At 49.4% G+C, this 283,337-nt stretch overlaps 5 protein-coding genes and 1 non-coding gene across 12 annotated transcripts; 3 read left to right on the top strand and 3 right to left on the bottom strand.

Annotated features, from left to right (window-relative positions):
* Positions 1 to 74,547: 74,547 nt before the first annotated feature.
* LOC137447867 (transmembrane 9 superfamily member 2-like) lies at positions 74,548 to 115,500 on the bottom strand. Its single transcript, XM_068151796.1, has 17 exons — positions 115,274 to 115,500; positions 114,717 to 114,784; positions 113,287 to 113,380; positions 110,818 to 110,945; positions 110,473 to 110,602; positions 108,173 to 108,300; positions 105,391 to 105,502; positions 101,552 to 101,631; positions 99,474 to 99,582; positions 94,914 to 95,046; positions 92,825 to 92,944; positions 92,618 to 92,675; positions 89,171 to 89,330; positions 87,523 to 87,674; positions 84,709 to 84,820; positions 83,818 to 83,989; positions 74,548 to 75,213 (listed from the first exon to the last, which is right to left on the bottom strand). Exons 1-17 carry the CDS (start codon positions 115,388 to 115,390, stop codon positions 75,146 to 75,148), a joined length of 1,941 nt encoding a protein of 646 aa, XP_068007897.1. The 5' UTR covers positions 115,391 to 115,500; the 3' UTR covers positions 74,548 to 75,145.
* Positions 115,501 to 121,305: 5,805 nt separating this feature from the next.
* RBMX (RNA binding motif protein X-linked) lies at positions 121,306 to 131,778 on the top strand. 2 transcript variants are annotated; one of them, XM_068151795.1, is made up of 9 exons: positions 121,306 to 121,411; positions 122,784 to 122,910; positions 123,118 to 123,224; positions 128,610 to 128,781; positions 129,864 to 129,980; positions 130,329 to 130,443; positions 130,551 to 130,676; positions 130,775 to 130,863; positions 131,367 to 131,778. In XM_068151795.1, the coding sequence occupies exons 2-9, from the start codon at positions 122,802 to 122,804 to the stop codon at positions 131,672 to 131,674; spliced, it is 1,143 nt and encodes a 380-aa protein (XP_068007896.1). In that variant the 5' UTR covers positions 121,306 to 121,411; positions 122,784 to 122,801; the 3' UTR covers positions 131,675 to 131,778. The 2 variants fall into 2 exon arrangements, with proteins under 2 accessions (XP_068007896.1, XP_068007895.1); XM_068151794.1 differs by having other exon boundaries at positions 121,307 to 121,411; positions 130,760 to 130,863.
* LOC137448101 (small nucleolar RNA SNORD61) lies at positions 122,963 to 123,035 on the top strand. The gene has a single exon (XR_010988981.1). It is a non-coding gene; the product is annotated as a small nucleolar RNA SNORD61 (small nucleolar RNA).
* An 11,063-nt stretch (positions 131,779 to 142,841) lies between the features above and the next one.
* Positions 142,842 to 204,393, top strand: ARHGEF6 (Rac/Cdc42 guanine nucleotide exchange factor 6). Of its 4 annotated transcripts, XM_068151789.1 has the most exons (22): positions 142,842 to 143,223; positions 144,235 to 144,318; positions 155,651 to 155,735; positions 165,059 to 165,186; positions 165,672 to 165,873; positions 170,196 to 170,266; positions 172,210 to 172,304; positions 174,030 to 174,125; positions 175,183 to 175,305; positions 177,812 to 177,950; positions 182,147 to 182,206; positions 185,186 to 185,332; positions 188,532 to 188,618; positions 190,442 to 190,520; positions 191,370 to 191,503; positions 191,805 to 191,930; positions 195,731 to 195,751; positions 196,569 to 196,662; positions 197,678 to 197,767; positions 198,912 to 199,011; positions 201,507 to 201,561; positions 202,962 to 204,393. In XM_068151789.1, exons 1-22 carry the CDS (start codon positions 143,059 to 143,061, stop codon positions 203,100 to 203,102), a joined length of 2,322 nt encoding a protein of 773 aa, XP_068007890.1. In that variant the 5' UTR covers positions 142,842 to 143,058; the 3' UTR covers positions 203,103 to 204,393. The 4 variants fall into 4 exon arrangements, with proteins under 4 accessions (XP_068007890.1, XP_068007891.1, XP_068007893.1 ...); XM_068151790.1 differs by lacking the exon at positions 195,731 to 195,751; XM_068151792.1 differs by lacking the exons at positions 142,842 to 143,223; positions 144,235 to 144,318 and adding an exon at positions 151,102 to 151,227.
* A 10,974-nt stretch (positions 204,394 to 215,367) lies between these two features.
* Positions 215,368 to 226,347, bottom strand: CD40LG (CD40 ligand). The gene is given in 10 exon segments (XM_068152214.1): positions 215,368 to 215,498; positions 215,500 to 215,598; positions 215,601 to 215,777; positions 215,779 to 215,824; positions 217,434 to 217,440; positions 219,361 to 219,423; positions 219,726 to 219,773; positions 220,086 to 220,131; positions 221,953 to 222,090; positions 226,085 to 226,347. Coding segments are annotated over 10 exon segments (822 nt in total). The 5' UTR covers positions 226,241 to 226,347; the 3' UTR covers positions 215,368 to 215,456.
* A 34,299-nt stretch (positions 226,348 to 260,646) lies between these two features.
* On the bottom strand, positions 260,647 to 277,710 carry VGLL1 (vestigial like family member 1). Of its 3 annotated transcripts, none has more exons than XM_068151786.1 (6): positions 277,565 to 277,710; positions 273,715 to 273,778; positions 271,697 to 271,926; positions 270,150 to 270,566; positions 265,894 to 265,953; positions 260,647 to 262,823 (listed from the first exon to the last, which is right to left on the bottom strand). In XM_068151786.1, exons 3-6 carry the CDS (start codon positions 271,914 to 271,916, stop codon positions 262,783 to 262,785), a joined length of 738 nt encoding a protein of 245 aa, XP_068007887.1. In that variant the 5' UTR covers positions 271,917 to 271,926; positions 273,715 to 273,778; positions 277,565 to 277,710; the 3' UTR covers positions 260,647 to 262,782. The 3 variants fall into 3 exon arrangements, with proteins under 3 accessions (XP_068007887.1, XP_068007888.1, XP_068007889.1); XM_068151787.1 differs by lacking the exon at positions 277,565 to 277,710 and adding an exon at positions 273,949 to 274,275; XM_068151788.1 differs by lacking the exon at positions 265,894 to 265,953.
* Positions 277,711 to 283,337: the final 5,627 nt, after the last annotated feature.

Genomic DNA, 283,337 nt, shown 5'->3' with positions numbered 1-283,337 from the left:
GACTGGTCTGCTCAGCTGCCAGGCTACCAAACCAGTAGCAGTGTAGTGCTGCTCCACCCCACCAGATGTAAAATTGTTCCATGTTCCTTCTCACATCCTGCATTTCATTTCACACCAGTGTCCCTCTGACCTCACAGCAGCAGGAATGAAAAAATGTTGCTTTCAAGGGCTAGTAAAAAAAGAAGAAGAAAAGAAAGCCTTCCACCATGAAAAAAAAATTGGAAGGAAGGAAGGAAAATTCTAACCAAGGGCAGTACAGAGCTGTTTCATGAGACTGCTCTGGGGGGTGGAGGGATCCCCCCACAGCCAGGACCTAGGGGTCCCCAACCAGCATGTGCAAACTGAAGGTCAGGTCCTCCACCAGGGACACCCCTTCTCCTAAGACCTCTGCCAGCCCTGCAGCACATCAGGATTCCATTTCAGCCTCCCTAGCATTTTCCACCAGCTTTCTTTTCCTGTCTCCCTCCCTGCTGCCACAACCACCAGCTTCCCCTCTATGTTTGGGCTTCAGTAAAGGAAGAATTTTCAGTTGAATTCATCAGATATGTGGTTTTGGTCACCCTGAAGCTATTAGCAAGTCTGGGTCAGATTTGTCAAATAGTTTGGGCTGCAAACTATGCACTCAAGGGTGGGTGGAGGGAAAGGGTTGCTTCATGGTTGAAGCAAGAGAGCCATAACATGTAGATGGAGACCATGCACTCAGCTCCTCTCTCTCAGGGCTTTTTTTGGGGTTTTTAGCTTTCAAAAGTAGAACAGGTCCTGTGGGAGCCCAGGACTTCCAGAAAGCCTGGGATCAGGTAAAGGGCAGATCTGTGCATGCCCCATCACCCGGGGTGAGGCTGGTTAGCAAGCAAACCATCACTTTGGAAGAGCTCCAGTTGCTGTAAAAAGGTTCAGTAGCCATGCAGAATGCAAGAGGAGCAGGACTGTCCCTGGGTGAGGAGGGAAGGGGTACAGGAGGTGGGACCTTGTGCCCCCCACCCCTGCTCCAGGGAGCAGCTCATTACTGACATGAGAGGGAAGGAGAGCCTGAGGAGAGGGCACTTGCACCAGCAGGCCATTTTTTGGATCACTGTCAACTAACAAAACTCAAAGCTACCAAGAAGAGAGGAAAGAAAATAAACCATCCTGGTTTGTAAGCATGCTGTGAAGCTACTCGAGAAAAGTAGGATCAGTGACACCAGGAAATCCTCATTTTGAACCAAATTTCCCAAGTCCAAGAAGATTAATAACACAAATGTTTGGTGACACTAACCAGCCCAGAAGGCAGCTGGTGTCCCACATCCTTAGAAAGAGCCTCGAAGTTTCTGTGGCCAGTGGAGTAACAGAGAAGCAAACTCATATGGAAAGAAATCAAACCCAGCACCAGACCTGGTGTTTCTCCATCCTTTTCCCACACACCAGAGAGCATAACAATACATAGAATCATAGATTCATCATGGTTGGAAAAGACCTCTAAGGTCGTCAAGTCCAGCCATCAACCCAACACCACCATGTTGCAAAGTGCCATGTTTGCAGGGTTTTTGAACTCCTCCGTGGTTGGTGACTCCACCACCTCCCTGGGCAGCCTGTTCCAGTGCCTGACCACTCTTCCAATAAAGACAATTTCCCTAAGATCCAACCTAACCCTCCCCTGGTGCAATCTGAGGCCATTCCCTCTCATTCTGTTGATAGTTACCAGGCAGAAGAGACCAAGACCCACCTCAGTCCAATCTCCTTTCAGGGAGTTGTAGAGAACAACTAGTTGTAGAGATTTGTGGTGGCCTTCCACCTCCCACACACCTTGCAGCACAGCTCTGCTATCCCCTGAGCTGTGCTATCTCGGGAGCTGGCAACACATCTCACACTGCTAGAAATAACAGTTTCTGATCTGAGTGCTTCCAGGAGAAGGACCTTTAGGGTATGAGCAGCCAGCACAAGGGCATTGCACATGTCCCTACCTAGCAGTCATCCCAAAAGCTCATGGATAGGATAGGATAGGATAGGATAGGATAGGATAGGATAGGATAGGATAGGATAGGATAGGATAGGATAGGATAGGATGGAATGGAATGGAATGGAATGGAATGGAATGGAATGGAATGGAATGGAATAGAATAGAATAGAATAGAATAGAATAGAATAGAATAGAATAGAATAGAATAGAATAGAATAGAATAAACCAGGTTGGAAGAGACCTTTGAGATCATCGAGTCCAACCTATCACCCAACACCATCTGATCAACTCAACCATGACACCAAGTGCCCCATCAAGTCTCTTCCTAAACACCTCCAGTGATGGTGATTCCATCACCTCCCTGGGCAGCACATCCCAGTGGCCAATCTCTCTTTCTGGGAAGAACTTCTTCCTAACATCCAGTCTAAACCTGTGGTGGGTCAGGGGCTGGTCTGGATGATCTTTGAGGTCTCTTCTCCCTCTTGCCTTGACCTGACAGAGAAGGAAGGGATTCAGGATGTGACCAATGTTGGGTTTGGTTTGCAAAACCATGAAGGGGGGAGAGTTTTGTGCCACATATCTGGGCTGGAGGAGCCTGAGAAGTCACTGACTGAAGTGGGAAAACACTGAAATCCACAGAGAAGTGAAGGGAAGAGACAGAGAGAAGTGAAGGGAAGAGACAGGGAGAAGTGAAGGGAAGAGACAGGGAGAAGTGAAGGGAAGAGACAGGGAGAAGTGAAGGGAAGAGACAGGGAGAAGAGGCACATTCTGCTCATTAAATTTTTTTATAGGTGGCAACAGCTGTGCTTATATGAAAAGGGTCATTAACCCAAGGTGCTCATTGTAGCAGCAATGTGTGAGGCTGAGGCTGAGGTTTCCTACCATTTAGGAGATCAGGGCAGAGCACAGTGCGGGAGCATTCAAAATCCACAAACAAATCCTATTAAAAAAAAACCCAAACCCAAACAAATACTTTGGGAGGGATTTTTAAAAGGCCCAACCCAAGTGCTGAGAACTCCTCCACAGGTGCAATTTTTGCCTTTTGGTTTGGTTTGGTTTGGTTTTTTGTTTGGTTGGGTTTTTTGAACTTAAATTCCAGGCATCAAAAGCTAATGAATGAAGCTGGAGGTGGGGAGATTCAGGCTGGAGGTGAGGAGGAAGTTCTTCCCCATGAGAGTGGTGAAGCCCTGGAATGGGTTGTCCAGGGAGGTGGTTAAGCCCCCATCCCTGGAGGTGTTTTAGACCAGGTTGTGATGAGGCTCTGTCCAGCCTGATCTAGTGTGGGGTGTCCCTGCCCATGGCAGGAGGGTTGGAACTAGCTGATCCTTGTGGTCCCTTCCAACCCTGACTGATTCTATGATTCTAAAATCAAATCAAACTGTTTTTTTGGTGATGCTTTTTGTTGTTGTTGTTGTTTTTAAACCAAGCTATTTTACAAAGAATAAAGCCAGCTCCCACTGAGATGCCTGTTTAAAAGTTCAGTATGTTCTGTTGCCTTATTTTATCTAGCAACGCTGAGCTGAGGGAAGGCTGAAAATCCAATCATGCTGGCAATAATATTTGAAAAGGCTACCAAAACAACAACAACAAAAAAAGGAATGATTTAGGTGGGGAGAAAGAGCTCTCTTTGATTTGCTGAAATTCAGAACTCCTTTATTTCTCTTTATTACATGGGAAAAAAAAAAAAACACCCTCACCACAAAATCACCCAGGCCCTATGCAAGAAATTGTGTTGGGTGTTGAGCTTTGAGGGAAATAAGCCAGCCCTTTTTTAAACATCATCATCATCATCATAATAGGAATTGTTGGGTCTTGAGCTTTGAGGGAAATAAAACAACCCTTTTTAAAACAGAATAATAATAGGAAGAAGAAGAAGGAGGAGAAGAAGATGGAGAAGAAGGAGAAGGAGAAGGAGAAGGAGAAGGAGAAGGAGAAGGAGAAGGAGAAGGAGAAGGAGAAGGAGAAGGAGAAGGAGAAGGAGAAGGAGAAGGAGAAGGAGAAGGAGAAGGAGAAGGAGAAGGAGAAGGAGAAGGAGAAGGAGAAGGAGAAGGAGAAGGAGAAGGAGAAGGAGAAGGAGAAGGAGAAGGAGAAGGAGAAGGAGAAGGAGAAAGAAGGAGAAGGAGAAGGAGAAGGAGAAGGATGAGAAGAAGAAGGAGAAGATGGAGGAGAATAAGGAGAAGAAGGAGGAGGAGAAGGAGAAGGAGAAGGAGAAGGAGAAGGAGAAGGAGAAGGAGAAGGAGAAGGAGAAGGAGAAGGAGAAGGAGAAGGAGAAGGAGAAGGAGAAGGAGAAGGAGAAGGAGAAGGAGAAGGATGAGAAGAAGAAGGAGAAGATGGAGGAGAATAAGGAGAAGAAGGAGGAGGAGAAGGAGAAGGAGAAGGAGAAGGAGAAGGAGAAGGAGAAGGAGAAGGAGAAGGAGAAGGAGAAGGATGAGAAGAAGAAGGAGAAGATGGAGGAGAATAAGGAGAAGAAGGAGGAGGAGAAGGAGGAGGAGAAGGAGAAGGAGAAGGAGAAGGAGAAGGAGAAGGAGAAGGAGAAGGAGAAGGAGAAGGAGAAGGAGAAGGAGAAGGAGAAGGAGAAGGAGAAGGAGAAGGAGAAGGAGAAGGAGAAGGAGAAGGAGAAGGAGAAGGAGAAGGAGAAGGAGAAGGAGAAGGAGAAGGAGAAGGAGAAGGAGAAGAAGGAGAAAGGAGAAGGAGAAGGAGAAGGAGAAGGAGAAGGAGAAGGAGAAGGAGAAGGAGAAGGAGAAGGAGAAGGAGAAGGAGAAGGAGAAGGAGAAGGAGAAGGAGAAGGAGAAGGAGAAGGAGAAGGAGAAGGAGAAGGAGAAGGAGAAGGAGAAGGAGAAGGAGAAGGAGAAGGAGAAGGAGAAGGAGAAGGAGAAGAAGGAGGAGAAGAAGGAGGAGAAGAAGAAGGAGAAGAAGAAGAAGAAGAAGAAGAAGAAGAAGAAGAAGAAGAAGAAGAAGAAGAAGAAGAAGAAGAAGAAGAAGAAGAAGAAGAAGAAGAAGAAGAAGAAGAAGAAGAAGAAGAAGAAAGAAGAAGAAGAAATAATAAGAATAATATAATAATAATAATAATAACAACAATAATAATAATCCTGGTGAAAGGAAAGTTGATTAGTAAAGAAGGGAAAAAAAAAAGGCAATTAAAAAAAAGCAAAACCAGAAATAAACCAGCCAGGTATTTACCCAGAGCCATTTGCTCCGTGCTTGGAATGGTGCTGTTGCCTCTCTATAGTTTAGGCCATCTCTTGGATAGTTTGCATAAGCATGCATTTATTTACTAATCTTCAAAGAGCCCCCATTTTTCCTAGCTTTCCACTGTAGTCATCAGAGGTCACAACCCTGTAGGAAATATGGGCTGCCATGGTAACACAAAATGTCTGCTACAGGCTTAGTGTAATTCCTCCCTAATAGAAAAACAACAGCAGCAAATCCTGCCTTTGATAAATGGGCTTACATGTCGTAAGAAGCTGCTACCTAGAAAGGTGGCCCTCACTTCAAAATGGCTCTAAAGGAAAGAAATTATACTAAAAACCATATTTTTTTTTAAACTCATAAAAGTTAAAACAATAATAATTAACAATAATTAACAATAATAGCAAATAACCACAATAATAATAACAATAATAATACATATCTATTTTAAAGTAAGAACAATCTCACATGTTCAACCTACCTAAGAAATAAAGAAATGCAACTAAGGCACACAAAGGGGAAGGTGGAATTAAGCCACAGCAGCTCCTTAAACCCAGTGGGTGAAGTTTGCAAGGCAGCCTGCCGCAGCCCCTCCGAGCAAGCCCAGCTCCGCTCGACAACAAGTGGCCGCTGAGCGCTTCTGGCAGCCCTCACCCCGAACCAGGAGGGAAGTTGTGTCACCATGTGGCTGAGAAAAAGCAAAACTTCACAGGGAGACCCTCAACCTCTCTGATTGCCATGAGGTAGCCCGGCCTTCCCTGCTTGGAAATTCCTCTGGATGAAAATGCATCTGGTTCCAATAGATAACTGGGGCTGGGGGAGGTGGGGGGGTGGATAAAGGCTCTGTTTGATCTGGTGCTTCATGGGCATTGCTGGCATTTCAAGGACATTCCACCTCGCCAAGGAAGGGTCCTGGTGTGGCTGGCTGGCTTGCTTGCCTGGGTGGGTATTTTGGGAAGGCTCTGCCTGCCCCTCACACACAGAATTACAGGATCACCAAGGTTGGAAGAGACCTCAAAGATCATCAAGTCCAACCTGTCACCATCAGACCTCGTGACTAAACCATGGCACCAAGTGCCACATCCAATCCCCTCTTGAACACCTCGAGCCTAAACTTCCCCTGGTGCAGCTTGGGACTGTGTCCTCTTGTTCTGGTGCTGCTTGCCTGGGAGAAGAGACCAGCCCCCTCCTGGTTACAACCTCCCTTCACCTTGCACTCAATGTTGCCTTGTGCTTCCCAATCCTCTCTACTGGTCCCAAAGGCTGCTGGCTCCTCTCCTGCGTTCCTCCTGGAGAGCACAGGCACCGAGGGTTGGTTTTCTTTGATCCATTTTCCATGGGAAAATGGAGGCTTTGTGCCAATTTCTAGACTTCCTCTGTCTTTTTTCAGGTGTTTTGCTGTGGGGTGCCCCCCTGCTCACCATCCCAAACTACTATGGGGGTGCTGCTCAGAGAGGATACAGCAGTAGCATGTCTGGAGCAACACAACCCACCCCCAGCCAAATCCTGGTTTCTTCTTGTCTTTTGTTTACATTCCCGCAGCCAGTTTTCAGTTCAGAGAGCACCACTCACATCTCCCCCAATTCCAGTTCGATTTTCACTGAAGCTACAGCATTGTCTCTGCTCCATTCCCCATCCTCTTCGCTTTGCTCTTCTAGTTATTTATTTCCTTTCAATGGCTTGATTTTTTTTTGCCTGATAAAATAGGGTTCCTCTGAGCTCCTGCCATCTGCTGCTGCTGCTTTCTGTTCCTAGCTGGCACACAGGTGTTCTACACCGAGATGGGCAATTTGAATCTCTCAGGGTCTGCAGCAAGAGGGGGCTGCTGAATCCCCTCCACGCCGGGACGCACCTCTGGAGGAGCCTCTCTGCGGGGGGACGGAGACTCCTCGTCCGATTTTCCTCCCTGTGAGGGTTCACTCCACCGCTCTAGCGAGGGAAGGCAGACCCCGAGAGCCACCCTAACCGAGTCAAGATGTGAACTCCTGTGATTTCCCGTGGTGGGGTCACCCAGGAGCCCATGGCTGAGGATTTGCTGCCAGTGACAAAAGCCTTTCTCACGGAAGCGCCAGCCTCTCCGACAGCAAGTTGCTGGGGCGGCTGGAAAACAGACTCTCACCTACTGCGAGCCTGATAATGAGGAACAGCATTTTGGGCAAGGGATCTAATCCACAGCAGAAACCCAAGCTCCCTTTATCGAGCCTGCTGCTATCCTGTGGCAGCCCTTTTGCAGCGCTTTGCCAGCTCCGTGCACAAAGAAGAAATGCCAAAGCATGTCTCTGCCCACAGCCTTTCTGATGCCTTTGGTTAAGGCAGTAGGGGGTTTTATCTTCCTCCTCCACCACTGCTTTGAAACCCTAAGCATCAGAAGATATTTTGTCCTAGGTGCCCAGTGTGGGTTATGAGATGCTCTGTGCTTTCAGCCTGAGCCCAAGAAAAGCCACTGAAAGCATAATGAATAACTGCATCTTCCCGTGGGTTAGTCCAAGAAGGCAACTCTGTCTGGAAAGTTCTGCTTTACCTGTAATAGTGTCCCCAGATACTGCTGGGAAGTCCAGAGAAGGGCCATGAGGATGAGCAGAGGGCTGGAGCACCTCTCCTAAGGAGACAAACTGAGAGAGTTGGGGCTGTTCAGTCTGGAGAGGAGAAGGCTCTGAGGAGACCTAACTGTGGCCTTCCAGGATCTGAAGGGGGCTACAAGAAAGCTGGGGAGGGACTTTTGAGGGTGTCAGGGAGTGATAGGACTGGGGGGAATGGAGCAAAACTAGAAATGGGTAGACTGAGATTGGCTGTGAGGAAGAAGTTGTTCCTCATGAGGGTGGTGAGAGACTGGCACAGGTTGCCCAGGGAGGTGGTGGAAGCCTCCTGCCTGGAGGTGTTTGCAGCCAGGCTGGATGTGGCTGTGAGCAACCTGCTGTAGTGTGAGGTGTCCCTGCCCGTGGCTGGGGGGTTGGAACTGGCTGATCCTTGATGTCTCTTCCAACCCTAACAATTCTATGATAATGAGTCCTTTTCTCACCCACCTCTCTATCACCACCACTGCATCTGAGAATCAAACCAAGTGCTCCCCCAAAACACCTCTCATGAGCCATGCAGTAGATGAAAGGTGGCATATTTTCAGGCCTGGAGGGACTACCCCATGCTGAGCAAAGTGAATGAGCTGGTCACACCAACTACAGGAACTGAGGGATCTCCCAAACACAGCTCTCCAGGAGTCATCTCCATGTCCTTTTATCACCCCCTCACTAGCTCTCTCCCAGCTGCTTTCTGCTTCTCTATAGAATCACAGAATCACTATAGTTAGAAAAGACCTTTTAAATCAAGTTCAACCATTATCTAACCCTGCCAGGGCCACCACTACACCATATCCTTGATCACCATATCTAGATGGCTTTTAAATACATCCAGGGATGAGGATTCAACCACCTCCCTTGGCAGCCTGTTCCAGTCTTTGAGAACCCTTTGGGTATGGAACTCTTTCCTAATGTCTAACCTAAGCCTTCTCTGAAGGGGCACAAGTTCCCCTTGGTACCTGCTCATATCTTCCCAGACAAGTGGCATCTGCAGCATGGCACCAAGCCCCACATTAGAGCCTGCTGCTCCCAGTGCTTTGGAGCCAAAGATTGAACAAGAGAAACCCTTTACAGTAACAACTTTCACCGTGCATGGCAGGAACAAGGACACAGCACTACTCTGCTCTGGCAAGTCCCTTGCTGAACTGCTCTGGCTACCATCAGCATCCTCTGAAACTTCTCCAGAACCCCTCCCCAGCATGCAGCAGTGCCTCATTGAGCACATGAAGCTGCCAGTCCAGGTGTGACAGAGCTCACCTGCAGGCCCTTTGCTGCCTGGAGAGAGTCCAGCATGTTGGAAGGGGCTCTTGTCCCCACCAGACCTTGCACAAGCTGTGGTCCCAGCGCTGTGGTGAGCAGACAGGCAGCACATTGTTGCTCAGACCTCCTTTCTGCCCTGGCATGAAAGAATTTTCACTAGAAGCCTCAATATTGTCCCCTACAGATAGATGAGTGCTGGCCCCTCAGCGGTGTGAGGGAGTTTCTCCTCTGCCTCGCAGAGCAAGAGAGCAGAAGGCATTTGCCACGTTGCATCTTGTCTGCTGCCAGCCCCAAGGTCTCCCCTGGGAGGAAAAGTAGAACATTTTGGCACTCTACACCCTCTGTTTACGTGTTGCTCTCTGACAGAGGAAGATCTGGCGCAAATTTGACAAGGGTGATTCATTCCACACCAATGATGGAAACAAAGACCCTCCTGTGCCACCTCATCCTACAGCCAAGGGGGAGCTCCCACATCCCCATCCAGCCCCCAGCTGACTCCTGCATCCGCATGCCAACTCCAGCAGCCAGAGACGCCACACGGGTTGGGGGCGATCCTGAGGGACCCAGGCTGTGCAAGCCAGCGAACTGAACTCCTCTACGGAGGAGCTTTGATTACATCCGTGGCTGATGTAATGTCAGTGATCTATGAGGCAACGCAAGAGAATCCAAACTGCTTCCACAAACTCCTCCGGTGCTGGGGAGCTGCCACGCGGGCATCTCACGGCCTCCGCCAGCGCCGCTGTCCCGCCGCAAGGCTCCGCGCGGCGCAAGCAAGCAGGGCAGGCAGGGGCTGTAAAGAGGGAGGCTGCTGCCTCTCAGAACCTCCTCGGGTAATGCCTTTTGACAAGTGGAGCTTGGTTTTAATCACTGGCAATTCTTCTGAGCAAAGCGTCTTTGGGCAAGCGGGCTGGAGGCTGCGGTGTGAAAGTAACGGAGTCGCAGCAATGGGAGGGCTGGCTGCAGCTCTCTGCTATTACTCAGTGTTAATGCAGGTGGGAAAATTGCTGGTTTGTGTGTGGAAAGAGGGGAATTTGCAGGTGAGTGAAGTGTAAATGGGAGAAGTTTGGTGTAGGCAAAGTCCTGCCGCTGAGGACAGGTAGCAGCGAAGCGTGCAGCCTGCTCGCGGTTGTGTCCTCCAACCTTGAGCTCCTTAGCTGGGCTGTCTGGGCTCTGCAGTTCTAACAAAGAGCTCAGCTGCTCCCCAGAGAGCAGGCACTCTGCTTTGTGGCCACTGAGGAAAGGGGTGGGAAGCTGCTGCAGTTTGGGTGACCAGTGGGAAGTGCTGTGTACCCAAGCCACGGCTGAATCCAGACAAGACCCCTTCGCCAGAGCACAGTGACCACCATTTGTTTCCATGCACACAGCACCAATGATGAAATTGTCTGACCTTCAGCCCAACCTGCAGACAAAGCCTCATGCCAGGCATGGGCCACTTGCACTGTCAAACAGCACACAGCAGCTTTGATGGACCTACAATGACCCCTGAAGCACATAGGGTGGCACGCAGAGAAGAAACCCTGGACATGGCACACACTACAAGTTTCACTCCTGCACACTGCTATAACCAGCTCATAGCTGCAGGAGCTGGAGAGATGGGGCCCATCCCTGCCCCAGCATGCTGACAGTCCCCTTGGGAACTCCTGTGTACAAATCACACACACAGAATCACAAAATCACAGAATCATCCAGGTTGGAAAAGACTTCAGAGATCAAATCCAACCTATAAATGCTCTGGTCGGTATGAGTGAGCTGCCTCTTTGCTCCTGCAGTCATCTGTACACAGCAGTTCCCTTTCTAGGCACTGCCATTCTACTCCTCCCACGATCTTGCAAAGCTCTAGGGCTCACCAGCACTCCAAGGGGCAAACCTCCTCACCAAGTCAGCTGTGTTAAAAACAGAGGGGAAGTTCCTGCAGTTTCCATGCAGGAAGTGATGGATAGCAATTCTACTCCACCTGTGACCCTCTGGCCCTGCTTTAGCAGCACCATCCACAGGCACAGCCAAAGAGTGAGCAGTAATAGCGGTGCTGAGGCAAGAGGGAGTTTCTGCACCATTTGCTATGAGGAAACAGGCATGACTTGGCTTCCCCAGGAGCTGCTGACTTTAGAGGCACTTTTGCTCTCGGGCTTGCTTTGAGGCACCTGAGGATCACAGGATGTTAGGGGTTGGAAGGGACCTCCAAAGATCATTGAGTCCAACCCTCCTGCCAGAGCAGGAGCATAGAATCCAGCACAGGCCACACATGAACACATCCAGATGGGGCTGGAAAGTCTCCAGAGAAGGAGACTCCACAACCTCTCTGGGCAGCCTGCTCCAGGGCTCTGTGACCCTAACAGTGAAGAAGTTCCTCCTTATGCTGAGGTGGAACCTCCTGTACTGCAGTTTATATCCATTGCCCCTTGTCTTATCCCAGGGTGCAACCGAGCAGAGCCTGTCCCCTCCCTCTTGACACCCAGCCCTCAGATATTTATAGACATTTATTAAAACCCCTCTCAGTCTTCTCTTCTCCAGACTAAACAGCCCCAGGGCTCTCAGCCTCTCCTCATAAGGCAGTGCTCCAGTCCCTCAATCATTCTGGTAGCCCTCCCTTGGACTCTGTCAAGCTGGGAAGTTGCAGCACCGCTGATGCAAGGAATTTTGGGGTGAGCAGCACAAAACAGGAGGCACAGAGACTTTGGGGCAATCCACATCTTGAAGGTTTGCTGATGGAAACCCTGGCACAAAGGATGCAGCCAAAAAGCCAGGAACTGAAGGCAATTGCGTTTTATTGAATTCATTTGGCTGTTTCAAATTGAAAGCAACCTTTCCTATCAGCAGCAAGGGACTGCTATATTTTTATCTGCCATCCTGAAGGCTGCTGCACCGAGCCCTTGCTTAAAACTTCCCTCTTAGTCAATGCAAAAGAAAATCATTATTTCCTCGCCATCAACCTATCTGAAGAACAGGAGCTGACATTTCTGCTGGCAAGGGTGTTTGGGGAGCATTTATACGTTTATTTTGCCCAGAAGAAATGTGGTTTTTAACTGGCTCTCGAGTCGCTGGCGTTTCAGAAGTTCTTATCAAAACACTGGCTGAGGATCCTCAGCACAAAGCTCAGAGGGAAAGTGGAGCAGATTGATACTACAGGAGCCAATCTCTCATGTATCAACTCAGCCTGAATCACTGCTGTGCCACATATTTGTGCTGCTTTACCTTATTCTTTGGGCAGAACCTTGTTCTTTGCAAAGAACAATACGAGAGCCCAGCGGCAAAAAGCTCCTCCCAACGTAACCAAGTTACTTTCCTTGGGAAAGTCCTTCCCCCCCACCCAGTACAGCAGGTTGGTGGGGAGAAGCAGAGCCTTGCTGGTAAGAGAAAAGGCTGTCTTGTGCATGGGCTGCTCCCTGTCGTGCTGGCAGGAGGGTTTACACGGCCCCCACGGCAGGACCAGAGCCGCCCAGGGCAGCAAAGAGCCTGCTGGAGGTACCTAAGGGTGGAGAAACGGAGGCAGGAGAAGCATCTGCCCCTTCCCTGTGCTGCTTTCCACCCTTTCTGACATAAAATGGGGGGAAAACCCAGTGCTGCAGCCAGCTCATTTTCAACCCAAAGAGGTTTTATTGGAATAAGAAAATAATTCTTCTCCAGTCCCTATGATCACATTTTACTTCTTGGGGGGGGGAGGGATTAAAAAAAAACAAATGTGACATGACTTTTGCTGAGGAGCAGCCACCACATTTTACCAGCTGCACTGGGACACGGCAGAGAGCATTTTCTTCTGCTGAAATCCAACCAGTTTTGCTGTGACTACCACTTCCCAGTGCCAAAACTGGGAGAGGGGAGGGGGGGGGGGGAGCGGGAGAGAGGCGGAAAATCACCTGTAAAGAATTAGGTAACAGAGTGTGAAAGGTCTCTGCCATTCAGGAAATACTTCCCGCTGGATTTAATTACAGATTGCAACTAACCACCCCTCACCACCCCCCCTGTGTTTTTTTTGAACTTCAGACATACAATAACATGACATTTATTGAATGTGCTAGCCTTGCAGCGGCAGCGAGAGCAAACAGCCCGGAGAACCACGTTGTTTGCAATCAACTTCAAAAAAAAACCAACCCAACCCAACACACAACCAAAACCACACTTTACATACCAGCTGAGCAAGAGTTTTATGGGCAAAAAAAAAAAAAAGAGAAGGTTTCATCCCCCCCCCCCCCACCTCCCCCACCCCCCAACATTTCGGCAGTCCCACTCGCTGGAAGCAGAGATTTTGCAGGCTGCGAGACAGCAGCGCTGGAGAGCTGCTCGGGTCCCAGCGCTGTGCTGGCAGCCACGCTCCCCATCCTCTCCCTCAGCCACGTCCTGGGGGCAATGTTTTTCCCGACCCACTTTAACTCCCTCCCCTGCTCAGCAGCGTGCACAGATCTTGTCTTCAGCGAGTCCCTCTCACATTTGGTCTAAATTGGGTGTTTCCCTCCCCCCCCCCCCCCCCGCCCCGCTCCAGTATCTCAGCTGAGATGAGCGGTCCTGATACAAGAGTATTGAATGTCAAACGAGCAGAAAAACAACGTGCAAAGCCCACGCAACTCTGCATTTAATTTAGACAGTGTCAAAGGGAGGAGCAGAAAGGAATGGAGAGAGGGTTTGGGGTTGGAGGGGGTTTGTGCTGTTGTTGTTGTTGTGTTGTTGGGTTTTTGTTCTTTGCACGTTTTTATAAACCCACCAAATCCAGCTTGTGTTTGAGGCTCCTGTCCTAACCACCTCGCCAGAACTCCTTCCTTTCCTCTCTCCCTTCCCGCCCTCCCCAACATTAGGTTAATCAGCGGTGAGCAAAACGATATCTGCCTGCGTTTGCATTGCTAATTGCATGTGGCAAGGGTAAGGCTCTTCCTCTGCTGTGCATTTAATTTGCTCACTTTGGAATGAAACGTTAGGAATTTCTTGCTGGATGCCTTGATTGAATTGTGCCTCTGCTGCTGCTGTTAGAAATACAGCAGCTTTCCTCTGTCGTAGGTAGAGAGGCATCCAACACGCTGGAATTCATTTAATGATTTGTATTCCAGCATGATCATATCCAGTCGTTGTGCATAATAAAACTATTTGTTAGAGAGCAAATACAGTACTCCCAGATAGGCTGCATTGCTGGCAAGACTGCCTCAAGCTCACAAAAAGGAGTAAAACTCAGAGTCCAGGGAATAAAACCCAAGAGTCCGGGGAGTAAAACTCAGAGTCGAGAGAACAGAACTCAGGAGCCCAGGGAATAAAACTCAGAGTCCAGAGAATAAAGCTCAGGAGCCCAGGGAGTAAAACTCAAAGCCCAGGGAATAAAACTCAGAGTCCAAGAATTAAATTCAGAGTCCAAGGAATAAAACTCAGATTCCAGGAACAAAACTCAGAGTCCAAGGATTAAATTGAGAGTCCAAAGAATAAAACTCAGGCTCCAAGGATTAAATTCAGAGTCCAGAAATAAAACTCAGAGTCCAAGGATTAAATTGAGAGTCCAGAAATAAAACTCAGAGTCCAAGGAATAAAACTCAGAGTCCAGGAATAAAACTCAGACTCCAAAGATTAAATTGAGAGTCCAAAGAATAAAACTCAGACTCCAAGGATTAAATTCAGAGTCCAGAAATAAAACTCAGAGTCCAGGAATAAAACTCAGACTCCAAAGATTAAATTGAGAGTCCAAAGAATAAAACTCAGACTCCAAGGATTAAATTCAGAGTCCAGAAATAAAACTCAGAGTCCAAGGATTAAATTGAGAGTCCAAAGAATAAAACTCAGGCTCCAAGGATTACATTCAGAGTCCAGAAATAAAACTCAGAGTCCAAGGATTAAATTCAGGGTCCAAGGAATAAAACTCCATAGTCCAAGGTAAAATGTGCTCCCTGGAAGGTGTTTCTCTGCCAGTGCTACAGGGCAATTTACAGGGTCTGACAACATTTAGGAGTCTCTGGCTTGACTTTTTTTTGGGGAGCTTTTATGAGCTGAAGAACAGAAGCAGGGTCACTGGAGAGATTAAGTTTCCTTTCTGCACTAACATTAGGGAGGGAGATGCAGAGAGACACGGCAAAGAAGTGCTCTGCTGTATCCTGAAAATTAAAATACAGCTGGATTACTACTCTAATGGTGTGCCTTGCCAGCTCTCGCAGGGTTCACAGCCTTCCAACACACAACCACGGGCACAGAGAACTTGGACCCTCAGCATTTAACCAAATAAGGAGTTGCAAATGGTTTGCTTGGCTTTTTGCTTCTTGCTTTGCTTTTTAACAAAACAAAAAAGAGCTGTTCATGCAGAGCACACTGGAAATCAGAAGTGAATTCATCTGCTGATATGCCCCTCTGCAACGAGGCTGGGCTCAGCCAAATGGCAATGCCAGCAGGGTAGAAATAAAGGCAGATTTTGCCCTTCCTCTGTGCTGCAAGCAGTAGGAATTCAGGTGATAGCTCACACTGCAGTGCAGCCCCCAAAGCAGGAACACAGGTCCTCCCAGTCCCTTAAAAAGCACACACACACATGGGATAAGGGCAAAAAATAAAACTGGAAGCATTTATAGCAACCAATTTCCAACCTTTCCCCCCCATTCCCTCCCCTTCCACAGGTTACAATTGCAAACCAAAAGAGGGGGGAAATCAGATTCCAAATTTTGCCCAGGGAATTTACACCTCTGCACTTTTGATCAGTCTCAGTTGCAGGAGGGTGAAAGGGGCTGGTATTTACCTCCTCCCCTTGGAAATGAAGGAAGAAAAGCTTGGTTTGCAATTACAGCACGACACCTAGATACAGCTAAGAATAGGTTTCCTATTTTTGCCCTTTTTTTCCCCCTCCTTTCCCCCCCCCCCCCCCCCTTTCCCTGCTTTCTAGGAAAAATAAATAAATAAACAAACAAACAAACAAACTACCAACTGAAAAAAAGAGGTTGAGATCACAAGTCTGCTCCCAGAGCACTGCTCGGTGAGGAAAGGGAATTTAACCCTGATAAAAGCAGCCCCCCTGCAAACTGTGATTCGCAGCGGTTCACGTTCACATTTTGAATTGGAGCCCTTTTTACCTACCCCTATTTTTGTTGTTGTTGTTGTTGACTTGGTTTAATAAATTATGACAGAGCTTTCAAACCCTCTCAGAGCTGCACGGGGCGGGGGGTGGGATGCAGATTTACGAGGAGCCCAAGAGAGCGCAGCGGAAGAAAACTGCGCAATATTTCAGTGCTTTCAATAGGAGGACTCCTTTTCCTTTCTTTCTCTCTTTCTTTATTATTGCCATTAATTGCCTCAAAGGAAGAGTTGAAGTTCAATGCTGTTTAGTGATTTTATTATTATTACTATTCTTTTCCAAAGTAAGCTGCAGGAACAGGAGGAAACTCCTTAAATCCAGAAAGCATTCGGAGCGAGCTAGCCAGGAAAGCTACGTTACAATAACGTAGCAATAAGAGATTCAATAAGGCTGGAAGAGGAAAATCTGGCATTCAACAAATTTAGTTGATGGGTTGGTTGTTTTGGGGTTGGTTTTTTTTTTCAGCTAAATTCCTCAGGCTAGTTTATGGTGGTTTAAGTCTCTCTTCTTCCTTCCAGGCTTTCTCATAAAGCCTTTGCAAACAAAACACAGCGACGACTTTTTCCTTTCTTTGGGAGGCAGCCGATGAGATCAAAAATGCCTTTGCTTAAAGCCAGACAACAACCCAGGTTCGTGCCCTGTGGTTTCAAAGGTGGTGTTAATCAGGGGTGGACAGAGAGGAGATGACTGTATCCTTTTGTGCCCAAATTGTGAGATACCAAAGGAAGAGTCACTTAAACAAAAAATTGAATATATATATATATATATATACACACACATTTCTATTATCATTTAGCTATTTCTAAGTGAATCTCATAAGTAAATATTTCAAAGTAAATGTCACTATTTGGTATAAATATTTCTGTTCAGCTACCTGCTGCATTTAGCATTGCTGCTGAAATCTAAAGATACACGGGTAGATTTATTTTATTTTATATATTTTTAGTTTATTCTGTTTTATTTTATTTCTTTTATTCTATTGATTTTATTTAATTTTATTGATTTTGTTCTATTTTATTTATTTTATTCTGTTTTATTGATTTTACTCTATTTTATTTATTTTATTCTATCTTATGGATTTTATTCTATTTTACTTATTTTATTCTATCTTATTTATTTAATTCTATTTTATTTCATTTATTTGATTTGATTTATTTTATTTTATTTCATTTATTTGATTTAATTTAATTTTTACCATTTAATTTCATTCATTTAATTTAATTTCTTTTATTTCATTTCATGTCTTTCATTTCATGTATTTTATTTTATTTCATTTCTTTCATTTCATTTTTCGTCATTTAATTTCATTTATTTAATCTATTTCATTTAATTTCTTTAATTTCTTTCATTTCGTTTCTTTCATTCCATTTAATTTCATTTCTTTCATTCCATTTAATTTCATTTCTTTCAATCACAGAATTGTTTTCTTTTGGGAGAGACCTTGAAGATCGAGTCCGACCTGGAGATCTCTTGAAAATACAAACTAATTAGCCAGATGTATCAAAATGATTGGTGGAACTTCAGCTCTTCAGCTGCCTTGCAGTGCGTGATATACGGCTCAATAAATGAGGGAACATCACAAAACTAAGCACAAGGCTGAGATCCCGGCACAAATTAAACTATAAAACATGATATTCAGCGCTGTTTTTCAGTTCTGAATGATCATTTGAAAACCCAGTCGAGGTGGTCGCGGAAAATGTGGCAGACAAACTTCTTCCCGTTGTGGAAAAACAACCAAACAACCAAATAATCAAGCCTGGCAAATGTTAGGCAAGAACTTGGTGCGAGCAGAGTTACAGAAGGCACAAATCAAAAGCAGCGATTCCAGGATAGCTGGGAGCAGCTGAGTGGCGTTTTACGTGCGAGGTGCTCGTAAAAAATGGGGATTCTAAAACGTGTCCTGAGCACCACAAACGCTGAGTAGCTGAGAGAAGGAGCTCCCCCCACCCCCCAGACCTTAGAAGACAATTGCCTTTGCTAAGTTGCAGCCATTCACACCGAGAAGGCTTTTAACCGACGGGGAAGGAGAGCGGATGAAATCCGCGTTTGTTCTGCTCTCTCATCCCCTCCTCGCAGCAGAGGGAGCAGAGATACTTCCATGCCGTGATAGTCACAGGGCAGGATTGGCTCCAACGCCTCTGCCTCGTCCTGGCCACGACGCTGGGGCTGAACGACTCATAAATGAGCCTGTTTGTAATTAAAGTTGCTTCCCCAAACGGGGAGAGGAGGATAACGCTGTCCCCACCTACATCCCCCCCGCTTCATCCCACCGCCAGCTAAGGAGAAATCTTACACCCCTAAAGGGGTGAATGCAGCCGAAAGGAAATGGCAAACTCGTGTTTGAAAGTGGTGGCAGAGGCAGCACTGAGTACGCCTTGGAAGCGCTATCTGCCTTTCCTTTCTGATTGATAGCATTAAATTACCCTCTGAAGCATCGCTGCTAAATTCAGAAAGCCCACACAGCCCAACTCCACGTTCACAGTTTCTCTCCAAATCTTCAAATAAAACCAAAATGAGGATTAAAACCAAGCCAAGCCAAACCCAAACCGAACAGCTTGAATTCCCAGAGCAGCCTCCTCCCTCGAATCACAAGTGTCACAGCAGCCCAGCAGAAATGCTGCAAATTCACATCAGCTGCCAGGAGATTTTTTGGTTGTTTAGTAGGAACACTGAGCAAGAAAGCTACAGTTAGAAACCCTCACTGTTTCTATAGGTAAACTACCAACACCAGAATCACTTTTTGGGGTTTTTTTTTAATACCTTGGTGCCCCCTTTTGGTCTGTACAGTTCAAGGCATTTCCCCCCCCTCCCACACACACACACACCAACATTTACAAATGTGATCAGAAAAAAATGCAGTAACTGTGCACTGGTGAAATCCTCATCCAGACTCTCAGAGGTCTTTCACTTACAGTGGCAGTCCAATGGCCCCACTACCCATTTAACCCCTGGGAACAAACAGAGGTAGCAGCTAAGGTCAAAGGCAGAGGCTGATGATTTCTAGTAGGCAAAATTGCTCCAGTGCAACATCCTGCTTCACACAAATATCCTGATAGAGGAGAGGGGGGAAAAAATTCTAAGAAGAAAGAAGAAAAAGAAGAAGAAGAAAAAAAAACCCAACCCAACAACACCCCAACAAACCAAAACAACCAAAGAAAACCCAAACCAAAAAAGCCCCATCCGTTACCTTTGCTACAGCACACTCAATGGGGGAAGGCTGAGGCTGGTGTGCTGGATGCCAACTTTGCCTTGCTACCTTTGTGCTGTGCATGTACCATTGAGGAGGGAGAGAGAGAAAAAGCTCCCCAAGCATGAGTGGAGCCTTCTCTTGGGTCCAGCTTCTCGTCAGGACCTTGTGCTGCCAGCATCATGCGCACCCAAAACCTCCACGAGCTTTGAGGAGCGGAAGAGAGCAAAGTTTGATAGGTATGAATGAGACCAGAGGGGGGGGGGGGGGGGGGGGGGGGGAAAGAGAGAAGGAAAGGAAAAAAAAAAAAAAAAGAGGAAAAAAAACCCAAAGAAAAATAAAAAAAGAAAAGGGAAAAGAAGGAAAGGAGGAGGAAAAGAAAATCTCTTTCTGACGGCTTTCATATTGCGACGCCAGTAATTATGCCACAGAAACAAGATCTTTCCACGTTCAACATCACTGTGTGAAGACGAGCTTATTTCCAGCAGGGATATTGAGTCCTGCCATCTGAAGGGCCAATCAAGTGTGAAGTACAGTATAGTTTTAGACTCAATTGAAAGGAAAAAGCTTGACTACTAGTTCATAGCATGACAACTTTCATGGATTAGCTCAGACCCTATTCTACTCCGTGAAAGGGGAGCACAGCGTGAAGACAGTTTTCAATGCACTAAACTTTAATAGCTGAGTGGGGGAGCCAAAGCTTCCTTTTGGTCTCTATAGAAACAGTATAGCCAAAATTTGAGGCAAAATTAAGATTCTTGGGTTTCAGGCCTGTATTTGCCCCCTCCAAGATCCCCACTCACAAACAAAAAAGAAGTCCTCAGACTTTCTATCCAGATCCATGCAGAACTGTGCAGATAATTACCTACGTGCTGATGCCTGCCGTTTTTCCACTGGAAGATGAAGTGAATTAAATCTGATTAACTAATTCTCCAGAGCCCCACCGCTGCTTCCCAGTGTCCCCAGAGCCCTGGGATGAAGCAGCCAGCAGGGAGAGGCACCCTAGGAGCCAGTGCTCCCAGGTGTTTTCCTCCTACCCCAGCTGCCAAGCTGCGCACCCTACGCCTCCCCGTTTCCCCAAAGCCAGAGCTTTTATTTAGGTGCCAGCACCAAGCAGCGGCTTAGGGAACACTGGGTTTCACCTGTTGACGCCAGACACTGATGGGAACTTCATCTGTAAGGAGCAGTGGCAGCGAAACACGGGCATTGAACCCAGCAGGAGAACTTCCCCAGCTGCTTTATTAAGGGGAAAAAAAATCCCAGTGCTCTCAGGATGAAGTGAAATGCTGAGAACGAGGGGTCAAACACACTCCCACGACAAACTGTTCCCCCACTCCTCTTCCCCAGCCTGCTTGGAGAGTGTGGGTGGTTCCTGAAAGCATCCCATGCCCGTGGGACGTGGGAGCAGCCTCTGTCAGGCTGCATGTGCACAGGTGCAGAGAAGCCAGTGCTGGCTTCTAGGGGCGGTAATCCTCGTTCTCTTTTCATACCTGACCGTGGATTTGCTAACCACAGCTCCCAGGAGACATCTCCCCTGCACACCAACACGCATGCACAGAGATTCTCTCTTCCCACCTCCTGCATGTCCTCTCTCTGCAATCCTTTTATCCATGCCATGGGGTACCAGGGCCAGGCAGGCAGCAGGATGCAGCTGGGACGGGTGTTACTTGCAGGTACCCACACTGCACTTCCCACCCACTCTGGCCAGGTTTGGCACCTGTGTCTGGGCAGCAGCAAAGCTGATCTGGCTCCCTCAGCAAACTTGCCCAGGCCACAGATGTTTTTCTTCCCCCCTTTTCCTCCCCACACTGCTGGGATCTATGGGTGCCTCCTATGGTGAGTCTACATTCCACTATAATGCTCCTACCCTCCCTTTGTGGAGCACTAATCCTGAGTCACCCGAGCCAGAATCTTGCTTTGCATTGCCAGAGATTCCACTCTACCACCCCTACCACCACCCCCCCTCCCTCCCTCTCCCTTTCTGAGTTTGAAACTCAGCTCTGGGCAGGGTCTTCCTGCAGCATCCCCACCATTACAGCTCTGAATCCATACACAGGCAGTAGGTTTAGGTGAGGATCTGCCTCATGTGCAGGGCCATTCTCTGGGTGCTGACAGCCTGGGCCATCTCTCCTTGGTCATGCAGCTAGCCAGGATCAGCCCATGGCCATTGCCTGCTGACCAGGGAGCTGCTGTGAGACAGAATCCCACAGAATCCCAGCATGGTGGGCATTGGAAGGGACTTCCAACGATCACCTGGTCTAACCCCCCTGCTAAAGTAGGGTCACCTAGATCAGGTTGCACAGGGTCACAATGTCCATGTGGGTTTCAGAAGTCTCCAGAGAAGGCTCCACAACTTCTCTGGGCAGCCTGGGTCAGTGCTTCAGGATCCTCCAAAGTAAAGAAGTTCCAGAGAAATCATGCATTTTGCTTCAGGAGTTGCAACTGGTTATACATTGTGGGACTGCACTGCCCAGGCTGCCTTTCTCCTCATTCCTGAGGCTCCCTGGCACACTGTCCCCCTGGTCAGGGACTATGGGTGCCCCACAGATGCTGCCATCACTCTACAAGCCTTCCCTCAGCAACATCCCAGCAAAATTCAAGGCTCCTCATAAGGGTGGCTAAACCCCATCATTGCCTATCTCTCAGTTGAGCACTGCCCAAACCATCTGAAGAATCCACTCCCTGGCACATGTTTGCCAAAGAAGCTCTGCAAAGGCAAATTGTGGATAAAAAGAGCTCCTGCTCACAAGGAAACAGATTGAACTTTGCCTCACTGATCCAGCATGGCTCAAAACTGCCCTCAACTCTTTCTTCTACACCCCAGAGAGAGTCATAACATTGCTAACCCATCAGCTCCACCACCTTCACAGCACATGCCTTCTGCACAGACAAGAAGAACTGCTTGTGGCAAAACACCTCCCTCCTTTGAGAGCTTCCATCCAGCTGTTCCCAGGTGAAAAGTGGAGTCCTGGACCCACAAAGAGTAGCCAAAAATCAATAGACTCCTGATTACCCTAAAAACAGGTGAATAGAATAGAATAGAATAGAATAGAATAGAATAGAATAGAATAGAATAGAATAGAATAGAATAGAATAGACCAGACCAAGTTGGAAGAGACCTCAGAGATCATCAAGTCCAACCTATTACCCACCACCATCTAATCAACTAAACCATGGCTCCAAGCACCCCATCCAGTCTCCTCCTAAACACCTCCAGGGATGGTGACTCCACCACCTCCCTGGGCAGCCCATTCCAATGGCCAATCTCTCTTTCTATGAAGAACTTCTTCTCAACATCCAGTCTAATCACATAATCAGTCATAATCACATTCCCCATAGAGGCAGACCCTACTTGGGCATCATTTCACAGGCTGAGTGGAGTGAGCTGGTTTTCCAGACATCACACCTGTGCACTCCAAAAAAAATGCTTGATGGGCACATCTCAGATGGCCAAATCCCAGCACACAGAAGAAAAAGCATCAGCACCTTCACTGTGTCATACACAAACTCCTGACCCCATCTGGAAGAGGCACATTCGGCAGGCCAGCCAGACCTGCTCAGATATTTGCTGTACAGAAAGGCTTTGGCAGCTCTAGGCAGCTGGTGGAGAGCTCAGCAGCAGGGGCAAGCTGAAGGGAGAGGTGCCTGGTCACAGCCTTCCTGCTCCAGTGGTGGACCACAACCTCCAAGGCCATCTCCAGCTGGAGAAGCCTGGAGCAGCAGTAGCAATCTGGGGGAAACCATATCACAGAATCAGCCAGGTTGGAAGAGACCTCCAAGATCACCAAGTCCAACTGATCACCCAACCCTAAGGAATCAACCAGACCATGGCACTCAGTGCCTCATCCAGGTTTTTCTTCAACATGTCCAGAGACATCAACCCCACCCCCTCCCTGGGCAGCCCATCCCAATGGCCAATCTCTTTTTCTGTGAAGAACTTCTTTCTAAGATCAACATTAAACTTCCCCCTGGCTCAGCTTGAGACTGTGTCCTCTTGTTCTGGTGCTGGTTGCCTGGGAGAAGAGACCAACCCCCTCCTGGCTACAACCTCCCTTCAGGTAGCTGTAGACAGCAACAACCCCAGCTCCCTCAGCCTCTCCTCACAGGGCTTGTGCTCCAGACCCCTCATCAGTGTTGTCCTTGGAATTCAGGGCTTTTTCTTGTCCCCTGGTGAAAAGGATGAAATCCTTCTGGTGTCAGCATCAGCATGACTGCCTTTGATGCTCAAACCCACTCACAACTAGGACTGCAAGCAGAAATTAGAGAGACATGCTCATGGTTAAACACCATTTCCTCTGTGGTTAAACACCATCCACTTCTCTCTCCATTAGATACAACATCTCCAAAGCCTCAGGGTCTAACAACAACCCTGAACAGAGACTTCTTCCTCTCTGCAGTGCTCAGCTATGGAGGGGAATGCTCTGCAGTTTAAAGTATTTCCCTCCAACAGGCTTGAGAAAGCCATGGAGCAGCAATTACACAGGTGGGGCAGGTCCTGGACCCAGCCTGGCCACTCTTTAAGCAGTCAAATATTGTCCCAAGGCTTGGCTCAGACGCTGTGCACCGTGCACTGCTGTTTCCCACAGGGCAGAAAGTCCAAAGGTTGGTCCATGGGCACACACACTGACAGCTCAATCGATGGCTGGGCTCCTGCCACCACCAGCCATGTGCTTGCAGGAGGACAAATTCAATGGTCCTATTTAAACCTGCTCCTGGAACCCTCGGGCCCTACATGTGTCAGCGTGTTAGATGCCATTGATGGCGAGGAGGTTTCTTTGCAGGACGTCAGAGCATAATGGAGCAAACCCCTCATGTGTGAAGGGGCCTTTTGCACCAAGGAATCCTCTCTATTCAGCCAGGCAGAGGTTTGTGTTTGGAGTCAAACCAAGCAGACATCAACGTGGCCAAGCCCTATGGCTGCAGGACCGAAACAACGGTGACGATCAGCCAGGACGCCTCGCTGCCAGCCAGCCCCATTCCCAGGGGCATGGGGAGAGCAGGATTTGGGGACTGGCAAAAAGAGAGGGGTTTGCTTCCCTGCAAACACCCACAGGCTCGTTGCAGGATGGGTCAAACGGGGCTGTGCCCTAATACTGGGACAAGATGCTGGGAAAGCATCTTTGCTTTGCTGGGGAAAGGTCTTTGCTTCCCCAGACAAAGTGAAGGCTGAGCCTGCTCAAGGTGGCTCTGCTGCCACCCTGGCACAGCTAAAACAGCTGAGAGCACCAAATGTCCAGCACCATCACACAGTCTGTAACCCCCAAACCACCTCTGGACATAGCCTGATGCCACCAGAACAAGGACCAGGAGCATGTGAGTCTATTTTGATTGATTGCCACCTTCCCTTGTAGCAGACCTTGTTAAGGAGATCCAAAAGCAGCCCGTGGGATGATACAATCCTCTCTGCTCTGCAAAGTCCAGAGAGGTGGCAGTGCTGCTGGCTTCCCAGGGTGCAGTTTATCTTTTCCATCCTGGGACTTTGATGGAGTGTGGCTGCATCCATCACAACCCCACTGGCATCATCCCTGCACATCAGAGAGCACTGCAAGTCTCTCATGGGCTGCCACCCAGCCCAGATGGATGGACTGGCCAATGGGAGAAGGATAGCTCTCCTGCACTGGGGCACAGACAGCAATGAAGCAGCCAGTGGCTTCCTCTGATCTCCAGCCTTCCTCTTGCAAAGGTTTCCCATCCATGAACAGGCCCTTCTCCACTTTGACAGAAGCCCCACAGGGAGAGTCCAGTGCCAGTGGTGTGGCACAAACCACTACACCCCTTCTAAAGAAGAATCACCTAGGACATGTCACACACTTCAAGGCCTGTGCCCAGATGGGTCTTGAAAGTCTCCAGGGAAGGAGACTCCATACCCACTCTGGGCAGCCTGGTCCAGGGCTCTGTCACTCTCACAGTAAAGAAGTTTTTCCTCATGTTGAGGTGGAACTTCCTGTGTTCCAGTTTGTACTCATTGCCCCTCATGCTGTCACTGGACACTGCTGAAAAGAGCCTGGGCCCTTCATAGAACAGAACAGAACAGAACAGAACAGAACAGAACAGAACAGACCAGACCAGAAAGGACTTTTGAGATCATCATAGAATCACCAAGGTTGGAAGAGACCTTAAAGATCATCAAGTCCAACCTATCACCCAACACCATCTAATCAACTAAACCATGGCACCAAGTGCCTCATCCAGCCTCCTCTTAAACACCTCCAGTGATGGTGACTCCACCACCTCCCTGGGCAGCACATTCCAATGGCCAATCTTTCTTGTTGGGAAGAATTTCTTCCTAACATCCAGCCTAAACCTCCCCTGGCACAGCTTGAGACTGTGTCCTCTTGTTCTGGTGCTGCTTGCCTGGGAGAAGAGACCAACCCCCTCCTGGCTACAACCTCCCTTCAGGTAGTTGTAGACAGCTAGAAGGTCTCCTCTGAGCCTCTTCTTCTTGATACCTACCCATCAGATACTTGTAAACAATAGGATCCCCTCTCAGGATGCCCTTCTGCAGGCTAAACAACTCCAGCTTCCTCAGTCTCTCCTCAAAAGAGAGATGCTCTGGTCCCTTCAACATCTTTGTGGTCCTCTATTGGACTCTCTCCAGTAGTTCCTTGTCCCTCTTGAACTGGAGAGCCCAGAACACTGGGCACAATACTCCAGATGTGTTCTCACCAAGGTGGAGCAGAGTGGGAGTAGAACCTCCCTTGATTTGCTGGACACACTCTTTTCAACACCCCCCACAGATCTCTTCACATCTCCAGGTGTGCAACACACCCTGGGCCAGCACTGTGAGACGCAGCACTGACTCCAAGGAGAGCTCTGCACCAGATATAAACCACTCCATGTTCAGCTGCAGGCTCCTGCATGGACATCAGCCTGATAATCCTCATTTTGTTTTCCCCCAAAGCACATCTGCCTTTGGTTTTCCATGTTCAATCCACAGCTTAGCCTTCCCTCTGGAGGAAGCATCTAATGGATCTCTCCTGCTTTTTGCTGCCCAGTTTTTTTTGCAGCAGTGGGGGCATAAACTGTTTGATAGGCTCTGAAAGGTTGCCTTTGTTTCCCACCACACCCCCCCAAAGGTGCTATTTTGTTCATAAACACTCCGAGGAGCTCGGCAGTCTCTTTTCCTCCCTCTCTTTTCATCATCTTAGCACAAAAGCTGAAGCTTTTGAAATCCCTGTTTCATGTTGGTACATGAGATAGCTGAATTCCTCCTACATTCTGACGGGGGCCTACAAGAAAGCTGGGGAGGGAGTTTTGAGGGTGTCAGGGAGTGATGGGACTGGGGGAAATGGAGCAAAACTAGAAATGGGTAGACTGAGATTGGATGTTAGGAAGAAGTTGTTCCCCATGAGGGAGTTGAGAGACTGGCACAGGTTGCCCAGGGAGGTGGTGGAAGCCTCAGCCTATGAGGAGAGGCTGAGGGAGCTGGGGTTGCTTAGCCTGGAGAAGAGGAGGCTCAGGGGAGACCTTCTTGCTCTCTCCAACTCCCTGAAGGGAGGTTGTAGCCAGGAGGGGGTTGGTCTCTTCTCCCAGGCAACCACCACCAGAACAAGAGGACACAGTCTCAAGCTGTGCCAGGGGAGGTTTAGGCTGGATGGTAGGAAGAAGTTCTTCCCAGCAAGAGAGATTGGCCATTGGAATGTGCTGCCCAGGGAGGTGGTGGAGTCACCATCACTGGAGGTGTTTTGGAAGAGCCTGGATGGGGTGCTTGGTGCCATGGTTTAGTTGATTAGATGGTGTTGGGTGATAGGTTTGACCTGATGATCTCAAAGGTCTTTTCCAACCTGGTTAATTCTATTCTAATTGTAAATTCTAATCCCTGGAGATGTTTGCAGCCAGGCTGGATGTGGCTGTGAGCAACCTGCTGTAGTGTGAGGTGTCCCTGCCCACGGCAGTGGGGTTGGAGCTGGATGATCCTGGAGGTCCCTTCCAACCCTAACAATTCCATGATTCTGAAGCCTGAGTCTGAACACGAACTTACTTCCCCCCACCAAAAAAACCTCAAGTTTGCAATTTAAGCAATTTTCTTTGATGCATTATTTAAGCACACATTTTAATTATTGATTTGGCTGTCATTTGACAGCCAAAATCCCAGCACTGGGCCTGCTGCAAACCCACACCAACCCCACCCCAGCACCCCAGCCTTCCTCCTCCCTCTGCCCTCTTCTCCCAGCAAAGCACTTCATTAAATTATTTCACCATGCTCCTCTAATTGGAGTTCAAAGAATTTGGCTAATGAAGCATTTAAACATACTTTTCTTTTTTTTTTTCTCTTGTACCCCAAATTAATCAATTTCGTACTAAACACCTGGAGAAAATGAAATGATGCTTTAATGCAAAATCATGCTTTGCAAAGCGTGGCTGGAGGGAACACTCCGTGCTCTGCTTCATTTAAGCAGGAAACCAGCACATGATACTTTTCTTGCCTTTAGGAGAAGTGGGAGATCTCCTCTGCAGATGGTTTTTCCCCTCCTTGCCTCCATATCTCTCAACCTGTTTAGCTGGAGCCACCATTCATCCAGGAGGGAACCAAGAGGTTTGCTGTTCCTACCCCAGGTGGGGTCATCCCTCCTTGGTTCAGCGCTGCACTCGGAGCAGAGCCAAGCCTCCTGCAGTGTGGAAAGTGGCCCTGGCAAGACCCAATTTCTTCCTCCCCCTCCTGCCTCACTGGCACTAGAAATTGCTCCTCTTCAACTGTCCTTTCAGGAAGATCCAGAGAAGGGCAACAAAGCTGGGGAGGGGTTTGGAGCACAAGCCCTGTGAGAAGAAGCTGAGGGAGCTGGGGTTGCTTAGCCTGGAGAAGAGGAGGCTCAGGGGAGACCTTCTTGCTCTCTACAACTACCTGAAGGGAGGTTGTAGCTAGGAGGGGGTTGGTCTCTTCTCCCAAGCAAGCAGCACCAGATCAAGAGGACACAGTCTCAAGCTGTGCCAGGGGAGGTTTAGGCTGGAGGTGAGGAAGAAATTGTTCATAGAGAGAGTGATTGCCCATTGGAATGTGCTGCCCAGGGAGGTGGTGGAGTCACCATCACTGGAGGTGTTTAGGAGGAGACTGAATGTGGCACTTGGTGCTATGGTTTAGTCATGAGGTCTGTGGTGACAGGTTGGACTTGATGGTCTTTGAGGTCTCTTCCAACCTTGGTGATTCTGTGATTCTGTGAACCCTCCTGCTAAAGCAGGGTCACCTAGAACAGATTGCACAGGAGCATGGCCAGGTGAGTTTTGAAAGTCTCCAGAGAAGGAGACTCTGCAACCTCTCTAGGCAGCCTGCTCCAGGGCTGCAGCATTCTCACAGGAAAGAAGCTTCTCTTTAAGTTCAGGTGAAACCTCCTCTGTTCTCAATTGCATCCACTGCCCCTTGGGCTGTCACTGGGCACCACTGAAAAGAGCCCAGCCTCTTCCTCTTGACCTCCACCTTTTAGCTATTGATGAGCATTGAGAAGATCCTCTTTCAGTCTGCTCTTCTCTGGGCTAAACAGCCCCAGGTTGATTTACTACTGCTGTGGTTTGGGTTGAAGTCCAGTGCTCCCTAACCCATAATTAACTGCCATACTAATTAAAGAAAAAATGATAACAAATTGAATTGTGCTAACCAAGAACAGAGAGGCTGCCCCAAAAAGATGTGCTTTGTGTGCCCAGCACCACAGAAGGACTGGACCCCACAGGTCAGAGATGCTTTGTGTGCCCAGCATCATGGAAGGACTGGACCCCAGAGGTCAGAGATGCTCTGTGTGCCCAGCATCATGTAAGGACTGAACCCCAGAGGTCAGAGATGCTTTGTGTGCCCAGCATCATGGAAGGACTGGACCCCACAGGTCAGAGATGCTCTGTGTGCCCAGCATCATGTAAGGACTGAACCCCAGAGGTCAGAGATGCTTTGTGTGCCCAGCATCATGGAAGGACTGGACCCCACAGGTCAGAGATGCTCTGTGTGCCCAGCATCATGGAAGGACTGCACCCCACAGGTCAGAGATGCTTTGTGTGCCCAGCATCATGGAAGGACTGAACCCCACAGGTCAGAGATGCTTTGTGTGCCCAGCATCATGGAAGGACTGCACCCCACAGGTCAGAGATGCTCTGTGTGACCAGCATCATGGAAGGAATGAACCCCAGAGGTCAGAGATGCTTTGTGTGCCCAGCATCATGGAAGGACTGGACCCCATAGGTCAGAGATGCTTTGTGTGCCCAGCATCATGGAAGGACTGGACCCCACAGGTCAGAGATGCTCACCACATTCACCAGCACCAAATTCTTCCACCCTGAATCTCCTGCCTTTTGTTTTAGCTCCATAAGGTGCCAACCCCAAAGGACACAAGAGGGTCCAGCTTCTGCAGGTGATAGATTAAAAGCCTCATCCTAAGGAGCACAGCCATTTTCACCCAGTGGTGTTGAGGATGGTTGCTAATATTGCTGACTCTTCATCTGCCCTCAGCACCCATGGTCCACCAGTGCTTGGCTCTATCACAAACTGGATGGGTGTCAAGAAGAAGAGGCCAGGCTCTTTTCAGTGGTGTTCAGTGATAGGACAAGGGGCAATGGGTACAGGAACCTGCATCTCCACATAAGGAAAAACTTCTTTGCTGTGAGGGTGCTGGAGCCCTGGAGCAGGCTGCCCAGAGAGGCTGTGGAGTCTCCTTCTCTGTAGAGAGTCAAGACCCATCTGGACGTGCTCCTGTGTGACCTGCCCTAGGTGATCCTGCTTTGGCAGCAGGAGTTGGACTCAGTCTCTGGAGGGTCCCTTCCAACCCCCTACCATTCTATGATTATCTGCTCACCCTTACACCCACACACACACACCCCCACCCCCACACACACCCACCCCAGATAAAAGCAATAGCAGCAAAGATTTCCCCCTCCCGCGACAGGACACTGGGGAACCCCCCAGCACCTAAGAGAGTGGTGAATTCGCTGCCCACAGTAAAACTGAGTTTGGCTTCCTCTCCACAAAGCCATGAAGATATTTGTATATAATTTATCTTTTTAAGTTGTCATGTGGCAAAAGACCTCTCGCTGTGAGGCAAGCTTCTCTTCCTACTTAGAGAGAATTACGTGATTAAATAGAGACCTGAAAAGTTGTGAACAAGCACTGAAGAAGAAAAGGGTTTCCTCTTAAAGCCTTAATGAAGTGGGTTCATTCCTCCTCCAACATCAACTTAGCCTTGTGTAGTTTGTTTTCACTCTGGTTAATCACTGACCAAAGCTGTAGTGCGGACCACCAGTTCCCAATAACCCATAAAAGGCAGATCAGAAGCTATTGTTCTTTTCTGTGGGGCTTAGCAGACAACAGCTGAATAAACCTGTTCAAAGTCAGAACAGTCAAGGAGGAACAGAAGCCTGGCCATGGGCTGCAGGGAATCCTGAAAAGGAAATTCATTTATTATGACATAATTGATCGCACGCACGCAAAATACGCTCGGCGGAGCCGCTGCAAGCTGGGGTAATTAAACAGGGAGCAATTAATGGGTGGCAGTTAAGAGAAAGCAAGGCTGTTGCAAAGAGGGGGGAACTCACAGCAGCTTGCTGCCTGGGGATGCTGCTGTATGGTGGGGCGCTCGGCTCCTGGCGTTCCGTGACTGAGAGTTTTGGGGGGAAGCTCCTTCGGTGAGATGAAAAGCGGCAACCTGCGCGGCTGGGTCTTTGGTGATGACAGCCTGGGAAACCATCAGAGAAGAGCAAGAGGCCAGGAGGGCTGGGATGTGCTAGGAAAAGACCCGAGGAGGCTGCTCTGGTAGGGACACAGCCTCTGATGTGAGGCACATTTTGCCTTATTGTTCCGTTTGGATTCGCAGCGCTTGCCAACCTGCACGGAGGGTTCTTTGTCTGCCAAGAGGGGTCCCCGATGCCAGAGAAACCCAGCCCTCTCTTACCAGCCCCCACCCCCCCCATGAAAGGGAAGGTTTTGCAAGAGTGTAAACTCTCTTCTGAAATCACAGTATCACCAAGGTTGGAAGAGACCTCAAAGATCATCGAGTCCAACCTGAAATAAGCATCAAGGTGATGCTTTTACTCCAAACTTGATTGTGCCCCTTCCCGATGGGGCAGGGTGAAAGCCTCACTGGTGTTTGTACCCCCCACACACTCCTTCCCCCTCCCCCCAGTTCACAGCAATGACTCCATCAGCTCTTTCTGCTCTAAACTGCTTCTCACCAAGCCTCTTGCTGAGCAGGGCCCAGGTGAGAAAACAAGACTCCAAAGACAAATTTTAAAAGGGCAAGCAGTTCCCATGATGAGCCCTGAGCAGCCACGCTGGTGAGAAGGGTCAGGGATGGACATCTCCTCCCCAACCCATGGACAAAGGTCCAGTTCAGCTGCTTCTTGCTCTCCCAAAAATCTTTGAGGCTACTTGCTAATGTCTCACCCCCTGCACCGGTGCTGGCCCCCAGGGTGAGCTCTCACGCTTCTGTGGTGGGAGGGGAGGTTTCTCCTCCCTGTGCCTGAGAGATGACCTTCCCCTCTGTCTCCTCCCAGCCATTCCCAACACCAACACTAGCACCAGGCTCCCTCCATCTGCTCCAGCAGCTCCTTTTTCCCACTGGGTGTCATTTCTATTCTCCACACTGCTGACAGCCAGCCCTGTCCGAGTGCTGTCCTACTGTAGCCTGGCGTGGGACATCTCTTTGCCACCACCTTCCCTGTGCAGCTCAGCATGCACCACACACACACACTCAACATCTTGTCCTTCAGCTGGGCCAAAAGGATTTCCAGCATCCCTGAAGCCATCCAAAAAGGATACACAGCAGGACCCACCCCAGCAAGGCTTGAAAGCCCAGCTCTCCTCTTGCCAGTTGATGATACACTGAGGGTAGTGGGAGATTTATGACCCTTGACCACACAAAGCTTGTGGTTGCAGCTAAATCAGTAGCCCCAAGGTGAAAAGCAAGCAGTGGTGGAGCTGGGTGAGACCCCTGAGGAGTGGCACAGGCTTCACATTTTGGAGGAGCCTTGGGAGACGCACGGCACTGCTCTGATCTGCCAGGGAAAGGAACAAGGGGAAAGGTTTGGGGAAACCCAGGAGCAGTCAAGGCAGCTTTCTCCCTCCCTCTTTTTCTTCCCCAAAGTTAAAGCAAAACAAATAAATGAAAAGAGTTAGTAGAAACAAAGATGAAAGAAGAATAAGCAGAGGCTGATGAGCAGCAAAGTCTTCAGCTGAAACAAGGATTTGTTGTCGCCGCTGGGAGAGAGGGAGGGAGGGAGGGAGAGAGGGAGGAGCGTTGTGGGCAGAGCTGTGATTTGGCAAGAGCACCACAGATTTTAACTTTCAGACAGAATTTTCTGGGTTGGGGTTTGTTGTTGGGTGGGTTTTTTTTTTTTCACCCCACCAGTTTATTCCTCTCACCTGCAGGCTGCGTGGGGGAACCTTGGTCGCTTGAGCTCTATAACGTTTGGAGTGGAAGCCATTCAGGAAACTTTGTGGCTGCGTGATTCAAAACGAGCCTTCTCTTCCCCCCCCCCCCCCCCCAACCCCAACCCCACCCCCCCACCCCCTTCTTTTTTTTTGTTCTCACAAGAAAATCAATTCACTTGAAGAGCCTCTTAATCCCATTTTTGCAATCAACAATTGCCACTTGTATATCGCTCTAATAGATTAAGAAGTGGGATGATGCGGTTGTCTGGTCTAATTCAACCCTATTCAGGTAACTGCAGCCCGAGGCACTTTGTAGTGCCAAGTGTAGAGCTCTACAGGAAGACTTTTGCTATCATAATTTCCTGTGGAGCTATGCACTGCCCCCACTGAGTAGCCTGAATTACTTTGAATTAGGCCCGACAACCACAGAGAGCAGAAATCCAACAAGCAACAATAACCAAGTCTTTGAGCATGACTTGCATGGGTTATTTTTTTCTTCTTCTGCTTCTTCTCTCTCTCTCTTTCCCCCTCCCCATCCCCCCCTAATTTTTTCTTTGCATTGGAACAGAAAGAAGGAATTTCAAGACGTGCATCTATTTAAATGACAGCGACCTGCCATAAATCAAGTGAGAAACAAAAGTGTGTGGGGGGAAACAGTTTAAGTGGGAGAGAAGTTGAAATGGAGGAAAAAATTAATGAAAAGAGTTCTCCAAAGGAAAAAAAAAAAAAAAAGGAAGGGAGAGGGGGAGAGGGAAGGGAAGGGGGAGAGGGAAAGGAAGGGGGAGAGGGAAAGGAAGGGGGAGAGGGAAAGGAAGGGGGAGAGGGAAAGGAAGGGGGAGAGGGAAAGGAAGAGGGAGAGGGAAAGGAAGGGGGAGAGGGAAAGGAAGGGGGAGAGGGAAAGGAAAGGGGAGAGGGAAAGGAAGAGGGAGAAGGAAAGGAAGGGGGAGAGGGAAAGGAACAGGGAGAGGGAAAGGAAGAAAGAGAAAAGTAAAAGAAAACTTCATCCTAAGAGCCTGTGGAAAATAAATAAATAAATAAGTTCAGGCCTATAGCATCTCCATGGCAACAGAGAACAAGCACATGCTGGATACCAAAATCATAAAGGGTTTGTTTTGCAGGGAGGAAACAGAAACAGATGGATCCATGCTTAGTTTTAGTTTCAGTTGCTAAAATGTTTTGGGCAGTTTATCAGTTGATAAGTCCAAGAAACACCCAAAAAGAAAAACAAATAAATCACCAAACCTGCCCAGGCTTTCCTGGCAGCTCTGCAACGGGCACCCCTCTGGAGCAGAGTGGATTTAAAGCTGTAAAAAACAAGGCTTAAACCCCAGATCTGACTCAGGGAAAGAATAATCAGGCTGACATCACATCAGGTAAAAGAGCCTAAGGGTGCTTTTCACATGTGAGCTGTGAGCAGGAAACAACAGGGATAACAGGGGGAAAAACAAATAATCAGAAAAAACAGCACCCAGGCTTCTGTTAAATTGTTGTCTGGTTGCAGAGAGGGAATAAATTGAAACCCCACAAGATGAAGCATCTCAAGGGGCACAAGTTTAAGAGGCAAAAAAAAGTTCTGGGCAGCAAAACTCTGATCCTAGAGTGGCAAAAAGAGGTTAAAAAAGTAATAATAAAAGGAAAGGAAAGAAAGGGAGGGGGGGGGGGGGGGAAGGAAAGGAAACCTCTTAAGGGTTTTTTTCCACCTGTTTTTAGGGATTTTTAAAAATTATTCTACCTCCTCTTCTTTTTTATTTGTCATCATCCCTTAATTATTACCAACATGGCAAGAAAAAACAAAAGAAAAAAAAAAGGCAGGAAGGAAAAAGGAAGAAAAAAAAAAAAGAAAGAAAAAATGACAGACAAAAATGAAAGAAAAAATGAAAGAAAAAATTAAAGAAAAAAAGAAAGAAAAAAAATGAAAGAAAAAACTGAAAGAAAAAATAGAAATAAAAAAAATTAAAAAGTAAAAAAAATAAATAAAAGAAAGGAAAATAAAAAAAAAGAGGAAAGAATAGAGAAAGGAAAAAGAAAGGATAGGGAAAGGAAATAAAGAATAGAGAGAGGGGAAAAAAAAAGAAAGGAAAAAAGAAAGGGAAAAATAAAGGGGAAAAGAAAGGAAAAAAAGAAAGGGAAAAAAGAAAGGAAAAAAAGAAAGGGAAAAAGAAAGGGGAAGAGAAAGGAAAAAAGGGAAAGAGAAAGGGAAAAAGCAAGGGAAAAAGAAAGGGGAAAAGAAAGGGGAAAAGAAAGGAAAAAGGAAAAGAAAGGGGAAAAGAAAGGGATAAAGAAAGGGAAAAAGAAAGGGAAAAAGAAAGGGAAAAAAGAAAGGGAAAAAGAAAGGGGAAGAGAAAGGAAAAAAAGAAAGGGAAAGAGAAAGGGAAAAAGCAAGGGAAAAAGAAAGGGGAAAAGAAAGGAAAAAGGGAAAGAAAGGGGAAAAGAAAGGGGAAAAGAAAGGGATAAAGAAAGGGAAAAAGAAAGGGAAAAAGAAAGGGAAAAAGAAAGGGAAAAAAGAAAGGGAAAAAAGAAAGGGAAAAAAGAAAGGGAAAAAGAAAGGGAATAAGAAAGGGGAAAAGAAAGGGAAAAAGAAAGGAAAAAAAGAAAGGGAAAAAAGAAAGGAAAAAAGAAAGGAAAAAAGAAAGGAAAAAAGAAAGGAAAAAGGAAAGGAAAAAAGGAAAGGAAAAAAGGAAAGGAAAAAAAGGAAGGAAAAAAAGGAAAGGAAAAAAAAAGAAAGGAAAAACAGAAAGAAAAAAAAAAGGAAAAAAGAAAGGAAAAAGAAAGGAACAAAGAAAGGAAAAAAGAAAGGAAATAAGAAAGGGAAAAAAGAAAGGGAAAAAGAAAGAAAAAAAGAAAGAAAAAAAGTAAGGAAAAAAGTAAAGGAAAAAGAAAGGGAAAAAGAAAGGAAAAAGAAAAAAAAAGAAAAAAGAAAGAAAAAGGAGAAAGAAAGGAAAAAGGAAAAAAAGAAAGAATTAAATCTAAATAAATATGGAAGGCTTCTCTTCTTAAGAGTTTCAATCACTAGTCCTACTCTTTTACCTTTCTGTGTTCAGAAAATAAAGAGAACAAAGCGGGAGCCCTACTGGTTCAAAACTAGCAGAACAGACAAACAACAGAGCACAACTGTTCCCTCATGCATGCCTGGGATTAGGATAAAAGCAGAAAAGACTTCTGAGAAAAAGAAAACAACAAAAGAAACAGGAGTGCTGACAAAACTTTTTTTTCCCCCCTGCTTTCCATTGAGGCGAAAGAGGGAGAAAAAAGGAGGCTGCTAATAAAAAAGAAAAGAAAGGGGGGGTGGAGGGGGGGGGGGGGAAGAAAGGAGAAAGAAAGAAAAAGATAGAAGAAGAAAGATTAACAAACAGAAGCAGAGGGTTTCACCTCCTGTTTTAGTTTCCCCACACACACACACTTTTAGCCCAATCTGGTCAGCGAAACAAGGCGCAGGAGGAGAGTGGATCCTCACCCAGGGCGCCCCTGAGGAGAGGACCAGAAGGTGCTGCTGGGTCGTCAGCTCCTTCCTGGTGATGCTGGCCAGGCTCTGCCCTGCCTCTCCCCACTCAGAAGCAGCTCAGCCTCATGCTGGGATGCTCTGATACCCTGAACCCTTCAACTTTTAAAGCAGTTATTAGGTTTAAAGAACAGCCACAACCAAACTGGCCACACCAGAAGCATCTCGAACGGCCCCAGAGGTCAAAAGCAGCGAATTGGAGAAGAATTCAAGATCTTACGAAGCACAAAGCTCGACCAAACAACTCAGTCTGAGCTAAGCTGCAGCTGGGAGTCAGCACCGTTTTGCTGGGAGCTGCAGCTCACCCAAGAAACCCCAAGCAGAGACATGGGACACGTTTGCATTGGCTCAAGAATCAAAGTGTTTCCCCACAGAGCCTCTTTGGATTTCAGCACAATTTGCCCTTCAAGGACCCAAAGCGGTTCCTTCTGTCTCAGGGGCATCACAGATGCCTCTGGGGTGGCTTGGTCCTGCAGCAGCCACCACACAAGAGGGCTCAATACCCTTGGGCTGCATGTGCCAGCTGACAAGGGGCTTACCTTGGTCCCGGACTCTCCAAACTCCATCCAGATCATGAGTATGGTCACTTCCAGGCAGTGTCATGACTCAGCTGGGTATATTGAGCTGTTCAAACCCTTGCTGAGGAAACTGCAGTTCGTCGAGCCACACATTGATATCGTCCACTGATTTGTGAGCAGCACCGAGGAGATCAGCAGCAGCCTTTGAACTGCCAAATGTGTAAGGGAAAAGCAAAGGCTGTCCTCCCTCTCTTCCCCCTTCCCCCCTCCCTCCCCCCTATGCCTGCCCTGTGGTGGCCCTGTGGAGGGCTGCTGCCACCTCCCTGGGAAAGGGACCAAGGCCTGCCCAAAACAGATGGCAGATGGAGAGCAGGAAGACCTCAAGCCCCACCAGCTCCCACACAGCCCTTCTCTCAGGAGGGGAAAGGCTGCAGTGGGAAGTTTTGTTAGACACAGCTCTGGGTGCTCCTGGATATAGCGCAGCAGCACTCAGGTGGAGGCAGGTGCTGGGATTTCTGCCCTTCCCACAATAAAAGCCTGTGGCCAATGGCAGCGTCCTCCCCAGGCAATGCTGACCACATTGCTCCTGTTCAACACCATCTTGCTCACACAACAGAAAAGGGGCCAGCAAGTTCAAGGCAAAACTGAGCCTTTAGAGGCAGAGGCTTTGGGATGTCCTGTTGTAAAGACTCTGGTGGGTACATCACTTGGAATGACACCGTGTTCATGGACCCTGCTCCCTGCACAGAGCAGGCTCACAAAGTCAAGAGACCATAACAGCCTCCGGAGGTTTTCTGCCAGCAGAGCTGGTCAGGTATTGAACAAGATCTGATTATACCTCCCAGTGCAGACCCTGCTTGACCCTGAGGACCCACACGTCCCCAAAAGGCAGACACAGAATACAGGATCAACCAGGTTGGAAAAGACCTCAGGGATCATCAAATCCAACCTATCACCCAACACCATCTAATCAACTAAACCATGGCACCAAGTGCCTCATCCAGTCGTATTTTAAACACTTCCAGTGATGGTGACTCCACAACCTCCCTGAGCAGCACATTCCAATGGCCAATCTCTCCTAACATCCAGCCTAAACTTCCCCTGGCACAACTTGAGACTGTGTCTTCTTGTTCTGGTGCTGTTGCCTGGCAGAAGAGACCAATCCCTTCCTGGCTACAACCACCTTTCAGGTAGTTGTAGACAGCAAGAAGGTCTCCCCTGAGCCTCCTCTTCTCCAGGCTAAGCAACCCCAGCTCCCTCAGCCTCTCCTCACAGGGCTGTGCTTGAGACCCTTCCCCTGCCTCATTGCCCTTCTCTGGACACATTCGAGCAACCCAGAGGAGGCCTCCAGTCCAACACAATCTGGACACCGAGTCTCAAGGTGGCTGACAGAGCTGCTGGGTTACAAACAAACCCTTGGGCAACAGGCATGTGCTGTTTCCCTCCCTCTCAGGTACACAAAGCAAAGTCTTTGGTGAGATGCTCAACCATATCCCGCAAGGTGACACCCGCTCAAAGCACACAAGGGTGTGATAAAGAAATAAAGGCTCTGGCTCTGAGCACATCTCCAAATGCAAATTGGCATCATCAGAGACTTTGCCTGAGCCCTTCTTGCTGAAGCCCATGGGGGCATGCTCTACCCTCTGTGGCCATGTGCACCAAACATTGTCCTCAGGCTGTGCCACAGCAGCTGAGCACCTGGTATCAGAAATTCAGCCCAGAACTCTCTCACCCATTGCTGCATGGGATCATGACCCTGCAGAAGGAAACATTAAAGCCTGCTTCTCTCAAGAACCTCTCTGGTGGGGTATCTCCCACCACCTGGGCAGAGCTGCACCAGAGTGACCCCAGCTCCTGGGAGAGCCCCAGAGTGCCCAGCCTTTGTCTGGGGTGGCACTAAGCCAGGATTAGCCCAGCTGGCCACTGGTTGTCACTGTTGCACCATTAAAACTGAGCTACATCCAGCTGGTCCTGGCTCAAGGTGAGGTAATCTTTAATGGCAGGAGTTCAAGAACATTCCTGGGAACGATGGTGGCATTTGCACTCTTCCATTGTGGTGATGAGTTAGGTTTCTGTGTATTGAACTGACCATAATGTGCAACAGGAGAGACAGCAACAGGCTTGGCCTCCATGGAGACCCCATCTCTCACCATGGCTGTATCTGGCTCCTAAGGTTCCTTCACATCTAAGGAAAGCTCGTGTGCATGGTTGCAACAGTAAGCTCCACAGAAGTCACTCAACACTGACATCTAAACTTGTCAAGGTAACCCACCCAAGCAGCAGTCCTCTCCTCTTGCCAGGTTCATTTCCAACACCATGGAGGGCACTTTGCCCTCTTCCTGCTGCTCCATCTTCTCTCCTCTCACCTTGCTCTGATCCTAGCTCACGGCTCAGGGGGCTATGAAGATGATTAAGAGACAGGAGCACTGCCCTGTGAAGAGAGGCTAAGAGCCCTGGGGCTTTTTAGCCTGGAGAAGAGAAGACTGAGAGGGGATTTCATAAATGTTTATAAATGCCTGGGAGCTGGGGGTCAGGAGGGAGGGGACAGGCTCTGCTCACTTGCACCCTGGGATAGGACAAGGGGCAATGGATATAAACTACAGCACAGGAGGTTCCACCTCAACATGAGGAGGAAATTCATCACTCTGAAGGTCACAGAGCACTGGAGCAGGCTGCCCAGAGAGATTGTGGAGTCTCCTTCTCTGGAGACTTTCCAGCCCTGTGTGGATGTGTTCCTGTGTGACCTGTGCTGGATTCTATGGTCCTGCTCTGGCAGGGGGGTTGGACTTGAGGATCTTTGGAGGATCCTTCTAACTCCTAACATTCTGTGAGCCTGTGAACAACGTCTCAACCAGCTAGGTTGAAAAAAACAATCACAAAACCATCCATAAGCACCAAATGGAACCTGTCTATATCTCAGTGCTACCTGTAGCAGCTGTGCTTACAGTTTCTCACCAGTTTTCTTTACCTTCCAAACTTTCCTACATCTCTTGTCCTGTCTGCATCTTTCTGGTGGGGAAAATCAGGTGGGCAGTGCCTATTACCAAGGTGGGAGTTGTCAGAAGCCCAGCATCAAGATGGTCTTGGGGTTTAAGGAGTAGGGGAAGAGTGGAATAGCTCTCAGGAATTTAAACCAGAATGAAGAGAATTGCTTGAGGTCACCTTTTAAAGTTTGGTCCCATGGAGAGCCTAGGGCTCAGCTCTTGGAAGTCTTAGAATCATAGAATAGCAGTGGTTGAAAGGGATCTCTAAACATCACTGAGTCCCACTGCCTTGCCTGAGCAGGATCCCCCCAGGCAGGACACACAGGAATACATCCAGATGGGTCTTGAAAGTATCCAGAGAAGGATGCTCCACCACCTCTCTGGGCAGCCTGCTTCAGGGCTCCAGCACCCCCACAGTAAAGAAGTTTTTCCTCATGGTGCATTGCATCCCACATAGGAACAGAGTCATTTCATAGCATTTCTACAACAAAACTGACAGCAGACACCTAAAGAGCCCAATCCAAAAGTAATGGCCAAGAAGGCCAATGGCATCCTGGCCTGCATCAAGAATAGTGTGGCCAGCAGGAGCAGGGAAGTCATTGTGCCCTGTGCTCAGCACTGGGTAGGCCACACCTTGAGTCCTGTGTCCAGTTCTGGGCTCCTCAATTTGAAGAAGAACATTGAGACACTTGAAGGTGTCCAGAGAAGGGCAACAAAGCTGGGGAGGGGTCTGGAGCACAGCCCTGTGAGGAGAAGCTGAGGGAGCTGGGGTTGCTTAGCCTGGAGAAGAGGAGGCTCAGGGGAGACCTTCTTGCTCTCTACAACTACCTGAAGGGAGGTTGTGGCCAGGTGGGGGTTGGTCTCTTCCCCCAGGCAACCAGCACCAGAACAAGAGGACACAGTCTCAAGCTGTGCCAGGGGAGGTTTAGGCTGGAGGTGAGGAGAAAGTTCTTCACAGGGAGAGTCATTTGCCATTGGAATGTGCTGCCCAGGGAGGTGGTGGAGTCCCCATCCCTGGAGGTCTTCAAGAGGGGACTGGACGTGGCACTTGGTGCCATGGTTTAGTAGTCATGAGGTGTTGGGTGACAGGTTGGACTTGATGATCTCTGAGGTCTCTTCCAACCTTGGTGATTCTGTGACTAAGACTCCCTGTTTCCTCTGTGTGGTCCCAAGCCTCAGCCTCTGCAGACATGCTGGCAATTCCTATTCCAGTGGCAGATTACTTGAGGGAGGTGAAACACTGGACCATGATGCTCAAAGAAGTGGTAAGTGTCCCATCCCTGGAAGCATTCTGGTACAGGTTATTTGGGGCTTTAAGCAACTTGATCAAGTTGAAAGCATCCCTGCTCAGTGCAGGGGAGGTTGGACTAGATCCAGGTCCCTTCCCACCCAAACCACTTTATGTTCATGTTCTAAGCCTCCGCTGGTGCAACTTGAGGCAATTTCCTCTCACTCTATCCCCTTGTACTGGGGAGAAGAGAGCAAGCCCCACCTCACTCCAACCTCCTTTCAGGGAGCTGTAGAGAGCAAGGTGGTCTCCCAGAGCCCACAGAGATTTTGCTCCGTGGCAAATCCACCTTAGTCCTTTTTTTTGCCTGGCTTTCCCAAGAAGCCAGCTCATCTCAGTGACTCATCCCCTGGCTTATTAATCCAATATTCAGATCACACACACACACAAAAACCATGTAGAACACTCCAGATTAATAATGCAATCAAGTCTCATTTGGGCAAGATATCATCTGCTTGTACTAATATTTGATTTCTATTACAAATTCCTCCCGCTGCTAAAACCTTCCCCTCCGGACTAGCCCGGAACGTTTGCTGCTGAGGATGTACAACAGGGGGGGAGTGGAGGCGAGGATTGACAACACCAAACCCCTCCCCACCCCACAGAGGCAAATCTCAGATAATTCTTCAGTGCATTTACATAGAGATAGTTCTGGTTTTAGGGCAGCCTAAAACACAGGGCAACGTGCAGCGTTAATCCAACGTAATGAAGAGCATTTGATGGGTTTATCTAGCATGGAATTGTTAGGGCTGGAAGGGACCTCAAGGATCAGCCAGTTTCAACCCCCACTGCCAAGGCCAGGGACACCTCACACTACAGCAGGTTGCTCACAGCCACATCCAACCTGGTCTTAAACCACCAGGGATGAGGCTTCCACCACCTCCCTGGGCAACCTGTGCCAGTCTCTCACCACCCTCATGGTGAATAACTTCTTCCTAACATCCAGTCTGAACCTACCCACTTCTAGGTTTGTTCTATTCCCCCCAGTCCTATCACTCCCTGACACCCTCAAAAGTCCCTCCCCAGCTTTCTTGTAGCCTCCTTAAGACACTGGAAGGTCACAATTAGGTCCCCCTGGAGCCTTCTCTTCTGCAGGCTGAATAACCCCAGCTCTCTCAGTCTGTCCTCATAGGAGAGCAGCTCCAGCCCTCTGCTCATCCTCATGGCCCTTCTCTGGACACCTTTCAGCACCTCCAGATCCTTTCTGTAATGGAGGCTCCAGAACTGGACACAGTGTTCCAGATGCATTCTCACCAGAGCAGAGGGGGAGAATCACCTCCCTGACCCTGCTGGCTCTGCTTCTCTTGATACAGCCCAGGATGTCATTTGCTTTCTGGGCTGCAAGTGCTCACTGCTGGCTCCTGTTTAGCTTCTCATCCCCCAGCACCCCTAAGTCCTTTTCTCCAGGGCTGCTCTCAAGCCAGTCCCTGCCCAGCCTATATCAGTGCTTGGGATTGCCCCGACCCTGCCGCAGGACCTTGCACTTAGTCTTGTGGAACCTCATGAGGTTGTCATGGGCTCACCTCTCCAGCCTGTCAAGGTCCCTCTGGATGGCATCCCTTCCCTCCAACTCATTTCTTCCCCAGGCAGATGCCAAGGGCCAGAGAGCTTTGCAGGTGGCAGCATCACCGCTCGGCTGGCAGCTCATTAGCAGCCGAGCTCTGGTTTCAGCGCTGCTGCAGCTATCAGCGTTGCTTAATCTCCTCTTAGGTGATCTGGGCTTGGTGCCACGTGCTTCTTTAAGAGTAGTTGTGGGTTGTTTGGGGTGGGTTTTGTTTGGTTTTTTTTTTGGGGGGGGGGGGATGTGAGGCAAACAAGTTTCATCTCTTTCATGTTCCCATATGAAACACTTTCCTGCCACATGAAATGATGTTCCAAGGCCCAAGCTCCGAGGCCGAGGTTCCTTTTCAGCAGGGAGAGGCAGCAGACGTGTGCAGATGGAAATGGAAGGGGGCATTTCTGTAGCTGTGCAGGAGAAATCTTCATTGAAGTCAAGCAGAGTGGCTTTCACTGGCTCCAGCAGACACTGGATGAGATCTTTGAAGATCAAAAGGTGCAATTATATCTCACTCACTGCTGTGAAGCTGAGTCTTAAGCAAATTATTCTGATGGTCTTTTATTTTTCCTCCTCTTTTTTTTTTTAATCATTTTTTTTTTAAGCTGGTTCTGCAAATGAAAGGCACAGCTCCAGGATTGGAAGCCTGCAAAAAGCCCCCCCCCCAAAAAAAAAAAACCCCAAAGAGTTGCTATACTCCTCAAAAGACATCTGAACTACCTGCCAGGCTCCTTTAGGGTAGGAAAAAACACCCCACCCAACTTATCTTCAGAGCCATATTGGAGCTAAAAAAAAGCCCCAGGGAAAAAAAGAGTTTTGCATGTGAGCACGTCCACTCCCTCTCCAGCAGCAGGGGTTGGTGCAGGAAGTGGCACCCCTGGCACCCACACAGCCTGGGGGAAAGCAGCACAGCTGCCGGGTGCCCACAAGCTCTGAGCTCTTCAGCACAAGCAGCAGAGGCTGAAGGTGCAACAAGGTTGGCGAGCACAAGCCCTGTGAGGAGAGGCTGAGGGAGCTGGGGTTGCTTAGCCTGGAGAAGAGGAGGCTCAGGGGAGACCTTATTGCTGTCTACAACTACCTGAAGGAAGGTTGTAGCTAGCTGGGGGCTGGTTTCTTCTCCCAAGCAACCAGAACAAGAGGACACAGTCTCAAGCCATGCCAGCAGAGGTTTATGCTGGACGTTAGGAAGAAGTTCTTCCCAGAAGAACCGTTGGCCATTGGGATGTGCTGCCCAGGGAGGTGGTGGAGTCACCATCCCTGGAGGTGTTTAGGAAGAGCCTGGATGGGGTGCTTGGTGCCATGGTTTAGTTGATCAGATGGTGTTGGGTGATAGGTTGGACTTGATGATCTTAAAGGTCTCTTCCAACCTGGTTAATTCTATTCTATTCTAAGGGCCATCATCCTCATGGGCAAAAGTGAGTGCTCTTCAGTTATAAACTGAGGGGGTCACTGGCAGGAGGGGGCACTTGCCATGACATGGGGCAGGTTCCAGTGAAGGGCAGCTGATTTTCCAGAGGACTGGAAGCAATAGGTGACATCAAATCTGAATTACAGCAGGGTCAGATCTGTTCCAAGAGGTCAGTCCCAAGGACTCCTCTGCTCTTGTAGCCCAGCAGTATGCAGGATGGGTTCTTGGTTTCCACTTGTTTGCTGAGTTTCATCCTCATTACTCACAGGAAGGAGGACTCAGTTCCTCAACTAATCCCTTCCCATCTGAGTTTCCACTTGGCTTCATTTGCTCCTTGAGTTTTCTGATGCACCTCCCACCTCTGCCTTCCTCCTCACAAGGACACTGCTCACCACTGGTCTCAAAGAACAATTCCTTTCTCCAGTTGTGGGCTGGCTCCACACTGGGGATGTGGCAGCTGGTACATCCTCTGGAGGATTACACAGCTGAGGTGTGTGGGCATGGCAAGTTCTTGGAGCAGGTCCACAGAGGGCTGGAGCACCTTCCCTCTGGGCACAGGCTGGCAGAGTTGGGGATGCTCAGCCTAGAGAAGAGAAGGCTCTAGGGAGACCTTAAAACAGCCTTCCAGTACCTGAAGGGGACCACAGCAGAGATAGGGAGGGACTTTTGACAAGGGCTGGGAGTGACAGGATGAGGGGCAATGGCTTTGAGCTTGAGGAAAGCAGATTTGGACTGAAGATGAGGAAGAAATTCTTTAGAGTGAGGGTGGGGAGACACTGGAACAGGTTGCCCAGGGAGGTTGTGGCTGTCCCCTCCTGGAGGTGTTCAAAGCCAGGTTGGATGAGGCCTTGAGTGACCTGGGCTGGTGAGAGGTGTCCCTGCCCATGGCAGAGGGTTTGAAAGTAAGTGATACTTGAGGTGCCTTCCAACTCAAACCATTCTATGATTCTCAGTCCTGGGAAAGGTGTGGACCCAAAGGACCTTGTTTTGTAGAATGCTCTGTACCTACTGTGGTCTAGCAGGAAACACCAAAAATGTGTCTGAGATAGCCAGTGGTTTGGCTGGCTGCAGATCTGCAGCTGCCTTAGCCAGTTGCCACCTCTGATTTCCACGTTGCCACCCTGCAATCAAAGGTCAAAGAGAGCTTGGGCTAAGGACCTGAGCATCCTCCAGGGCAACAGGGAAGTTTTAAACCAACCACATCATTGTTAGGCTGAACTTTAGCTAGCTTGAGGCAGTCTAGTATCATAGTATCATTCAGGGTTGGAAGGGACCACAAGGATCATCCAGTTCCAACCCCCCTGCCATGGGCAGGGACACCCCACACTAGATCAGGCTGGCCAGAGCCTCATCCAGCCTGGGCTTAAACACCTCCAGGGACAGGGCCTAATATATAATATCTAATATCTAATATAAAATAGCTCTGCTTCATCAAGTATTAGAGAGCTTCACTGGAAGTTACTGCAGACAGACATGTAGTGTCTGGATAGTCAGCTAAAACTTAAGCTGAGCTTGTTATACTTTATCCCCCCCTCCCCACATGCTTTCTCCCACTCCAACCCAACCCCCTCTCCAAACCCCCACAGCCCAGGCACTTGTTATTCCACCCGCCCGCAGCCGCCAGCAGCTGGATCCCGGCGCGGCAGGGACAGTGGCACGCTGCATTTCACCACCCTGGAGAGCCACCGTGGCTGTTTTTTCCTCAGACGACACTGTCACCAGCAGAGCTAAGGCAGAACTGCAGCTTCAGCAGCACCGAGACAGCGCCGGAGGATTTAAGCTTTCAGCGCTCAGAGAGAAACTTTCACCCACCCCTGAGGAGCAAGAGCCGTGTGCAGGGACTGTCACCTGCTGGGTGCAGCTGGGAGATCCAGCACCACCTCCCCACCGAGCACCCCGCAAGCTGGAGCGTCTGCACCCGTGCCAGCACAAGCATCCCTACAGCAGGGCAGGAGCAACCCAGAAATGCCACCTTGAGTGAAAAGGAGTGGCAGAAACGCTGTGGTGCAACTAAACCAGCATTCTCTTGGTCTCTCCTCCCAGGCAGCCAGCACCAGAACAAGAGGACACAGTCTCAGGCTGCACCAGGGGAGGTTTAGGTTGGATGTTAGGAAGAAGTTCTACACAGAGAGAGTGATTGCCCATTGGAATGTGCTGCCTGGGGAGGTGGTGGAGTTGCCATCATTGGAGGTTTTCAGGAGGAGACCTGATGGGGTGCTTGGTGCCATGGGTTAGTTGATTAGGTGGTGTTGGATTGGTTGAAGGGTTGGACACGATGATCTTGAAGATCTCTTCCAACCTGGTTTATTCTAAATTCTAATTCTCCCCAAAACAAGGGCTGCCAGACACTTCCCAGCAGCAAGTCCTCACTGCTGCTGGCTGTGCTTCACACATATGACAGCAACCAACCTCTCCTCAATGTGGCTGGTGGTAATCATAGAGTTGCCTTGCTTGTAAAAGACCTTGAAGATCACAGAATCACCAAAGTTGGAAGAGACCTCAAAGATCATCGAGTCCAACCTGTCACCACAGACCTCCTGACAACTAAACCATGGCACCAAGTGCCACATCCAATCCCCTCTTGAACCCCTCCAGGGATGGGGACTCCACCACCTCCCTGAGCCACATTAGCACATGATGGCTAACAATTCTCTCTGTGAAGAGCTTTCTCCTCACCTACAGCCTAAACCTCCCCTGGCACAGCTTGAGACTGTGTCCTCTTGTTCTGATCACCAAGTCCAACCATTCTCTAACAAGTCTGGTGCTAAACCATGTCCCTCAGCACCACATCTCAATAATCAAGGGCAAGTCACTGGCAAGCAGCTCAGATTAGGCAGGATTCATTAATGACACCTGTGAAAGAGCTTGAAGATGACAAGGATTTGTAGCTGCTGTGTTGGACTCCAGTGAGCCTTCAGGGGCATGGAAAGCCACTGTTCCATCTCTTCTCCTTCCTGTGGAGACAAGGCACACTGGGGCTGGGAGAGTTCCAAGGTGACAAGTGCCAGCTCCAAACAGAAATCCTTGCCCAGCCATGTCCAAGGTTGCCCCCAGAGAGTTGATTTTGTCCCCAAAGGTGGTGATTTTATCCCAGACACACCCACATTGTTCCTGACCCACAAGGATGATTAAGGAAATGGAACATCTTCTGTATGAGGAGAGGCTGAGGGAGCTGAGGGCTCTTTAGCTTGGAGGAGACTGAGAGGTGACTGCATCAATGCTTATGAAGATGAGCAGGGTGAGTGCCAAGAGGATAGAACCAGGCTCTGCTGGGTGGTGTCCAATCACAGCACAAGGGGCAGTGGGGGGGGAATTAAGGCAGAGGAAGTTCCATGGAAACAGGAGGAAGGATTTTTTTCCCTATGAAGGTGACAGAGCCCTGGCACAGGCTGCCCAGGGGGGTTGTGGAGTCTCCCTCTCTGGAACTATTCAAAACCCAGCTGGATGTGTTCCTGTGTGAGCTGCTCTAGGTGTTCCTGCTCTGGCAGGGGGTTGGACTGGATGAGCTTTGGAGGTCCCTTCCAGCCCCTGAAATTCTGTGAACTGTGCTTCACCTTCTGACAGCAGACAGAAATGAACAATATTTGCATTTACACAGCACAGGATCACAGAAACATTTACCCTGGAGAGGAACCTTGAAGATCATCAAGTCTAACCACTACCCAAACATTACAGGGCCTGGTGTTAAGCCATGCCCCTGAAATGTTCCCCAGGGTTCTCTGAAAGAAAGCAACAACCAGCCAACCCATGACACATAACAAACACACCCCTCCATGATGTTTATAAATCACTTAACTAAACCACAGCAGGAAAGAATATTTGGGACACTAACCTCACCTACAGTTGAGAAAACCCAAACAAACACCACAGCACACCCCCTAGAAGCACCAGGCACTGCAGTTACACCTCTCCATCAACCAGCACCTTGGGACTTTCACAGGCTCACAGGATGTTAGGGGTTGGAAGGGACCTCCAAAGACCAAGACCAACTCCCCTGCCAGAGCAGGACCAGAGAATCCAGCACAGGTCACACAGAAAACACAACCAGACAGGGCAACCTGATCTAGGGTGAGGGGTCCCTGCCCATGGCAGGGGGGTTGGAACTGGATGAGCCTTGAGGCACCTGTCCTACCTCACAGAGCTGCAGTGCTCCTCGACACATCCAAGTTGTTAATGTGCAAGGAAATTTGGAGGGGAAAAAAGCCATTTCAGACTCTGTTCTCAAGGGCACAGCTTCCACAGGACTGCCCTGATTGCCCCAAACTCATTTGGAATGTAGTTTGAGCTCAGAAGAGAAACAAAGCAGGGTCAGAGTTAGCGAAGCTCCCATCCCTGAAGATATTCAAAAGATGTGTGGGTGTGGTGCTGAGGAACATGTTTTAGTGGTTGACTTGGCAGTGCTGGGATCACAGGATGTTAGGGGTTGGAAGGGACCTCTGGAGATCATTAAGTCCAACCCCCCTGCCAGGGCAGGACCATAGAATCCAGCACAGGTCACACAGGAACACATCCAGATGGGTCTTGAAAGTCTGAAAGAAAGAGAAGACTACTCCACAAGCTCTCTGGGCAGCCTGCTCCAGTGCTCTGTAACCCTCACAGTGAAGAAGTTCCTCCTCCTGTTGAGGTGGAACCTCCTGGGCTGTAGTTTATATCCATTGCCCCTTAGCAGTTGATTAAAACAAAGCAACCAACACCCAACCTCCTGCCCCAGCAGAGACGAAATCCCACTGGTGGAAAGGGCTGCCACCCCTCACAGCCTTGCCTTGCTCCCTGCAAACCTCTTTCCCTCTTGTTTCCCACTGCCCTAGAGTAGCACTTCAGGATATGGACTAATAGTTGTGGTGGTCTTAGGTCAGTGGTTGGACTTGATGCTCTCAGAGGCTTTTTGCAGCTGAAACAATTCAATGATTTTATGGTCTCACCTTCCATCTGCACCTGGAATCACTTCAAACAAAATGCAGCCTGGGCTGAGGTCAATCCCCAAACACCTCCCTGGAGTAGTGATCAGATTCTGTAACTATCAGGTTGGTGAGAGCCTGGCATAGGTTGCCCAGGGAGGTGGTGGAAGCCTCCTGCCTGGAGGTGTTTGCAGCCAGGCTGGATGTGGCTGTGAGCAACCTGCTGTAGTGTGAGGTGTCCCTGCCTATGGCAGGGGGGTTGGAACTGGCTGATCCTTGAGGTCCCTTCCAATTCTAACACTTCTATGAAACCTTCTGGGAGGAACATGGACAATGTTCCTTAACCAAGGACAGAGAGTAAACTGCTGCAGTAGTGTGGCACCAGCTGCAGTCAAATCCTGCAGCCCAGCTACAGGGGCAGCTGCCTGACAGCCAGATTTAAATCAGACAAATGTAAAGATCAATATTTAGCCCCCAAAGCACAGAGGTCCTGGTTCAGAGAGTTCACTCTCATGTGTCTGAGCACTTTTCTAGACTGAGCTCCAACTTCTCCTTTCTCCCCGGTGGGAAACCTCCCCCACTTTGTGTGTGTTCATTAAAATCCTGTCTTAATTGCACCCTCATCAGCTATGAATCTTAAGAAGCTTAATTGCCAAGTGCTTAAATTGTGTTTACTGACAGAAAAAGGAATATTCACTAAGGACTAGATGGTGATGACTCAGGATTATTGTGAGGGCCTCACACCTCAGGCTTTGGGCACGAGCAGGGATGTTTGTGCTGGGATTTTTATCCTTAAAGATGAAAGGAGGGCTCTGTCCAGGCTGTACAGCACAAAACACAGCCCTGCAACCCTACTGGAGCCCTCTCTCAGCCAAGGGGAGACTGCAAAAGGCAGCCTGCAAGCCTAAAAAGCATCTCCCTGAGCCACCTCACTGCTTTGCAGGGACAGAGTCACCAGCAGCTCAGCAGAGGGTGCTCCCTGTTTGACACCACCTCTCCCACTTCTGGATAATCACAGAACCATTGAATTCTTTCAGTTGGAAAAGACCTCCAAGGTCATTGAGTCCAAGTGGGAGCCTACCACCATCATGGCTGTTAAACCACGTCCCAAAGTGCCATGGCCACAGCTTTCTTGACCACCTCCAGGGATGGGGACTCTGCCATCTCCCTGAGCAGCCTGACTGCTCTTGCAAGAAAGAAATGCTCCCTAATATCCAAACTAAATCTCCCCTGGGGCAACTTGAGGCCATTTTCCCTTGTTGTATCACCTGTCAGAAAAGAGACCAACCCCCCACCTCACTCCCAACCCCCTTTCAGGGAGTTGTAGAGCCATGAGGTCTCCACTCAGCTTCCTCTTGTCCAGACTAAATAAACCCATTCCTTCAGCTGCTCCTCACAGCCCTGTTCTCCATACCCTTCACCAGCTTCATTGCCCTTCTCTGGGCATCCTCCAGTCAAGTCTAATTCAATCATAGAATCACCAAGGTTGGAAAAGACCTCAAAAATCATCAAGTCCAACCTGTCACCCAAGACCTCATGACTACTAAACCATGGCACCAAGTGCCACATCCAATCCCCTCTTGAACACCTCCAGGGATGGGGACTCCACCACCTCCCTGGGCAGCACATTCCAATGGCTAACAATTCTCTCTGGGAAGAACTTTCTCCTCACCTCCAGCCTAAACCTCCCCTGGCACAGCTTGAGACTGTGTCCTCTTGTTCTGGTGCTGGGTTCCTGGGAGAAGAGACCAACCCCCACCTGGCTACAACCTCCCTTCAGGGAGTTGCAGAGAGCAAGGAGGTCTGCCCTGAGCCTCCTCTTCTCCAGGCTAAGCAACCCCAGCTCCCTCAGCTTCTCCTCACAGGGCTGTGCTCCAGACCCCTCCCCAGCCTTGTTGGCCTTCTGTGGACACATTCAAGTGTCTCAATGTCCTTCTTCAAACTGAGGGGCCCAGAACTGGACACAGGACTCAAGGTGTGGCCTAATCAGTGCAGTGTGCAGGGGCAGAATGACCTCCCTGCTCCTGCTGGCCACACTGTTCTTGATGCAGGCCAGGATGCCATTGGCCTTTTGGTGACCTGGGCACACTACTGGCTCATGTTCAGCCAGCTGTCAATCAGCACCCCCAGGTCCCTTTCTGTTTGGCAGCTCTCCAGCCACTCTGAGCCCAGCCTGTAGCTCTGCCTGGGGTTGTTGTGGCCAAAGTGCAGCACCTGGCCCTTGGATTTGTTGAATGCCATCATGTTGGACTCTGCCCATCTGTCCAGCCTGGCAAGGCAAGGTCCCTCTGGAGAGCCCTTCTACCCTCTAAGGTGAAGTGTCCTTGCCCACAGCAGGGAGGTTGGGGTAGGTGATCTCTAAGGTCCCTTCCAACCTAAGCCATTCTACTATTCTATGATTCAATGACCTTGGTTTGGGGCTGAGCCCAACAGAAACTCCCTGCTGAACACAAACACTAACTTTGAGGTTTAATGCTCTCATCTCCCAGCTTTTGCTTGGGAGGCTGCTGCTGTGGGGCAGCCCCACGTCGGGTACTCGATGCATCGATCAAGTCCTAACTTGCAGAAATATTGCCAGCAACAGGCCATAATTCTCTCCTTGGGTGACCTGTGGTTTTTAAAGGCTGACCTGAACAGCCTAGCTCCTGGGAATAGAGGTGCTTTGTTGTTTTCCCCTTTCCTTCCCGAGCTCTCCTCTGAGACACATTCACTGAAATACTTCATTACCTCATCGCCGAGCGTGATTTAAACCTGCAGTTAAGCACTCAGCGTTCGGTCTCAAGCTGTACCAGGGGAGGTTTAGGCTGGATGTTAGGAAGAAATTCTTCCCAGCAAGAGAGATTGCCCATTGGAATGTGCTGCCCAGGGAGGTGGTGGAGTCACCATCACTGGAGGTGTTTAAAAGGAGCCTGGATGAGGTGCTTGGTGCCAAGGTTTAGTTGATTAGATGGTGTTGGGTGATAGGTTGGACTCGATGATCTCAGAAGTCTTTTCCAACCTGCTTAGTTCTGTATTCTGACTAAAAGCATGCATCACTCTGACACCATTTGGTTGGGAGGGGATAAAAAAAAATAAAAAAATATCAGAAACCTTGGTCTCCCCCCCAAAAACAACAATCCCAAACCTCTCTTTAAATTCTTGGCTGTTCCCTCTGCAAAAACGCTCCGGCTTTCGGCACGCTCCCGACGCGCATTTGGAAGCTTCAGCTCCCAGCCCTTCTGTGCTTCAAGGTAACTGTTGTGGATTGGCAAAATGTGTGAATTTAATTAGCCTAATCTAAACAAAAAAAAAAAAAAAAGGGGGGAAAAAAAGGCCAAAAAAAAAGCAGCATTTTGGGGCTGCTTTCATCCATATGAGACCAATATGTTGATTTGTCAATGTGAATTTAATTAGCGGCTCCGAGTCTAAACTCCCCAACCCCCTCCACAACCCTCCACCCCCCCCACCCCACCACCCCCTTTCTTTTATCTAATTATCACATTTATAAAAAAACATTATCACATATTCCTTGGCCTCCCTGGTTTGCCACACAGTCAGACTTCCAGCCCCAGAGTCAACATGCGCTTCTAATAAGCTCAATATGTTTCAAGAGCGGCGTGCTGGGCTCAATAGCCTCCACCCTTCCTCTTGAGAGGCCAAGGACAGCTCAAGCCTCATTGTGTCTCATCCTCAGCCTTTGCCAGGCAAAGAAAGTGAGATCCTTCTGGTGTCACCATCGGTGAAATGCATCAATTACACAGCGTTCCGGGGATGGCCACCACCGGGCATTCACTTCGAGATGACTAATTGAGCAGAGAACAATTGCTATTCATTTCACAAGTGGTTCCCAAGGGCTGCAGGGGGGACACCGGGGACTTCATCAATTCACTCTTCATCAGGAAAACATTCAAGTCACAAGCACGACCCAAATCTCCCCAGAGTGGTTAAAGATGTTCTCCTTTTTCCCTCCCCTACGACCCATATTTGTTAAATGCAGTGAGATGGTTCCCAAGGCCTGCATTGAAGATGGAAGAGAGATGCCAGGCTCCAGGGAGTCAGCAGCAGGAGCCAGGGTTGTGACTGAGCTCATGCTGTCACCCCAGCAAAGCCCTCAGTGGTCAAGGACCTGCATGGGAGCCCTGGGGTGAAGTGCTGCACATCTTCTCAGGCCGCCCAACCAGCAGCAGGTAGTTTCTTCCATCCAGGAGATGGCAATCAGGGCAGATCCCATCTAGTCACCATGACAGCCCCCCACCTACCACCCCCCCCAAAGCACTGCACTCAACCTCCATTTCATAGTATCATAGTATCATTCAGGGTTGGAAGGGACCACAAGGATCATCTAGTTCCAAGCCCCCTGCCATGGGCAGGGACACCCCACACTACATCAGCCTGGCCACAGCCTCATCCAGCCTGGGCTTAAACACCTCCAGGGATGGTGCCTCAATCACCTCCCTGGACAACCCATTCCAGGACTTCACCACTCTCATGGGGAAGAACTTCCTCCTCACCTCCAGCCTCAATCTCCCCACCTCCAGCTTCATTCCATTCCCCCTAGTCCTGTCACTACCTGAGAGCCTGAGCAGTCCCTCCCCAGCCTTCTTGTGGGCCCCCTTCAGATACTGGAAGGCCACGGTTTCTTCACTTGCCAATGCCACCAGGCTCCAAAAAAAACCCCAACAATTCCTTCCCATCACTTGCCAGGAGTCCCCAGGCTTTTGAGATGAGCAGACAAACTTACATTGCAGTGAGAAAAGCAGAAAAAAATGCAGCTGTGCAAACTCATCTGCTGAAGCCACACAGGGGTGATGGCCACATACCCGTGCTAGAAGCAAGGAGTTCGTTTCCCTCTGGCTACAGCAGACCTCTCCCTAAAGGAAATAAATCATTCTGCAGGTTACCTTTGAAGAGAGCCCAGAAATACTGCTCAAGGACACTACAGCTTTTGGCCCAGAGATTGCTTTTCTTTTAAAGTGAGGCAGATTTCCCTAAGTTCAACCCATTGTAGCTCCTCCAAGGCAGGCATATGATCAGAGATGCCAAATGGCTTTCACAGAATCACAGAATGGTAGGAGGCTGGAATAATCCTCTGGAGGTTAAGTTCAACCCCTCCTGGCAAGGCAGGATCACCTAGAGAAGGTCACACAGGAACATATCCAGATGGGTTTTGAAAGTCTCCAGAGATGGAGGCTTTTAGAATCATAGAATCAATAAGGTTGGAAGAGACCTCAGAGATCATCAAATCCAACCTGTCACCCAACACCTCATGACTACTAAACCATGGCACCAAGTGCCACATCCAATCCCCTCTTGAACACCTCCAGGGACAGGGACTCCACCATGTCCCTGGGCAGCACATTCCAATGGCTAACAACTCTCTCTGGGAAGAACTTTGTCCTCACCTCCAGCCTAAACTTCCCCTGGTGCAGCTTGAGACTGTGTCCTCTTCTTCTGGGGCTCCACAACCTCTCTAGGCAGCCTGCTCCAGCACTCTTAAAGAAATTCCTCCTCTTGTTTAGATGGAATTTTCTATGTTCAAGCTTGCGTCCATTACCCCTTGTCCTGTCAATGGGCACCACTGAATAAAAGCCTGGTCCCATCCTCCTGACACCCACCCTTTAAGTATTGATGAGATCCCTCCCCCAAGTCTGCTCTTCTCCAGAATGAAAAGCCCCAATTCTCAGTCTTTCCTTGTAAGAGAGATGTTCCAGTCCCCTCAGCATCTTTGTTACCCTTTGCTATACCCTCTCACAGTATCACCAAGGTTGGAAGAGACCTCAAAGATCATCAAGTTCAACCTGTCACCACAGACCTCATGACTAAACCATGGCACCAAGTGCCATGTCCAATCCCCTCTTGAACACCTCCAGGGATGATCCAGCAAGTACCTGTCCCTCTTGAACTGAGGAGCCCAGAACCAAACACAATACTACAGATGTGGCCTCACCAGAGCAGAGTAGAGGGGGAGGAGAACTTCCCTTGACCTGCTGGCCACACTCTTCTTGATGTACCCCAGGATACCATTGACCTTCTTGGCCCCGAGGGCACATCACTGGCTCATGGTTATGCTGCTGTCCACCAGCACTCCCAGGCTCTTTTCCCCAGAGCTGCCCTCCAGCAGACCAACCCCCAACCTGTACATGGGGTCGTTCTCCTCCTTCACATCAAAACCTTTGCTCCTTTCACATCATAAATGATGAAACACTCTGAATTCCCCCCTTTACTTTCCCCACCATAACCTAAAACCAAGGTCAAAGGCTGGATTTCAAGAGGAAAACCAACACTGGTCCCCAGGACAGCAGCACTCCATCCTCCAGGACATTTCTGATGATGTTCTTCCTAGGCAGGGCAGCAAGATAGGAGCACAGCACCATGCTGAGTTGTTTTTCCTTCCACATATAATTATTGCATTTGAAGATAAACTGCCCTCACTCACTCCAGTTGTGATTATCAGGCAGTTTGGCTAAGAGATACTGCCAAGGAACTCAACCACTGAGCTATTGAAGAAAATAGCATGAGGCTTTACAAGAGCACTTGGATCAGGTTTCAGCTCAGAAAGAGGCAGGCAGCTCTGCTAGCAGAGCAAAATCCTTGAAATGCTCTTTGCTGCACTTTCAAAACTCAACTACTGCCTGGATTGGTGTCCGTCTGAGGTGCTTTGTTATCTCATCTGTGCTACCAGCAGAGATCCTGCAGTCTGTGTCAGGGGAAAAAGAGGAGCTGAGCTAATGGAAACCTCAGGCATTAGATGTTGGAAACCAGGAGAAAGCTTGAGAAAAGTGACCTGGGAATGCTATTTTTGGTCAAAAATTCTCTGACCCATGGAGGACTGAGGATTGAAGAGAGGCTGGAAGAAAGCTGGGGAGGGACTCTTTAGGAAGGTTTGCAGCACAAGGATGAGGGACTGTGGTTGGAAAGGAGAGGAGGGTAGATTTAGGTTAGACATTAGGAACAAGTTCTTTACTATAAGGGTGGTGGAACACTGGAACAGGTTGCCCAGTGGGGTGGTGGAGGCCCCACCCCTGGAGACAATCAAGGACAAGCTTGATGGGGCTCTGAGTAACCTGCTCTAGTTGGGGATGTCCCTGCTTACTGCAGGGGGTTGGACTGGATGGCCTTTAAATGTCCCTTCCAACCCAATGCAAGCTATGATGCCAGGTCTGCAAGCACTTACCTTGCTGTTCTCAAACCCTCCAGTGCCACAGATCATAGTGTCAGTCAGGGTTGGAAGGGACCACAAGGATCATCTAGTTCCAACCCCCCTGACATGGGCAGGGACACCCCACACTAGATCAGCCTGGCCACAGCCTCATCCAGCCTGGGCTTAAACACCTCCAGGGACAGGGCCCCAACCACCTCCCTGGACAACCCATTCCAGGGCTTCACCACTCTCATGGTGAAGAACCTCCTCCTCATGTCCAGCCTGAATCTCCCCACCTCCAGCTTCATTCCATTACCTCCAGCTTCTATTCCAGATGCCCTGGGCAAGCCCATCCCTGGTGTCTCCCTACATCTGAGAAGGGTTTCTGACCATAAAGTCTACACACTGCTACCAAAGCCCTGACTTCTTGCCTGAGCTCTAGAAGACAGAGGGAACAAGTTCCCTGTGCTCCCCACAGCAGTTCTGGGTATTTGACTGCCACATGTTTCCCGCTGCATGTGTGCAAGATGGGGTGGCAGGAGAGAGGGAATCTCCAGCAGCCAAGAGCCAATCTTTGTCATGCAAAAAGATGAAATTGTGCTTTTTGGCAAAAGGGAATTTTCATTAATTCCCCCAGCTGGAGGCTCACCATTTTCCAGAGGAATTTGGCCACTCTCCCAGCGTGCAAAGCCTCTGTGGGTTAGCACCAGCAGGGTTTCGTTTTCACAGGCTCAGCCTCCAAATACGCGAGGCAGCGCATTGTCTGAGTGCGGCACGAGCACAGCTCAGCCACCTGATCAGGGCCTGCTTTCCTGGCACTGCCTTTCCCCATCTGGTGGCTTTTAGCATAAATTGAAGCCCAAGTGCCTACTAATAGTAGTCTTGCATCTGAACGTGCTCACCAAGCCACCATCTAACATGCAGAGCAGATTGGAGCGAGTTCAGTTTATGCAAAGCACAAGGCACATCCCCAAGGCAGACCTGGAATTGCTTTGAGGATGCCTTCTTTGCCCAGATTGCTCTCTGCTCTATGCACATGCATACACTGAAGGCTTCCTTTTTGATAGAGAGGAATGCACACGAACCAGAGAATCACTCTGGTTGCAAAAGATCTTCAAGATCACCGAGTCCAACTGCTAAGGGGCAATGGACAGAAACTCCAGCACAGGAGGTTCCACCTCAACATGAGAAGCAACTTCTTCACTGTGAGGGTCACAGAGCCCTGGAACAGGATGCCCAGAAAGGTTGTGGAGTCTCCTTCTCTGGAGACTTTCCAGCCCCATCTGGATGTGTTCCTGTGTGACCTGTGCTGGATTCTATGGTCCTGCTCTGGCAGGGGGGTTGGACTGGCTGATCTTTGGAAGTCCCTTCCAACCCCTAACATCCTGTGATCCCAGCAGTGTCAACCACTAAAACATGTCCCTGAGCATCACACCTACACATCTTTTGAATATCTTCAGGGATAGGAGCTTCACTAACTCTGACCCTGCTTCGTTTCTCTTGTGAGCTCAAACTACATTCCAAATGAGTTTGGGGCAATCAGGGCAGTCCTGTGGAAGCTGTGCCCTTGAGAACAGAGTCTGAAATGGCTTTTTTCCCCCCAAATTTCCTTGCACATTAACACAGAATCATAGACTCAATAAGGTTGGAAGAGACCTCAAAAGTCATCAAGTCCAACCTGTCACCCAACATGCCATAACGGCACCAAGTGCCACGTCCAGTCCCCTCTTGAACACCTTCAGGGATGGGGACTCCACCACCTCCCTGGGCAGCACATTCCAATGGCCAACAACTCTCTCTGGGAAGAACTTTCTCCTCACCTCCAGCCTAAACTTCCCCTGGCACAGCTTGAGACTGTGTCCTCTTGTTCTGGTGTTGGTTGTCTGACAGAAGAGACCAACCCCCTCCTGGCCACAACCACCTTTCAGGGAGTTGTAGAGAGCAATAAGGTCTCCCCTGAGCCTCCTCTTCTCCAGGCTAATCAACCCCAGCTCCCTCAGCCTCTCCTCACAGGGCTGTGCTCCAGACCCCTCCCCAGCTTTGTTGCCCTTCTCTGGACACCTTCAAGTGTCTCAATGTCCTTCTTAAACTGAGGAGCCCAGAACTGGACACAGGACTCAAGGTGTGGCCTACCCAGTGCTGAACACCGGGCAGGATGACTTCCCTGCTCCTGCTGGCCACATTATTCTTGATGCAGGCAAACAACTTGGATGTGCAAAGGAGCACTGCAGCTCTGTGAGGTAGGACAGGTGCCTGCACAGCCATGTGCTGTCCTACAGCCAGGCTGGCATTTCCAACGTGCTCATGGCTTTTCCAACCTCCCAGGACCCTCTCTGCACAAAGGCTGCAGCAAATCTGAGCTCCTGGAGCAGATCCCAGAATCATAGAATTGTTAGGGTTGGAAGGGACTTCAAGGCTCATCCAGTTCCAGCCTCCCTGCCATGGGCAGGGACACCTGACACTAGATCAGGTTGCTCAGATGAAAAGAACACCCCCTAAAAAATCCATCCCATTGAAACAGAAACTAAAGGTGAGGTTTGCCCACCGGCCTCTGCCAAAGGACCTTCTCTGAGCATCATGGCTCAGCACTCTCTTGGGAAATTGGGACTCTGGGTAATTGGGGTTCATCCTCTGCCCTTGATCATTTCCTTCACCCTTCTGCCCTGTGTGGAGTGGGGGCCCCTTGCGTGCCACCACACAGCTCCAGGGATTGCCACGCTCATCCCAGCCCTGGGTTTCTGAAGGTCAGTTTCCCCAGAGCCCGGGCAAGGAGGGATCATGCTGGTTAAGGAGCTTACCAAAATCAGCACCTAGACCTAACCCACGAGGCTTTTCTGGATTTGTGTGCCTGTAATTTCAACAAAGGAGCTTCTTCCATATGTGCACCTTCTCAGCATCTCAGTTTGCCTTTATCTCTTTGATTCAGCCTTAAAAACAGACAGAAAAAGCTCGCTTCACATTTCATCCTCTGTTTCTCAGAAGTGCCTTCCAAGGACAGAGATGCCCCAGCTGCCTTCTCAGGGATGGGCAGGGCAGAGCTTGATGGCACCCACAGAGTTTCTGCATCCACTCATCTCAGCTTGCTGACATATCTAACATTGCTCCAAAGGGTCCTGCCCTTTGAAGACCCAAGCAGCAGCACCACGCTCCTGGTGGGCCCCATTCAGGTTCTTTTCTACTTGATATGCCTTGGGAAACTCAGATAAGTCCTCACCCACATCCCTCTGCAGAGACAGCAGACAGAACTCCCTCCTGAGCTCAAATCTCCATTCATCCCCTCCTGTCTCCAGTGCCACACACTCGTTTTGTCCTCCTTCAGTGCTGCACGTGTGCGAGCTCCAGGCAGGAGCAGGGGAAGCCCAGCAGGCATAAACTGCCAATGTGCAGCTCAGCAGGAGGGCTGTGAGCGCAGCTCACACAGCATGGTCCCAGGAGAGCTGCCATGAAACAATGGAGAGGATCCAGCAGCTCCTGCCCCAGGCCAGCCCCAACCCACTGCTGGAGGCTTGCAGCCAGTGGAGAAGTAAAGCAACTCAAATCATCTCCCCCCCCTTAATGCCATCATGCACCACCGTTTCAGGCTGCACCTTTGCTTGCATAAACCAAGAGGTCCAGGGACAGAACCAGCTCCATATGGGGGTGCTGGGGAAGGAAGCATGGAACACATGGACAGTGGTGGTGTTTGCACCCATAAGCCAGCTCTGGGACACTCCTGGGGTTAGGGCAGGTGAAGCAGCTCAAAGGGAACAGGAACATCCTCAGATGATAACAAACACCCACCAAAAACTTCTCTCTTCCCTCCCCTGCACCTGCCAGGCCCCTGCCCAAACCCCACATGTTCAGGCATGGACACAAACTGTAACAGAGGAGCTTTCACTCAAACTTAAGGAGAAACTTCTTTACTTCGGAGGGTGCCCTGGGACCTGACTGCTCAGAGAAGTGGTGGAGTCTCCTTCTCTGGAGAGATTCCAGCCCTGCCTGAACATTGTGATCCTGAGCAACATAGAATCATGCAGGTTGGGAAAGACCTCAGAGATCATCAACTCCAACCTAATACCTAACACCTCCTGACAACTAAACCATGGCTCCAAGTACCACATCCAGGCCTTTTTTGAACACCTCCAGGGATGGTGACTCTACCACCTCCCTGGGCAGAACACCCCAATGGCCAATCACTCTTTCTGGGAAGAACTTTCTCTTCACCTCCAGCCTAAACTTCCTCTGGCACAGCTTGCCTGGGAGAAGAGACCAATCCCCCACCTGGCTACAGCCTCCTTTTGGGTAGTTGTAGATGCTCTAGGTGACCCTGGTTTAGCAGAAGGTTGGACTTGATGATCTTTGGAGGTGTCCTCCAACCCCCACTGCTCTGTGATGTGGTTTTTCTAGAAGACACTTGACAGCAAAGCTGGAGCAAAAGGGAAAGGCATATGTGCCCCACATCTCCCAGGGCTCTTCCTGGCTGGACAACAGCAGAGGCAGCTGCCTGCTCCTGGCACCAGGCCCCCAGGACAGGGTGTCATTCATTCAGAGAAGGGAAGCTTTGGCAGGGAAGGTCCCATGCCTCCAGAGAAGGAGCAGAAGGATGTGGGTGTGAGCCTGGCACAGACATCTCAGTATACAGCCCTGTGCTCTTCTCATCACACATGGACCCTGCCCGGGGAACCCTCTGCCAGATCTATGCTCACATGAGGCATGGCCAAGGGCTTGCCAGAGGCAGGCTGGAGGACACCATGGCAAGGCAGGAGAAAGCTCTGCAGGCACAGGGTTGTTTCCCATGCCTAAGCAGGGTGGCTCACAGATCCCAGCCCTGTGATGCCACATCCTGACAGAGCCTCCATACAAGCATTGCCCCACCAAAGGTTGAGTGCAACTTGACCAAGCATCTCTCCAGGCACAGAGCAAAGGGCTTTTGGATTTCCTAGTGCCAAGGGCAGGTGCCAGCTCCCCACAGACAGGCCCTCAGCTCACCCCATCAGCAGAGAGCACATCTGGAAATGGGCACCACTTTGCAATGCCAGGAGCAATGCCCACTTGGATTACAAGCTGTGCAAGACCAGCACTGAGGGCAAGCACCACCTCCACCCTTTACCAAACTCCTCCTTTAAAGGATGAATAAATTTACCTCTCCAAGTACCAGCAGTTGCACTGTGTCCATTTCAGAGCACCACTAAGGGAGCCAAATGGTTCAGCCTGTGCTGAGCAGAGAAGTTCAGGGGTCCCTGCAGAGGGCAGGAGCCATCAGCCCAGGTGTCATCTGGTTTGTGATGCACAGCAGAACCAGTCATTGGCCATGGGAACTGGTAAGTCTAGCAGCTAAGGAAAACAAAACAGTTTCCAGAAGTGCAAGGAAGTAGGCTCAATCACCCTCCAGATGATGCAGACCCAAAGGTGCAAACATCTGTTCCCAGCAGAGAAAGCCCCTGTCACCTGCCACAAGCATGGCAGGGCATCACCCACACACAGCTGAGAGGGAAATCTCAAAGGTGAGGGGAAAAAAATCATCCCCCAAAGCCTGAGACTCCATCAAGCTGAGCTTCCTGTCACAGTGCCAGCAGACAGCAAGGTTCTGCTGCCCGATCACATCCCAGGAGCTACCGAGCTGGGGTGGGACAGGAGTGCAGCTCCATGGTTAACCCCAGGACTGAGCTCACCTACAGAACTTCCTCCACCTCACTTACAGAACGGAGAAGAAACCATTTCTGAGTTGACTTCCTCCTGACAACCAGTTTCTCTTAGAACAGCTTGCCCAGAAAGGTTGTGGGGTCTCCTCTGGGTGTGTTCCTGTGTGATCTACCCTAGGTGATCCTGCCCTGGCAGAAGTGTTGGACTAGATGATCTTTTCAGGTCCCTTCCAACCCCTAATGTTCTATTAAATGGTTTTCATAGAATCAATAAGGCTGGCAGAGGCCTCAAAGGTCATCAAGTTCAACCTGTCACCCAACACCTCATGACTACTAAACCATGGCTCCAAGTGCCTCATCCAAGCCTTTTTTGAACACCTCCAGGGATGGTGACTCCACCACCTCCCTGGGCAGCACATTCCAATGGCTAACAACTCCCTCTGTGAAGAACTTTCTCCTCACCTCAAGCCTAAACCTCCTCAGGCACAGCTTAAGACTGTGTCCTCTTGTTCTGGTGCTGGGAGAAGAGACCAACCCCCTCTTGGCTACAACCTCCCTTCAGGTAGTTGTAGAGAGCAAGAAGGTCTCCCCTGAGCCTCCTCTTCTGCAGGCTAAACAATCCCAGCTCCCTCAGCCTCTCCTCACAGGGCTTGCAGCTTTGGCTTTTCATGGCTGTCACAGACATACACTCCAAAGGAAAAACCTCACCAGCACAAAGGGTAAGTGGGAATACAGTCCAAGCTGGCCACCAGCTCAGCTACTGCTCCCTGCCTCCTCTGAGCTGTACCTGTAGCATGGGGTACCCCTTTCCACTCCAAACCACCCCAGGCTGTGACTGTCCCACAGGTGCAAGTGACTCCATCACCTACCTGATGCAGTTCTCATTCCTGCATGAGGCTGAAGTCTACACCGAGTTTGGGTTCTGTGTGCCATGGCTGCTTCCTCACAGCAGACTCATGCAAAACACATCCTAGTCGCCACCTCTGAGGATCCCAAGCCCCGGCCCAGTCCTGGAGGAGATGTTCTGAGTTTTCACAAAAAACACAGAAGAGCAGGAGTTCAAAGGGACCTCTGGAGATCATCCAGCTCCCCCACTGCTAAAGCAGGGTCACCCACAGGGGGTTGCACAGCATCACTATCTCCTGTTGAGTTTTAGAAGTCTCCAGAGAAGGAGACTCTACAACCTCTCTGGACAGCCTGCTCCAGGGCTTTAGCACCCTCACAGCTTAAAAAGTTCAAGTGAAACCACCTGTGCTCAGTTTGTGCTCGTTAACCCTTGTCCTATCCCTGGCCACCGCTTAGAAGAGCCCAGCCCCATCCTCGTGATCTCCACCCTTTCGCTATTGATCAGCTGCTCTTCTCCCGGCTGAACAGCCCCAGGTGTCTCAGCCTCTCCTCATCAGAGAGGTTCTCCAGTCCCCTCAGCATCTTGGTAGCCTCTGTTGGATTCTCTGCAGTAATTCTCTGTCTCTTTTGAGATGGGGAGCCCAGAACTGGACCAGGGTTTTGGGCAAGGGCACTTCTGTTATGCAGCAATGGACAACCTTCAGAGTCCAACAAAAGGGTAGGGCTGCATCCCCCTCCAAGCACAGGTAGAGGGTGCCTGCTTTTTAAACACAAACCACAACACCTAGCCCTCAGGCTGAAGCTTTTTAACTGGTACATTATGGACAGGGCAGTCAACAGTCAAGGCAAAGCAGTGAAGTTTGAGTTGCTCAGCTATAAAGGTAAAAATACACAAACCATACCAAAAGGCAAAAATAGCAAAACCAAAACACACTTCCAAAGAGCAGTTTTGTGGCACCAGCAGCTTTCCACTACAGCAGGAAAGAGGCAGCTGGTGAGCAAGGAATTGAGTAACTGTGATCATACCTTTGTACTCAGCACTGGTGAGCTCATACCTTGAATCCTGGGTTCAGTTTTGAGCCCTCGCTCTGAGAAGGACACTGAGGAGCTGGAGCAGGTCCAGAGAAGGGCAATGAAGCTGGAGAAGGGTCTAGAGAACAGGGCTGGGGAGGAGCAGCTGAGGGAAGTGGAGATGTTGAGTCTGGAAAAGAGGAGGCTGAGGGGAGACCTCATTGCTCTCTGCAACTCCCTGAAAGGAGGTTGGAGTGAGGTGGCGGCTGGTCTCGTCTCTCCAGTACCAGGTGATAGAATGCACCAGGGGGGGTTGGAGATTAGGACAAATGTCTTTGCTGTAAGAGTGGTCAGGAATTGGAACAGGCTGCCCAGGGAGGTGGTGGAGTCCCCATCCCTGGAGGTGTTCAATAAATGTGTGGGCATGGCACTTGGGGATGTGGTTTAGTGTTGGGCTGATGGTTGGACTCAATGGTCTTAGAGGTCATTGCCAACCAAAGCAGTTCCCTGGTTCCCTGAACTCACGAAGCTGAGAAAGTGCTTTGCTCGCATAGCGTGCAGAGAACCCCAGCTCCTGCACAAGCCAGCTTCAGGCAGCCAAATCAGCCTTATAAGCTCACCCCTTCTGGGGAGGGGAGAGTGCAGGGAGAGGGCTGATGGCTGCTTGATTGCATTAGGCAGTATCTTCATTAAGGCAGAGAAGAGTAACCCGGGGGAATGCGCACGTAGCGTGACTTCTTTGCTAGAACCCCACAAACCACCAACTGGCGGCTCCTTGGCTCCCAGCCACCCAAATCCAAGAGACCATCTGGCAACTGGGTTCAGTTATCCCTCCCCACTTAACAGATGTACACTAGATGGTGTGGGAACAGCATTTTACAGAAGCAATTAGTTTAATCCTCAGCTAAACAGTTTAAATTCCAAGCGATTTGGGGGGGGGAGAAAAAAGAAGGAAAACCCAAACCTCAAACCAACTTGCTTCCAATTTCAGTGACAATGACTAACAACAAGCCAATTCCACTGGTTTCATCACAGATGTGTGCCCATTGGGCTTGCTCCTATTCCCCACTCCGTGTGCCAGACACCTGAAAACCGGCAGATTTATTCTGAGGCTGCAGCTGGAGGGTGGTCACTGCTTCACATGGCATTCCCACAGCTGGTTGTGCTGTCCCATAGCCAAAACCGAACCAGGTAGAGGTTGATCTTTGGGATGCAGATCTATCCTGACTTCAGCTCCTTTTCTGACCTTGGCCAAATCATTTAACCTTGTTAAAATGATTTAGCCTGGCTCATCCTGGTCTATTCTATTCTATTCTATTCTATTCTATTCTATTCTATTCTATTCTATTCCATTCCATTCTATTCCATTCCATTCTATCCTATCCTATCCTATCCTACCCTATCTTATCCTATCCTATCCTATCCTATCCTATCCTATCCTATCCTATCCTATCCTATCCTATCCTATCCTATCCACCTCCTCATCTCCAGAAAAGGGAGTAAATAGGATGATGGGTTGGACTCGATGATCTCAAAGGTCCTTTCCAACCTGGTCTGTTCTGTTCTGTTCTGTTCTGTTCTGTGAGGGGCCCAGGTGGTGTCCAGCGATAGGATGAGGGGCAATAGGCGCAAACTGGAACACAGGAAGTTCCACCTCAACATGAGGAAAAACTTCTTTACTGTGAGAGTGACAGAGCCCTGGACCAGGCTGCCCAGAGTGGATATGGAGTCTCCTTCCCTGGAGACTTTCAAGACCCATCTGGGCACAGGCCTTGAAGTGTGTGACATGTCCTAGGTGATTCTTCTTTAGAAGGGGTGTAGTGGTTTGTGCCACACCGCTGGTACTGGACTCTTCTCATCTCCCTGTGGGGCTGCTATCAAAGTGGAGAAGGGCCTGTTCATGCCAGGGGAGGTTTAGGCTGGAGGTGAGGAGAAAGTTCTTCCCAGAAAGAGTAATTTGCCATTGGAATGTGCTGCCCAGGGAGGTGGTGGAGTCCCCATCCCTGGAGGTGTTCAAGAGGGGATTGGACGTGGCACTTGGTGCCATGGTTTAGTAGTCATGAGGTGTTGGGTGGCAGGTTGGACTTGATGATCTTTGAGGTCTTTTCCAACCTTGTTGATTCTATGATTCTATTCTATTCTATTCTATTCTATTCTATTCTATTCTATTCTATTCTATTCTATTCTATTCTATTCTATTCTTATTCTCTTCTATATTGTGTGGGAGTGGTAAGGGGCAATCATAGAATCACAGAATGGTGGGGGTTGGAAGGGACCTCCAGAGATCATCGAGTCCAAACCCCCTGCTGGAGCAGGATCACCTACTGCAAGTCACACAGAAACATGTCCAGGTGGGTCTTGAAAGTCTGCAGAGAAGGAGACTCCACAACCTCTCTGGGCAGCCTGCTCCAACACTCTCACAGCAAAGTATTTCCTCATATTGACGTAAGCCTTCCTGTGTTCAGTTTGTGTCCATCACTCCTTGTCCTATCATAGCACAGCACTGCAAAGAGCCTGGCCCCTTCTTCTTGACCCCCACCCTTCAGGTATTTGTAACTATTGATCACATCCCCTCTCAGGCTGCTCTTTCTGCAAACTGAACAGTATCACAGAATCACCAAGGTTGAAAGAGACCTCAAAGATCATCAAGTCCAACCTGTCACCACAGACCTCATGACTACTAAACCATGGCACCAAGTGCCACATCCAATCCCCTCTTGAACTCCTGCAGGGATGGTGACTCCACCACCACCCTGGGCAGCACATTCCAACAGCAAATGACTCTCTCAGTGAAGAACTTTCTCCTCACCTCCAGCCTAAACTTCCCCTGGCGCAGCTTGAGACTGTGTCCTCTTGTTCTGGTGCTGCTTGCCTGGGAGAAGAGACCAACCCCCACCTGGCTACAACCTCCCTTCAGGTAGTTGTAGACAGCAATGAGGTCTCCCCTGAGCCTCCTCTTCTCCAGGCTAAGCAACCCCATCTCCCTCAGCCTCTCCTCACAGGGCTGTGCTCAAGGCCTCTCCCCAGCCTCGTTGCCCTTCTCTGGACACCTTCCAGCATCTCAGTGTCCTTCTTAAACTGAGGGGCCCAGAACAGCCCCAGGGCTCCAGGGAAAGAGATTCCAAATCCATTAGGGCTTGCGAAGCACTCGGAGAATTGTGAATGGGAGGAAGGGTAGAGACACAGAATGTTGTTATTAATGACCCTAATTGATTAATTATTACTAAATTAGGGCAGTGCTAGCCTCGAGAGAACACAGATATGTTCTTCCAGCCATTTCTTTCACTTACATCCTCTAAAAAAAAAAAATATATATATATATATATATATATATAATAAATGAATGACTTTCCAACTGGAGCAGACTGACTGAGGAGCTTAACCCAAATAAAATAAATTGCCAGTAATTTCTGGTCTCCCCTATGCCATTATTGAACAATTTGCATTTGAATCAGGGCTTCTTTTCCATCACAATTCGGCTTCACCTGATCCTGCTCTATAATCACCAGCCCCATTTATGAAATCCCAGCATGTTGCTGCAGAAATTATGTCACAAATTCATCATTATGACTCCCCCAGCAGGAGCAATTGGAGCTGAAGATTGGCTGTGAAATTTGCCTTTCCTTTTTATTTATTTATATATATATATATATATATATATATATATTTTTTTTTTTAACCAGCCCTGCTTTAAACAGGTTTTAATTTTTATCTTACTCTATTTTGGTTTAGTTTAGTGTAGTTTAGTTTAGTTTAGTTTATCTTATTGTTTTACTTTATTTGAGGTACAGAAGTGAGATTGGCTGCCGTGGGGAATTAGGCAAGCCTGTCATGAATATCCCAGGGACACAAGATTACACTCAGGAGTCACAGGAACCATAAAATATGATCAAGAGACTTTATGGAGGATAATCTTTGAAATCAACTCCTAATCTCTCAGCAGTGCGTGTAAAACAGACTATTAGTTTGGAGGGGAAAGAAAGGAAGGAAGAAAGGAAGGAAGAAAGGAAGGAAGAAAGGAAGGAAGAAAGGAAGGAAGAAGGGAAGGAAGAAAGGAAGGAAGAAAGGAAGGAAGAAGGGAAGGAAGAAAGGAAGGAAGAGAGAAGAGAGAAGAGAGAAAGAGAGAGAAAGGAAGAAAGGAAGAAAGGAAGAAAGGAAGAAAGGAAGAAAGGAAGAAAGGAAGAGAAAAAGGGGAAAAGAAAGAGAAAAAGAGAAAGAAAGAAAGAGAAAGAAGAAAGAGAGAGAGAAATTAAAAATAGAAAGGTAAGAAAGGAAGATAAAAAGGGGAAGAGAAAGAAAAAGAGAAAGAAAGAAAGAGAGAAAATAAAAATAGAAAGGTAAGAAAGGGAAAAGAAAGGAAAAAAGGAAGAAAGAGAGAAAGGAAGAAAGAGAGGAAGGAAGAAAGAGAGGAAGGAAGGAAGGAAGGAAGGAAGGAAGGAAGGAAGGAAGGAAGGAAGGAAGGAAGGAAGGAAGGAAGGAAGGAAGGAAGGAAGGAAGGAAGGAAGGAAGGAAGGGAGGAAGGAAGGAAGGAGGGAAGGAAGGAGGGAAGGAAGGAAAGGAAGGAAGGAAAGGAGCGAGGGAGGGAAGAAGGGAGGGAGGGAGGATGGGAAGATGGATTCCCAAGTGAACCAGCCAAGATCCAGCTCTTTCCATCAGAGAAGCTTAGCTGTGAAACCACCCCCAGCCAGGCAGGCTTGCAGGTTTGCACCCTCCTTTGACAACATGGTAATTGGCTACCATGGCAAGTAACATTCAGAGAGTCAAACTTCTGAGGTAAGTAACTTCTATTTAGTTATTTTCAGGCTGGTCAGCCTGGAGAAGAGAAGGCTCCAGGGAGACCTTAGAGTAGCCTTCCAGCACTTGAAGTGGGCTACAGGACAGCTGGGGAGGGACTTTTGGCAAGGGCTGGGGGTGCCAGGATGAGGGAAAATGACTTTGAGCTGGGAGAGGGGAGATTGAGACTGGAGATGAGGAAGGAATTCTTCAGAGTGAGGGTGGGGAGACACTGGCACAAGCTGCCCAGGGAGGCTGTGGATGTCCCCTCCCTGGAGGTGTTCAAGACCAGGTTGGAGGAACCTGGTCTAGTGGGAGGTGTCCCTGCCCATGGCAAGGGGTTGGAATTAGATGATCCTGAAGGTCCCTTCCAACCCAAACCATTCTCTGATTCTATTTAACTATCTGACTCATCCTGCTGGGCCATGTTCCTCTCGCTGCTGCTCGGTGACGACTGACATGTGTTGTGTTTCCTAATGAGAGCCACTGGAGAACTTTTCCCCAGTGTCAAACAGGAAAACAAAGCCTGTTTATGCTGTTAGAAATATTCTTGGCCAGCAGTTGTCTTTATTATACCCCTTAGCTGTTGAAAATAAATCACACTGGAAGAGAGAAGTCCTTCAATCGCCACTAGAGCTGAGAAAGTAATTTAGCAACAAATTAAAACCACCCTGCCGAGGGTGTAACACCTGGTTTGAAAACCACACACCAAAATGTTGCCATAAGCAGCTACTGAGGTGCTGGAGCCAAGCCAGAGAAGGGCAATGAAGCTGGTGAAGGGTCTGGAGAACAGGGCTGGTGAGGAGCAGCTGAGAGAAGTGGGGTTATAGAGACTGGGAAAGAGGAGCCTGAGGGGAGACCACATTGCACTCTACAGCTCCCTGAGAGGAGGTTGGAGCCAGGTGGGGGTTGGTCTCTTTTCCCAAGTAACAAGTGATAGATAGGATAGATAAGATAGGATGTGCTGCCCAGGGAGGTGGTGGAGTCACCATCACTGGAGGTGTTTAGGAAGAGACTGGATGGGGTGCTTGGTGCCATGGTTTAGTTGATTAGGTGGTGTTGGGTGATAGGTTGGACTTGATGAGCTCAAAGGTCTCTTCCAACCTGGTTAATTCTATTCTAGTCTAGTCTAGTCTAGTCTAGTCTAGTCTTGTCTAGTCTCTGCTATTCTATGCTATTCTATTCTAATGATTCTAAGCTTTGGACTGGAGTGCTCCCCTGGGATGCTCACAAAGCAGCACTGAGGGGCTTTATGTTTGGTGAGCACTCTCTTCATGCACTTCATTTCTTCTCCACTATATACTTCTCCGTTGCTGTGATGGCCCTTGGCATTTCCCTGAGGCCTGGCAAGCCCTGTGCACACAGGGTGGGCACCATCATGGTGTCAACACTGGTCGTGCCCCTGCCATGACACTGAGATCCTGCTCTGGTCCTGCTCTCATCACCTTAAGACTCAGGCTGCTGAAGCTCCACAGGCATCATGCTCCTGCCCCAGCCTGCACATCCCTCTGGAGTGGGGCCCAATGGAGACATGGTTGGGTAGAGGATTCCCAAGCATCCCCTGGGCATTAGCAAAGGAGAGGAGGGGAAACCTGCTGGGTTTTTCAATTGTGCTCTTTGTCCAGGAGTTAGCATCACCACGATGCTCAGTGGCTACCATGTGCCAGCTCCTCGCTGCATCCGCTGTTAACTCAAACTGCCAGCACATCTCGTCTGTGCCAACCCAAAGGTGTCAGCTGGAAAATCCCCCACACATAAATCACCACTGCTGGTTGGCCACCACCAGTCCTCCAGCTGGGATGCTGAGAGTCCTCTTCTTCTCCCCACCAGCTGTCCTCCTCTAAATTAAAACCCAAAGCAGACAGCAGGTGTGCCCTGCCTTTAGAATCATGGAATCAGCCAGCTTGGGGAAGACCTCAGAGATCATCAACTCCAACCTATTACCTCATACCTAACACCTCCTGACAACTAAACCATGGCTCCAAGTGCCACATCCAAGCCTTTGTTGAACACCTCCAGGGATAGGGACTCCACCACCTCCCTGGGCAGCACATTCCAGTGCCCAGTTACTCTTTCTGGGAAGAACTTTCTCCGCACCTCAAGCCTAAACCTCCCCTGGCACAGCTTGAGACTGTGTCCTCTTGTTCTGGTGCTGCTTGCCTGGGAGAAGAGACCAACCTCCACCTGGCTACAACCTCCATTCAGGGAGTTGGAGAGAGCAAGAAGGTCTCCCCTGAGCCTCCTCTTCTCCAGGCTAAGCAACCCCAGCTCCCTTAGCCTCTCCTCACAGGGCTGTGCTCCAGACCCCTCCCCAGCTTTGTTGCCCTTCTCTGGACACATTCAAGGGTCTCAATGTCCCTCTTAAATTGAGGAGCCCAGAACTGGGCACAGTACTCAAAGTGTGGCCTAACCATCAGTAGGAGGTTTGCTGGATATGTACCTCATGCTAAGCCACAGGGAAACCTACTCATTGCCCTCATCCTGTCGGATGGATTCTCTCTTGATCTGGATTAGGTTTAATCCTGAGTGTGTGACCAGCACCAAGTGAGGACCTGTGAATGTAAAGGCACGAGCAGCATCTGCTGGCAGAACAGAACCAAATGCAGCCCCAGCTGCACAGCACCCTGGGGAATCCATTTCCTTCTCACTGCTCACAACACCTCCAAAGTGATGCTGCTTCCCAGCACCCAAACGTTTCTTCCATTGGTGCTGCAGGGCTGTTGGTGGTCTCAGGACAGCAGTGGGAGAAGCTCTCCAGGCAGAGGGAGTGTGTCTTACTAAACCAACTAACACAGCCAGGACACCTGGCCACAGGCTGACCTGGCTGCCAAGCAGGCTGTGACGGCCACAACCCTGCCCACTGGCACCAGGCAGTGCCACGTCCAGGTGTGTACCCATGATTGCATTGGGGTCTGGAGAACAGGGCTGGTGAGGAGCAGCTGAGGGAGCTGGGGGTGTTTAGTGTGGAGAAGAGGAGGCTGAGGGGAGACCTCATGGCTCTCTACAGCTCCCTGAAAGGAGGTTGGAGCCAGGTGGGGGCTGGTCTCTTCTCCCAAGTAACAAGTGATAGGATGAGAGAAAACAGCCTCAAGCTGCAACAGGGAAAGTTTGGGTTGGGTATCAGGAAAAATGTCTTTGCTGCAAGAGTGGTCAGGGATTGGAACAGGCTGCCCAGGGAGGTTCTGCAGTCACTGTCTCTGGAGTGCTAAAAAACTGTAGACATCTTGGGCCATGGTTTAGTGGGCATGGTGGGGGGGGGTTGATGGTTGGACTTAATGAGGTCTTTTCCAACCTTAATGATTCTATGATTCTGCTGCTGCATCCCTGTGTCAAGCCCTCTCTCTCTCTTGCCTCCTGGACACCGATGGGGGTCTGTGCCACATGCCACACATCTCTATTTGCCTGCAGCCATCAGCCTTTGGGATAAGCATTTCTGAGGTGCTGACATCACGCAGGGAGCTCTGGCAGAGCCCAGGAGCGTCAGCTCTTCAGCCCACCCCCCTGAGCTGTGCTACCAGGATTTCCTTTATTGCCTTTCTCCTCGAGAAGGGAAGGCCTTGCTGAGAGCTGGAGTGCAGATGTCTCTGTTTGTGGTAGCTTGAGAGGGAGCTACACATCCTCTGGAGGTACAAATATAATCCTCGTCCCGGAGAGTCCAAAGGGCTTCTGCCAGAGCTTCGATGGCTTTTCATCCTCTGCAGAGCACGTCAAGGAGCAGCACAGGAGGGAAACAAACCCAGGAAATGTGGGAGGCACATGTGCACATCTGATTCACCCAGCTCCTTCTGATAAACAAAGCAGGGGCCTGTTCTCTCTGCCCCAGTAATAAATCTCCCTGGTTTACTGTTTCCATGATGTCAAACTTCTAAGAGTTCTTCCCTGACTTGCAAATGGAACTTAAATCACCTTGGGTAAGCTCTGCAGGCCCTAATCTTATCTATCAAAACCCTGGTGCTAATAACTTGACAGAAAGTCTTAAAGGGCTTCCCAGTTTGCATGAACAAAGCTAATTAGTGCTGTGAACTCTCTACCTGTAGGCACTTTGCATAACAAAATAGCTGGTGATCCTCAAGTGCTGTCTATGGGCTTGCAGCACCTCGGCAGAACAAATGATGCATCCTGCTCTTATCATCCACTGATAGAATGGAAGGGATCTTAAAGATTATCCAGTTCCAACTCTCCTGCCATGGGCAGGGACACCTCCCATGAGACCAGGTTGCTCAGGGCTGTGTATACTCTGACCTTGGACACCTCCAGGGAGGGGGCAGCCACAACCTCCCTGAGCAACCTGTTCCAGTGTCTCACCACCCTCACTCTAAAGAATTTCTTCCTAATCTCCAGTCTCCATCTCCCCTCTTCCAGGTCAAAGCCATTGCCTTCATCCCATCCTTCCCCAGGTCTCCTGTAGCCCCCTTCTGGGCTTCTGTAACCCCCTCTGGGGTGCTTGGTGCCATGGTTTAGTTGTTTAGGTGGGTTGGATTGGTTGATGGGTTGGACTCGATGATCTTGAAGGTCTCTTCCAACATGGTCTATTCTACTCTACTCTACTCTATGCTACTCTATTCTAGTACTGGAAGACTGCTCTAAGGTCTCCCTGGAACCTTCCCTTCTCCAGACTGAACAGCCCTAACTCTCCCAGTCTGTCCCCACAGGGGAACTGCTCCAGCCCTCTGATCATCTTCATGGCCTTCTCCGGTCACTCTCTAGCAGTTCAATGTCCTTCTGGTGCTGGGGGCACCAGAACTTGATGCAGTGCTCCAGGGGTGGTCTCATGGGAGAAGAGCAGAGGGGGAGAAGCACCTCCCCCATCCTGCTGGTCACACTGAATTTGAAGGCTGCAGAGCAGACTGAATTCTCTGGCCCATGATCAGGGTGAACTTGGGAGTGTGTTGCCCAATGCAAAAGCACAACAGGTGTAAGGAGCATGACACAAGGCACTGGAGACAAGCTGATGGCTGGGCATCATGATGAACATGCCACATACTCCAAGCTCCACATATATTCCTTCCTCTACAAAGGGTCCTTCAGAAGGTTTGCACAGATATAGGAGCAACAAGACCCTGTACACACTGTATCAATGCCTACAGCTAGCTGAGAGATGAGTGTCAGGATGACGGTGCCAGGCTCCTTTTTGTGGTGCCCAGTGATAAGACAAGGAACAGGAAGCTCCACCTCAACATTAGGAGGCACTTCTTTGCTGTAAGGGTGCTGGAGCCCTGGAGTAGGCTGAGCAGAGAGGCTGTGGAATCTCTTTCTCTGGAGACTTTCAAACTCACCTGGATGCATTCCTGTATGATGTCCCCTGGGTGACCCTGCTGTCAGGGGGGCTGGACTTCCCTTCCAACCTCTAACGCTGGGTAATTCTGTCCCTCCCAACTCAAACCATTCAATGATCTGTCCCCCACTTCAGGATCACCTACAGATAGAGGCAAGACTCCTAGCAAAGGTTCCATTTTGGGTAGGACATGAACCAGCAGTGACCATGACATGGTGTTTGTATGACTGTGAAAAGACAGGGAACCATTCTGGCTCCTGTTAAAACTGCAGGCTTAGACAAGGAAAAGCAGCTTCCCATGAGGAATGTTTCCATATGCCAGTTAATAAGCTTTGAGTATTTCACCCATTAAGCTGAGTGAACATCCCCTTACTCATCTGCAAGGGGGGCAGTAACACAGCCAATTGAAAAACAGGTCTGCTCCCTCTGCTCCAACTTCCTGAAAGGAGGTTGGAGGAGGGTAGGGGCTGGTCTCTTCTCCCTAGCATCAGTGATAGATTAAGAATGGCCTCAAGCTGTGGCAGGGGAGGTTTAAGTTGGATCTCAGGGGGAAAAAAGTGTTTCCTGCAAGAGTGGTCAGGCATTGGAAGAGGCTGGGAGATGGTGGAGTCACCATCCCTGGAGGACATGGCACTGTGGGGCATAGTATAATGACCCTGATGTCACCAGGCTGATGGTTGGACTTGATTTTAGAGGTCTTTTCCAACCAAAACAATTCTAGGATTCTATGAAAAGACCTTCAAGATCATCAAGTCAAACCACAATAATTTCATAAGAAGAAGAAACATCAAAGATCACCTAGATCCAACCCCCCTGCCATGGGCAGGAGCACTTTCCACTAAAGCAGGTTGCTCAAGGCCTCATCCACCCTAGCTTTGAACTCCACCAGGGAGGAGGTAAGGAGAAAGCTCTTCCCAGAGAGTTGTTGGCCATTGGAACATGCTGCCCAGGGAGGTGGTGGAGTCCCCATCCCTGGAGGTGTTCAAGAGGGGATTGGATGTGGCTCTTGGTGCCATGGTCCAGTAGTCATGAGGTGTTGGGTGATGATCTTTGAGGTCTTTTCCAACCTTATTGATTCTATGATTCCAACATGACCAAGGCCTTCAGCTTGTAAGCAAAGTCACAGCCAAACTTGCCCTAAACCAGTGGGAAGCCTGAAAGCGCTCAGCTGGGTCAAACTGCGGTGCTGTGTGTGCGAGCAGTGAAGGTGCGATGAACAAGACAAAGGAAAGGAGGCAGGCAGAGTTGTGCAGTTTTATTGGAACAAACCCCAGTGGTGATATTTGTAATAAAGTCTACAAGCCACTAAATGCATGTACACTTGTAAGAAGACAGCTAGCTGTAAAGAAGGTGCAGGAGACTATGTACAATCAGAGTTAAGTTAAAAAAACCAACCCAACCAAAACCACACCAACCCCCAAATAATTTCACATTTTACATAGATTTACTTGACAGTCCTATGCTTTCCTGGTATATAAATGGTAACTAAGAGAGGTAACCAAAAAAAAAGATATATCATGAAATAGATCACAAGGGAATTCAGCTGGAGGTCTGTAGAATGCACTCAGTGTGCAAAAATGGACTAGTTGACAGAATCTTCCTTTGGCCCAAAGCAAAGTCGAGATGTTAATCTGACATTGGACTCAAGACACTTCATTCTGATGTAAGCATTTTGCCTGTGGGGCCATTTCCCTCCAGGAAGAGCTGCAGTTTTGCACCCCGTCGTCTGCTCCTCGGCGTCGTTTCTTCCTGTACAAACCGCCCAGGATGGTTTCCAAGAGATGGCCAAAGTTATCAAACAGCGAGGGAGATATGTTCAAAAGCCACTTGGAAGCTTTTCAGTCCACTTTCACAACACTGTAAATCTTACTTACAAACCAGAAGCAGGCAAAAAATCCAATAGTCCCTAAGAGGAGGAAGGGGAAAATGGTTAGTTTATCCCCCAGCTTGCTCTGAGAGGAAAAAAACCTAACCAGTACCTCCCAGCAGGACAGAATCTAACATCGTAATCCAGCTAACTATCCTAGAAGAACAGCAGCACTTGTTCAATTCAACAACATACATTCATCCCTAGGCTAAGTTATTGATTTAGATCAAAAGATGACTTTTGGGACCAGGCTGCTTGATGTACATGTGAAGGACTGAAGGTGATGCTGCTATCACCACTTGCAGGCACACAGCACCATTTCAGAAGTGGCCTTTTGGAGGCACACAAAGTCAACACCTACCTGAGGTTTTTAGCTCTACAATAGCTCACAGCCACCTATGAATTATGACACCAAACAAGGCCTTGGAGGAAAAAAAGAAACACATCACCTGGCCTGGTTTTCTGTTCACCATGCTCTATTTATACTCCAGAATAGGGAACTTCTTACTCTGTATGGTCCTCTGTTACTTCCTTTTGTTAAAGCAGTGCTCTGAGTGCTGTAGCAGTTGGGAGCACGAATCAGATGGAATTAGCAGTGACAAACCAAACCACATGATACAGCTTCCTGAAAGGAGGCTGGTGTGGGATCAGAACAAGAGGAAATGGCCTGAAATCGTGGCAGGGGAGGGTTAGATTGGGTATCAGGAAATCTGTCTTTGCTGCAAGAGTGGTCAGGGATTGGCACAGGCTGCCCAGGGAGGTGGTGGAGTCCCCATCCCTGGAGGTGCTCAAGAAACCTGTGGCCATGGCACTTTCGGCCATGGTGGTGTTAGGTTGATGATCTTACAGGTCTTTTCCAAACAAACCCATTCTTCGAGTCTCTGATTCTATAATCTGGTGCAACAGACCACAAGAACATACACTAGTTTGTGCAACTAAGTTCATGAACAAAACAAATCCAAAGGCTATTAGTGACAAGAGACAACATTTCAAATGCTAACAAGCCCTTAAGCCACAGCTGATGGGAGGCTGGGAAACATTATCAGCACATCCTTGCCCCATTAGAAGAACTTTCTTGACCAAAGGGGTTCTCAAAGACTGGCACAGGCTGCCCAGGGAGGAGGTCGAATCTCCATCCCTGAAGGTGTTTCAAAGAGGCAGAGATGTGGTGCTGAGTGACCTGGTTTAGCACCAGGCTTGATGGGAGTTAGATATAGGTTGGACCCAATCTTAAAGGTCTTTTCCAACCAAAATGATTGTGATTCAATGATCAGCTTCAACTTTTCACTGTGACTAGTTTACTGAGAGGTTCTTCATTAAGCACTTATCTTTATTTGATGCATTTCTGTCTTTCAGCCCACATCTACATATTTGATCAGTGAGGACCTGTCTTTACTTATCATCATGTTCTGTCACCATGCATATTTGCACCTAAAGGCTTTTTGACAGCCTGCTATCATATTCCAAAGACTACCCTTGCCCTCCAAGTCTGCAGTTATCATCCTCCAAAACAGTAGGAGATGGCAGATTTACTGCTGTTGGTAGGAGATCAGCCACCAACCACAGAAGGAATTTAATTGCCCTGTAGGTTGGGACATGGCTGAGTCTTTGCAGTTTATGGTCAATTCTCACTCCTTCCCCCTGTGTCCAACACTCCAGTCTCAGCATTGTTACTCTAAGCCTTATTCTCATGGCTTTTTTTCCCTCCTCCAGTAATGGTTCTCAGCATCTGCTTTCTGGTTGTTTTTATAACACAGCCCACTCTGAGCCTTTCATGGCTTTGAAAGCCACGTTTCTTCCAAATGTTTAAACAGATGAAGTATCTTACAAACCCATCTGCTGTTCTACAACAAAATTGCAAGCTCATAACAAAAATGTGTAACTTTCACACAAGGAGGAGATTTTTCCCAGTCTTGTGAGCATGCCCTAACTTCACATGGGAAGGCACCCTAAATGCAGAGTGTTTCCCTCCAACCCTTGTCTGTCTCTGACTCTTTCTGATACACCAGCTTCCTAGAAAATGTGGCCTCATTCACAGAAGAGTCTGAAGGCTTCACACTGGGAACAAGCAGTTCATCTCTAAACAGATTTTTCACAGGTCTCAGTGACATTGATTTTCAACTTCTCTCCTTAAAAAAAACCACCAACCCACAAGTCTGTTTAGCAACTCAAAGGCCAAGCACCCCCTGGCTCCTTTGTCAAACTACAGCACACATTTTCCCAGTGCAATGGAACCGGGGCAAGACTGTTCCCTAACACATGCAATAATGTTTCTCAGACACCAGATTTGAACCATGAACGTAGAAGCTCAGGAGAAAAAGGCTTGACTTATCACCAAGGTCCAGCCTTACCACATTCAGAACCTTCTCAGGTCAGCAGAAGTCCCTTCTGCTGTTACTTCCACATTGTATTGTACTCTCTTTTCCCCTCCCAGGAACAAGCATATCCTACAAATTCCAGTTGTGGAGAGCTCTATAGGTAAGAAACTTCCAGAAGGGCATAGTATCATAGTATCAGTCAGGGTTGGAAGGGGCCACAAGGATCATCTAGTTCCAACCCCCCTGCCATGGGCAGGGACACCCCACACTAGATCAGCCTGGCCACAGCCTCATCCAGCCTGGGCTTAAACACCCCCAGGGACGGGGCCTCAACCACCTCCCTGGACAACACATTCCAGGGCTTCACCACTCTCATGGGGAAGAACTTCCTCCTCACCTCCAGCCTCAATCTCCCCACCTCCAGCTTCATTCCAATCCCCCTAGTCCTATCACTACCTGAGATCCTGAGCAGTCCCTCCCCAGCCTTCTTGTAGGCCCCCTTCAGATACAGGAAGGCCACAATTAGGTCTCCTCAGAGCCTTCTCTTCTCCAGACTGAACAGCCCCAACTTCTTCAGTCTGTCCTCACAGGAGAGGTGCTCCAGCCCTCTGAGCATCCTCGTGGCCCTTCTCTGGACACCTTCCAGCACCTCCACATCCCTCTTGTAATCGGGGCTCCAGAACTGGAGGCAGTACTCCAGGTGGGGTCTCACCAGAGCTGAGCAGAGGGGGAGAATCACCTCCCTTGCCCTGCTGGCCACACTTCTCCTGATGCAGCCCAGGATCTGACTGGCTTTCTGGGCTGCAAGTGCACACTGAGAGCTCCTGTTGAGCTTCTCCTCCACCAGCACCCCCAAGTCTCTCTCCTCAGGGCTGCTTTCCAGCCAGTCCCTGCCCAACTAACTAAGGACCCTAGAAGCACTTTTATGCACTACACTTGACACTCAAAAGATCTGAAGAGCTTAAAAGTGCTGGCAGAATCAGAACCAGGTTGAAAAGCTACCTCAAGGATCCATCCACCTACAGATTTAGAAGTCAGATGAATCACCAAAGCATTTTTAGTACTCTCATCTGTGGTTTTACTTATTGCACAGGCCAAACACTCAGAGTAGGAACTTCCAAAAGCTCAGTTGCATTACAAAAAAATCACAGAATGGTTTGGGTTGGAAAGGACCTTAAAGTTCATCTAGTCCCAGCCCCCTGCCATGGGCAGGAACACCTTCCACTAGACCAGGCTGCCCAAGGCTTCATCCAATCTGGCTCTGAACACCTCCTGGGAGGGGGCATCCACAATCTCCCTGGGCAACCTGTTCCAGTGTCTAAAGAATTTCTTTCCAGTATCAGTATTACCAGACAAATGTTAGCTAAGGAACTTTATTTACAAGCTGCTTTCCCCATAGGATTGCTTATGCTGCTGCAGCAAAAAGCTCAACTCCTTTTGAAGAACAGAAGCAGTACAGTGCCTGACTCCACTGAAATCTACAGTGGATTTTTTCCACCTTGGACCCAAGCATGTTTGTGATTCCATGAACCACAGAGTGGTTCCTGCAACCAACCTCTGTGCTGCCCAAGGAGGTGGTGGAGTCGCCATCCCTGGAGGTGTTTAGGAAGAGACTTGATAGGCTGCTTGGTGCCATGGTTTAGTTGATTAGGTGGTGTTGGATGATAGGCTGGACACAATGATCTTGAAGGTCTCTTACAATCTGGTTTATTCTATTCTATCCAAACCACCTCTCTAGGCAACCTGTCCCAGTGTTCCACTACCCTCATGGTTAAAAAACCCCAACTCTCTCCTAACATCCAATCTACATCTGCTCTTCTCTAGTTTGAGGCCATTGCCCCTCATCCTATCAGTACAGGCCCTTGTCCTCTAGTTTCCAGCCTTTTGGATACTCTGGTCTGCTATCTGCTACCACTCAGCAACAGTTCTCTCAGACACAGAAAGATCTGGGGCACAGAAAGCTAGCATCTAACTGGCTAAGGGAAAGTTAGCAGTAAACTAGCTGCAATTCCAAATTAAACCCAAGGATTACCAGCCAGAAGAATGGCAAAACACATTAAGCAGACTGTTCTGCTCTCTTCATTCCTTCTAGCTTTCATTGTTTAATGAAGAAAAGAGGATTCCAAGCACGAAGTGATTGTAAGAAAGCAAACAGAGAAGCACTCTGCACTTGGCCGCTACTTCTTCTGTACCTTAAAAGCTCTCTGCATCATACTGGTTTCAATCACCGCACAGTGGTGGGCGCTTCAGAATCTCGGATTCTAAACACAATCTACCCAGAAGATCAAAACTCAATTTTGAACGTGGCATTAACTCACAAGTGAAAATGATGTTCAAAAATAGAGGTCACTGGGAAGCAACATGCTTTGCCTATGCTCAGCATTCCCTCATCTCCTAGCATAAAATGCATGTAATCACGTCGCTATCCCTCCCCCTCCCCCAAGTCGACCACACTTATTATTTCCTCCCAAGATTAGTCGCACTTTGTCCATTAAAATAGAATTCCCTCCTTTGGCTGTGCACATTAATTGTTAGATTTCACCACTCAGATTATGTCCTGCCCCTTCTTGCCCTACAAGCACTGCAGTTCCTATTTCCTTATTCATTAGGCTCCCTTTTGTACCACGCACAGGGACGCAACACGCTGCCGCACAGGAGGTGGTCAGGCTGCCCTCACTATTTCTGACACAGGTGCTGAGACCTAATAGGCAAGAGGAGAAGAAAAACAACCCAAAATACCTAGAGCTAACTAAAGTGGAACAGACCAAGGGCCCATCCCGGGAGGGAGGTGGGGGTTGGTCTCGTTCTCCTAATACAAGGTGACAGAATGAGAGGAAATGGCCTGAAATGGTGGCCAGAGTGGTGAAGCCCTGGAATGGGTTGTCCAGGGAGGTGGTTGGGGCCCTGTCCCTGGAGGTGTTTAAGCCCAGGCTGGATGAGGCTCTGGCCAGCCTGATCTAGTGTGGGGTGTCCCTGCCCATGGCAGGGGGGTTGGAACTAGATGATCCTTGTGGTCCCTTCCAACCCTGAATGATACTATGAAATTGTGCCAGGGGAGGGTAAGGTTGGAGGTTAGGAAAAATGCCTTTGCTGCAAGAGTGGTCAGGGATTGGCACAGGCAGCCCAGGAAGGTGGTGGACTCACCGCCCCTGGAGATGTTCAAGAAATGTATGGATGTGGCACTTTGGGAGATGGTTTAGTGGCCATGGTGGGTTGATGGTTGGACTCTGTGATCTTAGAGGTCTTTTCCAACCAAAGCAACTCTATAATCCTATGAGTCCATACGAAAACCTTGAGTCCTGTGTCCAGTTCTGGGCCCCCCAGTTTAGGAAAGATGTTGAGTTGCTGGAAAGGGTCCAGAGAAGGGCAATAAAGTTGGGGAGGGGTTTGGAGCACAGCCCTGTGAGGAGAGAGTGAGGGAGCTGGGGTTGCTTAGCCTGGAGAGAAGGCTCAGGGGAAACATTACTGCTCTCTCCAACTACCTGAAGGGAGGTTGCAGCCAGGTGGGGGTTGGTGTCTTCTCCCAGGCAACCAGCATCAGAACAAGAGGACACAGTTTAAAGCTGTGCCAGGGGAGGTTTAGACTGGGTGTTAGGAAGAAGCTCTTCATAGAAAGAGCTTGGCCATTGCAATGTGATGCCCAGGGAGGTGGTGGAGTCACCATCACTGGAGGTGTTTAGGAAGAGACTGGATGGGGTGCTTGGTGCCATGGTTTAGTTGATTAGATGGTGTTGGATGATAGGTTAGACTCAAAGATCTTTTCCAACCTGGTTAATTCTGTTCTATACGAAAACTGTGAGTAAAGTTATGGTAGCAAACTCCCTCACCTCCATAAACTTCTCACCTTTATTTCCCAAAGCAAGTGCTATTAAGGAGCATTTCACTTAGCAAAGCAAAGTTTGGTGTCTTCAACTTGAGTCAGCTTCCATTTCAGTATTCAGTATTCCTAAGGTTGGAAGGGACCTCAAAGATCATCGAGTCCAGCCTGTCACCACAGACCTCATGACTAGAGTAGGGAGGACGCTACTGCCCACTGCAGGCTTGAACTCACGACCTTCCCATTGAGGGTCTGATTTCAGGCAAAGATAAAATGAATAATAAAAATATAAACTAAATATGGGAAAGAAATTGATCCCAGAATTTGACATGAGGAAGGATTTTCTAGACACACTGCCTCTACTTGTTATACCCATCACCTTTCAGTGACTAATTGTCCTATTAAATTGCCATTAAACCTAAAGGACCAGGTAGTAGCTTTCCTCCTGAGCTATAGCTGCAGCAGAAGCATCACTACTGCAGCTCCACGTGAAAAAACCCAAAAGGGACTCTGCAATTGTAACAGCAACACAGTTTTTTTTCCAATTGTATTTTTGGGGCCTTCTCTGGTCTCCACATCAAGAACTTCAGCATCAGCACATCTGAAGCTTTTAAGGCCATTTCAGCAGCTGCCATGACCATTTCAATTATCGCTTCATATATGAAAGGGCTATTTTTAATTCGGCCAATTTGCATCTCCTAAGTGAAATTGGCAGGAGGGAAACTAACCTATGCTAAAAACCCAGACACATTATCATCTTGCTTTAGTTTAAAAGCAATTAAAACACTTTAGACTATAGTTTGGCTCTCTTTTTTTTTGGTAATATATAGAGATATTACAGAGGACATCTGGAGCTTGTCTGTTTCACCAGGATTGAAGCAGGGGTTTAATTGGCAATATGCCTATGTTTGCCTTCTAATAATTAAAGATTAGAAGCAAATCCTCCTTCTCCCCCTCCCCCCCCCAATGCTTCTTTGTAAAACTTTCCCCCACACACACTTTCTTTTGAAGAGATAGAGGTCTAAGCAACAAGCAACAACAGCAATCTAGCACTAAGTGCCAGTTAACTAAGTGCCAGCAGGATTACTTTGTGCAAACACATACAGTAGTTGTCTTCAGTGTTTTATTAGGAACAGGGCTTTTATTTTACCTCCTCTCAGCCAGCACTGGAGGCAATAAAGATAAGAGGTCTTGCTCAGTACTGAACTGACAAACTTGAAGTCTGATGCTGAGACTTAGCTTCATTACTTGCTCTAGCTAGTCTTTTTCTAATTGCATCAAGGGAGGTAAGTGATGCATTTCCTAAAGCCAACACAAAGTAATGACAGCAGGTTTCAATAATCAGGCAGAAGATAGTAAGAAGTAACAAATCTGAACCATCCAGGCATCCACAGAGAGGTCCTCCACTACAAATCTTAGGAGTGAATGTAAAGGTTGGTTTTGCAAACAAACCCATGGACCCTTTCTCTAGTTCTACCACTGCACTACTTCACAATGCTAAGCAGAGACAAAAGAGATCTGACTTCATGTGTTGGAGCTACATACACACAAAAGCAGCAGTGTGATGAACATCTATATAATGCTCCTGGCTATTTTTGAAGGTCAGCACTCCTCAAAGAGCTTCTAATTTCATCTAGCACATGGTAGACCTGCTGTAGATTTCACATCCAATCAAGTTTGAAGTAACAGTTTGATCCAAGTGGTTTTGAACATTAGAGTAATTCTGTACAAGGCATTTAGGCTGCATGAATAACAGAAGAGAAGCTGGACTGCTAAAAGAAGGAGAGACATGGTTCCAATAGGTTCCTTCAGCTAAAGTACATTCCTGTCATTAAGAAGTGGTAAGAGCAAGGAAGACCACCTCTAACATCCTAGAACTCCCCATTTTCAACATTTATTTTTCCTCCCAGAACAGAATAAACCAGGTTGGAAGAGACCTTCAGGATCATCATGTCCATCCTATCACCCAACACCATCTGATCAACTAAACCATGCAACCAAACACCCTATCAAGTCTCCTCCTGAACACCTCCAGTGATGGTGACTCCACCGCCTTGCTGGGCAGCCCATTCCAATGGGCAATCGCTCTCCCAGCACCAACTTGCTAATAGAGGAAGCTGAAACCACCTTTTATTGTCCAATTGTGAAGCATAAAATCTCTAAATACAGAGCTTCTAGAACCAATTATGAAATCCAGAATTGAATTAAGCATCCCCGACCAAGTGAACAAGAATGGCACTTTGAATGTACAATGGCTGGAACTCACCGTTGATGTAATAGGTAGTGAAGGAAAATTGATTTTACTATTGATGAATGCAATTTCAATTAGGAAAATGTAATCTCAGAGAAAAAAAAAAACACCTTTAAAAATATCTTCCTGTGATGCATGGTGTCACAAACCATGAGTCTACCTAGAGAGTAAGAAGTTGTATTGTTTTGTACGGCCTACATTTCACCTACTGTTTCTCATTTCACTGAGCTCGTTTCAAATTTGAGCAATGGACTTACCTGTGAAAAGGAAAAAGATCAAGACCATGATCATTGTGTAACCAAAGTACAAAATGGTGCTAGCAGTTCCTGTTATCTGGAGTTTGGAGAAGAAGTAGTGAACTGCATAGATGAAGAGATAAACGGCTGTAAAGCTGCTTGTCAAGAACGATCGCCACCACCAGTGATAATCCTGGAAGAAAGAAAACAAACAGTTGAGTGAGACACCACAGGGAAGACAGAACACAAGCCAGCTGGTTAGAAAACATCACTTGTCTTATGAAATATATTTAACTAGTCAAAGTTTCTCTCAACAGAAGTCTCCACCTAGCACACAGCTGCTTCTTTCTCAGTCAGCTGTGGCGCTTCCACTATCAACATGAAACTAATCCAAGATCAAGGCTGTTCATCTTTGGTTAACTGCTGCAAGCAGTGGAGTTTGAAGCAAAAGGTGTATTTCAGAAGAGGTATTTCACTATCTGAAGGGGGCAGACTTCAGGAAGGCTGGGGAGGGAGTGTTTAGAAAGGCCTGCAGGGATAGGACAAAGGGCAATGGTTTGAAACTGGAGCAAGGCAGATTTAGGTTAGACATTGGGAGGAAGTTGTTTAAAATGAGGGTGGTGAAATGCTGGAACAGGTTACCCAGGGATGTGGTCAAGGTCCCATCCCTAGAGACATCCAAGGTCAAGCTTGCTGGTGCCCTGAGCAACATGATCTAGCAGGAGATGTCCCTGCTTACTGCAGGGAGGGTTGGACAAGGTGACTTCCAATGGTGCCTTCCAACCCAGTGCATTCTGTGATCCTTGCCATGGGCTGACAATAAAATCCATTCCCAATGTCCAGCACATCACAGTACACGTGAATACCTCCTCTCTAACACCTAACTACCTACATCAAAACTGTACTTTTTACCTCTGCACACAGATGGAAGTAGCACAGCAAAACTGTAGCCTCAGAACACGTAATCAGAAGAATTATAAAAACTAGGAACAGGAAACCAAACATGTAGTACATCTGATGAGACCTGCAACAAAACAACAACAAAAGTCAGTGAGAGGCTCATTTTTGGTTACAGCTCTGAGTTAATTTATATATAGTTGTACCTGGCTAGATATGAAGTTAATTAAAAAAAATTTAAATAAATACAGTAAAATCCACACCACTGCAGTAAATGTGAGCAGACCACTACTGGCTGACTCATGAAAACACTGTTTTCTTTGTCTGATGTACTTTGTGAACAAAACCACTGCTTTACAGAGCGATGCTCCAAGTCCTCGGTCATGTTTCCCTTGAAATGAGCTTCAATCAGCTTTCACAGGTAACAGTGATGGGCATTTCCCAGAAGCATTTATCACTTCAGGCATCTTTTAGCTTCCCTAACACTTGTACTCTTCCCCAGCTACAGTCACTACTCCCTCCCTAACTCTGCAGGGAAGTTTTCCAAGTGTCTCTGTTCTCCCCTCACTGCATCCAGCCAGATGCTCTTCCACTACCCCCAGACCAAGTCTGAAACCAGTACAAGGCATGATCAAACAGCCAAATAACCAAATGCAAGGGAAATACAGTAGTTTACTTTTAATCTGGTGTCTTTCAGATAAGGAAAGTAACCAAATCAACTTTGACTGCTGGTGTCAATTAGTGCAGCGTAAGATTTGACAGAGGGAGTGGGAGTTGCATGTTCTCTCTGTGCTTCTGCAGTATGAATAATGAGCAATAATTTGGGAATTCAGTCATTTCAGCTGCAAAAGCCAGGAGCATACCTGCTTCTCAGCTAACTGCACTTTTTTCTACACAGCTATAGTACACAGCTTCTACATTTGTTGGACTGATGTGAAGGGCCAAGATATCTAACATGCTTGCATTTAGGAACTGATTCAGAGAACTGTTCCGTGAGAAATCTCAGCGCAAACAGAGGGCACCTAAAAAACTTGGCACATTCAGGTTAATATTTCCCACTGAACAATTCATTGCTTCCTACAAATCCCTGAAAGGGGGCTGCAGTGTGGTGGGGGTTGGTCTCTCTCCTCATCTAAGGTGATAGAAGAAACCAGGTTGGAAAAGACCTTTGAGATCATCGTGTCCACCACCTAATCAACTAGACCATGGCACCAAGTACCCTATCAAGCCTCCTCCAGGGATGGTGACTCCACCACCTCCCCAGGCAGCCCATTCCAGTGGCCAATCTCTTTCTATGAAGAACTTCTTCCAAACATCCAGCCTAAACCTCCCCTGGTGCAGCTTGAGACTGTGTCCTCTTGTTCTGGTTGCCTGGGAGAACAGACCAGCCTCTGCCTGTCTACAACCTCCCTTCAGGGAGTTGGAGAGAGCAAGAAGGTCACCCCTGAGTCTCCTCCTCTCCAGGCTAAGCAAACCCAGCTCCCTCAGCCTCTCCTCACAGGGCTGTGTTCCAAACCCCTCACCAACTTTGTTGCCCTTCTCTGGACACGCTCCAGCATCTCAACCTCCTTCCTAAACTGAGGGGCCCAGAACTGGACACAGGACTCGAGGTGTGGCCTAACCAGTGCAGTGTACAGGGGCAGAATGACCTCCCTGCTCCTGCTGGCCACACTGTTCCTGATGCAGGCCAGGATGCCATTGGCCCTCTTGGCCCCCTGGGCACACTGCAGGCTCATGTTCAGCCTACCATCAACCAGCACCCCCAGGTCCCTCTCTGCCTGGCTGCTCTCCAGCCACTCTGACCCCAGCCTGTAGCTCTACCTGGGGTTGTTGTGGCCAATGTGCAGAACCTGGCACTTGGATGTGTTCAGTCTCATGCCCTTGGACTCTGCCCATCTGTCCAGCCTGGCAAGGTCCCTCTGCAAAGCCTCTCTACCTTCCAGCAGATCAACTCCTGCCCCCAGCTTGGTGTCATCTGCAAATTTACTGATGATGGACTCAATGCCCTCATCCAGATCATCAATGAAGAGATTAAAGAGCATGGGGCCCAGCACTGATCCTTGGGGGACACCACGAGTGAGAAATGGCCTGAAATTGTGCCAAAGGAAGTTTAGGTTGGAGATTAGGAAAAGTTTCTTTCCTGCAAGTGTGGACTTGGAACAGGCTGCCCAGGGAGGTGGTGGAGTCACCATCCCTGGAGATGTTTAAGAAACCTGTGGACATGGTTTAATGGTCATGGTAGTCTTAGATTGAAGGTTGCACTCCATGACCTTGGAGATCTCTTCCAGCCAAAACAATTCCATGATTCTGTGACATTTTAACCATCTCACGTTTACCTTGTGAAAGTTATGAAAGACTGCATAGGTTTAATTTTCCATGCACTTCCCTGACCAGGTTTTAACAAGATTCAGGAGTGGTGTGGATGTTACACAGGGGATGGAGGTTGTTTTGTAGATGATAGTATCAGATGAAGATTTAGGGTTCCAATTTAGCAGCTGAGACTTCTAGATCACATTTGTTTCACAGTTATACAACAGATTAAGCCCCACCTAAGCTCAACAACATGAAACCAGGGTTGGGCTGTTCAGAACCAGAAAGATAAAGCAAGGAAGCAGATGTCATACTTTACTTCATTCTTTTCAGGTGTTAATTAGAACTAGTTTAATCATTTCTAAGCACAGAATAAATATGCAGATTCTGGAAACTCCACAAGAGCTTGCAGGAATTGTTTTACTCCTCATATTCCTTGCTTTGGGACGTTAAAAGCCAACTCTGCTGTTTATTCTCAAACCAGAGTAAATAGAACGAAAAACCCCAAGTGATACTCACCAAATGCTATTCAGAATGAAGAAGAGCTGAATAAAAATACATCCAAAGGGCAAGATGCCACCCATGATGATACCAGGCAAGGGCTTGGTGAAAAAGGACTGCTCTGGAATCTGGCGTGGAATCTGGTTTGTACGAACCGGATGCTCTATAGGCTGCGAACCAAACGAAGCTGAGGTGTCACATCAGAAATAGAGCTGCTTTTCCCTAAGAGCAGCATCTAAACATTGGGTAAACAGAACCTTGTTTTCATCCATAAATCATCACAAGTTACCAAACCAAGAGAATGACACTTAGAAGCATAGAATCAACAAGGTTGGAAAAGACCACAGAGATAACAGAGTCCAACCTGTCACCCAACACCTCATGATGAACTAAACCATGGCTCCAAGTGCCACATCCAATCCCTTTTTGAACACCTCCAGGGATGGGGACTCCACCACCTCCCTGGGCAGCACATTCCAATGTGCCATTACTCTTTCTGGGAAGAACTTTCTCCTCACCTCCAACTAGCTTGAGACTGTCCTCTTGTTCTGGTGCTGGTTGCCCAGGAGAAGAGACCAACCCCTTCCTTGATACAACCTCCTTTCAGGTAGCTGTGGAGAGCAATAAGGTCTCCCCTGAGCCTCCTCTTCTCCAGGCTAAGCAGCCCCAGCTCCCTCAGCCTCTCCTCACAGGGCTGTGCTCAAGACCTCTCCCCAGCCTAGTTGCCCTTCTCTGGACATATTCCAAGTGTCTCAATGTCCCTCTTAAATTGAGGAGACCAGAACTGGACACAGGACTCAAGGTGTGGCCTAAACCAGTGTTGAGTTGATACCCAGCACCAGGAAAAAAACACCAAAACATATTGCAGCTACTGGCCAGTAAGCAAAAGGAAAGACATCTCTTCAATCCTTGATCAAAGCACCATCCTCTTAGCTGTCTGGCATTATCTCCAACTACTGAAGTATGAACTGAAGTACCACTTCAAAAATTAAGCTGCTGAGGTATTACTGAAGTACAAAATGCAAGTAAGGCTGCCAAGAGCACTACAAAAATCTGATTCTAATGAATGGACAGCAAAAATTCCCAAAGGTTTAGCCTGACATTACAAGCACATAAAAACCTGAGAGTAGGTTTAGATTGAATCTTAGGAAGTGCTTTCAGAATAGACTGCCCAGGAGCTTCTGGATACCTCCTCCCTGGGGATGTTCAAGGCCAGGCTAGGTGAAGCCTTGAGCAGCCAAGTCTAGTTAAGAGGTGTCCTTGATCATGGCAGGGAGGTTGGAGGAGGTTATCTCTGAGGTCCCTTCCAACCTGAGCCATTCTATGAAAAGCATGACAAAATGAAACATTTCGCAGTCACAGGGCTAGAAACATTTCAATGCTGCATCAAGGCTTCTATGGCTCAACTCGAGGTGAGGAGAAAGTTCTTCACCGAGTGAGTTGTTCGTCATTGGAATGTGCTGCCCAGGGAGGTGGTGGAGTCCCCATCCCTGGAGGTGTTCAAGAGGGAATTGGATGTGGCACTTGGTGACATAGTCTAGTCATGAGGTCTGTGTTGATAGGTTGGACTCGATGATCCTCGAGGTCTCTTCCAACCTTAGTTATACTGTGATACTGTAACTGCAGAAGCCAGGCCTATTCCACAACTGTACTCAAGGAGCCCTACCTTCTCTTTGAAGCCAAAATATGCACCAACAAAGGTTAGGGGAACTGAAATTCCAAACCACATTGCTAGGATAGCAACCAAAGTGCCAAAAGGGATGGCAGCTGAAGATCCTTTCACCCACAGAATGAGATTCATAATGAAGAAATCAGCAAAGACAATCCTGAAACAAAGGAAAACAAATATCAGAAAAGACACTGAAATATTCAGTATAAACATCAGGTAATACCAAAACCAAACCATACAATCATAGAATTGTCAGGGTTGGAAGGGACCTCAAGGATCAGCCAGTTCCAACCCCCCTGCCATGGGGAGGGACACCTCACACTACAGCAGGTTGCTCACAGCCACATCCAGCCTGGCCTTAAAATCCTCCAGGGATGAGGCTTCCACCACCTCCCTGCACATCCTGTGCCAGTGTCTCACCACCCTTGTGGGGAACAACTTCTTCCTCACAGCCAATCTCAATCTACACATTGCTAGTTTTGCTCCATTCCCCCCAGTCCTATCACTCCCTGACACCCTCAGAAGTCCCTCCTCAGCTTTCCTGTAGCCCCCTTCAGATACTGGAAGGCCTCAAGAAGGTCTCCATGGAGCCTTCTCTTCTCCAGACTGAACAGCCCCAACTCCCTCAATCTGTCCTCACAGCAGAGCAGCTCCAGCCCTCTGCTCATCCTCATGGCTGTTCCCTGGACACATTCCAGCACATCCAGATCCTACTTGTAATAGGGGCTCCAGAACTTGGCCACTTAAGCCTGCATCAGATAAATGAAGCCTTTTGCAGTCCTTAATTCCTTAACAGTCCTAGTTACTTGCAGCAATAAGGCAATGTAAAAATGCTTGCAACACCTAGTGCCTATAATGCAACTCTCTATGGCAAAGCCATTATTTGAAATTGACTCTGCACATAAAATATGCTTCAAGTGTAAAAAAAATCCATACAAGGAATGCTAAAAGATACAATAAATAAAAAGCCTTCTATCTGAAGCAGCTTTCCTATTATTACCAGTCATTTAAATTCCTTTATTTAGGTCCTTTCTAACTAGTCAATTCTATCTGGAAAAACAAACCCACAGTGGCAGCCACCCCCACTGCTTAGGAAACCAAGTATGACCCTCACAAATGTCCTGCTGCAGCGTGTGTCTCAGCAACATGCCAGCAGAAGGGTGGACTAAAGAAGGCTCTTCCCTGCAACAGGAATCTCTGTATTAACATTACGTGCATTCACACAGCTAAGGAGCCCACATCATCTGACAATTGAAATGAAGATTTAGATTATCACCTCTCCCTGGACCTGCTCTTCCCTCCCCAGTGAAGTGCATCTGCCTCATTTTCATGGGAAAACACCTCCAAGAGGAGGTTGGACCAGATGGTCCTTGGGGTCCCTTCCAGCCTGGCATTCTATCATAGAACATTAGAGGCTGGAAGGGACCCCAAAAGAACATTGAGTCAAACCCCCTGCCAGTGCGGGATCACCTTGAGCAGATCACACAGCAAAGCATCCAGGTGGGTTTGGAGTATCTCCAGAGAGGGAGACTCCCTAAACCCCTGGGCAGCCTGCTTCAGTGTTCCATCTATGACTCTGTGATAAGCCATACAATGAAGATTTCAAACCCATCCCACTCAGAAAGCAAAGCAAAACGCACTGCAAAGGAACTCCCACAGAAGTGCCTTCCTGAATTTCCATTCTTCATGAATTCAGAGCTGTATCACAGCACTCAGCCTCAGGAAGGGCCCCTTCACAGTCCACCATCATCTGGGTTTTGTTAAAGAAGTGTTTCTGAGGCAGAATTTAAACTGCCCTGGAGTGAACACACATCCCTCACTGCATTTGATTTCAAAAGGCAGGAGGGAGGATTAGAGCCACAGACAGGCTCCTTCTTCCCTAGGAGAGGCTCCACATTTGCCAAAACTGTTTGGGGGAAAGAGCCTTGTAAAATAAGCACACCCAAGGAACCCCTGGTGGAAACATTTGCTGAATGAAAAAAAAACCAACAAAAACCCCAAACCCCAAATCCATTTTATAAGCCTTGCTAATCTTTATCATCTGCCCACACTCCTAACACAGGCACCACTTACCCCCTCCAAAGTCAGGAAAAAAACACCCCACTGCTAATGCAAGCTCCGATCAGTCTACCAAGGCTACAACAGCCTGAGGCTGTTTATGATTTTATGCAAATTCATTGAACATAGCATAATCAAGACATCTGCTCCTCTCCTCCCATCCCCACTCATTTTCTTTCCTCTGTGAAACTTAATTTATCTAGGAGTTTAAATGATCAGCACAGTATTCCTTGCACCAATAAACGTTTTCTCCTCTCTCCAGAAAATAGCTAAATGACAGCAGGGAGACTTAGAGCACATTTGGGTTAAAAATAAGATTCCCCCTCACAGAAATTACTACACAGCTGTTATCAAATGCATTGCATTTCATTTGATGAAATGCTACTATACTCAAACCCCTCCTGAAAAAAAAAAACACCTAATTCTGGGCTTTTCTTTGGGGAGAGATACCTTACAAAATTAGTTATAACCTTTTCCTCAGCTGCTGCCAAAGACATTTGTCAAAGGGTAACTTCATGTCTCCAAAATTGCAAAGAAATACAGAAGGCTTGCAGAAGAAATGAGTTTCTCTTCTCTTTCTTCTCTCATCTAATTCTCACCCAAGGTCTTGAGAGCAATGAGAAAAAGGAAAGGCAGGAGAGCTATCACCCTTCCCAAGAATGACAGTTTTAGCCACAGCATGATACACAGAATGGTTTGGGCTGGAAATGACCTTAAGTATCATCTAGCTCCAACCCGCTGCCATGGGCAGGGACACCTCCCACTACACCATGTTGCTTCAAGGGCCTCATCCAACCTGGCCTTAACACAGTCTCAAGCTGTGCTAGGGGAGGTTTAGGTTCGAGGTGAGGAGGAAGTTCTTCACCGAGAGCCGTTCATCATTGGAATGTGCTGCCCAGGGAGGTGGTGGAGTCCCCATCCCTGGAGGTGTTCAAGAGGGGATTGGATGTGGCACCTGGTGCCATGGTCTAGTCACGAGGTCTGTGGTGACAGGTTGGACTCGATCTTTGAGGTCTCTTCCAACCTTAGTGATACTGTGATCTCCAGGGAGAGCACATCCACAACCTTCCTGGGTAACCTGTTCCAGCACCTCACCACCCTCACTCTCAAGAATTTCTTCCAAATCCCAGGTCTCAATCTCCCCTCTTCCAGCTCAAAGCCCCTCAGCCTGTCACAAGTCCCTCCCCAGCTCTCCTGTAGCCCCCTCAGCTACTAGAAGGCTGTTCTAAGGTCTCCCTGGAGCCTTCTCTTCTCCAGGCTGAACAATAAAGAAATTATCACACAATAAATAGAATCATCACACAAACAAGCACCACAATTTATTTTCACCCATCCCACATTCATTAATACTTAAGAATGAAAGAAAGAAGGACAAACAATACTAACCCAGGGCAAAGCAGAGCTGTAAGCAAAACATTTGTCTTCCACTTCTCGCCTCTAAAAGCTGAGGGGAAAAGGAAAAACAATTTCAAGTTCAGAACTCCTGCAAGAAGCAGATCTGTTGTCTGAGACAGCAGCTCCAGTCTGAGGTTTATACTAAGTCAAGTCTGTTTTTAAGCTGCTGTGTCCCATTAAACAAGTGCACATACTCACTCTTGTACATTCTAGCAGACACGTAACCAGCTGGGGTTCCCAGTAGGACCCACAGTACAACTGCACAGGTCATCAAAGCGCCACGGTTGGCAGGAGAGAGGAAACCAAGGCAAGCTAGGACTAAAAAGGGAAAAAAAAGATTTAGTCATTTGTGGACAGGTGCCAAAATTCCCCTGTAACACACATGGCACTGTACAGGTTTATCCTTTTCATTATCAGGTATTTAAATGAAGGCTACATGCCTGAGCTCTCCTATAATCCCCTCACATCACCATACCCCTAATGTCTCTGTTTCATTCATCATAAAGCATTAGAGGCTGAGGGAGCTGGGGTTGCTTAGCCTGGAGAAGAGGAGGCTCAGAGGAGACCTTCTTGCTCTCTACAACTCTCTGAAGGGAGGTTGTAGACAGGCAGAGGTTGGTCTCTTCTCCCAGGCAACCAGTACCAGAACAAGAGGACACAGTCTCAAGCTGTGCCAGGGGAAGTTCAGGCTGGATATTAAGAAGAAATTCATAGAAAGAGTGATTGCCCTTTGGAATGGGCTGCCCAGGGAAGTGGTGGAGTCCCCATCCCTGAAGGTGTTTAGGAAAAGACTAGATGGGGTGCTTGGTGCCATGGTTTAGTTGATCTGATGGTGTTGGGTGATAGGTTGGACTCGATCTCAAAGGTCACTTCCAACCTGGTTAATTCTATTTTACTTCCACCTCAGCTTTTAAACAGACAGATCCTTGTAATCAAAAAGCTCAAAAATAAAATGCCAGACAGATGAACAGTGACTCTGAACCACATTTCAGCTTGAAAAGTCTGCTCCTCCTCTAAGCATCCATGCTCAGTACTTGTGCATGCTAAGTAACAAGGGAGCTTTAAGGTGCATCATGAACGACATCTGAGAGCAGCAGCTCTGCAGAAGCCAAAAGCTTTGACAGAGCTAAGGGCTGGGTTTTTGTTGTTGTTGGGAGGGGAAGCTGCTGGGGGTTTCTTTCAGGTTTTGGTGGCTTTTTTATTTGGTTTTGTGTTTTCATTTTTTTATATAAAGCTAGAAGATCTCTGAGGTATGGAGACACTTGCTTGAAGTTCCACAAAAGGCTCTCAGTGACCATGATGAACAACACTCATGTCAAGAATACATCATCTTGAAAACAAGCCTCTTGAAAGGCTGCCTGTGTCTAAATTAATGGTAGAATCACAGAACAGGCAGAGGCCAGCCCAGAAATAGTCTCAGAAAAGAAGTTTGCCTGTGATCTCTAGTGGGAAGTTTTTGTTTTCAACCAGAAGATAGATTTCCCCTTCCCCTTCAATTTCTTTCTGTACTCCATGAGTTGCACAGGAAACTATGGCAGCTAAGCAAGCTGCAGAGTCCTAATCAATACTGAAAGACAAGCCCAACAAGAAAATTCTATTAATCTTGCAGCATCATGGAATGAATAGGGGGGAAAAAAAACCCAGCTGCTCTATGAAAGACCACAAAAATCTGAATACAACTTGGAGATCCTAATTGGCACCTTTCTTTTGTACTAAATATCAGTATGCACCCCAGTTCTACTCTAGAGGAAGAAAAGGAATGCTCATATGCTTTATAGGGATCACATAATAAACCACCACCTTGTGCCAGGTTACATCATCACAGGCATATATAGCTATTTATGGTAGGCTCTCCTAGTACCCCTCTGCTGTGGCAGTGTTATTTCATTGGCATGCATTCTTGCTCTCAATTCTGCATGGCTGCAGGCTGCTGTGTCAAACCTATTAGAAAGTGTCCTGAGAACATTAAAAGCTTTGATTATGTGTCTTTGAACTTGCATTACTGGGTCCTTAGATAACTTACACCATGACAAACTGGGTTTGTTTTGTTTTATGAAGCAGCTTGTAACCAGGAGGCTTCATTGCTGCAATCATGAAGGATCTGAATTAGCCCAGGACATTTTGAATGACATTGATTACAAGAGCATTATAAAACTATCCAGGTTGTTATGAAACAGAAAGGATATTTTCTTTAAGGAAGGCCTTCAAGTTCCAAAACATTTGTTTGATGACATCTTTCTTCCACTTATTACAGCACAAACACATCACCTCAATAGAAGTTACTTACATAAAGTAATAAATGTCATAATGAATATTTGTGTCCCTTGGCCCAAAAAGACAGACAGTAACATTCCCTTCCTTGGAGGTCTGAACACATCTCCATGAACCAGCTTCCAGCCAAATTCCTCTTGGGCATCTTCCTGTACAAAATAGGCAAGGTCTTTAGCAAAGATACATAACACAGTAGTGAATTAACACACACCAAAAAAAAGATGCAAAAGGCATATTTAAAGTTTGATTAATTTCCAGTTTAGATTCCAAGAAAGACTAATTGCATGTGATTCATCACTCATTGATTTTATAACCACCCCTAATGGTTCAGTGAAAGAAAAAGGCAGGGTTTATCAAGGAAACCCTCATCTCAAAGCAAGGAAACAACAAAATGTAATTAGCCAAACCATGTAACATCAGTCTAAGTTTAAAACAAAGCACAGCAGTTAATTTAACTTGGGTTATAGTACTTCATTCTAGTTCAAGCATTTCTCCTTTTTGCTTCCATTACAAAGCACATCAGTCTCAATGACAATAGTGAGAAGAGGGAAATGCTCCCTGCACTCCAGAAGGAAATCATCTGCTCTTTAGAATCACTAGAAGCAAGTACCTAAACCTCCCCTGGAGGCCGTTACTTCTTGTCCTGTCATTAGTTAGTTAGGAGAAGAGGCCAACACCAGTCTCACTCCCACCTCCTTTCAGGTAGCTGTAGAGAACAGTGAGGTCTCCCCTCAATCTCCTCCTCTTCAGGCTAAACACCCCCAGCTCACTCAACTGCTCTTCACCAGCCCTGTTCTCCAGACTTCTCCCCAGCTTCACTGCCCTTCTCTGGACCTGCTCCAGCACCTCAGTGTTCTCCTTGGAAGAAGAGCCCCAAAACTGAACTCAGTATTCAAGGTGTGGCCTCACCACAGCTGAGCACAGGCAGACAATCACTGCCCTGCTCCTGCTGGCCACAACATTTCTGATACAGTCTAGGAAGCTGCTGGCCTTCTTGGCCACCAACGTACAAAGAACTCAGCACTATTCTATACTGCTAGCTTTTACTGTTTAAAAGTTGAGGAGGAGAACTGTACAACTAATCCATGTAGGAAACCACACTTTATAGTTACCAAAAAGGTACTTTTAAATCCTGGCCAATATGCAAAAAAAGAGTGTCAGAGTAGTGTTTAAGTGCAGTAATCCTCACCTCATCCATTGCTTTAGCCTAGTTCTCAAAATATTTAACAAAGATTTAAGGCCTTTACACTCAAGTAGTCAGGATCAAAGAGATTTTTAAAAAGGAGGAGCAGTGTTTTACCTCTCACCCTTGAAAAGATATTGAAGTGAGTTCATTTTGGGTATCTTTTCTTAGTCAAAAGACCCTGTAAGTAATAGGATGCTTTCTAAACACTTTATTAATGTGTATCTCACCAAAAGCCAGTTGGTATTAGCTGAACCTTTAATGCATCACAATCATTGGCTCCTGCATTGATCTCTTTTCAAGCAGAATCCCCCAGCATTCCCTAAGTGTGAGATGCTGGCTTGTTTCACTGCAGCTTCTCAGCCCAGGTTCTCTTTTGCACACGTATTTCACACCTTATTAAATCAGCTCCTTGAACTGCAACTAGATCTTTAAGTCACTTACCACTGGCAAGAACATGAAAACAAACCCACAAGTGTGGGGTTTTTTTTTTTTGAAAGTCACACCTATCCCTGCTGTTATCCATAAAAAAAAAAACTAATCAAGCTCCCACAAGTCTTGCTCTTTATCACATTAAGAATGACCAGCTAATAAAGACAACACAGCACAAGATACTGAACGTAATTTAATTGCGAGATCAAACAGGGAGCTTCACAAAAACAATCAGTTAAAGGATGGGGGGGGGCAGGGAGAAAAGTCTTCCACTTTAATTACTCTCTGGATTTGCATTACCAAAAGATTAAAAAATATCAAACCCACAAAAGAAGAACAAAAGTATTTTCAGATGTTTTCGTTTCAATGGGCAACATTTCTGTGGATTTCAAGATATTGCTTTATCAAGATCGCAAGCGACAACAGTGGAAATGCAAACCTTTGTAGTGTCTGACATTTCCCATCTTTGGCTTGCAGATACCACTTATGCCAATAAAAAAAGAGTAATTTCTTTTCTCAGCCTTTCACTCACAGTCAACTGGTCACGTCTCCAAGTCACACCCAGTTATATTCTCTTCCACCAAGGCAGCGGACAATGGTGACCTGCCCCTTTCCCACTTCAGGAGTATATTCATAGGATGGCTTAGGTTGGAAGGGACCTTAGAAATCATCTACCCCAACCTCCCTGCTGTGGGCAGGGCCATCTCTCAAATGAATTTGGTTGATCAAGGCTTCATTCAACCTGGCCTGGAACACCTCCAGGGAGAAGGCATCCACGACCTCCGTGGACAACCTGTTTGAGTCTCACTACCCTCATACTGAAGAGCTTCTTCCTAAGATCCAGTCTAACCGTGCTCTGCCTCAGCTTCAAAGCATTCCCCCATTGTTCTGTTTCTAGACACCCTTATGAAAAGTCCCTCTCCAGCCTTCCTGTAGGATCCCTTCAGGTACTGGAAAGCAGCTCTAAGGTTCCCCCCAGAGTCTCCTCTTCCCTAGGCTAACAACCCCAGCTCCCTCAGCCTATCCTCACAGCAGAGGTGCTCCAGCCCTTGGATCATCTTTGTGGTCCTCCTCTGGACTCACTCCAACAGTTTCCTGTCCTCCTCATGCTGGGGGCATGAGAACTGCACACAGCATTCAAGGTGAGGTCTCACAAGAGCAAAGGGGAAGACTCACCTGTCTTGACCTGCTGGCCACACTCCTCTTTATGCAGCTTCTCAATCAACACCCCCCAAGTTTTTTACTCCAGGGCTACTCTCAACCCGCTCTGCACCCAGCCTGGATTTGTGCCTGGGACTGGCCTGACCCTGACGCACTTTGACTGGTTGAACCTCATGCAGTTTGCACTGAGGCCACTTCTCAAACCTGTCAAGATCCTTCTGGATGGCATCCCTGCCCTCAAGAGAGGGCAGCACACCAGTTCTCTAAAGAAACCCACAGCAGGTTCAGTCCCTCCATTAACAGAGATCAGCAGAAGAACTATATATTTAAAAACAAACAAACCAACCATGCACACTCACACATATAACTTACACACCAAGTAGCTCCAGCACAGCTAGCAAGCAGTTCCTGTGCAATACAGCTGCTAACTGGAGACAAAGTATGTGATTCTACCACACTTTCTAGCTACAGACAAAAGGCAGCATCAAATTGTGTTGATCAGAACCTCTCCCATAGCATTCAGCAAGACAGCTACTGATCCCCACACTGATTTCACTCCATTATTGGCTGTTAGTTTAACTTTTGTTCCTTCCTGCACTAATCACCTGATGTAGGTTGGGGCTTTTTTAATGTGTCACACTGCATCATACTTCTCATGAAATTCAGACCACAAACCTCCCAAACTTCACAAGCCACAGATTAGCACACTCACTTTCTGGACAAGCTCTCCTACAAACTATTTAAAAAGCAATAATCTCTTCAGGATTGGAAAAAATCACAGCAACTCAGCATCACAGGGCAGCTTCATTGCAATGGGGACATTATCTGGATGCAGTAGTTTTAAGCCTGATCTTCTGAAGAGGGGAAAAAAACCCCACAGGCATCAATAAAAAGAACTGTTCTCTTCACAAGTTCAGTAGTTCAGACTATTAAAAATGCATTTTTAGACACCATATATATGACCAAATGAGTAGGAAAGTGTTTGCTCTTGTGCTACAAATGTCTCCACAAGAGATGCAAGCACAGATCCTGTGCTAAAGCCACACAGCATGACTTAAAACAGGGCCACACTGACAAAGAATCTCACATATAATCTCAGGTTGCCAGTCACCCCATCGCTCAATGGCTAGTGCTGGAAGAAAGCTCTGGAAGTCATCTTGTCCAACCTCCCTGCAGGGCCACCTAAAGCAGGTTAACCAGAACTATGTCCAGGGGACTTCTGAGTATCTCCAAGGATGGAGATTCCATAAATACATTGGGTGGTTAGGTCAGTGTCATACCACCAGCTACACATTCAGACTGACTCCATAACACAGCCATAGGACTCAGGAGCAACGGCCACATCCTGATGGTGAAGCAGTGACAGAACACTTTCCAGTATCTGCACTGTGTTTGTGGCTTCTGGGAGGCTGTCAAACTATTTATTAGAAGAAAGAGGCTTTCCTTGGTTGAGACCTTGGAAGAACCAGACTCACATTTCATATAGGAGTTTGGTCACTACCAGGAAGTTTCTATGAACCGCTCCCCAGACTTCTAAAACCTGAAGTCTGTCCTTGCATACAAGCAGCTCATCAAATGAGGCTAGAAAAGTAAGACTGCCACAGGTACCCAAGGATTCCTGCTGTTACAAAAGCTGAAATAGCAAGAAAGCTGTTTTTAACCCCCAGATATACCAGCATGTATCAAAATTCTGGCAGTTCTCCATTTCTTCAGACTGTATGCAGTATCAATTGATAGCCATCACTATCACCAGGAAAAAAAACTCCATGTGCCCATGTAAAAGCTGTATATCTTACTCACAGAAGAGTCAATCTGGTTGTATCTTGCAATGTCTTTATGAAGAGTCCTGAGAATGATCATGGCCACCATGCCAGATAAGAAGAGAACAATGACGAGGGAATTCATTATGCTGCAGGCAAAGAAAAATTCAGGCTTTCAATTCACTTGTTCAGGTTTCAGGAGGTGCACTACAATTCATAGCACATGTACAGCTCAGGTCTGAGGAACAGCCTTAGATACCCACACTTCAGTCATTCAGACTTTTAGCTGCTAACACAACCCATGTCCTGTTAGCTAGGAAACGTCTCTGACAGCAGAGAAACCCCACCCCCACCCCCCGGAATACTTAGCACTGGTGAGGCCACAACTGAAGTACGGGGGTCAGTTTTGGGGTCCTCACTCCAAGAAGGACATGAAGGTGCTGGAGGGGGTTCAGAGAAGAGCAATGAAGCTGGTGAAGGGTCTGGAGAACAGACCTGGTGAGGGGAAGCTGAGGCAACTGGGGTTGTCTAGCCTGAAGGAGACTGGGGAGAGATACACTGCACTGGTCAGGCCACAGCTTGAGTCCTGTGTCCAGTTCTGGGTCCCTCAGTTTAGGAAAGATGTTGAGTTGCTGGAACAAGTCCAGAGAAGGGCAACTAAGTTGGTGAGGGGTTTGGAACACAAGCCCTATAAGGAGAGGCTGAGGGACCTGGGGTTGCTTAATCTGGAGAAGAGGTGGTTCAGAGAAGACCTTCTTGCTCTCTACAGCTCCCTGAAGGGAGGTTGTAGCCAGGTGGGGGTTGGTCTCTTCTCCTGGACAACCAGCACCAGAACAAGAGGACACAGTCTCAAGCTGGTTGAGAAGGTCTCTTCCAACCTGGTTTATTCTATTCTCATTGCTCTCTACAGCTACCTGTGAGGAGGATGGAGCCAGGTGTGTCAGCCTCTTCTCCCTAATAGCAGCTAATAGGAGGAGAGGAAATGGCCTCACGTTGCCTCAGGGGAGGTTTAAGTTGGGCATTAGAAGAAGCTTCTTGACTGGAAGGGTTCTCAAAGCCTGGAATAGGCTCCCTAGGAAGGTGGTTGAAACCTCATTTTCTGGAGGTGTTTCTAAGAGGCAGAGATGTGGTGCTGAGGGCCCTGCTTTAGCATCAGACTTGGCAGAGTTAGAGAATGGTTGGAGTCCATGATCTTAAAAGTCTTTTCCAACCAAAACCATTCTAGAAACCCTTCTGAATGAGGAGCTGCAGTGTAGCTAGTTAACCTCATGAGGACTTACTAGGCTAGCATTTGAGTCAGTATTTTCCCACCTGGAGAAGATAAACTCGTGTGTATACCTTCCTAATTTCTTAGGAGACAGAAGTGGGAAGAACAGCATTTTCTGACAGACTGTTAACTCTCAAGATAGCTGCATATTGGTTTGCCTTATTTTCCTCCTCATGCAGCTCAGAATTTCCCTGATGGAACAGCTACAGCTCTTAAAGCAAACTTTGTTGAGTAGATTTTACATTAACCAATGAAATCCACATCATGCCATTTCATATTTTGTAGAGCCATTTAATCAGATGAGCCCTTTGTGAGCACTTCAGATTGCAAACATGACACTTGAAGAGAAATTACCAACTCACTCAGTACCATTTGCATGGTACAGAGGGAAATAGGAGCTTTTCACACACATCTTGTACTCATAAAACCCCCCTTCTTTTTACTGTTAGCAGCTGCTGAGCACCAAACACGTAGTGCACACACATACCTCTCACTTGGCAGTGAGAGAAAGCCAGACAGTAACAACAAGAACACCACAGAGCAGCACTGTCTCAAAAAAATGGAGAGGAAAAAACCCCAAACTTCTACAGAATGGAGATGATAAAGGAAAATGATGGGAGCTGCTTTCCTTTTGGACACCAATGATGCATTCTTTTGCTGTAATGGAATACTCACTTGCTCTCAAGAGATGAAAGCCTGACGAAAGTTGCTTCACACATGAAAACATGAAAGTTTTGCCTGGAAACTACAAACTTGGCTCTACCTCAGCATTAGTTAAATCTCCCCAGCAGCACAAACAATTTTTTTGTGATCCCTTACAAGTTTAATCACTGAATAAATCCAAACCTTACCTAAACCACTGGATGTTTGTATGTGGCATGGACTCCAAAATGTAGTCCCATCTGGAAGCCCACTTAATATTGTTCTTTTCCTACAAAGGAATTAAAGAGCAATTAATAGAAGCAAGTACAAGGTTGCTGCAGTGTGAGGGGGAATAAACACATCAAATGCCTTCCACAAACCTCCTATTCTGCATTAACATTTAAGTCTGGTATCAATCATGGATGTTAGGCCTCCCTCTCGTGTAATTTCATCTCTTGAGCATCTCAAAGATCACCTTGTTTATTGAAATCTTCCATCCATACCTTCAACTGAGGCTTCACTTAGCCTCCTCTCTTTGTGATTTGGCATGTAGCTGCCTGCAGCTCCCAAAGGCACGCAGAACAACAATCATGCCACAAACAACAATCATGCCACGACTGCAAGACACTCCCAGCACAGCACACCAATCTTGACAGCTCAGCTTTGTTAAACACACTCTTCAATCAACATTTCTAGCTTTCCCTGGAATTATTCTCTCATCATCTTGAATGTATTTCACACAGGCCTCCTCACCTCCCCTTCCATAATGCTGTCTAGATACAGACTGTTTTCCACTCTGATTCTTTGCTGGCAACTTTCATTTCCACATACCCCTGTGAAGCTTTTAAGAACTAAGTCAGAAACTTCCACCTTCAAAGACGCTTCCATTCTCCTGCTTCTCTTCCTCTAAATACTTCATGCAAGAGCTAGAAAATCATCACTTGTTTCTCACCCCCCAAGCCTTGTCCTCTACAGCTCATCTCATAGGATGCACTCCTGCTGTCCTGCAGCAAATTCTATCACCTGACTTGTGAATAGAAGAAACCAGGTCGGAAGAGACCTTTGAGATCACCGAGTCCAACCTATCATCCAACACCATCTAATCAACTAAGCCATGGCACCAAGCACCCCATCCAGTCTCATCCTAAACACCTCCAGTGATGGTGACTCCACCACCTCCCTGGGCAGCACATTCCTGACTGATACTATGATTCCAATGGCCAATCACTCTTTCTGTGAAGAATTTCTTCCTAACATCCAGCCTAAACCTTCCCTGTCATAGCTTGAGACTGTGTCCTCTTGTTCTGGTGCTGGGTGCCTGGGAGAAGAGACCAACCCCTACCTGGCTACAACCTCCCTTCAGGGAGTTGGAGAGAGCAAGAAGGTCTCCCCTGAGCCTCCTCTTCTCCAGGCTAAGCAACCCCAGCTTCCTCAGCCTCTCCTCACAGGGCTTATAGTCCTCATAGGACTGGCACAAAGTTCTGCTGAACTTCATTTAATCACCAGGTGATAAGTTAGTCTCCAGCTTAGACTTTGTAAGTTCTGACTCACATTCTGGAAGAAGAACACAGAACAATGAAGGACTGCACCTACACAAGGAGGCTGAAATTGCCCTTTATCAGCCCAATCAGTAGTTGCAGCAGTTCATAGCTAGCTGGGGCAGTTTCAGAAGGGTGTTCTAAAGTTTGCTACTAAAGTAACACACTGCTCACATGTTTGCATTTCTGTGCACTTGTGTACTAAACATTAGAGGCAGGATCGTGTACACAGAGCCAAATACCTTGCTCCTGTCAGAATCAAAGAGGGGTAGGGGTTAGAAGGCATCTCTGAAGATCAAGTCCAACCCCTGTGCAAAAGCAGGGTCACCCAGAACAGGTCACACATGAAAGCATGCAGGCACATTTTGAGTGTCTCCAGAGGATTCTACAGCCTCTTTGGGCAGCCTGCTCCAGGGCTCCAACACCCTTGAAGTCAAAAGGTTTTTCCTTACATACAAGTGAAGCCCCCTGTGTTCTAGTTTTGCCCATTGTCTTTTGTCCTATCACTGGGCATCACTGAAGAGCCCAGCCCCACCTCCTCCTGACCTCCACCCTTTAGTTACTGATTAGCATTGAGAAGATTCCCTCTCAGGCTGCTCCTCTCCAGGCTAAACAGCCCCACATCTCAGCCTCTACTCCTAAGAGAGATGCTCCAACGCCCTCAGCATCTTCATGGCCCTCCATTAGACTCTTTCCAATAACTCACTCTGTCTCTCAAAATGGGGAGTCCAGAACTGGACACAATACTCCAGATATGTCCTTACCAGAGCAGAGGGGAAGGAGACCCTCCCTCGAGCTGCTGGCCACACTCTTCTTATAGCACCCCAGAATGCCACTGGTCCACTTGGCCCCAAGGCACGTTGTGGGCTCATGGTGAACTTCTTGCCCACCAGCACTCCCAGCTCCTTCTCCACAGAGCTGCTTTCCAGCAGGTCACCCCTCACCTGTACTGCTCCAGGGGGTTATTCCTCCCTAGGTGCAGAACCTTACACTTGCCCTTCTTGAACTCCATGAGGTTCACCTCTGGCCAGCTCTTCAGCCTGCCCAGGTCTCCCTTGAAAGGCAGCACAACCTGACTGGATGGCAGCCACTCCTCCCAGTTTTGGGTTATCAGCACACTTGTTGAGAGTGCACTGCAACTTCATCTAGGATGAAGGATGATACTGAACAAGGCTGTCAATGAATTGAATCAGATATGACAGTTTTCTCACCAGAAGTCTGCTGCCATGTTAGGGAGGACCATAAGCCAGTTACCCAGTTGACTGATTTCTGCATTCAGGCTTGACTGAAACTCAAGTTCTATTTAAAAAGGCTTTTCACTGATAAATACTCTTTTTTTAAGTAATTTTGAAACTACTGCTGAAAGCACACTGGGTATTTACTTCAAATGAAGCAGCTTTGCAGTGCCTGGCCATTGAGATACGCCGAGCACCACCTGCTGGAAGCATCCCAACCCCACAGGGCAGCTGCTCCCTTGTTCTGCAGTGCAGAGCAGGAGAGGAGTTTGGAGTCCCAGCACCCAGCAGGTCACATGAATAACCACTCAAAGCTGCAATCCTGAGCTGCAATTCATCATCAGGATTCAAACACAATGTTAATTTTACTACATGAATGAGCCTCCTGTCTATTAAGAGAGTCTAAGGAGGACTGGGTGTCTCAAGGGAAAAGGAACAGGATATAGAGCCTTGCACCTCAAGGTCATTGGTTCAAATCAACTTCAATTTGGTAGAGTGAAAGCTCTTACCATATGACAGCTGCTCAACTGCCTATACAATTGGTGGTCTCAAGCCTGTGAGACTGGGGTCTTACATCAGGAAAACAATTGTGCTTTTGGAACAGAGTGAAACCAAGGTACAAGGGTCTGAAGTTAGCTTGCATCAAATCATTCTCACTCCCATACAAGGCTTCCTTATCCATACTGGGGTAAAGACCCTCATTTCCTCCTGTTTAAGCAGTAACAGGCTGAATAAAGCATTAGAGTATCAGCAAACATTGGAGTATAAACGCTGAAAGATTAATGGCCACCCACTCAGAAAGCAGCTAGTGAATAAAAGCAATGCAAAACGAGACAAACCCTGCAATTTCACTACAAAACCACAACTGTACAATATGCTGAAGTCATTGTTTAACACAAAAGCATCTCCAAATAGAATATAAACATTTCTTCCAGCTGAGACTCAGTACCCTGACTGAACTCTAAAAACAAAGCATTACCTCAAGGAAGACAACTCTCACAGCTGCTCAGTCTATTACCTTTCCAGTAGTAATTAACCAATGCAACAAAAGGTCTTTGCTTATGCATTCCAAGTGTCACTTAAACTACAGCACTGTTACTTCTGTGATTCTGTACTGAAGTAGTAACAGGTTTGGGGAAAAACTACTTCAGCAAGAGCATCCTTATGGAATTTATATTTCTTTAACCCAGTTTATGGCTATTAGCAAATTATCCACTAGTTTTGACTTCATTCTTCTGAGAAGTGACCCATTCATGCCACAGATTCAATACTTACCTCAAATGTCACAGAATAGGTGTAGATCAAATTCAGCTTATTGGTGAATTCTCCAGGAATCTCCATGGGTGGACCTTCACAGCTTAAGTTGTTCTCATCTGTATGTTTGTAGCTAAGGTGGGGGTGGAAAAAAACCCACAATAAAGCAGTTCAATAAAACTGCTAAATAAAACTGTTCTACAGGCTGAATTTTCACTAACTCTTTTCTGAAGCAGTTAAAACAAGTTTTATTAAGAAACAAAAACACCCACAAAAGGCCAAAACAAACCCAAAAGCCACCAAACCAGGAGAGCTGTAGATATCACTTAATGCTGGACTAGATGAACCTCGAGGTCCTTTCCAACCTGGTGTTCTATGAATCACTTTGTGCCAACTTCTCTGAAAACCTGCCCTTTCTTTGTTTTTTTCTTTTTTGCTGTTTGTTCTTCTGCCAACAGAGGTCAGAGGTCTTCAAATATGTTTTTTAGTAAGACTTGTGTTTGTAGCTAAAGATACCAGAAAAATAAAACCATGTATAGAATGAGGTATCAGTATTCAAAACTCCTCTAAGTGCCTTGAAGCCATGCCAGAACTGAATACTAGTTCTCACTTGTAGCAAAAGAAAACACTCCCCAGAAAGTATCCTAGGGATTTGGATTTTGGACACCATCCTGCATTCAGTTAGTATCTGTTCACATTTCTAGGCAGCTGAGAGCATTATAGGCAAAGTTGTTGGCTAAGCCTGTGGGAGACGAGAAGACTGCACACTTCCAAAGGTCATTACCCTGCTCACTTTTCTGCCATGATCAGAATGAGGTCCTAACCTAAAAGTCTCTTTGATTATCCAAGCTGTGAAGTCTGGAGATTTTGACTTGGTAGGACAGTATTTTTTAACACACAATTTCCCTTTTCTGCCAATATACCTCCTTCTCACAACAGACTGCCTTACTGGTGAGGGACTTCACCTCACAGTGTGCTTCTCAGTAAGGTAGGCAGAGAGCTTCTTAGCAGCCTCTCAGAGGTTCTCACCCTCCCTGAAGTTTCACAGGGAAGAGAGTGTTTATTTTATTCTGGGGGACTTGGGAGTGACTTTTAAAATTATTATTACTACTACTATTATTTCTTTTACACTGGGGCAACAGAAATGACTGTGGGAACCCCTCTATTTTCCACTTCTATACAAATGGTCTAATTTCACCCCTTGTCAGTCTCACATCCTCTGAAAGCACAGAACAACTCAGAGCAGTATTTTACATTCTGAAGTTCAAAAAAGCAAACCCTTCTCTGCAGTACTTTAAGCAACACTGCAGCTATAAAAGCACAAAGAACCCTTAAGATTTGCTTGAATCCACCTCCTGTGAACCTCCTCTGACACTGGAAAAACAGCTTCTCACTCACCCCCTCTTGGGCAAGATTTACCCAATTTTGATAAACAATTCCACCTTGTGCGCTGTTAGATGAAAAAAAACCCAAATCAAACCATAAGATAATAAAAGCTTTCATGAAAGACCTGTAGTGTTCCAACCACTGGTCCTCCCCCATTAAGAGAGCTTCAAGGTTGAAGCAAAGCCCCAAGCAAAAAGAGAACGACAAAATTGAGGTTATGTGCAACCTAACTGTGCCCTCTTGTGGTCTGCAACCATTAAAGGACAAATTCTCACATGAAAAAATAAAGAGGGTTGGTAAAAACCTTATTGCCATCATCTCAGAGCAGATGTAAATGGAAGGAAGTGTAATTCACTGGAAACACACTATGCCATTGCAACAGAAAAAAAACCCACAAGTCATCTACCATGTGCCTGTGTGACTTGAGAGACTGTGGTAGCACAATTTAAGAACACACTTGATCTCTGTAGAGAAGAGGAATGAGTTTAGCTATAAAAAGCAACTCACTTGGAAATTTTCTAAGTGGACTGCAGTTTTCAAACACAGGTAAGTTTGAACTGTGCATGAACAAACTGATAAAGTGATCACTTAGGTCTGCTTCTGTGGCATCTCCTTTCTGGTCAATGCAGAAGCAAAGCAGCTAATGCTTCAGAAAATAAATTCATCTTCTTAGGGAATTATCCATTGTTTCTGCTGTTCTGAATAGCAATATTAACTTGATGTTCAACCTACACCTCAGCATCCAAAGCAACAGAGGACACCTGTAACAAATGCTGCACATCCAAAGCAGATTTGGGAGGCAATACAGCAATGGTTAGGGGACATGGGAAACTGTTACTCAGCAAAAGTATGTTTCCCAGTCTCTGCAAATATTTAGAAGAAAGTAATGTGCACCTAGACGGCATCAATAAAAACCATGAGAAAGCTTTTATTGTTTGTGTCAGGTTCTAAGAGTCTCCATAAGCAGCTTTTCTACCAGGAGAGACTTTGGGGAATGTTTTAAAAGCAAAGTTAAACGACACTGACAGTTGCAGAACTGCTCTTTGTAAACACAGTTCCAACCATGAACCACAGAATAGCAGGGGTTGGAAGGGACCTTTGGAGGTATCTAGCCCAACCCCTCTGCTAAAGCAAGATCACCTAGATCAGGTTGCCTAGGATCATGTCCAGAGAGGTTTGGAATATCTCCAGAGAAGGAGACTCCACAACCTCTCTGGGCAGCCTGCTCTAGCAGCCTCAAAGTAAAGAAGTATTCCTTCCTGTTCAGATATACCTGATGAACTACCAAACCAAAAGCTTTATCAGAATACAGAACAATCAGTTCCTCAGAACTTACTGACACCAAGTAACTTTTCTAAGTTTGCAGTACTGTTAGAACTCTCTAATACTAGAACTTGGTTCTTTAATGCACAATTACCTTTGAGGTCTCAGTCTTGCCATTACCAGTCTTGCACCAGGCCAGTTTTCATCCTTCCCACTATGGTACATGATTGTTATGTCAACGTGGTTGAAGAGGTAGAAAGTATTCTTCTTGTTAAACTCTGACTACAAAATATCATCAAAAGATTAAGAAACTTCTCCAACAGGAGAGGGCGCAGCAGTCAAGAACTTTTAAGTGAGACTATGGTGTAGTGAAGGAGCAAGAAGGAAGGGCAAATACTTCAACCTTCATTAAACATACCTGCATAAAATACTTATGCCTTTTTCTACATATTGGATTATATTACAGAACTATAACCCCACATAATAAAGCATCACATCTATCTTCCTAGGAAAATTTAAATGTATTTGACACCATTCTTCTGCTGGCCACAAAAAGCTGCCAAAGAAAAGTTCCACGATGTATTTATTCAAGGTAGAAGTAATTCAGTCAGCATTTCTTCCACCCCACACCAGCCCTCCTCGTAGACAAGCCAGTTACAAAGCTTACAAACCAGATTTTGCTTAAAAAAAACCCACACCACAACAAAACTACTCACCTTCAGTAGCTATTGTGCCTTGTCATCCCTAACCTTTCAGGATTTGGAATTGCAAAACACTATATAAAGCTCACATGATACCAGCTGAATTGGATTTTCTTTTCTCCTTCAACACTATCATTGGTTAAAAACCTTTAATTTGAATTAGGGGACCATGAGGAGATTGCTAGTTGGGTTTCCAAGTGAAAAAAAAATATATATCCCCTTTATTTATTGTCTACTATTTTCCAACTGCCGTAAAACTTCCATCTCTTACCCACTCCCAGCAAGATCTGAAGGTGTCTTGCACTGAATTTCTCTTCTTTGACTGATCAAGAAGCCCATCAGGAGAAGACTACAACCACACTTTTGTCATACTATAATCCCATCTTTGGGTACCTGTTTCCTCCATTTCCAAAGTAGCAGTTGAGGTGACAATGCAGCTCATCAGCTGCACAAACAGGAGGAGGAACTGTGGCTCTGTCACTGCGGCTCTGTCACTGCATGGTAACAAGCCCTTTCCTACCCTCATTTTTAGAGGGATAATTATGTCTGCTAGAATAGGTATTTGGGTAGACTGCTAACGGGATGACATTCCCCAACTCAGCCCAGAGATTAGAGTCATATCCATGGTGCCACATTCCTAATTGACCACATAACAATCATCCCTCTAGAGCTATGCCATGCACCAGAATTCAAGGACTAAAATCCACTGAGTATCAGACAAGCTCCACAGGCAGAGCACCCACAAGTTGCACAGCACAAGCTCCCTAAGCACTTGCTAGGAAACTCAATCATGGATGTCTATGCATGAAAGCCTCCCTGGAAGAAAACCTAACCTCTTCGTCCAAACTGCAGTTACAACATTTGTTTGTGTAGCAGATAACTTCCAACACAAGACACGCCAGAATCAATGTAACATAAAACCAACTTCACATCTAAAGTAATGAAAGTCGAGCATGTAACTGGAACAGGTTATTCACAGACCATTTCCAACAGTCTAGGGTGCAACCAAGCTGGAAAGTGACTGTAGACAGAGTAAAGTGAAGGAGCATGATAAAGCATCACCTCCAGAAGCATGAGAACTGCACTGCATGCAAGCAGTGAGCTATGTGGCCGAGCAGTCATAGCAGAGAGCTCTCTCCTCACTGAGAGGAGTGTGATGCCTCACTCTAGGAGAAAGAAAGCTCCATCACTGTACTAGTTCACTGTGGAACTCCCAGGACGACTGACACATTTCAAACTGTTGTCAGTATCATTCTTCCCCTGTCACAGCTGTGTTTGTCATCTTCCAGCCATCTGGGAAAAACCCTGACACATTTAACTTGTAAACTGTGCTAGACATAACTTTCGCAACTAGAACACAGGACTCATTCCCAGGTCTTTGCTAGAAAGCTTCCATCTGAACTGACAGAAGGTCTTGCATGCAGATAGGACACAGAAAGAATGAACAGGCACATGGATACACATGAAATTTCAGAACAAAACTCCATTTTCAAGGCTTTTGGACAATATAGCTGCTCTGGAGCTTTATCTGTGTTGGCCAAAAGAGCTACATGAACATTTTATGTTGACAATCCTACCAGTGAGATACTGCATGCAGCAGCGTTGTTCTTGATCAATATCAATATTCTGAGCATTAAGCATGTTTGCAGAGGTATCTGCTCCTTCTCAGCAAAGAAAAGCTTAAGAACATAACAGTGTTAATGAAATTACATCTGCTGTGCTGACCAAAAGACAACAAAGTTCCACCACTTACATTTATCACACAAGCATCTTTAACTCTACCATCTGGAGTAACAAAACATCCTATTGGAAATCCTGGGTTACAGTATTTTTGTCCATCTTCCACATCATAGCACCAGGTTACAGGCATGTTATCAATAATCCTGGACAGAAATCAAAGAACACCTCCTCAGAAAAGGATGCCTCTTATTTCACACTGACATTTAACATTCAGCTGATGCACAGAGGATTCAGCAGTGCCCACAATACACACCGAGCAGAGGACAACTATCACACAGAAAGAAGAAAGCAACCACTTGGAACATAGATAATGTAAAAAAGCAGCCCCTAACAACATCAAGGGCATATCTGAGCTTACCAGTGATGCTGATAATTCAGCTGCATCCCTTTCTTTAAAAAGGCCAGTTTGCTTTTATCAGCACTGTTTGCTGGGTCATAGGATCTTGTACAAACCTTCTTGCATGTTTCCTGCTTTTTAAAAGTGAACTGGTGAAAAAAAGAACACAGAAAGAGTCATTTCAGTTTTGCTTCCAAAAGAAACATTTCAGCCACTTAGGGTCTTCCCCCCACCCCCCAAGTAAAGTTGATTCTCTTGAGCTACTTCACTTCCTTGCTATACAAGTTTCCAAAGCCAGACTGAAGGAGATGGGGCTGTTCAGTCTGGAGAAAAGAAGGTTCTGAGGTGACCTCATTGTGGCCTTCCAGTATCTGAAGGGGGCTATAGGAAGGCTGGGGAGGGACTGCTCAGGATCTCAGGTAGTGATAGGACTAGGGGGAATGGAATGAAGCTGGAGGTGGGGAGATTCAGGCTGGACATGAGGAGGAAGTTCTTCCCCATGAGAGTGGTGAAACCCTGGAATGGGTTGTCCAGGGAGGTGGTTGAGGCCCTGTCCCTGGAGGTGTTTAAGCCCAGGCTGGCTGAGGCTCTGGCCAGGCTGATCTAGATTGGGGTGTCCCTGCCCATGGCAGGGGGGTTGGAACTAGATGATCCTTGTGGTCCCTTCCAACCCTGACTGATACTATGACACTATGACAATTTCTCAGGCAACAGCTCAAACCTCACTGCCAAGATTAAGTATATCCAGCACCAGCAATACCCATTCACATTACTTAAAAATCTCAATAGCCCAGGAAAAAAACCCAAACAGACTACCTTCAGATAAAGCATCAGGGCTAAAATTGAAAAAACAAACAGTAAAAAAAGGTATTGATTTTTCATTCTACCAGTTTTGGTAATTTCATCATCTGCTAAACCAAACATTTTAACTACACCCCTTTGGAACACTTCATGTTAATTTTAGCCATGTTTCCCCACGATGACTAAAGTTATTAGGTAAAGCTGCCAAAAATGCAACAACTTGCACAAGAGCTAAGCTTCAAGTGCAGACACAACCTAACATGTGCCCAGATGTGTCTAGCCAACTTGTATTCTAAGCCAGTTAGTTAGGATTTACCTGTTAGTGAGCTACCAAAGAGAACTTTCAGTCAAACAGCACCCCTTTTCAAACAGCACCAAGGCTGAAGTGCTAACCAGTAACAGCACTTTTTAATCACTGCAGTATGCAACCATTCAAACAAGTAATTGTTGTAATACTTCATCTATTCAGGGGGTATCCAGCCCAAATGACCCATCACATTCCATATTTAAAAGCTTCTCGTGGCCAGCAGTAATAAGACTTAAAATTACATTAGCTCAGAGAGGCAAAGACATTTCTAGGAGCACTTTACACAAGGGAGAAGGCATCACCTCCTTAACAGCCCTAGGTCCCTAAAGACTGAGCAGCAGTAGACTCAAACTCTGCTGCTTCTTTTTCTCACAGGGATTTGGATTAGCTAGCAACTCTTCACACAAAAACATAGCCCACTTCTCAGTTTCACCAGCAAATCCCAGTCTGGAAACTGCCCTTGAACAGCAGAGAGCTTTTAAGCATTAAGAGCCAGAGTTTGATCTTTACTGCTATTAAGTTTTCCCAAGTTGATTATATACAGCTTTTCAGAGATGCTGCATTTGTTCATTGCTGAAGGAGGGCATGGAGCAGAAAAACATCACATACCTAATCCAATAAAATACTCTCATACATTTATTTTACCAAAGACTTCAAGTGAGATGCATCAACAATGCCAAATTTGCACTGAGGCCACAGATGTTAGGCATGTGCAAACAGGGAAGAGCTGGAAGTGAGCCCCAACCTTATTTCCCCTTCCTCCCCTCTAGAAGTTACCTAACAGTACCAACCAAGCTATGAAACAGTTCCTTAAATGCCAGTTTACAACCTCAAATATTACTAAAAAATAATAGTTTCAAATAGAATCCTAGAACAGTTTGGGTTGGAAAGGACCTTCAAAGGTCATCCAGTCCAGCCCCACTGCAGTGAGTGGGGACTTCCCCCACTAGACCAGGTTGCTCAGAGCCTTGTGGAGCTTGACCATGCATATCTCCAGGGATGGGGCCTCCACTACTTCCCTAAGCAACCTGTTCCAATGCCTCACCACACTCATGGGGCAGAACTTGTGCCTAACAATCAGTCTGAATCTACTCACACTCAGATGTTAAAGAACTGCTTAAGAGTTTCTGGACATCTCTATCACAGAGGAAGAGGCAAGAAGACTGATTACTGGCTCAGCTTCCTAACTTTCATCAGCCACACTAAAGATACCTTTGGTAACCTAAAAGGATTTTGCTTTTATTACATAAACCACTATAAAGCTTATATTTAAAAGAAATAAATTACACAGTTATCACATTTCCAACTATGTCTATGGATTACAGCCACCAGGATAACAGCTATCAAATTGAAACTGGGTCAACTTCAAAGGACAAAATAACCTTATATGGAGATGATGCTATTCTCTCCCCAAACAGCACTTGTCCAAGATTTTCTGATGGCCTTTTCTCTTCAGTATCTTGACAGAAGTCAAAACTGGGGAAAAAAAATGTGGAAAAGATCAGTTCTGATTTTTAATTGACACATAAATATAAGTACCAGCCTAAAACAGTTTTCTTATGTCTATAACAGGGCAGCTTTGACATTTCCTTTGGCCAGCTACCATGAGTAAAAATTCGAGTGCTTTGGTAAACACAATGTAGAAACAACTCCATTTTGATGTCAGTTTCAAAAGCAAAATAACCACAGCTGAAAAAACCTTAACAAAAAGAATGGTGATCAAGTCAAGCATCTTTTTCAAATGGCAATGGAAACAAGCAACAGTGTCTATAAGGAAAAAAGCAACAATGCCTCTTAGGGGAAAAAAAAAGAGATTATGCTACAGATTGTCCATTTCTCTTGCCAAAGTTGCAGGAAAAACAACTACATTTGTTTCTTAAAGGAGTCTTCACAAATAGACTCTAACATGAAACATGTTCCAAAGAAGGGAAGTGCTTTTAATATTAATGTGCCACACTGCCAAATGCCATTCACTAATTCTTTTCAACACCAACAGAGTTGGAAACAGCTGAATAGGGGCAAGAGAATGCAATCATTCTCGATTTTATTTCTGTTTTAAAATGGTTTGTAGCAAATTAACTGAGAAAAAATATGTTGAAATATTAAAACTCACTTATCTGTTCTTGGTAAGTGGTTCTAAATTCATTGACTTCTATAAAATTGAATGTAAATAGAGACACTGAGGGCTTTCCAACCTAGTCTCTTGGTTTGCCTGCACAGGATAAGACATGTTCTACCTGCAGTTTCTTTTCTCTGTGCCCAACAGCAAGACTGCAAATCATACTGTGTATGGTTGCTTTGTAGCAACTATCTGCAAAAGCAGGTAATAGTTTTCACAGATAATCAAAACAAAACAAAAACCACACACACAACAACCAAGAACCAAGTACAGAGCTTGGTGCTAAAAGGAAAACTAACAATGACTCTTCTTCCAATCTATTTTAGTTGCCAGGAACAAGGAACACAAAGCTCCTGACCTCCTAGATTTGCCTAGCAGGAAGAACGTTCAAACATATCAAAAAGTCAACACTCAATTGAGTACTCAGCCCGAAAAAATGCACCCATCAGAAATCCAGCAGCCTTGTTTTAAACAAAAACAGAAGAAGGTCAGGAGGCACAGGTGTGGCTTCCATTCTTTCCACCCCTTGTACTTCACTGCTGCCAATGAGCACTGGGTCTGCTCTTCCACCTCTACACCCAAGCTGCTGCTCCCCAGCAAGACTTGCACTGTTATCAGGAGTTGCATCACTGCATTGAGAACAGGCAAAGAGGATTTCCAAACGCTCCTGGGAGCCTGCTGCCATGTACTTACGCATCATACTCGTATGGCAGAACCGATTCAACCGAGTCCAGCCTGTTCACGAAGAGCTCGATCAGTGACTGAGACACGGAAAAGGCAAGACAAAAAATACAAATAAAACAAACTGGAGGCTTGCAGAAACAAACGACACGAAACGCATGGCTACCTGGCTAGAGCTGTGCAAGTTTCGGAGCTCGCTATCCCACGGTGGAGTTGCCACAGACTTGTGACAGGCCCCGACCGCCGCGGCGGCGCTGGGCCACGCCACGGCAGCCTTCCCTCAGCCCCTCCGCATCCGCGGGAGGCTGCGGCGAGGAACGAAGCACCGGCGACGGTTTGTCCGACGCTGATTGGAAAGTTGGGCAGGGAAAGGGGAGGCTTGGTGGTTGCCTCCCGAAGCAAAGGATGCCGCCTGAGGGAGAACGCCCGGGGCCCGCAGGCAGCGGGGCTGGGGATACTCGGCTGTCCCGTCCCCCCCGCCCGCTCCCGTCGCCGCGGAAACCCCAAGCGGGACAAGCCCTAGCGAAGGGAGGGCTGCCCGTGCTGGGCCCTCCCGTAAGGGCTCTCACCTTGCAGCCCTCGCTTTCCTCGCCCTCCTCACAGAAGCTGACAGGCGCCAAGCCAGGCAGGTAGAAGGCGGCGCAGAGAGGTGCCACCAGCAGGAGTCCGGCCGCCAGCAGCCTCATCTTCTAGCTTCAAGGGGCGAAGGCACCATCAGCCGAAGCTGCAGCCCAAGCTCCCCCAACCAGCGCCTTGCAGAGGCGGCCCCAGCTGAGGCGAAGGCCGGTAACAGCGGCGTCACGATCGCGTCGGGGCCGCAGCGCCTGCGCAGTGAGGAGACGAGGCCCTGGGCGCCATCTTGAGGCAGGGCAGCGTGAGGCACGGCGGCTGCCGTTGGCTCCGCTCCCTTGGGCGGGCTGCCGCCTCCCTCTCGGTGGGGGGGAGGATTCTTTCTTTGGGTTCCGTTTTGCTCTTGTACGCGCACCTCCGTCCTTTCCCTCAAAGTCCTCCTGCGGTGACTCATGCCAGAGCTTCTTTTCAGACTGTGGCCCGCAGTATAGCACAAAAAGAAACACAGAATGGTTTGGGTTGGAAGGGACCTTAAAGATCATCTGCTTACAACCCCCCTGCAGGGACACAGCTCCATCTAACCTGGCCTTTAGCACGTTCAGGGAAGCGGTATGCACAACGTCTCTGGACAACCTGGTCCAGTGCTTCACCACCCTCGCAGCAAAGAATATCTTAGAATCATAGAATCAACCAGGTTGGAAAAGACCTCAGAGATCCTCAAGTCCAACCTCATACCTAAGGCCGCCTGACAACTAAACCATGGCTCCAAGCGCCACGTCCAAGCCTTTTTTTGACCACCTCCAGGGATGGTGACTCCACCACCTCCCTGGGCAGCACATTCCAATGGCCAATTACTCCTTCTGGCAAGAACTTTCTCCTCACCTCCAGCCTAAACTTCCAAATATCCAGTCTAAATCTCTCCCAGTTAAAAACCATTACCTCTCATCACTACACTACCAGCTCAGAAATCTGAGGTGGAAATCTAAGATATTGCAATCTTTATCTGCTGTAAAAGTATAGATGTTTGGGTTTGCCTCGGAGCAATGCTTTCTGGACCAGATGGAAGCAAGCGAAGACATTTATTAAGTTATACAGCAAAGTTATATAGTCTATCAGAAGGCACATGTGTCACATCTCAACTGGTCATTTTCTCCTGGAATACATGTAATTAAAGCATACAATAGGTCAAAATAACAAAACAGTATATTAACACATCCAACCAAATTCTGCCAAGCTTCTCTCCTTCAGTTACAAGGTGTTTACATTACCCTCAAAGACAAAACATAGCTTTCTCTTAACTCGAGCAAAGGCAAATCTTCATAGCTTTCCAAAGCTAGCTGAAAACAACCCTCTTCCCACAGTCTGCAACCCTGCAATTTTTCATAATTACATTTTTGATGTCTGGTTCAGCAGCTTGTGATGCTTGCAGCCAGCATCAGTGGGATGTGCACCCAGGTCATGATGTCCCATGGCTCCTTGCTACAGCGCAGCAACGGCGGTGCCAAAAACGTGATGCCAAGCTCCAGGCTCACTCATTCATGTGGCAATGGCAGGAGCAGCACTTGGGGACAGCTGCAAAACCTGCCTAAGAAGCAGAATAAGTACAAGTGATGGCTGCAAGCCAGGCTCTGTGCTACCACAGCAAGACAAATACTCACTACTGTCTAAGACACTGCGCTAAAGGCATGGTTGTCAATACCAGGCAGATGTCGCCTCTATCTTCCTCTTTGTATTTCCCACCTAGGCATGCTGCTGCCACTCTGGTTTCCAACCTGTGGCAGTACATTTGCATTATCCCTGCAAAACCTCCACATCAATTTTACTCAACTCATAAATCAGTGGTGAGTTACCCTTACCATAGGACAGCACCAGGCAAAAGGAGAAAGAATGAAGAATGCATAAAAATTGCTTATCTTGTGTCCTTGCAGCTGAGCCTGAAGAAGTTGAGTCTTTTCAGATAGGCCCAGCTATGTTTTCAGCACCTGTGATCCACCATGTGTTATTAAAATGACAGGGCCCACACTCAGACCTCAAACAGGTGCTCAAGGAAAAGCACTTAGGGAGTTCAAGTTTAGGAATGGTTAACAAAGTCAGTGCCAGAAACAATTACTTTGTGCTGCTCTCATCCACACGAGTCTGAGTTTTACAGAGGGAAAATGCTGAACTTCTAGAAATGCCTATCAACTGACAGCTGCCTAGAAAATTCCTCTTTGTCGTGGAAGTATTAAACTCCTCTTTTCTGTTATTAGTTTTTGACTACATATCTGGAGGGAATTACAGTCCCCTTTTTATTCATTCAGTGAGTCTTATGTGATCAGATTATTTCTGTATTCGTAAGTCCTCATCCCCCAGCTCTCCTGAACCCTTTATCCAGTTTAAACCCAAAGTATGATGAACTTGGTAAAAGGCCAATACAGTTGATGAAAATACACAGCATGGTGCAAGGGAGATCCAAAGTACTGTCCTCTCTGGGAACAGCAGTATGAGTTCAACTACACTGTTACAACAGCAGAGGATCCACTCAAGATTGTGGCATTTTAGGTGGAAGCTACCATAAAAAATAGAATCATAAAATATTACCCTCAGGGAATGTTGTCCGTCTCTCCCATCTAGTGGGCTCATGTTTATGATTATCAATGAAAAGGCATTTCCTATGCTGTGATAATGCAAGGGCAAGTGTGCCTACACTAGTTAGGCAACAGTGGTCTGCTGAGTAAAGGCTGGTAGAGTTTGGGGGTTTCTCTTTGACCAGTTAGCCAATCTAAGTCTGTTTCCTGTTCTGTAGGGGCCAGATCTCTTATTTCCATCTTCATTTCCTATTAGAAAATTCAAAGGTGTTCAAAAATTAGGTGTTCAAGAGGGGACTGGACGTGGCACTTGGTGCCATGGCTTAGTAGTCATGAGGTCTTGGGTGACAGGTTGGACTTGATGGTCTTTGAGCTCTCTTCCAACCTCATTGATTCTATGATTCTATGAAAATTGTCTGATTATTTGCAAAAGAAACTGTCACAGCTCTTCACTTTTGGACTTCCTACTAAATGTTCCCTACAGATTTGGGGGTTTTCTACAACAAAGAAGAAGAAAAGAAAAGGAATAAAAAAGGAGAGGGAAGCAAAATGATGTAGCCTCTAATCCTCTAAGAAAATGATCTGTCTCACCGAACATGAAGCATGGCCATACATAAACTATGCAGGGGGATACAGTAAAATACTGTTCCAGTTTGCAATGTAGATGGACCTAAGGTTTTGATGAGAAGCCCAATGATGACGCCTTTTAGGACAAAGGACAGAAGAACTTGGCTTTGATACAATTACAGCAGTTACATTCAAATGCTGTTTCAAATGTAACTATGCTCATGCTAAGCCCATCCAGTTACATGTACAGTACCTGCCAGCAGAACATTAATAAGATGAAATGAAGCCTTGAATTACCAATTAAATGCTTTTCAAAACATTTGAGAAGAGAGAGGCTTTAGTTTGCATTTGCTTATCTTGCCAACTGGGAGGCAGACAGCAAATGCACGGCTGTCGGTCATAGAAGTGAACAGAGAGTTCATGCAGGGATGGAGACTATTTTTAGCATTTTTTTTTACAGGACTAACAGTTTGCTTTCACCCAGGGAGGCTCTGAGGTTTAAAATCTGCTGTTTTGAAAGAAGAATTTGAACCTTTCTCTTTCCTGGGATAATTGAATGCGTATCTATCGACGCCATTCTGTATTGTTACCATGTGCTGTGCCCTCCCACTTCGTTACCCAAGGTCATCTTTCCCTTTTCCCATGCACAGTAACAGCACCCAGAAGCTCTCAGCATCCGTGCTGGAAAGGTGACCCTCTTTAAGTACATACTACAGTCTAGAGAAGTGTTTGAGAGCTACCTTCTTTTGTATTCTCAACAGATCTACAAGGTAGTGGGAAGCAATGTTGTCCTCTGCTTTCTCTTAACACATAGAACAGTTAAATATCAGAGAAAACTGAACAACTGAAGATGGAGTCTGATGTTCTTTTATCAGCATGTGACAGTTATGGAGCTCTCTGACTGCAACTGGGCAGTACCAGTGGAGCCTATAAACCTTGTGGCACCTCCCAGAAATAAAGGTCTGTTGAATACCACAAGGGAGAACAGAAGTCACAGAGCTTAGCAGTGCCCATCCTGTGCATTAAGTAAGTGGATGAGGCAATATTCTGCTGGACCATCTTACTTTTCTCCTATGACAACACAGACTAGGAAACTAAACAACTGTTTCTGCTTGCTCCAGATCCACCCATTCCCCCATTCCCCTCCATGCCACTGGTACAAACAACAGTGTGGGAGTCAGAGGAGCAGTAGGTACAGGCAACCAGCACCAGAACAAGGGGACACAGTCTCAAGCTGCGCCAGGGGAGGTTTAGACTCGAGGTGAGGAGGAAGATCTTCACCGATGAGTCATTAGTCATTGGAATGTGCTGCCCGGGGAGGTGGTGGAGTCACTGTCCCTGGAGGTGTTCAAGAGGGGATTGGATGTGGCACTTGGTGCCATGGTCTAGTCATGAGGTCTGTGGTGACAGGTTGGACTCGATGATCCTCGAGGTCCTTTCCAACCTAAGTTATACTGTGATACTGTGGGAAAGGCAGCTTTCCTTTTAGCTCTCAGCAGGTTTATTGTAGAGCCCTGATAGCCCTAGGGGCTTCTCAATGAAGGCATGTCATGGTGTCTGTAAGGAAAGAGATTGGTATGAACAAGCAAGAGCCTGAATTGCTACTAAGCACCACTGCCTGCTGTACAGCATGGATACCCCTGAAGAGCCCTCGGAAAAACCATCTTACCTGCCACAGCTGATGCAGGGCAGAACAGGAATATGAAATGGCTCTGGGGACCAGCTCCTTGGCCCTGAGAGACATCCCTCAGCATCACAGATCCCCAGGAATGTGCAGGCACTGTCCACTGGCATCCTGTTACTCAAACCCGGGGGATTTGCTGGGGGTTCTAAGTCCTTCGGTTAATCCTAGTCGGGCTTCAATGTGGGAACCAAGTGCATTAAATAATTTTCCCCTGATACAGCTTAGCACTGCTCCCTCATTGCATGAGGGCGAGTTAGGAGCTATGTGGAATGCTAAAGCATTCAAGGAACCTGCAATTCCTTAGCTTTTGCATCTTGAAGAAATTAAGGCTCCCTCGTCAAGGAGAAGGAATGGGTGTTATCTACAAGTCTTGGCTGCCAGTTTTCAGTGACCAATGTTAGAAAAGGTAATACAGAATATACAGACAACTTCCCCTTTGGTTTTGTCACTTAGTTTTTAAGGAGGTTAACAGAAAGATCGATTTTTGTTTTTAAGTTAAAGGACCGAGTGATGATTAGGGCGGGTGACTCTAGAATAGGTCTTGCTGACTGATTAATTCTGGTTTGGATAATCCACAAACTCAAATCATGGACATTTAAGCCTATTTTTGGTATGCACAGGCTTAGTCAGTAGAAGAAAATTGAACAACTGAACTGCAGGTAAAAAAAATGGCTTAGCTGACCAGTGTAAAACTTTGTCTAATCAACACCACATTGCATTTTAAGCTACTCTTATTACAGCTCGCTCTAAGTCTCCTAGGACGGAGCACTGACGCGCAGACGTATAATTAAACTAACTAAAAATACCTTTCAGACTGTTTTAGCTGAACAGGGTTAAGCTCCCGCACACACAGAGGCACAAACTCAACCCTGTTGTGAGCGATCTTGCTTCCAAAGCCCTGACTTCTCCCGCTCAGCAGCGGGCGGAGGCGCGGGCAGCGCAGGAGCCGGCAGACAAAGAGCGGAACGCTGCCTGCGGGGGCTCGTCCGTCCCAGCCGGTAGGATCAAGCCGCGCTCGCATCTTATCGCTGCCCACGCCCGCCCGGTGGGTGCACACCCCATCGCCGGGCAGCACAGGGCGCTCCACGTCGCGCAGCCCTCCAGCCTCCCTACGGGAGGGACGAACCGCCTATCCCCACGGCCACGACTCCGCGGCGGCCCCAGAGGACCCCAGAACCGCGGCGGGCTACAGCCTCCCCCTGCCGGGCTCGCCGTCGCCTGCATCCGGGGCTCCAGCCGGCTGGTGACGTCAGCGGTATAAAGGACGGTAGCGCCTTTGTTCGCTCTCATTGCGCAGTTGCAGTGCGGGCTGAGCTGAAGTGAGTAACGCTGGGCGAGCGGAGCGGGCCCGGGGGGTCTGGGAAGGGGGAGTAGCGGAGCCCTGCACGGGCCGGAGCGGGCTGCGGGCGGTGGCGGCGGAGACGTGAGGGGCTCGGCCTAGGGGCGGCGGAGGTGCGTTCCGCACGCTTGGCGCTGCGGGCCCCAGGCGAGGCGCGGCGGAGGCAGGCCTGCCTTCCTGTCCGCCTTGGCCCTGTGCGAGGTGGAGGGAGCGGTGCGGCCGTGGCGAGGCGAGAGCAGGGGTCGCAACCGCGTGGAGCGCGGCGGCCGCCATTTTAGGTGAGGGGTTTCTCGTAGAGATCCTGGCGCGTGGGCCTCCGCATCCCCGAGGGGGGCCGAAGGGAGGGCAGCGGCCGCGCCCGGAGGCCCGTGCGGAGTCCTTAAAACGGGGTCGAGGTGCGTGGTGGTGTTACGGCTGAGGCGGCCGTTTGGCGCCGGAGGGAGAGAAGAGCGCCTGCCAAAGGTGGCCGCCATTTTGTGGAGGTGTCTGGAGACGGCGGAGGGTCTGACGCCCCCCCATCTCCGCTTCGCTCGTTCCCTCGCCTGCGCCTCCGCGAAGCTGAAAGGAGGCGGCCAGCAGCACGCCGCGGGCACTTGTGGGGGGTACCGGGCCCTCGCCATTCTCGGTCTTGCCGGGGGCCGCTTTGTCCTTGCCGTCCCCGTGTGCCGGGGAGGGCGCGCGCGGCCTCCGCACGCTCTTGCGGGCTTCCCGCCACTGGGCCGGAGGCGTGCGGGTAACGCTTGTCCGCTGGCGCCAGGCGCTGTGCCAGGCGCTCGGAGCTTTTGCTCTGTCTGGGGCTCTGTCCTCCCCTCTGGCGTTAGCTGTGGCCCCGTCGGTGAGGTATATGTTCAGGTGGCCGCTCGGCGTAGGCCAGGACTTCGGTGGGGCTTCATTCAAACAATGAGTTCCGCTCGGAATGTTGGCGCAGTTCGGCTTGAAGTTCGTGATTCCGATATTGATTTTGACGTATTAGGTAGTTTCTTGGAACGCCTGCGGCAGGATTTGGAGGGAGGGAGGGAGTGCTAACATTACCATTGAAGGCAAAAAGACTAACCCTGCCAGGCTTTTCACGTTCGGCAGTACTGCTTGAGCTTAAGAGTTCTCAGCAGTGCGTTCTCCTACTTCTAATCTGTTAAAAATTGTCGAGTTTGAAGAAGCAACTGAAGACAGCTCATAGTTGCTTCAGTCAAAGAACAGAGCAAAGCTCTTCATACCCCAATTTTTTTGAGTAAGATGTTAAAGACACTCGCTTGTCCTTTTGAGGAGAGAACTAATTTGTGTTCCATAAGGCGGTGGGGAAGGCATCGTTGCAGTCTGGTGTGGTGTTAATAGAGACCTTATGTTTCTAACAGGCCATTTGCAGAGTCAAAATGGTTGAAGCAGACCGTCCCGGGAAGCTCTTCATTGGAGGCCTCAACACAGAGACAAATGAAAAAGCTCTTGAGGCTGTCTTTGGCAAATATGGACGCATCGTGGAAGGTAAAAAGAAACGCTGTTCTGTTTCAAGATACTAAAATTCAGCGCCAGTAAAGCTGTGATGACTTTTTTGGCGTTGATCGTCTGACATGATAGTGCTTTCATGTCCTCTAAGAAGTTCTGAGCTTAAAAGGTGAAACAGAGGTTAAACGTTGTTGCCTAATTACAGGGAAGGCTAACGTGGCTTTTTTCTTTGCCCCCCCTCTCCAGTCCTTTTGATGAAAGATCGTGAAACCAACAAGTCCAGAGGATTTGCCTTTGTCACGTTTGAGAGTCCAGCAGATGCAAAAGATGCTGCCAGAGATATGAACGGAAAGGTAGGAATTGAAGGCAAAATACATGCTGCTGTTGCTAGTGACCAGCAGTACTGATCTTTTGTGTAAATTAACCAGTGATATAAAAACTGGGAAGAGAAGGGGTTAGAAAATCCTGGAGGCCAATCATAATGTGGCTAGACTTCTTCGTGAAGCTGGAGTCGCTTTCTCCTGATAATGGATCTGACAGTAGAAAGTGAAGTCTGGCTGTGACTCAGTTACACTCCCCATCTTTGTTTTTCAGTTGGTGATGGAGGGCTTTTTATTAGCCAGCTCTTTGTTCTGTCATGTCTCCTGTGATGTTTTTGTTGTAGCATACTTGAATGCAGGACTGTGGAAGTGGCGCTTGAGGGAAGTGACTTACCTGAAAAACTATTAATGGTTCCCTTAATATGGGTTTAATGTGACCTCCCTACTGTACTGGAGTGTTGATGAGCTTATCTGGTAATCTGTAGACAACCTCCTGTATATGTTAGTTGCATCATCAATCTACTTGGCATGTATGAGGAGCATCTTGCTAGTTAATGTGAAAGGGCTTTGCATTTAGCAAGCAATTGAATTTGCTCGTTTACAGCCTTATCCTACAATGGTAGGCGTTCAAGAGCAAATAATTTGATGCATATGTGATGTCTTGAAAAGGAAGAGCTTAGGAATTTGGAGCAGAAGTTGTGAGAAATGCCAGGATAGTTTGTCAGACACCTTAGGCTATTGTGACTTGTGTGTTCTGGCATGTTTTGGAAAGGCTAGATGCAAGTTTGCAACTTCATGGTGAGCAGCTGCTTATCTTTGTAGAGGTGCTGTCTCTTCATGCAGTGGGGGCAGTTGTTGCGGTTCACTCAGATTTCAGACTCTGGTCTTTTGTGCATAATTGGAGTGCTTGCATGAAGGTCATGCTGTGTTGGCCTTCGAAGCAGTCTCTGAGATGTTATTGAAGTAAAGTGAAGAAGCTTCTACTAACAGGAATATTTAATTAACTGGGGATTGGGGTAGGTGTTAGTATAAGGTATTGAAATGAAAGAAATGTCACAGTCCTTGCAGTCAGGAAGTAAAATGTAAATATTTGCACTTTGGGATAAGAAAATGAGCTTGTGGTAGTGTTTACAGTGAACACAGTCAAACTTCCTTGGTTGTTACTGCAGGCTTTCTCCTGTGTGTATAGTTTCTGGGAGCTTCAGGACACCCTTATGACAACTAGTGTTACTTCTTTGGAGACTTGCTTCCTTTTTAAACAAGTTAATAGTTGTTGTCAGGGCAGAGAGTGACAAGTTAGTGTCCTTTCTGTACCAGCCTAAACATCCTTAAAGGAATTCCTTTTATTTTATTTCATTTCTCCATTGGGTAGTTTCCTACAGTTCTGAAGACTTGTTTACTGCATGTTTTAAATGTGGATGTCCTCTGAAGTAGTCACTACACTGAAACCTAACAATGAATTGTCAGGCCGAAAGGAGTGCAGTCACAAATCCTGTGCTGTTGTGGAGTGCAGCTTTCAAACGAAAATCCTTCTGAAAGTAATCAGCTGTTCTGAATCTTGAACGTTGTGGCATGTGTTAAGTCGCATTGGAAGCATTTGGGAAAGTAATGCTTAGTGAAGTAGCTAAATGAGAGTGAATGTGGCTGAGGTAATGTCTACATCTTCTGGAATGCACCATCTGCAGCACTGTCAAATGCTAGACAGTATGACCTTGTGGATCATCATTCTCCTAGTTCCCCTTCAACACTGCCTTCATCTGCTTTGAAATGTGAGCAGCAAATAGTATATGAAAAGAACATCTTCACTTGAAACTTGGTCTGCAGTGACCTTTTTGTCATAAAACTTTGGCTGCTGCTCTGTATAGTTCTGGTTCTGTACTGGTCTATCCATGATCTGACCATGGATATGAAAGATGTGGAAGAAGTTCATGAGGTAGTCGCTTGTCCTCATCTTCAGAAAGCTTTCTGCACAATACCTCAAAGACTCTGCCTTCTAAATCTGAGGAGGAAGCCATGTCTGAGGCAGACTGGGAAGAGATCATGGTTATCTATTTGGAGCTTTTCTGTCCATGTGCAAATGATGGATTTCAGAGTCCTCAGGAGAATTTCAGGCAATTAAGCAGCAGCAGAACACTCTGCCAGCAATAGTTGGAGGAGTCTGAAAGGAGTTAGCTATCTATCAAGCCAGGGTGAAGAGCTCTGCATCACCAGAGTGTTAACTGCTCCTGTCACTCCAGAGGAATTCCGAGTAACAGCCAGTAGAGGAAGCTGACAGATTTGTCAGGAGCAAATTTCCATTTGATTTTTGGCTCTGCAGATGTTCATGGAAGTGTATCTGGTATTTTGCCCATTTCTGGGTATGGGGAATGAAGTGGGTTAAATTATATTCTAAAATGGGACAAGCATAGGCTAGTCTAAGCTTGCTTGTTGAAGATGAGTTTCAATCCTGCAGAAACAGGTCAGGAGATAATGATTTTGAAGGGGAGGTGGAGTTTTCCACTTAAATTCTTTTCTCTGTGGAATTGGATCAAGGCTAGCGTGTCTGAGCAGCACAGAAGAAATGGTGCAGAAGTCATTCATCACAGCAAATTCCTAGCCTTTAAGAAACACCTTTTTATGTGGTGGTCAAGTCTACATCCTGATGTCATGAAGTCCACATGCTTACTTGGACCCAAGTGTGAATCCCCTAAGTCTGTAATGGTCATTTTCTGCAGTAAGCTGTTCTCATGAACTATAACTTTTAAGTCCTGAGGACAAAATGGATAATTAAAGAGGATATTGACTTCAGCAGGAAACATCAGGACAAGCCAAAGACTTAATTCCGGTGTGTAGACCTGCCAAGCCAGCTGGACTGTGTTATGAGAGATGTTGGAAGCAAATCTTACAATCCAAACAGTCTAAACTGTACTCAGCTCTGCAGAAGGTTGTCTTCCTCTAAGCAGAAAGTGTTTCCAATTCTTCTGGTGAAGAAGTGATAAAATCCCTAGAAGCTCAGCCTGATAAAAGATTATCTTCAGTCTCTGAGTACATTTGGCAAAAGGAAGCCCACTTGATGTGCCATCAAAGAACAGAGAAATGGTGGAGTTACTGCAACATGACCAATAACATGATCCATTGGAGAGGAAAGCCATAAATGATGTTAGGCTACAGCTTCATGCAACTTTCTGTAACACTTTCTTGGGAATACTTCTGCCCCACTTTAAAAGCTTCCCAAATTTTGTCCATCTTTTTCTGTTGGCATGTGGAAGAGTTTGCAGGCCACTTCTGGAATTCTGTTTGGTTACAGTTCCCTGGCTCACTTCACAAATCTGTAGAGATTGTTCATTCTACAAACAAGGTTTTATGATTGCCAATCTATTATTATACTTAAATGACTTGTGTCTTAGATTACTTTCTTGCTTTTTAGCACCAAGGTGACTTCACTTTTATGGTGCCCATATCACACTAAAATGTTATTGTGACACTCTAAATCAAGGCTATAAACACCAATTGATGAGTGTTCATGTTGATAGCTGGTCATTTGGCTTCATTGGGGAAAAAAAATGCCTTACTCTGAGATGGCTTGTGGGAGTTTTATCTGCTCATTGAGATGAGACCTTTCTTGACTCAAGAACCTATAAGAAAATCCCCTCTGCATTGAAATAGGAGACAAACTTTAAGAAAGTATCTTCTAATTCATAAAAAATTAACCTTCCTGGATGGAATGAAAAGCCTTTTGGACCTTAGGCATAGTTTTCTAAAGCTGCTTGCATAGTTTCCAAAAGAACTATCTTTTGCCTGGGTAAGATGCAGAAGGAAATGGGAGAAATTACAAACAAAATTGTCTTTCCTGCATGAAGGACTTGGACCTAGCATCCAGGTTTTCAGAACCCATGCTAGCAGAAGGGGATGGTGTTTGGTTTTTGAAACTTGAAACACACTCTTACCTGCTGTGAGTTTGAGGACAGCAGAGGTCATGATGGTAAAGCTGAAGGCTGAGGCTTCAAGCCCAATGTTCCAGTTTTGAGAAGGATGTCTGAGATGAATCATCATTCATGGCAAAATAATATGATCCAAACTGACATTCCAGTGATTAGAAATACTGATGCTTACTCCTGGAATGTTGCAGCTTACCATGCCAAAAGGCTTTTTGAGGAACCTAACACAAGTAAAAGCTTTCACCAAGTCAAAGCCAAGACCAATATGATTTTGCTAGTACTGTATTTTTTCCTCACAATGGATCAAGTTGGACCTGTGTGTATACCTGGAGGTTTTAAAAGCAATAGTTGCAACTACATAGGGTGACAGAATACATGTGCTACTCAAGTGGTTGATGTCAGAGAGGGCTAGATTCAGTGGAGAAGCATTCATACCTCAGTAAGAAGCTCAGCTGTTGTGAATAAGACATTTTCAGCAGTCATATTCTTGTTTACTTACTGCAGCAATGAACTGCAGTAACACTTCCTGCCTGTATAATCCATTAGTTGTCATAGAGTTAAATATTTAACTGCTAAAAAGAGGCAAATAAACCATATTTGCCAGGATGGATGTGCAGTAACCTAACTTCAGCAGAGTGTGTGATCTTAGCTCTGCTATAATTGCCAACTGTGTGGTGTTTGAAAGATTATACAGAAATTTGATTAACTCACTTGAGTTAGTGAATATGTTTTGCCACCTGCTCATATTTGAGGTTATAATTGGTGGCTGCAGAGTTCCTGGTACTGCAGGTCTGAATTCTAGAAAAGGCTTCCACTTCTTTCCACACAAAAAAAAAAAACCCTGACACCCCACAAAACAAACCAAAAAAACCCCAAACCACAAAGTACCTCCACTCTGGAAGAGCAAATAGAGTAACTTTTGAAAGCCCAGCATGAAATGGTAGAAAAGAGGGGTGAATTATACTGTCTGCTTTGTAGATGCTGAAATTACTTCTAAATCCTTCTGTGACCATCGTTTTATCAGGACATCAAGAAAATGTACTAAACGGCCTCCCCATTGCCAGAAATCCCAACTGAAGCTAAGATAACCTTCAGCTTAATCCTGTGTAACTACTGGTGCAGTCCTAGTTTGGTACAAAAGTCCCTGGCAATTGCAAATGAATTGGAGATCATAAATCATGTTTCATTTACAGAATAAATGACATGGGGCTGCCGTAATCATTGGACCCTTGTGTTTTCACTCCAAAGTGCTTTCTGATGCTGCTCTATTTTTTAATTATTTTTTTTTTTAACCCCCCCATCAATACCACAAGAATGAAGTGCTGTAGAGATTAGGGCCAACGTGCTGCTGAGTACACGGGGACTAATACTGAAGACTGAAATCGGTTCTAGAATTGCTCTAACTTTATAAAATGGAAGCCCCGTAATAGTGAAGCAAGAGGGGCTTAATTTAAGAAATACAAACGTGACTGAGCAGTAAGTAAAGCAGCTTCTTCTTTAGTCATTAGATGGGAAAGCAATTAAAGTGGAACAAGCAACCAAGCCATCCTTTGAAAGTGGTGGTAGGCGTGGGCCGCCACCCCCTCCACGAAGCAGAGGTCCTCCCAGGGGCCTTAGAGGTGGAAGAGGCGGAAGTGGCGCGAGAGGACCACCTTCAAGAGGGAGTCACTTGGGTATGTATTTACCTCTCATTATATACTTGGACAACATACAAGACAATCCCATTGGAAGATGACAATAATCCTACTGGAAAAAAAAAAAAACAGTCAAACTGCTGAATAGTGCACTCCTTGTTCTTTATAAAAATGGTGAAGTGTGATCTCAGCAGGCTAGTCAAGTTTTTGATTAGGCAAGTACACCTTAAGAGAAAAAAACCTTTGAAATAACGAAGATTCCCTTCTACAACTAACACTCCACTTGACTTTTGGCTATGAAAGAAAAGCAAAACTCCTGCCCTGCACATGAGAAAGGAAGCTTTCTGCTATTCAAGTTGAAAAAGTGATTCTCTTCCACCAGGGAAAGGGAACTGCCTGCATTCTTACTAGTAAGAGGTGTAAAAGCCTAGGACTGATTCTTAAGAGATCATAGTGAGGGTTAGGGAAGCTAAGCCTTGTTTGTTGTAAAATAGTAGTGTGGCGTTGATGCTTTCTAAAGGGGAAGTATAGCACCTTACTTGATACTGGATGATCCTTAATATACAGCTATTTAGTCAGATGCTTTTCAGTATCAAAAGAAAACTCTGCAGAAAGAGCAAGCAGCACCTGAGGTGTAAAAGTAATGCAGAAAAAGCTCAGGAAATACTGAAAACTCCTGCCTTGAAGAGTCTGAAGTAGGTACTGCAGACTCTGTAATGTCTCTGTGCCCTCTCTATGTGAGATCTTCTCTAGTACATCTTCCCAGGTGGCTCTTGTCTTCTGAGAACAGGAACTTGGTGAGCAATTAAGCTATGCCTGATTACAGATAGCAGCTGCCTTTCTCCCTTGTGTCACATCCTGTGGCTTTTGGATAAGTTCTACAAGACAGTTTTTGATAGGAATTCAGGCTGTGGAAAGTTAACTTGGTGAGGTCTCAATACTGCCAGTAGCATCTAGTAGTGGCCAAAGCACCAGAGAAGACTTCAGAGAGCTAATTTTAGGGGTTTACTGTTTGATTGCATAATGGTAATAACAGCACCTAGGTTACTGCAGTTCAGGCTTTAGGGGCATACAGGTGAGTACCTCAGAAATAACAAGTTGGTTTATTGCTTATCCTCTAGGGTCTTCTCGAGGGCCACTTCCTATGAAGAGAGGTCCACCTCCACGAAGTGGAGGCCCTCCACCTAAAAGATCGGCACCTTCAGGACCAGTGCGTAGCAGTAGTATGGGAGGAAGAGGTAAGGACTTCTGAATGATCTTGCTACTTAGCTGTAGCACCGTAGTCTGTCTTCAGGAGCTGTTGCAGGGCACTGGTTGTAACTTAAACCTGCTGTGTGGAATAGTGTCTTGGGTTTTTTTAAAGGTGGTTCTCTTCATACCAATATAATTTTGTAGCTGTATGGAAGACTTTGGTGTGATACTACAAGTGTGCTCCTTCTAGAGCTGCTCTGAAAGAATACAAGCAGAAATGTATTGTAGATGTAGGCTACAGAGATACTTCTAAATGGCTTTAAACAGTTTTCTGCTACCTGCCTTGGAGTCTGTGTGGCTAATGTTGATTAAAGCTTGGAACTGTTTCTCTGAAGCTCCTGTGTCACGTGGAAGAGACAGCTACGGTGGTCCTCCACGCAGGGAACCAATGCCATCGCGAAGAGATGTCTACATGTCTCCAAGAGATGATGGCTATAGCTCTAAAGACGGGTAAATACTTCTGCTAGTTTGACTGTTTATGTTGGTCAGAGAAGGATTTTGATCTCTGGTATTCTGAGATGCCACACATAACTAATCTCAGGTTTCGTTCTTTGTAGTTACTCAAGCAGAGACTACCCCAGCTCCAGGGATACACGGGACTATGCACCACCCCCCCGAGACTATGCTTATCGTGACTATGGTCATTCCAGCTCACGTGATGAATACCCTTCGAGGGGATACAGGTACCTACTGTTGGATTTTTTTTTTTCCTCCCTGTTATTTTACTTTTGCTGTGGCCTCACTGACTGGTACTAAGTCTTAGTAGTCTTTCCTCCTATAGCGATCGTGATGGATACGGTGGTGGACGTGACAGAGACTACTCAGATCATCCAAGTGGAGGCTCCTACAGAGATTCCTATGACAGTTATGGTAAGAATCCATTTTGAGGCTCATGTAGTAATTGGTACAGGTGTCACAAAACTGACTTTTACTAGGTTGCTCATGTTTTAGGGGGAAGTGGTGTACTTTTTTTTTTTCCCCTACAGTGGAAGTGCAATTGGTTATCATTTGATCATCTTGTTAAGTAAGCTATAAGCTAAAGAAGCAAAGTCTACAGTTCAGGATTGCAGCTGTCTCTGGAAAATATGGCTGAGTTTCTTCTCTAAAATAACAAGCTGTTCTGGAATACCCAGTAAAGAGCCTGCCTGAATAAACACCGTCTTCATCCCTTCAGAGTCTTTAAATCCACTCACTGCCTGATATGCAATCCCCACTTTAAATACCATTAATGTGACAGATTATATTAAGAACACCTCAGTGCATACGACAGAGTAGCAGTAACCATTTAAATACAGCAAATTCTGTAAATTCAGATTGAAATTGTTATATATAACTTATGGTGTTGCCATATTACCTGACCATTGACCCTGCAGGTAACTCACGTAGTGCTCCACCTGCACGAGGGCCCCCTCCATCTTATGGTGGAAGCAGTCGATATGACGATTACGGCAGCACACGAGATGGATATGGAAGCCGAGAAAGTTACTCAAGCAGCAGAAGTGATGTCTACTCAAGTGGCCGTGATCGTGTTGGAAGACAAGACAGGGGTCTGCCCCCGTCCATGGAAAGGGGCTATCCACCTCCTCGGGATTCTTACAGTAGTTCAAGCCGCGGAGCACCCAGAGGTGGCGGCCGTGGCGGAAGCAGATCCGATAGAGGTGGAGGCAGAAGCAGATACTAAAAACACTCTTAAACTTTTGGACCAAGACAGATTACTTCTCAAAAAAAAAAACCCCACAAACCCTGACAAGTGGAAGTTGTTCTGTTCTATCTTTACCACCTGAGGACTACTAAAAGGAAAAGTTGTTTTTACCTTTTTTTTTATTGTTGCCTGTTAAGTTTTTTCCCCCTCCATGACTTTTATGCTCTTGTGAGGAAAAGTTAAACCAATGTTAGTTTCATTTCAAAATTGTTAACATTTCTTTTCAAAAAGCAGATGTTAAATGTATAAAAGTTGAGCTGTGTACTAGTGTTGTAACTTTCCGAGTAAAGTTTCCCTGAAATGCCACACTTCCCATCTGATTTTCCTCATCAATGGGACAAGCAGTATTTTTTTTTAAGATCTTCCCACACAACATCCAACCATCTTAACATGGAGATGGATTGTTCTACATGTTCAGCATCTCATTCTTAAGCAGAGTATTGCTTGTTAATGTGGAGGGTGGTGGGGATATTCCACGCGCAGTTGAGTTGTGCCTAGAGTGTGAAGTCGCAGTGTTCCCAGTACAGACATGCCTTCAGATCCTTGTGTAAAGAGAAAATAGAGGATATCGTTCACTTAACCTGAGAAAAAAAAAAAGCAAGTGGATAATACTATTTTCTGCCTTTCTGCTGTTACATGGGGAGTTTGAAAAGATCTCCCATCCAAGTAAATCCATGTACATGTAAGTCAGCTCCAGAATACTGTAAAAAAAAAACCCCAATAAAAACAGAAATAATGACCAATTCCATCAAAGAAGCTGCAAAACGATGCTTACTCATACTGTTTCAAATTTTTGCAACTCTGTAGTGTTTCACTTTTAAAGGAACATCTTTGATTCCAAAGGAGAAAATAAGATAAGCAAAGAAGTCTTTCTCTCCAACTTCTCAAAGGCTTATGGCTTCATAAAAACAAGTGAATCTTTCAGCATTCCACAGCTGATTTAAAGCATCAAATGCCTGTGAAACAGCAAAGATGGTAAGCAAAGCAAACTAGTTTTTCAGTCTAAGTCAAAATTGAACCAAGTTGTCTTCCTCTAGTACAGTAAGACAAGCTGCACGTCATGGCAATGGAAGTGCTGTCTAGATTAAAAAATAAAAGGAAAAAGAAATGCTCCAATCCATTAGAACAACTCCAAATTCAACATTGCTTCTTGGATAAAAAGCATTTATGGCACCAATGGTGTTGAACCTAAAGGCAATGCAGCTCTCTGTAGCCAGATTATTGGAAAGTAGGGTTGGGAGGGGGTGTTTTGTGCCCAGTATCTTTTGAGTGAAGATGCTTGGAGGCTGCCAGTGCTATATTTTAACAAATTAAAGCCTTGTGAAAGCAGGAATTGGTGTAGGTTGAGACTTACTCAGCTCGGCTGTTGGGAGTTTGAAGCAAGCCCTTGCAGAGTTGACGTTTAGTTGGATGCCTGACTCGGTTTAGTTTGACACTGCATTACAGGGATGTCTGGTACATGTGGCAAAACCTGTGGCAAGTTGTTATGACTCGGGTAAAGCCATGAAGTTCAAAAGATGCTCTTGAATATAATAGACCTGAAGACCTCCAACTAAAAAAAAAAAACAAAACACAAACCCAAAACCAAACCAAAAACCACAAACCCAAAAGCTTTGTACTACTCTTTAGTTCTCAGTAAATTTTGCCGTTCAACTTGAGGATTTAACGTGGCAGTGCACCATTGAAAAGGAATGAGAATCCATAAGCCATGCAACCTGTCACTAAGCCATTCCAGTCCATTCCAAGCCAGTGAATCCTCCACCACTTAAAAGAGAAGTAGTAAAACTTGGAACAGAATAACCTGCAAACCTAAACTTGTGACTTTCTATTTTAAATGGGCGGGGGGGCAAGCTCTGTAGGTTTAATTTGTGCTGCAAAATGTGCTTTTCTCAATTTGTTTTATCTTCTCTTGGTTGCAGGGTGATCTCTTCTAGAGGATACTGAAGTAATGCTGGCTCATCTGTGCTGATGAGGGAGAGGAGTGGTGCCTGTACCAATACATAAGGTAAATAACTGGTGTGGTAGCTGGAAGATTTATGATGGTTCTCTGTTGGATAGATTTGGATGGGCATTATTCATGGCAAAATACTATTTTCAGCTTCTTGTATGAGTTTTGGAGGGGGAGGTTTAAGTAGGATTTTTTAAACCTAGTAGGTTAGAAAAGATAATGAGAGACTTCTCTGTAGGATTTGATCCAGTCTGGGTATGGCTGAACATGAAATATGATTGCACTTTAAATCAGCCTAGGAATTCTTAGAAGACCAGACCATAAAAATCTGGAATGATAAATGTCAGTACAGACATCTAATCAATCCTGTTAAGTGTACAAAGCATGCATTTTAATGACTGTACTGAGCATAATCTTTGATTACTAGTTAATCTCTGTAGAGGTCCTTGGATTAAATTACTGATTCCAGGCATCTCCCAGAATGCTTTCCAACTTCCTAGTCAGCTGTGTTTCATGACTTTGAAGCCTGCTCTATTAAAATGATGTTTCAAATAGATGTGGGCACAGCTGTCATCAGACTTCATGGGAGTGACTGTCTCCTGTTTCCCTGATAACTCACCAGGAAAAAAGAAAAGTGGTAGTGGCTGTCAAGCTAATACAGCATTCAAAAAGAATGTTTTCTGCTCAAAAAAAGGAAGTCACTTCCATTGTGTGCAAAGCCTGTTAAAGCCTAGTATAGTGTGAAGGATAGGCATTGGTGACTTTCCCCAGGGAAGTGTTTGTGTGAGAAGCCTGTGTGCTTTGTATGTAATGTTTAAATTAGTTTTCAATACTACTCTGTAAGAAGGTACTTTGCTGTTAAATACTGCTTTTGAGAACAAGCTTTAGTGAAAAGGAAAAGTTCCAGTGGCTAAAGTGTTACTCCATAGAATGGTTCAGATTGGAAGGAGCTCTCAAGCAACATCTAGCTCCAACCCTTCTGCCATGAGCAAGGACACCTCCCACTAGCTCAGGTTGCTCAGGGCTTCATCCTGCCTTGCCTTGAACACCTCCAGGGAGGAGACATCCACAGCCTCCCTGGGCAACCTGTGCCAGTGTCTCACCACCCTCACTGGAAAGAATTTCTTCCTAATCTAAACTTAAAATAACTTCTTCCTAGTCTAAATCTTCTCTCTTCCAGCTCAGAGCTGTTGCCCCTGTCACTACAAGCTCTTGTAAAAAGCCCAGACTACTGGATTGCATTTCAGATCAAATGCAGAAGCATGAGTGTGTTCTAAGTCAAATGAAGCATGCATAAAAACATAAAAGCTGCTGGCTGACCAAGTTCATTCTCTGTTAGTTGATAAAATTTCAACCAATGAAAAGCCTTGCTTTCCTTATCTTCCTATTCCTCTGAAACATGACTGTTGAAATACTTGAATTTGAAACCCTGCTGGAAAGAACATTGTTTGAACTCGCTTTAGAGATTAAAAAATCCTAGTTGTTTTTTTCATTCAAAAGTCACTTGCCATTCAAAAAACCACTGACATCAGTAGTATGGCAGCAAAGTGGATTTAGGGAGATCTGTCTGAAAGTAAGTTCTCCCTCACTCTCCCACCAGCTTGGGAAAAAAGGAGTCAAATTTTCCATGTATGGTTTGAGGCTGGTTGGAACAGGCTTCCCAGGGAAGTGGTGGAGTCACCATCTCTGGAGGTGTTCAAAAAATGTGTGCACATGGCACTTTGGGACATGGTTTAATGGCCATAGTGGTGTTAGGGCAACAGTTGGACTTGATGATCCTAGAGGTCTTCTCCAACCTTAATGATTGCATTCTATGATTCTTCTAGTGAGTCTTCTAATAATAAAGAGATGGAATTTAATGTGCTAGATGATTTCAACAGGTCTTGCTAATCATCCTGCTAGTTGCGTCAGAGTATTTCCAACTGTTTTCATGTGTGTGTGTTTCAGCTCTATATTAGCTGGGAAGCTGAAGGTTAAAATTACCCTTGGCAATTAAAAACACTTCCCTCCTTAGGAAAAGTGCATTTTTTTTCCTTAGTTCACTAGATGTCTTTTGTGGCTCAACGGTGGTACAGGATCATGTTGAAATCATTACAGATACTCAAGATAAAGCACATCAGATATTAAAGATGAAGCACACTTTCCCAGCTGACCCTGCAGTTTACAAACATGCCCAAATTCTTAACAGCCATGGTGCTAATGTTAGTTTAGGGAGTAGAAAACAGAACTTGAACTCATGGCAGGAATTCTAAGCTTGTGAAAAAAGAGGAATGTCATTCTACTCATTCAGCAAGCTGTTCACCACCTCTTGATCACTACTTTTATTTAGCTTAAAGCACAGCATTATTTACCAGTGTGGATACCAGTTTACTACTGGAATCAGATGGTCAAGAATCAGTGGGATTTTGTGACAGGCAGAGTTTGGGAGCGTCCACAGGAATCGCAGAGGCTTAGTGCTTGCTCTGGAGACAGTGTTATATCAGAAGTGTGCATTGATGCAATTAGTCCTCAGTTCTGGCTAATGTATGTTGTTAATTAGTGATGTATTTTCATCCTGTTGGGACAAATTGAATGTAATGCAAATAGAATCGTAGAACCTTTTAAGATCCCTGAGTCCAACCATCAAACTAATAGAACAGAATCATTAAGGTTGAAACGATCTACCTCTAAAATCAAGCCTAACCATCAACCTCACACCACCATGGCTGTTAAACTGTGTCCCAAAGTGCCATGTCCACAGGTCTCTTGAACATCTCCAGGAAAGGCAATTCCACCACCTCCCTGGGCAGCCTGTTCCAATGCCTGACCAAACACGTGCATTGTGGGTATGAAAACAGCTCACAGGCTGCCAGCTGTTTTGCCTCTTGTTTTCTGGGCTGACTTTTACTTCTTTTTGCAGGTAATGCTGACTAGAAGGCGGCAGTGCAGCAGTGGATATGCGTTGGAGAATCAAAGGACAGCAAAAGACAACTGATAACAGCTTGGCTTTTGTGTTGGTGTTACCCACTATTGGTTTTACAGGGTTGTGTTATCATTCAGGAGTTGCCTTTGAAAGTAGCACTACTAACCTCTTGGATAGAAATTCTCAGGTGGAAGTCAGTTGCTCTCTGCCATAGGTAGTATCTTCCAAGAGCCCAGAGTGAGCTTTGTTTGAGTCAGTAGACATGGCATCAGTGGATCTGCAGCAGAAGAATCATTGGGGGTTGCCCTTTCCATAAGGTGTTTCCTTTTATGTGTGTGTGTGGGGAAGGCAAGTTAAATGTGAGATGTAGTCCTCTAAAATACAGAGAACTCGATTGTTTCAAATTCTTTACCAAGAAACCATGAAAAGTTTTACTCTGTTGTTACATTAACAGTGTTATAATTGCCCAGGCTGCCTGGGTGAGAGAAAGGAAGTGTGGATGTACTGAGATGATACTTGGGATAGATTCCCTAGAACAACTAGTGGTGGTGTGTGTACTAGCTCCAGACAGCACTGCATCTCTTGGTGCAAGATACTTCCTTCAGAACTCTGCCTTGGTTTTGATGCATTTTTATCTTGCATGTGCCAATGTGTGTGAGAGGAATCCTCAGGCACCAGTATTTCTTGTAGAAAATCTAACTTCAGATTGATTGAAGTACCTAAAGCTGATGTGGCTAATAAATTTCTACTGCTTTCCATGGTAGGCATAAATTGATCTTGCTTAAAGAGCACTTAAGAAGCTAAAGAAGATAAAACTTGCATACCTTGGCTAGGGATTTAAAACTACCTTTACATTTGGGGCTGAGAATGTCACTTCTAACTTCAGTTACAGACTGCAGATGGTAGGAGTAAGCCTGCTTGTATGTAGCAGATGGGGAGAACTGCAGAATTTCCTTAGACTAATAAATTTTACTGGTAAACAAGCATTGTGAGTTTTGTTGTCTGTTTTGGATTTTTAATTAAATGATTATTGAATTAAATTTCTGCTCAAGAGACATGTGCCTGGTGGAAAGGATGCCCAGTGTTGGATATTGCTGGAGGTTTATTGCTTTGGAGTGGGCTCAGAGTGCATCTTGTGCAGAAGGAATAATAGGCTGTACTGTTAAGAGACTCTTGTTAACAAGGCTGGTGAGAGGCCTTGAGCACAAGCCCTATGAGGAGAGGCTGAGGGAGCTGGGATTGTTTAGCCTGGAGAAGAGGAGGCTCAGGGGGACCTCATTGCCCTCTACAACTACCTGAAAGGTGGTTGTAGCCAGGAAGGGGTTGGTCTCTTCTCCCAGGCAACCAGCACCAGAACAAGAGGACACAGTCTCAAGCTGTGCCAGGGGAAGTTTAGGCTTGAGGTGAGGAGAAAGTTCTTCACTGAGAGAGTCATTGGTCATTGGAATGTGCTGCCCAGGGAGGTGGTGGAGTCCCCATCCCTGGAGGTGTTCAAGAGGGGATTGGACGTGGTACTTGGTGCCATGGTCTAGTAGTCATGAGGTGGTGGGTGGGACTTGATTTCAGAATCACAGAATCGCCACCAGGTTGGAAGAGACTTCAAAGATCAAGCCCAACCTGTCACTACAGACCTCATGACTAAACCATGGCACCGAGTGCCACGTCCAGTCCCCTCTTGAACATCTTTTGACCCTAATCCCATGGCACTTGGAACCATGGTTTAGTCCTGAGGTCTGTGGTGACAGGTTGGACTTGATCCTCGAGGTCTCTTCCAACCTTAGAGATACTGTGACTCCTTTTTCAGCAGTACTTTAGAGTTTGGCTACTGTGGTTTAGCCTGAACTAAAATGTAATGTCAACAGGAGCTATCAGAAAAAGACATACCTGCCTAATGATGAAAAATGGTGCTAAATTATGGGATTGCACCCCCAATGCAGGTTAGCTCATGCAGTGACTCAGACTTCGTCATTCAAAGCCACTAGTTTCCACTTAGATCTTCCAGCAGAAAACCACTCCAGGCTTGCCCTTGGTGTTGGGTGTTTTCCCTCTGTGCTGCAAAAAGAGCAAGTTACCTACAAGTGATAGGCTTTGAGGAGAACCACTTCAGAATAATCTCTGAATATCAGGGTGCTGTTCTTACTTGCTGCTCTGACCATGCTGGCAGGGATGTATGTGCCAGCAGAGTCACTGGGTGTGGACCACCCCCCACCTTTTCTATTTTTCAAACACTCCTATACTCTGCAGTCCTCAGTGGTGCAAATCAGGCTGTGAGGAGGAGGGTCTTTGTAACTTGAGAGTGCAGGTTGGCTCTGCAAGAGATGAGTGACGGTTCTCATTTGTCCCTGTCAGCAAATAAAGTTAGAAGTGTTGGCCAAACACCAGAAGCTATTTCTTGCTTAGTAGCTGCACCATCATTGCCTGGGTGCACCACAGAATCAATTCCAGTGTAGGGGTGAGTGAACAAGCTGACACATTTTCAGATGGGCTCCTGAAGGATGTAAGGTTGGCCTTGAGGTAGCGAGTCAGAAATGCCTTACATCTGGGGGCTTGCTGAATATGCAAGTCTGCTTGTCTTTCAAGAAAGTGGGAAGTGTTTTCCTTCAGTTGTAGCTGAAACCATGAACATCTGCTTGGCTGCAACGAGCTGCATATGAAGTAGTCCTGAAACTAACCCTGCCTATCCACAGGAGATTTGCTTTAGAGGAGAAGGTGAAATACCCTGCTGTGTTTGGGGTCATAATGCTGAGTATAATGGAGCAGGGGTGCAGTTCTCCCAGTGGTGTAATCTTGCTCTTGCCATCACAAACCACTATGTTGTGGTGAGATGGCTGAGGTAGGTGTTTTCCATGTGCAGATGTTTGTCCCCAGTACTTAGAACCATGGACAATTTTGGCTGGAAGAGATCTTTTGGGTCATCAAGTCCATTTGTTAACCCAGCACTGCCAGGTCACCACTAAACCACATCCCTCAGCACCACCTCTCGAGCATTAGGAGCTGTCCTGCCTACTGCAGACGTGCCATGGAGGTAAGGACTGCACATACTCCCACAAAATATTAGTGCTCTTGAGAGCTGAAAAACAACCCCCTTAAAATTCTTTGTCGCTGGTCATAAATGTGAAACATTCTGCACACAGATGGTTGTAGATGTGCTTCACCAGCTGGCAGTGAGTTCTGTGATGCAGCTTCAACCAGCTCTGTTGCTCACGCTGGCTGCAGCTATGTGTTGCTTGTATTTGTGCACAACTCATCCCTACATCCTTGTAAAGATCCAAAGTCTTAAAACCTTAGTTCCATAGACCTTGGACAGTGGAGATGCAAAACCACGGATACCTTTGTCCTCTTGCTGTTCTGTGGGTCTTTAAATGATTAGCCTAAGCAGCTTGAGGAGTGCTGATGTCCTGAAAACAGTTGTTTCAAGTAGCAGGGTTAGGAGTTGGCTCAGAATATTGTCACCAGGAAATTCTGCTCTTCAGGATAATTTGTTCTTGGTGTCCTGATGCCAAATTCTTTGGCACAGTGAACAGGATTACTTCATATCCATCTGTTCTGGTGAAAGGCTAAAAAAGGAGGAGAAAAATGGCAAGATGGTTGAGTGTTTCTAAATGGATGTGATCAATGGTGATGGTTAATCTGTCACCCCAGAGCAGGGTGAAACACTGGTCCCACTCCATGCACTGGATCCTGGTACTCCATGCAGTGGCTCCTGACAGTGCTAGTGTCCCCATCATAAGGACACTGTTGGAGTGAGTCCAGAGGAGGGCCACAAAGATGATCCAAGGGCTGGAGCACCTTTGCAGTGAGGATAGGCTGAGGGAGCTGGGGTTGGTCAGCTTGGAGAAGAGAAGGCTCCAGGGGGACCTTAGAGCTGCCTTCTAACACCTGAAGAGATCCTTCAGGAAGGCTGGAGAGGAACTTTTCATTAAGGGTGTCCAGCAATAGGACAAGGGGGAACAGTTTGAAGCTGAAGGGAGAGCAGCTTTAGACTGGATCTTGGGAAGACGTTCTTCAGCACAAGGGTGGTGAGACTCTGGAATATGCTGCCCAGGGAGGCTGGGGATGTCTCTTCCCTAGGGGTGTTTAAGGCCAGGTTGGATGAGGCCTTGAGCAGCCAAGTCTAGTTGAGAGATGTCCCTCCCCATAGCAGGGATGTTGGAGGAGATGATCTCTCAGGTCCCTTCCAACCCAACCCATTCTATGATTTTAATAGATGTCAAATAGCTGGGGAGTTTCTTAGCTTTAGAGGCCTTAAATTTGGTACCTTTTCAAAGTCATCCAGATGTTTGTTTTGAGAGATGATTATAATTAACCAGATTGGAAAAGACCTTTGAGATTGAGTCCAACCTATCACCCAACACCATCTAATCAACTAAACCATGGCACCAAGCACCCCATCTACTCTTCCTAAACACCTTCAGTGATGGTGAGTCCACTGCCTCCCTGGGCAGCCCATTCCAATGGCCAATCTCTCTTTCTATGAAGAACTTCTTCCTAACATCCAGCCTAAACCTCCCCTGGCACAGCTTGAGACTGTGTCCTCTTGTTCTGGTGCTGCTTGCCTGGGAGAAGAGACCAACCCCCCACCTGTCTACAACCTCCCTGCAGGTAGTTGTAGAGAGCAAGAAGGTCTCCCCTGAGCCTCCTCTTCTCCAGGCTAAGCAACCCCAGCTCCCTCAGCTTCTCCTCATAGATACCTCCTTATGATCATCTTTCAAAACCCCATTTTGGCTTCTGTGTGCACTTCTTAAAACAGAATTTTTCCTCTCTGAAGTGCCTGATCACAATTTATTTCCAAAAAATTAGGAGTTTTTTTTTTTTTTGAAAACAGAAAACTGCTCCAAAAGGCAATCTTAATAACTGCTTTCCCACACTAAAAGTTGACTTAAAGGTGGTGTGACCTTTCCCCCCCCAAGTCATCTTTAGTGTGAAATTAAAATTTTCCCAGGCAATCAGCACCTGAACAAGAGGACACAGTCTCAAGCTGTGCCAGGGGAAGTTTAGACTGGATGTTAGGAAGAAGTTCTTCCCAGAGAGAGTTGTTAGCCCTTGGAATGTGCTGCCCAGGGAGGTGGTGGAGTCACCATCCCTGGAGGTGTTTAGGAAGAGACTGAATGGGGCACTTGGTGCCATGGTTTAGTAGTCATGAGGTCTGTGGTGACAGGTTGGACTTGATGATCTTTGAGGTCTTTTCCAACCTTACTGATTCCATGATTTCATGCTGCACCATGGCTCTTTAGTTACATGGTTCTGAGGAGCAATTTGCATTCCCTTTGGGCAACAGCCACAAGTTAAGGCCAAGTTTACCAGGCAATGGGATGTAGACTGCCACAAGGAAGAAGCCACTATGCGAGATGGTTTTGGTGGGAAAAGTATCCACGTGAAGCACTCTTACTCTCAATAAGACTGAAACTCACAGAATTGTTTTGGTTGGAAAAGATCTCTGAGATCATAAGAGTCCAAACTTCAACACCACCATAGCCATTAAACCATGTCCCTAAGTGCTGTGTCCACACGTTTCTTGAATGCCTCCCTGGATAGCCTGTTCCAATCCCTGACCACTCTTGCAGCAAAGGCATTTATCTGAATAGAATAGAACAGAATTAACCAGGTTGAAAGAGACCTTTGAGATCATCGAGTCCAACCTATCACCCAACACCATCTAATCAACTAAACCATGGCACCAAGCACCCCATCCAGTTTCCTCCTAAACACCTCCAGGGATGGTGAGTCCACTGCTTCCCTGGGCAGCCCATTCCAATGGCCAATCTCTCTTTCTATGAAGAACTTCTTCCTAATATCCAGCCTAAACCTCCACTGGTGCAGCTTGAGACTGTGTCCTCTTGTTCTGGTGCTGCTTGCCTGGGAGAAGAGATCAACCTCCACCTGTCTACAAGCTCCCTTCAGGGAGTTTGAGAGAGCAAGAAGGTCACCCCTGAGCCTTCTCTTGTCCAGGCTAAGCAACCCCAGCTCCCTCAGCCTCTCCTCACAGGGCTGTGCTCTAACCTGAACCTCCCCTGCCATGATTTCAGGCCACTTCTTCTCATTCTATCACCTGATAGTGAGAAGATCCCAACTCTCACCTCACTCCAACCTCCTTTCAGGTAGCTGTAGAGAGCAATGAGTTTGCCTCCTCAGCCTAAACAGTTCCCTCTGCTGCTCCTCACCAGCCCTGTTGTCCAGACCCTTCCCCAGCTTCCTCTGGGCATGCTCCAGCAACTCAACTGTGTTGTTCAAGATCTGCTTTTGCTGTTCTTCTTTAATGGAGCACTTGAGACTCAGTCCATCACAAATACAAGTTTCTTACCTTGGAGTGACGGTACTTCTGATTCTTAGGTTTGGGGAGATTTTCTGCTGAGCCAAAACAAAAAAAAAAAAGGGGAAAAGAAAAAAGTTAGTTTCACACTTGAGCTGTGCAAGCAGCAGTAGCAGCAGGAAGATGTAATCACGGATGTGGGTTCGAGCAAGCTGCTGCTGCTGCCCAGGAGGACGGCGCTGGTGGTGGCACCGCTCTCCGCGATGAATCCAGAGGAACAAACTGTAACCTGGCTGATTTCGTTGGGAGTTTTAAACTCTCCGAAGAAAATAGTGGAGGATCCAGGAGAGTTCCTGAAAACCTCTCTGAAAGATGGGACTGTGCTTTGTAAGCTCATTAATCGCCTTCTTCCGGGATCTGCAGAGAAGGTAACTCTTTTAAGATGTGTTTTGCTAGCCTGAGAAGGAGCACTGCTGAGTAAGATGCTTCTCTGGTGGTTTCAGGGCATGGCTTGCTTTGGTATGATGAGCAAGGGGCATCAGAGAGAGAAGTGGTGTGCCTTTCAGTTGCTGCTATCTCTAACAGCAAAGCATGGCTGTTGCTTTAGTTCTTTTGAGTGTGTATCCAGAACCAAACCCTGAAAGGTCCCAGCTGGCCAAGCTGCACATCAGTCAGCAGCAGGAAACGCTGGGCCTAGCAGAGATCACAGTATCTTGGTTTTGAATAGAAGGATGTGCAATTTGGCTGTGTTTACCTAAATATCATCAGTTACAACTGTAAAAACATTCACTCCAGGGCTCTTACTGGGAAATAACTTTGTTAGTCAGGAAATGCACTAGAGAAGATTAGATTAGGAATAAATAATAAAGCTTGTGTCAGGGCCACTTTGAGCTGCCCCAAGGCCAGCAAATGCATCGGTACTGAAGCCACTTAAGCCATGCAAGCACCTCCCTGTTACAGTTTTCAGACTGTGATAAGTAACTGCAGGAGAGAGAAAAAAAAAAAAGGGAAGGAGTGCAATGAGAGATAGGAAATGGCACCAGAGAAGAGAAGCAGTTTCATTAAAACCACCAAAGCCAGGTTCTCCAGCCTGTGAAACAGGAGCACAAAAAAAATCACTTTTGCTAGCTCCTTATCTTTTGCTTCCACGTGCTAACTGGGGGCACTGTGTTCCTAAAGGCCCTCACTTTCCCTCTGTCACTTGGGGCACTGTCATATGTTGACATTCAAAACAAGATGCCGACCATCTCGCTGTGTGCATCACTTCCTCCAGTGGCTCTTTCTTCCTGCTTCAACAGCTTGCCTGCCACCCCCACCCGCCCCCTTCAGAAGCTTCCCTAATTCAGTATAAAACGCACATGTCAATATTCAGGCAGGCCTTCTGAGCAGAGGCTACACAGGAGGGAAGGCAATGATCTCAGTGCTTCTTCTTTCTTCAGTATTGCCTGGAGCCTAAAAATGAAGCTGCTTGCATCAGTAACATCCAAGAGTTCTTGAAAGGCTGTGCAGCCCTCAAAGTGGAGGTAAGTCAACTTGGATCCTTCCTTTATGTTGTCATAACATACTTGTCTCATCAGGCTTCTGAAAGGAGGCCAGATACCAGAGGGATGAAATGGGTACTCATTCCTCATCTTTGGTATTCATGACATAAATTAGAGCTTGGGGGATTTAATAATTCTGTCTGGAGAATTTGGGAGCAGAATGAATTGACTGTGAGCTTAACAGTCTGTGAGCTTAACAGATGCCTTCTCGTCAAAACAAGCCAGCCCAAATGGTCAGGTGGAAAGGGTTCTGAGAGAAACTAAATGTTGAGGTACAAATGGGTTTGGGACAGACCAAAATGGTCAGGTAGAAAGGGTTCTGAGACAGACCTAAATGGCCAGGTGGAAAGGGTGCTGAGAGGAGCCTAAATGGTCAGGTGGAAAGGGTGCTGAGAGGAGCCTACATGGTCAGGTGGAAAGGGTGCTGAGAGGAGCCTACATGGTCAGGTGGAAAGGGTGCTGAGGGGAGCCTACATGGTCAGGTGGAAAGGGTGCTGAGGGGAGCCTAAATGGTCAGGTGGAAAGGGTGCTGAGGGGAGCCTACATGGTCAGGTGGAAAGGGTGCTGAGGGGAGCCTACATGGTCAGCTGCAGCAACAACAGTAGGTCTGTCTAAACAAAGTTCAAGCAGGCTGGACCTGTTTGTCATTATTAGAGAGAAGGGATTGCAGATTTTAGCCTTGCTTTGATATGAGGGTGAAATACTCTTAATACTGCAGAATTTTTCGTCCCCTCCCAACTGTTGTGTGAGATTCTGCCAAACACGTTGCATTACATTGATCCTTGCACATAAACCCAATCCTAATAAAGACAAAAAAGGAGTACCTTTTCAGTGGCTATTCCTGACCCTACCTCCATACTGATTCTTATGCTTAAGCACAGCTCAGATTTATAGGATCAGAGCCACTGATCTTGCAGATGATGATCTGATCACCTCAGAGTTCAGCTAATTTTGCCATCATGGTTTTTTTTGCTAAGTGCATAAGGATTTAAAATGTAAAGACTTTTGCTTCACACCAGTTCCTACAGAACCTGTAGCTAAGAGCTGTCGCTGTCTCATCTGAAAGATGCTGAATGCTACAGAAAGAAACCATACACTCTGGAGACAAATCCTGCCAGAAGCAAGGACAGCATCCTTGGGCATCACACAGAATAGTCATGCAGCACAGTGAGAAAAGTCCAACTCATGGTAGCTCAGATCCTGTGCTTTGCTTTGGAAGGTCTAACCAAGCAAAGAGCCTTTCTCTTCAGAGTTTTTTAGCGAAGCAGAGTGAAAGTTTGCTCATTCCAGAGCTGTTTGAGCAGCCTGTGGTTTGCCAGTAATGCTTTTCTCCGAGCCTGCTGCAGCAGCCCAGTTTGAAGAGCAGAGATCAGTGGAATCACTGCAGGCCTGTCACAGCAGAAATCAGTCGTTGCCAGTCTTCTGGGACTGACCTTGTGATTGTCTCTATTTTTCAGGGAGTTTATTTTCCTGCTTGGAAACTAATCACAATGGTTGTGGTGGGAAATACTAACAAATAGAAATCTCACACAGCTGAAAGATAAGACCAAGGAGCAGTCCTCAACTGTTGTGCTTTAACATCTCATAGTTTTGAAAGCCAGTTCCTGTAATATTTTAGTCATGCTCCACCATTTTCAGATGCTGGGACCTAGCAAGGTTGTTTCCGGTTAAGGATGCTGCTCTGGTCTTCCCTGTGCCTTTTCTTCCTTGGTTTTAATTAAAGACTTTTTTGTACTACTTTTTCATTCCAATTTATAACCCTGAAATAATACTCTGACCTTTCAGTAATTTCTCCAGTGCTCACGTGGTTGCCCTGGGTGAAAGGAGACCTCAGAAGCTGAATAAAAGCTGAAATCTCTCCAGGTTACCTTTTGAAGCAAAATGAAAATGATTTCTTTCTCTGTTTTCCAATATATGAAGCCATATTACAAGACCAACTGAAGACAGGAACTTGGCTTCTTCCTGGCTCCCCTCTGTAGCCTCAGGCAGGGGAATGCTCAAGGTAGGACAGCTGAGGTGGTGGGCCAGACATGGCACAAGTAAACTCATGCTGCCCTCTGGCTCTTCTTCTCTAGTGCCAGCTTTTCTGAGTGCTCTGAAGGCAAAGCCAGAGGACACATGAAAAACTTCTGCCATCTGTTCCTTCTAAAAGCTGCCCTGTCTGGACCCTCTAAGCAGCATTACCTCTAGGTGGTCCTCCCTCATGTCTGATGTTGTTTGCCTTGGGAGGGGCCACTCAGAGGGGGTTCCTCTGCAGCACATTTATTCTGAAAGCAGGCTTGGAGCATCAGAACAGGCAGGGAACCTTCTGGTTCCAAGATCTGTTGGCAAGGAACAGTGATCCAGTGTTATGTCTAAGGAGGATGAACACAGGGTAGAAAATCTGTTCTGCTGCAGTAACCTAGCTGGAGAAAGGAGAAACATCATGAAAGCTCTTGGCTTAATGATTTCTACTTCCCTGATTTGTCACCCTGCTGCTTATTCCTAATGGTTCTGTCAAATTCTGCCCTTCTCCAAATGCCGCAGAGAACTCTTCTTGTTTAGTATGAAGAAATACCCTGAGTCTGGATCTGAGGCCACTTCTCCTTGAGACTGACGAGGGCAGAGACTCTGTTCCTGTTGCAGATGTGAGCATAAGAGGACATCCTGAAGAAATTCAGAGCTCACAACTTCTGCTCTGGGTACTGACTTGTACAAAAGGGCATCATCATAGGGTCCAGAGGAGGGCAAGGAAGCTGGTGAAGGGTCTGGAGAACAGGGCTTATGAGGAGTAGCTGAGGGAACTGAGGGTGTTTAGTCTGGAGAAGAGGCTGAGGGCAGACCTTGTGGTTCCCTACAACTCCCTGAAAAGAGGCTGGAGCCAGTCTGGGGCCGGTCTCTTCTCCCTAGTAACAAGTGACAGGATGAGAGGAAACACCAAATTGCATCAGGGGAAGGTTAGGTTGGACATTAGAAGAACCTGTTCCACTGAAAGAGTGCTGAAAGATGGAATGGGCTCTCCAGGGAGGTGGTTAAATCCCCATCCCTGGACATGCTGAAGAGAGGTAGAGATGGTGTTGAGGGACATGGTTTAGCACCAGCCTTGGTAGAGTTAGAGAGCTATTGGACTTGATGATTTCAAGGGTCTTTTCCAACTAAAATGATTCCTTGATTTTATGAATCTCAAGCATGAAAAACTTCAGCCATGACATTAGCATCCCGTGGCTTCATTGTATACTGTCAAAGCAGTGGTTACCTTCATACTGTGCCTCCAGCTGGTTGTCTTAAGACATTTGTACAGCTGCCCTTTGGTGCTGAATACATCACTGGGCATTGCTAGTGTGCTGGGAAGGGGATCAGTGTGGAAGGCTGGGCTTCCAACAGCTTCTGGTTGAAACCCAAGTCCCATCTTCCACTGAATGGATAGTGCTTGCCAATCCCTTCCAGTGGGAGGGCATGCAAAGTGGTTACTCCTGCAGAGCTACACGCACGTCCTTCCCTCCTACCCTTCTTTGTTGTCCTGGTAACTCAGTCTTAGGAAGTGGAAGAAAGATACAGTCAGGCACCTTCTGTTTTACAGGAACAGTGAAGCATTTGGACATAGTGGAAAGGAGGGAGAAGGATACTCTGACCTTCTTGCTTCGAGGTGGCTTCGTTAGGTTGGCAACAGCTTTTCAGGCTGGTGGTGTGAGCTGGAAGAGTCTGTCTCATCGCAGGATATAAATAATCAGACTCATCCTTAGCTGCAATCATTTGCTGCTTCAAATATTTGAGTCCTTAAAAAAGCAGGCTTGCATGGGAATCAACATCTTCTAACTAGACAAATAGCTGTGGTGAGGTGAAACAATGAGACGTGGCCCTAAAACGTCCAACTGCTTTTCTCTGCTAGAAGTTGATCCAAGTCATAAGAATGTCTGTCAGACCAGCCCTACTGAGACAGACTGCTAGGCAGAGGACATGGGCACCTCTTTGGACCTTAAGTGTTCTTGGAGGATTCTTTGTGGTTTGGACTAAGGAACAGCACAGATAACCTGATTGTGCTTCACTTACACTGTGGCTTCAACCTCTGAGCTCTGTATATGACCCCAAATCTGGCCAAGTGAGTAAGTACTGCTAAGGCAGCAACAGCTGGATGGAGAGGAGAAGGCAAGAGCTTCACTCCTGAGGGCCAGGTGGAGTCTAGTGCAGAATATACAGGGGAAAGAACATGAGAAAACAGAGAAATCAGGCAGAAAGCTCCTGGCTGAGCTTGCTCTGGAGGGCACAAATGGGCTCTGTTAGTGTTTTTGCTCTTGACACCACTGTCAAGCATCATTTACTGCTGAAGAAGCACAAGAGCTTCATGCAGCAGCAGTGTTTTATTGCTAATATGACCACAGAGCTTCTGGCCAGGGGCTGGATTTTGTGAATGAGGGACAGTATCTGAAAGGCAAATCAATAGCTGGATTATTGAGACTCTTGAATGTGTCCAGAGTAGGGCAATGAGGCTGGGGAGAGGCCTCGAGCACAAGCCCTACAAGGAACAGCTGAGGGAGCTGGGATTGTTTAGCCTGGAGGAGAGAAGGCTCAGGGGAGATCTTCTTGCTCTCTACAACTACCTGAAGGGAGGTTGTGGCCAGGAGGGCTTCTCCCTCCCTTGGTCTCTTCCCCCAAGAAACCAGCACCAGAATGAGAGGACACAGTCTCAAGCTGTGCACCAGAGGAAGTTTAGGCTGGAGGTGAGGACAAAGTTCTTCCCAGAGAGAGTTGATAGCTATTGGAATGTGCTGCCCAGGGAGGTGGTGGAGTCCCCACCCCTGGAGGTGTTCAAGAGGGGACTGGATGTGGTACTTGGTGCCATGGTCTAGTGGTCATGAGGTCTTGGGTGACAGGTTGGACTTGATGATCTTTGAGGTCTCTTCCAACGTTATTGATTCTATGATTAAACCTGACTGTCCAGAACAATCATAGAGCATGTGGTGTGTCACTGCCATCATGGGCTGAACTAACACTACCTCTGCAGCTGGGGGTGCTTGCAACCTTCACTAAGCTGTGTCTGGGCTGAGGGTATGTTTCACTCAAACATAACAGAAAGATTCTTCACTTTGAAGGTGCTGGAGCACTGGACCAGGATGCCCAGAGAGGCTGTGGAGCCTTCGCCTTTGACACTTTTAAAAGGCACCTGGACATGTTCCTGTGCAACTTGTAGCTGGGGGCTTGGACTAGATGGTCTCTGGAAGTGCCTTCCAACTCCCACCATTCTGGGATTAGCAGATGAAAAATCATCACTCCCTTTGCTCTCCATCCACATGCTCTCAAATCCTTCACTGCTTTGGCTTTGCTCCAAAGCATCACTACCTTTCCTAGCTGTGTAATGTCATAAATGAGAGCTCCTGCCCAGGACCATCCAGCACAAACACTGGGGAATGGGCATGTTTGAGTTCAGAGTGACCTACTGTCCCAGTGACCTCTGGCTCACAGGTGTGTGGGATCTCCCTGACACCCCTGTGTCCCTGCATGGGGTTGGGATCTACAACTGGGATTAACCCTGGGAGTCAGAAGAATGTTTCCATCCCTTGCCCCTCACTACAAGAAGGACATTGAAGTGCTAGGGCAGGTCCAGAGAAGGGCAATGAAACTGGTGAAGGGTCTGGAGAACAGGGCTGATGAGGAGCAGTGTGGGGAACTGGGGGTGTTTAGTCTGGAGGAGGCTGAGGGGAGACCTCACTGCTCTCTGCAACTCCCTGAAAAGAGGCTGGAGTGAGGTGGGGGTTGGTCTGTTCAACCAAATAACAAGAGCTAGAACAAGAGGAAATGGTCTCAGGTTGCACCAGGGGAGGTTTAGGTTGGATCTTAGGAAAAAAGACTTTCTTGCAAGAGTGGTCTTGCATTGGAACAGGCTGTCCAGGGAGCTGGTGGAGTCACCACCTCTGGAGCTGTTAAAACAAATACATGGACATGGCACTCTGGGACATGCTTTAATGGCCATGGTGATGTTGGGTTGATGGTTGGACTTGACAATCTTAGAGATTGGTCTTTTCAACCCTAATGATTCAATTCTCTTCTACATTCTACTCTGTTCTGTGGTTCTCCCCACCCTGCAGCCCGCTGCCTTGCCAGGGTGTTTGGGGATGGTCATGTTCTGCAGCAGTGTTCCCCAGGCAGATGGGCAGAGGCAGCACCAGCTCGGTGCTCGCAGTGGTGAGATTATGCTGTCTCTGAGATCTCTCTGCCTCATCTATAACCCCTTCTGGGGCTCTTCTCCATGGGGAAGAAGTGCTGCTACTGCCATTTCATTAGCCTGGATTTTTCTTTCTTTTCCTACACTTCCCTCCTCATTTTTCCTGTTCTTTTCCCTTAATTCCTTTTTTCCCCCTTTTTTCTTCTCATTCCCTTTTCTCCTTTCCTCTTACCCCTCATTCCTATTTTTTCCCTCTCCCTCCCCTTTCCTTCTCTGATTTACTTTTGCCCTTCACCTCCCCACTTTTCCCCTCCCTTTTCAATTCTCTACCCTTATTTACTTTCCCTCCACACTGTTCCCCCCCAACTTTTTCCTCCCCACATATTTACTTCTTCCCTTTTCCTTCGCACTTTCCCTTCCCTTCTCATCCTTGGCCTTTCTTCCCTTTCCCCTTTGTTATCCCTTCCCCCTCTTCTCCTCCTCTCCATCCCGGAGCCGCTCGGCGTCTCCCGGCCGCGGCCGACGGAGGGAGCAGCTGCCTCAGGGCTCCTCCGCGTCCCGCAGCGAGCGGCGGCGGGGCGGAGCGGGGCGGCGGCACCGCCTGTCACTTCCTTCCCCTTCCCTTCCCCTTCCCTTCCCCGCGCCGCGATCCGGCTCCGGGTCAGAGCCGCAGCGGCCGCCCCGCGGACCGCAGCACCACCGGCCGCCGCTGCCGCCATGCCCCGGGGCTGCGCGACCCCCAGCCCGCCGCCGTGAGTACCGACCGCGCCGGCACCGCCGTGTCCCCAAGCCCGGCCTAGCCGGCGGCCCCATCCTCCGGCAGCCTCGCCGGTGCCACCGGCTCTCCCTGACCGCTTCTCGGAGGTGTCGCTGGGCAGCCCCCACGGGCAGCTCTCCCGGATGTCACCCCTCATCGGGTGTCACTGCCACCGGGCAGCTCTCCCTACTGTCACTGCCCATCGGGTGTCACCCCCACCGGGTAGCTCTCACTAGTGTCACCCCTATCGGGTGTCACTGCCACCGGGCAGCTCTCCCTGCTGTCGCTCCCCATCGGGTGTCACCCCCACCGGGCAACTGTCGCTGGTGTCACCCCCCTCGGGTGTCATCCCCACCAGTCGGCTCTCCCAGGTGTCACCCCCAGCGGGCAGCGCTCACGGGTGTTACACCACCGGGCATCTCCCGTGGGTGTCCCGCTGATGTTGGCAGAGGTGAATCACGGCTCCTAGCTGCCCACGAGCCAGCACGGTTTGGAGGTTGGCAGCGGGACCGAAGATGAGAGTCTGGGGCTGGCTGTGCTGCGGGCAGCGGAGGGCTGGCTCCGTGGCTGGAAAACCGCTCCCCAGCCACCAGCCTCTGGTCTCCATCTCCCCGGTTTTGGCACCCATCGCCGGCAGAGTCTCTCTGCAACTCCTGGAGGCAGAGGGCAGCCTGGCCGGGAGCAGCCGGGCTTGGCAAGCAGCCGGAACGCCGTCGCTGTGGGCAGTTGGAGCAGCCGTGGGACCGTCTGGCTCCAGAGCCCTTGTCCTCGGGTTGGGATGAAGGGTCACGGTCGCACCGAGCTCTGGGCTTTGCCCTCAGCTTGACGTGTGCCAGGATTTTGCCTGCCCGTGGGAATGGCTTGTGGGGATAGCACAGGTTAGGCTCACAACACAACCAAGCTTCCCCTAACTTTTCAGCACCTCCCATCCTGGTCTTGGGATTTTGGGTGCTGATAACTTGCTTGGCTCTTCCTCCGAAGCTGGGTGCTCTTCTGGTCTTCTGCAAGCCCCAGGCCCTCCGTATTCTGTCTGTCTGAGGGCTGGTGGGGCAGCAGTGCAGGTTTTCTCTCTCCTGGTGTGGTGCCCGAGGGGGCAGCCAGAGTGTTTCACCAAGGGGAGCTGCTGTCTGCAGTTCTGGAAGTCAGAAAAGCGTCTGGATGGAGATCCTCAGCTGACAGCCATAGATTTTAGTGAGGTTTTACAGATGTCCACCAGCTCTACCATGAGCTGAAAGCTGAAAAAAGCCTTTCCCCCTCTATTTGTCTTCTAGCCTTAAAGCTTGCCTTTTTAGTTAGGAGTGGAATTATGGATGGATCCTGCTGGCAAAAGTAATTTGTAGCTCGTAAATGAGGACTTTTTCCTCATGATGAATTTATCCTGGAACGAGCTGCAGAGTGTATTTACATTACAGTAGCTGATCCAGAAGAGTTTCCCACACAGTCATCATCCCACAGTAGCTATTCCAGACAATTTCTTCATGAAGAGAAGTCCTGGAAGTTACTGCTTGCTTTTGTGCAAGAATTTTTGGCCCATCCTGTCCGCCACCATTTTCCTCTGGGCTTTGCCAGTCTGATGGCTCTGAGCTTACAGCATTGTTGTGTGCCTGAAGGATCTGGGATGGATTTGACTACTTTGGTCCTTTAAAGGACAGAAAAAAAAAGGCAAACCAAGAAGCTGCTTTTCGTTGAAGGCAGGACTTGTTTTTCTGGACTTACTGATGTGGAAGAGAGAGGGGATGACTGAGAAAATGACACACCAGAGAGATGCACTCAAACACCCCAGCCTCCCTGTTTACTTTCCACTCCTGCTTGGTGGGAGGAGGAGGAGGGTGAAGGAGCATTGCTATAACCTTGCGTCCTCCAGCAGCTGCCAACGGGGTCAGCGCACACCCAGGCTCTCCGTTACCATCTCCCTTTCCACAGAGATGCTAACGTCGCTGCTGGGGGCTGGAGGCTGTGCTCAGGTAGCACTGGAAGCAACTGCGAGGCAGGAAAACTAGTTCAGGCACCAGCTGGCAGAGGGGATGGGGTCTGTGCGGTCCAGAGGAGCAAACCTGAACTGCTGTGAGCAATAAACCCGATCGGAAGCAGCCCAAGGTAGGGGGGGCATGTCCCCACAATTCTTGTGACTGATTCTGATATTCTTCATGATAGCAGGCTGCTTCCCCTCTGGGTTCAGTTGCTTTAGGGTGAAACCTTTCTCCCAGTATTGAGTTGCTGAGTCCATTTGTAAACACATTCTTAACAAAGAGCAGGCTTTGTGCTGCCCGGGGTGGACTTTGTTGCTGCGCTGATGTCTCTGTCGGGAGGAAGCGATGCTGTGAGCAGCCAGGGCTGCAGCAGAGGCCAGTCCCCTTCCTATCTGAAATATGCCAAATGTTCTCAGTGTGGAAAGTAAGGAAGGGTTGCCTTAAAGGGCAGTGCTACCCTAAAGGTAGTTAAGGCTCATGTACTTATTTAGCAGGATACACTAAGCAGATGTTTGTTCCATTCCCCCTAGTCCAGCCAGGTAATGATCAGACTAGAGGGAGTGGAGCAAAACTAGGAATGGGTGGATTCAGATTGGATGTTAGGAAGAAGCTCTTCCCCACGAGGGTGGTGAGACACTGGCACAGGTTAGTAGAAGCCTCATTCCTGGAGGTTTTTAAGGCCAGGCTGGATGTGGCTGTGAGCAACCTCATCCAGTGTGAGGTGTCCCTGCCCATGGCAGGGGGGTTGGAGCTGGCTGATCCTTGGGGTCCCTTCCAACCCTAACAACTCTATGATTCTATGGCAGGCACCATCCACTGATAAACACCTCCGATGCACCAAATTAGTACACTGGAGGTGTTTGTAAGTAGATGCTGCCTGCCAGAAGAGCTTGAAAACCATCTTTCCTGTTCACTGGGATTTGCAGATCAATGGTCTCCATTGGTGTATCTGGGGGTTGGCAGGTGATGCCTCGGTGGTATGCCAGTGATGAGAAGATCCTTCTCTATCCTCCTTCTCTATGCCTCCAAAAGTCTTTCACACTGGTGCATGTTAGCCCCCAGCTCAGTTCTGGGCCCCTCAGTTTAAGAAGGACACTGAGATGCTGGAAGGTGTCCAGAGAAGGGCAACAAAGCTGGGGAAGGGTCTGGAGCACAGCCCTGTGAGGAGAGGCTGAGGGAGCTGGGGTTGCTTAGCCTGGAGAAGAGGAGGCTCAGGGGAGACCTTCTTGCTCTTTCCAACTGCCTGAAGGGAGGTTGTAGCCAGGTGGGGGTTGGTCTCTTCTCCCAGGCAACCGACACCAGAACAAGAGGACACAGTCTCAAGTTGTGCCAGTGGAGGTTTATGCTGGATGTGAGGAAGAAATTCTCCCCAGAAAGAGAGACTGGCCTTTGGAATGTGCTGCCCAGGGAGGTGGTGGGGTCACCATCACTGAAGGTGTTTAAGAAAAGACTGGATGAGGCACTTAGTGCCATTGATTAGATAGTGTTGGATGAGAGGTTGGATTTGATGATCTCAAAGATCTTTTCCAACCTGGTCTGGTCTATCCTATCCTATCCTATCCTATCCTATCCTATCCTATCCTATCCTATCCTATCCTATCCTATCCTATCCTATCCTATCCTATCCTATCCTATCCTATCCTATCCTATTGCTTCTTTTTGCTTCATTCCTCTGAGTATTTAACAGTGTTTATGGACTTGAGGTCATTTCTCAGCGATGAGGTTAGATTCCTTAGAGATCTCCAGTCTCAGGGATTGCAGTGTTTTGGAAACTCTGGCCCTCATTCCTCTGCTGGTGATTTCTGAAGGGCTGGGTGTAGAAAATCCAGCCTACCAGTTGTATAAAACCCCCAAGCCCTTGCTAGCTGTGTGCATCTGTTCTGTTGTCGAGGCTTGGCAACACCAAATTCTATGGAGTGGAATTTTTGCCCATAAATGAACTGATTTTTGGCTTCCCCCTAAAGGAAGATCTGAAGGTATTGTATGTGCCATATTGCAGGAGCAGAAAATCCTGCCTGTTTGTTTCCTCTGCTGTGAAAAACCCGTGTCGTGTACGACGTACGTAGCTATGCACAGCCTCGATCTCTCTGGCTTTCGAGCACAAAAATAGCAGCAAAATCATTCCTCCCCTCAAGGCAAGCAGTAACCTTTGCTGTGGTTTTCAGGAGTCCCTGCTCTGCAGACAGCACTGCTTGCTTCCTTCCCTGTCCCCAGCCTTATGCTCCAAGTGCTGCCGGGTCCTCCTGCCCTTCCCACGCCGCCTGCGACTGTCGCCCCGGGAATCCGCTTGCTGTAAAGGAAATGGGATTTGTCAGCCCTGAATAAACACCCTTCCCCTGCAGAGACACACAGCCTGCTTTGAATCCTTCCTATCACCCTCTGCATGGGCTGCTCAGATGGCTGCACCAAGATGTTTCAGGCTCAACTGACCACGTTCTTCGCTTGCAGGTGTTTGAGCCGCAGGATTTGTACACCGGAGAACACTTCTCCAAGGTCCTGAGTACATTAACAGCTCTAAATAAAGCTACTGAAGGTAAGAAAAAAGGACTTACTTTTTTCTGTTGTCTTATCCAGCTCTCTTTTGTTTGTATTCCCCCCCCCCCCCCCCCCCAATTCTTTCCTCTCTTTTTGGGTAGTTTGTAGCTTATTGCAGTTTCTGGAGGCTTGGCAGGCTGTGCTGCCAGCCCCGATGCCTGCCGCTGGGACAGTGGGATCAACACTTCGTGCTTCTGCCAACTCCAGCTTTCAGTGCAGCATTTCAGAGGTGCTGTAGGCACTTTCTGCAGAGCTGGGTTTATCACTTTCCACTGAGGGACCTCTTCTCAGTTTTGACAGCATTAAGGGATCTCAAATTAGGTCATGGCAAAGGAGCCTCAGTGTAAATGAGCGTGCCCCTCCCCACATGCAAAACAGCAGGTTTTGGAGAGTGTGTTTTAAAGCTGAAGAGGAAACCAGATCCATCTGTGTAATATCTTTACTGCACATCAGGACAAACGTTGCTGCCAGCTGCTCAAGTCAATTCTATTGATGTTTCACTCTGTCCTCTCCCTGGGGCTGTGGAATAGGCTCCCAGGTTTGGGAAGCAAGCTGATGACTCGTCCAGCCTCCTTGGGTGCAGGAGCAGGCTGCTGAAGCAAAGCTAATCAGATCCTCTTGTTTCCATCTCAAATGCATAGTTGCTCCCCACTGGCTTTAAACTGATCTGCAGTCACATGGGCTGTGAAAGGAGAAGTTCAGTGAGGGAGGACAAGGACAGATGGGTGAGAGGAGCCAGGGTCTCTTTTCTGAGGGGGTGAGGATCAGCTCCCTGTAGAGCTGGGAAAGGTTTATGGGATGGAAAGTGTTAATGGTCCTGTATCATACAAGTGGATCTGCACAGATTGAGTCCTGTACACCCACCAAAGACCAGCACTAGGAGAAGAGTTCAGTTTCCCTGTTGTAGACTGTGTTTTAGGCAATTAAAAGGATCCTGGACTTGGAGAAAGGATCCTGGACAAAGGAGAGAAGGCTCATGGTTTTCCTTTTCATGGGAAGGTTTTTCCGTTGGCTTACTGTGTTCTCCCTAGAGATTTGGTTTGCTGTGGTTTCTCTCAGGTTTGCTTCTCCTTCAGCTGAGTTTTTGCCTTTGAGTTCTCTTCTGCTAGAAGAGAAGCTGCTCAAGTGTTCAGTGAAGCTACCTCATTGCCAGGACTTGAACACTCTCCTTCTCTGTCCCCATGCAAGATTTTACCAACTCATGTATTTAAAATGCATATGTGCTGTGTTTATATGAACTGTTGTATAAATGCTCACCCATGTCTTCTATAAACAGCAAGATCTCTGCAAGCAGGCTGCAGAGGGACTGCTGTGATAAGACAAAGGGCAATGGTTTGAAATTAGAGGTGATTTAGATGCTAGGAAAAAGGTCTTTACCATGAGGGTGGTGGAGCACTGGAACAGGTTGCCCAGGGAGGTAGTTGAGGTCCCATCCCTGGAGATACTCAGCATGGGGCTTGACAAGGCTCTGGGTGATTGCAGGGGTGTGGGACTAGGTGACCTTTAGAGGTCCCTTCCAACCCAGACCATTCTGTGGTTCTATATAAGTGATAATATGCTGCTGTGTGATGTGTAATAATTCATGTATAATGTGTAACAACAGTACATCTGTGTACATAGCCTGGGAAACAGGAGGCTCAGGGGAGACCTTCTTGCTCTCTACAACTCCCTGAAGGGAGGTTGTAGCCAGGTGGGAGTTGGTCTCTTCTACCAGGCAACCAGCACCAGAACAAGAGGACACAGTCTCAAGCTGTGCCAGGGGAGGTTTAGGCTGGATGTTAGAAGGAAGTTCTTCATAGAAAGGGAGACTGGCCATTGGAATGTGCTGCCCAGGGGGGTGGTGGAGTCACCATCACTGAAGGTGTTTAGGAGGAGACTGGATGGGGTGCTTGGTGCCATGGTTTAGTTGATTAGATGGTGTTGGATGACAGGTTGGACTGGATCTCAGAGATCTCTTCCAACTTGCTCTGCTCTATTCTATTTTATTCTATTTTACTCTACTCTACTCTACTCTACTCGTCTCTGTGTGTGTAAAATGCTGTGAAGAAGTTCAGGTTCTGAGATGGCCTTTCTGCAGCCAGCACTCAGCTCTGCCACCAGCTCTCTCCCTAGAAACCAGTGAGGGGTAATTCACCCTCAGCACATCTCTTTGCAGCTCCATTCAGTGACAGCACCCAGGGACCTCCTGTGGAATCAAAGAATGTTGGGGGTTGGAAGACCTCTGGAGATCATCTGGTCTGGAGATCAGCCTGCTGCTAAAGCCAGGTCACCCAGATCAGGTTGCACAGGTTCATGTCCAGGTCAGGTTTTAAAAGTCTGTGGAGAAGGAGACTCCACAACCTCTGGGCAGCCTGCTCCAGGGCTCCAGCAGCCTCAAGGTCTAAAAGTTTTTTCTTAGGTTCAAGGAAAACCTCTTGTGTTCCAGTTTGTGCCCCTTGCCCTTCATCCTGTCACTGGGCAGCATTGAACAGAACCCAGCTCCATCTTCCTGACCTCTACTCAGAGATTCCCTCTGAGTCTGCTCTTCTGTAGGCTAAAGGAACCCCAGGTTTCTCAGCCTCCCCTCCTCACAGAGATGATGCTCCAGTCCCTTCAGCATCTTTGTAGCCCTTTGTTGGACTCTGCCCAGTGGTTCCCTGTCTCTGTCTCTTGAACTGGGGAGCCCAGATCTGGACACAGTACTCCAGCTGTGGCCTAACCAGAGCAGAATAGAGGAGGAGGAGAGCCTCCTGCACCTCAGAATACCATTGGCATTTTTGGCCCCAAGGCCACTCATGGGCAGCTTGCCCACCAGCACTACCAGCTCCTTCTCCACAGAGAGCTTCCCAGCAGGTCACCCCTCACCTGCACTGCTGCAGGGGGTTGTTTCTGCCTAAGTGCAGGACCCTACACTTGCCCTTCTTGAACTCCATGAGGTTCACCTTTGCCCAGCTCTGCAGCCTGTCCAGGTCCCACTGAACAGCAGCACAACCTGACTGGGTGCCAGCCACTCCTGCCAGTTCTGTGTCATCACCAAACTGGCTGAGTGCACTCCATCCCTGCATCCAGGTCATTGATGAAGGTGCTGAACAAGCAGTCCCAACCCCTGGTCAACATCACAAGCCACAGGCCTCCAACTGGACTCTGCATCTTCAATGACAACCCTTTGTGCTCTGTCCTTCAAGCCAGTTCTGAATCCACCTTGCTGTCCACGCATCTCCCCCACACTTCCTGAGCTTACCTATCAGGATGTTATGGGAGACAGTGTCAAAAGCCTTGCTGAAGCTGAGGTAGACAACATCCACTGCTCTCCCCTCATCTACCCAGCTGGTCACACCCCACAGCTCTCACAGTGCAGTATGATGGAGTAGTGGAACACTGGAACAGGTTGCCCTGGGAGGTGGTTGAGGCTCCATCCCTGGAAATATTCAAGGTGAGGCTTGACATGCCCTGGGCAACCTGATCCAGTTAAGGATGCCCATGCTGACTGTGGAGGTGGTTGGACTGGATGATCTTTGGAGGTCCCTTCCAACCCAGACCATTCCATGATCTACAATGCCAGAGCATCCTTTGGAAGTGCTGTCATTGTGGTTGGCTTTAGCTTCATTATTCTGAAAGCAAAAAGAGTCAGAAACTTCCCTGCCTCTGTGCTTGCCCATTGCTGGACCAGAGGGGTGTGATGGGGTGTATGCCAATAGGGTGGTGAGGCCACAGTGCTCTTGTCACAGCAGTCACCTTCTTTACAGTCCCACCATTCTTCTTGCAGCCACCAATGTCCTGGCTCACCTGTGAAGTCAGTGGGGGGAGGCTCAGGACAGGGCTTTGCTGGGGAGAAGCTCTTATCACACATTACCAGTGGGGGCTGTATGGAAGCTGGGATGCTCTTGGTTTCATGGCAAACAGCTGTCTGAACATATGCTTCCTCTGGTTCCATGTTCAAAAGCACAGTGCCTGCAACAGAATTAGCTGCTCAGGCAGAGAGCACCCTTGGGAAAAGTGCAGGGTAAAACAAATACATGGCTAAAATGTTTGCTTTTTGGTGGCTTGGCCAAGTTCCTGTGAAGCAAGAGCCTGTGTCCTACAAACTGCCACTGCAGATGGTCTGGTTTGACCATTTTGCCAGAGGCCAAGGGCTGAATGGAGCATCAGGACAAGCCTGGTACCAGCTAGTGCAGTGCCAAGGCTTTGGCATGCCTGCACATCCTGACACCCTCAATGCTGCTGCATCCCAACACCCTTGTTGGAGGCAGGGGGAAGTAGGTGACAGCTATGGAAACACTGTGGGAATGTGTTTGGGAGCATCCATCTGAAGTCCACATCCTTGTGTCTTTGTGGATGGAGTTAGGCAAATAACTTGGAGGCTTTGTTTGTAGTGGAGCGACTCAGAGTGCAGCAGCTGTCCCTCGGGGAACAGCAACAGAGAGCTTGGTGCTTTTGTCTGGAGGAGAGGGCAGGGGAGGAAAACCAGCTGTGCTGGATCAGGCAAGGCTCATCTGCCAAAAATAGTGCAGGAATGTGAGCAGAAACCCCAGCTATTTTAACCAGAGCTTAAGCAACATATGGCAGCAGTGTTCCATGCTGGACCAGGCATAAAATAGGACGCTGCCATGATGCAATCTAAATGATATGCTTCCCTGCCAAACTGTCAGAGTCAGTTTTACATTTGTTTCTAGGTTGCTGCAGATATTTATAAAAGGCTTGGGGAGATTGGGAGGGGCAGGGAGAGGCATAAAATCTCCAGTCCCCAAGTCGTTTCCGTGGGGCTGCTGCTGATGGCCGCGATCAGCGCGGGAGCCTGGGCTGGCGGTTTGCGCCCTCCCTGTGTAGAAGGAGTCGGGAGGAGAGCATCTCCCGTGGCAGCTGGCCACCTCTGCTGGCCTGTGAGTCTGCTGGGAGCAGCTCAAGTATCAGGATGCTTCAGAGTCAAAAAACAACCCCAGCACCCTGCGGTTGCAGAGTGGGTTTGCCTTGCAGCCAGAGAGAGAGAGAGGGTTTTGCAGCGCAGGGAGCTGGGAATCCACCGCGCGGTCATCGGGCAGTTGTGTAACACGCAGGGCAAGAGAGCAAACTGACCCACGGGTGGCACCTGAGGCTGCCAGGGAGTGTTGTGCTTCACTGGAGCATGGGCCAGGGCGTGGGTATGGTGTGGTTGGGGTCCTGCAAGGCAGCAGTGCCTGGAAGTTGTAGCCCCAGAGCCTCTCCGTTGTGCAAGGTGCTGGGGAAAGAGAGCAGACTTGTTTTGTCGGAGAGGTGGTGCTGCTTCAGGCTCAGCTGAAGGATGAGGTGTTTCCCTATTGAAACAAAAATCCTCTGGGGAGAATCAAAAGCCCAGCTGAGTTCCTGTAACTCCCACCAAACTTCCCTTTTGGAATGATTTTTCCATGCTGGAGGAGAATGGGGGACCGGCAGCCTCAGAGGTTGTGCTCTCTGCTCCTGTGCAGGCTCGGCGGCTCGAGCCCCCTCTCCTCTTGGCAGTGTTTTCAGGGAAGAGCTCCAGACTTGATCCAGGGCACCTGCACACCCAGCAAAGTGATGCCTGCAGACCACAGGCTGCTCTGTCCTCCTTTTGAGGTCTGCAGGCATGCTGGGGCTGCTTAGACTGGAGAAGAGAAGACTGAGAGGGAGTGTTACTATTGTCTGTAAATCTGTGAAGGGTGGGTGTCAGGAAGAAGGGGCCAGGCTCTTTTCACTGGTGTCCTGTGATAGACAGTGGGCAATGGGCACAAACTGGAACACATAAGGAGAGACTTCTTTGCTGTGAGGGTGCTAGAGCCCTGGAGCAGGCTGCCCAGAGAAGTTGTGGAGTCTCCTTTGCTAGAGACTTTCAAGACCCTCTTGGATGTGTTCCTGTGGGTCCTGCCCAAGGTGATTCTGTTCTGGCAAGGGGGTTGGACTTGATCTGCAGAGGTTCCTTCCAATCCCTACCGTTCTATGATTCTCTGTGAGGTCCACACTGCAGGCTCTGGGGTACAGAGGTGAGGTTATACCTGAAAAGAAGCTACAAGACATCTCAGAAGCACTTCCCAGTTCCCTGAACTGATAATGTCTGTCATTATTAAGGCTCCAAGGAGACCTTATTGTGGCTTTCCAGTATCTGAAGGGGGCCTACAAGAAGGCTGGGGAGGGACTGCTCAGGTAGTGATAGGACTAGGACGAATGGAATGAAGCTGGAGGTGGGGAGGAAGTTCTTCCCCATGACAGTGGTGAAGCCCTGGATTGGGTTGTCCAGGGAGGTGATTGAGGCCCCGTCCCTGGAGGTGTTTAAGCCCAGGCTGGATGAGGCTCTGGCCAGGCTGATCTAGTGTGGGGTGTCCCTGCCCATGGCAGGGGCATTGGAACTAAATGATCCTTGTGGCCCCTTCCAACCCTGACTGATTCTATGATTCTGTTGCTTCGTTGGAGCACCAGGGCACATAGAAAGGAGGAGATCTGGGTGCTGATCCACAGTATGATGTGAGGTACCACAGAGCAGAGAAATACTGGGAATTGCTGACTGGCTTGCATCCCATGTTCTTACCACTCTGCAGCATCCAAGCAGGATTCTGGTGCTGAGCTCTGCCAGGACTGCTGGTGGTGATGAGGGCACTGACTCCAGGGCACTGGTGATCAGGAAACTTCTTACCCTCTGGCAAGGTTTTTGGTGTCAATACAGAACAGATCACTAATTGTGAAGACCAGATGTGTCACAGAATCACAGAAACATTCAGGTTGGAAAAGACCCTCAGGATCACCAGCCCAGAACCCTACTCTACAAGGTTCACCCCTAAACCATATCCCCAAGCACCACCTTTAAACACATCCAGGGCTGGTGACTCAACCACCTCCCTGGGCAGCACATTCCAATGCCTGACCACTCTTGCTGGGAAAAGCTTCTTCCTAATGTCCAGCCTGAACCTTCCCAGTCATAGCTTGAGGCCATTCCCTCTTGTTCTGTCACTGGAGCTGCTCTGCTATGAGGACAGACTGAGGGAGTTGGGGCTGTTCAGTCTGGAGAAGAGAAGGCTCTGAGGAGACCTAATTGTGGCCTTCCAGTATCTGAAGGGGGCTGCAGGAAAGCTGGGGAGGGACTTTTGAGGGTGTCAGGGAGTGATAGGACTGGGGGGAATGGAGCAAAACTAGAAATGAGTTGATTCAGATTGAATGTGAGGAGGAAGTTGTTCCCCATGAGGGTGGTGAGAGCCTGGCACAGGTTGCCCAGGGAGGTGGTGGAAGCCTCCTGCCTGGAGGTGTTTGCAGCCAGGCTGGATGTGGCTGTGAGCAACCTGCTGTAGTGTGAGGTGTCCCTGGCCATGGCAGGGGGGTTGGAACTGGCTGATCCTTGAGGTGCCTTCCAACCCTAGCAATTCTATGATTCCAATTCCCTGTGAGAAGAGACCAGCACCAGCCTCTCTACAATGTCCCTTCAGGTAGTTGCAGAGAGCAATGAGATGTTAGAGCACTGCTTCCAGCATCAGGCAGGTGCTGGCAGGAACAAGCCCAGAGACTAGTTTGCAAAGTGGTGGTCTTCAAGGCTGTGAAGGAGGCAGCTCCAAGAGCTGCTGGGAGGGCCTGAGTCTTGCTGTGGGCTGTCTGTCTCTTGGGAGTGACACTCCTTGCTTCCTCGGCATCATCTGAATCCCTCTCTCACATGGCAATGGCAACAGTCCACAAACAGCAATCAGAATTGTGCCTAGCCTCTTTCAGCTGGATGATGAACCCAGGAGGACTTCTCTAAACAGAGGAGTGATTGTGTTGACCAGCTGGTCAGCATTCTTCCCCACTCAGCCAGGAAGCCCACGCTGCAGCTGCAGAGGTGACCTAAGAGCCCTCACTTGTCAGCTCAGCTTTGACACACCTTCAACAGAGCTTACTTGGATCCCAGGAAGATTCCCAGTTGGGCAGCACTGGGCTGAGTATTATTCTGCTTTCCTACAGTTTTAAGGAGGACTTAAGAAAAACAATTACTGCAATTGGTTGTGTGGGGGCAGAGCTGGCATAAGCTAGGGGTGCCTCAGGATGCGATTCAACTTCTTCCATCATGGAAGGGTTAATCCAAACCAGCAGAATCATCCTCAGGGTTGAGGCCAGCATCCTGGTCTCTACCAGAAATTGTGTGGCCAGCAGGACCAGGGCAGTTATTGTCCTCTGTACTAAGCACTGGAGAGGCCACATCTTGACTACTGGGTTCAGTTTTGGGGCCCTCACTCCAAGGATGTTGAGGTGCTGGAGAGTGTCCAGAGCAGGGCAAGAAAGCTGGGGAAGGGTCTGGAGAACAGGGCTGGGGAGGAGCAGCTGAGGGAACTGGGAGTGTTTAGCGTGGAGAAGAGGAGGCTGAGGAGAGACCTCATTGCTCTCTACAGCTCCCTGAGAGGAGGTTGAAGGGAGATGAGGGTTGGTCTCTTCTCTCTACTATCAAGTGATAGAACAAGAGGAAGTGGCCTCAAGTTACACCAGGGGAGGTTTAGGTTGGATATCAGGAAAAATGTCTTTCCTGTAAGAGCAGCCAGGCTTTGGAACAGGCTGCCCTGTGAAGTGGTGGAGTCACCATCCCTGGAAGTGTTCAGAAGATGTGTGGAAATAGCGTTTTGGGACATGCTTTAGTGGTCATGGTGGTGTTGGGTTGATGCTTGGACCTGATGATCTACCACACCTTGAGTCCTGTGTCCAGTTCTGGGCCCCTCAGTTTAAGAAGGACACTGAGACTCTTGAAGGTGTCCAGAGAAGGGCAACGAGGCTGGGGAGGGATCTGGAGCACAGCCCTGTGAGGAGAGGCTGAGGGAGCTGGGGTTGCTTAGCCTGGAGAAGAGGAGGCTCAGGGGAGACCTTCTTGCTCTCTACAACTACCTGAAGGGAGGTTGTGGCCAGGTGGGGCTTGGTCTCTTCTCCCAGGCAAGCAGCACCAGAACAAGAGGACACAGTCTCAAGTTGTGCCAGGGGAGGTTCAGGCTGGATGTGAGGAAGAAGTTCTTCCCAGAGAGAATGGAATGTGCTGCCCAGGGAGGTGGTGGAGTCACCACCCCTGGAGGTGTTCAAGGGGGGATTGGATGTGGCACTTGGTACCATGGTTTAGTCATGAGGTCTTGGGTGACAGGTTGGACTTGATGATCTTTGAGATCTCTTCCAACCTTACTGATTCTATGATTCTCTGATCTTGGAGGTCTTTTCCAGCCTTAATGATTCTCTGTTTCTAAGATTCCCCACACTGGAGATGCAGTGCACTTGCTGTCCTGCTCTGGCAGCTGCCCTTTCAGATGCTGGGCCCTGTGCTTGTTTTGTTTCTCAGCTCTGCTCTTTGCTTGGCTGTGATGCAGAGGGGGTGGAGGGCAGCTGGGTCAAACTCAGACGTTGTTTTTGCTTCCCCAGACCAGCCAGCACCAGGGCCATGTTCACGTCTCTCGTCTCTTAGCTCTGCAGCTGGAGGACCCCACACCGACTCCAACAGCACAGCTTCACAGTCCACGAGGGTGCTGAGGAGGCAATCCAAGCCTGTGGTATCTTGAGTTAACTTCTCACCAAGGGTTTGCTGGCTGGGGAGGGGCAGAGGGGTATGGGTGTGTGACAGTTTTAGGCTGTTAATGTGGGTGGGTTGAACCGTCACAGGGTGCTACCCCTGGGTTCAAGCACACCAGGGGGACCTGCTCTTCCCTGATCTCCATCACAGCTGTGCTGCCCTAGCTGGAGAAAGTCTGGTGGTTCCTCCCAAGTGCCAGTGCTCCTCTGGGTGACCTGAGGAGAGCAGCTCTCATCTGCCTGTCTGTCGTGCTGCGAGGCTAAACCAACGCTTGGGAGGGACCTTGTAGTCCTCGGGCAGGAGTGCTTACATAAAACCAAGGCAGGAGTGCTTGTTATGAAGAGCAATGCTGAAAAACCAGCTGTCACAACAAAGAACAATGGCCTGTCCCAGTGACTTCTGCTGTTTTGGACTATTTACTGCTGTTTTTCCATGGTATTTTCTTTTCTTTCCCCCCCTCCTTAGGAGATGACCGAGAATGGCAGTCATCAGCTGGTGGTAAAGGCCAGGTTCAACTTTAAGCAGACCAACGAGGATGAGCTCTCTGTTAACAAAGGAGACATTATTTATGTCACCAGAGTTGAAGAAGGGGGCTGGTGGGAAGGGACCTTGAATGGAAAAACAGGCTGGTTCCCAAGCAACTACGTCAGAGAAATCAAACCCACCGGTAAGCAAGCGGCTTGCGAGGGCTGAGGGGATGGCAGAGTGCGGTGTGGAGCCTCCCCCACTGCCTTTGGGGAATTGCTGCTATATTTGCTAAGGACTGTTTGTGTCCTTAAAGCAGCAGGGCTAGTGGGAGGAGGCAGGAGGCCAGCAAGGCAAGCCCTAGTCTCTTGCACAAGTTGTTGGAGAGCTGCTTCTCCCTCTGCCCCGGCACAACTGTACCTCTCTGTTGCTCCCCCTGGAGCACAGCAGTGGGGACATGGCTGGAGGACGAGGCCAGAGATGGCTGTGTGGGTCCCCTTTGTCCTGGGGAGCTGCCAGGTTGTTCTAGTGTCTGAGCACAGAAGTGGGTTTTTGTTAGAGGCCTCGGTCAGGCAGTGCATTTCCCTCTGGTGCTGCCCTTTCTGGCAGTGCCGGAATGAATGCTCGCGGTGAGGAACCAACAAAAACCTGGTTGCCCAGGGAGGTGCTTGAGGCCCCTTCCCTGGAGATATTCAAGGTGAGGCAAAACAAGGCGCTGAGCAGCCTGATCTAGTTGTGGCTGTCCCTGCTGACTGTGGGGAGGTTGGACTGGATGACCTTTGGAGGTCCCTTCCAGCTTGGCCAGTCTATGATTTATTCTGTGGCCACGGGTTAGGCTGCCCTGGCTTTGTCCACAGTGATGGCTGATTTCACACAGCACATTTCCCCCCAGAGATGCATCTACTGCTGTGATACTGGGAAAGGAAGAGGGAGGGGATGACCCATCTGAGGGCATCTGCCCTCGTTGAGCTTTGTCTTGAGTGTCCTGAGCATTTGCTGTGACGTGATTTTCGCCAGCTGCGGGGTGGTGATGACATGAAGCATGCCCCTGGCTAGCTGCCTTGTGGTGTTGCATACCCATCCAAGCAGCTCACCCCAGCATGCTTCTGAGGCCACTGTGTGACAGCAAATTTGATTTGGTTTTGTTTGTTGGGGTTTTTTTTAACAAAATCCGACTTCTGATTGGGTTGCCTCAAGGGCTTGCCCTAGACACAGGCCTGCTGTGTGCTTGGTGCTGGTTTTATGGCTCAGGATCAGCTGTGGCCTCCAGCACTGTGAGACATCAGCAGTGGCCTGCAAAGTGTACAAGCATCCTTGCTCCAACCCTTGCAAGCAAAGCATGCAAAGGAAGGATAACATTAGTGAGGTTCAACAAGACCAAGTGCAAGGTCCTGCAGCTGGCTTGAGGCAATCCCAAGCACTGATACAGGATGGGCAGGGACTGGCTTGAGAGCAGGAAAGGCCTTGGGGCTGCTGGTGGATGAGAAGCTCAACAAGAGCCAGCAGTGAGCACTTGCAGCCCAGAGAGCCAAGCAGAGCCTGGGCTGCAGCAAGAGAAGCAGAGCCAGCAGGGCCAGGGAGGGGACTCTTCCTCTCTACTCTGCTCTGGTGAGACCACAGCTGGAGCTCTGTGTCCAGTTCTGGAGTCTCTATTACAGGAAGGATCTGGAGGTGCTGGAAGGTGTCCAGAGAAGGGCCATGAGGATGAGCAGAGGGCTGGAGCTGCTCTGCTATGAGGACAGACTGAGGGAGTTGGGGTTGTTCAGTCTGGAGAAGGAAAGACTCTAAGGAGATCTTCTTGTGTCCTTCCAGGATCTGAAGTGGGCTCCAAGAAAGCTGGGGAGGGACTTTTGAGGGTGTCAGGGAGTGATAGGACTGGGGGGAATGGAAAAAACCTAGCAGTGGGTAGATTCAGATTGGATGTGAGGAAGAAGTTGTTCCTCATGAAGGTGGTGAGAGCCTGGCATAGGTTGCCCAGGGAGGTGGTGGAAGCCTCATGCCTGGAGGATTTTAAGGCCAGGCTGGATGTGGCTGTGAGCAACCTGCTGTAGTGTGAGGTGTCCCTGGCCATGGCAGGGGGTTGGAACTGGCTGATCCTTGAGGTGCCTTCCAACCCTAACAATTCTGTGATTCTGTAATGAGAATGGGGCCAGTTTGTATTTAATTCTAACTGAAATAGTCCCTGTTAAGCTCGCTCATCTCCCACTGTTTCCCTCGAGGAATTGATGTCTGAGCTGGAGCAGGATGTTGCAGCAGGGACTGAAGGCTTGTCTGGCACAACCCAGGAATCACTAATTAAGTCAGTGAGTGGAGAAGAAAAATCCTTTAAAAGAGAGAGAGCAAACCTCAGTCCTGTGGGGAAAATCAGACAGGAGCTGCATGAGATAGCAGCACTTCAGGGAAGTGAAGGCTGAGGTTCCCATTGATGCTGATGGAGGAACCCAGCAGATTGTTGTCTGTGTCTGCTTTTCCCTCCAGATCTTCCCTCCAGTACCCATTTCATAGGGGAGGAGGAGGGTTCACTCCCCTGGTCTCTGCTCTCTCAGGACATGTGGTATTGCAAGTGATGGATTTGCAGGGCCCATCACCTAACCCTCTCCTGCCCCAGGATGGCTGGGGGCTGTGGTCAGGGGGGAAGCTCTTGCTGCAAGCCAGCAGGAGCTGCTTTCCCAGGCTTGTCACTCGAAATGGAGTTGTTTTTCTGCACTGTCTGTGCCACCACTGTGTCCTGAATGTGCCCTTTGGATGGAAATAACTCCCTGCATGGAGCAGAGCTCCTCCAAGTCTCTAAATGAGGCACAGAGCTCCTGGCTGAAAGTGACAGGAAACTCTACAAGGGCAATAATTAGACAATACATCAAGCTGTGCTTTCCAGGGGCTACATTTATCAATTTCAGGCTTCTCCCCTGCTGTTGGTGTGAAAGTAGTGAACAACTGCAGGCAGAAAAGAGAGCTGGGATGGGCTGCTCCACATGGCACAGAGGTGCTTTGGCACCAGGTGAGCAGACATGGCCAGGGTCAGTGGTACAGCCATGTGCAGCCAACCTGTCCCAGTCTGGAAGGGTAATGGTCCCATTCTGAAGGGGTAATGGTGCTGGAAGAGCTAGCAAGGTCCCACTCTCTAGGGGTAATGGTGCTGGAAGAGCTAGCAAGGTCCCATTCTGAAGGGGTAATGGTGCTGGAAGAGCTAGCAAGGTCCCACTCTCTAGGGGTAATGGTGCTGGAAGAGCTAGCAAGGTCCCACTCTCTAGGGGTAATGGTGCTGGAAGAGCTAGCAAGGTCCCATTCTGAAGGGGTAATGGTGCTGGAAGAGCTAGCAAGGTCCTATTCTGAAGGGGTAATGGTGTTAGAAGAGCTAACAAAGCCTTGCTGCTGGCAGGGAATGGGCTTTCTAAGGAAGGAAAATGGAGCAGGGACATGTGTGTTTGTGAGTACACATGGGTACTGTGCTGGAGGCATCCTCAGGGATGTAGCCAATGGAGAAGATGATGAGGGTTGACTTGCAGCTTGGTGAAAGCTTTTTGTTTGAAGCTGCCTTCATTGACAGAAGGAAGACAGGCAGGGAAGTTACCACAAATGACTGTGGGGATCAAGGTTCAGCACATTGATTGGTGTTGGCTTCATGTGCCTTGTGAATCACTGGAGTGAAACACAGTACCCACCATTTCTGAAACCCACATTCTGTGGGCCAGGTGAAGCCAAGCTGTAGCTCCAAACAGTGCCAGACACAGGGCTGCTGCCAGGACTTCAGAGCAAACCTGTAAGTTGGCAGAGGTTGCGTGGTGCTTCTGGTGTGACTTGCTCAGCTGCCTTCTTTGTCATGCACACCTTTGGTTTGCTCCTGGGTTTTCTGAGGCAGGCAAACAAACCCTGCAGTTGAATAGAATAGGAATAGAATAGAATAGAATAGAATAGAATAGAATAGAATAGAATAGAATAGAATAGAATAGACCAGGTTGGAAAAGACCTTTGATATCATTGAGTCTAATCTATCACCCAACACCATCTAATTAACTAAAACATGGCACCAAGTGCCCCATCCAGTCTCCTCTTGAACACCTCCAGTGATGGTGACTCCATCACCTCCCTGGGCAGCACATCCCAATGGCCAATTTCTCTTGCTGGGAAGAACTTCTTCCTTGGAGACTTGACAGGGTGCTTGGTTGCATGGTTTAGTTGATTAGGTGGGGTTTGATGCAATGATCTTGAAGGTCTCTTCCAACCTGGTTTATTCTATTCTATTCTAACATCCAGCCTAAACCTCCCCTGGCACAGACTGAGACTGTGTCCTCTTGTTCTGGTGCTGGTTGCCTGGGAGAAGAGACCAACCCCCACCTGCCTACAATCTCCCTTCAGGGAGTTGTAGACAGCAATAAGGTCTCCCCTGAGCCTCCTCAGCTTTGATGTTTGGTGTTGAGAGGGGTGAATTCTATGTTTGGTGGCTGTGATGTGCTGGTGAGTTCTCCTGCTTGGAGTAATGAGAGAGCTGTGCACTGTAATTTATTGATGTCTTTTCTTGTGCAGATAAACCACTCTCCCCCAAAGCATTAAAAGGACTTGAAAGCACTCAGCTGACAAAGAATTATTACCCTGTGGTAAGTTTGAAAGTGCTGATCATACATTTTAATAAGTGGCATATTATTCATCTTCTGGACTGGCTCCTTCCCCTAGAAATCATTGAAGCAATTTGTAACAATTGGGGATGTGACTCTCTATTTAAATGCAGCTGTTGCTGTTTCCTTGATCCAAGACAACAAACCACAAGTGGAAGCTGCTGCAAGATGTCAAAAAGAGAGACTCAAGGCAGACAAGTGAGATAACAGAGCAGAGGTGGCAGCTCGGGCATCAGCGTTAGGGAGTAAGGCAGAATGCCTCTGGTCCAGGCCTTGCCTTGACTGGTGAGCCTGTTGATAAAGATGGGGAGATAGTGTCACAGTGTGAAGGCAGCCAAATTAGCACTGATCCATGATCCCTTTCTTGGGTTTGGCTGGAGATGTCACACTCCAAGCTGCTTGCCCTGTGCCTCTGCCAGCAGCTGCAGCCCTGGTAGAAAGGGCAGCTCAGTCTGGCTTGTTAACTGGGCTAGGCTTCAGAGCAGCTCGGGCTGCCAGGTTATGAACTGCAGCTGCAGAAGGGCTGGAGAAACATCATCTCCCTCTGCCATCCTGCTGCCAGAGCAGTGAGGCCTGGCAAAGCAGGGCAGATACCTTCTACCAGGCTAGAGTGAAGCCTGCAGTGTAGGAGAGTTAAAATGCCTGCATGTGAACGTCCCTGGCTCTCAGTGCTGGAGGTGAAACGTGCTCATCAGCATGTCTAAATATACTTCAAGCAAAGCAAAGCAGAAACAGTTTGTCCAGAGAGCTGGGAACCACCTCCACTGTCTCCAATCCTCATCCACACTGAGAAACCTGAGTGCTAAGCGGGAACGTGGAGGCAGTGGGTTTGCCCACCCTTGCTTCTGGGGATGCTGAGGCGGATTAGCAGGACCAAACGCAGCTCAGCACATCCTTGAAGCGGGCCAGTGAGCTGTGCCCTGGCTTGAGCTGCTGCACGAGGAGCCATCCTTGGCCAGGCCGCTGTTGCATCTAGCTTGCTGCCTGCCTTGGTGCAAGCGGTGCTCCCGGGGCGCGTGCAGGCATGGTCTGTCTGCCCCCCTCGGCGGCCGGTTGTGCGTGCAGGGTTAGGCATCAGCCTCTCAGGGGGCAAATGCTGAGCTCGAGTCCAAACTGACAACTGTCTTCATGCTTTGCCAGAGGAGAAGGAGCAGCCCTTAAGAGCAGCTTGCCAGGCTGTGGTGGGTTGAAACTTCCCTCTAATGTTAGATTTGCCAGCCCAGCCCAGCTGGAAGCAAATGGAAGCTGTACTTACAAGCAAAACTACAACCTACAGTGGGATGCAATGAGTATGTGCAAAATACACAGGGCTGACAATATTGACAGGGATTTACAATTGATGAGCAGCCCAAGAACCCCACCCTGGCCCAAAACCAGGGGAGCTGCTAAGAGCTTCTCCGCTCCCTGCCCCTCCTCCTTACCCACCTGGACACAAAGGGACAAGGGAAAAGGGCAGAGAGTTATTTTGTTGGGATACTCAGCCAAAACAAAGAGCACAGCCAAGGTCAAGCAGAAGCAAGTTAGTGTCTCCCAGAGCGAGGAGACCAAGAGAGAAAGATAGCTTTACATTGGCAGCCTCATGTTTGTTATCTGTCCAGTGGGATTGTATAGAGCTTGGCATTATATTCCTTTTTACACCCATTTACTTGCATTCTACCACTTTCTGTTCAAGATCTGTGGAAAACTTTCGAGGTACAGCCTAAAACTACCCCACCAGGCCTTCCCCCACCCCGGGTTGTGAAGCCAAATCCTCAAACTTGGCCCTTCCCAGGGCTTTCCTGAGCAGTGTGGGTTCTGCATTTCCATATGTGATTTCTGGAGTTCAAAGAGACCTCCCTGCTTTTCCACCCTTGGCAGCTGATGTCGTGTTCCTTTGACTGGTCACTGGTACAAAGATCTACTCAGTGCTCTGTCTCTCACCCTAGGTGTTGCAAAATATTCTGGAAACAGAACGAGATTATGCGAAGGAACTACAGTCACTTCTGGGAACTTACTTAAGACCCCTCCAGTCTTATGATAAGTAAGATATAAGGGCATCTGAGGTGGAGAGAACCCTGTAAAATCCACCCCCCTCCCATTATTTTCCTGCTTTTGAATGTTTAGGGACTGTCACTGCTCTTCTTGTAAAGCCTCCCAGCCTCTGTGTGCAGCGGAGAAGCAGCCCACGCCGGGCAGTAGGTTTCTGCTCTGTCCTCTTCCTTGGCGCTGGGCTGCGTTGGAGCTGGGCGTTTCCATCTGCTGGAGGGCTGGCTGTCACAACCCATCTGCAAGCTCCTGTGTGGCTGTCCCAGCATGTGTTTATCTCCCAGCAGTATGCCTTGCATGGCTTCTCCCCTTGTCATTTGCCTTGTTGTGACTCCTCGGCCCCGAGTGGCGTCTGCCGGTCATCTCTTCATTTCACGCGTGGCAGCGACCTGTTCTGCATTGCCTCTCGCTAAGGCCAAGCTACAGCTGAGCCAGAAGTGACTCCTCTGTTTTCTCCATCTGTGCAGCCATCAGCATTAAGGTGCTCAGGAGGGAGTATGCTGCCATCCCTTGCAACCTGAGCAACTCCAAGGCCCACTGGGAGACACTGTCAGGGCTTAACCTGTGGAAATAAGCTGATGTGGTTTCCACCTGTGCCGGCCAGCGTGGTGCTGAGGCCATCCTGTCCTTACCCAGGCAGTGCCAGGCAGCACACTGGTGCCCATCAGCAGATTCTTTTCAAGAGTTTTCACCCTGCATTAAAGCCTCAGTACAGTCAACTTCACCTCCTGCTTCCAGCTTCAGCTTTACAGTCATCTCTTCCAAATGGTGCTATCTCGGAGCCCGTGTCCATGCAACTGCTTCTGGGGCCAGGGTCCTTCCAGCTGAGCAGGCTGTGGGAGGACTGGGCAGCCCCAAGGCATCACAAGCAGAGGGCAGATGTTTAGACATTGTCCAGTCCAGAGAGATGGGAGAGTGATGTCGTGGGGCCTTTGTACTTAAATAGAATCATAAAGGTTGGACAAGACCTCTAAGATCATCAAGCTTAACCATCAACCCAACAGCACCATGACCCCTAAAGCCTGCCCTAAAGTGCCATGGCCACACCTTTCCTGAACAGCTCCAGGGATGGGGACTCCACCGCCTCCTTGGGCAGCCTGTTCCAATGCCTGACCACTCTTGCAGGAAGGACCTTTTTCCTGATCTCCCATCCAAAAATCTCTCCTCCCTTCCCCAGATCTTCATGTGGGATACATGACAATATCTCATGCTCTCAGCATTGCAGGTGGCAAATGGCTTAAAATGGGGGTGGTACAAGAGTGAAGCTCTGAAGGTGACAGAAGCAGACGTGGTGGCTTTGCCTAGGCAAAAATCCAACCTCAGCCAAGAAACAAAGCAGCCCTTACCCAAGAGGCCACTCCGTGTGACCCTCCTCCCAGAGGGAAACCCACAGCGTGAATCCCTGAAGACAAAGCTGTCTCAGTCTGTGCACACACCTCCCTCCCCACCCCTGGATGAAATCCCATCTGTCTGTGTCTGTTAGACAGCTAAACATCTTGAGGAGATCAGTGTGATTAAAATCCAATTAAGGCAATCCTTGGCAGCAGACATCTTCTCCGGGAGCTGTGCTCTGTAGCTTGGTGTTTTCCCGTGTCTGATGGCTGTTTCTGGGGAAAGAGAAGCTCCTGGGTCTTTGTGGCAGGCCCACTGACAAGTATCACAGGGGTGCTCCTGAGGGCAACATCTCTTTGGTGCTGATTGGTGGCTTGACTCTCTTTAGGCTCAGCGCCGTGGACATCGCATCGCTGCTGGGGAACGTGGAAGAGATCTCTGCATTTCAGCAAACCCTGAACCAAGCCTTGGAAGAAGTTGCAAAGTAAGCTCCTGCTGTAGCAGCTGAGTTTAAGTTATTAGACTACAGCTAAAAGTAAGAGAAAGGCACGTTCATTAATGTTCCTCCTGGCTGCTGTCTTAGGCTTGTTAAATGTGGAAGGCAAATAACAGGATTGCAGAGAGGCAGCAGGTAGTGCTTTGGCTGGAGGGGAAGGTAGAATCAATTCTGACATTTTTTACTGTTAAGGTGTCTGCTGAATGAGAGTGTCACTAGACCTGACATGAAAATGTGCCTAGCCCAAAGCTGCAGACACAGGCAGGGTGGGAAATCTGGAAGGCATGAAGGTGGGGAAGTTATTAGAGGTGATGATTTCCCACAGCTGGCAGCACTAGCCCAGCCTCTTCTTTGGAAGGGCTGCAGAGAGATGGGGAGGAGACTCAATATTGGCAATCTATTCAGATTCTGGCTTCCTTTCTACCTCAGCATGAGGAGAAACTTCTTATGGCAGCAGTGGAGCAGGCTGCCCAGAGAGGGTGTGGAGTCTCCTTCTCTGGGGACTTTCAAAACCTGCCTGGATATGTTCCTGTGTGACCTGCCCCAGCTGATCCTGCTTTGGCAGGGAGATGGGACTCCATGATCTCCAGAGGTCCCTTCCAACCCCTACCATTCTGTGATTCCATGTTCTCTGTCCCATTCATTGACAGCCCAGACAGTGGGAGCACTCCTGCACTGCACCCAGTTGGTCCCACCTTGCATTGCCCTTGTTCTTTCTAGCACATCCTCATCAGCTGCAGTGGAGCTACAGCATCCCAGCTGCAGCTCTTCAGGTGGCACAGGATAGACTGGGTCACACCTTGTCCCAGGCTGATAAGGGGCTGTGATACTGTCTGCACCATGGAAACCCAGACCCATCAGCCCCCTCCTTACTCCTTCTCCCCAAGAGGCCAGTGTGGGTATTTTACTCAGCCCTGCGGTGCTGCAGTGACCTGGGGATGTCCCCGTGCAGCTGGTAGCTGCTGGGCAGAGACCTGAGAGTGCCCCAGCTGCAGGGTGCAGATCAGGAAGCTTAATGTTGTGGCTGGTGTGTTGGTGTCTGCAGGCTGCCTGAGAACCAGCAGCGTGTGGGAGGCTGCTTCATGAACCTGATGCCCCAGTTCCGCTCCCTGTACCTGACCTACTGTGCCAACCACCCCTCGGCCGTCAGCGTCCTCACACAGCACAGGTGAGTGGTGCTGGGCATCCAGGCTGGAACCCTTCCTCTGAGAAGCTGCTCACATTAGCAATGTTTGGTCCAGAGTGGCTTTTGACCAGTGGGATCCTGCTGCTGGGGTTTGGGGCTCTTCAGCATAGCCTCTCAGCTCCAGCATGGAGACAGCTCCTGGCATTCAGAGCTGGTCTCACAGGTCCTGTCTACATGTACAGGGCTTCTACCTTGGGCAATCTCAGCCCTTGCAGAAGCATCTCCTGTGGCTGTTACTTGCTAAGGGACCCAGATGTAGGGCTGGAACGATGCTGAGGGGACTGGAACATCTCTCTCATGAGGAAAGACAGAGAATTGGGGCTTTCTAGTCTGGAAGAAAGCAGACACTTAAAGGTTGAGTGTCAGGAGGGTGGGACCAGGCTTTTTCCAGTGGTGCCCAGTGACAGGACAAGGGGTCACAGACACACACTTGAACATAAGAAGTTCCATCTAAACATTATTGCTGTCTACAACTGCCTGAAGGGAGGTTGTAGCCGGGAGGGGGTTGGTGTCTTCTCCCAGGCAAGCAGCACCAGAACAAGAGGACACAGTCTCAAGCTGTGCCAGGGGAAGTTTAGGCTGGAGGTGAGGAGAAAGTTCTTCCCAGAGAGAGTTGTTAGCCACTGGAATGTGCTGCCCAGGGAGGTGGTGAAGTCACCATCCCTGGAGGTGTTCAAGAGGAGACTGGATGGGGTGCTTGGTGCCATGGTTTAGTTGATTAGATGGTGTTGGGTGATAGGTTAGACTCGATGATATCAAAGGTCTTTCCCAACCTGGTCTGGTCTGGTCTATTCTATTCTAAGAGGGGATTGGATGTGGCACTTGCTGCCATGGTTTAGTAGTCATGAGGTCTCTGGTGACAGGTTGGACTTGAAGACCTTTGAGGTCTTTTCCAACCTTATTGATTCTATGATTCTATGAGGAGGAACTTCTTTACTTTGAGGGTGGTGGAGCACTGGAGCAGGCTGCCCAGAGAGGTGGTGGAGTCTCCATCTCTGGAGACTTTCAAGACCCATCTGGACATGTTCCTGTGTTACCTTCTCTAGGTGTCCCTGCCTTGGCAGGGGTGATGGACTCAGTGACCTCTAGAGGTCCCTTCCAACCCCTGTGATTCTGTAACCAGAGGCTGTTTCAGACCCACTGCTGAACTGCTCACACACTTGCAGTTGTGTGATAGTTCCATGGTGTGGGGCACAGCACTGCAAAAGGAGGGTGCCTGTCAAGTCATCTGGAGTTATCCAGTTTATTATGATGTGGTCCCTTGGGTACTCTGTGGGACCTTTGATGTGGAGTTTTGCAGGTTTGTGCTGCAGTGTGGACTGGCCACATCAGAGCTCCCACAACAGGCAGCATTTGGAATCTGCTGGTGTTAAGATCAAGCCTACAAGAGCGATGGGAGCAACCTTTTTAGCGTGGTCTGTTGGGAAAACATGAGGGAAAGATGGTTTTAAGCTGAAAGAGATTTAGACTAGATTGAAGGAAGAAATGTTTTACACTGAGGGTGCTGACACCCTGGCCCAGGTTGCCCAGAGAAGTGGTAGAAGCCCCATCCCTTGGAACACTCCAGGTGAGGTTGGATGGGTCTGGTTGAGGAGGGTCCATATTTACAGCAGAGAGGGTGGGACTAAATGACCTTTAAAGGTCCCTTCCAGCCCAAACCATTCTGTGATTAACTGAGCTGCTGTTCAGCCAGGTGGCTGATCTGCAGGGCTGATGGTAGGCTGCAGCAGTAACATCTTTCTTCAACACTCCCCTAGGCATTTGAATTTGTATAATGTCATGCTGAAGAGCATGGCAAGCCAAACACAACTGTTTAGCCACCCCTGAAACAGCTGAGCTGTCCTCCCTGCAGTGATGGGAAAGGCAGGACCCTGCCCATACTGTCAAGCCTTCCCCTTCTGTCGTGGGAACTCCCAATGTATTTCCTTACCTGCTGAAATCCGGCTTTAATTCGGCCTGAGGACAGGCCTGGCTCCAGTAAATGACTCATTCCTGTGGTTCCTCAGTCTGACCCCTTTTCTTCAATCAGTCCCAGAGGCAGCTTTGGCAGAAGTGCTGACACACACAAGCCATGTTTACCTGAGCAGGGTACGTGCCCACACCTGCGTCACAGCTCCCAACAGGGTCCCAGTGCCTTGCTGCAGCATCCTCCAGCACAGCACCAGCCTCTGCAGTCCGTGCCTGGCTGGCAGATGCCTGGCCCCGTGCCACCTTGCTGTGCCAGGAGACCAGCTGCCAGCACTGATGTACTCTAGAGGCTGTGCACACCAACACCAGCCCCCACTCAGCTTCCTCTCATGTGTCTCTGGAGAGCAGAGTCTTGCATGGCTGGAAGCTTACAGCCCCTGCTGGGTTTCCATTGGGGAGGGGGTGGGAGGGGGGTTCTGGGAGGGGACCCTTGAGCCCTGTCCGTCAGGAGAAACGTGGGAGGCAGCAAAACACAGCCCTCAGCAGTGGTGACCTTCTTCTTCTTCTTGTCTCTTTGTAGTGATGAGCTGGAGAAGTTCATGGAGAGCCAGGGTGCAGCCAACCCAGGCATCCTCATCTTAACCACGAGCCTCAGCAAACCCTTCCTGAGGCTGGACAAGTATGTGACACTGCTGCAGGAGCTGGAGCGGCACATGGAGGTAGGTGGGGGGGGGGGAGCAGGCTGCACCCCTTGCTTTCCCCACCCTGAGCTGCAGGAGGCACCCTCTGCCCCTTGACAGTTGGGCACCACGTTGCTGAAAGTGCTTAACCACCACCCCCAGCCCCTCAGGGAGATGTGCCACCTCCTGGGACATTGTCTACCTCGTAGATTAACAGAGGGGAAAGCAGTGGAGGAGTCTGGGGGATGTTGGGGGAAGGCATTGCCTACTCCCTGCTCCAGCCCTTCCTCAAAAAGGGTCCATTTCCAGCACAAGGGAAAGGCAGAGCACAGGGTCAAGCCACAGCTGGTATTTCTTTGCACAGCAGCTGTCAAATCAGTGCTTTTCTTTCAGGAGATTCCTACCCCTTGCTGCTCGCTCCTGCAGCTTGCAAGGACATCCCCACCCTTTGCCCAGGGCTTTGTGCTGCTGGGTGGAGGCAGAACCACACAGGCAGGCACAGATCTGGTGCAGACAGGCACGGATCAGGCACAGACAGACGTGGATCTGGTGCAGACAGACATGGATCTGGTGCAGACAGACACAAATCTGGTACAGGCAGACCTGGATCTGGTACAGACCGGCACAGAACAGGCACAGACAGACGTGAATCTGGTGCGGATAGGCACAGATCTGGTACAGACAGACCTGGATCTGGTGCAGACAGGCATAGATCAGGCACAGGCAGACGTGTATCTGGTACAGGCAGATGTGGATCTGGTGCAGACAGGCACAGATCAGGCACAGACAGATGTGGATCTGGTGCAGACAGGCACAGATCTGGTACAGGCAGACCTGGATCTGGTGCAGACAGGCACGGATCAGGCACAGACAGATGTGGATCTGGTGCAGACAGGCACAGATCTGGTACAGGCAGACCTGGATCTGGTGCAGACAGGCACGGATCAGGCACAGACAGACATGGATCTGGTGCAGACAGGCACGGATCAGGCACAGACAGACGTGGATCTGGTGCAGACAGGCACAGATCTGGTACAGGCAGACCTGGATCTGGTGCAGACAGGCACGGATCAGGCACAGACAGACGTGGATCTGGTGCAGACAGGCACAGATCAGACACGGATCTGATGCAGACAGGTGCAGATCTGGCACAGACAGACCTGGATCTGCCACAGGCAGACATGGATCTGGTATGAACAGGCACAGATCTGGCAGAGACAGACATGGGTCTGGCACAGGCATAGACACAGGGGTGGAGGAGCAAGTGCCTGGGAGCAGGGAAAGCAGTGAAGGGGGTGGGCTGAGGCTTCCTCAATGAGTGACAGATCTGCTTGAGGCGTTTTTGGCCCCAGGAGCTGTAGAGATCTGTCTCTGGAGCTCTGCTACTCGCCTGCACTCCAGCTGCAGGGGTGCAGACCTCAGGAGAGGTGCAGGGTGGGTGAAGAAAACAGAACAACCTATTTTTAGCTGAGTTTGCTTTTTCTCTCTTCCAGTAATAACTTCCAGTTAATTGCTCAGCACACAGCCATGATCACTCAAATCCACACCCCAGCCAGAGGATCACAATCTCTGTGCTTGAGCCAGAGATGTTGCTGCATAGGAGAGGGCTTCAGAGCCTGCACTGTAGGCACACTGCAGAGCTGTCCTGTCCCTCTCTGAGCAGGCTTAGCTGAGCTGCAGGAGTGAGCTGAGCTGGGCTGCAGCCCCTGTGCCTGTGCAGAGACAGTGTGCTCCTTGCAGGATGCTGGGGTGTGGTGGTGGTGGTGTGTGCCAGCAGTGAATGTGGGGACACACACATCAGCCCTTTCTCCTGGCTCCTCGGCTGAGCGTGGGGGGTTTGTTACATGAATCAGTAGGGCTGAGGCTTCAGCTGTGATGCTGTGGGAAGAGGGTGGATGTATGCACTGCAGAATCTTAGAACAGAGTCATAGACTCATTAAGGTTGGAAAAGACTTCTAAGATCATCAGGTTCAGCCTTCTACCCAACACCTGCACGACCACTAGATCGTGTCCCAAAGTGCCACACCTACTCATTTCTTCAACACCTCCAGAGACAGTGACTCCACCACCTCCCTGGGCAGCCTGCTCCAATCCCTGACCACTCTTGCAGCAAAGAAATTCTCTTTCATCTCCAACCTAAACCTCCCCTGGTGCAGCTTGAGGCCATTTCTTCTTGCCCTGTTGTTAGTTACTTGAGAGAAGAGGCCAAGGCCCACCTCACTATACCCTTCTTTCAGGCAGCTGTAGAGAGCAATACAGCTGTGTGCATGGTGAGTGTGTGCAATACAGCTGTGTGCAGTACAGCTGTGTGCAGGGTGGGTGTGTGCATTACAGATGTGTGCAGGGTGAGTGTGTGCAATACAGATGTGTGCAGTACAGCTGTGTGCAGGGTGAGTGTGTGCAGTACAGCTGTGCAGGGTGAGTGTGTGCAATACAGATGTGTGCAGTACAGCTGTGTGCAGGGTGAGTGTGTGCAATACAGATGTGTGCAGTACAGCTGTGTGCAGGGTGAGTGTGTGCAATACAGATGTGTGCAGTACAGCTGTGTGTAGTGTGTGTGTGTGCAGTACAGCTGTGTGCATTACAGCTGTGTGTAGGGTGTGTGTGCAGTACAGCTGTGTGCATTACAGCTGTGTGTAGGGTGTGTGTGCAGTACAGCTGTGTGTAGGATGTGGGTGCAGTACAGATGTGTGTATTACAGCTGTGTGCAGGGTGTGTGTATGCAGTACAGCTGTGTGCATTACAGCTGTGTGTAGGGTGTGTGTGTGCAGTACAGCTGTGTGTAGGATGTGGGTGCAGTACAGATGTGTGCATTACAGCTGTGTGCAGGGTGTGTGTGCAGTACAGCTGTGTGCATTACAGATGTGTGTAGGGGGTGTGTGCAGTACAGCTGTGTGCATTACAGCTGTGTGCAGAGTGTGTGTGCAGTACAGCTGTGTGTAGGGGGTGTGTGTGCAGTACAGATGTGTGTAGGATGTGGGTGCAGTACAGATGTGTGCATTACAGCTGTGTGCAGGGTGTGTGTGCAGTACAGCTGTGTGCATTACAGATGTGTGTAGGGGGTGTGTGCAGTACAGCTGTGTGCATTACAGCTGTGTGCAGAGTGTGTGTGCAGTACAGCTGTGTGTAGGGGGTGTGTGTGCAGTACAGATGTGTGTAGGATGTGGGTGCAGTACAGCTGTGTGCATTACAGCTGTGTGCAGGGTGTGTGTGCAGTACAGCTGTGTGCATTACAGATGTGTGCAGGGTGAGTGTGTGCAGTACAGCTGTGTGCAGGGTGTGTGTGTGCAGTACAGCTGTGTGTAGTGTGTGTGTGCAGTACAGATGTGTGCAGGGTGTGTGTGTGCAGTACAGCTGTGTGCAGTACAGCTGTGTGCAGGGTGAGTGTGTGCAGTACAGCTGTGTGTAGGGTGTGTGTGTGCAGTACAGCTATGTGCAGGGTGAGTGTGTGCAGTACAGCTGTGTGCAGGGGGTGTGTGTGCAGTACAGCTGTGTGCAGTACAGCTGTGTGCAGGGTGAGTGTGTGCAGTACAGCTGTGTGCAGTACAGCTGTGTGTAGTGTGTGTGTGTGCAGTACAGCTGTGTGCAGTACAGCTGTGTACAGGGTGAGTGTGTGCTGTGGTGTTCCCTGCAGTGCTGCCCAGCAGGGTATGTTCAGGGCAGCCTTCACCCAGGAATCAGAGGTGAATGATTCCAGGCAGCTCCTGCCAGCCTCAGGCACAGCTCCATCACCACCTAGACACCTTCAGACAAGGGGCAGCAGCCTGCTTTTCCCTCCCTGGGCCCAAGAGCTCTCTGCTTAGCCGTGGCCTTCCCTTAAACCCAGAGCTTCTTGCTGCTCACAGGAGGCTGCCCCCTTGGTGGGGCAACGGTTGGGATGTTTCCCACGCCAGTGGAAGTTTCACTTCTGAAGGTGAAACCAGCAATCCACCCTGCACCTCTCTGCCTGTTGTGTTTGATGTTATTTGCAAGCTGAGTTTGTTCCAAGTAAAATCAAACCTGCTCTTGCTCTGGCCCCGTCACACCCCTTAAATTGTTACCAATGAGTCGCAGAGCTGCTCTAACCTGTGGGTGGTGAGGAAGGTAGCTGGGGGGGGGTGGTGGTGGTTTGCCCCTCTCCTGCACCCTCAGCCCTGCCTCCCCCAGCACCCTGGCAGCTCTGGGTGTGCTGGGGGCAGTGGGTGCTGCCCTGGGTGGCTGCTGGTGGCTGAAGGATTTGTCTCTCTCTTCACCAGGAGGCGCATGCGGATCACGAAGAGGTTCTGAAAGCCGTCACATCCTTCAAGTCCCTCGTGGTAGGTGGCAGCTCTTAAAATAGAGCACTCCATTTCAGGGCTGCATTTCACCAAGCATGAGTCAAGCCTGACATTTGTCTCCTCATGGAATGGAAAAGATGGTTATAAAAAACAAAACAACCCCCAAAAAAAACCCCAAACCCCTTAATTTCAAGTTTCAAGCCTCGGGCTGCCCCTTTCGCTGCGTGGTTCAGCAATTGCTTGCTGGCTCCATGGTCCTAGCAGCTGAGATGGAGAGTCTCCAACTTTCTCCTCCACTGCAGAAAGCCATGCCTGGCTAGTTGTGGTGGTGGAGTCCCTCCCATCTCCTTTTTGCCTTCATACCCTGATCATTTGCAACCTGATGCTCTCCCACCCTTTGCTCACTGAGAGGAGATGTGGAAGGTTAACTTGAGTGTCTGACTCAGCTGCTGGTGGCATCAGGAAGATCTCTTCCCAGCCCATTGAGTAACTCTTGGTTTAGCTGAGGTTTACTCCACGTGCATCAGGAGGCTCTGACCATGGTGCAGGTGATTTCACAGTGTCACAGTGCATTAGAGGTTGGAAGGGACCTCCAGAGATCATCAAGTCCAACTCCACTGCCAGAGCAGCATCACTTAGGGTGGTTCAGCCCAGGAATGCATCCAGGTGGGTTTTGAAAGTCTCCAGAGAAGGAGACTCCACAACCTCCCTGGGCAGCCTGCTCCAGGGCTGTCACCCTCACTGTAATGAAGTTTCTCCTCATGCTGAGGTAGAATCTTCTCTGCTCACTTTTGTATTCATTGTTCCTTGTCTTATTACTGGGCACCACCAAAAAGAGCTTGACCCCCTCCACTTGACACCCACCCCTCAGATATTGATAGACATTGATCAGATCCCCTCTCAGCCTTCTCTTCTCCAGACTAAACAGCCCCAGGGATCTGAGTCTCTCTTCATAGGGGAGATGCTCAAGTTCCCTAATCATCCTCATGGCTCTCCATTGGATTCCCTCCAGCAGGTCTCTGTCTCTCTTAAACTGGAGATAATTTGTGGCTGTGGGTGCTCCAGAGAAGGGATGAGTCAGAGATAATAAACCAGTTTCTGTGAGCTGTGTTACCTACACCCCTCAGAGTCCTGCTGCCCCGAGGTGAACAGAAGTGGGAAAAGCCTTCCACGGGCACAAAGGTTTTACCCAGCAAAGCTTTGTTCAGTTACTAACCAAGCTGTAGCCTCTTCTTGCTTTGTAGCCACTGAAAACCTTTCACTATAACCACTCCAGATGTGGTCCAACTTCCTTCCTTAGCACAAGCAGATGCAAGTTTCTGATGCAGATAAAAGATGGGGAGGAGGAAGTTCATAGAAAACAGGAAAGGGCCATCGTGTTACACTTACTTAGAAACTCAGCTCCCCTTCCATTTCTTCTGGTAGGTGACAGGGGAATAAGTCAGTCAAATTGGCAGGTGTCAGTAACCTTTAGGAACACTCCTAAGTGATGGACAGTGTTACTTGAAATCTGTACTGGGGTGCTGAGTAGTTTAACGTAATTGTGATTCATCTGAGGAGGCTCAGTGCCAGTTTGAGGTTAGATGGGCAGAGGTGCCCTGTGGTAGGACCAGGGAGGTTGCTGAGCAGGGGCAAGGAGGCACCGTGGAGCCATGCTGATCTGCAGTGGTGCCTCTGCTCAGGCTGTGAGGGATTCCTGTGGGTTTGCATCCCAGCAAGATTGTGTTTGAACACCCAGGGGGACAGCTGCAAAACCAAAGGAGGCTCTCACAAAATGATGTGTTTTCAGACTAGACCCACAGCAGCTGCTCTCTTTGAAGATCTGGAGAGTCAAGGAGTTTGTGTAAAAATGAGCTGGAAAGGAGGGAAATCACTGTCAGAAGCAGGGGTTTGGAGTGAAAACTGAGCCTGGCTGTGCAGCAGTTTTCCCTGTTGGCAGAGGGGTCAGATGAAGCCAAGTTTTGCTTGGATTTGCAGGGCTGCCTGCCTTCAGTCAGCATTGTCCTCTGCCTGCTGAGAGCTGCTGAAGGACTGGCTGCTCCAAGGAGCTCCACCAGTCCCCAGCTGCTGAGCACTGGTGCAGCCTTTTCAGTGATGGCACCTTTGAAAGCTCTGCTGCACTGCTGAAACATTGCACCGAGTCCTGCTCTTGGGGTTGCAGGTTTTGGTTAGAAAATCCCCACCCATCTGATTCTTGGGAGCTTTGTGTTGCTCCACCTGCAGCTCTCTGCTTCTTGGGCAGAATGGGCAAAGCCTCTCTAAGCAGCAGCAAGCTCAGAGATGTTTCACTCTGTGGCTGCCTTGGATTGGAAGATGTGACCCTGTACTCTCAGAGGCAGGACTAATTTGGAAAGAAAAGTTTGCTCAGTTTGCAGTTTCTGTGACATTTTAATGTATTCATTACTTCATAAATCAATGGAGTGTGATTTATCTATTCATTTAAAGCTGACTTTGTGTGCTAAAGCCAAAGGAAGCGTTCCTCACCCCTTGATGGGACCAGCCCTGAGCCCACGTGGCTGTGGGAGCATTGCTGGTGAAATCCTCTTAGAGTAGAATAGAATAGATCAGAGTAGAGTAGAGTAGAAAAGAATAGACCAGACCAGGTTGGAAAAGACCTTTGAGATCATCAAGTCCAACCTATCACCCAACACCATCTGATCAACTAAACCATGGCACCAAGCACCCCATCAAGTCTCCTCTTAAACACCTCCAGGGATGGTGACTCCACCACCACCCTGGGCAGCACATTCCAGAGGCCAAGCTCTCTTTCTATGAAGAACTTCTTCCTCACCTCCAGCCTAAACCTCCCCTGGCACAGCTTGAGACTGTGTCCTCTTGCTCTGGTGCTGGTTGCCTGGGAGAAGAGACCAACCCCCACCTGGCTACAACCTCCCTTCAGGGGTAGTTGTAGAGAGCAATAAGGTCTCACCTGAGCCTCCTCTTCTCCAGGCTTCATTGGGGTGGTTTGGCTTTGCTCCTGCCCTTTGGCTAACAACGTGCCCTTGCTGTAATTCCCAGTCACAATGCCAGGAGCTGAGGAAGAGGAAACAGCTGGAGCTGCAGATCCTTTCCGAATCCATCCAGCGCTGGGAAGGAGAGGACATAAAAACGTTGGGGAATGTCATCTACATGTCCCAGGTTATGGTGCAGTGTGGAGGGAGCGAGGTGAGTGCCATGGTCCTTCTCCTGGCTAAAGACAATGTGTCCAAACAGCCCCTTGCTCATGGGATCAGGGGTGCCTGCTGCTGCTCCGACACCAGGCCGGCAAAGCGCTGACAAATCCTGCTGATAAATAGTTCCACCTGGAGAGGAGCTGAGGGATGGGGCTGTGCATGTCTATGGAGTCCCTGGGAACTTGGCTTCAGACCTTTGGTGACACATTTTTCAAGGAAAAGAAGCCTCTGTGTTGTGTAGCACATTCATTTCCCTCCTGTTCCCCTGTGATGTACTGTGAGAAATGAGAGATTAGCACAGCCGAGTGGCTGCCATCAGACAGCCAGTCCCAGCAGCAGCCCAGTGCTTGTTTCGGTGTGCCCATGGGCTTTCTGTAACCAGGAAGCTCAGAGAGGCCCCCCAGAGAAGCTACCCCTCTCTGGGATCCAGTTTCTCTTGCAAGGGAGGTGGGGAAAGGCATGGGCTGAGCCCCAGCCACTGCAGGCTATTTAAACACCCCAGGAGGGCAGGGGTGTGTGGTCCCTGCACACCGAGCAAGGCCAACCAAGGGAGAGTCACCCTGGGCATGTCCCAGCAGCCTGCAAGGTCAGTTGCCCATAGAGATCCAGCCATGGTGGCAACCTGGCCAAAGGCTGCTGTTAGGAAAACTGGGCACCCAGACAGAGGCCTCACACAAACATGGAGGCATTCAGGGCCCTGGCTGCAGAGAGTGCTGGTGCCTGGCACTTGAACGTGTCAGGTGTGAACAGGTGAATGATGCTCAGCAGGGTGGCTGAGCAGGAGAAGGAAGTCACAAGAGTAAGGGAATGTGAAGGGGAGGATGGAGCCAGGATCTGCTGAGCTGGAGGAGGAAGTCTCAAGAGTAAGGGAATGTGAAGGGGAGGATGGAGCCAGGATCTGCTGAGCTGGAGGAGGAAGTCTCAAGAGTAAGGGAATGTGAAGGGGAGAATGGAGCCAGGATCTGCTGAGCTGGAGGAGGAAGTCTCAAGAGTAAGGGAATGTGAAGGGGAGAATGGAGCCAGGATCTGCTGAGCTGGAGGAGGAAGTCACAAGAGTAAGGGAATGTGAAGGGGAGAATGGAGCCAGGATCTGCTGAGCTGGAGGAGGAAGTCTCAAGAGTAAGGACTATAAGGGAATGTGAAGGGGAGGATGGAGCCAGGATCTGCTGGACTGGAGGAGGAAGTCACAAGAGTAAGGACTGTAAGGGAGTGTGAAGGGGAGTATGGAGCCAGGATCTGCTGGGCTGGAGGAGGAAGTCACAAGAGTAAGGACTGTAAGGGAGTGTGAAGGGGAGTATGGAGCCAGGATCTGCTGGGCTGGAGGAGGAAGTCACATGAGTAAGGACTGTAAGGGAGTGTGAAGGGGAGTATGGAGCCAGGATCTGCTGGGCTGGAGGAGGAAGTCACAAGAGTAAGGACTGTAAGGGAATGTGAAGGGGAGTATGGAGCCAGGATCTACTGGGCTGGAGGAGGAAGTCACAAGAGTAACGACTATAAGGGAATGTGAAGGGGAGAACAGAGCCAGGCTATCCCATCCCAGAGGGAGGGGCAGCAGGTGCAGACTGCACAGGAAGCAGGGGACCTAGGAGATGGGGGGGGGGGGGAAATGGAGGATGGTCCCTCCTGGCCCCCCCCATCTTCCTGGTTGCCCATACACAGCAGGTATGGGGCTCTAGAAGCAGAGGGCTGGGTGAATGAGGATGGAGATGGAAGTCCATCCACACAGTTGCCCAGGGCCAGTCCCATGGCTTAGGACTAGTGCTGGCAAGAGAAACAAGAAAGGTGATAGTAGTAGGGGGTTCCCTTCTCAAGGGAACTGAGGGCTTCATATGCACAGGCCAGATCTGTCCCTCAGGGAGGTCTGCTGCCCACTACAGAGCTGTCTGTGCTCTGGAAAGCTCTGGAGGGATTCCTGTGCTGCTGGTCCTAAGGCATCACACCAGTGCTTGCCGCAGACCTTCACCAGTGGTGTTACAGCCATGCATGCTGCATGTGTGGTGTGGGAAAGTGCCTGCTGCTGTGCAATTGCTGTAGCAAACATCTCCTGGGAAGGGAAAACCTGAAAAACAAAGCCCTGTAGGGTGTTGGGGATGTGAGGTGCTGGGGGGCATAGAATCATAGAATCAATAAGGTTGGAAAAGCCCTCAGAGATCATCAAGTCCAACCTGTCACCCAACACCTCATGACTATTAAACCATGGCACCAAGTGCCACATCCAATCCCTTCTTGAACACTTCCAGTGATGGTGACTCCACCACCTCCCTGGGCAGCACATTCCAATGGCCAATCTCTCTTTCTGGGAAGAATTTCTTCCTCACCTCCAGCCTAAGCATCCCCTGGCACAGCTTGAGACTGTGTCCTCTTGTTCTGGTGCTGGTTGCCTGGGAGAAGAGACCAACCCCCACCTGGCTACAGCCTCCCTTCAGGCAGTTGTAGACAGCAATAAGGTCTCCTCTTCTCCAGGCTAAGCAACCCCAGCTCCCTCAGCCTCTCCTCACAGGGCTGTGCTCCAGACCCCTCCCCAGCTTTGTTGCCCTTCTCTGGACACCTTCAAGTGTCTCAATGTCCTTCTTGAATTGAGGGGCCCAGAACTGGACACAGGACTCAAGGTGTGGCCTAACCAGTGCTGAGCACAGGGCAGAATGACCTCCCTGCTCCTGCTGGCCACACTTTCTGATACAGGCCAGGATGCCACTGGCCACCTGGGCACACTGCTGGGTCATATTCATCCAGCTGTCAACCAGAACAAGGACATGAGGTGTGAGGTGCTGGGGGACTTAAGGTGTGTTGTTGGGGATGTGAGATGCTGGGAGACATGAGGTGTGTTGTTGGGGGTGTGAGGTGCTGGGGGACTTAAGGTGTGTTGTTGGGGATGTGAGATGCTGGGAGACATGAGGTGTGTTGTTTGGGATGTGAGGTGCTTGAGGACATAAGGTCTTTGAGGGAATAAGGTCCTTGTTCTTTTGAGGTGCTCTGAAACGACTGGAAGCGAGTTAGCAGGATGCAGACACAAACTCCTGCAGGAAAAACTCGTAGAGAAATGAGATGCTGCAAAGAAGAAAAGCCAGAATGATTGGTTTGGGGCTGATCTCTTGCAGGCTGTGATTCCAGCTGCAACAGGTTCAGTTTGCTGGAGGAAGGTGCTTGGGATGCACTGCAGAGTGGGCTAACCTAAATTCCTCCCCCTGCAGGAGAAAGAGGAGCGCTATTTCTTGTTGTTCTCAAACGTTTTGCTGATGCTGTCTGCAAGCCCACGGATGAGTGGGTTCATCTATCAGGTAGGCATGCTGAATTTAAAGTTCAAGGCAGCTTGAAAGTGTTAAAAAAAAAAGCCCAACACAAAAGGAAATCAGATAGCTCTTAGCAAATTCAAATCCCCCTCCTTCCTTAAACCTCTCTGTTGTGATGCAAATGGCCCCGGCTGGGGACTAGGGTTTGGGCTTACCATGGGTGCCAGGACTCCTAGTGCCTCTGTCCTGCCAGCTGACTCAACAGTGAGTGTGAGTGCTGTGAAATTAGAAACCACCACCCAAAAGCCTGTCCTCAGTGCAGTTCTCAGCAGTGGGGGTGTGTGTGGCTAAGGTGTCCAGACCCAGCTGCAGGGTTTTGCCCCACACAAACAGCCAGCTGCTTCTCACTGTTCAGCCACCTCTGGAAGATCATGGATTCACAGAATGGTTTGAGTTGGAAGGGACCTTCAAGATCATCTGATTTCAAGCCTCCTGCCATGGGCAGGGACACCTCCCACCAGCCCAGGTTGCTCAAGGCCTTGTCCAGCCTGGCCTTGAATGCCCCTGGGGAGGGGGCACCCACAACATCCCTGAGCAACTTGTTTCAGTGTCTCATCACCTTCAGTGTAAAGAATTCCTTCCTAATCTCCAGTCCCAATCTCCCTTCTTCCAGTTCAAAGCCATTGCCCTCATCCTGTCACTCCCAGCCATTGTCAAAGTCCCTCTCCAGCTCTCCTGTAGTCTGGAAGGCTGCTCTGAGGTCTCCCCAGAGCCTTCCCTTCTGCAGGCTGAACAGCCCCAACTCCCTCAGCCTGTCCCAACAGGTGAGGTTCTCCAGCCCACTGATCATCTTTGTGGCCTCCTCTGGACCCACTCCAACAGTTTGATCTTCTTGTGTTGGGGGTCCCAGAACTGGATGCAGTTCCCTAGGTGGGGTCTCACAAGAGCAGAGTCCTGCTGGTCACAATGCTTTCCATAGTCCACTGTTAACAGCCCCAGATTTCCACTCCATGGGACACCCCAAAACTTGTATGTCTTCAGCTTTACCATTTGGAATGAAAATGGGAAATAAATAGACATGGAAGAAAACCAGAAATGGGCAGATTCAGACTGGATGTGAGGAAGAAGTTGCTCCCCATGAGGGTGGTGAGAGCCTGGCACAGGTTGCCCAGGGAGGTGGTGGAAGCCTCATCCCTGGAGGATTTTAAGGCCAGGCTGGATGTGGCTGTGAGCAACCTGCTGTAGTGTGAGGTGTCCCTGGCCATGGCAGGGGGGTTGGAACTGGCTGATCCTTGAGGTCCCTTCCAACCCTAACAATTCTGTGATTCTGTGATGTGAATGGCTGCAGTCAGGCTGTTAGGAGCTTGGCTTTTCTTCAGCTGCTTGAAACCATCAGGAGCCTCCAGGCAAAGCATGTTGATGTGACATTTGTCAGAGCAGGGAAGGTGGGAAAGATTTGGGATGAATTTGGCTGGGGTTTTCCATTTTATCTTCCAGTGGGGGTAAGGTGAGCAGGCAGCTCAGCATGCAAAGCAGAGGCACAGGGGGGAGGCTTTCAGAAGAAAAAACAGGGGAAGTTGACTCTTCTGGCTGGGCTGTAAGAAAGGTTAGCATCTAGTGAAGGGATAAAGGGTGGCAGATGAGCTGGGAATGACTCAGTTGTCATGGGAGCCTCCTCTCCAGGGCTTGACCTAGTTGTGCAGAGAGGTCTGGATCCATACATCAAAGGAGACGCTTCCTGCAGTCTGAAGCCTGCACAAATTAGTTTCTAATGACGGCTCCCAAAGGGAAAGGCATCAGCAGAAACAAGCAGGGCAGCACCTGCTGGGAAGCAGATGCAGACACTGAGTGCTCCTGGGTTGTTCTCCTAGGGAAAGCTGCCTTTGACGGGAATGACGCTGACGAAGCTGGAGGATGCCGAAGGCAGCGAGCACATGTTTGAAATCGCAGGTCAGTGCGGCCCCTGCCTGCTGCCAGCCTTCCAGTCCCAGCAGCAGCTGCCGCTGGAGGTGCTGCCCTCTTCCTTCCCTCAACCACTGCACTTCTGTTCTGCTCCTTTGCTGTGCGTTGTCTGAGCATCTCGCTCCTAGTTAAGGCAACCTACTCCCCTGTGCCCTTGAGCTCTGGCTCTGCTGCTGGGCTGCTTTCAGGGATCACAGTCTTGTGTATGGGACAAATCTGCTGCCAGGGCTAGTTGTGGCCCCAGTAGCACTGCTCTGTGCCATGCATGCCCTGTCTGCTTCCAGGGTTCATCCTGTGCAGCTGTGAGTGCCTCCTTTGTTGACAGATTAATGCCTCTGATCATCCAGTGGCTTTCCTCATGTTCCTCCCAGTTTTCCTCTTGTAGCTATACAAAGTTGTGCCATGCTCAGTGCCTTGGCTGCAGTGCAGCTGTTTATGCTGTACTTGGTGTCAGGATCACAGAGTGTTAGGGAGATTGGAGATTGAGTCCAATCCTCCTGCCAGGGCAGGCTGACCTAGAGCAGGTTGCACAAGACAGGATCCAGGCTGGTGTCCTGTTCATCACACAGATGCTGTGTTTGCTTACTTTTAACCTTAAATAATTCCTCACACATTCATCTTGCCAGTTCCCTTAGCTTTTCTGTGCAGCTCCAGCACTGGCTGGCACTGGGTGTCCAGAGCAGGATGAGCAGTGGCGTCTTTGCCCTGACCTTTCTGCGGCCACTGGACTTTGCAAACCGAGTTGCTGCTTGCTGCTGTGCTGAGCTGAACTCACTCTGTGCTTCTTCCTGGCTCTCCACTGCTTGCTGAAGATGGTTGTTTAACCCTTTCCTGCAGGGAACATGATGGAGAGGATCACTGTGTCCTGCAGCACTAGCCAGGACTTGCACGAGTGGCTTGAGCACTTGCAAAGGCTGACCAAGGGGACGTGCAACACCGTGTCCAAAACACAGTCCTGGAGTGTTCACTCGGTAAGCAGCTCCCCTCCCCAGCCTCTTTGCTGCCCAGGGCCCCTCAGCACTGCCTGACCTCTCTGGTTTGGCAGTGCACCTTGCTGCAGAGGTGATGTGTGCAGCTGTGAGACACATCCTGCACTTCTGTTTGTAACCACGCCGTGCCTCTGCCCTCTTACATGTATCTTGCCCTACTTTTGTTGCAGCCTAGATGTCTCAAAGGAGTTCATAGTGAACTCTTGTGTCCCCCCCCTTCCAACCTCTGTTTCTCTGCATTGGTGGCTAACAGTCTTCATTTGCTTCTCATCTACTTCCTCAGACATTTAGTTCAGCTGGACAGATCCGTGGGCCTCTGGAACCCCCCAAAATCCTTAAGCCCTGGAGCTTGAGCTGCCTCCGTCCTGCTCCTCCGCTCAGACCCTCGGCAGCACTGAGTTACAAAGAGGTAATTGTCCCTTTGTGCCTGCAGAGGACCCTGGTGTCATGGCAATCTCCAGTGCTTGAGTGCAGGGTTCTCAGCCCAGAGTCAGAAACTTAGCTTTACTTAGTCAGAAACTTAGGTTTGGCCCTTAGTTCGTGGGGGGGTTGGGAGAGCAAGTTTTGCTCTGGTCCCACAGATGCTGGTCTCTGTGGCTGGCTTTGTGCTGCAAGTGAAGCAGGACATGTGTGTTTGTAGGCCCTTCAGCTGCTGGCTATCACTGGTCCCACATCAGAGTCCCACTGGGTACTCTCCTTCAGCTGTGCCATGGTGGAGCTGCCTCCCTGCCTCCTCCTGCATTGGCCATAGGTGGGAGCTGGGCTCCTTGCCAGGATATGTTCCAGCTCCAGCCAGAGCAGTGGCCCAGCCTTGCCCAGGCTGGTGCTGCAGGGTGAGGTTACACCAAGAGGAAGAGAAAGAAGAGCTATGGACCCTGTGTTTGGGTGGCTGGAGCAGGGCTCCCTGAGGAGCTGTGGGGCTCAACCCTCCTTTACCACCCGCACGAGTGTTTCACAGCCCCCTGCCCTGCTGAGAGGAGCAGCCCAAGGGGTGGCCTCCACCACAGAAACCCCAAGCCTGGGAGGCCCGAGGTGGTGTGGACAAACCCAAGATACAACCCAGCTCTGAGTGTCACCCCCCCTTGCTGCAACTGCAGTTCCCTCCTTACCTGCCTCACGTTAAACTTCTGGGATTACTCACCAGCAGCTTGGGTAACGTTCCCCTGAATGAGCACTCCGGTTCTGAGTCAGCCACCCTTCTTGGTACAGCAGCCCTGGGAGCATCACCACTCAGGCTCCCAGCAGGGATGGGGACAGGGAGGGGCACATGGACCTCTCTAGCCCTGCCAGTGCTCAAGGGTGGAGAGCACAGCAGCCAGGGAGGCTCTGAGCCTGCTGCTCCAGGCAGGGATTTAAAGCTTCTGGGTAGCCTCCTGACATTTTGGTAGGTTTATTTCTTAACACATTTCAGCTTGGGAATGAAAATGTCTAAAAGCCAGCCAAGCAAACTGGAAATGACTCTTGATCTTTGCATGGTCCAGATCCCTGATGTAGACTAAACTGCTTTGTGCTTGCATGGTGAATTACAATGTAGGAAGAGGCTTGGAGTACAGGGGAGATTTTTCTGTGTGAAAGTGCCAGAGTGGTAGATAAGGCAGGACAAACTCCCAGACTGAGTTACCATTAATAGAATCACAGAGAATCCTTTCTGTTGGAAAAGGCCTTTAAGATCATTGAGTCCAAGCATTCTCTAACTCTACCAAGGCTGGTGCTAAACCACAGCCCTCAGCACCACATCTCTGCCTCTCTGAAACACCTCCAGGGATGGCCATTCAGCTACCTCCCTGGGCAGCCTCTGCCAGTCTTTCAAAACCCTTTCAGGCAACAAGTTTCTTCTAATGTCTGAGCTAAACCTCTCTTGAGGCCATTTCCTCCCATCCTATCACTTGTTACTGGAGAGACCAACACTCACCTCACTCCAAGCTCCTTTCAGGAGGTTTCCCCTCAGCCTCCTCTTCTCCACACTAAACACTCCCAGTTCCCTCAGCTGCTCCTCACCAGCCCTGTTCTCAAGAGCCTTCAACAGCTTTGTTGCCCTTGTCTGGACCTGCTTCAGCACCTGAATGTCCTTCTTGGAGTGAGGAGCCCTAAACTGAAGCCAGTACTCAAGGTGTGGCCTCGCCAGTGCCAGGTCCAGGGGGACAGTCACTGCCCTGCTCCTGCTGGCCACTCTGTTGCTGATCCAGCAGGATGCTCTTGGCCTTCTTGGCCACCTGGGCACACCCTGGCTCCTATTTCATATGTAAGGCTGCTGAGGACTGGTGGTGTGGGATGCACAAACCCTGTGTGGCGTGGTGACCTGACCACCAGCCTGTGACTTCAGTTCAATTACTGGCCCAAGCAGACCTGCATCTGCCTCGACCCTGCCTCTGGGGTGTCCAAACACAAAGCAGAACCCTTCTTTTACTGTACTTCTTTTTAATCATCATTATAAAGTTGGACACAAAATAAACTAAGCTAAGAGCTCAGTGCAAGACACCTTCCTATAATGGAGACAGAAAGAAGGAGCACAAATGTCAAAGGTTGATGGCAGGGAAAGGGAGTTTGGGGGAGTTTGATGAGCAGATCAGAGGTTTTCAGGCATCCAGGGTTGCTTTAGTTGGCTTCTGGCAGCGCAGGACGGGATGGCAGAGACTGGTGCATTTCCTCAGACCTAGCTGTGCTCAGGAAACCCCAGACCCTGCCTCATACCACACAGCTCTCTTGTTATTTCCATTGAAATTGGGTCATTTTCCCTCTTTCTGTTTCCAGTAATCATTTGCAGTGACAGAGCAGGTGCTGTGGGTAAAGTGGTGTGGCCAGAGTCAGGTTAGCAAAGTGAAAAAAGGTTGGCAGATGATTTACTTAGGCTTCTTTCTGATTATTGTTGCTTTAATTCTTTTGGTAAGTGGAGTGGCCTGCTGTGCATCAGGTGAAGGGTTTAGGACATTAGCATGCAGGACTTTGTTGGCCAGACCTGGGGAGAGCCACGTGGCCCCCTGTGCCAAGCATCTGAGAGGCAGATCCTGCTGGGGGGGTGTACAGGGAGCTCCCTGTCCTGCCAGGGGAGCAGGGGTCTCATACAATCACAGAACATTAGGGGTTGGAAAGGACCTCCAGAGATTCATTGAGTCCAACCCCCCTGCCAAAGCAGGATCACCTAGGGCAGGTCACACAGGAACACATCCAGGAGGGTCTTGAAAGCCTCCAGAGAAGGAGACTCCACAACCTCTCTGGGCAGCCTGCTCCAGGGCTCCTGCACTTTCAGAGCAAAGAAGTTTTTCTTCACGTTGAGATGGAGCTTCCTGTGATCAGTCTGTGCCCATTGCCCCTTGCCCTATCACAGGACACCACTGGAAAGAGCCTGGCCCCTTCTTCTTGCTCCCCACCTCTCAGCTATTTGTAAACATTACTAAGATCCCCTCTCAACCTTCTCTTCTCCAGGCTGAACAGCCCCAGGGCTCTCAGCCTTCCCTCATCAGACTGATAGTCCAGTCCCCTCATCATCCTCATAGCTCTCCAGTGGAGTCTCTCCAGTATCTCTCTGTCTGAACTGGGGAGCCCAGAACTGGACACAGTTCTGAGTCACAGAATCACCAAGGTTGGAAGAGACCTCAAAGGTCATCAAGTCCAACCTGTCACCACAGACCTCACGACCTCCATCTTCATTGAGATGCTGCTGTACTGATGCCTGACACTGTCAGATCAGTGAGGATGGCAAGGCCCCTCAGAGAGGGTCCCCTTAAAGACAACATAGTCCTGTGGGCTTGTCACCAGGGTGGGCAGAGCATCCCATCATCCCAGCTGGGTCAGGCTGAGGACCACAAGGCTGGTGTTGAGCACAGGACCAAGCTGCTTCCCAGAGCTCAGATGGAGTTGGGCCTGCAGGGATACCCAGGGATGCTGCATTTTTCAGTGCCATTCTCTTTGACAACCAACATCTCCAGACACCTGCCACTAACCAAGGAGGCCTGCTCTCTATTTTGATGTGTTCAGAGTGCATTAATGCCCACTGACCATGCCTTTCACATGTAATTTGTTTCAGTTTTGCATGACCCCGTGGCTCCTTTGCATGTTGGTAGTGCTCTAAAGCCAGCAGGGAGGGTGCAACCACATTAATCACAAGACTAACCATTACATGTGTTTCAGTATTGTGGATTTAATGGACTTGGTCAATAAAATCATCAGTCTCTCACACTCATCTTCTCTTTCTTTGCATATTCATTGTAGAGGATGTCTTATATCTTAAAGGTAAGGGTAGATCCATCTCTTTGGCTTATTGTGGCAAAGAATGCTTGACCCTCTTCATGCTTCTCCTGCTTGCATGGTCCTAATTCTGCCTGACAGCGTCAGTAAGGTATGGTGAGAGTCAGAAGTGACTGGCAAATGTGTTCTGAGGTTAACTCTCAAGCAGGATTGAGTTTTATGGGCCTTAACCTCCCTGGCATGCTGCTTCTCCTGCTTCAAATCCATCTTGCATGTAACCTACTAATACACTAAATTCTCTCCAGAGCAGCAAGACTTTTGCAGCTGAGTGAAGGAGATAAAAATCTTGTGCTTCTGGCTTGTGGAGTCATAGCAAGCACTAACTCTGTGTGTATTTGTGTTCTCTGTGTGTGTGGATTTATACTCTCCAAACAAGTTGTGTGCACATGGAAGCAATGCCATTTGCCAGCTGTTTCGTACCAGGAAACAAATCAAGCCAAGGAAATGAACAACCTTTGAGGGTTTGCTGCCAAAGATCTCCAGAGCTGGAAAGCAGACTCCAAAGGCTGTGAATGTTTGACTTCTTTGGCTGAAGGAGCTTTGCTTTGTTGAGTTTGCTAGGGGAGCTTGTCATGGCCCACACCTGCAGGTGCAATTCCCACTGCTGGTGCAGGGAGCACTGAGGCCACCACTAGCATGTGGGAAAGGCCCCAAATATCCTTTCCCCCCAGCTGTGTCCCTGTCTGCTTTGTAGTTCTCTGATGTGTTGTGTGTCCCCCTGGATAGCTGTTTTGAGCTGTGCCGCTCTGCTGCTTGAGCTGCATTTGGTCCTGGTTGAACACAGGAGTTTGTTTCTCTGTAGGATTCCAGCAAAAGTCCCAAAACAATGAAGAAGTTTCTTCCCAAAAGGAAAACTGAGAGGAAAGCATCTGATGAAGAGTTTGTTATTCGGAAAAGTGAGTGTGGCCTTCTCTTCTTTGGGGAGTGGTCTCCACAGCACCTGCAGAGCAGCTGTGCTCCTGCTGCTGGCTGTCACAGGATGCTCATAGAATCCTAGAATCAATAAGGTTGGGAAAGACCTCAGAGACCCTCAAGTCCAACCTGTCACCCAACACCTCATGACTAACGAAACCATGGCTTCAAGTGCCACATCCAATCCCTTTTTGGACACCTCCAGGGACGGGGACTCCACCACCCAACCCAGTGGGAGGCTTCTGGAAGCACACCAGTTCTCAGCTTCTGAGGGATCTCTTCCCACTTATGGCTTCTAGAATTGCTGCCACCCTCCTTGTGCTTGCTAGCACCAGGTCATGGATCATGGCCTGTCATCTTCGGGGTACAAAGCCAAGGAACTACTTCCAAGCTGTTAAGAGCTGGAGTAAAACTGCACATCAGCAGTCACCCAAATCTGTCTGAGAGCTGGGACAGACCCTTACATGGCCATGCCCCCAGGTCCTGAAACAGTTTCCATGGAGGATCAGAGGGGAAGGAAAAAAAGTCCCTAACCCTCCTGGGGTGTTCACCTGCAAATTGGGATGTCCTGACAGTTCCCTGAAGTCCACTTGTGCCAGTTCTTGGAGGTTTTACGTGAGAGGCCCTGGTCACCCAGCAGTCCTCTGCCTTCAGAGGACAGCACTGAGCTAAGGCTGGACACAAAGACTTCAGGTTTCCAGGCCCTGCTCTGATGTGGCTGCTTCCTAGCAGGGCTGATCTGCCAACCCTTCTTCTGGTGCTGCCTGCACCTAAAATCAGGCATCCCCCCCTTAGTTTTGCTGAGATGAGCAGCTGGAAGTGTGTTTTCATACTGTATAGTCGTGGTGCTGAAAGGGCAGAGAATGATAAGGACCTCAGAAAGGAATTAAGCAAAGTCCTTAGGGACAATGACAGCCAAGACACTTCACCTAAGGGTCTTGGGAGCAAAAGTTGGGAGAGATGAAGCCAGAGCTGTTGGCCTGCAATGTTTTGCTGCAGGTACTGCTGCACTGGAAGAAGATGCTCAGATCCTGAAGGTGATTGAAGCGTACTGTACCGGCGCAGGCTTCCAGCAAGCTCTCAGCTCAGGTGGGAACACACAACCTGATTATTTAATTCTTCCTCTGCCTGCAACACTGATAAACCCCTCTGGGAAAAACCAGCTGGTTGCATCATGCAGCAGCCAGCCTCATGCTGGGAAACTGTGTGGTATTCAATCTTCAAGATAAGGGAGCTTCATCTACCTAGCGGTTTAGTTGTGCCATTGTTTTTCTTCTAAACACAGAGGATGAGGGGCAGGTAGGGGAGGGCAGATGAGACAACAGCTATTTCACAGCACTTGTTAGGAATTAAGCAAGCCTAAGTCAGTGCCTGTGGCTGTCAGCACTGAAAACCTGATGGTAATCTCAGGTTGCAGAGAGCTTTAGAAAGGAAGCATGAATATTATCTCTCAATCAGCTGCAGGGGTGAAGAACAAGCTGCTTCAGAAGAACCTAGCTAATGTCTTCAGCTCTGGAAATAAAACTATTGTTGCTGGTGAGCTGGCAAATTAAGGCACTGAGCTATCAAGTCATGGTCCATTTCAGAAAGGGAGAGGCATGTATCTTCTGAGGGCTCTTGACCCCAGTAGGATGTTTTCATTTGTACGTCGTGATGGAGCTTTAGCTGCAGCGAGCGCCCTTGGAAGCCTTCCACTTGCTGCTCTAGCTCCAGCTTGGTGTTAGGCATAAGCCTGAGCTCAAGCATGGTAGATCATGGGAGGCTACTCAAATCCCTGCATCCCAAGCCTGCTCCAGGCTTGCAGAGGAGCAGGGAGAACAGAGTCACAGAATATATCTGTTTGGAAGAGACCTCCAAGATCACCCAGTCCAACCCTCGACCCAGCACCAAAGGGTCAACACTAAACCATGTCCCTAAGCTCCAGGTCCACAGGCTGCTAGAGCACCCCCAGGGATGGTGACTGCACCACTGCCCTGGGCAGACCATTCCAATGTAGGAGAAGCCTCTCTGTGGAGAAATATTTCCTATTATCCAGCCTGAACCTCCTGTGCTGCAGCTTGAAGCCATTTCATCTGGTCCCGCCACTTGTCATGGAGGAGAAGAGGCTGGCCCTCTCTGCTTTCCAACCTCCCTTGAGGGAGCAGTAGGGAGCAAGGGCTGTGTTTGCCATGCTGTCTGTGGACATCAGGGAAACTCCATTGTTCCTTCCTGATCCACTGATTCTTGCACACAGGCTCCCGTAAAGACTCCATCCCCCAAGTCCTCCTTCCTGAGGAAGAGAAAATCATCATAGAGGAAACAAGAAGCAATGGCCAGACAGTCACAGAGGAAAAGTAAGTGTGGCTGCTGGGCTCCTGCACATCCCCTCCTTGCTTATTCACAGAGTCATAGAGTAGGTTTGGTTGGAAATGACCTCTAAGATCACTAAGTCCAACCACCAACCCACCACCACAGCCATTAAACCATGGCCCCCAGTGGCCATGGGTTTTTTGAGCACCTCCAGGGATGGGGACTCCACCACCTCCCTGGGCAGCCTGTGCCAATCCCTGACCACTCTTGCAGGATATTCTTCCTAACATCCAACCTAAACCTCCCCTGGTGCAACCTGAGGCCATTTCCTCTTGTTCTATCACCTGATACTAGGGAAAAGAGAGCAACCCCCACTTCGCTCCAACCTCCTTTTCAGGCACTTGTAAAGCCATGAGTTCTCCTCTCAGCCTCCTCTTCTCCACACTAAACACCCCCAGTTCCCTCAGCTGCTCCTCCCCAGCCCTGTTCTCCAGACCCCTCCCCAGCTTCACTGTCATTCTCTGGACACGCTCCAGCACCTCAATGTCCCTCATGGAGTGAGAGGCCCAATACTGAGCCCAGTGTTTGAGGAAGGACACTACAGATCAATGCCCTCTCCTGCAGAGGAGCAGGGCTGGTGTCACTGACTGCTGCCTTAGTGCTGGTGGGAACCACTGGACTATTTCAGTTGCTATTTTGTCCCTTTCTAAGAAGAAAGCTCTGTGCTGGAGCTCCTCTGGTGTGCTGGGATCCAGAAGCCAGTTTCTTGATCCCAGAGCTTATCTGGATGGAGTTAATGGGGTCAGGGAGGACAGAACCAAACAAGTGGCTGTTGTTTTTTTTAAGTGCTGACATAGTGAGCTACTGCCACCCCTGGGGAGCCTGCCTGTCACCCTGTCTGTGAGCGCTCCCAGCTAGCTGCGTAGGGTCAGCGTCTGGGTGACTGCACTGCTCTGCTCCTTTCCTAACCCAGACACTGCATTCCTTTCATGCTTGACTTTTTTGTAGCATAACCTCAAGGAATTGAGGTCATTTTACAAAAGATCACAGAATGCTTTTGGTTAGAAAAGACCTTTAAGATCATCCAGTCCAGCCATTCTCTACCTCTGCCGAGTCTGGTGCTAAACCGGGTCCCTCAGCAGCACAGCTCTGCCTCTTTGAAGCACCTCCTGGGTTAGAGATTCAGCCACCTCCCTGGGCAGCCTGTGCCAATGTTTGAGAACCCTTTCAGGGAAGAATTTTCTCCTAATATCCATCCTGAACCTCCCCTGCTGCAACTTGAGGCCATCATCCTATCACTTGTTTCTAAGGAGAAGAGACCAGCCCCCACCTCACTCCAACCTCCTTTCAGGGGGCTGTAGAGAGTCAGAAGGTCTCCCCTCAGCCTCCTCTTCTCCAGATTAAACAACCCCAGTTCCCTTAGCTGCTCCCCTCCAGACTCTCCCCCAGCTTTGTTGCCCTTTTCTGGAGCCCCTCCAGCCCCTCTATGTGCTTCTTGGAGTGAGTGGCCCAAAACTGAACCTGGGACTCAAGGTGCGGCCTCACCACAGCAGAGTCCAGGGGATGCAATCACTGCCCTGATCCTGCTGGCCACACCGTTGCTGATGCAGGCCAGGGTAATGTTGGCCACCTGGGCACACCCTGGCTCAGGGCTTTGCAGTTTTAAAACCATTGTTAATTATTGCAGCAGTGTAAACAAGGAAGCCAAAGCCCCAGAATTTTGTTGATAACTTGAAGCTAGCAGAGGATGGAATGGAATGGAATAGAATAGAATAGGATAGACTAGACTAGGATAGAATAGGATTAACCATGTTGGAAAAGACCTTTGAGATCATTGTGTCCAACCTATCACCCAACACCATCTGATCAACTAAACCATGGCACCGAGTGCCTCATCCAGGCTCTTTTTAAACACTTACAGTGATGGTGACTCCACCACCTCCCTGGGCAGCACATCCCAATAGTCAATCTCTCTTTCTATGAAGAACTTTCTCCTCACCTCCAGCCTAAACCTCCCCTGGCACAGCTTGAGACTGTGTCCTCTTGTTCTGGTGCTGCTTGCCTGGGAGAAGAGACCAAGCCCCTCCTGGCTACAACTTCCCTTCAGGGAGTTGTAGACAGCAATGAGGTCTCCCCTGAGCCTCCTCTTCTCCAGGCTAAGCAACCCCAGCTCCCTCAGCCTCTCCTCACAGGGCTGTGCTCCAGACCTCTCCCCAGCCTCATTGCCCTTCTCTGGACACACCCAAGTGTCTCAGTGTCCTTAAATTGAGGGCCCCAGAACTGGACACAGGGCTCAAGGTGTGGCCTAAGAGCAGGGCTTTCTTCTTGAGTTTTGAGGCAAGTGCCTTGTAGCTACTCCTGGGCTGTGTTTCCAGAGTCCCCTCCCAGGCAGGAGTGATAGCAGCAGCTTGGTGCTTGCAAAGCAGAAGCTGGAAGCACCTTTCCCATCAGCACTTTGCTCACCAGAGCTCCCATGCTGTGGCTGTTTGGCTGCACTCCAGCTCTTGTGATCTGATTTTCTTTGCCTTTCTTTTTGCAGGAGCCTCGTTGACACGGTTTATGCACTGAAAGATGAAGTCAAAGAACTGAAGCAGGTAATTGGAGTGGGATTGCTTGTGCTGGGAGCTGAGCAAAAGCCAGCCAGGCTGCACTGGGTTGTTGTCTTCAACTCATCATGCTTAGCCAAAGTCTTTTGCTGCTGCTGCTGCTGCTGTCCTGTGGCTTCCTGAATCAGCTTTCTCCTGGTTTAGCTTCCTGGACCAGCTCACCACACAGTCCCTTGAGCAGCAGAGCAAGCAGGAGAGGAGGAGTTGTGGTCTTTGTAGTAGCATAAATCTTGTCCCCTACTCTAAAAGCTCTTTTAGCTTGAGCACTCATCTTTTAGGGGTCTGGTGATACCAGTTCTTGTAGACTCAGAGGAAATGTGTCCTTCCTCCAGCCCCAAGCTTGGAGGTGGAAGAGACCACCCTGGGGGAACAGGGTCCTCCAACCTAGGTTAAAATTAAGTTTCCAGGGTGTGTGCTTCTGCCTGCTCAGAGTCACTGGGACTTTGATGCAGGTCTGTAAGGTAGTGAGAGTCTAAGTGGATCAGACCATGAGTAACCCATGTTGTTCATCCTCACCAGCCAGCAGTGACCTGTCAGAGGTTCCTGGTGTTTCATCACCCCCGAGGCACCAGGCAGCCAGGCATGTGGGGGTGCACAGAATGGTTTAGGCTGGAAAGGACCTCAAAGATAACCTAGTTCCAGCCCTACCTTCTACTAGACCAGGTTGCTCAAGGCTGCATCCAGCCTGGTCTTGAACACCTCCAGGGAGGGGGCATGCCCAGCCTCCCTGGGCAGCCTGTTCTAGTGTCTCATCATAGTATTGTTCAGGGTTGGAAGGGACCACAAGGATCATCTAGTTCCAACCCCCCTGCCATGGCCAGGGACACCCCACACTAGATCAGCCTGGCCACAGCCTCAGCCAGCCTGGTCTTAAACACCTTGAGGTGGCCTCAACCACCTCCCTGGACAACCCATTCCAGGGCTTCACCACTCTCATGGGGAAGAACTTCCTCCTCCCCTCCAGCCTGAATCTCCCCACCTCCAGCTTCATTCCATTCCCCCTAGTCCTATCACTACCTGAGAGCCTGAGAAGTCACTCCCCAACCTCCTGTAGGCCCAGACCAGCCTCACTGTCAAGAATTTCTTCCTAATCTCCAGTCTCAGTCTCCCCTCCTCCAGCTCAAAGCCACTGCCCCTTGTCCTGTCACTACAAGCCCTCGTAAAGAGCCCCTCCCCAGCTTTCTTGTAGGTAGTAAGAGACTTCCTGAGTGGATCAGACCATGAGTAACCCATCTTGTTCATCCTCACAAGCCAGCAGTGACCTGTCAAAGGTCCCTGGTGTTTCATCGCCCCTGAGGCGCCAGGCAGCCAGGCGTCTGGAGGTGCATCACTGCCGTCAGTACACAGACAAGAGCTGCATCTTCACCCCTTTATTTTAACTCTTGCAGGAGAACAAAAGGATGAAGCAGTGTTTGGAGGAAGAGCTTAAATCCAGGAAGGACTTGGAGAAGCTGGTTAGAAGGCTGCTGAAGCAGACAGACGAGTGCAGCAGGGAGGACACGGGGCGCAAGTCGTCCCTGATCGCCTGAATTCGGGGAGAAGCTGCTGGCAGTGGTGTGTGACCTCAGGTGTTCTTTCTTTTTGAGGTGGGGGGGGCGGGGGGGAAGCCTCTTCTTGCTCCTTATTTTGTTGGTTTGGGGAATTTGATTACCAAAAACAAATCATAGGGAAAGAAAAAAACCACACCAAAACCACAAAGAGAAGTTTTGCTCCCATCCACCGAGGAAATAAACCAGGAGCAATCGATCAGAGCTTAAGCAGTAAGCAAGCGGTCCATGGTTCACAATTCATCTGCAGCAACTAATACCTCATCCTACCTGCTACTGGGAGCAAAGCAAACACAAGCTCTGCTGCTGGCTTTGCCGCTCACAGGAGGGTTTGTTTGGCAGCAGTTTCCTAGAGGAAGCTTTAAGCACTTTGGAATGCTTTCCTTCTTTTCAAACGCACCGGTACCTATTTATTGACCGAGAACATTAACTGAGGGGGCAGTGAGCAGGCACCCAAAAGCACCAAGCTCCTCTGGCTTTTCAGATAATCACAACTGGGGGAAGCTTCTTCCCCACCCCTTCCCTTCTTTCTTTCCCTTATTTCCCTCCTTCCCTCCCCTCCCTTCCTTCCCTTCTTTCTTTCTCTTCCTTCCCTTCCTTTTTTCTCTTCCTTCCCTTCCTTCCCTTCTTTCCTTCCCTTCTTTCCTTCCCTTCTTTCCTTCCCTTCTTTCCTTCCCTTCTTTCCTTCCCTTCTTTCCTTCCCTTCTTTCCTTCCCTTCTTTCCTTCCCTTCTTTCCTTCCCTTCTTTCCTTCCCTTCCCTTCCTTCCCTTCCCTTCCTTCCCTTCCCTTCCTTCCCTTCCTTCCCTTCCTTCCCTTCCTTCCCTTCCTTCCCTTCCCTTCCCTTCCTTCCCTCCCTTCCCTTCTTTCCTTCCCTCCCTTCCCTTCTTTCCTTCCCTCCCTTCCCTTCTTTCCTTCCCTCCTTTCCTTCCCTCCCTTCCCTTCCCTTCCCTCCCTTCCCTTCTTTCCTTCCCTCCTTTCCTTCCCTCCCTTCCCTTCTTTCCTTCCCTTCCTTCCCTTCTTTCCTTCCCTTCTTTCCTTCCCTCCCTTCCCTTCTTTCCTTCCCTCCCTTCCCTTCTTTCCTTCCCTCCATTCCCTTCTTTCCTTCCCTCCTTTCCCTTCTTTCTTTCCCTTCCCTTCTTTCCTTCCCTTCCTTCCCTTCTTCTCTCCTCCCCTCTCTCCTTCCCTCTCTGTTAGCTGTCTGTAGCTAACTAGAGCCCAGCAATACTGTGGTTCCCGTGTGGCCTTGATACTGATTAAAATGTGCAATTACCACGGAGATGGTTTGAGCTCCTTGGGGAAGTCAGATGTGGAGCAGCTGTCAGAGCAGAATGGGAAGGTATGTTGCACAGTACTGCCTCCTAACAGCTCCTGACCGGCACAACCGGTAGCCGCTCTTCTGCCCCACCCCAGCCCCTTTTCCATCCCTTTTCTTCTGCATGACCTCAGCCTCCTGCCCCTTGCTTTGTTTTCACATCGAGTGTGCAGGTATCCTATGAGTTGATAGCTTTGCTGAGCTTCCCCTTGCAGGATGTGCTTCTCTCTGTATGAAATGCAAGCACTGCTTGACAGCAACAACAACAACAGCAAGCCCCCAGATGTGCTGTTGCCCTGCTCCCTTCTGCCCACCTTAGGCTCTCCAAAGCTCCTTCCTAAAGGCCACTTCTCTCTCCCCTACACCCCCACATTGCCCCAAAGGGGCTTTTGGCTAGGAACAAGGAACTTTCTCTTGGGATAGGAAAGGGATTTATGTTAATGCTTTGAACTAAAGCTGGAATGCTCCTGGGGCAAGGATGTGCAACACACTTCCAGATCCCTGCACAGCTCCTCAAAGCCAGCACACAGGCAACATGCATAGGTATCAGCTGTCTTCATCTTACTTGGTGGTAGACCCTAGTTTAGGACTGATGTTCTCCTCCCTTCCTTAGCAGCATTATAAAAGTAACCTTCTGGGGTTTTTTTTAAAGTTAATGATAAGGCTTACATATATCACAGGGCAGCATGGTCCCAGGGTGTGCAGAGGCAACCACAGCTCATGACAGTCAGCACCATGATGCTGGTCCTGAAGGACACAAGAGGCAATAATTACAGCTTCCCTCCTTGCCATTAACCTTTAGCCAGAAGCATAGCAAACGGCGTCTGGGGAGAGCTAGACTCAAAAAGCATCACAAGGAGTGTGAAGGAGAAACCTTCTGCTTAAATGTCAGCTCTTTCTAAGGACAGCCCAGAGGTCTTTTGGTTGTGTGGCTCTGGCTCCGTTTGCCATCCCCAGGGCACCCCAGCTGGCTTGGCAGCTCCCCACATCCCCACCCAGGCACGCAGCTGAGCGCTTGGGTTGGGCAGTCGAGCCCTGCTGTGCTGGCTCCTGGGTTTCCAGCACAACGACCTTTGGCTGCACTCTGAGCCGGGGATGCTGTGCCCAGTCCCCCCCCGAGCACTGCCTGGTGCTGCTGCCTGCCCAGAGCTGGGCTGGGGGGACTGGGGCTGCTGACGTGCAAGGAAGCAAGCCAAGGGCCGTTTGCGCGGCGAGGAGCGCTCTCCTCGCTGCCCCCCTGCCCTGGGATGGGTCGGACCCACGCTGTGTACATATGCACGCTCGTGAGACGTCGGGGAGGGGGGGAGGGCACACTGGGACAGTCTGGATCAAGAGCTAGAAGCCAAAAATGACAAGAAAACAAACTCAAAAACACAAGGAAAAGAAGCCATGCCGGCTGGACAGCGACGTTTCCACGTTGACTTCTGTTTACAGCGCTGTGTAAATAGGTTCCAGTGAGTCTGTCTTTAGGAGGATGTTGTTGTCAGCTGCCTTCCAGTTTCTCTGTGTCATGTAGGTTTATTTACTGTAACTACTTATGCAAGGTCAACTTTTTCTAACATGTTTTTATTTTGAAGGGTTTTTTAATGGACATTTTCAACAAATAAAGAAGGATGCAAAAAAGGTTTTGTGCTCTGGCTGCAGCTGCTGCTGCTTCCTCTGTTTCCACCACTGAAGCCCTGCCACTGCCTGCTCTGGGGCAGCCCTGCTTCCCTCAAAATCATAGGCTCAGTTAGGGTTGGAAGGGACCACAAGGATCATCTAGTTCCAACCCCCCTGCCATGGGCAGGGACACCCCACACTAGATCAGCCTGGCCAGAGCCTCAGCCAGCCTGGGCTTAAACACCTCCAGGGACAGGGCCCCAACCACCTCCCTGGACAACCCATTCCAGGGCTTCACCACTCTCATGGGGAAGAACTTCCTCCTCACCTCCAGCCTGAATCTCCCCACCTCCAGCTTCATTCCATTCCCCCTAGTCCTATCACTACCTGAGATCCTGAGCAGTCCCTCCCCAGCCTTCCTGTAGCCCCCTGCAGATACTGGAAGGCCACAATTAGGTCACCTCAGAGCCTTCTCTTCTGCAGACTGAACAGCCCCAACTCCTTCAGTCTGTCCTCATAGGAGAGGTGCTCCAGCCCTCTGATCATCCTCCTGGCCCTTCTCTGGACACCTTCCAGCATGTCACAGAATCACCAAGGCTGGAAGAGACCTCAAAGATAACCAAGTCCAACCTGTCACCACAGATCTCATGACTAAACCCCTCTTGTCATAGGGGCTCCAGAACTGGAGGCAGTACTCCAGGTGGGGTCTCACCAGAGCTGAGCAGAGGGGGAGAATCACCTCCCTTGCCCTGCTGGCCACACTTCTCCTGATGCAGCCCAGGATCTGATTGGCTTTCTGGGCTGCAAGTGCACACTGAGAGCTCCTGTTGAGCTTCTCCTCCACCAGCACCCCCAGGTCTCTCTCCTCAGGGCTGCTTTCCAGCCAGTCCCTGCCCAGCCTGGATTTGTGCCTGGGATTGCCTCGACCCAGATGCAGGACCCTGCCCTTGCTCTTATTGAACCTCATGAGGTTGGCTTGTGCCCACCTCTCCAGCCTGTCCAGGTCCCTCTGGATGGCCTCCCTTCCCTCCAGCCTGTCTGCTGCACCACACAGCTTGGTGTCATCAGCAAACCTGCTGAGGGTGCACTCAATGCCACTGTCCATGGCACCCACAAAGATGTGGAACAAGCCTGGGCCCAGGACTGATCCCTGAGGGACTGAGCTTGTCCCTGCCCTCCACTGGGACATGGAGCCATGGACAGCCACTCTTTGGGTAATGAGCATTTGCTGATGGTACCAAGCTGGGAGGAGTGGCTGACACCCAGTCAGGCTCTGCTGCCATTCAGCCAGACCCTGGACAGGCTGCAGAGCTGGGCAGAGGGAACCTCATGGAGTTCATGGAATCAACCAGGTTGGAAAAGACCTCAGAGATCATCAAGTCCAACCTATTACCTAACACCCAACACCTCCTGACAACTAAACCATGGCTCCAAGTGCCACATCCAAGCCTTTTTGAACACCTCCAGGGGTGGTGACTCCACCACCTCCCTGGGCAGCACATCCCAGTGGCCAATTACTCTTTGTGGGAAGAACATTCTCCTCCTTCAACAAGGGAAAGTGTAGAGTCCTGCACCTGGGGAGGAACAACCTCCTGCACCAAGACAGGGGAGGGGTTGACCTGCTGGAAAGCTGCTCCATGGAGAAGGGCCTTGGAGCTCTGGTGGACAATAAATTATCCATGGGGCAGCAATGTGCTCTTGTGGCCAAGAAGGCAAATAGTATCCTGGTGTGCATGAAGAAGAGTGTGACCAGCAGGTCAAGGGAGGTTCTCCTCCCTCTCTGCCCTGGTGAGACCACATCTGGAGTATTGTGTCCAGTTCTAGGCTCTCCAGGAGGGACAGGGATCTACTAGAGAGTGTCCAATGGAGGCTATGAGGATGATGATGGGTCTGATGAGGAAAGGCTGAGAGACCTGGGGCTGTTTAGCCTGGAGAAGAGCAGCCTGAGAGGGGATCTTAGTAATGTTTACAAATACCTGAAGGGTGGGTGTCAGGAAGAAGGGGGCCAGGCTCTTTTCAGTGGAGCCCTGTGATGGGTCAAGGGGCAATGGACACAAACTGGAACACAGGAAATTCCACCTCAACATGAGGCAAAACTTCTTTGCTTTGAGGGTGCTGGGGGCAGGCTGCCCAGAGAGGTTGGGGAGTCTCTGCTGAGGACTTTGCAAACCCATCTGGATGTCTTCCTGTGTGACCTGCCCTGTGTGCTTCTGCTTTGCAGGGGAGTTGGGCTTGATGCTCTGGAGCTCTCTTCCTTCCAACCTCGACCATTCCATGATTCTGTGATCCACCCTTCTGTCCCCCAGCTGCTGGGGGGCATGCTGGTGTGAATGGGGATGCTGGCACTACCACCCACACCTGCAGCAGGGAGGGGGCCTGTGTCCAGGGGCAGGAGCTGCATTTCCATCCCTGCAAGCCCTGCTTTTGCCCTCAGCTGCTCTGCCTTATGGAGAAGTAGCTGCTCCCCAGTGCAGCAGTGGGTTAGTGGAGCTGGCTGACTTCCTGCCTCTTTGAGATCAGGGGTTTTTCATGTGTTGTGTGTTTTTGGTGGGTTTTGTTGTGTGTGTTGTTTTTTTCCTGGAGGTTAGGTGTGGTGACAGGATTTCCTTTGGTCTACTGCTTGGACAAGAGCTCTCCTGCAGATGGTATTTTTAACTCTTTGGTCGAGACATTCTGCACTCTCAGCCCCTAGTGAAGCAGGAGGACCAAGAGCAAGAGGGCTGCAGCCTCCTCTCCCTCCCCAGCACAGCCACTGGAGTGGGAACAACAAGTGAATCATAGAATCATAGAATCAACCAAGTTGGAAAAGACCTCAGAGATCATCAAGTCCAACCTGTCACCCAACACCTCATGACTAGACCATGGCACCAAGTGCCACATCCAATCCCTTCTTGAACACCTCCAGGGATGGGGACTCTACCACCTCCCTGGGCAGCACATTCCAATGGCCAATCTCTCTTGCTGGGAGGAACTTTCTCCTCACCTCCAGCCTGAACCTCCCCTGGCACAGCTTGAGACTGTGTCCTCTTGTTCTGGTGCTGGCTGCCTGGGAGAAGAGACCAACCCCCACCTGGCTACAACCTCCCTTCAGGTAGTTGTACACAGCAAGAAGGTCTCCCCTGAGCCTCCTCTTCTCCAGGCTAAGCAACCCCAGCTCCCTCAGCCTCTCCTCACAGGGCTGTGCTCCAGACCTCTCCCCAGCCTCGTTGCCCTTCTCTGGACACATCCAAGTGTCTCAATGTCCTTCTTAAATTGAGGGGCCCAGAAATGGACACAGGACTCAAGATGAAACACTGGCCTGGGGCACCCCATGGGGAAACACTGAAGGCTTCAAACTTCAAAGGGGCACTTTGGTTCTGCAGAGGCAGAGCAGGGCTGCATCCAGACCCAAGTGCTCCAGAGTCTGAGCTGGGCAGAAAGGAGGTTGTAGCAACACCCACACAGCTTGTGCACAGCCATCCTCAGGCTCCTGCTGCCCTGCAGCCCTGAGCTCAGTGGCAGGAGCTGGGGAAGGGGAGGGGAGGGGAGGGGAGGGAAGGGAAGGGAAGGGAAGGGAAGGGAAGGGAAGGGAAGGGAAGGGAAGGGAAGGGAAGGGAAGGGAAGGGAAGGGAAGGGAAGGGAAGGGAAGGGAAGGGAAGGGAAGGGAAGGGAAGGGAAGGGAAGGGAAGGGAAGGGAAGGGAAGGGAAGGGAAGGGAAGGGAAGGGAAGGGAAGGGAAGGGAAGGGCAAACCAAACAAAAAAAAATCCAAACAACCCCCCCCCAAACAACAACAAAGAAAATGACAACAAAAATACCACCAAAAAACCCCAAACAAACAAAACCCCCAAGCAAAACCAAACCAAAAGCAAGCCCAACCTTTCTCAGTGAGCTCTGAGTGTCTCACAGCTGTTGCAAACACCTCTCCCAGCAGATGACCCTGCTGCTGCTGGCTCCCACCCTTGCTCATCCATCACTCCCCATGACAGCCCCTGCTGCTGTGCCCCTGTCTACTCATCACCCTCTCATCTCTTTCTGCCTTCTTGAGTCAGAAAGGGCAAGAACCAGTTCAGAAACCATAAATCCACAGCCCCAAGAGTGACAGAGAGGCCCCACGTCAAGGGGGAAAAAATGATCAATGTCTTGCCAGCCTTCAGACTTTCCATGGAGAGAGGGAACCCTGTGCACACCGCTGCACGGGGCAGGGCCAGGAAGGAGAGCAAAGGCCTTGGAAGAAAGGCAGAGCTGGATGGTGGCAATCAGATCTCCTCCCACACACGACCTCACCAGCTGCTTTTGGCAAGTGAAGAAACAGAGTCAGGGAACCAAAGCCCCAGCAAAGGGCGGCAGCATGGGCAAGGGGCTGGGGCTGGGCAGGCAGCCTGGGGACAGGGGAGGTTACAGTCTCAAGCTGTGCCAGGGGAAGTTTAGGCTGGAGGTGAGGAGAAAGTTCTTCCCAGAGAGAGTTGTTAGCCATTGGAATGTGCTGCCCAGGGAGGGTGGTGGAGTCCCCATCCCTGAGAGGTGCTCAAGAGGGGATTGGATGTGGCACTTGGTTTAGTCATGAGGTCTGTGGTGGCAGGGTTGGACTCGATGATCTCTGAGGTCTCTCCCAACCTTGGTGATGCTGTGACTCTGTGAGGTGGCAGCTGGCCCCTGCTGTCTTGCTGCAGGAGGCATTGACTTTTTTTAATGCCTATTTTCCCCCCCTCTCCTCTTTCTCTCCCCCATCCATGCATGCAAATCTCTCCCCCATTGCAGCTTGCAGCTCCCAGAATCCCCTCTCAGTGATCTGGGCCAGGGATTGCAGCCCGGTCCAAACCCTCTGCAGGTGCTCCAGGCACCAAGGCTGAGGGGCTACAGGAGGTTTCAAGGCTGGGCACTGGTCACAAATTCCCACATCCATGAGGAGCTTCTTCCCTGCTGCTGAGGGTTTTGGACACCTGAGAACGCCCAGACACCTGCTCCTCACAGCTCTCCCTGCCTGCTCGCTCCAGGCTGGTTTGCAGGAGCTTTGTTTTCCCCTGTGGCTCCCACCCAAACTCACACCAAAGCCAGGCACCTCTGATACCCCTGAGGAGGTTTGGAGCCCTCCAGCCATGCCGAGCACTGCCTCCACAAGCCCAGCCCATGGGGACTGGCCAGGTTTTGGCAGCAGGGGGGATGTGGAGGGACCCCACACCACTGCAAGAAGTGATGGGAACTGATTCCACTGTAAGAGTTGGTGGGACCCCACACCCCTGCAGGATTTGGTGGGACCCACACCTCTGCAGGATTTGGTGGGACCCAAACATCTGCAAGATTTAGAGGGACCCACACCTCTGCAGGATTTGGTGGGACCCACACCCCCTGCAGGATTTGGTGGGACCCACACCCCTGCAGGAGGTGGTGGCTGCTCAGCCTCTGCCACTCCCACATGTGGGCAGCCACAGGCTCCCACCCTGTGCAGTACCTGCCCTTCTGCTCCAAAGCAGAGGTGTCCCTTCAGGCTCCATGACCTTAGGGCGAGGTGGGAATAGTCCTTCTCCAGCCAGGTGTCCTAGATCCCCTTGAATGAGACCCCATCTCCCTGCTCCACAGCTGCTCTAGGTGCTCCCAATCCAGGTGCCTCACTGCCTTTTCCCTGCTCCCTCTTCCAGCCAGAATGCCTGGCCCTGGCCCTCGCCCTGGCCCCCCAGCACACTCCAAGGTGTGGGGGTGGGATGGCTGCCACCAGAGGCTTTAGGGACTGGCTGTGGCTCACTGTGCCACCCCACTGTGTTCTCAGTCCCCTGAACCCAAGCAGGACTTGGAGAAATCCTGGCCTGGAGCTGAGAAGTGTGAGCAGGGTTGAGAGCATGCAAAGCAACCTAGCTCTTCATTAATAAGCTGCATGAAGTGCAGGCTGGCACTGGTGTGAAACCCTTACCCTGGAGAGTGGGGACCATGAAGGTTGAAGCCCACTGCAAAACACAGACAGGGCCACCACAGTCCCCTTGGCACCAGCCACCTCTCTGCTTACCAGTGTAAGGTGGTTTGAGTTCTGTAACTTGGGTTTGTGCATGGTGTCAGACAAAAGGGGAGAGGAGAGGAGAGGAGAGGAGAGGAGAGGGAGGAGGAGAGGAGGAGAGGATGAGGAGAGAGAGAGGAGAGGAGAGGAGAGGAGAGGAGAGGAGAGGAGAGGAGAGGAGAGGAGGAGAGGAGAGGAGGAGAGGAGAGGAGAGGAGAGGAGAGGAGAGGAGAGGAGAGGAGAGGAGAGGAGAGGAGAGGAGAGAGGAGAGAGGAGAGGAGAGGAAGAGGAGAGGAGAGAGGAAGGAGAGGAGAGAGGAGAGGAGAGGAGAGGAGAGGAGAGGAGAGGAGAGGAGAGGAGAGGAGAGGAGAGGAGAGGAGAGGAGAGGAGAGGAGAGGAGAGAGGAGAGGAGGAGGGAGAGGAGAGGAGAGGAGAGGAGAGGAGAGGAGAGAGAGAGAGAGGAGAGAGAGGAGAGGAGAGGAAGAGGAGAGGAGAGGAGAGGAGAGGAGAGGAGAGGAGAGGGAGAGGAGAGGAGAGGAGAGGAGAGGAGAGGAGAGGAGAGGGAGAGGAGAGGAGAGGAGAGGAGAGGAGAGGAGAGGAGAGGAGAGAGAGAGGAGAGGAGAGGAGAGAGAGGAAGGAGAGGAGAGGAGAGAGAGGAGAGGAGAGGAGAGGAGAGAGAGGAGAGGAGAGGAGAGGAGAGGAGAGGAGAGGAGAGGAGAGGAGAGGAGAGCCTTCATGATCATCAAGTCCAACCTATCATCCAACACCATCTAATCAACTCAACCATGGCACCAAGCACCCCATCCAGTCTCCCTCCTAAACACCTCCAGTGATGGTGACTCCACCACCTCCCTGGGCAGCACATCCCAATGGCCAATCACACTCTCTATCACAAACTTCTTCCTAACATTCAACTTAAACCTCCCCTGGCACAGCTTGAGACTGTGTCCTCTTGTTCTGGTGCTGCTTGCCTGGGAGAAGAGACCAACCCCCACCTGGCTACAACCTCCCTTCAGGGAGTTGGAGAGAGCAAGAAGGTCTCCCCTGAGCTCCTCTTCTCCAGGCTAAGCAACCCCAGCTCCCTCAGCCTCTCCTCACAGGGCTGTGCTCCAGACCCCTCCCCAGCTTTGTTGCCCTTCTCTGGACACCTTCCAGCATCTCAACATCTTTCCTAAACTGAGGAGCCCAGAACTGGACACAGGACTCAAGGTGTGGTCTAACCAGTGCTGAGCACAGGGCAGAATGACCTCCCTGCTCCTGCTGGCCACACTGTTCCTGATGCAGGCCAGGATATCATTTGGCTTCTTGCCCCCCTGGGCACATTCTCTGATGAATTCAGGCAGGTTTGGAGAGCAGGCAATAAATAAGATTTCATTACAGTCAAATGCTGCTGGCTCTGAGCCCTCATCTGCTGGCTCTGGGAGCATGCCAGGCTAGGCACCCAGGGCTGTCAGAAGCTGTGCAGACTGCCCTGGCTGTCCCAGCAGTGCTGCGACTCAGGCACGATGTTAGGGCCAGCCCTGCAGTCTCCAGCCAGCCAAACCCTGAGGACTGCCCAAATCTGAAAGCTCTGCCACCTTTAGACCTGTTGGCTTCCAGGAGCATTTCCAACCTTTGCACTCTCGCAAAAGTGACCTCTATGACCAAACCCTCCAGGCTTGCCACCTTTTGGCACCTTGAGATCATGGAATCATGGAATGTTAGGGGTTGGAAGGGACCTCCAGAGATCATCAAGTCCAAAACCCCTGCCAGAGCAGGGTCACCTAGGGGCAGGTCACACAGGAACACACCCAGGTGGGTTTGCAAAGTCTTCACCAGAGACTCCACAACCTCTCCACAGCCTGCCCCAGGGCTGCAGCACCCTCACAGTAAAGAAGTTTCTTCACATGTTGAGGTGGAACCTCCTGTGTTCCATCTTAAACCTGTCCCATGCCCTGTTACTGGGCACTGCTGCAAAAAGCCTGGCCCCTTCCTGACACCCACCCCTCAGATATTTGTAGCCCTTAATAAGTTTCCCCTCTGAGCCTTCTCTTCTCCAGGTGCTCTGTTATGGCTCAGCTCCCCTTCACTGTGGGCCAGCTGAAGAAGATGCTCAGGGAGACCCCAGTGTGCAGTGCTGTCCAGGTGCCCCCTGCCCAAGAGGGTGTCTGCCCCTCTGCAGAGCCCTGCCCTCCTGCAGCTCCAGCAAACATGCTGCTGGGGGCACATGCTCACAGAGGACAGCCAGAAGATTGCTGCGCACATGCACCTTGGGAGGGGCTGGGAACCAGCAGCTGGTCCTGCTTTCCTGCTCCTCCTTGGGTAGGAGAGGAGGCAGGTTCCAAATGTGATGGTGGTGACCAACACCCCTCCCACAGGGGAGCGAAATGGGCCATGGGCAGAGGGTGCTCTACCTTCAGAATCATAGAATCAACCAGGCTGGAAAAGACCTCAGAGATCATCAAGTCCAACCTACCACCCAACACCTCCTGACAAATAAACCATGGCTCCAAGTGCCACATCCAATCCCCTCTTGAACAACTCCAGTGATGGGGACTCCACCACCTCCCTGGGGCAGCACATTCCAATGGCCAGTCTTTCTTGCTGGGAGGAACTTTCTCCTCATCTCCAGCCTAAGCTTCCCCCTGGCACAGCTTGAGACTGTGTCCTCTTATTCTGCCACTGGTTGCCTGGGAGAGGTGGGAGGAGGACTGGTGAGCAGATGCAGGTCACCAAGGGCAGGGCTCTCCTGGTGCCCTGTGTGCAGCCTGGTGTGCAGCCAGCTTCCCCCCCTCGCCTGGGCCACCAATCACCCATCTGATAGGGGGTGACTGTCACCAAGCATGAGCCTGGCCAGGGCAGTGCCACCCTAAGCAAGGAGCTCTGGGCAAGTTTCACAGCTGGGGCATGGGTGGAAAAGAAGGCTTCTGAGGATAAAAGCAGACGGTTTAGGGTGGGCAACAATGCATCAGCAGCCGCTGGCACGGAAGGCCAGCAAGGGCTGGTGCCTCCAGAGGAGCCACTCCTGAGCCTTTGAATGGTTTTTCCGTTGGTGATCTGTAAGCAGATGGGTACAGGAGATAGGCACAAGCTTGGCTCCATGGGGCACCCTCAGCTGGGCGGAAAGAACCCTTGGTGGCAAGGTTTGTGCTGCTAACAGAAAGCCCTTGTGGGCATGGCGCACCCAGGCACACCCACACCAGCACGTACCCAGCCCTGGGCAAGGGAAGGGGGGTGGTGGGGGGGAAATGAAACCCAAAGTGCAAACACCAGCTTTGGACTGTGTTCCATGTGTGTTTCTTGTGGCCCCTTGGCCCCTCACCAGTAACCCTCAGTAATAAATAACAAAATATACAACTCAAGAAACAAGAAAGCCACCGAGGCAGGGGGACATAAATAGGGGGAAACAGGGAAAGGCGCTTGGTGTCGACGAAGCCGGGCTGGACCCCCCTCCTTTGGGGCAGCCCCCCTCCTCACTACAGCTTGAAGAGGCCAAAGTAGGTGCTGCCATGGCTGTAGACCCACCCTCTCTGAGTCTGTCACGCTGGCAAAGACCATGTCCCCTTCCCGCAGCTTGAAGACGCCTCCCACCCGGACGGACTGGAAGGTCGCAGTGGGGGGTTGGAGGTGTTGTGTGTGTCCTGGCCTCTCAGCAGCAGCCTCTTCTCTTCCAGGGGCAGGTACAAATAAATGTAGAGAGTGAAGGGTGCCGAGGTGGCTGCTTTGGTGCAGAAGGTGACTTGGGAGTAGATGTAGTAGAGCCCTGCTTCCTTCACCTGCAGCTTGCCCTCCCGGGTACGATATCAGGTCGTTGGCCGTGGGGCCGTACATCGTCGTCGCCACACTGGAGCTCTGCAAGGGGACAGAAGGCATTAGGAGGATGACAACAGGGACACAGTCTCAAGCTGCAGCAGGGAGAGGTTTAGGCTGGATGCTAGGAAGAAAAATCTTCCCAGAAAGACAGATTGCCTGAAGTTACTGTGAGTGAAACCTCATCTGAGTGGTGCTGAGGGGGGTGTGTGTGGTGTAATCCCTGCAGGAACACAGACTGCTTAGCCTGTATGGTAAATCCTAAGGCTGAAAGAGACGTGGCTTTCTTTGTTCCACTCTTCATTAGCTGTGCATTAACATAACACAAAGGAGCACCATGAGCTTTTTTCCTTCTTTTCCTGGCAGCTCTATGCAGCTGCTCAAGGGAATTTGACCTTTGAGATGCTAGAGCTTGGGATTGGGTAGGATAAATCCTAAGCTGGGGGTTGTGGCTCTGTTTACACCAGGCATCTGTGCTGGACACAGTCTTCAAGCTGTGCCAGGGGAGGTTTAGGCTGGATGTTAGGAAGAAATACTTCCCAGCGAGAGAGATTGGCCATTGGAATGTGCTGCCCAGGGAGGTGGTGGAGTCACCATCACTGGAGGTGTGTTTAAAAAGAGCCTGGATGAGGCACTCAGTGCCATGGTTTAGTTGATCAGATGGTGTTGGGTGATGGGTTGGACTTGGTGATCTCAGAGGTCTTTTCCAAGCTGGTTAATTCTATATTCTATATTGGGCATGAAGAGGACATTCTTCACAATGAAGGTAGGAAAATATCACAACAGGTTGCCCAGGGCTGTGGTGGAGGTCCCATCCCTTGAAGGCACTCAAGGTCAGGCTTGATGGGGCCCTGAGCAGCCTGATCTAGCTGGAGATGTCCCTGCTTGAGTGCAGGGGGGGTTGGATAAGATGACCTTTGAGGTCACTCTCCCAATGCATTCTGATTCTTCAATTCTATGAGCTGGGAGAAGGAGACATCCTGCTTGGCAGGCTGATTCTGGGGGGGACACGCCACAGGCATTTGACATCCCAGCCTTTATCTGCTGAGGGGGGCAGGGCTGGGTTCTGCCTGCCCCTGGACACCCTCCCACACTCAGGGGAGCAGGATCCCCTTCCATGAGGGCAGGACATGTTTATCCTGTGTTTCTGGTCACTGATCTTGACACCTTTGAACTGATTACACAAGCAGAGGAGCACTTTTGCTTCCTGCACCCAGCCAAGTGGAAATGCTAAGGGTGGAGGAGTGCACACAGTTTTCACCACAAGCCAAACATCCTTGTTTCCACCCCTGCAGGGGTGCTGTCTCCACAGCTTTTGGTGGCACAGGCTCCACTCCAAGCTCTCAGACTGTCAAAACATGCAGCTCCTATCTTCAGAGGCACTCAGCCCAGGGCATAAACTTTCCTCTAAAGTCCCTCCTCCACCTGGCCCCTGCAGATGGTGAGACTTCACCAAGGAAGCCTAAAATCCTATGTTCCACACTTCAGTCCCTGACAGGGTGCAGAGCTGGAAGGCTTTTGCATGACAAGTGCTACCTCCCAGCACGGGGGAGCATTGCTCACATGGACAATGGGACCCTGCTTTGGCAGAGGGGGGGTTGGACTCAGTGATCTCTGGAGGTCCCTTCCAACCTCTACTGTACTGTAATACTGTGGCTTGCTGTTGGGGGCACTCCTGGTGCCACTGAAGTAGCTCCTGCTGGAACTGGTGCAGACAAGTCAATACTGAACCCAGGAAGCTATGGCCATAGGGGCCCCGAGCTCACCTGTGACCTTCAGGAAGGACTTTGGACCTGCACCTTCCCCAACATAGAGAGAGACCTGTGAGGACATCATGGGATGAGGGCCCCAGCTCCTCAATGAGTAATGGGTTTGACTGTCTCAGCCTTGAGTCCCAGTCCCCACAACAGGGCAGCATGAGGTGGTCCTGGGGGTGGGCATGCAGCCCCCTGGCACATGGCCGTGCACCCCCACAGGAACATTTCACCTGCTCTGCGGAGCAGAGCTGCAGGCAGCCTGCTCTGGAGGCTCAGCAAATGCCTCAGCAGGAGCTCTCAAATGCAGCAGTGAGTTTCTCACTTCTTTGATCTTATCTCACCCTGAGCTTTCCACAGGTAGCCCGAGCTCTGGTGGAAAGGCTGCGTCACAGATGGAAAGAGCAGTTGCTGGTTGCTGGCAGTCACTCCAGAGTTAAGCCAAACAGGCTCAGGTTGTGAAATCCTGGCCAGATTGAGAGACTGACCCTGCAAGCTCTTGCTTGTCTTGGGAAATTCTTGCTCTTGAAGGATGTCCCTTGGCTAAGGCCACGCTGGGGGATGGAGCCATGAGAGCAGCCACAGCCTCTGCAGAGGGAGGCACAGCTGCAGATGGACTTGGGCTTTTCTCAGACCCAAAGTGGGATGGCATGAATGAGTGCAGCTTGCCTAAAGCAGTTTGCAGCCACCTGTGTTGTGACTGTAAAGCCATCAGGCAAGCCACCATTGCTACCAGGACCACTACAGGTGAGAAGATAATTAGATCAGGAGACACAATGTGCCAGCAGAGCACTCCTGCAGCAGCCACCTCGGCAAGACACGGCCAGGAGAGCAGAAGCTCTCTGCTCTGTTGCTTGGGTTCCTTAATTAGGAGGAGAAACAGTTCTCTGCTCATAAAAGCCACTGCAAAGATGAAACCATTGCTGCATTTCTAGGAAGGCATGCAGGCTTAGAGACCCAGAGTCACAGGATCATAGAGTCACAGAACCATGCAGCCATAGAATGGTTTCAATTGGAAAAGACCTTTCAGATCATTGAGCCCAACCATTCTCTAACTCTCCCAAGCCTGATGCTAAACCATGGCCCTCAGCACCACAGCTCTGCCCCTTTGAAACACCTCCAGGGCTGGGGATTCAGCCACCTCTCTGGGCAGCCTGTGCCAGTGTCTGAGAACCCTTTTGATCAATAAGTTTCTTTTCATATCCAGCCTGAATCTCCCCTGATGCAACTTGTGGACATTTTCTTGTTACTAAGGAGAAGAGACCAACTCCCACCTCAATGCAACCTCCTTTCAGGGAGCTGTAGAGAGCTAGAATGTCTCACCTCAACCTCTTCTTCTCCACACTAAACACCCCCAGTTCCCCTCAGCTGCTCCTCCCCAGTTCTGTTCTCCAGACCCTTCCCCAGCTTCATTGCCCTTCTCTGGACACACTCCAGCACCTCAATGTCCTTCTTGCAGTGAGGGTTCCCAAAACTGACCCCAGTGCCTCACCAGTGTGGCCTCACCAGTGCTGAGTCCAGGGGGACAACCACTGCTCTGCTCCTGCTGGTCCCACTAGTGCTGATCCAGGCCAGGATTCTGGTGGCCTTCTTGGCCACCTGGGAACACCCTGGCTCAGTTTGGGGTGCATGTGACACAGGTGCACATGGTGATGTGGCAACCAGGAGGTTTGCTGTGCTTTGGGGACATGGTTTCATGCTGGAGCTGTACTGTCCCCTGTCCCTGACCTTCCAGAGCCACAGGACAAATGGCAGGGTCCAGCTGGGTGCTCCACCAGCTCCCTGGCCAAGGCAGTGCCAGGTGGGTCTGTCTTACCTGAGGCTGCCTTGTTCCTTGTCACACCTGCCAGATGGGCTGCAACTGGTTGCCTCTTCTCCTCTGCAACATGGAAAGCTCAGTGTTAGGGATGCCTTGGGATCCAGAGTCCCCAGCCCAGTCACCACATCTCTCCTGCTGGCACCACAGCACCTACCACCCTTGATATGTCTCTGTGGGCCAAACCTAGCTTGGAGATGCAGTCTCCAAAGTGCCCCCAGCTCTAAGAGAGGCAGGAGCTGGCCTCTGCTCTTCCAAGACACCCAGCTGCCTTCAGGGAGGAGTGCCTGAGGGTTAGACCCAGGGAGCAGAGGGTGCTAGCTTGGCCACCACGAGAACAGGACATGGATGTGCTCACAGCTTACCTGCCACAGGAGTCTCGTTCTTGTGTGTCAAACGGGGGTGGTTATGGCCTGCAAAGCAGAAAGGCCATAGATTCACTTTTGCATTCATTTCCATCAGGTTCAGGCCACGTGGCAGGCAAAGCCTCCTCCCCTTCCAAAAGAGCCATGCCCAGTGTCCCCTTTCTGCCATCCCCATGCCATGCACAGTCCTACCCCCATGGGAATACTACATACCCCAACCCCTGCCTCTGAGCCATGCCCTGGGGGACAAGTGGGCTGTTGGAGGGTGAAGGAAACTCCTCTCCAAGCCAAGCTTCTCCTTGCAAGTCACCCCCACAAGCTTCTCCCCCAGCAAGTCACTGGTGGCCCCGAGAAACTCACCTCTCTGCATTTCAAACTTGGGCTGCTCCTTGCTGGGTTCCTTGTCCTGAAACAAACCCAAAAAATACATGTTAGGGTTTGGGTTTTTTTTTTTTCAAGAGGTGTATCAGAATCAATACTTTTGAAAGCTTCTGCACAATGGATGCTCTGGTCACAGCTTGGCTCGGTGCTTTCTGGCCCCAAGAGCCCTGCCAGCTCTCAGCAGGTGGTACTCAAAACCAGGGAGGACCTTCCCCAGCTCTGGGCTGAGCTGCTGTTTGTAGCAGGGGGGCAGCAAGGTTGAGGATCTGAGGGTTTATGCAATGAAGATGGTGTGATGGAGAAAGTTTATTAAGACAAAACAAACTCAAAAGAAGCAGACAAACCCCAAACCTCTCTCTCTCTCATGTAAACCCATATTGGAGATGCTGCCCAGCAAGCTGGGCACATCCCTGCCCCTACAAGGGAGGAGTTTCAGGACTGGATGTGCAGATGCCCAGGGAGGTGGTGGAGTCACCATCCCTGGAGGTGTTGAAGAGGGGATTGGATGTGGCACTTGGTGCCAGGGTTTAGTCATGAGGTCTGTGGTGACAGGTTGGACTTGATGATCTTTGAGGTCTCTTCCAACCTTGGTGATTCTGTGATTCTGTGATGTGGTGCTGAGGGACACAGTTTAGCACCAGACTTGGTAGTGCTGGGTTGATGGTTGGATGTGATGAGCTTAAAAGTCCTTTCCAGCCTAACCAGTTCTATGATTCTGTGCCTACCAAGTGGGTTCCATCTCAGACACAGTTTTGAGTTGGATATTGATGAAAACCTGAAGGTTTAGCTGAGGCATTTGATATCATTGGGCACTGACAATGAGGAAGGAATGTCCCTCTCCTGCCTGCCCTGGCCAGCACAATCCTTCCCAAAGAACAAACTCAAGGGCAGAGCAGGCTGAGAGCGTCTCATCTCGGGCTGGGCAGCTCTCAGCAGCTCCAGGAGGACATATTGCAGTGCAGGTTGGTTCTCCTGCACCCAAACAAGAAAGGCTGCTTGCACTGGCTGGAGGTGCCTTTTGTGAGCTTGTGGGGTGGCATTTGCACAGCAGCTTCCTCCTCCTCACTAGCTGCCAGGAGCTGTGGCCGTCTGGCCCAAGCCTTGCACCATCATCAGCACCTGGGCAAAATGAGAAGCAGAAGTGCTCCCAGGGGCAGGTGGCCACAAATACCTTGGAGCAAGGTGCTAGAGAGCAGAAAATCAAGGCCTTTGAGACCAGGGTCAGAGTGCAGAGTCAGGATGCCTGCAGTTCCATCCCTCCCACTGCAAAGCCTGAGCTTCCCTCAGTGCACTGCAGCTCACCATGCTCTGGCCAAAACTGGTTTGAGAAATACAAATGGATGAGAAAGCTGGGGAGGGACTTTCTACAAGGGTTTGTAGGGCTAGGATGAGGGGCAATGGATCTGAGCTGGAAGAGGGGAGATTGAGACTGGAGATGAGGAAGAAATTCTTTAGAGTGAGGGTGGTGAGACACTGGCACAAGTTGCCCAGGGAGGCTGTGGATGTCCCCTCCCTGGAGGTGCTCAAGGCCAGGCTGGATGAGACCTTGAGCAACCTGGGGTAGTGGGATGTGTCCCTGCCCATGGTAGGAGGGTTGGAACTGGGTGATCTTGAAGGTCCCTTCCAACCCAAGCCATTCTGTGATTCTGTGATTCATCAACGTTATCAACACACATAAAAGTGGAGTGTAAAAAAGGATGTGGTGTAAGAAAGGACAGCTACTCTGCAGCACCAAGGTTAAAAGGCAGCCATGGTTTTAAAGACAAGCTTGGGTGAAGTTGTGTGAGTGCCTGGGCACCCTCCACACACCCTCAGTGGGGTGTTTATCCATCTGACAGCACCCTACCTTGCACTGGAGGTCCTGGAAGCCCTTTAAAATCTTTTCACAGTCCAACAACGTCGACTTCTGCCCTTCTGCGGTCTGACATTTCTGTATCCTCCTCAGGAAGATGTAATCTTCATTCAAGTTCAACACCTCTTCCATCTGCCAGAGAGAAGAGAGGGTGAAAAGGCTGTTAGAGGGAAACCTGCAGTGGCTGGCAGCAGAGCTGTGATGGATTTCTGCCTGGCATGAATTGCAGCCTGGAAAGCTCGGGGTGGGTTGGTTAGTTAGCATCAGGGGGAGGCAGGCAGGCAGGCAGACTGAGGGAACCAAAACCTTCCCACCATGTGCCCAGCACAGCATCTGCATCTGCAGGGACCTGCATCCATGGGGCTGACCCTGGTATGGTGAGAGGATTGCTCAGGATCTCTTCCTGAAGGGCAACAAGGCTGGGGAAAGGTCTGGAGAATAGGTCTGGTGAGGAGCAGCTGAGGGAGCTGGGGGTGTTCAGGCTGGAGAAGAGGAGGCTGAAGGGAGACCTCATTGCTCTCTACAGCTCCCTGGAAGGAGGTACGAGCCAGGTGGGAGTTGGTTTCCTCCCCCAAGTTACTAGCAATAGGAGGAGAGGAAACGGCCTCAGGTTGCACCAGAGGAGGTTTAGGTTGGATATTGGAAGAAACCTCTTCCCTGGAAGTGTTCTCAAACCTTGGAACAGACTACTCAGAGAGGTTGGTGGAGTCCCCATCCCTGGAGGTGCTCAAAAAAATATGTGGCCATGGCACTGCGGGCCATGGTTTGGTAGGCATGGTGGTGTTGGCTTGATGGTTGCACTTGATGATCTTAGAGGTCTTTGCCAACAGAAATGATTCTATTTTCTATCACCTTGATAATGAATTTAAGTTCCCCACTCTGCCTTTTCCAACAGGCAGGTGGCAAACCTCCACCTCCCTGCACTGCGGCACCAGCCCAGGGGAGCAGTCCCAGCGGTCTCAGCAGGCAGCTGGGATGCTCGCTCAGCCCTGTGCTCTCCTGCCCATGCAGGAGGGCTCTTTGGTGTTCTGTGGACTAGTTGATTGCCTAAAAAAGAGCTGCCAAGAGGCCAAAATGACTTGTGGGGTCAGGGCTCAATTCTGCCAAGAGTTTCATCTTTAAAGGGGAAAAAAAAAACCCATCAGCAAACCAAAAAAGTTCCCCAAAGCCAACCGACCACACACTCCAACCATCCAACCAACCAACCAACCAACCAATGAACCTAAAACTTGGTTGATTGATTGATTGATTTGTTTTAATGACTCCTTTTCTGGAAGGCAAAAAAAACCATCTAACATCTGGCTGGCCAGCCAGCAGAAATGCAGCCAGACATGAGGACACACAGCCCGGCAGAGCACTCAGAGCAGGCAGCCCTGGCAAGTGGAGGATCGTGTCTGAAGGCCTGCTGTGAACTCTGAAGGCAACTAACATCCTTCTGCCACCCATGGCTCCACTTCAGATGCCGCTGACCCTCTGTCACAGCCCTGTGCAGTCAGGTTTTGTTCTGCTGGTGAGCCTCTACTCACCCCTTCAGCCCAGGCTGCAGCCTCCATGCAGCAGAGTGCTCTTCTTTAATGGAACAAGACTAGCAGTGGGTAGATTCAGATGGGATGTTAGGAAGAAGTTGTTCCCCATGAGAGTGGTGAGACATTGGGGATCCTCTCCTATGAGGACAGACTGAGGGAGTTGGGGCTGTTCAGTCTGGAGAAGAGAAGGCTCTGAGGAGACCTAATTGTGGCCTTCCAGTATCTGAAGGGGGTTACAAGAAAGCTGGGGAGGGACTTTTGAGGGTGTCAGGGAGTGATAGGACTGGGGAGATGGAGAAAAACTAGCAATGAGTAGATCCAGATTGGATGTTAGGGAGAAGTTCTTCCCCATGAGGGTGGTGAGAGCCTGGCACAGGCTGCCCAGGGAGGTGGTGGAAGCCTCCTGCCTGGAGGTGTTTGCAGCCAGGCTGGATGCGGCTGTGAGCAACCTGCTGTAGTGTGAGGTGTCCCTGCTCGTGGCAGGGGGCTTGGAACTGGCTGATCCTTGAGGTCCCTTCCAACCCTAACAATTCTATGATTCTATGATCCATCCTCCCAACTGTTAAGCCCCCTCAGGATTGCTCTCCACTGGAAGATCAGAAGTCATCCACTTCAATTTCTATTGAAGTTCTATGAGGCTCTGAACCCTTTAACAGGGTTAAAAATCAGCGACGAGGATCTTATCAGTGGATCTGGTAGTAAGGAGAACTCATTCTGGGGGTTTGGGCACATTTTTTCAGCTGCTTATCTTTTCTGGTCTGGAGGAGTGTGCCTTTAGGTGGGTGATGGAGCAGTGCAGCTGCAGTCATGCAAACCTCAAACTCAGCTTTGCAGTTTCTAATTATTTGTCTTTGGTAACTGTTGTCCCAGGTATGGGACAGGATCAGCAGGGCTGGGGCTCTGCAGAAAAGGCAAAGCACTGAGATTCACTCTTTTCTGCCCTGATCAGAAAGTTGGGATCTGAAGGCAGATGCTGGTAAAATTCATAGAATCAATAAGGTTGGAAAAGACCTCAGAGATCATCAAGTCCAACCTATCACCCAACACCACCTGACAGCTAAACCATGGCACCAAGTGCCATGTCCAATATCCCCTTGAATACTTCCAGGGATGGTGACTCCACCACCTCCCTGGGCAGCACATTCCAGTGGCCAATTAATCTCTCTGGGAAGAACTTTCTCCTCACCTCCAGCCTAAACCTCCCCTGGCACAGCTTGAGACTGTGTCCTCTTGTTCTGGCGTTGGTTGCCTGGGAGAAGAGACCAACCCCAACCTGGCTACAACCTCCCTTCAGGTAGTTGTAAACATGCATGCAAACACTACATAAAAAGCCATTGCTGCAACCCACATCCTCACAATTAGTGCTGCAGCTCCAGACAAACCACCACCAAGGCTAAAATAGCCACTTGTGTGCTGCTGACACACTCTCCCCTCCCTGGACTGGCTGCCAGGTTTGCTATCAACAACTGGTTTTGATTGATCCATTCTCATTTTCATAGAATCATAGAATCAGCAAGGTTGGAAAAGACTGAAAAGAAGACAGGCTGAGACCTGTCCAGAGCATATCAGCATTGGTCAGTCTGCAGCTGGCTGAACTGAACTAGAGAATCACAGATTCACCAAGGTTGGGAGAGACCTCAAAGATCATCAAGTCCAACCTGTCACCCAACACCTCCTGACTAAGCCATGGCACCAAGTGCCACATCCAATCCCCTCTTGAACTCCTCCAGGGATGGGGACTCCACCACCTCCCTGGGCAGCACATTCCAATGGCCATCAGCTCTCTCTGTGAAGAACTTTCTCCTCACCTCCAGCCTAGGCTTCCCCTGGCACAGCTTGAGACTGTGTCCTCTTGTTCTGGTGCTGGTTGCCTGGGAGAAGAGACCAACCCCCTCCTGGCTACAACCTCCCTTCAGGTAGTTGTAGAGAGCTGTTAATGAAGGGAACAGATCTCTTCCTCAGTGTACACCTTAGTGCCCAGGTCAAGCAGAGATGAAAACATGAATGTCATAAATGCCACTCCTGCATCCAGCCAGTGGCCAGCACCATCACCCAGGGCAGGTTTAGGTTGGGTATCTGGAAGATGCCTTTCCTGCAGGGGTTGGATATCTGGAAGATGTGTTTCCTGCAATGGTTGGGTATCAGGAAGATGCCTGTCCTGCAAGGGTTGGATATCAGGAAGATGCCTGTCCTGCAGGGGTTGGATATCTGGAAGATGTGTTTCCTGCAATGGTTGGGTATCAGGAAGATGCCTGTGCTGTAAGGGTTGGATATAAGGTAGATACCTTTCCTGCAAGGGTTGGATATCAGGAAGATGCCTTTCCTGCAAGAGTTGGAACAGGCTGCCCAGGGAGGTGGTAGAGTCACCATCGCTGGAGGTGCTCAGGAAGCACATGGACATGACAGTTTAGGACATGGTTTCATGGCCATGGTGGTCTTAGGTTGCTGGTTGGACTTGATGATTTTGGGGGGTGGTGGTGGGGGTGTCTTTCCCAACCCAACTCATTCCATGGTTCTATGCCTCATCCTTTCGGGGCGCGCACCTCGTCCCGGCTGAAGGCAAAGAGCTTTTCATCAGTCCACCTCATTCCTCCCCTTACCTTATCCATCTTCATGTGGAGATACAAGCAGAAGAGCGTTGTGCCAATGGTCTGTGCCAGCATGCAGACGGCGAGGAAGGCCATGAAGATCTTCATGGTGCCGGGCGAGGCGGTGCCGCCCGGCCGGGGCGCCGCGGGGCTGTAGGCTTCGTTCATCCTTCGTGCCGCGGCGCTGGGGCTCCTTCGAGCGCGCTGCTCGCGAGCAGCATGAGAACTGCTCTCTGAGCGGCTCCTCCTGTGAAGGGGATGCAGGTTGCAGCAGCCTCCACTTCCTGGAAAAAAAACCTCTTCGTAGTGGGGAGGTTTGTTCACTGCTGTCTCCCACAACAACAACAGAAAGAGGTTGCTTAGGGCTTTCTTCTCCGCTGCACTTCCAGGCTTTTTTCCTACCCTCATACCAGAAGCAAGAGAAGTTCTGATTCCATAGATTCATTTTTGCCTTTGAAACACACCAGACTATGTCCTGGTGGTTTGGTTGAGGGTTTTGTTTTTTCCCCCTCCCCTTGCTGCAGATGAAAGTTTCATGGCAAGTTGCCTTCAAAGAACCAAAGCCCATGGACGCTGCGGGCTGCCAGGGGTTAGGAAGTACTCGGAAAGTTGGGTTTGCTCTCAAAAGGGGAAGAAAGTTGGGGTTGTTTTTTTCTTCTCTGTTTTCCTTCATGAGTCTCAAACTGTGCCAGGGGAAGTTGAGGCTTGAGGTGAGGAGAAAGTTCTTCTCCGAGAGAGCCATTCGTCATTGGAATGGGCTGCCCAGGGAGGTGGTGGAGTCCCTGTCCCTGGAGGTGTTCAAGAGGGGATTGGATGTGGCACTTGGAGCCATGGTTTAGTTGCCAGGAGGTGCTGGGTATTAGGTAATAGGCTGGACTTGATGGTCTCTGAGGTATCTTCCAACCTGGCTGATTCTGTGATGCTATGATTTTGCAGCCAAGACACCTGGCTGGAGCGAGCAGGCTGTGCCTTCTCTTGTGCTCCCCATGGGTGAAGTCTCTGCCTGGGTGGTTTTCACACAGGATCTTCCTTACTTCACCAAGTTACTTCACCATTCTGCTCTTGTACTGGGCAGTGGTTAGGGCACAACTTGCATCCTGTGCCCAGTTCTGGGCCCTCCAATTTAAGAAGTACATTGAGACACTTGAGCATGTCCAGAGAAGGGCAACAAGGCTGGGGAGGGGTCTGGAGCACAGCCCTGTGAGGAGAGGCTGAGGGAGCTGGGGTTGCTTAGCCTGGAGAAGAGGAGGCTCAGGGGAGACCTTCTTGCTCTCTACAATTACCTGAAGGGAGGCTGTAGCCAGGTGGGGGTTGGTCTCTTCTCCCAGACAACCAGCACCAGGACAAGAGGACACAGTCTCAAGCTGTGCCAGGGGAAGTTTAGGCTGGAGGTGAGGAGAAAATTCTTCCCAGAAAGAGTAATTGGCCACTGGAATGTGCTGCCCAGGGAGGTGGTGGAGTCACCATCCCTGGAGGTGTTCAAGAGGGGATTGGATGTGGCACTTGGTGACAGGTTGGAGTTGATGATCTCTGAGGTCTTTTCCAACCTGGTTGATTCTATGATTCTGTAAGTTTCCTTACCTGGCTGCTCAGTCTTCTCAAGACTCAGCTCGTCCTCCTCTTCAATAGCCTCTCCCTCCATGGCCTCAGAGGCAGCCTTCCCTTCATTCTGCAACTGAATTGCCAGAGTGTTACTCACAGTAACTCAGCTCCCCTCTAGCATGTCACAGTCCCAGCTCCTACACAGAACTCCTCTGTACCCAGCAGTAAGGCCAGGTTAGTCCAAAGGCTAACAGACAATCAGCTCACCCAGAAACAGATGAGCTGCTGAGCCAGAGCTGTGAGGGAATCACAGGATGTCAGGGGTTGGATCATCAAATCCAACCCCCCCTGCCAGAGCAGGACCACAGAATCCAGCACAGGTCACAAAGGAACACATCCAGATGGAGCTGGAAAGTCTCCAGAGATGGAGACTCCACAACCTCTCTGGGCAGCCTGCTCCAGGGCTCTGTGACCCTCACAGTGAAGAAGTTGCTCCTCATGCTGAGGTGGAACCTCCTGAGCTGTATTTTAGATGTAGTTTTGATGAGCCTGGAGAAACCACCACCTCTCTGGGCACTGCAGCCTTAGTGTGGGCACAGCCCTCATGCTCCTTGACAGGCAGTGAGAATATGGATGGCGATGCTTGGCCATCACTTTGGACAGATAAGTTTTAAGCAGCTTTCTTGGTACCCTAGTGAGGTGCTCCTGTTGCACCCAAGGGCTCAAGCCACCTCACAGCCTGCCCCTGCTCACCCAGGTTACTTATATCACTGAAGAGTTTGGGTTGGAATGGGCCTTTCAGTGTCACCTAGTCCAACACCTCTCCAGTGAGCAGGGACATCTTTCACCAGATCAGGTTCCTCAGAGCCCTCTACAACCTGACCTGGAATGTTTCCAGGGATGGGGCATCTGCCACCTCCCTGGGCAACCTGGGCCAGGGTCTCACCACTCTCACTGTAAAAAAATTCTTCCTTCTCTCCAGTCTAAACCTCTCTCTTTTGGCTCAAACCATCACCCTTTGTCCTGCCACAACAAGTTCTGCTCAAATGTCTGCCCCCACCTTTCTGCATGGCCTCTTTTGAGTGCTGAAAGGCCACCAGAAGGTCTCCCTGGTGCCTCCTCTTCTCCAGGCTGAACAGGCCCAATACTCTATACATCTAAACAGCCAGGCATGAAAAGGGCTACTGGAGATGCTGGGCACCCCTACCATCTGCTGACCTCCCAGCATCACTGCCATGTAACTTCTCTGTCCTCCCCACCATGCCCCTACACCCCTCAACCTGGCAGCTGGGAGAAGAGGTCCTGTCCCCAAGTTCTTCAGGCATCTGACACCTCTGTGGCCATGCATCACCAATAGAATAATGTAGGGTGGGTGCAGAGGGGTCACAGAATCACAAAATCATGGTGGTTGGAAAAGTCCTTTGAGATCCCTGAGTCCAACCATTCTCTAACTCTAGCAGGGCTGGTGCTAAACTGTGTCCCTCAGCCTCCTCCTCCCAGCCATGTCCTTACTGCCTGTAACAGGGGACAGAGCTCCTTTTCTCCACCTAAAGAGGTTAAAGGTGGGGTTCTGTTGGGGTGCAGGGGCTGTGAGGAGGGCAGGGGCACCAGTTTGAAGCCCGTGCTGAAGTCTTCACATGAAGCTGTTTTGAAAGCAGCATGCTGAAGGTAATGTTCTTATCAGATGTGTATGCAGCAAATCAGGGGGTGGGTCCTGATAGAAGCAGTGGGGTGCTGAGCAGGGCACTGATCACCAGCAACTCCAGCAGAGGAGGGTACACAGCACCCTGGCAGGGCTGCTGGGAGTGTGGCAGGATGAGGTCCAGACTTCGCTTTTGCGATGTACCCGCTCTCTGCATCCTGTCCTATGTGGTTAGGGTGCTGCAAGCTGCAAATGCAGAAGCTGGCAACAAAGCACAAACACCTCTGCAGACAAGTCAGAGCTTCACCTCAGCAGGTCACTGTTCCTAAATATAGCATCCAAATCACAGGTGTGGGATGGCACCAGGGTCTTCGTGGGCAGCAATTCGGCAGCTGAGGCTGCCTGCACGAGCAGCAGGGCTGGGCTGGATGATCTCCAGAGGTCCCTTCCCACCTCTACCATTCTGTGATCCTGTGAGCAGAGAAGAGTCCAGGGTTGAGGCCCTGATAGGTGCTTTGGAGCCATGTTATCCCTCACTGCACTAGGACTGTCACATCTCTGAGGCAAAAAGTGCTTTGGGAGGGAGCTGCCAGCTCTGGAGTCACTTTTGCCTCCTGCGGCACGAGGGCTGCCTTCATATCCTCCAAGGCTGCATTGCTACCCAGCTCACCAGGGATTCCCAGATCCCCTGCCCCAGGAGCATCCTCTTGGCAGCAGCCAGGTGACCCAAACTGTGCTGGAGGCACAGAGGGTACTGCTGGGCTTCAGACCTGGTCCCTTAGAGAATCAAACAATCAATGAACCGTGGGGGTGGGAAGGGACCTCTGGAGGTCACCTAGTTCAACCACCCCTGCTAAAGCAGGGTCACCCAGAACAGCTGGCTCAGGATCACAATGTCCAGGGAGGTTTAGGAAGCCTCCAGAGAAGGAGACTCCACAGCCTCTCTGGGCAGCCTGCTCCAGGGCTCCAGCACCCTCAAAGTAAAAAGTTCCTCCTTAAGTTCAGATGAAGCCTCTTGTGCTCAGGTTTGTGCCCATTGCCTCTTACCCTATCACTGGGCAGCACTGAAAAGAGCCCAGCCCCATCCTCTTAACCTCTACCCTTTAGATATTGATCAGCATTGATAAACCCTGGGTCTCTCAGCCTCTCCTTGTCACAGAGATGCTCCAGTCCCCTCAGCATCTTCATAGGCTCCATTGGACTCTCTCCAGCAGTTCCCTCTCTCTCCTGTGCCCAGAACTGGACACAATACAGCAGGTGTGGCCTCAGCAGGGCAGGGCAGGGCAGGGCAGGGCAGGGCAGAGGGGACAGAGACCAAGGCTGCACACAGCCTTGGGTCACTGCCAAGCCACTGCTTCTGTGTGGTTTGTCTTAAAATTGGCATTACCTTTGGAAAGGTCAGGCCTGGGCTCCTCACAGAGCTCTGCCTGACACCCAGCTCCTGCACACCATACCTGCCATGGCCACACAGCCACGGTGGCCATCCCCAAGGGCACTCCAGACGGCTGAAAGGCATGAGGCCGTGGTGGGGAGCAGTGCTTGCTCCCCAAAGCTCTCACCCCACGCCTCAGCCCCCTGGCACTCACCAGCATTTTCCAGGGCTCTTTAGAGTTTCCTCTGAATTGAACACTGACTCTTTTTTAGGGGGGGGGGGAAGTCTCCACACGTGAAACAAAGGCACCTGAAGAGTCATCACTCAATGCTTTCCCCGAATCCTGAGAGCAGCCAACGAGCTGTGAAACCGCAGCAACGAGTGCTGCAGAGAGCAGCAGGCAAGGTTTGCTCACCTGCTCCTGAGAGCCCTGGCTGCCCCTGGCACACAAAATCATTTCAAAGCATTTTCTGGAGAGCCACCAGTCGCTGCTGAAATGGCAAGCAGCTGGAGGCAATGCTGGAAACTCTGAGCCCATAGCCATCCCCAGTGCATGCACCTTGCTGGGCAGCCTTGGAAGGGCTGCCAGCTTTGCTGAGGAGGATGGGGAAAGGCTCTGGTTTGGGGCATCCAGCTCAAAGCTGACTGGGGACTGGAGCATCTCTCTTACAAGGAGAGGCTGAGAGACCTGGGGCTGCATAGCCTGGAGAAGAGCAGCCTGAGAGAGGATTTCCTCAATGCTGATCAACAGCTAAAGAGTAGAGGTCAAGAGGATGGGGCTGGGCTCCTTTCAGTGGTGCCCAGTGACAGGCCAAGGGGCAGGGGGCACAAACTACAACACAGGAGGTTTCATTTGAACTTCAGGAGAAATTTCTTTGCTGTGAGGGTGTTGGGGCCCCGGAGCAGGCTGCCCAGGGATGTTGTGGAGTCTCCTTCTCTAAAGAGATTCAAGACCCAGCTGGACATGTTCCTATGCAAACTGCTCTGCCTGACCCTACTTTGACAAGGGGGGTTGGACTAGATGGTCTCCAGAGGTCCCTTCCAACCCTAACCACTCTGTGATTGTGTGAAAGCATCTCTGGAGAGTTGGCACAGCTTGTGCTGCAAACCAGGAAACAGAGTCGTTAATCACCAGCACCCTGTTGGGAGAAACTGGGTGGAAAGTATGACAGTGAGGACCCTGGCAGAGCTTTGTCAGTGGGGAGGGCAGGCTGGCAGCTCCCTGTCAAGGAAACCATTGCCCCACGTCAACAATCCAGCTCCTCGCTGCCCCAACTGATGGGGAGCAAGCCCTTGTGAGGCAACTCTTCCACCCTGCACCACCCAGCCCAGCTTCTTTCAGCCTGTAGAAGAAGAGGCTCAGGGGAGACCTGATTGCTCTGGCCAGCCTGATCTAGTAGGAGGTATTCAGTATTCAGTATTCCTAAGATTGGAAGAGATCTCAAAGATCATCGAGTCCAACCTGTCACCACAGACCACATGACTAGAGTAGGGAAGACACTACTGCCCACTGCAGGCTTGAACTCACGACCTTCCCATTAAGGGTCTGATGCCCCTGGCCATGGCAAGGGGGTTGGAACCAGATGATCCTTGTGGTCCCTTCCAACCCTGACTGAGTCTATGATTCTATTGGCATCTACTGCTACCTGAAGGGAGGTTGTAGCCATGTGGGGGTTGGTCTCTGCTCCCAGGCAACCAGCACCAGTACAAGAGGACACAGTCTCAAGCTGTGCCAGGGGAGGTTTAGGCTTGATCTTAGAAAGAAGTTCTTCCCAGAAAGAGAGACTGGCCATTGGGATGGGCTGCCCAGGGAGGTGGTGGGGTCGATGTCCCTGGAGGTGCTCAGGAAAAGCCTGGATGAGGCACTCAGTGCCATGGTCTGGTTGATTAGTTAGGGTTGGGAGATCAGCTGGACTTGGTGATCTTGGAGTTCTCTTCCAACCTGGCTGATTCTGTGATTCTGGTCTGAGCCAGCAGTTGATGCCAATAGTGCAAGGTCAGAGGTGCTGACTGAGCTCTGGGGAAGGCCACCTGTCACTTTTGCTGCTCAGAGCCAGGCAGCCCAGGAGGACAGAGCTGGCACAGGATGTGCAGTGGTGTTGCCTCCTTGGGACAGGCTATGTTGCCACCTCACTGCTTCACATGGATGGTAGGGACTGGGGGGAAAGGCTCAAGATACCCCCAGATTCACATTATCCCATGACAGGGCCAAGAAGCATCATGGTTGCATTTGGTTGCTGTGATGTAGATTGAGATTGGATGTTAGGAAGAAGTTGTTGCTCATGAGGGTGGTGAGAGACTGGCACAGGTTGCCCAGGGAGGTGGTGGAAGCCTCCTGCCTGGAGGATTTTAAGGCCAGGCTGGATGTGGCTGTGAGCAACCTGCTGTAGTGTGAGGTGTCCCTGGCCATGGCAGGGGGGTTGGAACTGGCTGAGCCTTGAGGCCCCTTCCAAGCCTGACAATTCCATGATTCTGTGCAACCTGCTGGAGGTTAACCATCCCCATCCATTTGTGAAAGCCGACTGGGCAGGGCTCCTCCGGGCAGCTAAGCCCCGGGGTGAGAGGATGGGAAAATGTGATCCATCGCTTGCATTCCTCTTGACCTCGTGGCGGTATTTCCGCTGATGAGCAGCAAACTGTCTCCACTTCTGCTCAGCGCTCAAGAGGCTTTGTTTACTGCAACAAAATATCCGGTTGCCTGTCCCCAGGGGGCTGGGAGCCTTTCTGGAGGCAGCGAGGTGAAAGCTGATGAGAAGAGAGTGATTTTTTTGGGGGGGAGGTGAGGTGTGTGTGTGTGTTGTTTTTTTTGGGGTGCCCACTGCGGTTTCGTGACTAGCTCTTTGAGATGATCTGCTCTCCCCCCCCCCCCCTCGTTGCTCTTTACAACCAAGAAAAGCTGGCTGCTCTGCAGCACTCAGAGCAATGCATGCAAAAAAAAACACCAACCCACCCCAAACCTTTGTTCTGAGTCACAAAAGGCTTTTGCCTGCCCTGCCGTAGGAGGCATGCAGGAGGGGGAACCTAGGAGAGAAACCTAAACAAAGTCCTTTCAGCACAAGGCCCTGAGCAGAAATGAAATGTGAGCTTTTCCACCCTTTGGCTGTGTCACTTCTTGAGATTTGGTTTTTTTTTCCCTTCTCCTGGCATCCTCTGAGCTGTTGTGTCTCCAGGACAACCCTGCCACCAAGGGAGGAAGAGAGGACAGGCACGGCCGGAACACCGCAGAAAGCATCACCAGCATCCGGAGAAGGAAAGGTCGTGTTACAGTTTCCACTCATTTCTTGCCTTGGTACGAAGGACAGAAAGCTCTTGGGAGTCCAGAGATGCAAGAAGCAGCCTGAGGGATAGATGAAAAGGTGTTCAGTATTTATGGTGATCAACATCTCTCTGTGTAGGAAGAGCAGAGCAGAAGGTGGTAGCCACCGTGGCCGTAACAGTGGGTTGCAATCTCATTGTTTGCCCTAATGGCCCTCAGCCATGGAGACATCCATGTGGATGTCAGCATGTGTCCAGCTATGGGCTTCCCAGTTCAAGAAGGGCAAGGAACTACTGGAGAGAACCCAGCACAGGCCCTCAGCCATGGCCCTCAGCCATGGAGACATCCATGTGGAGGTCAGCATGTGTCCAGCTATGGGCTTCCCAGTTCAAGAAGGGCAAGGAACTACCGGAGAGAGCCCAGCACAGAGCCACTGAGACATTGAGGGGACTGGAACATCTGCCTCATGAGGAGAAGCTGAGACCTGGGGATGTTTAGCCTGGAGGAGGCTGAGAGAGGAATCGATATCTAAAGACTGAGTGTCAGGAGGGTGAAGCCAGACTCTTCTCAGTGGTGTCCAGTGGCAGGACACAAACCGGAACTCAAGAGGTTCCATCTAAACGTGAGGAAAAACTTCTTCCCTGTGAGGGTGCTGGAGGCCTGGAGCAGGCTGCTCAGAGAGGTTGTGGAGTCTCCTTCTCTGGAGACTTTCAAAACCCAGTTGGATATGTTCCTGTGTGACCTGCCCTGGGTGATCCTGCTCTGAGGACCATCACACACTGCCCCACCTTCCTTCTGTCCCTCCTCATCTCCCCATCCTGCTGTGCCACCCTTGGGCATACCCTGAGACAGGCTTGCCCAAGGGGGTGGAGGTGAGTGGAGAGCAGGGAAAGGTGGAGAAGCAAACCCCAGTAACCATTCCCAGAGGATGGAGGACCCTGAAGGGCTCTTGTGCCATATCTGGGTGATGCCAGCCCTGCTGTGCTGAGCCTCAGCAAGCACCCAACCTGTAAAGCGCTGATGCTAAGCCTTGCAGAAGCTGTGAAACCACAAGTGACACTAGAAACTTCTTGCTGTGATGGCTGCACCTACTTCTTTCCTCCTAATAATAGAGCTTGGCACAGGGAGCCCCATGGGCCCTGCCAACCAGGACCCTGCTGCCTGAGTCACAGCAGAAGGGTGCTGGGTCTGCTTCTCTGTCTCCCTGCACTCAGCTGTGCTCCCATGTGGGGTCTGTGACCACCAAAGCTGCAGTGGAACACTCCAGTGAGTTTCTGCTCTTTAGAGCTGCGGGAGGAGAGAGAAGGAGTGGGGAAAAGCAAAACCTCTCGTGGGAGGCTGTGGGGCTGCCGACGCCGGCGGCTGCCTCCCACGTTGCTGTGCCATGGCGTGGGTGGGGAAGGACCCAGCACAGCCTTTGCATCACCCTTCTACCCCAGCCTGCCCCACTGGGGCTGGGCTGCACCTTCTGCAGCCATGAGGGACTCATGGAGACAATGAAAGTCTTGGGAGGAGAGTGGGGAGGAGGTTCCATTCATAGAGCTATAGAACCATGGAACCATAGAACCATGGAAACACAGAACCATAGAACCATGGAACCATGGAACCAGAACCATGGAACCATAGAACCATGGAAACACAGAACCATAGAAGCATGGAACCATGGAACCATAACCATGGAACCATAGAACCATGGAACCATAGAACCATAGAACCATGGAATCATAGAACTATAGAACCATAGACCCATGGAACCATAGACCCATAGAACCATAAACCCATGGAACCATAGACCCATGGAACCATAGACCCATGGAACCACAACCATAAAAATATAGAACCATAGACCCATGAAATCAAAACTATGAAAACACAGAACCATAGAAGCATGAAACATGGAAGCATGGAACCAGATCCATAAAAACATAGAACCACAGACCCATGGAACCATAGACCCGTGGGACCAGAACCATGGAAACACAGAATCATAGAACCATAGAAGCATAGAACCACAGAGCCATGGAACCATAGAATCACAGAGCCATAGAACTATGGAACCATAGAATCATAGAACCATGGAACCATAGAACCATAGAGCTGTGGAACCATAGAATCATAGAACCATGGAACCATAGAACCATAGAGCTGTGGAACCATAGAATCATAGAACCATGGAACCATAGAACCATAGAGCTGTGGAACCAGAGAATCATAGAACCATAGACCCATGGAACCAGAACCATAAAAACATAGAACCATAGACCCATGAAACCAGAACTATGGAAACAGAATCATAGAACCATGGAAACATAGAACCACAGAGCCATGGAACCATAGAACCAGAACCATGGAAACACAGAACCATGGAACCATAGAATCACAGAACCATAGAACTATGGAACCATAGAATCATAGAACCATGGAACCATAGAACCATAGAGCTGTGGAACCATAGAATCATAGAACCATGGAACCATAGAACCATAGAGCTGTGGAACCATAGAATCATAGAACCATGGAAACATAGAACCATAGAGCTGTGGAACCATAGAATCATAGAACCATGGAACCATAGAACCATAGAGCTGTGGAACCAGAGAATCATAGAACCATAGACCCATGGAACCAGAACCATAAAAACATAGAACCATAGACCCATGAAACCAGAACTATGGAAACACAGAATCATAGAACCATGGAATCATAGAACCATAGAGCCATGGAACCATAGAATCATGGAACCAGAACCATAGAATCACAGAACCATGGAACCATAGAATCACAGAACCATAGAACTGTGGAACCACAGAACCGTAGAACCATAGAACTGTGGAACCATAGAATCATAGAACTGTGGAACCATAGAATCATAGAACTGTGGAACCATAGAACCATAGAACCGTGGAACCATAGAATCATGAACCATAGAATCATGGAACCATAGAACCATGGAACCATAGATCCATAGAATGGTTTGGGTTGGAAGGGACCTCAAAGATCATCCCTACCTATAGGCAGGGACACCTCCCACTAGCCCAGGTTGCTCAAGGCCACATCTAACTTGGCTTTGAACAGCTCCAGGGAGGGGGCATCCACAACCTCCCTGGGCAACCTGTTCCAGTGCCTCACCACCCTCCCTGCAGAGAATTTCTTGCTACTATCCAGTCTAAATCTACCCTCTATACTGTGCTGTAGCCAGCTTCAAGTCCTTGAGGGACTCCATGGGACCAAACAGTGTTGCCACCGTAGAGCCACTCGAACCTCACCTCCCACTGCTCTGTGAGGGTTCCCAGCCACACAGGTGGAACATGCCCAGAGGTCAGGGTTTACACTGGGCCCCAAGGAGGGTTTCGAAGCTCTTGTCCAGAGCTCAGGATGTGATAGCATGTGCAGAGCTTGGATGGATGTGATCCCAGGGATTTTTGGATGGATTCTGTCATGGGTGAGATCCAGCCCAGAGCAGCTGCCATTCTGCACAGCCATTCCATCTGTAGCTGGAGGGCTGCAGTAAGCCCTGGTGCTGGCTGAGCCCCGAGCTGGCTGTTTCTGGTTATCCCAGCAGGGCTGTGTGGCACAAGTACACAGACTCCAAGAATCTTTAAGGTTGGAGAAGAGCCTAAGGTCATCAAGTCCAACTGTCAGCCCAACACCACCATGGCCACTATACCATGTCCCAAAGTGCCATGGCCACAGGTTTCTTGAACACCTCCAGGTGGGGAGGTGGGGACTCCACCACCTCCCTGGGCAGCCTGTGCCAATCCCTGACCACTCTTGCAGCATTTTTCCTAAGATCCAACCTAAACCTCTCCTTGCAGCAGCTTGAGGCTGTTTCTTCCTGTCCTTTCTCTGCTTTTCTGGGAGAAGAGGCCAACCCCTGCCACACTACAACCTCCCTTCAGGGAGTTGTAGGGAGAGAGAAGGTCTCCCCTTCGCCTCCTCTTCTCCAGACTAAACAATCCCACCTTGCAGCAAGTCATCTGGATCCTGATTGGAAGATATCAAGAGATGGGCAATATCCCAGGCTTGATTTGGCAGCCACTAATTTCATCTTCTGCCTTTCTCCTCTCCATTGAGCCACATTCCCTTTGCCAAGGCCATAGGGATGCAAATCGCTCCTTGCTTTCACAACCCTCTGCACAGCAGCCTCCAGAATGCTCTCATCATAGGGATTTCTTCACCACTGCAGGAATCACCTCTGTGGCTCTTCACTGCATCCCCTTGCAGCTTGCACTCTCATAGGATCATGCTTCATAGAATGATAGAATTGTTTAGATTGGAAAAGACAGGGAGGTTGGGCTGGATGACCTCTAGAGGTCCTTTCCAACCCAGTGCATACTATGACCATCAAGTCCAGCTGCTGACCTAACCCCACCACTGACATTAAACCATGGTATTAAACTCTCATGTCTCCTCTCTCCTTCTGCTGGCCTTTGCATCCCTTGGGATGCTTTATTCATCCCCCAGGATCTCTAGGGGTCTCTTTTGGGCCATGCAGAGCCCCAGTGTTGATGCAAGAGAGAGTGAGGCTGCTGTTGGGCTGGGTTGGGCTGGATGACTTCTAGAGGTCCCTTCCAACCCAGTGCATTCTGTGATGCCATGATCATCAAGTCCAACTGCTGACCTAACCCCACCACTGACATTAAACCATGTCATTAAACTCTCATGTCCCCTCCCTCCCTCTGATGACCTTGGGATGCTTTGTTCATCCCCCCAGGATCTCTAGGGGTCCCTTTTGGGTCATGCACAGTCCCAATGTTGATGCAAGAGAGAGTGATGCTGCTGGTGATGGCAGGAAGTCAGACAGCCAGAGTGAGGAGCCAAAGGGGCAGACAAGGAGCACTGCCCTGACCTGAAGGATTTGGGGAGAAAATCTTCATCCCCTGACTGGAATTAGCCATCCCCATGGAGAAGAGAGTGCCTAGGGGCAGGAGGCATCTGTTCTTGTGTGGCAATCCTCATGCAGCCATGCTCTCCAGTAGTGCTGGGTCTGGAAGCCCACCCAGCTGGAGGCACCAAGCCCAATCCTGCATCCCTTGCAAAGTGCTGCCAAGGCAGAACAGAGTCACCTTCGATGCCATGCAGTGGATGCTGCAAGGGCAACCCACAGCCCTTTCAGCTCAGCACCATGAGCTGTGCTGCTCTGAAGCACAGGGAGGAGCCTGCTGGCTGCAGGGGGCCAGCCCACACTACTACAGGGCACGGGAGGAGCTGCCTGCCTTGACCAGCAGCCTCAGGCCACAGCTTGTTTCTAGGCCAAGCTGCAACAGTCCAAGGCTTGCCTCATCATCCTGGTAACAAATCCAGCATAAACCCCCTGTGAGCCTGCAAGAGACAAGGCAGAGAGCAGATGCTAAATCAACTCTGCCATCTACTGACTCCTCCGCAACCCCCCCCGCCCCCCGCCCTCTCCATCCCTCCTGCACACAGCCCCCTGGAATGTTCTCCTTAACGTTGAAGGGCCTCCAAGGGCCTCCAGTGCTGGGAAGTGATGGCTCAGGAGATGTCAGAGGAGCCCTGCAGCCAAGCCTGCAGGCAACCTCTACTGCCCTGCACCCCAGGATGTGGGCATGGCTCAGCTGGTCCTTGGGCTGCAGAGCAAGAGGCTTCATGGGGAGAAGAGCAAACTAGAGCTGCAGAAGCTACTGTAGGCATAATAATGTTTATAGAGTCATCAAGGTTGGAAAAGACCTCTAAGACCATTAAGTCCAGCCACCAACCCAACACCACCATGCCCACTAAACCATGTCCCAAGTGCCAACACCCCCCTGGGATGGAGACTCCACCACCTCCCTGGGCAGCCTGTTCCAATCCCTGACCACTCCTGCAGCAAAGACATTTCTCCCAATCTCCAACCTAAACCTCCCCTGGTGCAGCTTGAGGACATTTCCTCTCATCCTATTGCCAGACACTTGGGAGAGCAAGTGGCAGCCCCAAGCCAGCTTTGGCAGCCTAGAGGTGCTACAGAGCCTGGGTCTGGCCTGAGCTCAACCCCACTTGGCTGGTTTCACTGACCACCTGTGGCCGGTTGACGTTGCCCCCTTAAGAAAGGGAATATGGTGGACGGAAGTTGGTAAACGGAAGGAATAGTCTAAACTAATTTCATTGGATGAGTGGGAGGAAGCACTTCTGAGCTGGGACTATACTGGACATTTCCAGCACTTCTCAGTCAGTCTTGCTTCCGCCTCTTCTTCAGGCAACAGCTTTCTGTCCTGGGCTTTCTGCCAAGGCTTCGGCCTTGAGGCCGATAAGATACCAGGCCTGTATATTAACTCCTTTCCAATTAACACGAACTGCTTCTAACCTTTTTTTCCTCTCTTCTCTTTCTCTTTCTATCCCATTCTGGGGAAAGGGGGGGAAGAGAGGGGAGAGCGGAGGTGGGGGACCCCTCTCTGCCGAGGGGGGCACTCTCATTTCTGTGTTACTCTGTTGTATATCTTTGTATATATTGTAGATATTGTAAATTTGTAAATAATCCCCTGCAAACCCTACATCGCTTTGTAAATATAGCTCCACTGCTTTGCTAATTCAGCTTGCGAGTTTTTTTTTCCTTTCCCTTCAATTTTTTTTTTCCCTTTTACTTTACAAGGGGGAAGGGAGGAGGCTTCTCAGCCTTATCCTTCCAAACCCACCACATTTTTTTTTTATTGGCGTACCCAACGTGCGGCAGATAATTAGTTTAATTTACTATTTGATTGATTTAGTGTTTTCCAGCTGAATTAGCAAACATGAAGGTATTGTGGTTTGTGGAGCGATTATTCTTTTCAATTTTTGGGGCTCTGGTTTACAGATATTGTTTGGGTTTGATTTTGGATTACCTGGGCAAATATTTGGTGCGGACAATTTATATGTGGGTTATGTATAAAGTTAAATTATGGTATGGAAAATGTATTAATTTTCTATGGCCAGTGAGATACAGGAATGTTACCTCCACCACTCTCCCAATTGAGATAAAGAGTTTTAAGATTCCGCCTGAGGAGACAGTAACTTTAGGTGATGCCTGGGATCCAAAGATGATTTATGTGATGTGTATAATTCTGCTGCTGGTGATAACTAATGTGTATTCTCTGTATTCCTGGCGTCGGGAGAAAAAGGTGTCCAGGGCGTGTTTTGTTATTAAAACTAGATCAAAAAGAAAACGCCGTGGCTCTCGATCAGTCCCAGAGTCATCTAGTGACGAGGACTGTGGAGAACCCGTGTCAGTCAAAAAGAAGGCTAAAAAGTTAATTGGTAAAGCAGCTCTAAATGACTTTGCTGATTCTGGCAAGCAGCCAAGGGCATCGGCTGGTATCAACATGGCACCTACTCCTTCTCCTACTCCTTCTCCTTCTTCTTCTTCTCCGTCGGCCATTAACGGAGCAACGTCACTTCCACCCACTCCCTCGGTGGGACCGGAAGTCACTGCCCCAGCAGCTGATTTATCTCAGGACCTGTCAGCTTCCATTAAGGTGGCTGTAAATTCAAACACAGCTCCAGTTAAGGTGGCTCCTTTAAAGACTAGAGCTGCAAAGGCCCAAGATGGAGAAGAAGAGGTGGAGACTGATCCTGGTGAGGGGCCCTCTACTCAAAAAGATCCTGCTCAGGAGGAAGAGAAGGTTTGTTTTAAAGATCTAGCTAACCTAGTGAGATCAAAGCAGGATAGAGATGAAGCTAGGAAGGCAGCTGGCAAAGGTGGTTCTCAGCTTAAAGAGATCCTTAGGAGAATGACAGCAGGATTATATGGGCAAAGAATTCAGGGAGATGAGGAGGAAGATGATATTACGGACTGTTCGTCACCAAGGGAGGAATTGCGAAATGTCCGTAAAGATTTCACCAGGGCAGATAAGGAGCCAGTTCTAGCTTGGCTTAGTAGGTGTTATGATACAGGTGCTTCAGCTCTAACAGTTGGAGACAAGTCAGCAGCTCAGTTAGGAACTCTCTCAAGGGACAATGGAATAGATAGACATCTAGGCGAAGCTCTCGGTAAGGTTAATCTGTGGATACGCCTTTTAATAGCGGTTGCCCTGAGATACCCTTCCCGAGATGATCTTCCCTGGAATCCTAAACCCTGGACTACCATAGATGAGGGAATTAAGCGCTTGAGAGAATTTGCTGTTAGAGAACTACTCTATGGTGAACATGAAACTCTGAATCCTGATGATATTCCTGTGGGTATTGGTCTTGCTAAAAAGATCATCAAACTTGCTCCTTCTAATTATGCAAACATTCTGGCAAGCAGAATTGTGTCAAGAAGTTATGGTGGAGCTTCTCCCACGGTTGGCCAATTCAGTGATCAAATGAGACAATTGGAGGATAGCATGACACGTGGTTCTTTGGTTTCGGCCATTAAAACTATGTCTGGTGATATACAGAATTGCATAAGAGAGTTAAAAGATGAATTTAGAAATTCCATATCCCAATTGGCACAAAGGGATAGTTTCAATTCTTCCTCCAGGTGGGTACAAGTCTCATCTGTGAGGAATACACGTCCTCCAAGGAGGTCATTCCAAAACAGGACATTCCAAAACAGGTCGTTCCAAAACAGACCACCAAGGCAATCACGTAGAACTATTTGGATAACTCTGCGTGATCAGTTTGGTGAGAACATGAACCGCTGGGATGGCCAACCAACTTCTAATCTTTTCAGGAGACTGAGGGAATTGCAAAGTGGCAGAACCCGAGGTAGCAATACCAGAAGGGTAGCTGTTACTTCCACAGTTCCCCAGAACGACTCTTATGGCTCCAACAGTGGCTCCAGTTATAACATGCAAAGTTATAACCCTGCAAACTATGTGCAATGCACATGTGCGCATGTTCCCCATAACTAGGGGTGCCCTGCCTCCCGCCAGGGGGAGGAGAGGGATAACAAAGATAACAGAATCTATTGGGATGTGTACATCCAGTGGCCTGGCACTTCACAATTTCGGAAGTACAGGGCCTTGGTTGACACAGGAGCTCAGTGCACCATAATACCATCAAATTATCAGGGATCAGAGTCTATAACTATTCTGGGAGTCACTGGTGGATCTCAAGAGTTAAGTAAGGTAGAGGTTAATATAAGTTTAACTGGAAAACAATGGAGGAAGCATACAGTTGTGACCGGACCTGACGCACCTTGTATTTTGGGAATTGATTTTCTGAGAGAAGGGCGTTTCAAGGACCCTAGAGGTTACAAATGGGCTTTTGGAGTAGCTTCAATAGAAATTGATGGACAAAAATTGAAGCTGTCTGCCAGACCTGAACTTTCTGATGAATCTGCAGTTGTGGGACAACATAAGATACAGGACATTAAATTGCCGGTTGCTTCTCAGACTGTGCATCACAGACAATACAGAACCAACCGTGACTCTTTGTTGCCCATTCAGAATCTGATTCGTCAGTTGGAGAGTCAGAAAGTCGTCAGCAAAACTCATTCACCTTTCAACAGTCCAGTGTGGCCTGTGCGGAAGCAGAATGGAGACTGGCGTCTGACAGTAGACTACCGAGCCCTGAATGAAGTGACACCACCTATGAGTGCAGCAGTACCAGACATGATGGAGCTTCAGTATGAGCTGGAATCCAAAGAGGCCAAATGGTATGCCACCATAGACATTGCTAATGCATTTTTCTCTATTCCCATAGCAGAGGAATGCAGGCCTCAGTTTGCTTTCACCTGGAGAGGAATCCAGTACACTTTCAACAGGCTGCCAATGGGCTGGATCCACAGCTCAAGCATCTGTCATGCAGTGATCCACGATGCTCTGGAGAAAGGCGGTGCTCCAGAACACATCCAGTTCATCGATGATATCATCGTCTGGGGTAAAACTGCTGAGGAAGTCTTCAAGAAAGGTAACAAAATCATTGACATTCTTCTGAATGCAGGTTTTGCCATCAAGCGAGACAAGGTGAAAGGACCTACCACAGAGATTCAATTTCTGGGAGTGAAGTGGCAGGATGGACGCCGACACATTCCAGTGGATGTGGTAAATAGAGTCTCTACCATGGCAAGTCCACAAACAAACAAGAGACCCTACGTTTCTTGGGGATAGTGGGATTTTGGAGACTACACATTCCTGGATACAGTCAGATTGTGAAACCTCTGTATGATGTGACTCGAAAGAGAAACCATTTCCACTGGGGACCTGAACAACAAGCAGCCTTTGACCAGATAAAGCAAGAAGTAATTCAAGCAATGGGTCTGGGACCTGTCCGAGATGGTCCAGACATTAAGAACATTTTGTACACGGCTGCAAGTGACAATGGTCCAACCTGGTGCTTGTGGCAAAAAGCTCCAGGTGAGACACGTGGACGACCTCTTGGTTTCTGGAGTCGAGGTTACAGAGGTTCAGAGGCTAATTATACTCCAACAGAGAAAGAAATTTTAGCTGCCTATGAAGGAGTAAAAGCATCTTCTGAAGTGATTGGAACTGAATCACAACTTCTTCTAGCTCCCAGATTACCAGTTTTGAATTGGATGTTCAAAGGCAAAGGATCCACACCACATCATGCCACAGACTCAACATGGTCTAAGTGGATGGCTCTGATAACACAGAGAGCTCGAATGGGAAATCTTGAAAGACCTGGTCTAGTGGAGGTGATCTCAAGTTGGCCTGAAGGTATCAACTGTGCTAAACCTCCAGAGGAGAAAGTAACTCGTGCTGAGGAAGCTCCTCCTTACAATGACCTTTCTGATGATGAAAAGAAATATGCTTTGTTCACAGACGGTTCCTGTCGTCTTGTTGGGAACAAGCGAAGGTGGAAGTCTGCAGTGTGGAGTCCAACACGCCGAGTTGCAGAAGCGAAAGATGGAGAAGGAGAATCCAGTCAGTTCGCAGAGGTAAAAGCTGTCCAGCTAGCTCTCGACGTAGCTGAACGTGAGAGATGGCCAAAGCTTTATCTCTACACCGACTCATGGATGGTAGCCAATGCTCTATGGGGTTGGCTAAAGAACTGGAAGAAGAGTGGTTGGCAGAGAAAAGGAAAACCCATTTGGGCAGCCAACCTATGGCAGGACATTGCTGATCGAATCGAGAGAATTCCAGTGAAAGTGAGACACATCGATGCTCACATTCCTAAGAGCAAAGCTACTGAGGAACAACAACACAACCATCAGGCAGATCTAGCTGCAAGAGTTTCTCAAGTAGACATGGACTCTAATCTTGATCTCGACTGGAAACACCGAGGTGAGATATTCTTAGCTCGGTGGGCTCACGATTCGTCAGGACATCAAGGCAGAGATGCAACATACCAATGGGCTCGTGACAGATCCATAGACATTTCCATGGATGCTATCACACAAGTCATCCATGACTGTGACATTTGTGCTGCTATTAAGCAGGCAAAACGACTTAAACCCTTGTGGTATGGTGACAGATGGTCCAAGTACAAGTATGGTGAAGCTTGGCAGATTGACTACATCACTCTACCACGTTCTCGTTCTGGTAAGCAATACGTGCTTACTATGGTAGAGGCAAACACTGGATGGTTGGAAACTTATCCAGTTCCACATGCAACTGCACGCAACACCATTCTCGGTCTGGAGAGACAGATCCTGTGGAGACACGGAACTCCAGAGAGGATTGAGTCAGACAACGGAACTCATTTCAAGAACAACCTTGTAAAGAACTGGGCAAAAGAGCACGGTATTGAGTGGATATTCCACATTCCCTACTATGCACCAGCTTCAGGGAAGATTGAACGCTACAACGGTTTGTTGAAGACCACTCTCAAAGCCATGGGAGGTGGATCTTTGAAAAACTGGGAAAAACATTTAGCACAAGCAACCTGGCTGGTAAATAGTAGAGGTTCAGTGAACCGAGCTGGACCTGCACATTCAGATTTGCTACGGAAAGTAGAAGGTGATAGAGTTCCTGTTGTTAGAGAAAAGAATCTGTTAGGTAAAACTGTTTGGGTATTTTCACCCTCAGGAGAGGCTAAACCTGTCCGAGGGGTGGTTTCAGCTGAAGGTCCGGGTCACACTTATTGGGTAATGCAAGAGAATGGTGAAATTCAGTGTATTCCACAAAGAAATTTAACTTTAGCTGAAAGAGGTTAATTTCAAACTGTTGTATAGCTACATCGCGTCCAAAGGAAGAATCAACGAGGAGTCTACGGTGCACGAACCCTGAGATCCCTGAGAGCCCTGAGTCAACTAAGAGACCCTGAGATTCCCTGTTTCCCTTTTCTTCGCTTCGTCGGCGAAGAAATGAACTGTTTTCCATTTTTTCTCATTTTCTGATTTTCTTGGACTTTTGAATCATCTACATCTGAGCATAGCCGGAATGGACTATGAACTTTACTCACGAACTGTAAATATCGTTTTGGATTGGATAGACAGTATGAACAGCCAATGAAATTGTTTAGAAGGGGTGGACTGTGGCCGGTTGACGTTGCCCCCTTAAGAAAGGGAATATGGTGGACGGAAGTTGGTAAACGGAAGGAATAGTCTAAACTAATTTCATTGGATGAGTGGGAGGAAGCACTTCTGAGCTGGGACTATACTGGACATTTCCAGCACTTCTCAGTCAGTCTTGCTTCCGCCTCTTCTTCAGGCAACAGCTTTCTGTCCTGGGCTTTCTGCCAAGGCTTCGGCCTTGAGGCCGATAAGATACCAGGCCTGTATATTAACTCCTTTCCAATTAACACGAACTGCTTCTAACTTTTTTTTCCTCTCTTCTCTTTCTCTTTCTATCCCATTCTGGGGAAAGGGGGGGAAGAGAGGGGAGAGCGGAGGTGGGGGACCCCTCTCTGCCGAGGGGGGCACTCTCATTTCTGTGTTACTCTGTTGTATATCTTTGTATATATTGTAGATATTGTAAATTTGTAAATAATTCCCTGCAAACCCTACATCGCTTTGTAAATATAGCTCCACTGCTTTGCTAATTCAGCTTGCGAGTTTTTTTTTCCTTTCCCTTCAATTTTTTTTTTCCCTTTTACTTTACAAGGGGGAAGGGAGGAGGCTTCTCAGCCTTATCCTTCCAAACCCACCACACCACCTCAGAGGCATGCACAGGCCCCAGGAAGGAGGGGAGGACACACCTTCTGTAGAGACCTGAGCAGCAAGACCTGCTCAGCACTGCCATGCTGGTGACATTCAAAGGAAACAGCCCATGCAGAAGTGAAAACAGAAGACATCCATCCCTGCTGCTATGGAAACCATCCTGCCAGCATGGGAAGCTACCTCCTGGACTAAATCCTGGCTGCTGCGGCTGCTCCCTTTTCCCAGCACTGCAAAGCAAAGGAGCTGCAGCTGCAGAGACCAAGGAAAACACCCATCCAGAAGGAGAAGGCTTCTGGCACCCCAGCCCCAGCTCACAGCTTACTGAGTCCATGCCTGAGCAGTGGAGAGGCTGCTGTGAGAGGTGGGAGTCCTGAAACACTCCAGCAGCTCCTTTTACCACAGTATCACAGTATCACTAAGGTTGGAAGAGACCTCAGAGATCATCAAGTCCAACCTGGCACCACAGACCTCATGACTACTAAACCATGGCACCAAGTGCCACATCCAATCCCCTCTTGAACACCTCCAGGGATGGGGACTCCACCACCTCCCTGGGCAGCACATTCCAATGACGAATGACTCGCTCAGTGAAGAACTTTCTCCTCATCTCGAGTCTAAACCTCCCCTGGCACAGCTTGAGACTGTGTCCCCTTGTTCTGTGCAGCAGTCCTAGTGTGCATGACAAATGCAGAACCTCCACAGCTGGAGCTGGCTGGTGGGCCAGCACCTCACACAGCTGGGAGCACCACAGCCTCAACCCCAAATTCTCTCCTACCTCCTCACCAGGCTCAACCTTTAAAACCCTTTCCTTTCTGCAGCAGCTCTTTGTAAGCCCAGGCAGGGGAGGACATTTGTCCCACTATTTCTCCCATTTATGACACCAAGTTGGGAGCAGGAGTTGATCTGTTGGAGGGTAGGAGAGCTCTGCAGAGCAACCTTGCCAAGCTGGACAGATGGGCAGAGTCCAACAGGATGGCACTGAACAAGTCCAAGTGCCAGGTGCTGCACTTTGACTACAGCAACCCCATGCAGTGCTACAGGCTGGGGTCGGAGTGGCTGGAGAGCAGCCAGGCAGAGAGGGACCTGGGGGTGCTGGTTGACAGCAGCTGAACTGGAGCCAGCAGTGTGCCCAGGTGGCCAAGAAGGCCAATGGCATCCTGGCCTGCATCAGGAACAGTGTGGCCAGCAGGAGCAGGGAGGTCATTCTGCCCTGTGCTCAGCACTGGTTAGGGCACACCTTGAGTCCTGTGTCCAATTCTGGGCCCCTCAGTTTAAGAAGGACATTGAGACTCTTGAATGTGTCCAGAGAAGGGCAACAAAGCTGGGGAGGGGTCTGGAGCACAGCCCTGTGAGGAGAGGCTGAGGGAGCTGGGGTTGTTTAGCCTGGAGAAGAGGAGGCTCAGGAGAGACCTTCTTGCTCTCTACAACTACCTGAAGGGAGGTTGTAGCCAGGAAGGGGTTGGTCTCTTCTCCCAGGCAAGCAGCACCAGAACAAGAGGACACAGTCTCAAGCTGTGCCAGGGGAGGTTTAGGCTGGAGGTGAGGAGAAAGTTCTTCCCAGAGAGAGTTGTTAGCCATTGGAATATGCTGCCCAGGAAGGTGGTGGAGTCACTGTCATTCAAGAGGGGCTTGGATGTGGCACTTGGAGCCATGGTTTAGTAGTCATGAGGTCTTAGGTGACAGGTTGGAGTTGATGATCTCTGAGGTCTATTCCAGGCTGGTTGATTCTATGATTCTGTGATTTCCCCTCACTCCCCTGGATGAGTCACCAACCCCCAGAGGCTTTCATTCCCTCCTTAGCAGAAAAGCAACCTGCCTTCTGGAGTGGAAAAATCTTTGCCCTAAACCCTTCCTGCACACCTGGAGGGAACTATTACACAGAGGTGATGCAGTCAGGGAGCCTTGCACCCTGAAATGGCCATTTGCTGCAAAACACAGTGAGGAAACAAAAACCCCAGACAGGAAAATACCCAAATGGCAGTAACCAGAGGGAGAGAAAACAGGATAATTTCCCCTCCAGCACTCAGGGAGGGGAAGATGAACGTGCAGCTGTCAAGAAATGATGACCCATAGTGCTGAGCCACAAGAAACTCTGCCCACATGGCAGTGGAGTGCTGCCAGCCCTCAGAGAGTGAGCTGGGGAAACCCTACTGGCAGCAGGGCTTTGAGAGAAAGGAAAGCAAACCCAGAATGCATCCCAGCTGGTTCCACCAGCACCAGCCTCCCCAGGGCACACCTCAGGCCAGCAGCCAGCCGCGATCCGGATCCTGTTGGACCTGGGTGTATAGGTGGAGAGATCTGGGGATGTATAGGTAGAGAGATCTGGGGGGTGTATAGGTGGAGAGATCTGGGGGGTGGGTAGGTGGAGAGATCTGGGGGATGTATAAGTGGAGAGATCTGGTAGGTGCATAGGTGGAGAGATCTAGGGGGGTGTATAGGTGGAGAGATCTGGGGGGTATGTAGGTGGACAATTTTGCCAAGGGCTTGTAGTGACACTGTGTGTTTTAGGCTGGAGGTGAGGAGAAAGTTCTTCCCAGAAAGAGTAATTGGCCACTGGAATGTGCTGCCCAGGGAGGTGGTGGAGTCCCCATGCCTGGAGGTGTTCAAGAGGGGATTGGATGTGGCACTTGGAGCCATGGTTTAGTTGTCAGGAGGTGTTGGGTGACAGGTTGGACTTGATGATCTCTGAGGTCTTTTCCAACCTTATTAATTCTATGATTCTGTGAATGGCTGTGAGCTGGAAGAGGGGAGACTGAGACTGGAGATTAGGAAGAAATTCTTGAGAGTGAGGGTGGTGAGACACTGGCACAGGCTGCCCAGGGAGGTTCTGGATGCCTGGAGGTGTTCAAGGCCAGCTTGGATGAGGCTTTGAGCAATCTGGACTAGTGGGAGGTGTCCCTGCCCATGGCAGGGGGTTTGGAACTGGATGATATTGAAGGTGCCTTCCCATCCGAGGCATTCTGTGATTCTGTGATCTGGAAGGCAGGACACTGGCTTTCTCCTGCTGCCTGTGTCCAGTTGCTTAGGACACCTTGTAGAGGTCAAGTGGTTTCAACTGCATGACTGCTGAAATGAGGCACTTCTGTTGCTGGGAAGAGTAAAGGTCCAGAGGTGCACACAGCTGGTGGACACAACTAAAGATAACCAGGAAGCAAAACCACTCTGCCAGCTCTAATATCCCGAGCAGTAACATCCCAGAGTGGTTTGTACCTCAAGGTGAGGCTGCAGGATCTCCAGATCCTTTTTTCCCCAGGCTGAGTCTGTTTTGCCTGTGGAGGTAGCTGGTGAGCGATCTGCCTGTCCTTATCTCAAGGCATGAGCTTTTCGATCTTATCTTCTTCCCTCTCATGTTGAGGAGGAGGCAAAGGGACAGCAGCTGGGTGGGCATCTGGCCAAGGTGAACCCATCATGAAGTCCCAGTCTTCCCACAGCCTCATTCCATCCCCAATCTTAGAATCATAGAATCATGCAATCAATAAGGTTGCAAAAGACCTCAAGGATCATCAAGTCCAACCTGTCACCCAACACCTCCTGACTAATTAAACCATGGCTCCAAGTGACACATCCAATCCCCTCTTCAACACTTCCAGGGATGACAGTGACTCCACCACCTCCCTGGGCAGCACATTCCAATGGCTAACAACTCTCTCAGTGAAGAACTTTCTCCTCACCTCCAGCCTAAACCTCCCCTGGCAATGTCCTTCTTAAACTGAGGAGCCCAGAACTGGACACAGGACTCAAGTTGTGGCCTAACCAGTGCTGAGCACAGGGCACAATGACCTCCCTGCTCCTGCTGGCCACACTATTCCTTGTGCAGGCCCACAGCCCCATTCAATCCCCAGTCTTTCTACAGCCCCATTCAATTCCTAGACTGCAATGCAATTCCTGGGGAGCAGGAGCTCTTCCTGGCTTCCTGAGCAGTGAATTCCCCTTCCTTCTCCAAGAGCTGAGCTGAGCTGACTTCCTGCAGCTGACAATTCCATAGTGCAGCAGTGAGCCTCAGCACTGCTGCACACACAACCCCCTCCCACCTTTACTCACTAACCCCCCTGGACCACAAAGGTCTGTGGCAGTGCCACATGCTGCAGAGAGAGTTCCTAAGGGACTGCCTGGATTTGGTGCAGGAGGCTGAATCCCCTCCAGTTCCCTCCTGCAGCGTGTGAAACAGTAGTAAGAATGTGCAGGCCGGGGGTGGCTGTCAGGATCTTTGAGAAGGGGACTCAAAGGCAAGAACATCAGTGGAACTGAAAGTAGGTTCACACCACAGTGCCCACCCATGCAAAACTCCAGCAGACCACAAAGCCAAGCAGTTACACAACCTTCTTCTAATGTTTACCAGGTTCCTTTTCCGAGCACTGACTGCGAGCATCCTCAGAAGGGTTTTGTGGTAGAGATGACCTCTTGCTCTGCTGCTGCCCCCAAAACCACTGAGCTTCTCAGAGAGGGGAAAAGCACAGGGTTCAGGGCTTGAAGAACGAGCCCCAGGCTTCACATGATCCTGCAGAGGTGTCAGTACCAACACAGAGCTCTTGTGTTGCCCTCGAGCAGAGCTCAATGGGAGAAGATGTAGAGCAAGTTTCCTTCCCTGCATGGCAAGGACGGATGGACAGCTGCCAGGAGGATGGTGCTTGAGGTTCACAATGCCTGCAAAGACCCAAATGCAAGGCCCATAGCTGATCAACAGCAGACAATGAGCATCTCTTGGATCCAACCATAGCATCATAGAATGATAGAATTGTTAGGGTTGGAAGGGACCTCGAGGATCAGCCTGCCATGGGCAACCATGGCAACCCCCTGCCATGGGCAGGGACATCTCACATTACAGCAGATTGCTCACAGCCACAGCCAGCCTGGCTGCAAACACCTCCAGGCAGGAGGCTTCCACCACCTCCCTAGGTAACCTGTGCCAGTCTCTCACCACCCTCATGGGGAACAACTTCTTCCTAACATCCAATCTCAATCTACCCAGTTTTAGTTTTGCTCCATCCCCCCCAGTCCTATCACTCCCTGATACCCTAAAAAGTCCCTCCCCAGCTTTCTTGGATCCCCCTTCAGATACTGGAAGGCCACAATTAGGTCACCTTAGAGCCTTCTCCTCTCCAGACTGAACAGCCCCAACTCCCTCAGTCTGTCCTGAATTTCTATGCTGAAGGAGTTGTCAGGGATTGGCACAGGCTGCCCAGGGAGGTGGTGGAGTCCCCATCCCGGGAGGTGTTCAAGATATGAGTGGACCTGGACCTTTGGGGCATGGTTTATTGGGAATGGTGGTGTTGGGTTGGACTTGGTGAATCTTAGAGGTCTTTTTCCAACCTTAAGGATTCTATAATGTAATGCAGACCAAAACCCCAAGGATCTCTGGCCTGATTCTGACTTTGATACTAATGCAGAGGGATACAAATTTCCCCACACGCAGCAGTGCATCAGGAGGTGAAGCTGCCTCAGCCCTGCCCTTGCCTCCCACGTTGCTTCTGTCAACAAGAGCAGAAATGTTGCACATCTCTCCAGGCACAACCAAAGGGGTAAAATGAGTGCCTGATGTCAATCTGGCTCAGTCTGAGCAGCTCTGGGGTTGTGTTCTGAGTCTTTCTGAGCTCTCTGTGAAAGGAGGGAGAGAAATCTGTGGTGAAATCACTACATATGTAGGGGAGCATCTGCCAGAGGAGCAGCTTCACTTTGCTGTGTCAAACAGAGTATTTCTGTTGGGGTGCTGTGTGGGACATATTCTTCAGAGACAAGGCTGTTATTAAAGTGGATTTTGGCTGCATTCAAGCAATTAAATGAGTCAAGTCGTTCTAAGCACTTGCAGGAGTCTCAAAGCTGTTAGCTGGCTCTTGCTGTGTGTTCTGGAGGCTGCCTCAGCTGACAGCTACTGCTGTGATGGATGAATATGCAGGAGTAGGTTTGGGTAAACCCTGCAGCAGAGGGGCTGACAGTGTTTAAGGTTCCACTGACCAAAAGGGGTTGGATGTGAAACTGAGAACCCTTCTCACAAGACTGGCTTTGGGTTTGGGTTTGTTTCTGTACTTCTGTTCTCTTCAATGTCTTTAGCAATGATCTGGGTGGGGGCATTGAGGCACCCCCAGCAGGTTTCACAGAATCACAGAATCACCATGGTTGGAAGAGACCTCAAAGATCATCGAGTCCAACCTGTCACCACAGACCTCATGACTAAACCATGGCATCAAGTGCCACATCCAATCCCCTCTTGAACACCTCCAGGGATGGGGACTCTGCCACCTCCCTGGGCAGCACATTCCCATGGCCAATCTCTCTTGCTGGGAAGAATTTCTTCCTCACCTCCAGCCTAAACCTCCCCTGGCACAGCTTGAGACTGTGTCCTCTTGTTCTGGTGCTGGTTGCCTGGGAGAAGAGACCAACCCCCACCTGGCTACAACTTCCTTTCAGGTAGCTGTAGACAGCAAGAAGGTCTCCCCTGAGCCTCCTCTTCTCCAGGCTAAGCAACCCCAGCTCCCTCAGCCTCTCCTCACAGGGCTGTGCTCCAGACCCCTCCCCAGCTTTGTTGCCCTTCTCTGGACACCTTCCAGTAACTCAACATCTTTCCTAAACTGAGGGGCCCAGAACTGGACACAGGACTCAAGGAATGTGCTGCCCAGGGAGGTGGTGGAGTCACCATCACTGGAGGTGTTTAAGAAGAGCCTGGATGAGGCACTTGGTGCCATGGTTTAGTTGATCAGATGGTGTTGGGTGATAGGTTGGACTTGATGATCTCCAAGGTCTTTCCCAACCTGGTTAATTCTATTCTATTCTATTCTATTCTATTCTATTCTATTCTATTCTATTCTATTCTATTCTATTCTATTCTATTCTATTCTATTCCATTCCATTCCATTCCATTCCATTCCATTCCATTCCATCCTATCCTATCCTATCCCATCCCATCCCATCCCATCCTATCCTATCCTTTTCATTGGATTTCACTGTAGATTGTAGTTTTGCCTGTGAATACAGCTTTCATTTACCTCCAGGTGATCTGGTTTGCCAAAGTCAATGTTGGGGGGTGTGTGTGTGTGTGGAATTTTCAATCCACCACAGACACCACCAGGCAAAGCCTCCAGATCACCCAGGGCAGGTGTTGGGCAATTGTTCCACGCTCTGCTGGCAAACACAGAGGTCAGTGAGAGGGTGTTTGGATCCTGCCTGGAGCAGAGTGGAACCACCCCCTACCCCTCCTGCTCCAGCCCTCCTGCTCACTCACCTTTGTGCTATGCAGAGGCCGTGGCTGGTGACATCCCAGCAAAGTCTCTTTGCGAGTCGGGAGCAAAGTAACTCCTGGCTGTCGTTTGCACACCTAACAACCAATGGGCCTTGGTGCAGCCCTAGGCAGGGGAGAAAGAGTGCCCTGATGCTAATCCTTTCTTAAAACATGGCACAAATCCAGCAGCAACAAACAATGTGTGCCAGGTGGCCCTGGGGTGCTGTCACACATCTCAAGGGGTGTAGCTCTGCGACAGCTTCACTAAAGCCAGGAGGTTGGCCTTCACATCCACTTACTCTACTTTAAACACCACCTCCCACCCCTCCCCTTTATCCCTCATGATGTCCAGCTGGAGGACTTGCTGAATTGCACATCATTATTAATTAGCCTTTGTGGTTTGTCTTTTTCTCCCTCCGGAGTGATTTGAGTACAGCACCCAGGCTGCACACAACGTTCCTCAGCCTGGGGAGATGCACATGGCAACTTCTGCTGACTCTCATGGATCCAGAGCACAGCTTCAGACTTGGTAAAGTTTGCTTAGGTGCCAAGAATTAGTAGGAGCAGTCCTCCCTGCCCTCCTGAGAAGCTGGCTTTCCTGCCGCACACCACACAGCTCTACAGCCTCCCCAAACCCAGAGCTCCTGGCTTCCAGAGGCACAACCAGACCCAGCCAGAGGTGAGGGCTTCTCTGTGGGTCCAAGTAGCTGAACAGGGTCCACAAAACTTTGAGCAAAGCAACCTTTCAAGGCTTTCCTGGCAACTGACCTCTAAAGCTCAAGAAAGGGTTGAATCTTCTGCAAGGTCAAAGCATTGCTCTGTGATTTCATGTAACTAAAGGGGGGCTACAAGAAAGCTGGGGAGGGACTTTTTGCAAGGGTGTGTAGTGATAGGATGAGGGGCAATGGCTTTGAGCTAGAAGAGGGGAGACTCAGACTGGAGATTAAGAAGAAATGCTTGAGAGTGAGGGTGGGGAGACACTGGCACAGGTTGCCCAGGGAGGCTGTGGATGTCCCCTCCCTGGAGGTGTTCAAGGGCAGGTTGGACAAGACCTTGAGCAAGCTGGGCTGGTGGGAGGTGTCCCTGCCCATGGGAGTGTGTTGGAACTTGATGATCTTTAAGGTGCCCTCCAACCCAAAGCATCCTGTAAGTCTGTGATTTCCTCTTGGTTCATCTCCCAGCCTATGAACACAGGGTAGCAGATGTGGGGATGCTTCTCCACAGCCAGTGGAGTCACTTGCAGCCTTCACAGTCTCACAGTATCACTAAGGTTGGAAGAGACCTCAAAGATCATCGAGTCCAACCTGTCACCACAGACCTCATGACTAAACCATGGCACCAAGTGCCACATCCAATCCCCTCTTGAACACCTCCAGGGATGGGGACTCCACCACCTCCCTGGGCAGCCTTCCAGGCATAAGGAGACAGTGCAGGAGTACTTTAAGCTATGGTCAGTTCCCACAGATGCCCATTGGGTGTTGGGTACATTCAGTTTCCTTCCATCCACTCTATTTCTCCCTTTGGCAGAGGGATCTACCCAAAGTGACACTTCTCTGGTTACTGTACAGTGCTGGGAGCTGACCTGGCTGAGTCACAGCACTGAGGAGAGAAGCTTTGCAGTCATCTGCATGAGCAGCAGGTCAAGGGAAGTGATTCTGCCCCTCTGCTCTGCTCTGGTGAGACCTCACCTGGAGCACTGTGTCCAGGTCTGCAGCCCTCAATAAAGAAAGGATGTGGACTTGATGGGGAGGATCCAGGGGAGGCCATGAGGATGCTCAGAGGGCTGGAGAACCTCCCCGATGGGGACAGGCTGAGGGAGTTGTGGCTGTTCGGTCTGGAGAAGAGAAGTCTCCAGGGAGACCTTCAAGCAGTCTGCCAGTAGCTGAAGGGAGCTACAGGAGAGCTGGGGAGAGAGTTTTTACCAGGGCTTGTAGTAATAGTCGCCGTCATTGGAGGTGTTCAGAAGGAGACTTGCTGGGGTGCTTGGTGCCATGGGTTAGCTGTTTGGGTGGGTTGGATTGGTTGATGGGTTGGACACGATGATCTTGAAGGTCTCTTCCAACCTGGTTTGGTTTATTCTAATAAAAGGTTTATTCTAATAGAGTGAGGGGCAATGGTTTGAAACTAGAACAGGTAGAGCAGATTTAGAATGGACATTGGGAACAAGTTCTTTACTATGAGGGTGGTGGAACACTGGAGCAGGTTGCCCAGGGAGGTGGTGAAGGCCCCATCCCTGGAGACACTCAAGCTCAGGCTTGATGGGGCTCTGAGCAAGCTGATCTAGCTGGGGATGTCCCTGCTGACTGGAAGGAAGAACTGGACTACACGACCTCTGGAGGTCCTTTCCAACCCAAGCCACTTTATAGCTCTGCAATTCTAACTGTGGGACCTAGCTGATACTTCATCCCTATCTCAGGTGGGATGGTAGCAAGCAGGGGATGAAATGCTGCTGTGTGTCAGCATGAAATTGTCTCACAACATTTATCTAGCCCTGTGCTGTGCCTGGTCTTTGCCACACAGAGAAAGAGAGATGAGGAAAACACAAGTTTTGCTCTGCTCCCACCCAAATCCAGAGCCTGCAGAGCCCAGGCTGGGACAATGGGAGGAGATGAAGGTCCAGAGTCGAGGGTGAAAGCTGGGGAAGAAGCCACCTTTCAGGGGAGTGAGAGCTTCGTGGGACCAGCCTTGCTCATGGGAAGTGCTGCACTCAGCTTAACCACCGCTGAGAAACCAGGCAGCAGCAGCGGTGTGAACCAGCAGCATGGGGCTGAGAGCTCATGGGGGCCTCTCCTTGGGCTGTGCCTTGGGCAGCACCACACTTGAGCTGGCTCCCAGCCACTTTGGGGTCAGCCAGCTCTGTTATGGCTCCAACCAGCCAAAAGCATCCTCTGAGCTGGCCTGGCTTGCTCCACGGCCCCATGCTGCAGCCCAGCTGCTGCTTTCCTACCCCTTAGTCACCTTTGCACCTCCTCAGCAGAGCAATTGTCATCTGTCTGCTGCAACCACAGCCACGGGTTTTTTGCAGAGCAATGTTGCTGGTGTGGTCACACACAGCTCTGTGGCACCCTGTGTGACACTGAAATGGGGACAGCAGCCTCCTCCCACCCACCCAGGCACCAAACCCACTGCTCTGCACCAGTGTTCTGCTGAGATCCTCCAAGGGTAAGAGCATGGGGTAACTCAGAAGGGAGTAGCAAGGTCTCAGAGGATCAGCAGCTAAATGGGTTAGAGCCCTGAGTCCAAAGCATGCAGGGTTTTAAACCAGAGAGCACAGGAGAGCAGGGCTGATGGCTCCTAGATTGGAGCACAACATTTTCACTCTCCCCAAGAAATTGCCTCTTCCCAGATCATTTGGATTTGCCTTAATTTCACAGAACTAGAGAATCATGTAGGCTGGAAAAGGCCTTGGAGCTCATTGAGTCCAACCATTAACCCTGTGCTTCCACGTCCACCACTAAGCCAATATCCCCAAGCACCACATCTACACAGCTTTTAAACACCTCCAGGGATGCTGACTCCACCCCCCCCTGGGCAGCCTGTGCCAGTGCCTGACCACTCCTGGAGTGACATTTTATTTCCTCATGCCCAGCCTAAACCTCCCCTGGTGCAGCTTGAAGCCCTTCCTCCTTGTTCTGTCATTAATTAGCTGGAAGAAGAGACCAGCACCTCCCTCACTCCAACCACAGGGACCTGCAGAGAGCAAGAAGGTGGAGACCTCAACCTCCTTTTCTAGCCACGTGCTCACTTAGTCAGAAATCTGCTCAAGGACTAAAGATACCCAAATGCACACCCACCAAAACCAGAGTAAGGAGCAGATTTCCTGACCCCAGCTGTGGAAAAGGCTGGCAGAGCACTGTGCAGTTGGAGGAGAGATCCTGATAGAATTAACCAGGTTGGAAAAGACCTCAGAGGTCATCAAGTCCAACCTATCACCCAACACCATCTGATCAACTAAACCATGGCACCAAGTGCCCCATCCAGACTCTTCTTGAACACCTCCAGTGATGGTGACTCCACCACCTCCACCTGGCTACAACCTCCCTTCAGGTAGTTGTAGACAGCAAGAAGGTCTCCCCTGAGCCTCCTCTTCTCCAGGCTAAGCAACCCCAGCTCCCTCAGCCTCTCCTCGTAGGGCTTGTGCTTGAGTTGCTGGAAGGTGTCCAGACAAGGGCAACAAAGCTGGGGAGGGGTTTGGAGCACAGCCCTGTGAGGAGAGGCTGTGCCAGGGGAGGTTTGGGCTGGATGTTAGGAAGAAGTTCTTCATAGAAAGAGAGATTGGCCATTGGAATGTGCTGCCCTTGGAGGTGGTGGAGTCACCACCCCTGGAGGTGTTCAAGAGAGGGTTGGACGTGGCACTTGGTGCCATGGTTTAGTCATGAGGTCTGTGGTGACAGGTTGCACTTGGTGATCTTTGAGGTCTCTCCCAACCTTGGTGATTCAATGATCCTCTGGTTCAGTTCAGCCAGCTGCAGACTGACCAATGCTGATATGCTCTGGACAGGTCTCAGCCTGGCTGTGGGACTCTGAGCCCCTCACCAGGAGCAGGACTGTCCTGCTTGGCAGACTCTGTCAGAAAAGAAGCTGAAAAACCACAAGAGAGTTCAAGAACCTCAGTGATGAGTAAATGTTTACTGAGGGCTGCTGCATGCCACATGGGTACATGAGGTGTGCCTTACTCACCTGTGATGGGACAGCTCAGCACCTGAACAAGACTAAAAGCAACAGAAGGCTGGGGTCCCTTCTCTGAAAGGTGGGGGGAGGACCACCAGCTACAGTCTTTCCCCCAGCTGAGGTCTGTGGTGCCAGGTTGGACTTGATGATCTTTGAGGTTTCTTCCAACCTTGGTGACTCTGTGTTTCTGTGATATGTTGCTGTTAGCATCACCACCAGTTGGTGTTCCCCTGGGCTCTGGCTGGAGACCCTGGGCTCTGCCCAGCCCCCCACCAAAGCACTGCCACCTCTAGCTTCAGTGCATACAGGAGAACTTTTTTGCTTCTTAGTTAGGAATAACGAGGCACTTAGAAATAGAATAGAACAGAATAAACCAGGTTGGAAGAGACCTTCAAGATCATTGTGTCCAAGCTATCATCCAACACCACCCAACCAACTAAACCATGCAACCAAGCACCCTATTAAGTCTCCTCCTGAACACCTCCAGGGATGGTGACTCCACCACCTCCCTGGGCAGCACATTCCAATGGCCAATCTCTCTTGCTGGGAAGAACTTCCTAGCCTCCAGCCCAAACCTCCCCTGGCACAGCTTGAGACTGTGTCCTCTTGTTCTGGTGCTGGTTGCCTGGGAGAAGAGACCAACCCCCACATGGCTACAACCTCCCTTCAGGGAGTTGTAGAGAGCAAGAAGGTCTCCCCTGAGCCTCCTCTTCTCCAGGCTAAGCAACCCCAGCTCCCTCAGCCTCTCCTCACAGGGCTGGGTTCCAAGCCCCTCCCCAGCTTTGTTGCCCTTCTCTGGACACCTTCCAGCACCTCAACATCCTTCCTAAACTGAGGGGCTCAGACCTGGACACAGGACTCAAGGTGTGGCCTAACCAGTGCTGAGCACAGGGCAGAATGACCTCTCTGCTCCTGCTGGCCACACTGTTCCTGATGCAGGCCAGGATGCCATTGGCCCTCTTGGCTGCCTGGGCACACTGCAGGCTCATGTTCAGCCTACCATCGACCAGCACCCCCAGGTCCCTCTCTGCCTGGCTGCTCTCAGCCACTCTGACCCCAGCCTGTAGCTGTGCATGGGGTTGTTGTGGCCAATGTGCAGAACCTGGCACTTGGACGTGTTCAATCTCCTGCCCATCTGTCCAGCCTGTCGAGGTCCTGTGGTTTAGTTGATCAGATGGTGTTGGGTGATAGGTTGGACCTGATGCCCTCAAAGGTCTTTTCCAACCTGCTTCATTCTGTGTTCTGTCCTGTATTCTGAATAAGATAAATGCAAACACACTGCAAACACATCTCTGGGATGGTTCAGAACTAGGCTGACCTCCAGTGAAAAACTGGACTGGTGGGGAAGAGAGGCAATGAACATCCAGTAGAGGCCAGGGAAACACTGGGGCACTCACCCAGTAGCATTCCTGACCCTTTGCTGTTGTTGTTGTTGTTGTTGGGTGGTGGTTGGGTTGGGTTGGTTGTTTTTTTTGGGGGGGGGTGTTGTTTTTTTAACCTTTAGATGTTTTTTTTCTTTAATAGCACAAGAGCCTCTCTTGTTTGTCATTGCAGTCTGGGACTATTTTTAACAGGACTAACGAGTGACTAAAGCAGGGTGGAGTAGCTGAGGTGGCTACGCTGTTCCCAGCCACCCACAAGGTTTATCTGACCATCAGAGGAGGAGCTGGGCCAGAGCCATCCTGCTTAAGAAGGCAGAGCAAGAGGCCTGTAAACACAAGAGGTGGCTGAGTGCTGGGGCAAGCATGGTGACAAAATGTCCATCAGTTCCTGTGGCTCAGGAGAAAAACAGACCCAGGCTCCTCAGAGGGCAGGCATGGCTGACACCTGGGTGTTCTTCTCTGCACTGATCTCTGAGCAAGGCTTACAGAGCAGATAGGTTATGTCCCATCTGCCCATCAGAAGAAGACAGGAGAAAAAACATCAGTGAAAAGAATTTATTCCAGGACTAGAGCTTTGGAAATGGTATCTAGAGGGGTTTGGAGCACAAGCCCTATGAGGAGAGGCTGAGGGGGCTGTGGCTGCTTAGCCTGGAGAGGAGGAGGCTCAGGGGAGACTTTATTGTTCTCTACAACTACCTGAAGGGAGGTTGTAGCCAGGTGGGGGTTGGTCTCTTCTCCCAGGCAAGCAGCACCAGAACAAAGGGACAAAGAAAGATAGATTGGCTCCTGGGATGTGCTGCCCAGGGAGGTGGTGGAGTCACCATCACTGGAGGTGTTTAGGAAGAGCCTGGATGTGGCCCTTGGTGCCATGGTTTAGTTGATCAGATGGTGCTGGGTGATAGGTTGGACTTGATGATCTTTGAGATCTTTCCCAACCTGGTCTATTCTATTCTATTCTATTCTATTCTATTCTATTCTATTCTATTCTATTCTATTCTATTCTATTCTATTCTATTCTATTCTATTCTATTCTATTCCATTCCATTCCATTCCATTCCATTCCATTCCATTCCATTCCATTCCATGTCAAACAGTGGTTTCCTCCAGGGTCTGTAAGTGACCAGAAAATCATAGAATGGTTTTTGATTGGAAAAGACCTCAGAGATCACCCAGTCCAACCATTCTCTAACTCTGCCAAGGCTGGTGCTAAACCAGGTCCCTCAGCACCACACCTGAGCCTCTGTGAAACACCTCCAGGGAATGGGGATTCAACCACCTCCCTGGGTAGCCTGTGCTAGGCTTTGAGAACCCTTTCAGGGAAGAAGTTTCTTCTGGTATGAAATGTAACACTCAGCCTAGGTTTGTCCTATGGAGTGGTCTCTGCAGAGGTGTGCTCTCAGGGAGCTGAAATCTGTGTCAGAATGAGAGGACACAGTCTCAAGCTGCACCAGGGGAGGTTTAGGCTGGATGTTAGGAAGAAATTCTTCCCAGAAGGAGAGATTGGCCATTGGCATGTGCTGCCCAAGGAGGTGGTGGAGTCACCATCCCTGGAGGTATTTAGGAAGAGCCTGGATGAGGCACTTGGAGCCATGGTTTAGTTGATTAGATGGTGTTGGGTGATAGGTTGGACTTGATGATCTCCAAGGTCTTTCCCAACCTGGTTAATTTTTATTCTGAAAGGGGTATATCCCCCATCCCTCCTCCTCCCATCACCAGCATGATTGCTGCATTCAGAGGAGGAACTGGAAAGAACTGTGGGAAGCATCAGATGGCAGCTGCCGAATGCAGGCAGGGGCTGCCAAGTGCTGCCGAGCAGAGCAGCAAATGCACTGCAAGGCCGTGATGAAGGCACCAGCAGCAGGGCAAGAAACTCTCCACCCTGATCAGAAACAATATTGTGGAGGAGTAGATTTCTGTTGAGGGTGTCAGGGAGTGATAGGACTGGGGGGAATGGAGCAAAACTAGCAATGGGTAGATTGAGATTGGATGTCAGGAAGAAGTTGTTCCCCATGAGGGTGGTGAGAGCCTGGCACAGGTTGCCCAGGGAGGTGGTGGAAGCCTCCTGCCTGGAGGTGTTTGCAGCCAGGCTGGATGTGGCTGTGAGCAACCTGCTGCAGTGTGAGGTGTCCCTGGCCATGGCAGGGGGGTTGGAACTGGCTGAGCCTTGAGGTCCCTTCCAACTCTGACAATTCTATGAATCTAACATGGAGATATCAAATGAAGCTGAGAACCTGCAGCACTGAATTCATGCTCACTGCACCCCTGCACACACCACTTACCACCTGTGCCTCTCATCACTTGTGCTTCTTATCCAGAGATGGTGAATGAATAGAGTAGAGATCAAAAGATACAAGGTTAAGATGAAAAGTGCTAAGATTAAAGGATTTGAAAGTGCTGGGAGTCCTTTCAAGGGGCCTACAGAAGCCCTAAGTAGAGAGAATTTCTGCACAACAAACCTACTGTCAGGTTTAATACCACAGATAACTAGAACTTGTTTACTAAACAGGAACAAAGAAGAGGTGGTCTTCCATTTGCATTGTGTTCTTCCAAGGAAGAGGAACAACCCACAAGCACAGAACAAACTCCAGTTCATTTCTTCCTGATTCACAGTTGCAAATAATAAAAGTTCACAGCAAGAACTTTCTCCTTCAGAGTCGAGTGGGACATCATCCAGCTGCTAAAAGTACAAGTCTTGTCTTCTGTCATGAATCTGAATGCCTGCAAGACAACAGGAGGAGCAGGGCAGTCAAACAGCATGGCCACACAATCCACACAGTCTCTGCAGGTGATGTGCAGACAAAACTGCACCTTGGGGGCTGATGCAAGAAGGCCCTTGCTGGGCTCACCAGAATGACCCATCCATAACACCCCCAAACCATTGATGTGATGGGCTGAAATTTTCCCCCCCAACATTAACTTTGCCAGCCCAGCCCAGCTGGAAGCAAATGGAAGCTGTGTTTACAAGCAAAGCTACAACCTACAATGGGATGCAATGAATAGGTATGAAATATACAGGACTGACAATATGGACAGGGATTTGCAATTGATAGACAGCACAAGAAACCTCCTGGTCAAAGATTTCTGCCCCTGTGACTCAGCACTGATTAGGCCACACCTTGAGTCCTGTGTCCAGTTCTGGGCCCCTCAATTTAAGAAGGACATTGAGACTCTTGAATGTGTTCAGAGAAGGGCAACAAGGCTGGGGAGGGGTCTGGAGCACAGCCCTGTGAGGAGAGGCTGAGGGAGCTGGGGTTGCTTAGCCTGGAGAAGAGGAGGCTCAGGGGTGACCTTATTGCTCTCTACAACTCCCTGAAGGGAGGTTGTAGCCAGGAGGGGGTTGGTCTCTTCTCCCAGGCAAGCAGCACCAGAACAAGAGGACACAGTCTCAAGTTGCACCAGGAAGGGTTTAGGCTGGATGTTAGGAAGAAATTCTTCCCAGCAAGAGAGATTGGCCATTGGAATGTGCTGCCCAGGGAGGTGGTGGAGTCACCATCACTGAAGGTATTTAGGAAGAGCCTGGATGAGGCACTTGGTGCCATGGTTTAGTTGATCAGATGGTGTTGGGTGATAGGTTGGACTCGATGATCTCAAAGGTCTTTTCCAACCTGGTTAATTCTATTCTATTCTATTCTATTCTATTCTATTCTATTCTATTCTATTCTATTCTATTCTATTCTATTCTATTCTATTCTATTCTATTCTATTCTATTCTATTCTATTCTATTCTATTCTCCTTCCCTGCCTACCTAGGTCCTCCCTGTACAAAAGGGAGAAAGGAGCAGAGAAGTTAATACCAAAACAATGAAGCCAAGGTCAAGCAGAAATAAGTTAATATCTCTCCAGAGTGAAGAAGTGAGGAGAGAAGAAAAGTTCTTTTGGTACAACCAATCTTACAGAATCATGAAATTGTCAGGGTTGGAAGGGACCTCAAGGATCAGCCAGTCCCAACCCCCCTGCCATGACCAGGGACACCTCACACTACAGCAGGTTGCTCACAGCCACAGCCAGCCTGGCTGAAAACACCCTCAGGCATGAGGCTTCCACCACCTCCCTGGGCAACCTGTGCCAGTCTCTCACCACCCTCCTGGGGAACAACTTCTTCCTAACATCCAATCTCAGTCTCCCCATTTCTAGTTTTGCTCCATCCCCCCAGTCCTATCACTCCCTGACACCCTCAAAAGTCCCTCCCCAGCTTTCTTGGAGCCCCCTTCAGATATTGGAAAGCCACAATTAGGTCTCCTGGGAGCCTTCTCTTCTCCAGACTGAACAACCCCAACTCCCTCAGTCTGTCCTCATAGCAGAGCAGCTCCAGCCCTCTGCTCATCCTCGTGGTCCTTCTCTGGACACCTTCCAGCACCTCCAGATCCTCCCTGTCCTAGGGGCTCCATATGGTAGCTATCTCTCCAGTGGGATTGTCAGAAGTATCTTTGTTTTCCTTTTCACACCCAGTAGTGATTTATTTACATTTTCCTACTTTTCTGTTCAAGATCTGTGAAAAATTCTAAAGGCATAGCCTAAAACTACCACAACTGCACCTCAAAGCACCACCAGCAGGGTAGGTCAAGAGACTGCTGAGAAGGTGGAAGGTAAAGTACCTTGGGAATAAAGTCTCAGCAGTGAGGTGAGTTTGCTGGTGAAACCACAGCAGTGTGAGCACACAGGTTCACCAGGAGCCTCACTCAGCATGAAGCTGGGTGCTTGAGATGCAAAGGGATCACAGAATCACAGAATTAGCCAGGTTGGATAAGGCCTTCAAGATCATCAAGTCCAGCTTATCACCCAACACCATCTAATCAACTAAACCATGGCACCAAGTGCCCCATTCAGTCTCTTATTAAACACCTCCAGTGATGGGGACTCCACCACCTCCCTGGGCAGCACATCCCAATGGGCAATCTCTCTTTCTGTGAAGAATTTCATCCAGTTCAAACCTCCTCTGGTGCAGCTTGAGACTGTGTCCTCTTGTTCTGGTGCTGGCTGCCTGGGAGAAGAGACCAACCTGTCCTGTCTTCCTAACATCTGAAGCTTGGGACAGCCAGTGCAAAATAGGTGTTAGGAAGTGGCAGGCTGATGGTACCCCCACAAAAGCTCTGCTAGACGGGGTTAGAAAATCAACTCTCTCATCTGACTAGAAAGTTTTCCTTCTCCTCTGTTAGCATAGCTGTGGAAGGTGGTGTGTAGATCATGGGGGAAAAGCAAGCTTTGGAAAGACACTCTGGAAGGAGCCAAGGAAGAATACTTAATTCTTTGTGCAGAAGCAAGGCAGCTGTCACAGGATCCCAGGATGTTAGGGGTTGGAAGGGACCCAAAGAGATCATAGAGTCCAACCCCCCTGCCAGAGGGGGAATCTAGCTCAGGTCACAGAGGAATGCAACCAGGTGGGTTTTGAAAGTCTCCAGGGAAGGAGACTCCACAACCTCTCTGGGCAGCCTGCTCCAGGGCTCTGGGACCCTCCCAGTGAAGAAGTTCCTCCTCATGCTGAGGTGGAACCTCCTGTGCTGGAGTTTCTATCCATTGCCCCTTGTCCTATCCCAGGGTGCAACTGAGCAGAGCCTGTCCCCTGCCTCCTGACCCCCAGCCCTCAGATATTGATAGACATTTATTAAATCCCCTCTCAGTCTTCTCTTCTCCAGACTAAAGAGCCCCAGGTCCCTCAGCCTCTCCTCACCAGGCAGTGCTGCAGTCCCCTAATCATGCTGGTAGCCCTCCACTGGCCCCTCTCCAGCAGATCCCTGTCCTTCATAGGTGGGTATCAATTTGCTCCAAAGCTGCTGATTTCATCACTCACCTGCACTGGTCTGGCTCACAGTGGGATTTTCTGAGCCTTGGTAAGAGCTTGCTTTCCTCTCTTAAAAAGAAAAGAGTGAAACACTGAAGTCGAGCAGAAATTCAACAGAGAGCTAAAAGCAGGCAGCAGTTCCTAAAGGAACCTTGTGCTTTTGCAGCCCAGCCTATAGCACAGGTGCTGGGGAGCTCTGTGCTGCCTGGCACAGCAACAGACACTTCCACAAATATAAATATCAGCTGTTCTTCACCATGACACAGCACAAGGAGAAAGAGATTCAACAGACAGAGCCAAGAAACAGGGACTCCCACAGCCAGCCTGGATGCACACATCCCAGGGCCTTGCCAAAGACTCACAGAGAACACAGGCAAGGCATTTCACAGAATCACAGAACTCTTGGGGTTGGAAAAAATCTCTGAGAACATTGAGTCCAACTGAAGCCAACACCACCAAGGCCATTAAACCATAGCCCCAAGTGCCATGGCCACAGTTTCTTGAACACCTCCAGGGCTGGGGACTCCACCACCTCCCTGGGCAGCCTGTGCCAATCCCTGACCACTCCTGCAGCAAAGACATTTTTCCTAATCTCCAAGCTAAACCTCTCCTGGCACAGTTTCAGCCATTTCCTCTCATTCTATCACCTGGCACTGGGGAGAAGAGCCCAACCTTCACCTCATTCCAACCTCCTTTCAGGGAGCTGTAGAGAGCAATGAGGTCTCCCCTCAGCCTCCTTTTCTCCACACTAACCACCCCCAGCTCCCTCAGCTGCTCCTCCCCAGCCCTGTTCTCCAGACCCTTCCCCAGCTTCCTTGCCTTTCTCTGTGCCATGTCCACACATTTCTTGAACACCTCCAGGGAGACAGTGACTCCACCAGCTCCCTGGGGTGGAGTCTGCTCTTTTTGGGGGGCTTGATAAGCACATGTGCAGTGTCACACACGTGGTGCGAAGGGGCTCTCAGAAGGTTCAGAAAAGCCCTGCAAACACCCTGAAAGAAAAGGCTGGAACTGGTGAGGGCTGGGCAACACCAAGCTGCTGAAATTCCTTTCTCTATTTTTTTTCCCCCTACTCATTTTCTCTATGAAATTTTGATCAAACAAAAAACCCACAAACAAAAAGACACCCAAAGCAAACCAACAAACTCCACTGGGGATAGCTTCCCTTCCTCTAGCCCAAGCCTAGTTTCATGAAACATCTCCCCACCTGGAGCTCTGTGTCCAGGTCTGGAGCCCCTAGAACAGGAAGGATCTGGAGGTGCTGGAAGGTGTCCAGAGAAGGGCCACGAGGATGAGCAGAGGGCTGGAGCTGCTCTGCTGTGAGGACAGCCTGAGGGAGTTGGGGCTGTTCAGTCTGGAGAGGAGAAGGCTCCAAGGAGACCTTCTTGTGGCCTTGCAGGATCTGCAGGGGGCTCCAAGAAAGCTGGGGAGGGACTTCTGAGGGTGTCAGAGAGTGATAGGACTGGGAGGAATGGAAAAAAACTAGAGATGGGTAGATTCAGATTGGATGTTAGGAAGAAGTTGTTCCCCATGGTGGTGGTGAGAGCCTGGCAGAGGTTGCCCAGGGAGGTGGTGGAAGCCTCCTGCCTGGAGGTGTTTGCAGCCAGGCTGGATGTGGCTGTGAGCAACCTGCTGTAGTGTGAGGTGTCCCTGGCCATGGCAGGGGGGTTGGAACTGGCTGCTCCTTGAGGTCCCTCCCAAGCCTGACAATTCTGTGATTCTATGATTATGGAGGAGTCAGTTGCTCAGGCTCCCAAGCCTTGACAGGCTCACATTGCCCCCTTGGGGGAAAAGGGCACCAAACCTTCTTCCTCAGTTGAGTCCTAGACATCCAGACAAGTGTCTTTAAAGCAGTTAAGCCTGCTAGATGCACAAAGCCTGGGGTGGGTGGCTGTGCAGCAGATCCACACAGTCTCAGCTGTTGGACTTGGTGATCCTGAGGGTCTTTTCCTACCTGAATGTTTGTGTGATTCTGTGCTCTATAGGTCAGGGTTGGTGTCCCAGCTGAAGACACAGCCACACTACACTCCCTCTTCCATGCACAGCCAGATTAGACACACCAGCATTAATGAGTCAGCAGCACCCCTGCAGCTGGGGTCCTCATCCTGGCATAGCCTTGGGACAGCCTCAGGAGTGTGGATAAGCCTGCCTGCAGATGTCAGAGGTAGTTTCAGCCCATCTTTAGCCACATCCCTGCTGCTGCAGATCAGAGATGGGGTGACCAGCAGGTGCTTCACAGCTGGGTGCCTTTCAAAACCTAAGACTTATTCTCATGCTTGGTCCTTTTTATCTCAAAGCTCCAGGTAGGACACAGTGTATTTTCCCAGCAGACTCCCCAAACAATTTCACAACTCTTTTTCTTGGAGACCAGTGCCAAGCTGACTCTCTGGGTTACACCCAGGAGCAGCAATGCAGTGTAACCCAGCAGGGCACCAGGGCTCTGGCCAGTAAGCTTGTCCCAGAGAGCTTCTCAAAGGCAGAAATTACTCACAAGGGAGCAATTTTATCCAGCAGATGTAGACACTGGGGGGACCTAAGCCCCAGGAAATGGGCTTCAGTCACCAGGTATCTTTATTCTGCATGCTAGTAGTACCTATGATTGGGATTCCTCTCCCTCTGCTCTGCCCTGGGGAGGCCTCATCTGGAGTATTGTGTTCAGTTCTGGGCTCCCCAGTTCAAAAGGGACAGGGAGCTGCTGGAGAGGGTACAGCAAAGGGCTGTGGAGATGATGAGGAGACTGGAACATCTCTTTCATGGAAAAAGGCAGAGGGACCTGGGGCCTTTCAGCCTGGAGAAGAGAAGTCTGAGGGGGAAACCTATCAATGCTGATCAGTACTGGCAATGCTGCCAGGAGGATGGGGCCAGGCTTTTTGGCAGTGACATAACAAGGGACAACAGGCACAAACTTGAACATAGGAACTTCCATCCAGACATGAGGAGGAACTTCTTTCCTTTGAGGTTGAGGGAGCATGGGTCCAAGCTGCCCAGAGAGGTTGTGGAGCCTCCTCTGGAGTCATTCCAAACCTGCCTGGACAAGCATCTTGTGCAACCTGACCTACATGACCCTGCTCTGGCAGGGGGTGGGACTAGATATCTCCAGATGTCACTCCCAACCCTTGCCATTCCGTGTTTCTGGGTAATTGTTGATGATAAAGCAGCAGCAGTCATCACCTCTGTGTGAACTGCAATAGCTCTGAGAGATCCCCTGCAGAGAGCAACCTCAGGCAGGGCAGCAGTGCTTCATGGAGGGCAGCAGCTGCTGGGAGACAAGGCAAGGCTGCCCCCACCAGCCCCTTCACTCCATCCAGCTCCAGGGGAGGGAGAGAAATCCCTGGGCCTTCTGGTGAGGGTTGAACTTTCCCACCCTGTGTGAGAGCATCACTAACACCCTACACAGCAGGGCTCAGGGCTTGTACCTGGCCACCCCTTTCTGGTCATAATATGGAGGCACCTGGGGCACACCATCCCTGATACCTGAAAGCTAGAGATGCTGATAGCATCGTGGGTGATGTTTATAGGCACTTAAAATACCAGGCTAAGGTAAGTCAGGTGGTAAAACACTGTGCCAGTGGGCAGTGGGTGTTTTGGAGGAGGCCACTCTACACAGCTACCACGGCACACAGCGTGGCTTAATTACTGAGAAAGACTTCTCTGAGCTGAACTGAAGATGGCTCCAACCTGAGAGCCTTAAACAGCCTCTTTTCTTACAGGAAGGATCTGGAGATGCTGGAAGGTGTCCAGGGAAGGGTCAGGAGGATGAACAGAGGGCTGGAGCTGCTCTGCTATGAGGACAGACTGAGGGAGTTAGGGCTGTTCAGTCTGGAGAAGAGAAGGCTCTGCAGAGACCTAATTGAGGCCTTCCAGTACCTGAAGGGGGCTCCAAGAAAGCTGGGGAGGGACTTTTGAGGGTGTCAGAGAGTGATAGGACTGGGGGGAATGGAGCAAAACTAGAGATGGGTAGATTCAGAGTGGATGTTAGGAAGTTGTTCCCCATGAGGTGGTGAGAGACTGGCACAGGTTGCCCAGGGAGGTGGTGGAAGCCTCCTGCCTGGAGGTGTTTGCAGCCAGGCTGGATGTGGCTGTGAGCAATCTGCTGTAGTATGAGGTGTCCCTGCCCATGGCAGGGGGGTTGGAACTGGGTGATCCTTGAGATCCCTTCCAACCCTTACTGATCCTTGAGGTCCCTTCCCACCCTGACAATTCCATGATTCTCTCCGTGGGATGCCGTCAAAGAATGAAGCGATTGGAAGTAAATGTTTCCTTACCTCCCCCAGGAGCTGAACTTTGACTTGTATTTTGTAACCTGGCAGGTCCAGTCATACAAGAAGAACTTGAGTGTTGCTTCATGGTGCATTCCTGCATGGCTGTCAGGCACCTTTCCTGTTGCAGGAGGCCGAGGAGGGAACCATATTTCCGGTCAGGGATGGATTCATCCGCCGCATGCAGGTCAGGCAAGACATGGTGATAGACCGAGCTGGCCAGGCTGGGAGTCCCAAGGGAAGGGAAGGGCCACAAATCTGCAGGTGGGGTGGGCTGGCTCCTCAGAGCTGCTGGCTGGTACTGGCCTGCAGGACCAGCAGCCGGGAAATTCAGCCCAGAGCTCGGCATGCTGGCCGCAGAAGACGATGGATATGACTTGGGGCAGTGAGAAGAGAAATTCCACTGCTGAGGAGACATGCTGTCTGCTCAAAAACAGGAAAAGGAACAGCTCAAGTCTCAGCACTCCTCACTTGCCTTTCTGCTTTGCTTTCCTTCCCCAAGGCCAGTTCCAAAGGGAATGCTGCCAGACCCCACACTCATTTTGCAGTACCTACACCTACACTTTAGTGATGCTTAGCTTAAACCCCCCCTCAACAAACTCCCACCAGAAGCAGACTAAACCACCAGCAGCAATACTTTCAAATAACCATCACACAGGTTTGCTTACAGGCCACCAGCAGAGGCAGGCTTTCAATGCTTGCAAGCCTGGCCAGATGCATTTTTTTTCACCCAGATAACACATTACATTGCCATGCACTGAATGCATCTGACAGGAATGAAAACTCTTGGCTGGAAAATGAGGACCTGGCCCCGCCAACAGGCCCAGGGAGAGCTTGGGAAGCACCCCAGCAGGCACTGAGATTTACCCAGGAAGTCCCAGCTACATAACCCAGGGCTTTTGAAGCAGGGTTTTCTGGCTGCTTGCACACAATTCCTAATGGAAGCATGCTGCATCTCTAATTCAAAGAATGTTAGGGGCTGGAAGGGACCTTGAAAGCTCACCCAGTCCAACCCCCCTGCCAGAGCAGGATCACCTAGAGCACATCACACAGGAACACATCCAGGTGGGTTTTGAATATCTCCAGAGAGGGAGACTCCACAACCCCCCTGGGCAGCCTGCTCCAGGGTTCTGTCACCCTCACAGGGAAAAATTTTCTCCTCCTGTTTCCATGGCACTTCCTCTGCCTCAACTTCCACCACTGTCCCTTGTGCTGGCATTGGGCAGCACCCAGCAGAGCCTGGACACAGCCTCTGGGCACTCACCCTGCACAGCTTTAGCAACATGAATGAGGTCACCTCTCAGGCTCCTCCTCCCCAAGGTACAGAGCCCTCAGCTCCCTCAGTCTCATCATAAGGAAGATGTTCCACTCCCTTCTTAATTTTTGTGGCTCTGTGCTGGACTCTGTCAAGCAGTTCCCTGAGGTCCTTCCTGAACTGAGGGGCCCAGAACTGGACACAGTAGTCCAGATACAGCCTCACCAGGGCAGAGCAGAGGGGAATTCCCTACCCCAGGCCAGCCAGCCCTGTTTAATGCCCAGAGAAAGCAGCTCACCATTCTTCAGGACAACAGTCTCCCCCTTGTGCTTTGTGCTCAGGTCTTGTGGGTTCTTGGCATTGCTTAGAGCTCTGGAAAAGTGTTCATCTACCATGCTGTTAATATCCCCTTGGAAATAGGTGAAAACAACACTCTGAGCCCCCCACTCTGTTTTCACAGGCTCTTTGCTTTTACAAGGCTTTGGGGACAGCTTCCTTGTCTCTTCCATTTTCAACATGCAACAGCCCCTGCCAAAAACCAAAGCAAACAGACAACAGGGAACAAAAAAAACAGACAAGTCAAAGAAATATTATCCAGGTTCAAATGCACAGTCAGTGGTGAGCTCCTCGTCCAGAGGTGAGCTAAGAAGATGAGATCCTTCACGTGGCTTTTCTGCTCCTTCCATGCACCTCTTCTTCACAGATTTCCTTAGGATACATTTCTGATGTGAAACACTCAATGTGTAAACCCAAAGGAGAAACCTTGCAGAATTGTGGTGGGATCCCATGTCCCCCAGGCAGACAAACTGAGTCCTGTTTGTCTTGATCATGTCCAAAGCAGGACCTTGTGCTGGTGAGCTCTTAACAGAACTGCACCTTGCCCAGCGTTAGGAGGGGACACTGCAGCTTGAAAGCAGGGAACGCCTCAAAGAGATGCAGAAGCACAGAATGGAACTGACCTCAGAGATCATCCATTCCAAACCCCCTGCCATGTGCAGGGACACCTCTCAGCTAGACTGGGCTGCAGTTTGAGAGCTCCTAGATTATAGGATGGTTTGGGTTAGAAGGGACCTTAAAGATCATTGAGTTCCAATCTCCCTGTCATGGGCATAGACACCTTACACCAGCCCAGGTTGCTTAAGGCCTCATCCAACCTGGCCTTGAACACCTCCAGGGGGGGAGGCATCCACAATCTCCTTGGGCAACATGTTCTAGTGCCTCCCCACCCTCATACTGAAGACTTCTTCCTAATGTCCAGTCTAACCCTGCTCTCCCTCAGCTTCAGACACCCTCATGAAAAGTCCCTTTCCAGCCTTCCTGTAGGATCCCTTCAGGTATTGGGAGGCAGCTCTAAGGTCTTCTCCAGGCTGAACAATCCCAGCTCCCTCAGCCTATCCTCATAGCAGAGGTGTTCCAGCCCTTGCATCATCTTTGTGGCCTCCTCTGGACCCACTCCAACAGCGCCTGCCACTGGCTCTACTGGAAAATAAAATGGCCACATCTATCCACCAGCTGTCATTTCTCACTCTAACTTCATCCATCTTTTATAACTCTGGGCTTAGGACCCATGCTCAGAGAATAGAATAGAATAGAATAGAATAGAATAGAATAGAATAGAATAGAATAGAATAGAATAGAATAGAATAGGATAGACCAGGTTGGAAAGGACCTTCAAGATCATCGAGTCCAACCTATCACCCAACACCATCTAATCAACTAAACCATGGCACCAAGTGCCTCATCCAGGCTCCTCCTAAACACCTCCAGTGATGGTGACTCCACCACCTCCCTGGGCAGCACATTCCAATGGCCAATCTCTCTTGCTGTGACTAACTCCTTTCTAGCACCCCGCACAAACTTCTCCTGGCACAGCTTGAGACTGTGTCCTCTTGTTCTGGTGCTGGGTGCCTGGGAGAAGAGACCAACCCCCACCTGGCTACAACCTCCCTTCAGGGAGTTGGAGAGAGCAATAAGGTATCCCCTGAGCCTCCTCTTCTCCAGGCTAAGCAACCCCAGCTCCCTCAGCCTCTCCTCACAGGGCTGTGCTCCAGACCCCTCCCCAGCTTTGTTGCCCTTCTCTGGACACCTTCCAGTAACTCAACTGTGCTGAAGGACTGAAGAACTTGGACAAATAGATCAAAGGTGGCATTAGCCTTGGCTTGAAGTCCAGGCTGAACTTACCAAAATGTTTTTGTCCAGAACTGGTTTCTGCCTTGTTGATGAACCACATTGACAGAGTGACCAATGATTAAAGACTGAACAATGCTCACAGGGAACTTAAAACAATAACTTTAGATAAGGTGAAGTTCAAAGTACCTTGCTGACTGTCAGCACAGATCTCCACAAGGAAAAAGCTTCTGGGAGCAGGTAGTTGCCTCACCTGTCAGGAAAAAAAACAACCCAGAGACACTCAGATGAAATGATTGGAAATCTGAATCCTGGCAAATTCAAAGCAACAAAACAAACCAACCCCAACCACAAGAAAAACCCCACCAAAACCCAAGCAAACAAAATCAACCCCAAAGCCCTCTTTAGTTTGCACCAACTTACCCTGGGACGTGGTGGGTCTGCCAGTTGTGCAACACTGCTAAAACACACAACTGGAAGTTATGGATTTAAGGCAGGAATTACTCTAAAGTAGTTTGTAAGAAGTCAGCAGGAGGCTGGAAGACTCCTTTTTGTTCTCCTTAGCAATCTCCACTGCCAGATGTGGTAAGAGCAGGACAAGGGACCTCACTTCTTGCCATGAGAAGCATCATTTTACACAATATGGAATTAACCATGTTGGAAAAGACCTTTGAGGTCATCAAGTCCAACCTATCACCCAACACCATCTGATCAACTAAACCATGGCACCAAGCACCCCATCCAGTCTCCTCTTCAACACCTCCAGTGATGGTGACTCCACCACCTCCCTGGGCAGCACATTCCCATGGCCAATCTCTCTTGCTGGGAAGAACTTCTTCCTCACATCCAGCCTGAAATTCCCCTGGCACAACTTGAGACTGTGTCCTCTTGTTCTGGTGCTGCTTGCCTGGAGAAAAGTCCAATCCCCACCTGGCTTCAATCTCCCTTCAGGTAGTTGTAGAGAGCAATGAGGTCTCCCCTGAGCCTCCTCTTCTCCAGGCTAAGCAACCCCAGCTCCCTCAGCCTCTCCTCACAGGGCTGCGATCCAGACTCCTCCCCAGCTTTGTTGCCCTTCTCCTGACACACCTGAGCATTTGTGGAGTTTTTGGCTGCAGGGGAGGTGGTCCTACAGCCAGAGCTAGCTCATCTGTTGTGCTGTAAGCAGAAGCAGATTTAGCAGTGCTCAGGCTGGGAATGCAGTGGGGGGTGCCTGCTGGTTCTGTTCAGCTCTCCAGCCTCATTGTCAGCTCATCACAGCCCGAAGCAGAACTGATTTAATACCTTTTGATCAATGTCTATCAATATCTGAGGGCTGGGGGTCAGGAGGCGGGGGACAGGCTCTGCTCAGTTGCACCATGGGGTAGGACAAGGGGCAATGGATATGAACTCCAGCACAGGAGGTTCCACCTCAACATGAGGAGGAACTTCTTCACTGTGAGGGTCACAGAGCCCTGGAGCAGGCTGCCCAGAGAGGTTGTGGAGTCTCCTTCTTTGGAGACTTTCCACCCCCATCTGGATGTGTTCCTGTGTGACCTGTGCTGGATGCTATGGTCCTGCTCTGGCAGGGGGGTTGGACTCAACCATCTCGTTGGGTCCCTTCCAATCCCTGACATCCTGTGATCCTGTGCCTGCTGTTTCTATCCAGTTCTCCAGCCTCACTGTCAGCTCACCACAGCCTGCAGCAGCAGTGGTTTGCCTCAGGAGCAAAGAGAAGGTTGGTATTTCTCAGAGGGCAGGGAAACCTGTGGCCACTATCCAGCTGCATCATGCAAAACCTCATGATTCATTAGGTTTGTCTTTCCATCCAACTCACCCTGCAACAAACCCTGTTGCTTAACCTATTCCAATTCATTTATCTGATTTCTTTTCCACTCATACCACCCCCCCCCCACCACCCCCACCCCTCAGAAGCTTCCTCATCAACACTGCACTCATCTGTGTCTCTCTGAAGTACCTGCAAATGGTCTCTCGAAGGTGAGAAGCCTCTCCAGGCTGCAAAGCCCAAGTGTTCAGACACAAAGATATATGAGGCTTAAGGTTATCCACCCATGATCCATCCTCTTTGTAATCTTAATCCTGCATCTAGAAACTTCTTGTCCATGTCTGTAATTGGCTTCTATGTCTAGGTTTGCTTGCCAGATCTGCCTCCCCCCCTATGTTCTGCTCAGTTCTCCCCTTCCTCAGGAGCCCCTAATCTTAGCCCTCTGCCATCTAGATCAAGTTCTAGATTTCCTCAGTCCTCATCTTAAGGTTTTTATTGCTTTCCCCTTCTTGCATCCTTCCTCCAGCTCCAACCTCCAGTCTGCTGGAAACACAGTGGTGAGGATGGGACCAAGCACAGGTTGGGCAGCAGTTGAGCAAGGCAAGGAACAGTCATCTGATTTAGAAGACCACCCTTCAGGACTTTAAAACTGGCCAAATATTCCCAAACCCAGGAAACTTAAACCAAAAGAACAAACCCAAAGCCTTCCTCCTGCTCTATGGGCACCTTCCCAAAGCCCATGAGGCCAGCAGGAGCTGGCACAACCCAGCCAAGCAACTGGGAGCACTTCAAGCACAAAGAGGAGACACTGGTTTTCCCAATCTTGTTTTAGACAGCAACCCACTCTTTAGGTTAAGAAACCTGCTGGTTGCTCAGGCAGAGGCCAACCCTTGCCATGGAAAATTCCAGCCCAAGTGGTGAAGAAACCTTGGCAAATTCCTCATGGCCTGAGAAAGGACAGCATCAGGCCACCTCAACAGCAAAAGCTTGCTGCACTGCTCTGCCACTGCACACCAAGGTACAGTTTACATTAGCTCTGGCCCCAAAGGTGTGTTTTTCCTGTTCCTCACTCCTTGCAAGCCAGCCACCACCTCTCTCTACCACTTCATCAACATGCTTCACTTGCTTGAGACATTAATTGCAAGCTCCTTTAGCGCTGTTTATTGCTCTGTTAGGCTTCTGTGACCACTGCTAGAAAAAGAATAGCTTTTTATTAAAGGAAAGAACACTCACTGATCTATTTTTATCTCACTTCCCTCAAAAACCTCCTGTGCTTTCCAACAGGCAGCCAAAAGAAGGCTGGTTGCAACCTAGGTTGCATCTCAGCCCTCTCTGTGAGCCATATGCATGTGGGGAATCTCATGTCTCAAGAATCAGGACTTAGATTTGGAGCACTGTGGCCTTCATTACCTGAACTTCCCATTCTGGCATCTTCCAGCAGGAAGCCTTCAAAAAAACCCCAAAACAGGGCAGAAATCCTTCCAAATTGTGTCTGCCATGAACTGTGGTCAGGATGGGGTCGAGGGTTGGACTGGATGATCTTTGAGGTCTCTTCCAACCAGATCTGCTCTGTGATAGACTCAGCTCACTTCAGACTGCTCTCAGAATGGCTTAACTATGGCAAAATAACTCCAGGAATTGTCTAAGCTGTTGGTTTTTCAGGTGGACAAGGATGCATGGTCACCACAGGCTTAACAGACACCTTTATCATAGCCTCAGCTCACCTCAGACTGCTCTCAGAATGGCTTAACTATGGCAAAATAACTCCAGGAACTGTCTAAGTCTATGAGCCAACCTTGGCTCTTCAGGTGGGCAAGGATGCATGGTCACCACAGGCTTAAGAGACACCTTTATCATAGACTCAGCTCACCTCAGACTGCTCTTGGGATGGGTTAACTGTGGCAAAATAACTCCAGGAATTGTCTAAGCTGTTGGCTCTTCAGGTGGGCAAGGATGCATGGTCACCACAGGCTTAAGAGACACTTTTATCATAGACTCAGCTCACCTCAGACAGCTGCTGACTGCTCCCCATCCTGGCTGGCAGTGCTAATTCCCCAGCACAGGAGCATCAGGCAGGGAAACCTCTGTTCTCTATTCCACGCAGCTCGAAGCAGTTTTACAAACAGCTTCCAAAGAGCAACCAATAAAACCTCCACTTCCCAAGCCTTAAGCAATAATCTAAGAAAGCAAGGTGCTCTCCTCCACCAAGTAGCTTTCAACTAAAGGAACATTTCAGAAAGGCAGTGAAGAGACATTGAGATGAGCGCTGAGCTCTACCTTAGCTCGCCGTCCGGAGCGGTGTCACCCCAGGAAGCTTTCCCAGGTGCAGGCTGGCCATGCTGTCCCCCAGCAGGTTGGGATCCTTCCCTGGGCAGGCTGTGTGCACTCTGGGGAGACTGCAGGAGACAGGCACTGCTGATGAACTCCCTGCATGCTTTCTAGCCTCTAGCTGCCAGTGAACTAGGCGTTTCCTTCAGCCTATCTCCTAAGAATGCATGAAATGCACTCCAACGAGTCAACCAGGTTAGGAGGTTTCAGGAATGAGGAAAATAGGATCCCAAGAAAGGGTTGTTGGTTTGTTTTTGGGGCTTTTTTTTCCCCTTCATGTCAATGTGTACACAATAAAGAAGACAGTGTCTGGGCTTCAGAAGAGTTTAGTGTTAAGAGGATAAACAAGCTATGGCAGAGAACCAACCTTGGCTAGGGTCAGAAAGGGCTTTCCTCTGCCAGGTCCTAGCACAGCAGGCATTAGGCGTGTAACTGCAAACATCTGCCTCCATCCCAGAGAAGCTGAGTAACACATTTTCACTCTCTTCTTCACTGGATCTCTTTAAATGGCTACAGAAACCTTCAGGAAATCACAGAATCATAGGATGTCAGGGGTTGGAAGAGACCTCTGGAGATCATCCAGTCCAACCACCCCTGCTGAACCAGGGTCACCCAGGGCAGGTCACACAGGAACGCACCCAGGTGGGTTTTGAAAGTCTCCAGGGAAGGAGACTCCACAACCTCTCTGGGCAGCCTGCCCCAGGGCTCTGTCACCTTCACAGTAAAGAAGTTTCTCCTCACATTGAGGTGAAACCTCCTGTGTTCTAGCTTGTACCCATTGCTCCTTATCCTATCACTGGGCACCACCAAAAAGAGCCTGGCACCTTCATCCTCACACCCACCCCTCAGATATTGATAGACATTTACTAGATCCCCTCTCAGCCTTCTCTTCTCCAGACTAAACAACCCCAGGGCTCTCAGTCTTTCCTCATAGCAGAGATGTTCAAGTCTCCCGTTCATCCTCGTGGCTCTCCACTGGTCTCTCTCCAGCAGCTCTCTGTCTCTCTTGAACTGGGGAGCTCAAAACCGGACACAGTATCGCAGGTGTGGTCTCCCCAGGGCAGAGTAGAGGGAAGGAGAACCTCCCTAGACCTGCTGGACACACTTTTCTTGCTGCACCCCAGGATACCATTGGCCCTGTTTTCCACAAGGGCACATTGCTCTCTCATGACTGATTTGCTCTCCACTCCAAGGTCTTTCTAAGTGGAGCTGCTTTCCAACAGGACAACCCCTAGCCTGGTGCCTGGTGCCCTTCCTCCCTAGATGCAGTACTCTGCCCTTGCCCTTATGGATCCTCATGGTAAAATCTTGCTCTGCAAGGGCAGTCTGCAGGGTTGCTTTGTTTGCCAAAATGACCAAACTGCAGCCACCCCAGAAGTTCTGAATCAGTGTCAAGAGTCAGCTAGGGGAGGAACCAGTCACCAAGCTGGTGATGTTGTCTCTTGTGCAGCAGCTTGAGAGTTTGTTTACTCACCCAGAAAGCAGGAGAGCACAACCCAGGGCCCTCTGTCTAAATAGGCAGGAACCTGCCCTCTGCCATCTCCCAGAACAATTTAAGTACCAGGCTGCAAGGTTTCCCAGGACATTGCTCAGTCTTCTATTGACACAGGCTTTGCATAAACACCTTTGTATTGGGAGACAGACTGGAATCCAGGCCATCAGGAGGGCAGCTGCCCTCAACAGCTCACTTATTCTTTAAGCCCCTCCTCTAAGCTGAGATGTCTTCTGCTAATGCTTTTTTTGAGGCCTCATTCAAGAATTAAAGTGCCTGGAAGGTTGCCAGACAGCATCAGTTTGAAGTGCCTAGGTGAACACCTCTGGGGTCCCCATCTTAAGAAGGGCATAAGGCTGTTGGAATCCAGAGGAGGGCCACAAAGATGATTCAAGAGCTGCAGCACTTCTGCCATGAGGATAGGCTGAGGGAGCTGGAGGGGGTGTTCAGCCTGGAAAAGTGAAGGCTCTGGGGGAACCTTCAAACACCTGAAGGGAACCTGCAGAAAGGCTGGAGAGGGACTTTTCATGAGGGTGTCTAGAGACAGGACAAGGGGGAATGGTTTGAAGCTGAGGCAGAGCAGGGTTAGACTGGACCTTAGGAAGAAGTTCTTCAGTACATGGGTGATGGGATTCTGGAACAGGCTGCCCTGGGAGGCTGTGGATGGCTCCTCCCTTGGGGGTGTTCAAGGCCAGGCTGGATGAGCCTTGAGCAGCAGAGTCCAGTTGAGAAGCATCCCTGTCCATGGCAGGGAAGTTGGAGTAGCTGTTGGAATATGCTGCCCAGGGAGGTGGTGGAGTCACCATCATTCGAGGTGGTCAAGAGGGGACTGGATGTGGCACTTGGAGCCATGGTTTAGTAGTCATGAAGTCTTGGGTGACAGGTTGGACTTGATGATCCTTGGAGCCTTTTCCAACCTTAATGATTCTATGGTTTCCTCTTGCTCTACCTAGTTGCAAAGCTCTAGCATCTTCACACAGCTGCTTTATACATTGAAGCCATTGGGTACCAAATGCTATGGCATCTTTGACCAAGGAGGGGGGAAAAAACCCCAAACAAAAAACCCCAACCCCAAACCATTCTCTCAAAACTCATCAGAAAAGACTTTTGGTCACGAGTTTGTTTATTAAACAAGGTAGAATAAAGCACAACCCCTTTAAGAAACAAAATCACAGAATCATAGCGTTAATAAGGTTGGAAAAGACCTCAGAGATCATCAACTCCAACCTGTCACCCAACACCTCATGACTAACTGAACCATAGCTTCAAGTGCCACATCCAAGCCTTTTTTGAACACCTCCAGGGTTGGGGACTCCACCACCTCCCTGGGCAGCACATTCCCAATGGCAAATTACACCTTTTGGGAAGAACTTTCTCCTCACCTCCAGCTTAAACCTCCCCTGGTGCAGCTTGAGACTGTGTCCTCTTGTTCTGATGCTGGTTGCCTGGGAGAAGAGACCAACCCCCACCTGGCTACAACCTCCCTTCAGGTAATTTTAGAGAGCAAGAAGGTCTCCCCTGAGCCTCCTCTTCTCCAGGCTAAGCAACCCCAGCTCCCTCAGCCTCTCCTCACAGGGCTGGGCTCCAGACCCCTCCCCAGCCTCATTGCCCTTCTCTGGAGTCTCAATGTCCTTCTTAAATTGAGGGGCCCAGAACTGGATACAGGACTCAAGGTGTAGCCTAACGAGTGCTGAGTACAGGGGCAGAATGACCTCCCTGCTCCTGCTGGCCACACTGCTCCTGATGCAGCCAGGAGATGGGATTCTCAGCTGCTGTCCCAGGCGTGGGTGGTGGCTTTTCTCACGGAGAAAATGGAACAACCCTCAACTCAACTTCTCCAAAGGGGGAGTGGGGAAATAACCTGCCAGAAAAATTCACTGGCACATTACTGCAAAGTTTAATCTTTTGTATCATAGTACCATAGTATCAGTCAGAGTTGGAAGGGACCACAAGGATCATCTAGTTCCAACCCCCCTGCCATGGGCAGGGACACCCCACACTAGATCAGGCTGGCCAGAGCCTCATCCAGCCTGGGCTTAAACACCTCCAGGGACAGGGCCATCACACCATGAGCAAAAGATTTTTACCAATCTCTATGCATTTATTTGTCCAGAACTTTCAGAGCCATCCTGACAGTAAAGACTTGGCTGATGGGCACTGAAAAAAAACAAACCCCAAGCCAACCAAACACACAAGTCAAACCAAACCAAGTTACATAAGGTACACCAATTCTGCTATCACCCTGCAGTTGGTTTCCTCCAAAGCCAGAAATCAATCATTTAGAAGTCAATTAAAAAAAAAAAATCCCTAGGAAGGTGGTAATTAATTAATTATTGTGGTGGGGTTTTTAATTCCCCTCTTGAGACATTGGATTAGGTTACACTGCTCCAAGGATTCAGCTTTGCTGGCCAGTCCCCATTGGAGTGGAGAAAACTATCCTTTGAATGACAAACAGCCACTTGCCTGGAACATTTCAAAGGCAAGTGTGGGTCTCCATGAAGCATCCCAATGCCTTCTGAAGTATTCTTTCACGAAGGAGTTTGTCAGTTGGAACTAGATTAAGCTTGACTGAATAGTACCTAGGCCTTGCTTCAGCTAAAACGCACTGCCTTTCAGGCAGGAATGATTTCTTCAAGTGAATTGCAATCCCTCCACAAATGGTCAGCTGTAGGAGGGACTGAAATTCAATTTAAAAGTAAAAGAAAAAGGAGTTAAAAAAGTCAGCAGGAGGCACAGATAAACATTTTGATGCAAAATGAGTCTAAATCTCCCTGTACAGCCATATGTGAGCATTTGAGGGCCCGCTACAAGTTTGCTTCTTGTTCCTTTTTTGTTTGCTTGGTTTTCTTTAGGGGGCTTTTTGTTTCCAGATGTCTGCCTTGGCAATGCTCCTCACACCATGTGCCCTCTGATTTGTATCATAGAATTGTTGGGGTTGGAAGGGAGCTCAAGGATCAGCCAATTCCAACCCCCCCTGCCTCACACTACAGCAGGTTGCTCACAGCCACATCCAGCCTGGACTTAAAAACCTCCAGGGATGAGGCTTCCACCACCTCCCTGGGCAACCTGTGCCAGTCTCTCACCACCCTCATGGGGAACAACTTCTTCCTAACATCCAATCTCAATCTACTCATTGCTAGTCTTTTTTCCTATTCCCTCTAGTCCAATCACTCCCTGACAGTCTAAAAAGTCCCTCCCCAGATTTCTTGTAGGCTCCCTTCAGATACTGGAAGGCCACAATCAGGTCTCCTTGGATCCTTCTCTTCTCCAGACTGAACAGCCTCAACTCCCTCAGTCTGTCCTCATAGCAGAGCAGCTCCAGCCCTCTGCTCATCCTCGTGGCCCTTCTCTGGACACCTTCCAGCACCTCCAGATCCTTCCTGTAATGGAGGCTCCAGAACTGGACACAGTGCTCCAGGTGAGGTCTCACCAGAGCAGATGAATACTTGGAACGTCTGACCGTCTGACACTTGCCTTGCCAGCAAACCACTACAAACCAGCAAATTGCTGCTGTACCTTGAGGTTAAGCAACTGCATTAGGTGGTTAAGAAAGTGATTATCTAGGCTGAATTGTGCTGAAGCAGCAGTTAGTTAAATGCCCTTTCCCCTGCTGATACGTTGAAGTGGTTTCACAGCCATTTTTTTACCCCACGCTGTGTAAAGCAGAGGAAACAGCTTTCCCTAGTTCAAAACTGAGCTATGGGGATACAATAGAACAGACCAAGTTGGAAGAGACCTTCAAGATCATCGTGTCCAACCCATCAACCAATCCAACCCACCCAAACAGCTAACCCATGGCACCAAGCACCCCATCAAGTCTCCTCCTGAACACCTCCAAAGATGGTGACTCCATCCCCTCCCCAGGCAGCACATTCCAATGGGCAATCACTCTCTCTGTATAGAACTTCTTCCTAACATCCAACCTAAACCTCCCCTGGTGCAGCCTGAGACTGTGTCCTCTTGTTCTGGTGCTGGCTGCCTGGAAGAAGAGACCAACCCCCACCTGGCTACAACCTCCCTTCAGGTAGTTGTAGACAGCAAGAAGGTCTCCCCTGAGTCTCCTCTTCTCCAGGCTAAGCAACCCCAGCTCCCTCAGCCTCTCCTCACAGGGCTGTGCTCCAGACCCCTCATCAACTTTGTTGCCCTTCTCTGGACTCGTTCCAGCAAGTCAACCTCCTTCCTAAACTGAGGAGCCCAGAACTGGACACAGGACTCAAGGTGTGGCCTAAC

This window comes from Melanerpes formicivorus, unplaced genomic scaffold, assembly GCF_026170545.1.
Source record: "Melanerpes formicivorus ecotype bairdi unplaced genomic scaffold, bMelFor1.0.p_v2 SCAF_22, whole genome shotgun sequence".
NCBI classification, from domain to species: Eukaryota; Metazoa; Chordata; class Aves; order Piciformes; family Picidae; genus Melanerpes; species Melanerpes formicivorus.
This window is presented reverse-complemented; position numbering and strand designations above follow the sequence as displayed.

Bases quoted from the DNA above. Each gene is read 5' to 3' on its own strand.
- RBMX (XM_068151794.1), top strand. From the start codon at position 122,802: ATGGTTGAAGCAGACCGTCCCGGGAAGCTCTTCATTGGAGGCCTCAAC. The intron at 130,444-130,550 runs GTAAATACTTCT...CGTTCTTTGTAG, and splicing joins GGCTATAGCTCTAAAGACGG to TTACTCAAGCAGAGACTACC. The intron at 130,864-131,366 runs GTAAGAATCCAT...TTGACCCTGCAG, and splicing joins AGATTCCTATGACAGTTATG to GTAACTCACGTAGTGCTCCA.
- VGLL1 (XM_068151786.1), bottom strand. From the start codon at position 271,916: ATGTTGAAAATGGAAGAGACAAGGAAGCTGTCCCCAAAGCCTTGTAAA. The intron at 265,954-270,149 runs GTAAGGAAACAT...TTTCTTTTTAAG, and splicing joins AAGTTCAGCTCCTGGGGGAG to AGAGGAAAGCAAGCTCTTAC. The intron at 262,824-265,893 runs GTGAGTGATGAA...GTTGTCTTGCAG, and splicing joins TGTGAGCCAGACCAGTGCAG to GCATTCAGATTCATGACAGA.
- LOC137447867 (XM_068151796.1), bottom strand. From the start codon at position 115,390: ATGAGGCTGCTGGCGGCCGGACTCCTGCTGGTGGCACCTCTCTGCGCC. The intron at 110,603-110,817 runs GTAAGCTCAGAT...ATTTCTGTCCAG, and splicing joins CTGAATTATCAGCATCACTG to GATTATTGATAACATGCCTG. The intron at 95,047-99,473 runs GTGAGTAAGATA...TATTTTGTACAG, and splicing joins ACAACCAGATTGACTCTTCT to GAAGATGCCCAAGAGGAATT.
- ARHGEF6 (XM_068151789.1), top strand. From the start codon at position 143,059: ATGAATCCAGAGGAACAAACTGTAACCTGGCTGATTTCGTTGGGAGTT. The intron at 165,187-165,671 runs GTATCTTGAGTT...CCCCCTCCTTAG, and splicing joins GGAGGCAATCCAAGCCTGTG to GAGATGACCGAGAATGGCAG. The intron at 185,333-188,531 runs GTGAGTGCCATG...CTCCCCCTGCAG, and splicing joins TGCAGTGTGGAGGGAGCGAG to GAGAAAGAGGAGCGCTATTT.